The 288,358-nt window shown below is 45.7% G+C and overlaps 6 protein-coding genes and 2 pseudogenes across 9 annotated transcripts; 2 read left to right on the plus strand and 6 right to left on the minus strand.

Annotated features, from left to right (window-relative positions):
• Window positions 1–16,488: 16,488 nt before the first annotated feature.
• On the plus strand, window positions 16,489–26,219 carry crebl2 (cAMP responsive element binding protein-like 2). Its single transcript, XM_056277020.1, has 4 exons — window positions 16,489–16,710; window positions 21,565–21,762; window positions 23,605–23,783; window positions 25,866–26,219. The coding sequence occupies exons 1-3, from the start codon at window positions 16,696–16,698 to the stop codon at window positions 23,755–23,757; spliced, it is 366 nt and encodes a 121-aa protein (XP_056132995.1). The 5' UTR covers window positions 16,489–16,695; the 3' UTR covers window positions 23,758–23,783; window positions 25,866–26,219.
• Window positions 26,220–27,341: 1,122 nt separating this feature from the next.
• gpr19 (G protein-coupled receptor 19) lies at window positions 27,342–38,919 on the minus strand. The gene is made up of 2 exons (XM_056278005.1): window positions 38,883–38,919; window positions 27,342–28,648 (listed from the first exon to the last, which is right to left on the minus strand). Exon 2 carries the CDS (start codon window positions 28,623–28,625, stop codon window positions 27,342–27,344), a length of 1,284 nt encoding a protein of 427 aa, XP_056133980.1. The 5' UTR covers window positions 28,626–28,648; window positions 38,883–38,919.
• Window positions 38,920–40,301: 1,382 nt separating this feature from the next.
• tbk1 (TANK-binding kinase 1) lies at window positions 40,302–69,679 on the minus strand. Of its 3 annotated transcripts, none has more exons than XM_056275590.1 (21): window positions 69,648–69,679; window positions 61,456–61,562; window positions 58,133–58,273; window positions 56,823–56,952; window positions 53,740–53,921; window positions 51,790–51,950; window positions 51,597–51,707; window positions 49,460–49,639; window positions 48,978–49,174; window positions 48,756–48,814; window positions 47,893–47,984; window positions 47,618–47,719; window positions 47,438–47,516; window positions 47,209–47,330; window positions 46,008–46,084; window positions 45,882–45,921; window positions 45,656–45,757; window positions 42,181–42,277; window positions 41,931–42,031; window positions 41,647–41,718; window positions 40,302–41,078 (listed from the first exon to the last, which is right to left on the minus strand). In XM_056275590.1, the coding sequence occupies exons 2-21, from the start codon at window positions 61,540–61,542 to the stop codon at window positions 41,027–41,029; spliced, it is 2,184 nt and encodes a 727-aa protein (XP_056131565.1). In that variant the 5' UTR covers window positions 61,543–61,562; window positions 69,648–69,679; the 3' UTR covers window positions 40,302–41,026. The 3 variants fall into 3 exon arrangements, with proteins under 3 accessions (XP_056131565.1, XP_056131564.1, XP_056131566.1); XM_056275589.1 differs by lacking the exon at window positions 69,648–69,679 and adding an exon at window positions 69,437–69,639; XM_056275591.1 differs by lacking the exons at window positions 56,823–56,952; window positions 58,133–58,273; window positions 61,456–61,562; window positions 69,648–69,679 and adding an exon at window positions 54,194–54,264.
• Window positions 69,680–70,149: 470 nt separating this feature from the next.
• Window positions 70,150–185,931, minus strand: lrp6 (low density lipoprotein receptor-related protein 6). The gene is made up of 23 exons (XM_056276283.1): window positions 185,656–185,931; window positions 183,366–183,765; window positions 128,292–128,489; window positions 128,007–128,203; window positions 124,412–124,546; window positions 117,165–117,561; window positions 114,004–114,175; window positions 104,642–104,858; window positions 103,839–104,128; window positions 101,264–101,490; window positions 88,228–88,412; window positions 86,696–87,022; window positions 85,660–85,862; window positions 85,332–85,540; window positions 82,744–82,934; window positions 79,051–79,260; window positions 78,844–78,969; window positions 77,924–78,160; window positions 77,673–77,783; window positions 77,324–77,554; window positions 77,080–77,216; window positions 74,910–75,007; window positions 70,150–74,342 (listed from the first exon to the last, which is right to left on the minus strand). Exons 1-23 carry the CDS (start codon window positions 185,708–185,710, stop codon window positions 74,042–74,044), a joined length of 4,854 nt encoding a protein of 1,617 aa, XP_056132258.1. The 5' UTR covers window positions 185,711–185,931; the 3' UTR covers window positions 70,150–74,041.
• Window positions 185,932–187,934: 2,003 nt separating this feature from the next.
• Window positions 187,935–196,413, minus strand: mansc1 (MANSC domain containing 1). The gene is made up of 4 exons (XM_056277402.1): window positions 196,408–196,413; window positions 194,289–194,607; window positions 190,292–190,432; window positions 187,935–190,175 (listed from the first exon to the last, which is right to left on the minus strand). Exons 2-4 carry the CDS (start codon window positions 194,518–194,520, stop codon window positions 189,049–189,051), a joined length of 1,500 nt encoding a protein of 499 aa, XP_056133377.1. The 5' UTR covers window positions 194,521–194,607; window positions 196,408–196,413; the 3' UTR covers window positions 187,935–189,048.
• Window positions 190,864–191,044, minus strand: LOC130110868 (U2 spliceosomal RNA; annotated as a pseudogene).
• Window positions 196,414–204,203: 7,790 nt separating the features above from the next.
• Window positions 204,204–215,490, minus strand: c3h11orf98 (chromosome 3 C11orf98 homolog). Of its 2 annotated transcripts, XM_056277609.1 has the most exons (5): window positions 215,359–215,490; window positions 214,603–214,727; window positions 210,165–210,262; window positions 209,866–210,015; window positions 204,204–204,751 (listed from the first exon to the last, which is right to left on the minus strand). In XM_056277609.1, exons 1-5 carry the CDS (start codon window positions 215,395–215,397, stop codon window positions 204,645–204,647), a joined length of 519 nt encoding a protein of 172 aa, XP_056133584.1. In that variant the 5' UTR covers window positions 215,398–215,490; the 3' UTR covers window positions 204,204–204,644. The 2 variants fall into 2 exon arrangements, with proteins under 2 accessions (XP_056133584.1, XP_056133585.1); XM_056277610.1 differs by lacking the exon at window positions 209,866–210,015.
• Window positions 215,491–218,068: 2,578 nt separating this feature from the next.
• Window positions 218,069–248,312, plus strand: LOC130109739 (uncharacterized; annotated as a pseudogene).
• Window positions 248,313–288,358: the final 40,046 nt, after the last annotated feature.

Genomic DNA, 288,358 nt, shown 5'->3' on the forward strand with positions numbered 1-288,358 from the left:
CCATACTTATAATGGCAGTTATGCTTATGAAGGCAGTAAGACAGTATTTAAGGAGTAGTGTCATAATCAGGCGGCACGGTGGCGCAGTGGGAGCGCGGCCGCTTCACAACCAGAAGGTCCTGGGTTCAAGCCCCGGGGTAGCCCAACCTTGGGGGTCGTCCCGGGTAGTCCTCTGTGTGGGGTTTGCATGTTCTGTGTGCGTTTCCTCCGGGTGCTCCGGATTCCCCCAACAGTCCAGAGACCTGTAGGTCAGGTGAATCGGTCGTACTAAAAAATAAAAATAAAAAAAAGGTCCCCAGGTGTGTGTGTCGGCCCTGTGATGGTCTGGCGGCCTGTCCTCACCTGCCGCCCAATGACTGCTGGGATAGGCTCCATCATCCTCGCGACCCTGAGTGGAGATAAGCGGTTTGGATAATGAATGTGTTTGTCAGGCTCTTTCCACATCCTGAATGCTATCAAGTAAGTAGATCCATAGAGAGGCGAAGTCCCCCCCCCCTTTTCACGTCTCTCATGGGACGTAATTTTTGGAAAAAAAATCTGTGCGGTAGCTGTATTGTGAGCATTATAAAAATAAATTGATACTAATTCAACAACTAGTCATTAGGATAATGTAATATAGTCATACTGCCGCTAGGGGTAGCTGTTTAGTAAGGGATGCTGTTTTCGGGGATTTCCGTGTTGTGGGGTTTTCTACTTCGTTTTCTCCTGTGTGTGTGTGTGTGTGTGTGTGTGTGTGTGTGTGTGTGTGTGTGTGTGTGTGTGTGTGTGTGAACTCCTTTGCCCCTACAAGATAAGCCTCCGTATAAGGATATTGGTTTTGCCCGTCCTAGATAAAGTTGATCTCGGGACATGAAGTTGTTGAGTAGACGTGTTTTGGCGACGAGGTGAACTGTTTTTTCCCCCTTCTTTATTGGACGTTTCGTGCTGTTTGTTTTGTTGTTAGCTTGAGCTAGGCTACTGTGTGCTAGCTAGCTAGAACAGTGCGCCGGTGACTGCAGAGGAGCCTCCCGATCCGATGGCTACATTTGGATCTATCGGTGAATTTGTGGAGAGCAACTAGGACTGGACGGGGACTGGACGGAGTATAAGGGAAGGTTGCGACACTTCCCCTTGTTAATGGAATTACTGAGGAGGTTAAGCAGCGCTCTATTCTCCTGAGTGTGTGTGGGGCAAAGACTTACAAGTTGATAAGAAACTTAGCCACCCAACGGAAACCGGGGGAAGTTCCACACGATGAACTGGTCAAGCTCCGGGGGAACTACCACAATCCGAAACCTTCTGTGATAGTCCAACGGTTTCAATTTCACAACTTTTTTTGTAGCCGAGCTGATGCAACTGTCAGAGCATTTTTCCCCCTTTTTCTCCCCAATTGTACTTGGCCAATTACCCTACTCTGCACATCCGGCTTCCCACCCGCAGAAACGGCCAATTCTGTCTGTAGAGACGCCCGACCAAGCCGGAGGTAACTCTGGGATTCGCACCGCCGACCCCCGTGTTGGTAGGCAACGGAATAGACCGCTACGCTACCCGGGCGCCTCAACTGTAAGAGCGTTGTGATTTCGGGGCAGTGTTGGATGACATGGTCCGTGACAAATTGGTATGTGTCATTAATAATGGCGCCATACAACGCCGCCTGCTGGGGAAAACCCCATCGTTGCCTTTCAAGAACGCCCTTGAGATTTCCCAAGGTCTGGAGATGGCTGCCAATAATGCCAAAGAGATCCAGAAAGGACACTGGGGGGGAGGGGGGTCTCAGACGGTAACAGTGCAACAGGTCAGGAGAGAGACTGGTAAACATTCTAAGAGGATGGAACGTTTTTGGTGTGGCAGGACACACTATGCAAATGATTACAAATTCAAAGACACTGTCTGTTGTGCTTGTAGCAGAAAGGTACACTTAGCTAAAACCTGGGCAGAGAAAAGCTCAGCAGGCTCAGGCAGCCACACACCACCTGGAAGAAGCAGAAGAGGCACAGTGTGCCTACAACATGTTTGGAGTGGAAATGGATGAGAAGCCTCCTGAACCCTATTATACCACAGTCACTGTCAGGGGGCAGGACATTACGTTTTAGATTGATTCAGGGGCCATCGCATCAGTCATCAGTGAGGAGACCTACAGCAGAACATGAAGGTCTAACCTGCTTCCCATGAGCCAATCAAAGCCCAAACTCAGGACCTCTACAGGGCAGCCCATACTTCATTTAGGGGTCGTATGTATGGACATTTCAGCTGAGGGTCAGAAGGCAAAAGCCAGGCTGGTGATTGCTAAGGGCAGTAGGCCCAGTCTTTTGGGCTGTGATAGGCTTTGCAAAATCCAACTCAACTTAAGTATGCACACACGACAGAGGACATTCTGCAGCAGTACAGTGACATTTTCAGGGACGAACTGGGTCCGCTGAAGGGTGTAACAGTGAAACTCAATGTCGACCCTGAGGCCACACCAGTTTTTCAAGCCCAGGTTGGTGTCCTATGCCATGAAAGGTAAAGTCGAGGGGAAGGAGCTGGAACGTTTCCCATCCAGTTTTTAAGGTGGGTGGCTACTATTGTTCCAGTTTTGAAGGAAGACAATAAGCAAGGATATGTGGGGACTATAAGCTTGTGGTGAATCAGGTCTCTAAGCTGGAGGAGTACCCATTGCGAAGGTACCAAGGGTAAGTGACCTGTTCGCGACCCTGTCAGGGGATAAGCTATTCACAAAGCTGGACATGAGCCACGCTTACCAACAGCTGCTGCTCGATGAGGATTCAAATCAGTACGTCATAATCAACACTCACAAGGGATCATTCAAATACAGTCGCCTGGTGTTTGGAGGGGTCTCCAGCACCGCCATTTTCCAAAGGACAGTGGACACTTTGTTGCAGGGGATTCTGCACGTAGCAGTGTATTGTGATCATTTGATTATGGGGGCCACAGAGGAGGAGCATCTGGCAAACATAGAACAGGTGCTGAAGAGGCTCTCAGACACAGGTCTGTGATTGAAACATGGAAAATGTGTGTTCCTGGCACCGGGGCTGACCTACCTGCAACAAAAGATCACAGCTGAGGGAAGACAAAGTGAGAGCTATCAAGGAGACCCCAAGCCCCAAGAGCATCCATGAACAAGTGAATTACTATGGCAAGTTCCTTCCTAACCTCTCAAAGGTTTTGGCCCCACTTTACAAGCTGCTTCACAATGACACTAAGTGGCAGTGGGGTGAAGAGCAGGAATAAGCTTTCAAGAAAGTGAAAGACCTCCTCCACTCTGCGAGGGTGCTTGTTCACTATGACCCAGACAAGGAGATCACTCTTTCATGTGACGCCTCGCCCTATGGAGTCAGGGCAGTTCTCTCACATGTAATGGAGGACTGTTCAGAGAAGCCTTTTGGATTTGCTTCACGTACCCTGATGGCAGCTGAAAAGGGATATTCAAAGTTAGACAAATAAGGTCTGGCTATTGTTTTTGCTGTCAAATGCTTTCATCAGTACCTCTATGGATGTATATTCACAATTTATACAGACCATAAACCACTAATGAGCCTGTTCAGTGAGACCAGATGCATCCCACCGCTCACCTCAGCTAGGATACAGTGTTGGGCTCGCACACTGTCACTTTACCAGTATACTATAGTGTACAGAGCGATTAAGGATAATGCAAACACCGATGCACTGAGTTGACTACCTTTCCCTGAAACGCTTGCTACTACATATGTGCCGCTGGACACTGTGTTTTCATTGGAGAGGCTGTCAAAAACAGCCGTAAAGGCAACCCAGATCAAGCAGTGGACAGAGAGGGATCCAGTTCTGTCCCAAGTCAAGACTTTTTTTTACAAGGTTGGCCCAGTGTTGTGGAAGGAGAGGAACTGAGGCCTTCTGCTAAACTCAAGACAACTGGCCAGACTGCCCTTGGTCTAGTTTACATTTGCTCTTTGCTGGCCCCTTTATGGGGCAGATGTTTCTTGTAATGATGGATGCGCACTCCAAAGGGATAGAAGCCCACACCATGAGCAACATCACAACCCACATAACCATAGACCAAACACAGGCAAGTGTTTGGTCACTGATAATGGCCCAACGATCACCAGTGAGCTGTTCAGTGAGTTCATGCAACGGAATGGCATTTGTCACATTCGGACGGCTCCTTTCCACCCAGCCTCAAATGGTTTAGCTGAACGGGCTGTTCAGACAACAAAGGGAGGCCTGAACTGGATGACAGGGGACTTGATTAGCGCTCGGCTCTCATGTTTCTTGTTTAAATACTGCCTCACACCACAGACAACTGTAGGACCAGGTCCAACAGTGACCCTGCCCGAGAGAGACACAGGCAGAGGTATCTGTGTCCCCTGAAGAGGATGGACATTCTCACATTGAAACCCAGACCCCTCTCATGCCCCCAACACCAGATCCACCCCAACACCCTCCCCAGTGGTGCCTGCTGGGCCACTGGGAATATTGCGCAGATTACAGCACACTCGTTAACCTTAAGACACTAGTATACGTTTTAGGGGTATGCAGGCTAAACATACCACTGTTACTGTTTTCCAAGTTAATTTACATTCGGGAATATGGGAGTTCAAAGGGGGAGAATGTTTAGATAATTTTACAAAATTGTAAAAAAAATTTACAAAAAGGGGGAGAAGATAATGTTGCAAGTCAAGACGATCACAGTTTGTCTTAAAACTGTTGAAGTATAAGACTATTTTGCGTGACACTGCTCAGTGAACTACATCTCTCGTCTCGCACAATATGCGTCATGTAACTTAGCTATATTCCATGCACAGATGTATCTGACCTGATGTGTTTTATCCAGCAACTCCTGGTACTTGTATTAGCTAGGAACAGAGGTAATTGTTGCCACATTGGTCCATCCACTGTAGCTGCATTTGGCCAGTAGCTGCCTGAAGTCTTGGCTCTTTTCACTGTAGAGACTGACTCTGTTGAATATCTCACTAGTGAGTTAAAACATTATCCCCCCCACATTCGACCCACATCAGTTTGCCTACCGTCCCAAAAGGTCTACTGAGGATGCCATTGGCACTGCCCTGCATGTTGCTCTGACCCACCTTGAACTTAACAACACATACATCCAGATGCTGTTTATAGATTACAGCTCTGCCTTCAACACTATCATCCCCACCAAACTAACCACCAAACTCCTCTCCCTTGGCCTCAACCCCTCCCTCTGTAACTGGATCCTGGACCAACAGACCTCAGTCTGTTAAGTTAGGTGACCACACCTCCTCCACCCTGACCCTCAGCACAGGTGCCCCTCAAGGCTGTGTTCTGAGCCCTCTCCTTTTCTCCCTCTTTACCCACGACTGCCTGCCAACTCACCCTTCAAATGTTGTAGTTATGTTTGCAGATGACACCACAGTCATTGGCAGTATCACCAACAATGACGAGATGGCCTACAGAGACGAGATTGAGCACCTCACATCATGGTGTACTACCAACAATCTTGTCCTTAATGTGCAGAAGACAAAGGAGCTGATTGTGGACTTCAGGAGGTCTAGAAGCTGCAGCCACTCCCCCATACACATCAATGGGGTGGAAGTGGAGCGTGTTTCCAGCTTTAAATTCCTTGGAGTCCACATCAGCGAGGACCTTTCGTGGACATTAAACACCCAGGCCCTTGTGAAAAAGGCCCAACAACACCTGCATTTCCTGAGGCGGCTGAGGAGCGCCCATCTACCCCCCACAATTCTCACCAACTTCTACCACTGCACCATAGAGAGCATCCTGACCATCTGCATCTCAGTGTGGTACGGCAACTGCACCTCAGTAGACCAGAGAGCCCTGCAGCGGATCGTCAAGGCGGCCCAGCATATTACTGGTACCAGCTCCCAGCCATAAAAGACATTTATCACAAACGCTGCCTTCGAAGGGGTCTGAGCATCAGCAGAGATCCCACCCACCCCAACCATGGACTGTTCTCCCCCCTGCGCTCTGGGAGGCGCTACAGGAGCCTCAGAGCCCGCACTACCAGGCTCAAAAACACCTTCTTTCCACAAGCTGTTGCCCACCTGAACCTGGCTACCCACTGAATGTCTGTAGATATTTTTAAATATTTTGTACTCCAGCTCTTTTTTAACTTATTTTTAGCTTTTGGTCTTCATGTGTGTATATCTTATATTGTGTTTGCTGTGTTTGTCTGTGTCTGTCTTGCACTGTTTGGTGAAGCCACAGCCCTCATTTCATTTCTAACATGTGCCTGTACATTATTTTTAATGACAATAAAATTGAATTGAATTAAATGTGGCTTTCCAGGGTGTCCAGGGTGTCTCCCCGCTTGCTGCCCTATGACTGCAGGGATAGGCTCCAGCATCCCTGCGACCCTGAGAGCAGGATAAGCGGCTCGGATAATGGATGGATGGATGTTCTTTATATATTGAGTTTCTCTTGTACTCCCCATATTCAAACATGGCATCTTTCACTTAGCGCCTTCTAGTGGTGACGGTTGTGGTCAAGTGCATTACGTAGTAACATCCCTGTTCCTTCATTACACATAGTCCATGGGCCAGAGCCCAAAATTTCCTATTTCGGTACACTTAAGGTGGCAAAACTTACTTATAATTTTTGAAAGGATCCATGTCTGTAGATGATATTTTGATATGATAACCATTCCTGAGTGGCAGCTGTATCACAGTTATCAGCTCATGAAGTTAACCACCCCCTAAAGTAAATTGCATTTTAGACGCTGGTGCATATCCTGGTTTAGCCTCATGGTCAGGACATTTTTCAATGTTCTATAATATTGTCTTTGGTATCATTTTAAAGGGGACCTTCTTAGCTTTCATTCAAGCCCTGTTGTGGATACTTCTCACAAATATAGAGGTCACTTGAGCTCTTCAACCCGTCAATAACACACATCTTTCTGCAATTTTCGCCTAAACTATATACTTTCTTTTAGCCCTGTGGCATCTAGGAATATCAGGGACACAAAACACAAAAACTGGAATACTCACAGGACTGTAAAGATTCAGGAAATGTATAATATACCCATACTATTTCATTGTGTGAGGTGATTGTGAACCTTAAATTAGAAGGGCATTATTACTAAGAAACTAACTAGACCAAAGCCAGTTAGTCCATGGGTCAGACCAGATATCGATATCACCCAAGGTGACACAACTTCACTGGTGCCATTTTATTTGGTACACTAACAGAAGTAAAATGATACATGATAACCTTTCCAAATGAGCAGCTATTTCATTTTTCTTTCAGGAAACCTGTTTCTGTGCCTCTCACGATTGTGTATTTGCCCAGATTTTTACAAATATAGCATTTCAACACCCCTGGTACTGATTAGCCTAGCTTAAACTCTGGGACAGTTCTTAGTTGGCCAACAACCAAGGATAACCAGTACTGTGTACTTCCATTCATTGTGCTAAGCTAGGCTAACGTGCAGCCAGATAGCTTTCTACTAAACACATATAGAGGAAACTGGTATCTATCTTCTTGTCTCACTCTGGAGAAGATTGTAAGCTAATTTCCCATAATGTTAGCATGTTCTTTTAATGTATATGTTAATATGATTAGTTAAAGTGGCTACGAGGAACTTTCATCTTGTGTTGATTTTAGCGGCCTCATGTGGACAAAATACAGCTGTTGCATAGCAACTAGGTAATGTATCTATTTGTGGCTATGTAAGATAAATAATGGTAATATGACGCTGGTGAAGCAAAGTAAACTTTGTTTTAGTAGTGTTCATACACCTAAGTTACATGTATTTGTTTGTATGTGGCAGGTGAAAACTGACTGAATATGGCCACTGGTGAACAAGCAAGTTTTTACCCAATACCAAAGCGCCCACGGGTGGAGTGCATTATCCACTGTTCTGATGATACAGATAAGCTGGTTTCACTACAAAGTGTCGACTCATGGAGAACTCTGCTCAGGGCAGCTCAGATACGAAATCATGCACCAGTTTTGAAACTGGCAAAAGACATTCCTGAGGGACAGATTCCAGCAATCTACTACCACAGAAAGTGTCGCAGTATCTTCACTATGAAGCAAATTCTTGATGGCCTCCTTGCAAAAGAAAAGAAAAGTTGTGTCTCTGCTGAAGAGAAACAATCTAAGAGAGTAGCTCGACATGCTCCAAGTACATCTAGGACTTATGATGCAGAGTGCATATTTTGTCAGAAAAACAGCAAATATTCCAAGAGACAGAATACGAGAGAAGTACTGGTGCAGTGTCGAGAACTGCGAGCTGATGCAAAGATCAGGAGTGCAGCCACAAAGAAAAGGGACAGCAGAATCCTTGCCATTGTGAGTAGAGACCTTGTAGCAGCTGAAGGGCACTACCACAGGTCATGCTATAGACTTTACACCAAAGAAGAGGTTTCCAAAGGAGAGGTTGCCAGCAATGAAGATGATGATGCTGCAGCCCAGTATGAAGCTGCTGTTAATAAGGCATACAATGAGCTGTTCCTCTTCATCAGGATGGAGCTTTTTGGCAATCCTCAAGTGATGACAATGACTGATCTCTCTTCTAGACTGGTAGCTTCAATGAACTCCCAAGGCATTGCCCAAGTCAAGGAATCAACCAAGAAGCACATAAGGCGAAACCTGGAGAGTGAGTTTGCTGGAGCCTTGCAGATATTCCCTGATGAGAAAGGAAAATTCCTCCTCTATCCCGATAACTTGTCCATGAGGGAACTTGCCAAAGAAAATCAGTCTCTCAAAAGGGAGCTGCAGACCCTGAAAAGTGTCAGTGCACAAGATGTTATAGCCAAAGCAGCCATCAAATTGAGAGCAGACATTAAAAGTCAAGATGTTCCTCAAACCTGGCCGCCTGAAGTCAAACCAGAAGCAGAATGTCCTACCATTCCAGAGTCGCTCATTATCTTCCTGTACTCTCTACTCACAGGCTCAAATGATCCTGATCATGCATCCCAGAGAGTGCAGTGCCTTCTGCAGTCATTTGGCCATGACATAGTATATGCAGTGACATGTGGAAATACCAAGCCTTCCAAGCACATTGTTCTGCCATTCAGTGTCAAATCGTTGACAGGAAATGTAGAGTTGATAAACATCCTCAACCGACTTGGTCACAGTGTGTCCTATTCACAGATGGAAGAGATCAACACTGCCCTGTGTCTCCAGAAACTCTCATCATCAGGGAGTGGCATTGCCCTTCCAGCTAACATCCATCCTGGCATATTCACAACTTTAGCCTGGGACAATATCGACCGTCTTGAAGAAACTGTCAGTGGTGAGGGAACATCTCACAGAGTCAATGGGATTGCTGTGCAAGCAAAGCCAGTCAACCCACTTCCTGTCCAACCCATGCCCACTGTTCCCAAAACAAAGAAGAGAAGCATTGATGGACCCCCACCAATGTTACCAACTTACAATGCTGGACAACGGGTAGGGCCACCACAAAGCAAAAAGTCAGATGCCGATACTGCAGCCAATACTAAGCTTGCCAGAGAGAAAAACCTTCTTTGGGTCCTAGCACGCATGTCACAACAAGAAGAACAGTCAGTCAGCAGCTGGACAGGCTTCAACATCCTGACTCGAGGAGAGATGACAGTCATCCCCGACAATATAGGCTATCTGCCTACCATCAATGCTCCAGCGACACAAATGTCTACTGTCAACGAGGTGCTTAACCAGTCACTGAGCATCATGCAGTGCTTAGGCCTGAGGAAGATTGTCTGTGTCTTTGACCAAGCCCTGTATGCGAAGGCTGTCGCGATCACATGGAAACACCATGACAAGTTCCATGATATCATCGTTAGGCTTGGGGTATTCCACACCATCTGCACACTGCTGGCAATAATAGGAAAGCGTTTCCAAGATGCTGGACTCAAAGACCTCTGCATTGAGTCTGGCATGATTGCAGAAGGCTCAAGTGCTGGTGTTATGGATGGCCGCAAGTACAACAGGGCAGTGCGACTACACAAGCTCCTGTATGAGGCTCTCATGTGACTGACCTTGAATGGTTTCCTGTCCTGGTTGGAAGAAACTCACAGGAATGACATGGCTCACCTGAATGAGACACTGAAGACCATTGACAGCCTTGGTAAAGAAATCTCACAACATGCTTTGAAGGAGGTCCTCGAGAACAGCTCTTGTACACGCATCATGGATCTATTTGAAGTCTACCGTGAGTTCCTTAGAGGTGGAAACGGCAGCCTCTCGAACTTCTGGATGTCCTATTTGGACATGGTTGAAATCTTGTTGGGGCTCATCCGAGCATCCAGAGAGGGAGACTGGATGCTACACTTGGCTAGCATTCGAGCAATGATCCCATGGTGCTTTGCTTATGACAGGATGAATTATGCACGCTACCTCCCCTACTACTATGCCCAGATGTCTGAGCTGCCCATCACACACCCAGATGTGTACACAGAATTCATGGAAGGAGGCTTCTCAGTCCAACTGGGCTCCACCAATCCCTTTGGCCGAAACCCTGTTGACCAAGCTATAGAAGAAACGGTGAACAAAGACACCCAAACAGCTGGAGGGACAAAGGGATTCAGCTTGAAGCCAGGAGCTGTGACCAAATATTATCTCACAGCTGAGTATAGAAGCATGTACCTCAGACAGCTGAGAGACCTGACAGGTCAAGGCAGGTGCAAATGGTCTCATCCAGATCTACAGAGTCCAAGGATCAAGAGAGATGAAGCAGATGTCCAGTCTCTCATGGACCTTATGGAGAATAACTGGCTCAATCCTATGTCCCTGTAGCCCTCTCTATTTGAGCGTAGTTTTGCTCCATCTGTGTCAGCGCTGTTGAGGCAAAGGCCACAGGCTGCCCCCTTGCAACAAGCAGCACCCCAGTCCAGTCATGCTAGCGTCGCTCTGGATCGTAACAGGCTTTGTGACATCATAGTACTTGAGAACAGGAGTGCTAAAGACCATCCGCTTTATTTCACGCACTGCATCCTCATGCTTGGGCAACCAATGCCATTCAGTGTCCTTATCCAGGAGCCTGAGGAGTGGCTCACAGACCCCTGAGAACTTTGGCAGGAATTTGGCAAGGTATATCACAAATCCAATGAAGCGTTGCACCGCCTTCACACCAGTGGGTGTTGGCATCTCCAACACGGCCTGTGTTTTCTCTGGGTCGATTTTCAGTCCTTCTGAGGACAGTATGTGGCTGTGGAAGTGGGCAGCTTGGAGTTTGAATTGCAGCTTGCGCTCACTCAATCTGAGCTTCACGGCCCTGCATTGCTCCATGAGAGCACACAAGTTCTTGTCATGGTCCAGTTCCGCTTCTGCGTCCGTGTTACCATACCCGACCACCAGAATGTCATCAGTTATTGGTCCAATGCCAGCTAGCAGTTCATGTTGCTTGTGTTGATAGATCTCTGGGGCTACTGAGACTCCGAACGGGAGTTTGAACAGCAGATCAAAGTGACTAATTAATCCCAAGCAGCCCAAAAAGTTGCCATTGTGGGGCGATGCTGACAGCTCCTCACCACCGCGGAAGGGCAGTCCTCAGGAAGAAAGAAACTGGATAGTCGCCACTATACCCAGTATGCTCTCTCGGATTCAACTTGGTGGACTAAATTTGAATCGATTCGTGTATTTTTATTTCCAAACGATGACAGACAAAGCACCGCACTGCGATGGTCCATAGAATCTTCATGTTGATGAAAGCGACTGGAAGCATTTGTCCAGTCATTAAATCCGGTGGTAAATGCAGTGTGTCTCTTTTACAAAACAACTTGCAGCAATAACAGAAAACCGAGCCACTAGGGGGAGTATATTAACCATTCTCTCAACAGGACTTCTCCATTTAGTTTGTTCCTAAAGAAATGCTCCTCGGGTAAACTTCGGTTGGTATCTGTATTTTCTCAGAGATGCAGAGAAATCCCCAGTATTTTGACATGGTTTGTTTGATTCTAAGTACTCTCGCATTTTGTCGTCAACGTTATCCCACTTCGCAGGGTCGGAAGAATAGCTTGAATCACCCTGTCGGGGTCAAGCTGCTCTGCGGAAAAAACGTTTGGCTCACGTTCTCTGGCCTGTTCCCTTTCTGTTTCCGTCTTGTCCTCCGCCATCGAACCAAAGTCCTGCGTCTCTGCAGTGGAACTAGCCTGTTTTGCTATGCTCTCTTCCTCCGTTGTCCATCGCTGCTCGTGGTGCTTTTGTGTCATCCGTTGTAAAAGAAGCGTCCTCCCCGGAGCTGCAGCTCGCTGCTGCTCTACTGCAGACGTCACCATCATCAGACAGGCCTGCTGCAGGCTCACCTGCCTCGGATGTCGAGTCTTCGGGTATGAAGAGTCGTGCTGCCGGTGATTGAGGCTGGCTTTCGGTGGATTTTGATGCTGGGCTAGGCCCAAAGAGGAACTTTTGCAAAGCCGCTCTCTGTCGTTTTCTGTCTTCCTCTTCATTTTTCTTTTCTTTCTTTTTTTTGCGTTTTGCTGCACCCGAAAGCATCGCAGCTGAGAGGCTACTGCTAACATACGAGCACGATGTGGGTACTGGCTAAACCGGAAAGACTTTTTCGCGCACATAGCAAGGCGCTTACGTTGTGAAATGATTAGGGAAAAAAACCCACACCCCTGGTGGTGAAGTAAGCGGTGCACGGTGCGCGTATCTCATGCAAGAAGAGGCTGCACCGCTTAAAAACTACATTGAAATAATGTTGTAGATTGATTTTTTTTAACCGAAATTATTTAAAAATATTTTATGTTAAATGTTTTTAATGTAGACCTAAAGTTGATGTTTTTATCCGCCTGTCTGGGCGCCCCTGTGGCAATTAGATCCTAGACAGTTTGCCTATGCCTAGTTTGCCTATGCCTAGATCCGGCTCTGCCTCTACTTAAAAAACTGCAGGCGTCTGGGTAGCGTGGCAGTCTATTCCGTAGCCTACCGACATGGGGATCGCTGGTTCGAATCCCCGTATTATCTCCGGCTTGGTCGGGCGTCCCTACACACACAACTGGCCGTGTCTGTGGGTGGGAAGCCGGATGTCGATGTGTCCTGCTCGCTGCACTAGCGCCTCCTCTGGTCGGTCGGGGCGGCTGTTCGGGGGGGGGAACTGGGGGGGAATAGCATGATCCTCCCACACGCTACGTCCCCCTGGTGAAACTCCTCACTGTCAGGTGAAAAGAAGCGGCTGGCGACTCCACATGTATGGGAGGAGGCATGTGGTAGTCTGCAGCCCTCCCCGGATCAGCAGAGGGGGTGGAGCAGCGACTGGGACGGCTCGGAAGAGTGGGGTTGTTGGCAAAGCACGTTTGGGGAGAGAAAGGAGGGAGAAAGAAACGCACTTCGATCCAGGGTCTTTTTAAAAACAGTCTCCACCTACACCATCCCCGCGACCAAGAGCAGGATAAGCGGTTCGGATAATGGTTGGATGGATGGTGCAAATCTGTTGGCTAACTCCATGTATATTAAATAGACTGACTAGCTAGCTAGCACACGTTATCATATTCTCATTATAAAAAAAGTGTTCACATTTAATTAAATTCACACAGGCTAACTAAGTAGAGTGTTCATACTGTAGTGAATTCAGGGGGCAGCCGGGAATCTCCGCAGCCGGGACACGAACCCGGATCTCCCGCACCACGGGCGACTGCGTTAACCAGTCACCTAAAGGATACGACCCGTTGGTCAAGGGCTAGCGAGTCTACTCATTCATGGTCGTTACAATACTAAAGAAAGTGCCGGACCCAGCAAATGCACCAGCTGCTCTACTCCTGTCATCCCGCACTCCACCCAATTTACCGGTCCCAAGTGGAGAAGGAGGTGAGTATTACTGTTTGACATTCAAAGATTCAAAGATCATCACAAAGATCATCTATTTTCTGTGTCTCTTTAAAATATAAAATAAAGCTCAGGTGACTTTTAATCAGCGATAGTTCTCCAGATCATTTCTTCTTCGTCTTTTTTTTCTTCTGCGAGTGCTAGAAGCTGCTGTGTACCGGAGCTAAATTCCTTGTGTGCCACAGCTTGGCCAATAAAGTTGATTCTGATTCTGATCATAAGTTAGCAACTCACCCCTCCGGCAGGTCTCTTCTCCCGCTATCCCTTAATAGCACACGATGTCCTCCTGACTGCTAGTAAGTGGTTTATCTGCTTAACATGCGTGATGTATAATTAGTTTATTTCTTATTTCCATGAGATAGGGGGTGGCACTGTACGCAGAATGTTGCATGCATTTAACGCTGCACAGTATTCTGCATATTTCCATAGCTCACTGTCGGACTTAAAAAAGTATTTGAATTGATTACTCATTAGGTTCATTAGGTTCTGGAGGTGCGGCTATGATGGGTTGTTCGGGTTTGGAGTAGCCTGGGGTCCAAAGTGATACCTTTTCATGGGGTCAAAAATCAGACCTGCCTGATGTCATAAACTTCCAACTGAGTACAGAAGAGTCACTGTTACTACAGCATGAAGGACTATATTCAGCAGCGGAAGGATGAAAATATGTTACATGTTGGATACAAGGTCGAACTTTTTTGGCCAAATATAAAAACTACTAGAGTTTGTAGATGACATTGTTGTGTCGTGGTTTCGGTGGCCCAAAGAGTAGTTAGAATGTAATAATAATAATAAGAAGAAGATGAAGAATAAACTTTATTTGTATAGCACCTTTACATAAAAAACAAGGGAAAGATTTAAAAACAACCCCTAAGGTGATAGTTGGGCGCTGAAAGTGTTTGTTTACCCCTGTTAGAAATGGTGGTAAGTTTGTCTGTGAATGTTCTGGTAAGTTTCGTTCTTAGTTTTCTGTGTATTTGAAAAAGAAGGCGTTGTGAAACGGAAACTAACCCTCCCGGATCTCTTTGACAGTCCCTGGCCGCATGGCGGCAGTGTAGCGGAAGAGAGGGGCGAGTGACAGCTCCCCCCTCCAATGACTGTGTAATATCTGGTCAACTAAAATCTTATTGGCTAGCAAACTTCTGATGTCTTGAGGAAAGACTTACATGGCTTATACATATCCAGAAAGTAGTGGGCAAATGTAAGACGGTACTTAATGTGATGAGGTGTTTAGTTGGGAGTGAATGGGGGGCAGATAGACCTGCTTTGAAGGCCATATACAGTGGTTTAATGGGGTCAGTATTAGATTATGGTTGTGTGGTGTATGGGTCAGCAGCAATCACGTCTCTAAAGAAATGAGATAAGATACAGCATCAGGCTTTGAGACGATGCACAGGTGCATTAAAACAAGCCCAGCAGCAGCAGCGTTACAAGTGGACATGGCAGACATGCCACTAGAAATGAGCAGGATACAGCTGTCCTTGAACTACTGGGTTAATTTACAGGGCCGTAGTCAGGATCATCCAACACTAGACACTTTAACCCCTTGTTGGGAAAAGGAGACGAGGGAAACAAAAAGCTTGGGATGGATGATGACGCAGAAAGCAGCAGAACTTGAAGTAGATAATTAAACATTAGTCCAACAGCGCCTCTGCCAGCACTCCACCTGGGATACTTCCAGACGCCACCGTAGATTTCACACTATTATATAAAGATAAAGAGTTTAATTATGATTCGCATGCCATGCAGCCTTATGTTGATATTTACCACAGTTATGTCCAGATTTATACAGATGCATCAAAGAGTTCAGTAAATAAAGTAGGAGCAGCATTTATTGTTCCAGAATGTCATGCTGACGTAGGGAAAAGGATCAATGAGGGAATATCAGGACACACAGCAGAGATGCTTGCAGTATTGTTAGCAGTGCAGTGGACAGAGGAAACAAGACCGTTGAGAAGAATTATTAGTTCAGACTCCAGTTCATCGCTAGCCAGTCTACAATACAGTCATCCAGACAGCAGACCAGACATTTTAATAGAGGTACAACAAACATTATATAGAACTCACATGGTGGGTCCTACAGTATCATGTAGGACTCACATTGGCATTGAGGTTGCAAAGAAGGCTACAAAACGTAACCACATTGGTTTGGTAGTTACTTTAAGCAAGGCAGAAATAAAGAGCATTATTAAGCACAGACTGAAGGAAAGGCGGCAAAATCGATGGGAGAAAGAGAGGAAAGGACGGCGGTTTTACACAGTTCAGAGGAAAGTGGGAGAAATGAAGTGTGCAGGAAGGAACAGCAGAGATGAGACTCATTTCAAGACTCAGATTTGGACACACTGGACTAAACAGTACACTTTTCAAAACAGGCAAACACCATCCAGGCAGATGTGACTCCTGTGGGCCAGAAGACACAGCAGAGCATGTTATGATATGTTGTCAGACATATGAGGCAGAAAGAAGGCGTTTGACCCAACACCTCAGGAAAAATACACTTTAATTTAGTAGATATTCTACAGAAGAACTCAACCGAGTGTTACAAAATCTTGTTTCAGTTTCTTAGAGTAACTAATTTAGTCAGGAAGATTTGAGGTTTGTTTGTTGTTTTGTTGGGGGGGCGGGTAGCGTAAATAATAGACGTTCTTAGCCACACTCCATACCAGCCGGTGGTACCATTTCGTTGTTTGCCATCCGCCAATAAACACCAAGAAGAAGAAGAAGAAGAAGCAGAAGAAGAAAAAGAAGAAGAAGAAGAAGAAGAACTTCTGACGTCATACCAGGAAACGCTTTCGCTGTAGCAAGACACACATCGAGCGCTCATATTCCTCCTTTGAGGTGCGGGAAGCTGTCCAGGACGTGGACGCAGCGGGAGGCTTGTTTGGGACCGCCAGCGGTGGGCTGATATTCCTGTCAGGCGTTTCGTCTCTTCTCGTCTTCCTCTTTGTGGCCTTGTTGTGTTACTGGCTAACGCTAACGCCGTCGTTGACCAAAATGGACGACAACAAGGTAAGAAAGCTAACCAGCAAGTTCGTGTTCAACTTTATTTTCATATATATTTAGAATATAGAGACATTCTGGTGCTCTGGCTCTCTTTGCCTGTAACACAAGGGACACAGGGACAAAGAACACAAGGACACGCACCCCCCCAAAACAACATGGAACATGTACACAGCGAATTCATGTACACAGTGAATTCATACACCATACAATACACAATATACAGCACACGATAACACAACAATGTAAGGCACACATGGTTGCGTCAGCTGTTCAGCCTGAATGCTTGTGGAAAGAGCTGCTACCGAGACGGGTGGTGTGTGATTTGACGCTCCGGTAGCGGGTTTTAGCCGCTACTTTGGTTTAGTTTATTTTAGATCGCAACCTAAACATCTCTTCGGAGGCAGTGCCGTGTTCTCTGAGCTTTCTTTTATGCCTTGAGATTTGGAGGAAGGAACCAGTTCATCGTTCTCCGGGTTAACAACGTTAACGCTAACGTTGTAGGACTGCTACACTGTTGGCTAATTGTTAGCCTGTTGGCTAAGTTGTTAGCCTTTGGTTAGCAATTAGTTGCGTCCATGCAACTGCTAATACAGGAAAGGTAGAAAGCAAATGTAAAACCATATGATAGTTGAACCTAAACTGGAAAGTGAGAGGATGCCTGAGGAGTGGAGAAGAAGCATACTGGTACCGATTTTCAGGAATAAGGGCGATGTGCAGAACTGTAGCAACTACAGAGGTATAAAGTTGATCAGCACCACAGATGTGATGTTTGCTTTGAGAATGTTGATGGAGAAGTATAGAGAAGGCCAGAAGGAGTTGCATTGTGTCTTTGTGGATTTAGAGAAAGCATACGACAGGGTGCCGAGAGAGGAGGTGTTGTATTGTATGAGGACGTTGGTAGTGGCAGAGAAGTATGTAGGAGTAGTGCAGGATATGTATGAGGGAAGTGTGACAGTGGTGAGGTGTGCAGTAGGACTGATGGATGGGTTCAAGGTGGAGGTGAGATTACATCAAGGATCGGCTCTGAGCCCTTTTTTGTTTGCTATGGTGATGGACAGGTTGACGGATGAGATCAGGCAGGAGTCTCCGTAGACTATGATATTTGCGGGTGACAGTGTGATCTGTAGTGACAGTAGGGTGCAGGTTGATGAAAGCCTGGAGTGGTGGAGGTATGCACTAGAGAGAAGGGGAATGAAAGTCAGTAGGAGCAAGAAGGAATGCATATGCTTGAACGAGAGGCAGGACAGCGGAATGGTGAGGATGCAAGCAGTAGAGGTGATGAAGGTGAATGATTTTAAATGCTTGGGGTCAACTGTTCAAAGTGATGGGGAGTGCAGAAGAGAGGTGAAGAAGAGAGTGCAGGCAGGGTGGAGTGGGTGGAGAAGAGTGTCAGGAGGGATTTGAGACAGAAGGGTACCAGCAAGAGTTAAAGGGAAGGTTTGCAAGATGGTAGTGAGACCAGCTATGTTATATGGTTTGGAGACAGTGGCACTGATGAAAAGACAGGAGGTGGAGCTGGAGGTGGCAGAGGTGAAGATGCTAAGATTTTCATTGGGAGTGATGAAGAAGGACAGGATTAGGAACGACTATATTAGAGGGACAGCTCAGGTTGGACGGTTTGGAGACAAAGCAAGAGAGACAAGATTGAGATGGTTTGGACATGTGTGGAGGAGAGATGCTGGGTATATTGGGAGAAGGATGCTGAATATGGAGCTGCCAGGGAAGAGGAGAAGAGGATGGCCAAAGAGGAGGTTTATGGATGTGGTGAGGGAGGGCATGCAGGTGGCTGGTGTGACAGGAAGATGCAGAGGACAGGAAGAGATGGAGACGAATGATCCGCTGTGGCAACCCCTAACGGGAGCAGCCGAAAGAAGAAGAAGAAGAAAAAAAATTCATAGTCGAACCTAAATCTTAGTTTTTGCCCAACTAAACACATTTAGATGAGTAGATACCCACTGAATGTTACGTCATATATTCCCTTATTCAGGAGGGATGTCATGTGACAACTTTGGTATTGCTTTGTCAAGTAAATCATGCTTTTTTTAACTGATTTTTTTTATTCAACACATAATGCGAAGAACTTACAACTTGAAGGAGCTGTGTATAGAATTACACTTGTTTTACTTATATTCCTTTCATATCTGTTCTGACCTTGTTATAAGATAATTCTTCATCAGTTGTTAATAATAATTTATATAGTACATAGGGGGGGGGTTGATTCTTAGATGCATCGAGATTCTCTCAAAAGATTATGTCTCGATGCAGAAAACTCTATAATCGGAAATTTAAAGCTCAGTTCTTACGGCTGCTGCTGAACCAACTGGATGGTGAAACATAACAGGCGTAAAACATGTGCATCAGCCCTGTGATTGCCTGGCAGCCTGTCCAGGGTGTCTCCCTGCCTGCAGCCCAATGACTGCTGAGATAGACTCCAGCATCCCTGCGACCCTGACAGCAGGATAAACGGTTTGAATAATGGATGGACATGTGCATCGTGTTTATGTTCTAAGCTCAGACTTGGACTACTTTTATTTGTAATTGCCTCTTATGCACGTCTCATACATACAAGGGAATGAAATTACGTTTCACGTGGACCACAGTGCCACATAAAAACAAATAACACACAATAAATATTAAAAACAAAAAGTGCATTAAAAACAAGAATTACTTCACAGACCTAAACATCACAAGCACACCTGACACGCACAGTGAGTAAGACGGTCAAAAAGTCATTTCATGGAAGGTCTAAGTGTTCAGGCTGTTGAGGAACCTCACAGCCTGAGGACTGAAACTGTTGCATAGTCTGGTCTGGTGGAGGCAGCACGGATGCTCCGGTACCTCCTGCCAGAGGGTAGGAGGGTGACGTGGATGTGGGAAGGGTTGGTGGGGTCCTTTACGATGCTGAGAGCCTCCCGGGTGCACCGTGCATCATAAATGGCCTGGATGGATGGGAGAGCAGTTCCTATGATCTTTCCAGCTGTCTTCACTATCTGCTGTAGGGATTTGTGGTCGGAGGCCTTGCAGCTCCCATGCCAGACAGTGATACAGCTAGACAGAATGCTCTGTATGATGGTGCCTCTGTAGAATGCAGGCTAGGCTACTTCCTCAGTTTTGGTGAGGATGGCTGAGCGCGAGTAACCAAAGTTGGATCCGATCCGACTGGCACCCTCTGGCTTAAAAGCCAACATGGAAGCATTTTGGCTCCTATGAAGCTGAAGGGAAAAGGGACATGGACAAGAGCCCCACTGTATTCAGGTTGTGTCCAACTAAAATAAAATATTTTGGGAACAATACATACAATGAGAAACCACATTTCACGTTTCCACCCGGAGTTGGAGGAAAAACAGCCGGATGTAGTTGCCGCCAACCAGAGAACAATTGAACAAGTGATATCAAAGCTTCCACCGAATTTGGAAAGGGCGACGCAAGTCACAGAGTCGATCGCAGCTTTTATTGCCAACAATTTGCGCCCCTACTCAGTCATTGAGAACCAGGGCTTTCGCGCTATGCTGCACACTTTGGAGCTGAGATACAACATCCCATCTCGCCTTTTTTTTCACCGACACAGCGATGCCCACACTCTACGACACCAAAACCAGAGTCATGGAACCACTGAGGAAAGCAGGTAGCATGGCAGTAACATGTCATGTGTGGACATCCACTGCTACAGAATCTTATGATGTCACCATAACTGCACTTTATTCCCCATGACTGGCAGCTCGTGTCTCACGTGCAGAGGATGTAGTTACTGCACAGCGGAGCATGTAGACCTACTCCTGTTCTTACACTAAAACTTACACGTCCCAGCATCACCAGCTAAGCACATCTGCTGTGTTGCGCTTCCATGCATTTCCATGATTTCATTGTGTTCTATTATTTGTATTTTCTTCATTATTTATTTTTTTCCCCACATATTCCACAGAAAGCATTCGTTATGTATGACGGCCGGTACAGAATTCTGTGTTGTTTTTGTATGAAAGCTGTTATTTTCCATACATTTCATTTGTCAAACACTTTGACTGATCACTTTTCCAGTCTCCAGCTTTGCACAAGACTACATATGTCTTGCATAAATTCAATCTCTTATGTGACATACAGTGAATTAATTGCTGTGTTCTACTAAGTCAAATTAACTGCTGTTGTCTGGGTAGCGTGGCGGTCTATTCCGTTGCCTACCAACACAGGGATTGGTGGTTCGAACCCCCGTGTTACCTCTGGCTTTGGCAGGTGTCCTACAGACACAATTGGCCGTGTCTGAGGTGGGAAGCCGGATGTGGGTATGTGTCCTGGTCACTGCACTAGCGCCTCCTCTGGTTGGTCAGGACGCCTGTTCAGGGGGGAGGGGGAACTGGGGGGAATAGCGTGATCCTGCCACGCGCTACGTCCCCCTGGTGAAACTCCTCACTGTCAGGTGAAAAGCAGCGGCTGGCGACTCCACATGTGTCGGAGGGGGCATGTGGTAGTCTGCAGCCCTCCCCAGATTGGCAGAGGGGGGTGGAGCAGCGACCAGGATAGCTCGGAAGAGTGGGGTAATTGGCCAAGTACAATTGGAGAGGGAAAAGTGGGGAAAAAAATAAAATAAAAATTAACTGGTGTGTACCTAGAAATATTTGCCACACAAATGAACTTTTCATTGATTAAGTTTGCTTGAATGTATTATTCCTATTTAAGCTTAACAACTTTTGGATACTATGAAAGTGCACACAGCAAACGATAGTTGAGCAACTTTCCTGAAGGCTACACAGTTCACGTCAGCGTGGTAAACCCCACAGCAGTGACAACACTATGTATCCGAGGTGTCCTTAAAGTCCTCTAGAATAAGGAATGACGTGGTGTATATATGTTGTGATCTCTCAACAGATCGTGGGAGGTAAAGTGAAAAAGCCTGGGAAGCGTGGCCGGAAACCTTCCAAGATTGACTTGAAGGCCAAGTTAGAACGGAGCAGGCAAAGTGCACGGGAATGCCGGGCCAGAAAGAAGTTGCGCTACCAGTACCTGGAGGAGCTGGTGTCAAGCAAGGAGAGGGCCATCTGCGCTCTGCGAGAGGAGCTGGAGATGGTAACCAGTTGATAGTACCTACACATTCACAGCCAGGGAGGATAGAAATTCAGTCATCTGGTGTTAACTCCGTTCTGCTGAATTTCCCCCCCGATTCTCTCAAAACATTGACTGTTCAGCTCTGCCAACAAATGTTTTGCCTACCATTTACCCAAATCCTAGTTAATAATGGATAGGCAATGTCAACTGAAGCTATGGTAACAATTTTTATTGCTATATTTTTCACTCTAGTTGGCTCGTAGTTCATAGTCAATATCTGCCATAAACCCAGAATCCTTATTCAGTTTATTAGTGTCCCGTTCATTGGCATTTGAGGGCAGTTGTGTTCTTTATTTATTGGGTCATTGGTTGTGATTTGAATAGAAGACTTTTTTGTTTCTTTGATTGAACAATATACTGTTCAATGGGGCTGACTGATATGGGGGGGGGGTCATTGTTGCAGTACTTTTGTTTTTTACTATAGGTATTGCTGTATTAAAGAATAGCACAGTGGTTAGCGCAGTTGCCTCACAGCAAGAAGGGCCTGGGTTCGAGCCCCGGGGTAGTCCAACCTTGGGGGTCGTCCCGGGTTGTCCTCCCTGTGGAGTTTGCATGTTCTCCCCGTGTCTGTGTGGGTTTCCTCCGGGGGCTCCGGTTTCCTCCCACAGTCCAAAGACATGTAGGTCAGGTGGATCGGCTGTACTAAATTGTCCCTAGGGTGTGTGTGTGTGTGTGTGCGTGTTGGCCCTGTGGTGGACTGGCGGCCTGTCCTGTCCAGGTGGTAGCTGATGAAAATATTAGCTGAAAGCATAAGAATTTGAAAAAGCTAAGGATGGTTTGTGTTGACAGAGAGATAGTGTTTCAGTGCTCTCCTAGACTGGCTGTGCGGCGACCACTTCTTAGAGAGGTAATGACACTCCCTTTTATAAGGCACTGGTGTTAACAATAAATACATACTCTGAAGCCTCCTACAGACTGTGCGGTTTTAGCAATCCTATAAGTTTATTGCAGGCCACACTGTGTGATGTGGATCTAATGAACTTGGTATGACATCAAGTGTGATGTATGTAGACTGTACGATACCTGCTGAATCGCAGGCTATGATGCAAGTCCATAAAAACGTCATCAGCATCCGCGCTGCATCAGCCCGCATAATCAGTCTACATTGCTGGTAGAGCAACATGACGCCAAGCAGGAATCGAGTCCTTCCAATAGTTGCCGTGGCTTGTTTTGCTCGTTTTGTTGAATCCATGGCGTTTGGGTCACAGATGCTGACTGTGTTTGTTTGTGTTCAGCGCCAGCAGAGATTCTGCGTGGCGTTGACCAGTGCGTCATTTCCTGCTGCATTTCTATTGGTTGGTCAGTAGACGTAGGTCGTAGCAGCAGTCACATAGTGAGATGGTCGTCCTACACTTCTGACACTGTCAGACTTTTGTCCCAGCTTACCTTCGGTTGCAAGGCCGTAATAATGGCCGTCTTTGAACCTGTCTCACAGTGAGACGTAGGACCACCATTTTGGAGCCACGACCAAAGATAACGCCACGTTTAGTCACCTTTCATCTGAGACGGCCCACATCACACGGTCTGTAGGAGGCTTAAGATCCACTAACAACCTACCTATTTGTTAGTAAAGCTGTGCCGCTGACAAGACCTAATGTGTTCTGACTTATGTGTCGGTTAGATGGAAGAACTTACCAATGTGACTGCGGGTCATATTTTCAGAATGTCTTCAATAATCCTCGCATGGAATAAGTAGAAGGAACAGTTTACTGATTGAGAGTTTAGAGTTACTAAAACTCATATATTTTAAGTGAAATGAAAACGTATCTGTATGAACTGAACTGGCCCTTTGTTTTTTTACAGTACAAACAGTGGTGTTCAGCTATGGACCAGGGGAAGATCCCTTCCGAAATCAAGGCTCTGCTCACCGGTGATGACCAGAAAATGCCTCAAGGCAGCAGTACCAAGACTTCCAAGAATGGAAAAAATAACACAGCCAGCAATGGCCAGAGCTAATCAGTTATGAGCAGGCTCCATCCCTGGTAAAGGAAAACCTCTGTGGAAGTTAAGAGCTCCAACATTATGAAGGGTTTCGAGCAGAACCGTTGGGGCGTCCATGCAATCTTGATGTGGTTGCAGAAATACAATTTATGACCCACTAAAAGATGCACTTGAGCAAGGTTTTATTTTTGTTGCTCGATATTTGGTTGTTATTTAGAAATCACCTAATACATACCTAGGGAGAGTAATGCAGATGCAACATACACCGATCAGCCAAAACATTAAAACCACCTGCCTAATATTGTGTAGGTCCCCCTTGTGCCACCAAAACGGCTCTGACCCATTGAGGCATGGACTCCATAAGACCTCTGAAGGTGTCCTCTGGTATCTGGCAGCAAGACGTTAGCAGCAGATCCTTCCAAGTCCTGTAAGTTGCAAGTTGGGGCCTCCATGGATCAGACTTGTTTTTCCAGCACATCCCACAGATGCTCGATCGGCTTGAGATCTGGGGAGACCCAGGCAACACCTTGAACGCTTTGTCATGTTCCTCAAATCATTCCTGAACAAGTTTTGCATTGTGACAGGATACATTATCCTGCTGAAAGAGGCCGCTGCCATACGGGAATACTGTTGCCATGAAGGGGTGTACCTGGTCTGTAACGATGTTTAAGTAGGTGGCACGTGTCAAATTGACATCCACATGAATGGACAGACCCAGGGTTTCCCAGCAAAACATTGTCCAGAGCATCAACTGCCCCTGCTGGCTTGCCTTCTTCCCACAGTCCATCCCAGTGCCATCTCTTCACCACATTCACATGACATAAAAGAAAATGTGTTTCATCAAACCAGGCCACCTTCCATTGCTCCATGGTCCAGTTCAGTGAGCCTTGGGCGCCCATGACCATGTCGCCGGTTCACCGGTTATCCTTCCTTGGGCCACTTTTGGTAGGTACTGACCACTCTATACCAGGAACACCCCACAAGACCTGTCGTTTTGGAGATGCTCTGACCCAGTCATCTATAGCCATCCCAATTTGGCCCTTGTCAAAGTCACTCAGATCCTTACGTTTGCCCATTTTTCCAGATCCCAACACATCAACCTAAAGAACTGACTGTTCACCTGCAGCCTAATGTATCCCACCCCTTGACAGGTGCCATTGTAACCTGTCAGTGGTTTTAATGTTTTGACTGATCAGTGTGAGTACATATGCACTTTGAAAAGCGCTGTGTAATTAAAATGCATTGTTATTATCATTTGACAGTCTCATGACTATGGTAAGAGCCTGATGCAGAAGGAACCTGTCACCTCTCTACTGGAAGAGTGTCGAGCAAATGTCTTAAAGACTTTGCCAGACAGGAAAGCAAACAGTACAAATGTAAAGGGTTTGGTACGCGTAGGCATACTATTCAAACAATATGCTAGTTTGACACTTTTCACAACATTTATGGTGATATAGGAATTTCCCAAAGGAAATTGTGGTAAAGAAAATACAATTATTTTAATCTTATTTACTGATTATGTCTAAAAGCACTGGCCCAAAAAAAAAAAAGGCCTTTTTTTGGTTTAGCATCTTAATGAAGTGTCTTGAGAAGTGGAGGTACACACAATGCTGTTGCTTCAGTCCTAAATATAGAATATAGCACCTATGGGAAATGATCTGGAGTCAAAACGTACAGGCGTAGTGTTGGTGTGCAGACTGGTAATATGGTGGGGATATTTCTGAATCTATATTTTGTATTGGATCAAAGAGCGTTTTGGGGGATTTCCGGAGTACGTTCAAGAATGTCGTCTGGATTGAATCTCTTTGTGAGTTTTACTGTTTATTTAAGTTTATTTCATCGCTCTTATATATGAAGTCATTTCTGAAAGGCAGAAGTTTACTATTTAATTACAAGTTTGTTTGTTTTTTTACAAGTGGGATTTTTGTTTCTACCGAAAGTGAGCTTCCCCGATACTGAGTGACTCAACGTTTTGCTTTTGGCGTCTGTTCGATGTTGAGCAACATTAAAATACTTGCACCTTGTTGATTGGATGGGAGCAGCAGATCTAGCTGACCAGTTGTTGGTCTACGAATGCATCATGATGTTTGTGAGCCCCAACTCTATTTTTCTGTTTCTTGCAGAAATAAAGTCCGGCTTGGACTGTTATACAGTCTAAAGGACATTAGACTGTCAAACCAGTGAATAAATCCTGACTCACTGTCTCCCCGTGGCGCTCGCCGAGTTCGTTAAGCAGAGCAGGATAGCACACAGGAGGAAGGAGGCCTGCTGACCGCTTGGTAACAAAGAGGTGAAAGGTCGAAGGAGATCTTATGTTTGTTCCTTTCCACGTGTCTCTGTTTCATGATTCGGAAACGATGGAATCGGTGAACGAAAGCAGTTGGATAGGTTGTAGATCCGTATTGACATGAATCTCAGTTCATTACAGAGAATGTAATTTAATTATGCAGATGTAATAAATCATACATTTACATTGTACTCAAACCATGTGGGTCTCTGAACATTTTTTTACCGTCTCACTGATAACATTTTGTGACTATTTATCTGAGCTCTCCGACTATAGGCTGAGAATGAACACTGGCACAACATACAGCATATACATGAAATTAATTGAATTAATAAATTTAATTCAATCTATTTTTACCTCTGTATAAAGCACGGGTCTCGAAGTGACGAGTTGACAGTATACATACAAGAATGAGACGTTTCACAAGTACATCATCACACGATGCTCGGGGTGTGCTGCTCGAGCAGCTCTAGCATTATAAAGGTGAGGATGGCTGGCCGTGCTACACCGTCCTCAGCCAGACCTTCCTACAGTAGACACTACAAGTCAAGTGGCGCCCCCAGAAATTTTTCATAGGGTTGGCTAAATGGGGCCACTGGAAATCTTGGGGTGGCACACCAAAACCAAAAGCCATGACTGAATTTCAGGAATTCTATAATGCTGTTGTAGTATAGTGTATAGGCTGGTTGAAAACTGTCAATATGAGAGTCAAGGACGTGAATTATTATGAAAGATATACATTATTGATTTAAATGAACAGCACCTAACGTAAAATATCAGATAGAAGCATATTATGCATAATCAGAAGCATATTCTGCATATGCGACTCGTGGCTAGGGGGGCCAGCGGGGGGGCCAGGGATAGTATCAGGATGGCCGTGGCCACCCCTTGGGGGCGCCACTGCACAAGTCTGCAGGTATCTGACCTGGACAGACTTTAATCCTGTCTCAGCTGGGAATAAAAGCAATAGAGTGTATATCATGAGTGTGTGACAATTTTTTTTTAAATGAATCCCCCTTATTTTCATCTCTCTATCTTTCCGCTTAACTGACTGGAATGACTCAAAAGTGGAGGTGAATGTATGCAGATTCCATACCTGAGAAATCCCTATAACTGCAATAAATACGTGAAATTATCATGTATTAAAGATTCAGCTGGTGATCCAACAACTAATCTCTTTGTTGGTGATTTGCTTTATGCTGTGGCTGAATGTTTAGCACTAGCAGCCAAGCTAATCCAACCAACAGTAACGTTGTGCTAATTGAGTATTTTTTTTTTAAATATAGGTTCACAGGTTGAATACCTCCTTCACTTACACAAACGTGTTTGGAGGGTTGGCATTGATGGGCCAGGCCAGTTTCTTTTCTTTTGCCTCTCGGTCAAAGGTATCGTACGCAGAGTCCTTTGTGAGGGTCTTTGCTGGCACCGGGATATCAACCACCCCCACATAGTTCTTTTTGGCCATGCGTGAACTGGCCGTGATGGTGTAAGCGTTGCCGCGATAGCATCTCATGGATGACATGCAGAAGGTTTCTCTCATGCCCCTTCTGAAGTTTGCATTGTAGACAGAGTACAGTGTGGGTTTGGATGCCGTGGAGCTGAAAGAGATCCAGGAGATGGCTGTGAAGAACAGCGCCCCCTGCCGGCTCAGGCCGTCAGACTCCATGGGATGCCACAGCTGAGCAATGTAGAATGGTGTCCAGGTGAGGAGGAACACGGAATTGAGCATGAGGAACATCTTGATTGTCTTGACTTTAGTCCTCGGAACAATGTTCATAGTCCGGCGCACTGTGTGGCCATCAGAACTGATCCTCCAGATGTAGCGGACCACCCGCTGGTAGAATGAAACAATCAGCACTGCTGGGATCAGGAAACCAAAGAGGAGATGAGCCACAGCATAAGCTATACTGCCCCAGCTGTTTGGGAGGAAAAAGTCACAGTGACCTCCGCTTCTGTCTGTTGATGACGTACCGTAGAGGAAGAAGCAGGGCGAGACGAAGGCTGCATCGAACAGCCAGGAGGCCAGGATCATCTTCTTGGCCTTCTCCCTTGAGACCTTGAAACTGAGGGGGTAGACGATGGTATAGAAGCGATCAACACAGATGGAGAGGAGGACATAGACCTGCACACCGGGACACAAGTGCTGGAGATATCGCACCGCTTTGCAGGTGACAGCGCTCAGAGGCCATCTGCCAGAGGTGACCTGCAGCAGGACGAAGGGGGCACAGCCCAGGCTCAGCAGCAAGTCTGCGCAGGCCATCGACACTACAAAGTAGTTGGTGGTGGACTGAGTCCTCCGGCTTCGGTGGATGACCAGGCAGACCAGGGCGTTACCCAGGATGGAGACGAGCCAGAGAACTCCAAACACCAAGCCCAGGACAGCCACCTCACCCGGAGTGACTTCGTAGGAGATACTTGTCGTGTTCTGCACCCTGTCGGAGCAGCCATCTTGGTTGCAGAGGAGACTTGTGGGTGAGGTAGCCAGGACAGTGGAGTTGTCCCTCTCCGAGTAGTTTAAGGACATCTGATATGTGTAGGATGGAGAGTAAGATGAGGGACTAACACGGACTGTATCCATCGACTTTGCATACACCATGACTATGGTACTGCAGAGAGGAGCTGTGGAGACAGACAAATATTGAATAAATAAGATGATTGTTGTTATAAGGGCTTACTGGCCAGATCCACACTCTATACTCCCCTTACAATACTCCCTGTGTGGTTAAAGGATTAATGACTGGAACGTGGAGGTTTTAAACTGTAATCCCCTGCATCCATCAATGTCCATGCTGCAATCCATCGATAGATAGATAGATAGATAGATAGAAAGATAGATAGATAGATAGATAAATAGATAGATAGATAGATAAATAGATAGATAGATAGATAGATAGATAGATAGATAGATAGATAGATAGATAGATAGATAGATAGATAGATAGATAGATAGATAGATAGATAGATAGATAGATAGATAGATAGATAGATAGATAGATAGATAGATAGATAGATAGATAGATAGATAGATAGATAGATAGATAGATGGCAGGAAAGTGAAGGAATGACCTTAAAAAACAACATTGGTGATTGGTAACCTGCCCTCAGAAGGCTTTATACACAAATTGGACAATCAAGTGGTTGATTAGTTGTGAAATGTTAATTGAAAAAACTGTCTAATCTACAACTCGGTAGAAATAGCACATTTACGTAGCACTGAATGACATTAAAGGTTCTCTTCAAAGAGGACGACTGACACTTGGGGTTACAATACATCACAAGTCTGTCTATGGAGATAACCCAGATAATCAACATGTCTATGGATGCCCGGGCCTTCAGAGAGGGAGGGCCTGCTGACGGAGCTGTTAATGGAGGATGATGGATGTTAATGGAGGATGATGAATGACGGGATTGTCTGCTCATTTAAAGACTGGCAACGTGGGCTGAGACATCGAAGCAGTTCCAGCTTTCAGTTAAGTCTCATGCACATTTCACAAATCCCTTAGAGAAAACAATACACTACACTCCGTCTTCTTAAACACCCATGTTCAACAAACTTGTGTCTTCATATACCAGGAATCAGGAACACTTTTGTCAAATGCCATTTCCCCCAGCCCACAGCAGTGCAACACAAAGACAAGAACACATCAAGAACTACAAGAACACACATATCCAACCTAACACATATATCCAAACTAAACAAACAAATCACAGTCCAAGAGAACGAACGCCACCCAGGATGGAGCCGCCGGTCTGCATGAGCTAGCAGTTGGCTTAGCCTGCCCTGCTTCCGCGTCCTGTCAGACCGCCCACGGTGTTACCTGCTCGGGAGCAGCTCCGGGCAGGGCCGTGGTCCCTGGGCCTACAGGACGCAGCAGACCAAGCTCTCCCCGCCGATCCAGCACCAGCTCTCCCAGCCGATCCAGCACCAACTCTCCCCGCCGATCCAGCACCAGCTCTCCCAGCCGATCCAGCACTAGCTCTCCCAGCCATCAAACGAAGACAAAACTTAGAGGCAGACGTGGACAAAGACGCTGCATGGACGGTACTGGGTGAGGCCGCCGCAAACACCCATTCGCGCCGCCATCTTCTATTATTGCATTGCATAATGTCCTCTGCCAATACTTTTCACCAGTGCAATTGCAATTGGTCAAAAATTAGGTAAAATATAAATATGCAAAGTATCCTTAAAGAAAACTGGCGTTTTACTTTACTTTTTACTTCACTTGGCTGGACGTATGTCAACTGAATATATGAGTCACAACATTGTGCCAAAATTACAATTTATTTTTCATCATAAGTAAGATAACTATTTGAAAACTAAGCTATTTTGATAATCTGAGCCAGGAAGTTCAAATAATTTGAGATTTATCTCCTAGACCATCTGTAAACCTTCACCTGCTCTACTTTACAGAGCCAGCTAATTTCATTAATTCCAATTGAAGCGCTGGTTTTCCAGGGTCTCCAGAGTGCCCGCTCTACTCTGGTGGTAGTCATTAAGGACCAGAAGGAGCCCATATGGGAAAAGCTTTACGGTTATTGTTGTCCCCGTGTTGACTCTGGTGGCTTGCCACGGCTATGCCTTAGCAACCGTGCGTTGCCTGAGGGGTGAGAAGCCCTTGAGCTGAGGCAGGTGCAGCTGAGGCAGGTGTAGCTGAGGCAGGTGCAGCTGAGGCAGGTGCAGATGCTGATAGCACAAACCAACACTATGACAACAGAACTGTGACAGGCCTTTGCGGTGTGATCCAGTTGTTTTTTCTGAATTGTACTGTTGATGTTGTTTGACAAATATCCAAACATTTGGAATAATGACATTACTAGGTGTTAATAAAATTAACAGTCAATCCTTGGCTTGCTAGCAGTTACTATAATTCTGGGATGTAATGTAGGAATGTTGAGGAAAATACAAGGCTGCAGGGGCTCTGAAATGGAGAGGAGCTGACTGGCAGACATGTTGTCCCTTCTGCCATGGCAGCCCTAAACAAACTGCCTCGCTGACTGAGCCAGGCTTATCCTGCATGTGTATGTCTGTGAGATACAGGCAGGGAATGAACGTTAGCTAGGAGAGCTTGGTCTGCTGCATCCAGTGGGCCCAGGGACCACGGCCCTGCTTGGAGCTGGACCCGAAGAGGAAACGCCGAGGGCGGTCTGACAGGACGTGGAAGCGGGGCAGGCTAAGCTAACTGCTAGCCCATGCAGTTTGTATATGTAGTCTGTATATGTGCCCTTGACGTTCTTGTAGTTTTTGGATGTGTTTTTGTCTTGCAAATGTTTTTTTTTTGTCTTTGTGTTACACGGCTGTGGGCTGGGGGAAACAATATTTAGTTTTATTTCATGTACTTCCATACATGAAATAAAACGACAGCGTGTTCCTGATTCCTGCTGTGTTTATGTGTCTGTATGTATGTCTGTACATTGCCGTGTGGTGGTTATCTGTATGTGTTTGTGCATGTACTGGTTGGGAAAAAAATTTCCTGCAGGACAATAAAGACTATCTATCTATCCATCTATCTATCCATCCATCCATCCATCCAACCAGCCAGCCAGCCAGCCAGCCAGCCATCCATCCTAGGATTAGAGCTTGAGGGAGGCGCAGCCCCCAAAGACTGAAATGTGAGCATGCCATTTAAACGTGACATCTCAATCTCCAGTCAGTTTTATTTCTCAATAATAATCGCAAATCATTTCGACAACGTGTTTAAAACAGTGTAAAGACACAAAGAGAAGCTGCGCTGTCACAACGTGAGGAAAAGGAAGACGTGTTCTCTGAAAGGTTAGTCGCCATTTTCAAACGACGCGTCCTCCTACTGCCTCCGCGTTACGCTTTGCACCTTTCATCTGAATAAACACAACAACGTCGTGACGGAGCTGTAAAGGTCCAAACAGGCTGGTCGAGATGCTTTAAACAGCTCAACATTTATTTCAGGCAAAGCAAGTTTTGTTTTTTTTGGGGTTTTGTTTTGTTTTTGCAGTGCTAACAGATAGCAGTTGTTTTCGCAGTGCTAACAGATAGCAGTGGGTTTTCGCAGTGCTAACAGAGAGCAGTTGTTTTCACAGTGCTAACAGATAGCAGTTGTTTTCGCAGTGCTAACAGATAGCAGTTGTGTTCACAGTGCTGACAGATAGCAGTTGTTTTCGCAGTGCTAACAGATAGCAATGGGTTTTTGCAGCGCTAAGATAGCAGTGGGTTTTCGCAGTGCTAACAGATAGCAGTGGGTTTTCGCAGTGCTAACAGATAGCAGTTGTTTTTGCAGTGCTGACAGATAGCAGTTGTTTTCGCAGTGCTAACAGATAGCAGTGGGCTTTCACATTGCTAACAGATAGCAGTTGTTTTTGCAGTGCTAACAGATAGCAGTGGGGTTTTGCAGCGCTGAGATAGCAGTGGGTTTTCGCAGTGCTAACAGATAGCAGTGGGTTTTTGCATTGCTAACAGATAGCAGTGGGTTTTTGCAGTGCTAACAGATAGCAGTTGTTTTCGCAGTGCTAACAGATAGCAGTGGGTTTTCGCAGCGCTAGCAGATAGCAGTGGGTTTTCACAGTGCTGACATAGCAGTGGGTTTTCGCAGTGCTAACAGATAGCAGTTGTTTTCACAGTGCTAACAGATAGCAGTTGTTTTCGCAGTGCTAACAGATAGCAGTTGTTTTCGCAGTGCTAACAGATAGCAGTGGGTTTTCGAAGTGCTAACAGATAGCAGTGGGTTTTTGCAGTGCTAACAGATAGCAGTTGTTTTCGCAGTGCTAACAGATAGCAGTTGTTTTCGCAGTGCTAACAGATAGCGGTGGGTTTTCGCAGTGCTAACAGATAGCAGTGGGTTTTCGCAGTGCTAAGATAGCAGTGGGTTTGCCTGAAGAATATAAACACCACAGAGGCACTGTCGCTCAACCCCGCTCAACCCCGGAGTGGGTTTTGGACTGTGTTGCACTGGGTGGACGGTGTTGTTGCTGTTGTGTGTTTTTGCTTTGATTGTGTTGCTTTTTGGAGGGTTTTTTTTTTGGATGTGTGTTTGTCTTTTGTGCTGCAATGCTGTGGGCTGGAGGAAACGGAATTGCGTTTCTTTTGTGTACGTACTAAGATGAAATGACAAATAAATGGTCCCTGGTTCCCGCCCAGCTCCAGAGAACATCCGGGAGTGAGGGGCTGGCTGCGGTGCCAGCTGTAAGTTCGAGTCTCCGACCAGCGAGCTGTGCTGCAGATGAAATACATGTTCTGCGTCGAAACGCTGCCAAATACAAGTTAGGGCCACCGCGCTGACCAACCCTTCTTCTTCTTCTTTTAGAGACCGGAAGACCGCCAATCAGCGTCCTTCGTGGTCAGACTCTCGCTGCAACCGAAGAAGAAGAATAGGAAGAAGAAGAATAGGAAGAAGAAGAAGGTGATGGTGATGATGATGATAATTTCAGTGAGAGGTGAACGTGGAAGAAGACCGCCAGCGACAAAACAAAGCCCCTTTCAGCGATATCTTTCCATCTGATACAAGAAGCAATGCGGTGTGAATGGTTTTCAAACGTTAGGAGTATCTGGACTTTTAATGATTTTGACTATGGTGTGTTTTTGTTGAGTTTGTATTATCTTATTGTAAATAAAGTTCATTTTTTCGCAGAAAAAGAAGGAGGAGGAGGAGGAGGAAGAGAAGTGTGTGTGTGTGTGTGTGTGTGTGTTTGGGGGGGCGTGTTGGTCGGTCATTACACAGCCGTCTTCAGATCAGACGAGCCCAGCAGGCCCCCGACGGTCAATTTATATGATACATTAAATTTATATGATACATTAAAAATTATCCTCCAGTTTAGAGGAGGACTGGGATCACATATGGATATCCGGTATTAGACGTATCCATCCATCCATTATCTGAACCGCTTATCCTGCTCTCAGGGTCCCGGGGATGCTGGAGCCTATCCCAGCAGTCACTGGGCGGCAGGCGGGGAGACACCCTGGACAGGCCGCCATGGCCCGCCCGCACACACACACACACACACACACACACACACACACACACGGTCATACCTAGGGACAATTTAGTACGGCCGAGTCACCTGACCTACATGTCTTTGGACCGTGGGTGGAAACCGGAGCCCCTGGAGGAAACCCAGACATGGGGAGAACATGCAAACTCCACACAGAGGACGACCCGGGATCACCCACCAAGGTTGGACTACCCGGGGCTCGAACCCAGGATCTTCTTGCTGTGAGGCACCCGCCCTAACCACTGCGCCACTGTGAGTATTAGACATATAGAATGGCTATATGTTATTAGACAGATATAGAATGGATATATGTTATTAGACAGATATAGAATGGATATATGTTATTAGACAGATATAGGATGGATATATGTTATTAGACAGATATAGAATGGATATATGGTATTAGACATAGAATGGATATATGATATTAGACAGATATAGAATGGATATATGTTATTAGACAGATATAGGATGGATATATGTTATTAGACAGATATAGAATGGATATATGTTATTAGACAGATATAGGATGGATATATGTTATTAGACAGATATAGAATGGATATATGGTATTAGACATAGAATGGATATATGATATTAGACAGGTGTAGGATGGATATATGTTATCGGAGAGAGATAGTATGGATATATGATATTAGACAGATGTAGGATGGCTATATGTTATTAGATAGATATAGAATGGATATATGTTATTGGACAGATATAGGATGGATATATGGTATTAGACAGCTGCAGGATTGCTATATGTTATTAGACAGATATAGGATGGATGGATGGATATATGATATTAGACAGCTGTAGGATAACCCAGCCACTGAGGATGCACAAGCCAGTGCATTCTTAGTGCCGGTCCCAAGCCCGGACAAATGGGGAGGGTTGTGTCAGGAAGGGCATCCGGCGTAAAATTTTTGCCACATCAAATATGTGGATCATAAATAAGATTTCCATACCGGATCGGTCGAGGCCCGGGTTACCAACGACCGCCACCGGTACTGTTAACCAGCAGGGTGCCGGTGGAAACTATGCTACTGTTGGGCGAAGGAGAAGGAGAGGGGGAAGGCATGTCCAGAGGCAGCTAGAGAGGAGGAAGGGTAGGGATGTTGAGGTGAGAGTTGGAACTTTGAATGTTGGCACTATGACTGGTAAAGGTAGAGAGCTGGCTGACATGATGGAAAGAACAAAGGTAGGCATACTGTGTGTGCAAGAGACCAGGTGGAAGGGGAGTAAGGCCAGGAGTATCGGAGGTGGGTTCAAACTCTTCTACCATGGTGCGAATGGGAGGAGAAATGGGATAGGGGTAATTCTGAAGGAAGAGTATGTCAAGAGCGTGCTGGAGGTGAAGAGAGTGTCAGACAGAGTGATGAGCATGAAGCTGGAAATGGAAGGTGTATTGATGAATGTTATCAGCGCATATGCCCCGCAAGTTGGGTGTGAGATGGACGAAAAAGAAGAATTCTGGAGTGAGTTGGACAACGTGGTGGAGAGGGTACCCAATGAGGAGAGAGTGGTGATTGGAGTGGACTTCAATGGACACGTTGGTGAAGGGAACAGAGGTGATGAGGAGGTGATGGGAAGGTAGGGAGTCAAGGAGAGAGATGTGGAAGGACAGATGGTGGTCGATTTTACGAAAAGGATGGAAATGGCTGTGGTGAATACATATTTCAAGAAGAGGAAGGAACACAGGTTGACGTACAAGAGTGGAGGAAAGTGCACAAAAGGTGGACTATGTCTTATGTAGAAGACACGATCTAAATGGGATTGGAGACTGCAAGGTGGTGACAGGGAAGAACATAGCTAGGCCGCATCAGATGGTGGTCTGTAGGATAACTTTGGAGACCAAGAAGAGAAAGCGAGTGAAGACACAGCCGAAGATCAAATGGTGGAAGTTGAAGAAAGAAGACTGTTGTGTGGAGTTCAGGAAGGAGTTAAGACAGACACTGGGTGGTAGTGAAGAGTTGCCGGATGGCTGAACAACCACTGCAGAAATAGTGAGGGAGACAGCTAGGAAGGTACTTGGTGTGCCATCAGGACAGAGGAAGGAAGACAAGGAGACTTGGTGGTGGAATGAGGAAGTACAGCAAAGTATCCAGAGGAAGAGGTTGGCAAAGAAGAAGTGGGAGTACAAGGAGATGCAGCGTAAAGCAAAGAGAGAGGTGGCAAAGGCAAAGGAAAAGGCGTCTGGTGAGTTGTATGACAGGTTAGACACTAAGGAAGGAGAAAAGGACTTATACCGATTGGCTAGACAGAGGGACTGAGTTACAAAGGATGTGCAGCAGGTTAGGGTGATCAAGGATAGAGATGGAAATGTGCTGACAAGCGAGGAGAGTGTGCCAAGAAGGTGGAAGGAGTACTTTGAGGGGCTGATGAATGAAGAAAATGAGAGAGAGAGAAGGTTGGATGATGTAGGGATAGTGAATCAGGAAGTTCAGTGGATTAGCAAGGAGGAAGTGAGGGCAGCTATGAAGAGGATGAAGAGTGGAAAGGCAGTTGGTCCAGATGACATACCTGTGGAGGCATGGAGGTGTTTAGGAGAGATGGCAGTGGAGTTTTTAACTAGATTGTTTAACAAAATTTTTTGTTAGACAGATATAGGATGGATATATGATATTAGACAGCTGTAGGATTGTTATATGTTATAGACAGATATAGGATGGACATATGTTATAGACAGATATAGGATGGATATATGATATTAGACAGCTTTAGGATGGGTATATGTTATAGACAGATATAGGATGAATATATGATATTAGACAGCTGTAGGATGGCTATATGTTATTAAACAGATATGGGTTGGATATATGGTATTAGACAGCTTTAGGATGGGTATATGTTATAGACAGATATAGAATGGATATATGTTGTTAGACAGATATAGGATGGATATATGATATTAGACAGCTGTAGGATGGCTATCTGTTATTAGACAGATATAGAATGGATATATGGTATTAGACAGATATAGGATGGATATATGGTATTAGACAGTATATTGGGAGAAGGATGAAGGATGCTGAATATGGAGCTGCCAGGGAAGAGGAGAAGAGGAAGGCCAAAGAGGAGGTTTATGGATGTGGTGAGGGAAGACATGCAGGTGGCTGGTGTGACAGAGGAAGACGCAGAAGACAGGAAGAAATGGAAACGGATGATCCGCTGTGGCGACCCCTAACGGGAGCAGCCGAAAGTAGTAGTAGTAGTAGATATGGTATTAGACAGCTGTAGGATGGCTATATGTTATTAGACAGATATAGGTTGGCTATATGTTGTTAGACAGATATAGGATGGATATATGATATTAGACAGCTGTAGGATGGCTATATGTTATTAGACAGATATAGGTTGGATATATGGTATTAGACACATGTAGGATGGATATATGTTATTGGAAAGATATAGGATGGATATATGATATAAGACAGCTTTAGGATGGGTATATGTCATAGACAGATATAGAATGGATATATGTTGTTAGACAGATATAGGATGGATATATGATATTAGACAGCTGTAGGATGGCTATATGTTATTAGACAGATATAGAATGGATATATGGTATTAGACAGCTTTAGGATGGGTATATGTTACAGACAGATATAGAATGGATATATGTTGTTAGACAGATATAGGATGGCTATATGTTATTAGACAGATATAGAATGGATATATGGTATTAGACAGATATAGGATGGATATATGGTATTAGACAGCTGTAGGATGGCTATATGTTATTAGACAGATATAGAATGGATATATGTTATTAGACAGATATAGGTTGGATATATGGTATTAGACAGATGTAGGATGGATACATGTTATTGGAAAGATATAGGATGGATATATGATATTAGACAGCTTTAGGATGGGTATATGTTATAGACAGATATAGAATGGATATATGTTGTTAGACAGATATAGGATGGATATATGGTATTAGACAGCTGTAGGATGACTATATGTTATTAGACAGATATAGAATGGATATATGTTGTTAGACAGATATAGGATGGATATAGGATATTAGACAGCTGTAGGATGGCTATATGTTATTAGACAGATATAGAATGGATATATGTTGTTAGACAGATATAGGATGGATATATGATATTAGACAGCTGTAGGATGGCTATATGTTATTAGACAGATATAGAATGGATATATGTTGTTAGACAGATATAGGATGGATATATGATATTAGACAGCTGTCGGGGCTATATGTTATTAGACAGATATAGATGGATATATGTTATTGGACAGATATAGGTTGGATATATGGTATTAGACAGATGTAGGATGGATATATGTTATTGGACTGATATAGGTTGGATATATGGTATTAGACAGATGTAGGATGGCCACAGATGGTGTGCAGGTCAGCCTACATGTCGCACATCTGCATCTTTACAACAACATCAATGGGATACGACACCGACGGTCCAGTAATCCTCTGAGACAACCCATCACACAGATCCTCCATCCCCCATTTCATCAGAGGTGTCTATAAATTATCACGCAGTTTATTCAGTGATTATTGGTTATGATTCAGTGATTATTGATTATGATTCAGCGATTATTGATTATGATTCAGTGATTGGCTGGTGCGAAAAAGAAGATATGAAGCATCGCAAACGCAACACGGAACACTAACGGCCAGTAAACGCGAGTAGCACGGCCCATCGTGGCGTATAATATTGTTATGCTGTATAATAATAATATATACATATGGCTTGTCGTGCCCTGATGTGCCCAGCGCCACATCGCCGTCATGTTTCCAGTGTTCAAACCCGCAACAACAACAGGACGTCCTCAGAAGGACGGACGAGATCAGGCCTTCAGATGGTTTTTACGCATGAGGGTGTAAAATAAAGGCACACACCTGTCCCGACGACGAGGACGAAGCCGTCATGTCCCTGCAGCCGGCCGGACGGAGAATAGGCTTGCAGGCGGTGTCTGGTCTCCTTCAGGTGTGGACGGTCATGTTTTCACCTCCGCCGCCGAGTCAGCATCCTGCTCCCTGCAGGAGCAACACGAGACGTCACTGCTGCCGATGGGAGGAAGAAGAAAAAAAGAAAAAGACAGGAAAACAAGAGAAACAAGAGCGCACCGCCAGTTTCATCTTCTCTCCATCACGCGGTCACACGTGCGGTTCCGCAGCCTGGCGTCGTTGGTGCAGCATCCACCTCTTCAGCTCTTCACCTCCTCAGCTGTTCAGCTGCAGGGCTTCATTTTGTCATTCACTCTAAAACTCAGTTCACACCAACAGTCTGCTGACCCCACCCTGTGACCCCACCCTGTTTAAACCACCTCTCTATTAGTACTGATTTCACTCACAAGTCAGTTTAAATCAGTCACCTCAGCCCCGTTATTCTCAGTCTGCCCACGATGACGTCACAGACGAACCGTTTCCTGTGTATTTGCGACGCTGAAACAAATGTTTACAAACGAAGCGCAACAACACACACAAACTATTCAGCACGACAAACCCAAAACCTCACAAACCCCTGACGCGTGTAACGTGTAGAGGTGTAGAACCTCTCTTTCTTTCTTCCCTTTTCTTTCATTTCATCTTGTATCTACCTCGTAACCCCTGGCGTGTGTGTCTGTATATACTGGTGTTGTCTGACTGATGTTGAATCATCTTCAATTTATAAACAGAATTTATTAAACAAACAAACAAATAAATCCTCTTTAGTGTAACATTAAACAGATGTGTGTGTCCTCAGCTTGAGAGACTCGAGGGAAAGTGAACCTGAGCAGGGGGACTCTGCTGAGGGACGAGGGGGGCAGATGGGGTCTTCAGAAGCCACACTGCTGGAGGAGTCAGCAGAGATGAAATGTGGGCTGCTGGTCGCTGGGCTCTTCACATTTACATCCTCGCCACACCCACACCGCCCCGTAAGTTTCCAGAACATCCCAGTCAGGGAGCGGGACCGGAGGTCTGAAACATATCGGCTCACTGCCCAGCTTACACTTCTTGGTGGGATGCTGTGGCAGCATATTGCCATGGCAACCACAGCAGAGTAAAGAGTGATTTTCCAACAGACCGGTTACCACGGGAGACCAACAATGGCGTTCGCGGGAGGTGGCTGCAAACAGAGGGAAGAACAGCTGAGGGATGGCGAGATAAAGGAAGAGCACAACCGGGAGCGGGGTTGGGGAAACATCGTGCATCACCATCACGAGGACGCTGCTTTTACACCAGCCCAGACCCAAGCCAGCAGCAGCAGCTTGAAGGGAGGAGTGTTGATGTTTTCAGCACAACACAACACAACACAACACAACACAACACTGTCAGTACAAGATGTTTATTTACAGTTTTCAAACAGTCTTTTATGCATGATTCTTAACAAAACGCAGAATTACAGCTTCTCCAGAGCAAACCAAATACTGATGAGAGGAGTGGTTTCTGCACAGCCCCCCCCCACACACCCTGCACACTAGGCTTTCCTGTGCCCATGGCCACGACCACTGCTCTGATGTTCTGCACACAGGACATAACCTCAGGAACCTCCCATCGCTCCCACACCCAGCAGGCTTTGGTATTACAAGCAAAACAAGTTAAATGATGACTGTCGGCTGAGCTTTAAAAGCAATAAATAAAGTTGACACCTAATCTTATTGCAGGACTCTACGTGACTATGTGGAAGATTACCGAGGTTAAACACGAGTCGATACTCCTGCAGTAGCATCATGGGAAGGAAGTGCAACTAAAGGCATCTGAAGCAACAATAGGCCACATAGACTGCAGCAAGACACCAGCTCAGCATCCTCACGTTCAGACAAGCCACAGGGAGAGTCCTGATGAAGAGGAGCGCCGCATCTTCCTTCTGCTACTTCCATAAACAACCGGTAAACCAGAAAGAAGGAGATGATGCTGGTCCATACAAAAGCGAGGCTGTTGGTGGGTGGACTCAGTATATACACACATTCAGACAGCTTATGTACAACACGTATCGTTGGCAATCTTCACGGGACGCTTGTCTTGCTAGTGCAGCGCGGCGGGACAGGAAGTCACTTCTCTCAGATCCTGTCAACGTTTCTCAGCCCTCCGTCCAACGTCAAGGTACCGAAACTAAAAAGGGAATATGAAGAAGTTCATATATGTATTTATAATTGTATCAGCAAAAATAAAAACAATAGGAAGGACAGTCATGCTCTTATTAATTATTTTTCTCCTTTTCAGACCATTTTCTTGAATTAAAAATAAAATATATTTCTTTTTCATATATATATGAATATTTAATAAATAATATATATATTTAAATACATAACAGAAAGGATAGTAAGGATAGTCATGCTTTAATGTAATTTTTTTCTCGTTTTTATCTTTTTGGACCATTTTCTTGAACTACTTTTATGTTGACATAAAATAAAATGTAATTTATTATCAAAAAATAAGTAAATATTATTTATTTAAAAATAAATATTAATTTAAAATAAATAAATGTTTAAACATATTATATATTTAAACATGCATATATATAGTATACACACACAAATATGTTTAAAATATATTTAAAATAAACATAAATAGTGTTTATTTAAAAATAAATGTTATGATTAAAAATGAATGACATAAAATGTTGACAGACTACAGATCACAATACAGTCCAACTGTCTTGAGCGTTGGTCTCGCTCACCGCTCCAGAAAGTGGTTGTTCTCTGCCAGCTCCTTCACGACTCCCTCCATCTCCTCTTTTAGTTTCTTCATCCTAAAACAAAACAGGTCTTGGGTTTAGTGCTGTGCATTAATAGTCAGATGGACTCCAACAGCTTGACTTCATCACTAATAAACACTTAGTGCTGTTCTTTCACTGTGTGAAAGTTAAGATGGCAGGTCTGAGGACCCTCATGATGACGGTGTTTGCAGAGGGAATGACTCTCAGACTCTTCTTCTTCATGGGACTTTAGACTTTGCTCTTACCCAAGAGTCATCTCCACCAGTGTGTTCTGACTCAGGTAGGGCTGCGGTTTGATCCCGCTGGACACCAGGGGCAACATTTTCTGAGGCAGCTGTTCTTGCAGCTGCGCGCGCACACACACACACACACACACACACACACACACACACACACACACACACACACACACACACACACACATTACTCAGTTTGAAAATATTCCATCGCTCCCTCCCTCTTCTCTAAAAGACGTCAGGGGAATTTGTGTCTCACCTTGATGACCCTCTCCATGAGCATGGTGACCTCCTTTTTAATGCTGATCAGCTGACTGGAAAGAGCCAGCAACTGCTTCCTCACATGATGCACCTTTCTGCGAAGACGAGGTGGACAGAAACACAGGCATGGCTGCTGAGCTGATATGGTGCACGCGGCCTGGCCTCTCATGCACAGTAGGGTTGCTAAGCACTAGTGGTGTTATCAAAGCAGGCTAGGCCCGCATCCTGACCAACTTCCCCCTCATGCGATCTGTCACTGTGGATTGACACGCACGCAGAGGCCCCGAGAGTCAGCTGCAAACTCTCAAAACTATTTATTCATATAACTTTATTGTCCCACAAAGTGGCACATTTGGCTTGGGCTTTCACCCAGCTAACAGCTAGCTCTACCAGAAACCAGAAACACGGCTTCCCCCAGCCCACAGCAGTGCAACACAAAGACAAAAACACATCAAGCATTGCAAAAACACACATATCCAATCTAATAACTATATCTAAACTAACACCTATAACCAAACTAACACCTATATCTAAACTAACAACTATATCTAAACTAACACATGTATCTAAACTAACACCTACAGTGGAGAGAACAAGTATTTGATACACTGCCGATTTTGCAGGGTTTCCCACTTACAAAGCATGTAGAGGTCTGTAATTTTTATCATAGGTACACTTCAACTGTGAGAGACGGAATCTAAAACAAAAATCCAGAAAATCACATTGTATGATTTTTAAGTAATTAATTTGCTTTTTATTGCATGACATAAGTATTTGATACATCAGAAAAACAGAACTTAATATTTGGTAAAGAAACCTTTGTTTGCAATTACAGAGATCAGACGTTTCCTGTAGTTCTTGACCCAGTTTGCACACACTGCAGCAGGGATTTTGGCCCACTCCTCCATACAGATCTTCTCCAGATCCTTCAGATTTCGGGGCTGGCGCTGGGCAACACGGACTTTCATCTCCCTACAAAGATATTGGGTTCAGGTCTGGAGACTGGCTAGGCCACTCCAGGACCTTGAGATGCTTCTTACGGAGCCACTCCTTAGTTGCCCTGGCTGTGTGTTTCGGGTCGTTGTCATGCTGGACGACCCAGCCATGACCCATCTTCATTGCTCTTATTGAGGGAAGGAAGTTGTTGGCCAAGATCTCGCGATACATGGCCCCATCCATCCTCCCCTCAATACGGTGCAGTTGTCCTGTCCCCTTTGCAGAAAAGCATCCCCAAAGAATGATGTTTCCACCTCCATGCTTCACGGTTGGGATGGTGTTCTTGGGGTTGTACTCATCCTTCTTCTTCCTCCAAATACAGCGAGTGGAGTTTATACCAAAAAGCTCTATTTTGGTCTCATCAGACCACATGACCTTCTCCCATTCCTCCTCTGGATCATCCAGATGGTCATTGGCAAACTTCAGACGGGCCTGGACATGCGCTGGCTTGAGCAGGGGGACCTTGCATGCGCTGCAGGATTTTAATCCATGATGGCGTCATGTGTTACTAATGGTTTTCTTTGAGACTGTGGTCCCAGCTCTCTTCAGGTCATTGACCAGGTCCTGCCGTGTAGTTCTGGGCTGATCCCTCACCTTTCTCATGATCATTGATGCCCCACGAGGTGAGATCTTGCATGGAGCCCCAGACCGAGGGAGATTGACCGTCATCTTGAACTTCTTCCATTTTCTAATAATTGCGCCAACAGTTGTTGCCTTCTCACCAAGCTGCTTGCCTATTGTCCTGTAGCCCATCCCAGCCTTGAGCAGGTCTACAATTTTGTCCCTGATGTCCTTAGACAGCTCTCTGGTCTTGGCCATTGTGGAGAGGTTGGAGTCTGATTGATTGAGTGTGTGGACAGGTGTCTTTTATACAGGTAACAAGTTCAAACAGGTACAGTTAATACAGGTAATGAGTGGAGAACAGGAGGGCTTCTTAAAGAAAAACTAACAGGTCTTTGAGAGCCGGAATTCTTACCGGTTGGTAGGTGATCAAATACTTATTTCATGCAATAAAATGCAAATTAATTATTTAAAAATCATACAATGTGATTTTCTGGGTTTTTGTTTTAGATTCCGTCTCTCCCAGTTGAAGTGTACCTATGATAAAAATTACAGACCTCTACATGCTTTGTAAGTGGGAAAACCTGCAAAATCGGCAGTGTATCAAATACTTGTTCTCCCCACTGTATATCTAAACTAACACCTATATCTAAACTAACACCTATATCCAAACTAACACCTATATCTAAACTAACACCTATATCTAAACTAACACATATATCCAAACTAACACCTATATCCAAACTAACACCTATATCTAAACTAACACCTATATCCAAACTAACACCTATATCCAAACTAACACCTATATCTAAACTAACACATATATCCAAACTAACACCTATATCTAAACTAACACCTATATCCAAACTAACACCTATATCTAAACTAACACCTATATCCAAACTAACACCTATATCTAAACTAACACATATATCCAAATTAACACCTATATCTAAACTAACACATATATCCAAACTAACACCTATATCCAAACTAACACATATATCCAAACTAACACATATATCCAAACTAACACATATATCTAAACTAAACCAAAAAAAAAAAAAAAAAATCCCTGTCCAGGAGAACGAACGCCAGCCAGGATGACTAACAGAACTGCTGGTCTGCATGGGCTAGCAGTTAGCTTAGCCTGGCCCGCTTCCGCATCCTGTCAGATCCGCCCTCAGTGTTTCCTCTTCGGGCGCCGCTTCGATCAGGGCTGTGATGCTTGGACCCAAAGGATGCAGCAGACCAGGCTCCCTCAGCTGATCCAGCGCCAGCTCTCCCAGCCAGACACCCTCGACACACCTCTCCGCAATCCACATGACGACACCAAAAACACAGTCAAGGCTGGGCGAGGCCGCCGCCAGACCACCCTCGGTGTTATTGGAACTGCCGGTCTGCATGGGCTAGCAGTTAGCTTAGCCTGCCCCACTTCCGTGTCCTGTCAGACTGCCCTCGGTGCTACCTCTGGGGGCACAGTTCCAGGCAGGACCGTGGTCCCTGGGCCCACAGGACGCAGCAGACCAAGCTCTCCCAGAAATCAAACAAAGACAAATTTATGACGCAGACGTGGACAAAGACACTGCATGGACGGTACTGGGTGAGGTCGCCGCAAAATTTGCACTGCCATCTTCCCACACCGGAAGTGGAAAACATGTATTGATCCATCTATCTATCTGTGTCTTTCTGTCTGTCTGTCTGTCTGTCTATCTATCTATCTATCTATCTATCTATCTATCTATCTATCTATCTATCTATCTATCTATCTATCTATCTATCTATCTATCTATCTATCTATCTATCTATCTATCTATCTATCTATCTATCTATCTATCTATCTATCCAGATAATTACACAGAATATCAGGTCTAAATCTCCAATAAGGCAAAGTGAAGGGGAGATCAGTTCACCTCATCCACTCCTCGCTCTTAGAGATGAACAGGCGATACTTCATGGCACACTCCTCTGTAAACAGGGACCTGGCCTTGCTGGCATGGAGGACCAGCTTTTGTCTGTGAAATAATACACATACAGGTCAGGCAGCCCCGGACAGAGAAAGTGAAAGGAGGTCATCACTGTCTGATGCTATGATCGCTTGTAAACCTAGATGTCCGGCAGCATTAAGGGCTTACTTACTTGTCAAACTTATGGATCTGTTCCTCGTTGTAAGGCAGACCTACACAGAAACCACAAAAAGTTAATCTAAAGGTTTTGTTTTTTTCTTTTACAGGTTTTTAGACGATGTTTTTCTGATCAACTCACGGCGCTCAGCCTTGTCTTTCTTGAACTGCTGATAGATGGCGGTGATGGCGTCCAGCAGCACCTTGATTTTCTCCACGCTGCAGAGGGAAGACCGAGGAAGACCATCACCACATTCACATCTCAGTTTGATCAGTTCAAGCACATTGTCGCCTTGCTACACAGACCCTCCCCACCCACCCTAAGCACCAGAACCACTGGGACTTCACTCCTACCTAAAACCACAACGGGTGGTCATAATGGTCGCCGGTTTTTAAACTCTATATTGTGTCAAGATAAATACCGGTTGCGATATTAATGCACTGAATATGTTAGTATGTCAGTTGAGAAATGACTGACACCAAAATTAACATTTTAACAACTTTAATACTATTTTTAAACAATTTAAAATGGCCGCTGTCCAACGCCTGTAAATACTGCAACACCTCGGTGGTAGTCATGGTGCGTCTGTAACGGCGTCTGTAACCAGACACAATAATAATAAATCAATCTTATATAGCGCTTTTCTAACACTCAAAGTGGCTTTACAATAAACGGGGTGAAACAAGACAACAGATAAACATAACAGACATACAGGGGTGGGTGGGAAGGGGGGCTACAGGGGTAGATGGGAAGGGGGGCTATGAGAGGGAGAGGTGGCAGCCACACATGACGCCAGCAGCACTCTCCCATCTAAACACACACAAGAGGGCAAGAAAAACAAACATCATCAATCACTGATGAAGTCTGAAGAGGTGAGTCCCGACCAGTGACCTGAATGTGGGCAGCCTGCAGCAGGGTCCGATGCACTCGCGGAGGGAGTTGGGGACATGTTGGCAGTAATCAATCACAAATCAAGTTTAGACTATTTCTCTGCACTGGAGGGCGCTAGTGTGTTTCTAGGACAGAGCAATGAACTTCACGAAGGAAATGATGCCACCAACACACGTCATAAATACTGACATGACGCGCACGATGACGCACAAATTACGAGCGGTCTTTTTGACCGCTCATGGTGGTTTTAGGTAGATCTTATCATAACTTTTTTTGTGCAGTTGATCTAAAACTCGTTTTAATGAAAATAAATGCAATTTTAGGAGCATTCAGGAAGCGGCAGGTCTGTTTCTTTTTTTTCCTCCAACTTATTAAACTTTGAAAATTCAAAACGGTCATAATGACCAGCTTGGTGGTTCTAGTGTGAAACACGCCAAAGACACACACTCACTTCCTGTCCTCGGGGTGGGTGCCCACTTGCTGTGTCCAGGTGTCGGTAAGCAGGCCCCCTGACAGGAACTTGCTCTTGATGTCCTGCGTCGTCCTCTCCATGGGCTCCAAGGAGCTGGATATCTGCACACACGCATGCAGTTAGTATGGGCAACAGTACCACAGCTCATCACACCTCTACGCCGCGGCAGGTGTTGAATGAAACAGCAGCCAGGGAAAGGTGGACTTACTCTGACAACCTTCTTATGCATGTCTGAGATCTCATCGTATTCTGTTGACAGCATGTTGGCCTGCATCAGCACCTCAAACCTGCGAGTCAGAACCACACCAGCTGCTCATACTGTTTCACCATAAACAATAAAGACATGGTACATGGTGTGTGTGTGTGTGCGCATAACGCCACCACTCACAGCTGTTCAGTCCTCTCCAGAATCTGGGTGCAGTAGTTACACAGATGAATGACCTCTGACTTCTTGTGCATTATTTCACTGTAGTCTTCCTTCATGAGCTCACTAGATGGATGGATGGATGGATGGATGGATGGATGGATGGATGGAAGGATAGATGGATGATGGATGGAAGGATGGAAGGAAGGATTCAAGACCAGGATATTATGTTGTTAGCATCTGAATTATGGTTTTGTGCATGTTTGATATGTCACTTGACAAGACTTGACAAGACTTACATTAAGCCACGTACACCTTTCCGCACCAGCTCCTGATACACCAGCAGCCACTCTGAGGTCTTCCACAGGTGTCCAACATCGCCTGCAAAAGTCTGGGTGAAAACAGTTGAGTGTGTGTGTGTGTGTGTGTGTGTGTAGATAGTGTGAAAAGACACTTGCAGTGGATGTTCCCATCACAGTGGATGGGCAATGTTAAATATAGCAACATCTGCAGCTAGCAACACTGATAATGGATCTGTTGGATGAACCAGGGTCGACAGTACTGGAGACAAGTTGTAGTGCTGGCTCTGTCTGTCTGTCTGTCTGTCAGTCTGTCAGTGCTGGTAAATCGAACGAGTCCATTATTAATGTTACTAGCTGAATGTAGTGAATTCAGGGGGCAGCTGGGAACCGCTGCAGCCAGGACGCGAACCCGGGTCTCCTACACTACGGACAATTACGTTAACCAGTCAACTAAAGGGTCAGACCCGGGTTCGTGTCCCAGCTGCAACGGTTCCCAGCTGCCCCTGAATTTGCTACATTGGTGTCAGGATGGTGAGACTGTGAGGCTAAATATAACAAAATATAAATAGATGTATATTTAAATATAAATAAAATAAAAAAAAACAAAAAAAAAACTACTCGACACGCCCACAGATGACCAAGCGGGGTGTCGCCGTGAGGGGGTACTATCTGCAGTGGAAAACCAAATCCCGAAAAGTAAAGTGAGTCGAGTGGAGTTGAGCCGGTACCATGCAGGGGAAAGGGGCGTTAGTTACACATTGAGGCCATCCAGAGGGACTTGATGATGACATGAGGAATCAGAAAAAAAAAAATATATCCTCTAAGTACCACAGTGGGAGTCCTGCTGTGTACACAAGTACCTTTGCATAGCTGGCATCCAGGTCTAGGTCGTAGCGAGGCTGGACTTTAGGGGGGCTGGCTGTGAACAGAAAAACCATGCGAGTTAGGCATGAATGTTTTCCGTCTTCTCTCCTCAAAGGACAGAAGACGTTCTCCAGGCAGAAGCACAGGGCACGGCAGGATTCAAGGAGAAGATTGTGAGACGGGACCAAGAACAGCGCAAGAGCGGCTCATGTACTTACGGTCTTCGAAGATGAGTCCCACGGTGGCCACACACTCACGGCTTACCAGCATGATGGGGTTGTCCCTGGTGGTCCTGGGGAAGGTCTTGGCCTGGCGGTTGGGGTCCAGTACGAGGTGTCGGCCCTCGTACAGCAGCTCTTGGTTATGAGGTGGAATGCTGGTCCTGCGGGAGAGCAGCTCCTGGAACAGCGTGGCCCTGTGGACAAAATATGGACCTACAGCTTCGACGCAAAAACAGGTTTTCTGATGCATCTTTTGCGCTTATGATTTTTTTATATTTTAGAAGAGGAAACTACAGATTTTCTCTTGCTGTATCCTCTCTACCGGGGGTGTCTGTATAGTGTGAGGTGCAAAAACAACATTAAACTTGATAGAAAATGTCCACTATCACAACCTCCTGGAGAGGATAACAAAAATATCCCACTAGATATATGACTTCTCTTGATTTATGAGGTTGGCTCGCTGGGCGGGGCTGGCTTACGTGTTGTATTCATGGATGTAGACGTGGTGCAGCGTGGCTTGCTGCAGACTGAAGACGTAGACCACGGTGCGATGCAGAATGTCACTGGTCTCAGCAAAGAATTGGTCAAAGCCCCAGCACTTCTCCTGGTCAGCCTCCAGGATGTTGGCCAGCACAGGGGTCAGCAGGCTCTGCAGGCCCCTGACAGACAGGAAGCACAAGGCAGGTGGACTGGTCAGTCTGCATCCTGCAGCTCAGGTTTTCGCTCTGAGGCCCTGCATTTCTAAACATGTTGGGTTTGTGTTTTTCATGGGATTACTGGACACTGCATGCTGCCTCATGCTGCAAAACCTACAACCCTGGAAAATCAGCTGCACCAAAAACTGTTTAAATAACAATACACCCAATTTACAGTTGGTGTTTTTGTCTTTAAAATACATGTACAGTACATGTAAAGAAATATAACTAGTGTTGTACACAACCGTAACTAACCCATACTATGTGTCACATGCACACGAGACAGCAAAAGAGAAATCGAAACAGACCTGAGAGCCTGACCGGTGGATCGTCAAGAAATGTGACTGACATCAAAAACCAGAAGGCTTTCACCCATCACTCTGAATTTAATATTTAAAATGCTTGAACTCTTTCCCTCTCATACGGCACAGATGGCATATATGTTATGATCATGTCAACCAGGAAGAAAAGCACATGGAATCTAACGCCCCTTTTCCACTGCATGGTACCGGCTCAACTTGACTCTACTGGCTTTACTTGTTGAGATGTGGTTTTACACTGCAGATAGCGTCCACTCATGGCGGAGCCCCGCTGGTCATTTGTGGGCGTGTTGACTAGTGTTTCCTCCCTTGTCTACCAGCGCCACACACCAGTGTTGTACTTTCAGAAACATCAGCAAGACCAACTGTAAATGTGCGTCACATGAACAATATTAGTGTAACCAAGAGACTCACTGACAACACATAAGTTTTTACATAATTATCAACCTTCATACAAGTTTACTAAGACTCGCTTTGACATTTCCTGTTAAAAATACTGCTGTTCAATTTCTCTCTGACCAATCAGTGGTCAGATTTTATTTATATTTAAATAAATATAATTAAAATTTTATTGATATTTTATTTATTTTTATATTTTATTTATATCTAAATTCAAATATTTTATTTATTCATTTTATAAGATTGTATTTGTATTTAAAAAAAAAAATACACATATATGTTCACATTTATTTATATTTTATTTATTTATTTAAAGTGGTATTTTCAGCTCACTTGGAACCTCGACAGAGGTGGAACCAAAAAAAGTACCTGGTAGGATCCCTAACTTTTGCCAAATGGAAAACCAAAAAAAGCGAGGAGAGTTGAGTTGAGTCGAGCTGGGACCATGCAGTGCAAAAGGGGTGTGGGAGTGCAGGAATGAGGAGACGGAGAGATCAAGTCGACTGTTTACTCGCCACACAAAACAACACCGATACAGCACAATCTCTCGTAGCAACAAGCTAACAGCTAGGCTGCAGAAAACATGGCTCCACCTCCCGGGAACCTCTCAACAGAACTCTAAACGTCTTCCTTAAAGGAGCAGCCGCCCCTGGTGAATCCATCCTCCACTGTGTATCACCACAGCGGCATAATATTTTCAAAATGCAGCTGAGCTTTGAAGTTCCTGCCATTTCACCCCCCCTTTTTCTCCCCAACTGTATCCGGCCAATTACCCCACTCTTCTGAGCCACCCCGGTCGCTGCTCCACCCCCTCTGCTGATCCGGGGAGGGCTGCAGACTACCACATGCCTCCTCCAATACATGTGGAGTCACCAGCCACTTCTTTTCACCTGACAGTGAGGAGTTTCACCAGGGGGATGTAGCACGTGGGAGGCTCATGCTATTCCCCCGTTATCCCCTCCCCTCCGAACAGGCGCCCTGACCAACCAGAGGAGGCGCTAGTGCAGCGACCAGGACACATACCCACATCCGGCTTCCCACCTGCAGACATGGCAAATTGTGTCTGTAGGGTTGCCCAACCAAGCCAGAGGTAACACGGGGATTCAAACCAGTGATCCCCGTGTTGGTAGGCAACGGAATAGACTGCTACACCACCCGGATGCCCCTATTCCTTCCATTTCTAATCGCTGCAGCTGACTTACTTGGAGAGGCTGCAGGACACAGGCATCTCTGTGCTCCACTCGATCTTTCCATTCTCAAATTTCTGCTGGCCAGAGATGGTCCCAGATGGCTTTTCAGTGATGATCTTATACCTGAGAGGAAGAAACAAGTCACGTGAGCCACATGTTGCCAAACCATCCACCTTGCAACAAATGCAACCTGACATGTTCTTACATTACTTCCTTATTCCTGCGTGGTCCTTCAAAGGGTCGGAAGGGGAGGCTTCCTGTGGCAGCATGGTAGAAAGTAACACCAATACTCCACAGGTCCACCGTGGCCCCGTATTTCTTCTGATGGTCCTTCCGTAGCACAGCCCTCTCATACATGTCAGGATGCTAAACACAAAAACATGCAGGAGGTTTAGCTGCACTTTGCCACACGTATATTAAAACGGTGCATAACAACCTAAGTCATGTTGCTTCTTCATAAGTGGCATCTAAAGAGTAGTTTATAAAAAACAAAAAAACAAGAGCATTCCTTGCTCAGCTTTCCTGTCCTGGCTTTTCCAGCTACTCAAAGAATTCTATCAAGTTACTTTTTAGACACAAGCCTGCTTCTGTGTGGGGAGATGGCGGTGCAAATTCATGTTTGCAGCAGCCTCACCCAGTACCGTCCATGCAGTGTCTTTGTCCACATCTAAGTTTGTGTCTTCGTTTGATGGCTGGGAGAGCTGGTGCTGGATCAGCTGGGAGAGCTTGGTCTGCTGCCTCCTGTGGGCCCAGGGACCACGGCCTCTCTTGGAGCTGTGCCCGAAGAGGTAACACCGACGGTGGTCTGACAGGACACGGAAGCAGGGCAGGCTAAGCTAACTGCTAGCCCATGCAGACCGGCAGTTCCGATAACACCGAGGGTGGTCTGGTGGTGACCTCACCTAGCCTTAACTGTGTTTTTAGTGTCGTGTGGAGGCCATGGCAGCCGTGGGGGCAGAGGAGGCATGCTGCATGATGCAGGCCGTGACTCCTGGCACCTTGACTGTGTGCTGAAGGTGTCTGACTGGGAGAGCTGCCGTTGACTTGGCTGTGGGAGCCTGGGTCTGCTGCGTCCTGTGGGCCCAAGGATCACGGCCCTGACTGGAACTATGCCCAAAGAGGAAACACCGAGGGTGGTCTGGAAGCGGGGCAGGCTAAGCTAACTGCTAGCCCATGCAGACCAGTTCTGACAGTCATCCTGGCTGGCGTTCATTCTCCTGGACAGTGGTTTTTTTTTTGTTGTTTAGTTAGATATAAGTGTTAGTTTGAATATATGTGTTCTTGTGGTTCTTCTAGTTTTTGGACATGTTTTTGTCTTTGTGTTGAACTGCTGTGGGCTGGGGGAAACAATGTGTCGTTTCATTTCATGTGCACAAGTGCATGAAATGAAATGACAAATGAAGTGTTTCTGAGTCTTCTTTAAGGCTTAATTCTAGGCTTGGTGACAAACACAGTTGCGGTACTATCCAAGGCTGGGTGCACACTGCACAGCTTCAAAGCTGACTAAAGCCACACTCCAGCCGTCACAACTAGTTTTCAAGAATTTTTTTGAAGTACGTAGATGATGATGGCTGAGGACTTCAAATTCTTGCCTCCGAATTCAGACCAGTACATCATGCTTAATTAGAACATGTACGACTTTTACAACTCAAATATAAAAATGTCTTAATGTGCTACTGCAGCTTGACCTGCCCAACATGAATATCAGCAGGCGCATCCTCAAAAAGGAGAGCAGGACAGTGGTTAGCACTATCGCCTCACAGCAAGAAGGTCCTGGGTTTGAACCCTGGGATTGTCCAACCTTGGGGGTTATTCAAGGTCGTCCTGTGTGTGGAGTTTGCATGTTCTCCCCATGTCTGCATGGGTTTCCTCCCACAGTCCAAAGACATGTAGGTCAGGTGAATCGGCCATACTAAATTGTCCCTAGGTATGAATGTGTGTGTGTGTCGGCCCTGTGTGATGGCCTGGCGGCCTGTCCAGGGTGTTTCGCCGCCTGCCGCCTAACAACTGCTGGGATAGGCTGCAGCATCCCCGCGACTCTGAGAGCAGGATAAGCGGTTTGGGTAATGGAAGGATGGATGATTCTAAGCGTTTTAATGAAGTCTGGGTCGTAAAAAGTGAACCCATCCTCAAGTGTGTTTCTGGTGTTGCTCACCAGGTACTCTTCAGTGCCGTAGAGAGAAACAAACTGCTCATCATCCTCCAGCTCTCGGGCTGCGCCGAAGTCGGTCAGCTTGTAAACAGACCGGCCGTCCTCACCAATAACACGCATGATGTTTCCCGGTTTGATGTCACGGTGCACAATGCCGTACTCTCTCAGATGGTTCATGCCGGCCACTATGACACACAAGTGAGTGATACAAGACATTGACATGTGACTGATTAGACGTGAACAAGTCACAGTACCTGTTGTAAACGTCTTGTGTTATTCAATCAAATCAATCAACCAATCAAACTTGATAAGGAACATTTCATGCATAAAACTGAAATGCGTTGCATTTGACATTGAGAAAGTAAAAAACACAGCATTATAGGCTATCAAAGAAAGATTTACAGAACATGACAATAAGACATACAAAGAATATTTCCAGCGAAGCCACAAGACCGACCTTTTTTTATGGCTGTTATTCTTTAACAGCAGGTTTGTGTTACATCCATAATGAAAAGAAACAGACTCAGCTCCACATGATCTCAGGCTGAATCTGATGCTGAATCTTGCCTAAAATACACAATAAATACTACTGTTTGTTCTGTATTTTGGACTGAATGGAATGGAGTGACTGAAATTCTGTTTTGGGGTAAATGAAATGGTTTCCCCAGTATGATGAAGGGAAACCATTTCATTCACCCCAAGAAACGGGTTGTGGTTAAAGTTGGGGGCAGACTTGTGTGTAACACTGATTTATTTGCTAAAAAGACAGAGTAACTTGTATTTAAGGAGCGTTTAAAACAAGAATTTGTGAACACAAATGCTCTATATGCAATAATGATGAGATTCATCATATTTCAACGCTCACAAATATGCACTGATCAGACAAAACATTAAAACATCTGCCTAATATTGTGCTGCCAACAGCTCTGACCCATGGAGGCATGGACTCCACAAGACCTCTGAAGGTGTCTCATGGTATCTGGCACCAAGATGATAGCAGCAGATCTTTCAAGTCGCGAGGTGGGGCCTCCATGGATCAGACTTGTTTTTCCAGCACATCCCACAGACGCTCGATCGAATTGAGATCTGGGGGATTTCGAGGCCAAGCCATCACCTTGGACTCCGTCATGTTCCTCAAACCATTCCTCAACAAGTTTTGCAGCGTCGCAGGGCACATTATCCTGCTGAAAGAGGCTGCTGCCATCAAGGAATACCGTTGCCATGAAGGGGTGTATCTAGTCTGCAACGATGTTAAGTTAAGTGGTACGTGTCAAAGTGTCATCTTCCTGTCTTCAAGTCTGTGCTGACCAGGTGGCCCCCATTTTCACATTGATCTTCAACAGATCACTGGAGCTGTGTGAAGTCTCCTCCTGCTTCAAGACCTCCACTATCATCCTGATCCCCAAGAAACCCCATATCACAGGATTAAATGACTATAGGCCCATTGCCCTAATGTTTGCGGTCATGAAATCCTTCGAGAGACTGGTGTTGGCCCACCTGAAGGAAATCACAGGCCCTTTGCTCGACCCCCTGCAGTTTGCCTATCGAGGAAACAGGTCAGTGGAGGATGTATACAACATGGGATTGCACTACATCTTCTAACACCTTGACTCCCCAGGGACGCATGCAAGGGTCCTATTTGTGGACTTTAGCTCAGCATTCAACACCATTGCCCCAGATATCTTCCACGCCAAACTCACCAGGTTCACTGTACCAGCCCCCACCTGCCAGTGGATTAAAAACTTCCTGAAAGACAGGAGGCAGCTGGTGAGAAAGGAATCCAGCACCTGGACAATCAGCACTGACCCCCCCCAGGGATGTGTGCTCTCCCCTCTACTCTTCTCCCTCTACACAAATGACTGCACCTCATGAGAACTGTCTGTTAAACTCCTGAAGTTTGTGGATGACACAACCATCATTGGCCTTATCCAGGATGGCGACAAGTTGCAGCCATAACAACCTGGAGCTGAACATGCTCAAAGAGTGGCGACGACAGTGGACTTCAGGAGGAGCCCCCCAACACTGCCCCCCCCCAACATACTGAACAGCACGGTGTCTGTGGTGAAAACCTATAGATTTCTGGGTTCCACAATCTCCCATGACCTAAGGTGGGCATCCAACATAGACACAATCATCAAAAAGGCCCAGCAGAGGATGTACTTTCTCCACCAGCTCAGGAAGTTCTACCTGCCTCAGGAACTGCTGATTCAGTTCTACACAGCAATGATCTAGTCTGTCCTCTGCACATCCATCACTGTCTGGTTTGGTTTGGCCACCTAACAGCACAGGGACAGACTACAAAGGACAGTTAGGTCTGTAGAGAAAATCTTTGGTGCCAATCTGCCCTCCATTCAGGACTTATACACCTGCAGACTCAGAAAAACAAATTTGCCCATAGTAATGACTGATACATGAGGCCCCAGCTGTTTTGGTGATGCTCTGATCCAGTTGTCTAGTCATCACAATTTGGCCTTTGTCAAAATCACTAGGATCTTTACGCTTGTCCATTTTTCCTGCTCCCAACACATCAACTTCAAGAACTGACTGTTCACTTGCTGCCTAATATATCCCATCCCTTGACAGGTGCCACTGCAATGACATAATCAATGTTATTCACTTACCTGTCAATGGTTTTAATGTTTGGCTGATCAGTGTAATTTGAGTGAATTAAGGTACATGGGCATTGAAGCTGTAAAAGTGCCTCATAAGGGTGAAAATAGAGAAAATCTTCCTACAGAGAATCTTTTCAGATTCATTATTTGGACACAACAATGCTAGCAGATCTTACAGAGGAATCGCCCTTAGCATGTTCAATCTGAATATTAATTGTTTCTTATGGGGTTGGCCCTCTATGTATTGTGTCTTTCAACCTGTCGTGTCTTGTTGGCTTTATATTTGATGCATCAAACCTGTATCGTATGCTTCTGGCACACTGAAGAGGGGCAAATCAATTGTGGGGGGGGGGATTAAAGAAATTACTGGGACTGCTGTCCAGAACTTTGTTTAAATCCATTATCACACATGTGATAACTAAGAGGTGACAGTTCAATAATGGGAGGTACAAGGTTTGTCCAGGTGTTTCTTACCCACATCCTGTAGAACTATGAGGAACTCATCCTCTGGTAGTCCATACGCATTAGAGGATTCCTCAAGCACCGTGTAGAGACTCCCACAGGGGCAATACTCCATAACAAGCACCTTGTGGCGGGTGTTGGACTAGGGGTCAAACAAGGGCAAAGTCAAACTATAGCTTTACTGAACCTTCACAATCCCTTTTTTCAATAAAGTGTTAAGGCTTTTTGAAACACTGGAGATATTTAGCAGAAAAAAACCAAACATTAAACGTAAACAACCACAATTTTTATCATTATCGCTCAATATATGTTGTAGAGAAAACACTTCATTAGTGGCTATCATACCGAGTGGTCTTCGGTTTACCTCTTAAACACCGCCAAAATTGTGTGGGGGAAAGTGTCCACTGGCGACATCAATGGCGGACAGTCTGTGAATCGTCTTTGTATGGCATTTGCTATAAAAGCTCTATGTAGAGTTTTTTATTTGCATTTTCTGATTCAATGTAGCCAATTTCAGCCCATCAAAGGTAGCACCAAACCAGGAAGTGAGGGTTAATTCACACATTGTCCGCTAACGACCGGTGGACACTTTCCGGAGGCTTTTCAGAGACTCACAGAGGACTGTTCAGTATCATGGCTTCCAATGGAGCGCTATCCCTACAAGATTTAAAGAGTTTATAGATATGGGCGTCCGGGTAGCGTAGCGGTCTATTCTGTTGCCTACCAACACGGGAAACACTGGTTAGAATTCCCATGTTACCTCCGGCTAGGTTGGGCGGCCCTAGACACAATTGGCCGGATGTGGGTATTTGTCCTGGTCGCTCTACTAGCACCTCCTCTGGTCAGTCGGGGCGCCTGTTCGGGGGGAGGGGGAACTGGGGGGAATAGTGTGATCCTCCCACGTGTTACGTCCCCCTGGTGAAACTCCTCACTGTCAGGTGAAAAGAAGCGGCTGTCGACTCCAAATGTCGGAGGAGGCATGTGGTAGTCTGCAGCCCTCCCCGGATTGGCAGAGGGAGTGAAGCAGTGACCAGGAAGGCTCGGAAAATAGGGTAATTGGCCAAATACAATTGGGGAGAAAACGGGGGAGAAAAAAAAAGTTTATAGATATTATTTCGATATTGTTGAAATTCACGATTGTTTCCCTTTAATATCATCAAATTCATTATAAGACAAAACAAAGAAAGAAAGCCCAAATATCACTGAAAGAGGAATTTAAAAATAGGGTTATATGTTTAGAACAATGCTATTCCTCACACAAGTAGTGCTACTGTCAGTTGTGGGTGGGTTAGCGTCACATTCACAGAAAGCAGGCGCATTACCTCGTCCTCCACTGCAAAGAGCTTGACAATGTTCTTGTGGTTCAACTTCTTCAGCACCTCAAACTCTCTCATCTGGACATCCCGTGGTCTCAGAAAGCTCAGGTTGTTAAACACTTTTACTGCATATAGGTCCCCCGTTTTCTGCCATTGGATACAAATAGAAAGCAGTCAGAAAAGCTTATGGACCTGAGGTGTCATGCTTATTATATACACTCACCAGCCAGTTCAAACCGAGCATCAGAATGGGGAAGAAAGGTGATTTAAGTGACTTTGAACGTGGCATGGTTGTTGGTGCCAGACGGGCTGGTCTGAGTATTTCAGAAACTGCTGATCTACTGGGATTTTAACGCACAACCATCTCTAGGGTTTACAGAGAATGGTCCGGAAAAGAGAAAATATCCAGTGAGCGGCAGTTCTGTGGGCGAAAATGCCTTGTTGATGCCAGAGGTCAGAGGAGAATGGCCAGACTGGTTCGAGCTGATAGAAAGGCAACAGTAACTCAAACCACTCATTACAACTGAGGTATGCAGAAGAGCATCTCTGAACGCACAACACGTCGAACCTTGAGGCAGATGGGCTACAGCAGCAGAAGACCACACCGGGTGCCACTCCTGTCAGCTAAGAACAGGAAACTGAGGCTACAATTCACACAGACTCACAAAAATTGGACAATAGAAGATTGGAAAAACGTTGCCTGGTCTGATGAGTCTCGATTTCTGTTGCGACATTCGGATGGTAGGGTCAGAATTTGGCGTCAACAACATGAAAGCATGGATCCATCCTGCCTTGTATTAACGGTTCAGGCTGGTGGTGGTGGTGTAATGGTGTGGGGGATATTTTCTTGGCACACTTTGGGCCCCTTAGTACCAATTGAGCATCGTGTCAACGCCACAGCCTACCTGAGTATTGTTGCTGACCATGTCCATCCCTTTATGACCACAGTGTTCCCATCTTCTGATGGCTACTTCCAGCAGGATAACGCGCCATGTCATAAAGCTCGAATCATCTCAGACTGGTTTCTTGAACATGACAATGAGTTCACTGTACTCAAATGGCTTCCACAGTCACCAGATCTCAATCCAATAGAGCACCTTTGGGATGTGGTGGACCGGGAGATTCGCATCATGGATGTGCAGCCGACAAATCTGCAGCAACTGCGTGATGCTATCATGTCAATATGGACCAAACTCTCTGAGGAATGTTTCCAGTACCTTGTTGAATCTATGCCACAAAGGATTAAGGCAGTTCTGAAGGCAAAAGGTGGTCCAACCTGGTACTAGCAAGGTGTACCTAATAAAGTGGCCAGTGAGTGTATGGGGACACACGATCTGCTGTCATCGGTCCTCAACCTTGAGATACTACACCTATTGCTGTGGGAAACTCTCTTAGAAGGGTGTTTATAACAAAAAAGAGGAGGAAGTAAAAATATTATGGATGGGGGGGAAGGGTTAGGAAAGGGTGTCTGTTGTGAACACGTTCAAAACACTGCTTTCCTCATTAATCCATGGAGTCCAAACCTCATTACAGAGGGTTCTGGAAAAGACGCCCATGTAACGGCGTCTGTAAGCAGTCATGCTGGAAATAATCACACATCAAGTGTAGACTATTTCTCTGCACTGGAGGGAGCCAGTGTGTTTCTAGGACAGAGCAACGAAATGACGCCACCAACACACGTCATTAATACTGACATGATGCACACCATCACGCACAAAGTACGCGTGGTCATTTTGACCGCTCATGGTCATTTTAGGTCGATCTTATTTTAACTTTTTTGTGCAATTGATCTAAAATTAATTTTAGATGCAAACATATGCAATTTTTTTAGGAGAATTCAGGGAGCGGCAGGTCTGCATCTTTTTTCCCCAGTTATTAAACTTTGAATGTGGTTTACATTCTCAGAGACAAGCCCATTTTTATTTAATATAGGCTATTTATTTTAGATAATTTTTCATTTACATGTTGATGTGCTGGGCAGCTGTATATTTTACAACAGGGGAGGAAACCCCGTCTTTGCATTTTGATCTGTTTTAATAAAAGTAATTGTGACATCTCATTCAATTCAGTTCAATGTACTTTCACTAAAAACAGTGTGCAGGCACATGTCAAAAATGAAATGAGGGCTGTGGCTTCACCAAACAGTGCAAGACAGACACAGACAAACACAGCAAACACAGTATAAGATATACACACATGAAACCAAAAGATAAAAATAAGTTAAAAAAGAGCACGAGTACAAAATATTTAAAAATATCCGCAGACATTCAGTGGGTAGCCAGGTTCAGGTGGCAACAGCTTGGGTAAATGTGGCTTTGACTTAAAACTGAACATTTAGCCCACTTCGTAGAAAATACCGAGAGATATATCGTGTATCGCCATTCAGCACAAAAATACCGAGATATAATTTTTGGTCCATATCGCCCAGCCCTACTATAAACCCACAGACGCATCAGAACAGCCTTTTGCTTTTCCTCTGGTCCATGTTCCAGTGTTCTTTCAGTGGGCATTCAGACAGTCCTACGTTTGGACAGAGAAAGCACCGATAACATTCAGACACACTTTAGGTTGGTAACTCAAATGTTAACTGTTGGGATCATGTTGAGTGGAAAGTCCAAACCTATGAAATACAGTATCCCAGTGATGACACAATACTACAGTCCCATGGATGACTGCCATATGGGACTGCCAAACTGCCTCTTGGGGATTTCCCACATCATCTATATTGACAACTTGAGCTCTGGCCACCTGAGCCCATGAGGTCACATGGTTCGACATGTCATGAGAAACTGCCCTCAAATGTAAGTCTACCACCTTAACAGCAACATTTTACAAGAACATTTTAGTTGGCATGTGAGCAACACAAGAGGTATGAGTAAGCCACATGAGCTGCAGTAAAGCCGGCGCAGTCTGTTCCCCTGCTCTGTTTTCACATGTGGCTTCTGTAAAGGTGCCAAACTCACCGGCTTGAGCAGAGCGATAGTTTCATTTACAGGCTTTGTTCTTGCACGGGCCGTGCCGCGAGAGACAAGTTTTGCGGTTTGCGCCTTCCCTCAGACAGGAGGTGGGGGCGGGGTGTAATCAAAAGCCTGAGAGGATTTATGGGTTTAGCATTTGCACTTTCATCGTCTCTATAGCAGTAGGCTTGCAGAACTTTGAACCTATCACCCCCCCCCTCTCTCTATATATAAAATTGCTTAATTGTTGAGCTCTTTTTCTACATCAAAGGTTTCATTGTAACATCCTGTGGATATATATATATATATATATATATATATATATATATATATATATATATATATATATATGATCGTAGCTATTGTTCTTACCTTGTGCCTTCCACGGTAAACATTTGCTGTTGCGCCCTGGCCCAGCAGATCAGAGATCAGCCACAAGTAATTTGTCGTGCTCTGCATTTTGAAGGCTTAAACTGATCCTGTAAAGAGAGTACGAGGAAGTAAAACACCAGTCAGAAAACTTGCACCTGGCAGTAGTAACACGCCTAAGAGTAGACATAACACGAGGAAAAAGATAAAATCAATGGACCATACAATACATCTGATAAATGATGCAAACAGCCAGATTGTTGCCACTTTGCAGAACAGATTAAAGCAGTTTAATGTAGCTTTACTGTACGTCTGTGATATCAACAAAGATAAAACACATTCAACAGTTCAAACCAAATGGGCAAATACCAACATACTGACTACATGTTCAATGAGGGAGGGTTTGATGTCCGAATCTATTTTAAAATGCAATGGCATATCAAAATATGCTACTTGGCAACTAAAGAATGTTTTGTCTGCTGATGGCACCACTGAAGCCTTGAAGGGGGAGCAGGTACAAAAGAATCGTACCTGCTCCCCCATCCAATGTAGCGAATTCAGGGGGGTAGCCCGGGAACCACCGCAGCCAGGACACGAACCCGGATCACCAGAACCATGGGCGACAACGTTAACCAGTCAACTAAAGGGTCTGACCCATTAGCCAAGGGCTAGCGAGTCTATTTATCCGTGCACGTTACACTATCCCCCTCCTTCAGGAAGCGCATCCCTGTGCTTCAGCATATCCGTTCCCTCACGCCTCTGGGTGCATGTGCTTCCGATGGCCTCAAGGTCTCACCATCCCACTTCTGACACCAATGTAGTGAATTCGGGGGCCAGCCAGGAACCGCCACAGCCAGGAAGCAAACCCAGATCTCCCACATCACGGGCGACAATGTTAACCAGTCGACTAAAGGGTCCGACCCTTTACCCGTTGAGTAGGCCATTGAAAAGGCTTGAGCTTTTCTCTGAGCACTGCTAGCCTTGGCGCTACTGCTCCGAGCTCTGAGGTAGATCTGCAGAGCTCTGAGGTGAACTGGGCGAAGATTTCTTGGTTGAGCTCCGCCCACCTCAACCAAGTCGGTCAAAGCTCCGCTGTGTTATCCACTTGGCTTTGCCCAAGTTGGCTGGTATCAGCCGGTGCATGCTCCCCATTCCACCCCCTGTAATGAATTCTATTTACTTGTCACTTGTTACAGATTTTCTTCAATGAACATTTCAAATAGAATGTATTGCACAATGAGCCCACGACGTTCGTCAACTCCTCTCTTGCTGTTGGGATAGTGCACGAAAAACAAGCGAGGTTTTCAAAATGAAAAACAAGTAAAACAAGAATCAGCATACAGTTCATGACTACCTCTCCCGAGCTCAAAGGAAATCACTAGCACTGTCTTCACTTGCTTGAACGGCATTAAGGAAAAACTGTTGGTGCGTGTTAAACTCAAGATCCAAAAGTCAGGGAGCAGGTGGGAGGATCCAGACTTTATACTCCCCAACCCCAGTGTCCTAGGGGGGTTCCTAAATTATTCCAGTTATTCCCTTGCAGTGCAGTAAAAGTTATTTTCTTCACGGAGCGGAATTTAAGAATGCAGGGGGTGGGTGGACTTCTTTGGAGGGGTCCTTAATTTAAGCTCAGGAGCCTTGCCTCAGTGCTGGGAGGAGTTAACATCGAGGTAGGAGGAGCTCTTGGAGCTGGCAGGGGTCAGTGCAGAGGTGGATGGAGTGACCTTAGAGCTACTACTACTACGACTACTTTCGGCTGTTCCCGTTAGGGAGCGCCACAGCGGATCATCCGTTTCCATCTCTTCCTGTCCTCTGCATCTTCCTCTGTCACACCAGCCACCTGCATGTCCTCCCTCACCACATCCATAAACCTCCTCTTTGGTCTTCCTCTTCTCCTCTTCCCTGGCAGCTCCATATTCAGCATCCTTCTCCCAATATACCCAGCATCTCTCCTCCACACATGTCCAAACCATCTCAATCTTGCCTCTCTTGCTTTGTCTCCAAACCGTCCAACCTGAGCTGTCCCTCTAATATACTCGTTCCTAATCCTGTCCTTCTTCATCACTCCCAATGAAAATCTTATCATCTTCATGGAGCTACTTTGGAGCTGAAAAGGCATGAACGTCGAACTAGGCAGAGCTAACTCAGAATGGGGAGGAGTTAAAACAGAGGTGGGAGGAGCTAACTCAGTTTGAATCGGCTGATGCAAAAATATAAACCTCTATGGCAGGGTTCGGCAACCTATGACATGCATGCCCGCGGTGGCATGCGAGGCCATTAACATGGGCACACAGAGCAATTCAATAAAAATATTTTTTTAATGAACCCTTTCGATAAACAACATTGTTTTTGTAAAACATTTTTCTTGATAAAAAACATTTTTAATATACAATTTAGCCTAATGGTGAAGTAAACGAACAATTCACTTTAAAATAATACTGAAATAATGTCTCAAAATACACCATTGTTTTCGACAGCGCAAGCATACATAATTAACGTGAGCCATCAGCCCCCTCCTCCCCCCTCTGCTCTGCCCACGAGCCAGCATTACAGCGGTAGTGACGACATTAGCAGAGCTAGCTAGCTTTCTGTTTTGTTTATATCAAGAACAACTGACAATGGCAGAAGAGATATTGTCTAATATTCACCTCTTTCAGCCGTCTTGGACAAATGAATTCGGATTTATTTGGTGAAAGGCTCGAGCTGTGTGCACTCTGCTGCGGAAATGTTGTGTGTCGAACTTCAAGTGTAAAACGTCATTTTGAAAGGAGGCGGGAAAAAACTGGCAAAGATAAGACTGATGAAGCTGAATCCACCCAGAGGACAGCGGCCCAGCACGGGAAGCAAAGCAATGTGTTTACAACCCCATGTACCGCCAAAACCAAGCTACACAGGACAGCTGTATGTACAAAACCACGCTACAGAGGACAGCTGTATGTACAAAACCACGCTACAGCGGACAGCTGTATGTACAAAACCACGCTACAGAGGACAGCTGTATGTACAAAACAACGCTACAGAGGACAGCTGTATGTACAAAACCAAGCTACAGACGGCAGCTGTATGTACAAAACCAAGCTACAGAGGACAGCTGGACAGCTGTATGTACAAAACCAAGCTACAGAGGACAGCTGTATGTACAAAACCAAGCTACAGAGGACAGCTGTATGTACAAAACCATGCTACAGAGGACAGCTGTATGTACAAAACCACGCTACAGATGGCAGCTGTATGTACAAAACCCCGCTACAGAGGACAGCTGTAAATACAAAACCAAGCTACAGAGGACAGCTGTATGTACAAAACCACGCTACAGAGGACAGCTGTATGTACAAAACCAAGCTACAGAGGACAGCTGTATGTACAAAACCACACTACAGAGTGCAGCTATATGTACAAAACCAAGCTACAGAGGACAGCTGTATGTACAAACCAACGCTACAGAGGACAGCTGTATGTACAAAACCAAGCTACAGAGGACAGCTGTATGTACAAAACCAAGCTACAGAGGACAGATGTATGTACAAAACCACGCTACAGAGGGCAGCTGTATGTACAAAACCATGCTACAGAGGACAGCTGTATGTACAAAACCACGCTACAGACGGCAGCTGTATGTACAAAACCACGCTACAGAGGACAGCTGTATGTACAAAACCACGCTACAGAGGGCAGCTGTATGTACAAAACCACGCTACAGAGTGCAGCTATATGTACAAAACCAAGCTACAGAGGACAGCTGTATGTACAAACCCACGCTACAGAGGACAGCTGTATGTACAAAACCACGCTACAGAGTGCAGCTATATTTACAAAACCAAGCTACAGAGGACAGCTGTATGTACAAACCCACGCTACAGAGGGCAGCTGTATGTACAAAACCAAGCTACAGAGGACAGCTGTATGTACAAAACCATGCTACAGAGGACAGCTGTATGTACAAAACCACGCTACAGACGGCAGCTGTATGTACAAAACCACGCTACAGAGGACAGCTGTATGTACAAAACCACGCTACAGAGGGCAGCTGTATGTACAAAACCACGCTACAGAGTGCAGCTATATGTACAAAACCAAGCTACAGAGGACAGCTATATGTACAAAACCAAGCTACAGAGGACAGCTGTATGTACAAACCCACGCTACAGAGGACAGCTGTATGTACAAAACCAAGCTACAGACAGCAGCTGTATGTACAAAACCACGCTACAGACAGCAGCTGTATGTACAAAACCAAGGTACAGAGAGCAACTATATGTACAAAACCAAGCTACAGAGGGCAGCTATATGTACGAAACCAAGCTACAGAGGACAGCTATATGTACAAAACCAAGCTACAGGCTGCAGCTGTATGTACAAAACCAAGCTACAGACAGCAGCTGTATGTACAAAACCAAGCTACAGAGGACAGCTATATGTACAAAACCACGCTACAGAGGACAGCTGTATGTACAAAACCAGGCTACAGACGGCAGCAGTATGTACAAAACCACGCTACAGAGGGCAGCTATAAAGTCCTACAATGCATCGCTAAACACAGGAAGTCATTCTCCGATGGAGGGACTATAAATGATGCTTTCCTCAGCAGTCCATGAGTCATATTTTATGGGTTACCAAACAAAGACACGATCATCAACAGGACCAAAGAAATGTCAGTTTCTGTGAGAATTGTAGAGATGCATCACACACATGCTGAAAACATACGACACCAGCACATGCCTGCACTGAAAGATGCGTCGGTATTCAGCGCAGCTCTTGACAGGGTGTAGATTTAAATGACGTTCTATGTCTAGCAGTAGTTACCAGATAATGCGACAAACAACGGTTGCACTGAATCAGTAAGACTGAATTAACTTTCTTTTTTTGCCCTAGTAATGTTCATACATTTGCACAAATAATAGTGTGTGTGTGTCTTCTCCATAGACTGTCACCTTGTCGTGGTGGAGAAGTTTGCGTGGTCCTGAGATTCTGACAGCAATGCCGTCTGGAGCTATGCTCCTGGTAGGGCCACCCATGGGGAGCCATGCTCCTGGTAGGGTCACCCATGGCGGTAAGGTCAAGGGGGAGGTCCCTGATAAAGAGCAATCCAACCAAGACCTCAATGGTGGAACAAGCAGAGGGTGACGGCTGACTTCAGGGAATCATCACAATGGCTGCAGCAGAAATGGGCCCCCAGTCGTCTTGGACTCCATACCACTAGATCCTGATCCAGATTTGTCAAGGACCTTGTGGTGGCTGTCTGTGTACCAGTCTCCCCATGTTAAACAAAGTCACGCACAGGCATCCTCCATAAAGGGAATCCACCCTAACATCCCAGATTAAGTCCTATGGCGACTGGCAAGTGGCAACGGGGGCAGGATTGTGAGATCTGGAAGCCCCTAGTCATGAGCCGGCACATCAGGCGGTGGGGGCTTGATTGCTGGGCTCTTGGAATGAAAAGCCCTTTGGTATCTGCAACCATGACTGAGCAGTCCTCTTTAGAATCCACTCTGCTTACCCCACCTGGGGAAGGGGTTAGAAAATGTGCCCTAAAAATAGCCTGCCTCAAACCTCCTGACTGGATTACTGCATCCAGAGAGCTCACCACATGTGGTCAGAAACACAGAAACATGACCTTTGGAGCCTGGAATGTGCACAAACTGATGGACAGTGCAACCAGTGACAGAACAGAGAGGAGAACCGCGATCATCTCTAGAGAACTGAAGAGAGGCCGGATTGACATAGCTGCCCTTTCTGAAACCCGACAGGCAGACAAAGAACAACTGAAGGAGAAGGGTGGCTACACATTCTTATGGAAAGGAAAAACTGCTGATGAGCCCAGGATCCATGGTGTTGGATTTGCCATCAGGGACCAGATCATCCGCCACCTGTCTAAACGTCCTGTGGGGATCAGTGAGCATCTCATGACCATCTGTCTGGTGCTTGCCAACAACCAGATGGCAACAGTTGTGATTGCCTATGCCCCTACTTTAGAGGAGGAGGTCTGCAGAGGAAGAGGTCTCCTGATTATTCTCCTAGGAGACTTCAACACCAGGGTTGGCCAGGATCAACACCTCTGCAAGGGCACTATAGAAAAAGAAGGCATCGGGAACATCAACTCCAATGGATTTCTGCTTCTTAGCAAATGTGCTCAGTACGACCTCACCGTCACTAACACTGTTTTACCAGAAAAAAAAAACAACAAAAAAACAAATTTAAGGCATCTTGGAGACACCACCGCTCCAAACAGTGGCATTTCTACGTCATTGTATGAACCAGGGTCCGCCGTGACCTGAACATCACGAGGGCCATGATCGATGCAGATGACTGCTGGACAGATCATCACCTCATTCACTCCACGATGTCCATCAAACTCAAGAGGAAGCGGAGGGTTCAAAAGAAGCAGATCCAGCTAAGACTGAACCTTGAAAACCTGAATGAAACTGCCACCCAGCACCAACTTCAGGCCTCTCTTGGGGAAACCCTCCACCAGGAATATCCTGATGACATTAAGAAGCGCTAGACCCTGCTCAAATCTACCATCCTCGACAACCTGCAAAACCACCCTTGGGTACAAGTCCAGAAAACACCAGGACTGGTTTGATGAGAATGAAACAGAGATAGAACAGCTCATCTCCAAGAAAAGGAAAGCCTTTCATGCCAAGCAAAATGATGTAACCTGCAAGGCTAAAAGAGTGGTTCACTCCAGAGCCAAGGCAGACATCCAGAGATGGGTGACAGAGCTTAAGAACTCTTGGTGGACAGAAAAGGCTCTGGAAATCCAGTGACTGGCAGACTTGGGTGACACCAAAGGCTTTTTCAGCACTACTAAGGCCATCTATGGTCCAAGCAACCACGGCTTAAACCCCCTACGCTCAAAGGACGGGCAGGAGCTGCTGAAGGACAACGAGTCCATTAACGCCCGATGGAGGGAGCACTTCCAGGAACTCCTCAACCGCAACAGCACAGCTGAACCAGATATTGCCAGCCACATTCTCCAGAGGCCCATCAGAGAAGACATTGGGGAAGCTCCCACCATGACAGAGGTTCAAGATGCCATCGGGAGCCTTAAGAACAACAAGGCCATGGTCCAGATGGGATCCCAGCTGAGATCTTAGAAAAAGGCTCAAGCACCACCACTTTCCACTGTCCACATGGCACCAAAGTATGTGGCTCGCGGATCGGCCTTTACAGCCATCTGAAGACCCACAAGTAGACAACACAACGGTGAGGATAGACATACTAGCTTCGAGTGACCGCCGATGACGATGACGATGAGTGTGCGTGTGCATGTGTGTGTGTAGCGTAGATCTCTTGGCATGCGGAGTCTAGACGGGGAGACAAGCAGCAGCAGCAGCAGCAGTAAATAAATAAATAGATAAATGCTTATTATGAAAATGAACTGGCATTCGGGTCTGTGATTTTTTAAAGAAAATTTTTTTTAAGTAGCACAGGACATCCAAAAGGTTGCCGACTCCTGCTCCATGGCATCATAGCTGGCAGTCACGCATTTCACCATGCAAACATAATGCTGCACATTTAAAATCCGGTGCCATTCTCACCACAGCACAACTTCAAACTGGGCGTCTGACAGACTGTTTACTGGAGCCTTCTTGGTCCCCAATTTACATGATGTCAAGCGGGGAATTCCCTCCTGGGCCCCGAGGAATGCAATTTTATAGCAACGTCCCGCTGAAGCTAAGGTTCCCCCTCACCATCTTTCGTGTATTTAACAAGGTCTGCGTCGCCTGTTATTCGTTTGACGATAACTTTATACAACGACTTTAACACCCGAGACATGTCCACCCACCTACGTCATGACGTATAGCGAAGACCAAGTTAAATAACCAAAACACGAGTCTTCAGCTAGTTAGAAAAAAGCTCGACCTGACCGCTTATCACAGGCGGACCACACTTCCTGTGAGAACCAGCGGCAACTAGCTAGATAAGTAGCGGTAATTAGCTAGATAAGTAGCGGTGAGTTTGAGGGGTAAAATAATTTCACCTTTTCCCAGGCAAGCGATGAAGAAATCGGAACTAAACAGAACCCGGGCTGGAGCTGAACTACATGGAGTGCAGTGCAACAGAACCGCTGGCTGGTCGGCTACACATTTAAACTGCGTTCCGACAGATGTGACGCCGAGGCCAAACGAGTACGATTCCCCCTTATTCACTCGATCACAGAGCAAATATTTTTATTTTGTTTATTTCCTCACCCTGCCGATTCCTCTTCCGCTGTGTTCTGGTCACATGGCCACAGCGCTCCAATCAGAACAGAGTATAGGAGGGGCGGGGCTAAACGTACTCCATCACAAAACATGCGTCACTCTTGCGCGTCTGTTGCGCATTCAATTTTTTGAACCACTGCGGCTCGTCGCGGACAGCTTCCGGTGGGGAGAAGCTCGGAAACACGTCTTATGGCTGCGTTTTATCCGTGTGTCTACTTTTAATAGTTTCTTTGCAGTAGTTTCAAAGAAATGGCCACCTCCAGTGTGACCCAGAGCCAACACAGCTGCACCACTTGTACCAACTGGACCGTCTCCTTAGATCGCGTATCGTCCAGAACCAGGTGCTTATCGTGTCTCATACTGCATCATCCTGACTTGTGGAATGTTATACCATCAAAACCATATTAAGGTCAAATAAATTAGGTTTATGTTCAAAGTTACTGGAACTCACCCCCCCCCATGTGCCACTCCATGATGAGGACAACAATGAAAGAGTACATTTCAATGGTATATTTAAAAGCAAAACAAACACTCAGAAATTCATCTGTTACAGCAAGCAGCTCACAGTGGAAGCTGAAGGGCTGCACAGGTCCAGCTTGTGTATTGATTTACACGTAATGTATAAACTAGGTTTAGTGGGATTTATGACTAACCAAGGCTGGTCATCTTGAAACGCATCCTTGCAAAGCATCATTGTTATCTGAGCGGATGGACGACAAGATTTCAAAAACAACAAACCAGCTCAACCGTGGACCTCTACACATGGAGACAAAAGTGCTTCTTTTTGTGTGTTTGACCAAATGACTCCGCTCAGCAATTCCACTCAGATGAATAAATGTTTACAATAAAAACAACTTCCTTTGACCTTTGTTTTGCAACACTTTCATTGTAATCTGTACAATGTACATCACTTTCCAGTTCAACATAACAGGCATTTGAGACAAAGTTTGAAACATCGCAAAACTCAAAACGTCAGAACATGTTGACCCAGAGGAAGGTGCTGGGCCAGAACACCAGCAGTGACGTTCATGTGCAGCTTTCTGGTGGTGTGAGAAGTCTGGGCTCACCCGTCTCCATCCTGAGCGGCAACGCACCCGGTTGCCTCCGGTTCACTGCGGTGCAAAACCTTCTCTCCTGCCTGCCTGAGCCAACCAGTCTTCCTTTCATACGCATGCACGCACACCTTCCAGCCTTACTAAATTCTATTTCAGCTGCATGACAACATGGTAGATACTGTACCGGAAATCAGCAAAAGTACTGTAAAGTGCAGTTAGAGAATGAAAACCTCTTCGGACATTGATTCATGGGGCACAGTGAACAACAATCTGGGGGGCCTGAAACATGCACGTCCACATACACTGGTGGGTGGGCGGCTGCACCAGAGGCTGCTCGACTGCACCAGAGGCGGCTCTGGGCTGTACCAGAGGCTGCTCTGGGCTGCACCAGAGGCGGCTCTGGGCTGTACCAGAGGCTGCTCGGCTGCACCAGAGGCTACTCTGTGCTGTACCAGAGGCTGCTCGGCTGTACCAGAGGCTGCTCGGCTGCACCAGAGGCGGCTCTGGGCTGTACCAGAGGCTGCTCGGCTGCACCAGAGGCTGCTGTGGGCTGGTTTACACACAGACACAAGACCGCCACACCTCAACACACGGAGGCTGCAGGAAGTAGCAGTGCACTCATCTATGACGTGCACTTGGTATCACGTGGTGGTTAGATTTCCACGTGCATCAACATCTGAGTTTCTGCTCAAGACCGTGGCCTCGTGTGGACCAACGCAACAAAACCAGCACGTCCATCTGGGCAAAACAAAACCGCAGAACCGCAGACACTGTAAATGACGTCCAGAACAGAACCGCAGACACTGTAAATGACGTCCAGAACAGAACCAGACACTGTAAATGACGTTCAGAACAGAACCACAGCACTGTAAATAATGTTCTGAACAGAACCAGACACTGTAAATGATGTTCAGAACAGAACCGCAGACACTGTAAATAATGTTCTGAACAGAACCACAGACACTGTAAATAATGTTCTTAACAGAACCACAGACACTGTAAATAGTGTTCAGAACAGAACCGCAGACACTGTAAATAGTGTTCAGAACAGAACCGCAGGACACTGTAAATGACATTCTGAACAGAACCGCAGACACGGAGCAGGGGGCACAAAACGAGAGTCATCTTCCCAACACATGTTCGTTAGCCTCCTGCCACATCCGCACACCAAGTGACGGGTTCGAACCTTTCAGGACACACACAGTTAAAGGTAAAGTGGACGTAAACATTAGCGTTTCTTCACTTTCATGCTGGTGTACATTTCTTCACTGCGGGGAATTTTAACGTGGGGCAAAAAGCTACGTGAAGAAACCGTTAAAAAGTGGGACCATGTTGAGACAAAACAACACTAATCTTTCATGATCGGTCTTGTGACTTCTGAAGAACACACACCCTTCCCCAAATGACCATCTGATGAAGGGCAGGAATGCCAAATCAATACTCAGTAACACAACCCTCCTGGACAAACAGCTTACACAATGCACCGAGTTGCCTTCGAAAAATATATTTCTGGACATCACAACACAGGACGAGCACAGGTTTACAAGAGACCGCTGACACGAGGGTGAAGGCGGCCGGATGGAGGCCGCCTCACGTCGCCCTGCCTACAGCCTCCACCGAGGGCCTCCCTCCACCGGGGTTCAGCTCGGTCTTCACTCCTACAACAAGGCCACGACTTCACACCTAAACTCGGCGAGGAGGTCGCGGAGTCCGCCCGAGGGCGCTCCGACTAGGTAGTCCTTCAGCACCAGCTGCCTCGTGACAGCTCGCGCGTACGGACCCCCACACAAGCGCGGGAGAACCTGGATGTGGTCTCCGAGTGGACTGACCGGTCTGAGATTGTCACCATATTCTGAAGTGATATTCTGTAGAAAAATATAATGAGGCATATCAAAAAGACGGAATGAAAGAAAGTACTGCAAGAATTCAATGGATAGATTTACAATGATTTTTCTATATAGCTTATAAATACGTTATCTACACAACATGTGGTACAAAAATACTATGCATTTAGTGGGCACTGGAGTTCCTTAGTTAAAAAACTGAAGTAAAATGATATGAAGTTGTGTAACTGGTCAGGCACGAGTAACTTCTTGTCAGGGGGAGGAAGGAGTTTCCTCCTCCGACTTCCGCCGGGGCCATAAAACAACGCAGGGCAAAAGGGTTCGGACCGGGAAAAGCAGTGAGTGGAGACGTGACCCATGTGCTCCGGGCCTCGCTCCACCCAGCCGGGGCCGCCTTCAGCCGCAGGCAGGCACCGCCATGCTCAGCAAGGAAACCACAAACACAGCCTCCGGTTCGGCTGACAGCCCATCTGTATGTCAGCTGTCAATTGAAGATGTGAGCCATCGCACATGGACCTGCCCCCCGCCCCGGACGCTTCCTGTCAGGGGGCTCCGGACCACGCCTGGAACGGTTCAGCTGCCTCGTGACAGCCGCTAGTGGCTACCGGAGCGCCAGCAAATGGGTGGAGGCAGAAGTTCTCTAATAAATATGTGCCTTAGTGTTACTGCTTCAGATCGGAGCTTCTGTTTGGTTTGTGTGGTCCAGCGAATGGCTCACATCTACAACCCCGTAGCAAAAGGATACAGACAAGACCCCACAAAACCACACTGTAAATGATGGAGGTAAAAGAAAAGACCCAGTACCACATTACTTTGCTGCTGAAGAGAAGGCCCATCCGAGCCACTCCTTAACCTGCTGTGCGGGGCAGCTCCTGCGCTGACAAAATGGCCGCCCGTTCTACAGAACCACACAGATGCAGCACCCAGGAGTGACCGCCAGATGGAGCTCTTCCCTTTTCCACAAACTACCCTCTCACCCTTTTAGTAGTGTTCAGCAAATGGTAATGTTTCTTTTTTTCATATTTGGCATCAGATTAGTCTCATCGTCCTTTTTTCCGTGTGCTTTGTGTCCTTCAGCCTTGTAGGAAGGTTTAATTTGCTCCTCTCCTGGTTTAAGGCAACGTATATTTGTGATGATTTTAATAAAACCTTCTCTTAAAAATGTACAAATTTCTTAATACAAACCTCTATGGCATTATCAGTAAACACTGTATAGAAAATATATAAATATGCTTTTCTCTTTTTAATGTACAAATGTTCTGCAGCTCTTTTACAAGCTCCCATTTTCTCTTTTTTTCCTCCATATTTTTGTTGTTGTAATGTACATGTGCCCGGCCCCTTCAGTTTCCACCTCTCCCCTGAACATAACGTGTCTCTTTTGTACTTTTACACTCGTAATATGCACAATTGGTATTTACAGTGAAGGGGGCACAAATCTGTGTGTTTGGGGAGAGGGCAGGCCAACGGCTGAGGGGTGTTTGGCTCACGAGGAGTCTGTGCATGGGGACGGGGGCGGGGGGTAGAGGTGATGGGAGTAGCTGCGCTCCGTGTACGGCGATGGCGGGCAGCTCTCATAGTTCTCTTCCGCTGACAGGTACTGACTGCGGGGGGTCGGGGGCGGGGGGAACGGCTCCGAGTCATAGTTGAGGTCGCTGGTGTAGCCCTTGGCGAAGATGCTGGATTTGGGCAGGGCGCGGCGTCCGGGAGTGCAGTCGCTGTCGCACACGTCTGTGCTGCAGGGGGTGGTGGGAGGGGCGAAGTGGCGGTAGGTGTAGGGCCTGTAGCTGTGTCGGTAGAGAAAGGAAAGAGAGAATGTTAAGGAAACTCAATAGACGGCACCCAGGACCTATTCTCATGTCTTCAACTTTCGTCAGGCATCAAGCACTTTCTCCTCTCTGCAAGTACATCTGATCAAGATGAAAAGCAACACTAAGCTCTGCAGACCTCCTCCTCTCCACGAGTGTTTTCAAATAAGACCTCCTCCTCCCCACGAGTGTTTTCAAATCAATGAAAGCTGTGCTAGCTCTCCATGCACACAGAGGGTAAACAAAGGGAAGCGAGTCTCTTTGAAACTGGGTCCCTGTGTACAGAACAGGATTGTTTTAAGTGTTAGCATGTGCTTAAGGAATTTCTCCAATTTACAGCGCGGCAGACTGCAATCCTGCACTTTGATTACATTTCAAAACCAGACAGATTTCTCTGGTACTCCTTTAAATACACACGGGAAAAAGCAATAGTTTCCTTACTGACTCTCAGGACTTCAACCACACTGAGAACACAACTTCAAACTGACAACAAAAGTAGTCATCTTGCACACTAATGCCGTGCGCCTCAGTGTTTTTGTGACGTACCTGTAAGAGCGGTGTGTGGAGGGACTGTTGGACGAGTAGCCAAACTCCATGGTGTACTGGGAACGGACCGTGGCAGGCGATGGAGGAGGGTTCAGAATCTGGGGAAAGAACAGCATTAGGTTTTCCATCTCACAATACAGGTTTATTTATTTATTTTTGGGATTCCCCCCCCTTTTTCTCCCCAATTGTACTTGGCCAATTACCCCACTCTTCCGAGCCATCCCGGTCGCTGCGCCACCCCCTCTGCTGATCTGGGGAGGGCTGCAGACTACCACATGCCTCCTCCCATACATGTGGAATCACCAGCCGCTTCTTTTCACCTGACAGTGAGGAGTTTCACCAGGGGGATGTAGTGCGTGGGAGGATCACGCTATTCCCCCCAGTTTCCCCTCCCTCCTGAACAGGCGCCCTGATTGACCAGAGGAGGCGCTAGTGCAGCGACCAGGACACATACCCACATCCGGCTTCCCACCTTCCAACACAGCCAACTGTGTCTGTAGGGACGCCTGACCAAGCCGGAGGTAACACAGGGATTATTCAAACCAGCGATCCCCGTGTTGGTAGGCAACAGAATAAGCTGCTACGATACCCGGACGCCCACTGATACAGATTTTGACTTGTTCTTGCACATCTGGGTCGAATGGTTCTGACACCAATAGTAATTTGTTGATTAATTAAATTTTATTTTGAAAATTTGAGTTTTAACCGTCAAAAAAAAAAGTTTCTTGTGGAAAATATCGGTGTATCCATTTTCTATATTTTCAACCTTTTTATATGAAGAAGTACTGAGTAAAAGGAACATGTTCTTTATTTTATGCCTGAATTCTTTACTTGATTGATAATCAAGTTATTGACTGTGATGCCATCTGGAAGAAACAAACATCTGATAAGATAATTAGTTTCATGGTGAGTGTGAGCCAGCTATATCAGCTGTTTCACCAGAACATCAAAATAGAGGCTCATAACTTTTTAAGCGGGCCCTGACAACCTAAACGTTTTATTAGTCTAGAAATAATTAAATCTAGACTTAATTGTAACGATAGGCTTGAACTAAATTAAATTTATTTAATTTTTTAAGTTATTTCTCCAATTTAAATAATAACAAAATAATAACAAAATAAATGAATTGAAATGATAAAAATAAATGAAATGAAAAGAAAAGAAACGAAATAATAAATAAAATCTATTTCATTTTTAAGGAATTTCTCCAATTGAAATAAATAATATCAAAATAATAAAATAAACGAAACAATAAAAATAAATGAAATTATTTAATTTAAGGAATTTCTCCAATTTAGATAAATAATAACAAAATAATAACACATAAAGTAAATAATAAAAATAAATGAAATAAAAAATAAATGAAACGAAATAATTAAAATAAATAAAATAAAAATAAATTAAATTAAATAAGTGAAATAAAAATTTAATTCAAGCTTTGAATCGCGCAAATTTCAAATCCAAATTTGTGCGAAGATTATTTTCCAACCTGTTATACACTCCTTTCAAGTAACTAACATCAAGAGCATGCTCAGACTTGTTAACAGGACCTCCTCTGACTCCTTGCATGTTTTAAATGGAGAACACCAACATCTGCTGGACGATTTAGTGTCCCTCAGTTTAAACGCAACAGGCTGAAGAATTCTTGTTTACATCAGTCAATTCTGCCGCTAAACCAAACCCAGTGTGCTGCTAACCGAGGTCTGAGCTAGAGGATATAACCTGATGTGTATCATTGTCATGACTGTTTGATGTGTTTTGTACATCTATGATAAGTGTCATATGTGTAACCGTATGTTTAATCTGAGTGTAAATCTCTTGAACGGAAATGCCGAAGGATGCAAAATGAATTCCAGTACAAACTGACAAAGTCGTATCGTATTGTATACAAAACAGCTCGGCAGTAGTCAAAGCTGCACGGAGGGATCTTACAGTAGGCTAGTTGACTAGAAAAGGGGGCAGTTAAACACCATAGTTCAAACTGGACCAGGAAAAAGACTGAATAGTTATTCTGCAAAACTACAGAGGAATTCAGTCACTTTAAGGTAACACTGCACGTCCACATGGAGGGACCGTTTCTTTTTTGGACCATGGTGCAACCTCCAGAAAGCACGTGAACTTTACCAGTCTATAGTGGGGCCGTTAGTTAGTGTAAATGTGTGTAACTCACTGGTGGGAAGTAAGTGCCTTTAGTACTCGAGGAGCTGCTGGATGAGGCTCCTGTGACATGGGCACGGTCGTACGGAGGACCACTGCTGCCACCCATGATACTGAGGGAGCCAATCACGGACTTTCCTCTGGACATGCCTGCATGGACAAGTTTGAGGCCAAGCTTAGTATTACTCATCCTCAAACAGCAGGTTGTTGTTATTCTCCATTGGTGGCTGAAATGTTTCATTAGTTCTTTCACCTACCTGGCAGCGAGCCGGACAGTGAGCTTGGGTGTGGTACGTATCCTAAAGGGACAGACGAAGGTCCATGAACGACAAAGTCATTTGTTACCGTCTCCCCGTCATCTTTCATCTGGGGGCACAGCACACGCTGGCACACGAAATACACAGCTCCCACCACGAACAGCGTCATGACCACACCCACAATGGAGCCAATTGTATTAGAGGGTTGAGGTGAGGGCTCCTCTGTGGGATCTGAAAAGCACAAGAATAAGAGTACTGTTAAACCACAACTAATTATTTTGGTTTGGTGCCACATCGGCAGACTCAGTGATGGTTGCAAAATGCGATGCAAATGGTCCTTGAGACTTACAGCAGCCGATCTCATCGGAGTTGTCAGTGCAGTCCATGTTGTGGTCACACTTCTTATGTTTTCCTATACACTGGCCGTTGGAGCAGCTGAACTGGTCAGGGGGGCATTGAACTGAACAAAAGAGCAAAGTTTACACTGGGTTCTTCTCTCTCAGTCATCCATATTTGGACTGTGACGTTTATTAGAAATGCATCATTATGTCACACAAAGGCACTTTAAGCATCTGTAAACTGCTCATCTGTCTCTCCCACCTTCACACTTGTTCTCGTCAGATCGGTCCTGGCAGTTGATCTCCCCATTGCAGCGAAGACTCAGCTCCACACACTGTCTACTATCGCACTGGAACTCTGTGTCGGAACACACCGGACACTCCTCTTCATCACTGCCGTCGTCGCACTCAGGGTAGCCGTCACAGCGCCATGACTGCGGGATACAGTCCACCTCACCGGACATGCAGGAAAACATCTCCGGAGAACATGTGGGGGGCTCTGAGGGACGACCCGAGGACAAGGTGAGCATGATGAAAAGAGGAAAAAACTGGTATGATGACAATCAGATTTAACACACTGGGTTCTGACAATTAGTAGAATACTGACCAGAACCTCAGAACTGTAATTAAACCACAAAAGTAGTGTGCTGTTCAGCAGTAGGGTTTTTTCTTTTCTTTCCTTTTTCTCTTTTTCTTCCCAATTGTATCCAGCCAATTACCCCACTCTTCCAAGTCGTCCCGGTCGCTGCTCCACCCCCTCTGCTGATCTGGGGAGGGCTGCAGACTACCACATGCCTCCTCCCATACATGAGGAGTCACCAGCCGCTTCTTTTCACCTGACAGTGAGGAGTTTCACCAGAGGGTGTAGCACGTGGGAGGATCACACTATTCCCCCCAGTTCCCCCTCCCCCCCTAACAGGCGTCCCGACCCACCAGAGGAGGCGCTACTGCAGCGACCAGGACACATACCCACATTCCCAACCACAGACATGGCCAATAGTGTCTGTAGGGATGCCCGACCAAGCCGGAGGTAACACGGGGATGTGATCCAGCGATCCCCGTGTTGGGAGGTAACGGAATAGACCACCACGCTACCCGGATGCCCCCGTTCAGCAGTGGGTTTACGGACAAGTTCAAACAATGAAGTTGAGTAGGTATTGTACTGTGACTAACATAACCAACCTCCACAGGAGAGTTCATCCTGCAGCAGTACGAGATGAACAGGGCAGGAACAACGGGTAGTTCCATCCCCCTTCACAATGCAGATGTGGGAGCAACCACCATTGTCCCAGGTGCAGGGGTGTTTACCTAACGGAAAAGAGAGAGACGGGCTTGAAATATGACGCAGCCAGGATGTGTGACGGAGCGGCCAGAGGAGCAGTTACTTACTGTATTCTCTCATGTCCAGCTCGTGTACAGCGTGAATGTCACTGAGGTAAGCAATGCGTGCTTGGATCTTTGTGCGCCCCTCTCGCGTGGTCTTGTCAATCCGCTCGATCATCTGCTGCTGTCTGTCTATCCAGTAGAGATGATCACCAAACACAGTCAGGCCCACCGGCTGAAGAATGTTGGAGTCTTCAATCACCATACGGTTGGCTCCTGAACAAAGAGGGTCAGGGAGAAACAGGGTTGTAGGGCTCAGGAAGTAAGGATACAAAACAGGTAGCAAACTGAGGGGTTAGACAGAAGGAGAGGAAGCAGGGGGGAAAGGGATGCCAAGTACAAATGAGCCGTGCTTCATCTAGAAAGAGAGTAGAAACTGAATGAAAAAGACCAGAGTAGAATGCATCCTTTCTAGCTGAACTTTAGTTGCTGGAGTTCAATACTTGATTTTTTTTTTTGATTCTCCCCTTTTTCTCCCCAAATGTACCCGGCCACTTACCCCACTCTTCTGAGCCGTCCCGGTCACTGCTCCACTCCCTCTGCTGATCCGGGGAGGGCTGCAGACTACCACATGCCTCCTCCCATACATTGTGGAGTTGCCAGCCGCTTCTTTTCACCTGACAGTGAGGAGTTTCGCCAGGGGGACGTAGCGCGTGGAATGATCACACTATTCCCCCCAGTTCCCCCTCCTTCCCAAACAGGCGCCCCGACCAACCAGAGGAGGCGCTAGTGCAGCAACCAGGACACACACCCACATCCAGCTTCCCACCCACAGACACGGCCAATTGTGTCTGTAGGGACGCCCGACCAAGCCGGAGGTTACACGGGGAACTGAACCGGCAATCCCCGTGTTGGCAGGCAACGGAATAGACCGCTACGCCACCCGGCCGCCCAAAATAGTTGAATTTTAAACTGCTAGATGACAGGCTACTAACGGATGGGCACATTCTAGTGTGGCCTATGGTCTTGGCTCGGGAGCTGTCTTGACAACCTTGGTGTTCATGTGTAAAATACAGTCAGAGTACTGTTTCAGAGATCAGTCTCGAGCTCTGAAGAGCTGACAGTGAGAGACGACGACTGTATTACACAAATCACCAATGCACGGCAGTACTTCACACTAACAAAGCCATCACCATGACACAGGCCGAGTTTTATTACAGTGTCGCCCCGAGTGCTGAAGTAATTGTTACCAAACTGAACTCCTTGAAGGGGATGACAGCATCTGCCACGGGAGGTCAGTGCCAACGCAGGCTCCTTTCCACCTAATTTTAGCAAAGCCTAATGCTGTTACCCTGCAGGAAATCAAAGAGGAGGGGAGGGGTAGGGTCCGGCACACGCCTCAGAGCGTCTGCCTCCTCCGCATTAAACATGGAGAAGGATCCTAAGAATGAGGAAACCTCCTGTCTGGCAGTTTGATGGCCTGGTGTTTGCTTTGCAGCCCCCCACAATTCCTTCTTTCCCATGGCTCTTATGGAGGGTTTGCATTCCTTTCTTCCTGCGTGGGGCACTACAGAATCATTGGAATGTGCTTAGCACAGGGCTGTGGGCCAACTCCTCCGTGCAAGGCACAATGCTCCCCGGTGTCTGTTCAGACACGGCCTTCCCCTGTCAGGGTTCGCACAACTGCTCCCTGCCTCTCACCGCACACTGTCAGTACATCCAACCAGGGCTGCCACCATATCAGATCCCACGACACCATTATCCTGGCCTAAACCATTCACCATGATGACATCATCGCAATATCGAAAGAACATTTGAAAAAACTTAAAAAGTCAAATTCATCTTTAACTTTGTTTACTGTGTGTTTTGTCTGTTTTGGCAAATGAATTACACTCAAAATATTAGTGTAGGGAGGTGGAGAGAGAGAGTCTGTAACCATAACTGTACAAAAGCGTACAAAAATAATAGTTACACTTTATGGATTTAATTGAATTTAATTTAATTTAAAAAGGCAACCACACGGGGATCGCTGGTTCGAATCCCCGTGTTGCCTCCAGCTTGGTCGGGCATCGCTACAGACACAACTGGCCGTGTCTGCGGGTGGGAAGCCAGATGTGGGTATGTGTCCTGGTTGCTGCACTAGCGCCTCCTCTGGTCAGTCGGGGCGCCTGTTCAAGGGGGAGGGGGAACTGGGGGGAATAGAGTGATCCTCCCACGCGCTACGTCCGCCTGGTGAAACTCCTCACTGTCAGGTGAAAAGAAGCGGCTGGTGACTCCACATGTATGGGAGGAGATATGTGCTAGTCTGCAGCCCTCCCCGGATCAGCAGAGGGGGTGGAGCAGCGACTGGGACAGCTCGGAAGAGTGGGGTAATTGGCCGGATGCAATTGGGGAGAGAAAAAAAAAAGGCAACCAGATGAACTGATAAACAGAAGATCCACAAGGCCTAGCATCTGAAACAAAACCTCTTGCGGGGGGGGGGGGGGCAGGACAGGGGTTTGTGTGTGAGACCACAGCTGACAGCTGACCTCTGATATACTCTGTGATTTAATGTCTACCGACCATGACCGTATGTACTATTCTCCTCTTCCCATTTTTCATGATGGGATTCTGCATGGCAGTAGTAGCCACACACTGTGGTAGTAGCTAGCTAGTTACTGCTTCACAGCAGGTGTGTGTGTGTGTGTGTGGGGTGGGGGGAGACAAAGCAATAAGAGAAAGAAACGGAAATGATTTAAGAGGTCCTGCATTATTTACACGATATCATATGTGTATTATTAACATGATATCCATAATAATTTTGGGGGGGATCCCCCCCCCTTTTTCTCCCCAACTGCACCCGCCCAATCACTCCACTCTTCCAAGTCATCCCGGTCGCTGCTCCACCCCCTAGGCTGATCTGGGGAGGACTGCAGACTACCACATGCATCCTCCCATACATGTGGAGTCGCCAGCTGCTTCTTTTCACCTGACAGTGAGGAGTTTCACCAGGGGGACGTAGCGAGTGGGAGGATCACACTATTCCCCCCAGTTCCCCCTCCCCCCTGAACAGGTGCCCTGACCGACCAGAGGAGGCGCTAGTGCAGCAATCAGGACACATACCCACATCCAGCTTCCCACCCGCAGACACGGCCAATTGTGTCTGTGGGGACGCCCGACCAAGCCGGAGGTAACACGGGGATTCGAACCGGCGATCCCCGTGTTGGTAGGCAACGGAATAGACCACTACACTACCTGGGCGTCCAATATTTAATTTTTTAAATATCATGGTATCGTCAATACCGGTATATCACGACAGCCCTCTGTTCAACACAGATGTATGCCCTCTCTAGCATACGGGTCTTAGACCATGGGAGCATTCAGTCGACCACATAGCTGGCCTCTAACAGGCCATGGGGGCGTTCAGTCGACCACATAGCTGGCCTCTAACAGGCCGTGGGGGTGTTCAGTCGACCACATAGCTGGCCTCAAACAGGCCATGGGGGCGTTCAGTCGACCACATAGCTGGCCTCTAACAGGTCATGGGGGCATTCGGTCGACCACATAGCTGGCCTCTAACAGGCCATGGGGGCGTTCAGTCGACCACATAGCTGGCCTCTAACAGGCTGCGTTAACGCTGCCCTCTCGTCAGTGCTTATAAACATGTATGTAAATGCTCTGTTAACTGTACGTGTGCAGCTGCTTATTAAATGGTTACTGTGCACGAGCTCGCCGACGTTCCATTCCCCACTTAACAGCGAGGATCCTGGAGAGCCTTACCTGAGAGGTCGCTGCTTTCGATGCGCCGCAGGTCCGAGTCCACCCAGAAGAGCTTGCCCACCTCGTTGTCGATGGCCAAAGCCACGGGCTTGCCCAGACCGCTGAAGAACAACACCTCCCGCTCTGTGCCGTCCAGCGCCGCTCGCTCGATCTTAGGGGAGCGCTCCAACAGGTTGGTGAAGTACATATACCTGTCGGCAGAGAGAGACAGACCCCGTGGTGATGTCACATGATTCCTGCCAACCACGTCACCTTGAGCATTCGCAATACGCTCACTTCCTCATCTCAATAGTTTCTGAAAATACAACTGCTCTTCCATGTGAGACCAAGGTTTGCTACATTCAAGTGATCTATGTAGTCCTGAGGGAAGGCTGCCTTGGCCAGAGGTCTGCTGTGGATGTTCCTGAATGACCGTGCTTCCCATCCCAGCCACTGAGAGCACCAGAACATCTGCTGACTTCACTGCAAAAACCACACAATGACCTGGAGATTACCGTCTTAGAGCCGCTCCAAAGAAAATCCTACAATTTTGGTTCGAAACAAGCTTCTTGGCATGGTACGGCTTTAGGACACTCATGAGCATAAATGAATGACAGAGAGGAACAAATTACTGTGAGATCAGAACCACGACTTCTGCTACTACTAGACTATCTCAAATTACAATGGATTACCTCTAGTTACGGTGGAGGCAAAACAGAAAAAAGACTGAGCAAAGCAAAAGTTAAAAACGTACTTGTTCTAAAAGGGATGAAATAAGATGCATGTAAACTTGTGGCCATCTCATCCTTCGGTATGAATCACATAGTAAAGTATGAGTCACATAGTAATCATAGTAATGAATCACATAGTAAAGTATGAATCACATAGTAATCATAGTAATGAATCACATAGTAAAGTACGAATCACATAGTAATCATAGTAATGAACCACATAGTAAAGTACGAATCACATAGTAATCATAGTAATGAATCACATAGTAAAGTATGAATCACATAGTAATCATAGTAATGAATCAATAGTAAAGAACGAGCACGCTGACAAATAAGATACCAACTGAAGTGAAACACTAAATGCACTACCAAAGAAGGTTGCATCAGTTCATCTGGTACAACATCTGGTTCAACACCAGTTCATCTGGTACAACATCTGGTACAACATCTGGGACACAACCAGTTCATCTGGTACAACATCTGGTACAACACCAATTCATCTGGGACAACATCTGGGACACAAACAGTTCATCTGGTACAACATCTGGTACAACATCTGGGACAATATCTGGTACATCAGTTCATCTGGGACAACATCTGGGACATAACCAGTTCATGTGGTACAACATCTGGTACAACACCAGTTCATCTGGGACAACACCAGTTCAACTGGGACAACATCTGGTACAACATCTGGGTATAACATCTGGTACAACATCAGTTCATCTGGTTGTACCCAGATGATTCAGCCTTCTTTGACTTTCTTACCTGGATGCATCAAGACTAAACACACTAGTGCATCTTCTCTTAGGCCATGAAACCTTAATTCTAAATTGACAATTACACCAGTTTCATCAATAGCACACCTGTGGTCAAACTACAAAAAAGCAAGGCTTCGAGTAGCTTATAATGATGCTATGAGAAGACTACTAAAAAGACCTACATGGTGTAGTGAAAGTGAGATGTTTGCGGCTGCAGGAGTCAATACCTTTAAGGCTCTTCTAAGAAATCTTACGTATGAATTTATTTGCCGGCTCAGTGACTCTGATAATGTAATCATCAACAGTTTAACTATTATAGGGCGTCTGGGCAGTGCAGTAGTCTATTCCGTTGCCTACCAACATGGGGATCGCCTGTTGGAATCCCCGTGTTAACTGCGGCTTGGTCGGGCGTCCCTAAAAACACAATTGGCCATGTCTACGGCTGGGAAGCCGGATGTGGGTATGTGTCCTGGTTGCTGCACTAGCACCTTCTCTGGTCAGTTGGGGCGCCTATTCGGGGGGGGGAGGGGGAACTGGGGGGAATAGTGTGATCCTCCCACGTGTTACATCCCCCTGGTGAAACTCCTCACTGTCAGGTGAAAAGAAGCAGCTGGTGACTCCACATGTATCAGAGGAGGCAGGTGGTAGTCTGCAGCCCTCCCCGGATCGGCAGAGGGGGCGGAGCAGCGACCGGGATGGCTCGGAAGAGGGGTAATTGGCCCAGTAAAATTGGGGAGAAAGGGGGGGTGGGGGGGAGTTTAATTGATATAAGATTCAGTGCCACACGCTACCAGTCCCGGCAGTGGGAGCACTGCTATAGCTGCCTTCTTATAAGACACTGACTTGTTCTTTTCATGTTGTTTTATTGTGTTTACTTTATGTATTGTCTAGGGTTTATCTTCTACCCATGGTTCTTATCTTTTATAGCTTTATTCTTTCTTCCCTTGTTTTTTTAAAAAAAAAACATTTTTTACCTTGTCTTTGTTATGGACCCTGAGTCTGCAGCAAAGTTTTGAATTGAATCGCCTCAACTCAATTCAAATGACACCATCTTTAAAACTCATGGAACGTAAAGCAACGGATATGTGAATCTACTGTGAGATATAAATCTACTGACCCCCTCTCTGGGTTGACAACAATGGCCCTGGGTTTGTCGGGTTCCCCTCTCAGCACCACGCCCACGCGGCTGCCATCGGTGCGGGTGATGTTGATGACGTTGGTAACCTCACTGGTCCAGTAGATGAAGCGGCTGTAAATGTCGATGCTCAGGTCATACGGCTGCAAGCCCAGGCTGTGCCCCCCCGAGCTCGACACCACCGTCATGCTCTGAAGGAACACATCAAGTCAGCACATTCATTACGCCAGCATCAGTAAGTCCTTTCTCTCTAATCTGCTCTTCATCCCCATGGTGAAAGGCAGTAGGTCATGATGAAGACGTTGGTTACCTGGTTGCCATCCTCCTGTGCGCGGCGGATGACGTTCTGCTTGGAGTCGATCCAGTACAGCTGCTTGTCTAGCGGATCATAGTCGATAGCCCGCACGTTCCTCAGCCCATGGATAGGCAGGATGATGTCAGGACTCTGCTGCTCATCGATCACCATGCGGTTGATGGCAGTCTTCTGGCTGAACAGCAGGAAGGATGTAGGGGCTGCAATAAAGAAGACAGAAGTATATTTGAAAAGGTAAGGAATGGCACAGCGTGGTGGGTGGGCAGCGTGGTGGGTGGGCAGCACGGTGGGAAGAGAGCACATAGTGCAGCATTAAGTCGTGTCATGCTATCATGAACTGCTCCTTATTTCAGTAAACACATTTTCTAACTCAAGAGGAACCGCTCAAGTCGAGCTGGTACCGCTGTACTAAGCGGTAGTGTTGTGACTGAAACCTGAGAAGGCCCAGCCTGTGTTAGGGTTGTCAAACCTCCGACAATACCAGCGCTACTAAAATGCGCACAAGCAGCGTCTCCTTCATAACCCAGTGCACACATATTGAGTTAAGGCCGTCTCCTTCTGGAGTGCCTCTGGCCAAGCGACAAAAAAAATAAAAAAGTTTACCATGTCAGAGACACACACACACACGGAGGGAGGGAGCTAGTCTTAAACTGGGCATCAGTTTCCAGCTCTGTGCCAAGTTGGCAACCGAGGAGGGAACCACAAATAGTGTAAAAAGAAAATACCCGCTGCTCGTTCTCATACTCCAGAGATCAACTGCTTTCAATCTGGGAGCTGGAGAGGAGCGACTGACAGGCTGGCCTGTCGTGCACCGACAGCCTTCTAGAGAGGAGCGACTGACAGGCTGGCTTGTCGTGCACCTACAGCCCTCTAGCTGTTTTTGCCTCAGATGTGGCCAATCCTGTCTGGGTTTGAGTTTCAGGTGACAAACTCTCATTTCGTATCTAAACGACAGGGTCTAAATATGAAGATATGTGTGTGTGCAGTGTTAAATACATGCCCATGTAGACATGAACCGGCGGGTCTGTCTCACCACTGCAGGTCTTGTTGTCATAGTTGAGGGAGAAGTGCGCAGGGCAGCCGCAGACAAAGCTACTGATGGGCACAGCCAGGCAGAGGTGGGAGCAGTGGCCATTGGTGGAGGCGCAGGCATTCCAGCCACCCTGCCTGGACGAGTGAAACACCAGGATGTCCATCACATAGTCCAGGTGGCCTTGGATGATAGTGCGGTTCTGCCCACTGGTCTTGTTGGCACGCTCGATGCTCCGCTGGCTCCAGTCAGTCCAGTAAATGTAGTCCTGGTACTGCGTCAGGCCGAAGGGATGAGGTAAATCATCTGCTATGACCTCACGTTCCTGGCCTGGGACATGAACAAGACAGATGACCACAGCGTTGGTTGGTGGAGAGAAAGAAAGACAGGTAAAGAGGGAAGAGTGTTGAAAAAGGAGAGAAACAAAGAACCTTGCACAGGATACATCTGCCAGGCCATGGCTATTTTCTGTTTGTACTATCATTCTGTGCCAAGGCTGAGGGTATTTTCTCTGCACACAAAATTGGTACTGTTGCAAGAACTGTGCAAGCGTGTGCTTAGCCTCGGCCTAATAGCAGTATCATTTTTAGAGTTTTCTGTGAGGAACATTCTGGGCCTGGTTTGCATCCATCAACCGTAGGGGTACATTTCAGGACATCATTTTCAGAGCATTAGTACAACTGGTTTGTTTCAGCAGGCCGATAACATCCTTTTAAAGTATGTATTTATCCTTACACAACAACTACACATTTTTTTAGGAATACGCCCGACTTGTGTCACCACATATATACATGGAGCGTGTTGCTGTGAGTCGGTGTGATGAGACACCCACTGCACAGGTGTGCACAGGACAGCAGCACTGCACAGGTGTGCACAGGATAGCAGCAGCAGTGCAGCTCATAAACAAAGTGTGATGCAACTTTGCTTAACCTTTACTATCTTCATTCCGTATTTCTTTGTTTTTTTGGGGGGTCCCCCCCCCCTTTTCTCCCCAGTTGTGCCCAGCCAATTACCTCACTCCTCCAAGCCACCCCGGTCACTGCTCCATCCCCTCTGCCGATCTGGGGAGGGCTGCAGACTACCACGTCTCCTCTGATACATGTGGAGTCACCAGCCGCTTCTTTTCACCTGACAGTGAGGAGTTTCACCAGGGGGATGTAGCGCATGGGAGGATCACCCTATTCCCCCCAGTTGCCCCTCCCCCTGAACAGGTGCCCTGACCGACCAGAGGGGGCGCTAGTGCAGCAACCAGGACACATACCCACATCCGGCTTCCGACACGCAGACACGGCCAATTGTGTCTGAAGGGACGCCCGACCAAGCCAGAGGTAACACGGGGATTCGAACTGATGATCCACGTGTTGGCAGGCAACAGAATAGACTGCCACGCTACCCGGACGCACTTAATTTAGTATTTCTAATGTGCAATTTGGAGACTACTATAAAACATGTAAATACGAAAGCCTACATTGGAATTCAAACCCAGTTATTGTGACGCGGCTCTCTTGTGACACGCCACCATCAGTAATATTCACCTAGCATGTTAGAGGATTCAATTAACGTTGTGTCCAGGTCTGTCCAATAAAGACGGCGTTCAGCGTAGTCTATCGTCAGCCCGTTGGCTCGGCCCACATCAGGCACCAGGGTGATACGGCCCGTCCCGTCCATGGCTGCTCGGTCAATCTTCGGCTTCCCGCCCCATTCAGTCCAGTACATGAAACTGTTGGAGACAATAAAACGTGTTAAGAAGTGATTGTGAGATAACGCCTCCATGAGGTCAGTCTTGTGTGTGTGTAGCGGTATAAAGGCTCTGTCCTGCTGCCACGGTGATACCAGGGTGTGAGCCGCAGTCCTGAAAAGCCGGCAGGCTGCATAACACACACGGCTCAGCGAACAAAGCACGCCGGCGAAGAGCAACGCCTGTCCCACTAAGGTGACAGGAATATCTGCGTGTGTGACCCGGATCTATCAGCCGACACATTACACCCAGCGCTCCTCTGTGTGCTGTTGTCACTTACCTCTGGGCTGTCACACTATAATTGTTCTGGACTCTGTTAGTCATTGTTTAAGTTGAGACCTTTATTCTGTTTTATTTTGAAGTACTTCCTACGCGACCAGCAAATTGTAATCAGGAAGTGTTATACCGTCTTACCAGTGCATTGTATGTGCTGCAAAAGGTTATCCTCCATCCTTGATTCTTACGTCTTGATACACGCAATGTTTGTAAGTATTTCAGTTTATGTGGCCTATATTTACTAAAGCATTACAAAGTCTATCCCATTCATTTTTCGTTTTATCTGTAGTATGTTATGCCGTGTTGGTTTGTGCTAGTTTGCTATGTGTTAGCATGTTCCCATTTGCTAGTCGTATGCTACGTTATACCTATCTGTATATTGGCTAGTCTACAGCTCTTATTTCGTGCACTGACGCACTCTTATTTGTACGTTGTACTTATTTGTATTTGTACTTTGTCTTATGTGTTCATTTTGTGTACTTACTTTGTAGTACCTTCAGTTTCGTAACTGCGTTGTTATATTGTGTTGGTATATTTCAGTTTCACCTTTTGGAAAGTAAACATCATAAACTTCACTCCACCTCCTGAAATGATTGATTGCCGAGGAGTTTAGCTGACTGGATAGTTGGGTTATTGCTCAGATGCTCCGAGACCAGTAGAGTGAAAAAACAGCATATAATCAAGCTGTAAGAAGGGAGCGGCTGGATAAGAGACTGAAGGACCGCCATACAGGCATTGAGCAAGCCTCCACGACACCCTCCCCTGATGTCCTCACTTCAGCCAGCCCACATATCTCTCACCATGGCAGGAGGCGCACATGCTAAAGTGCTAGAAGGATGTGCCACAGAAGAGGACCTCCACTCATTGCATTCTTGTTCCTCCAAATCATCAAGTAGTTCCAAATCATCACTTGCCATCACCAAAGCACGAGCCTAGACTGAGGCAGGTATCTCCAAGATGGCCTATGCTCAGAGGGAGATGGAACTTAAACTACAGAAGGCCCGTCTGGAAGCTGACCTAGCAGTGGAAAAGGTCCGCATAGAAGCCACCCTAGAGGCTCTTCAAGTAGAAAAGGAAATGGACGCTGCATGGATTGAAGCAGAAATACTGGAGACAGGTTTGAGGGACCAAGACCATCAATCACGTAGCAGTAGAGCCTCTAATCATCTCTCACCCCAGACACGACTTCAGCGTACAGAACACTATGTACTGGACCAAGCCAGCCTGAAGTCCAACCCATTCAGCTCATATGCCTCACCTTATCATGAGCTCCAAGTCACAAGTCACACCCAGTAGCCTGCTACATCCATCCCACTCTACAGACCCCTTCCCATAAAAATGGAGCCACTCTGGCAGAACAACGGAGGAGCGGACAAGAGAGATCAACCAACGACCCCTCAGTGATCCTAATCATAACCAGAACAGAGCGGTCAGCCCAGGCACCCCTGACACCTCCACCACCAATGACCTCGTCAGGTTTCTTGCATGGAGCCAGTTGGTGACCTCAGGGTTGACCATTTTCGATGACAAGCCAGAGAATTACTGGGCGTGGAAGTCCACCTTTAACAGAGCCATCACAGGCCTGTGCCTGTCAGAGGGAAAAGAACTTCATCTTCTCATCAACTGGCTTGGCAAGAAGTCTTCAGAACAGGCACAGAGACTCAAAGCAGTCAACATCAGGCAGAGACTGGCAGAATACTACGGCTCACCTGAGGCAAGTGAAAGGGCTCTCTTCAATAAACTTGAAGACTTTCCGAAGGTGAGGCACAAAGACCCGTACAAGCTCCGTGACCTGGGTGACCTGCTCCTAGAAGTGGAAGCCACAAAGAGGGATGGCTACTTACCCGGCCTGTCTTACCTGGACACCTCCAGAGGAGTGGCTCCCATCGTCAACAAACTTCCATACCATCTTCAGGATAAATGGGCATCATGTGGATCCACGTACAAGCAACAAAACAATGTGGCCTTCCCTCCATTCACTGTGTTTGCTGACTTTATCCGCAGGGAAGCAAGAGTAAAAACAGAGCCCAACTTCAACCTCCCACCATACCACGCGGCACCTGAAAGGAATGAGAGGTCAGACAGACAAGGGAAGACAGCTATATCAGTACACGAGACGCAAGTGTCTCCTACAGAGAAAACTGAAGATCAAAAGAAAGATACTGACCCTGGAAAACACTGCCACATCCACGATAAACCCCACCCACTGCGGAAATGTAGAGGCTTAAGGGAGAAGACTATAGAAGAGCGAAAACAGTTCCTCAAAGACCATCACCTATGCTTCAGGTGCTGCTCCTCTGCAACCAACCTTGCTAGAGACTGCAACATAGAAGTGGACTGCAACAAATGTGGCAGCGACCATCACACCTCAGTACTCCACCCGGGTCTGGCTCCCTGGAAGTCTAAGTCATCTCCTCCCGCTTCAGAGAATGGCGGGGAGGGAGAACAAGCAGACAACCAGGAAGTCACCTCCAACTGCACTGAAGTATGTGGAGAAGGACTGAGTGTTAGGGCATGTTCGAAGATCTGCCTAGTCAATGTTTATCCTGAAGGATGTCGGGGGGAGTCCAGAAGGATGTATGCCATCCTGGATGAGCAGAGTAACCGTTCCTTGGCAACACCAGAGTTCTTCAGCATCTTCAAGGTAACGAGTAGTCCATCACCGTACACACTCAAGACATGTGCAGGACTCAAGGAGACAGCCAGCAGAAAGGCCTGGGGCTACATTGTGGAGTCAGCAGACGAGGTCAGTTTCCCTCTCCCCACACTACTCGAATGTGATCAGGTCCCAAACAACCGGTCGGAGATCCCAACTCCCAATGCTGCTCGCCACCACAGGCACCTGAAACGGATTGCAGACGAGATCCCACCCCTGGACCCGGATGCAGGCATACTCCTGTTGCTTGGTAGAGACATTATGAGAGCACACAAAGTCAGGAGCCAGATAAACGGTCCTCATGACGCCCCATTCGCCCAAAGACTGGATCTTGGATGGGTCGTTGTTGGTGATGTGTGCCTTGGAGGAGCACACAAGCCACCTCACGTCAGAACTTTCAAGACCTCCATTCTGGAAAGTGGACACCCCAGCTTTCTCAGCCCATGCAGCAGCCAGGTCCGGGTGAAAGAGACATTTGCCCACAGTTACCCGGTGTCAGCTGCCCTAGACAGCACACGGAAGACGCTCGACGGAGAGAACCTGGGTCAGTCGGTCTTCCTTCACACAGCCAGCGACCATAAGCTTGCTCCTTCGATAGATGACCTGAGATTCCTGCAGATCATGGACAATGAGTATCGCCAAGATGAGTCTAAAAGCTGGGTCGCACCCCTACCCTTCCAGTCACCACGGAAACGACTGCCCAACAACAGGGAGTATGCCCGAAGCCGTCTCAATTCTCTCTGCCTCACTCTAGACAAGCGGCCACAGACAAAAGCCCACTACATAGAGTTCATCGAGAAGATGCTTATCAACAAACATGCAGAGATCGCTCCACCCCTACAGGAGGGCAGGGAGTGTTGGTATCTCCCATCATTTGGAGTCTACCACCCAAAGAAGCCAGGCCAAATCCGTGTGGTTTTCGACTCCAGCGTACCTTATGAGGGCGTCTCTCTCAACTATGTGCTCTTCAGGGGCCCCGATCTCAACAATAGCCTTTTGGGGGTGCTCATGAGATTTCAGAAGGAACCTGTCGCCGTCACTGCTGACATTCAGCACATGTTCCACTGTTTCATAGTACATGAAGACCACAGGGACTTCCTTCGCTTCCTGTGGTTCCGCAATAATGACCCCCAACAGCAACATTGTGGACTACAGGATGCATGTCCATGTCTTCGGCAACAGCCCATCTCCTGCAGTCACCATATACAGTCTGAGGAGAGCAGCCAAGGAGGAAGAAGAGAACTTGGGTAGCGACGTGAGAAGGTTAATCGAATGAGAGTTCTATGTAGACGATGCACTGAAGTCTTTCCCTACCGAAGCAGAAGCCATCAGTGTCCTCGGACGTGCCCAAAGAATGCTTGCAGAGTCAAACCTCAGGCTGCATAAAATAGCCTCCAACAGACCTGCTGTGATAGAGGCATTCCCTCTGGAAGATCGTGCTAAGGATATCAAGGACCTCAACCTTGTTACTGATGACCTTCCCCTTCAACGCAGCCTCGGAATATCTTGCAACATTGCCTCAGACACGTTCATTTCCAAGCCATGGATGAGAAGAAGCCCTTTACCCGTAGAGGGGTGCTGTCTACAGTAAACAGCCTATACGACCCCCTTGGTCTCTTAGCCCTTGTCACAATACAAGGGAGGCTGCTCCTGAGGGACCTCTCCAAGCACGCCGAGGACTGGGACTCACCCCTCCCCAAAAGCATGGAAGGAGAGTGGACAAAGTGGAGAGACTCGCTAAAGGACCTACAGGAGCTCCACATACCCCGCACTCATACATCTTTCTCACCCTCTGGCACTGTACTCAAGGAGCTTTGTGTCTTTGCAGATGCCTCTATGAAGGCCATTGCAGCAGTAGCTTACCTGAAAGCTACCATTGAAGAGGGACAGACCGAGGTTGGCTTCATCTTTAGAAAAGCCAAGCTGGCACCCCAACCAAACCTCTCAATTCCTAGACTGGAATTGTGCGCGGCAGTATTTGCGGTCGAGATCGCAGAGTTGATCGTCGAAGAGAAGGACCTGGAGTTCCACCGCACCACATACTACTCAGACAGCAAGGTAGTCTTGGGGTACATTCATAATCAAGAAAGGCGGTTCTATGTCTACATAAACAACAGAGTTCAAAGGATCTGGCAGTCCACATCTCCAGACCAATGGAGGCATGTTCCGACTGACGACAACCCAGCTGACTATGGGTCTAGGTCTATCCCAGCAACTCTCCTGAGCAGCACGACATGGCTCTCTGGACCAGCCTATCTTCGGAATCAATCTCCCCACTCTTTCGAACCCCAAGAGATGTTCAACCTCGTCAACCCTGCCTCTGACTCCGATGTGCGCCCTGAGGTTGCTGTGAACCTCACCTTAGTCTCTCAAGAACTGTTGAGCCCAAACCGCTTCAAGCGTTTCTCAAAATGGACCACTCTCATCCCCACAGTCGCATGCTTGATCCATATTGCTCGCTCCTTCGCCCTACCTGCCCAAGACGGCAGCTGCTGTGGATGGCATATCTGTCAAAAGGCCCCTCAAAGGAGGAGCTGGATAGAGCCAAGGTCCTTGTGATGAAGAGCATCCAACATGAGCTCTACGCTGAAGAACTGAAGAACATAGCCTCCAAACAAAGTCTTCCCTCTCGGAGTAGTCTGCTGAAGCTAAACCCTATCATCGACAATCATGGGCTCCCCAGAGTTGGAGGTCGTGCAGCTCAGTCCAAGCTAGCAACTGAAGAAACGAGCCCCATCATCATCCCAGGCCGTCATCACCCCGCGACCCTGCTCGTGCGACATCACCACGAGGCCGTAAAACACCAAGGGAGGCACTTTACAGAGGGTGTCGTCAGAGCAGCTGGGCTGTGATTGGTCGGAGCTAAAAGATGCATCAGCAGCCTTCTCTTCAAGTGTGTCACCTGCAAGAAGCTTCACGGGAAGACAGAACACCAACAAATGGCAGATCTGCCTGCCGAGCGTCTCCAAGTAGCCCCTCCGTTCACCTATGTCAGTGTGGATGTCTTCGGACCATGGGACGTTACCTCACGTCGTACCAGGGGAGGACACGCCAACAGCAAAAGATAGGCTGTTGTGTTCTCATGCATGTGCACAAGAGCCGTGCACATCGAAGTAATAGAGACTTTGAGTGCCAGCAGTTTTGTTAATGACATGAGAATGTTCTTTGCCATCAGAGGCCCAGCGAAACAAATATGCTCAGACCAAGGCACTAACTTCATCGGCGCCTGCAGAGAACTAAAGATGGATAAACCAAGCTCCAGCTAGAGACTGTGGAGAAGTATCTCCAGGAGCACAACTGTACCTGGGTATTCAATCCACTCCACTCTTCTCACATGGGGGGCACATGGGAGGGCATGATTGGAATCGCCCGTCGCATCCTCAACTGTATGCTCCTTCCAAGGTGGATCATCGTGTCTCACACACGAAGTGCTGACTACCTTCATGGCTGAGGTTACTGCAGTCATGAATGCTAGACCCCTCTTCCCAGTGTCCTCAGACCCAGAGTCTCCGCTCATACTTACTCCAGCTATGCGCTTGACCCAGAAGACATGCCTTTCCCCTCCCCCTCCTGGTGACTTCGGGTCAGGAGATCTTTTCAAGGAAGAATTGGAAACAGGTTCAGAGTCTAGCAGACATCTTTTGCAGAAGGTGGCGAAAGGAGTATCTCCACACACTTCAAAGCCATCGCAAGTGGCAGGACAAGAGGCCAATCCTCCAAGTAGGAGACATTGTCCTACTGAAGGACAGTCAGGCCAAAAGAAACCAGTGGCCTATGGCTATGGTTGTGAAAACGCTTCCAAGTCAGAGCAGGATGGTGAGGAAAGTATACATCAGAGTCGTCAAAGAAGACACCCAGAAAGTATTCTCCCACCCAGTCTCCGAAGTGGTCCTATTGCTTTCTACAGAAGACTGATAAGTAGTTTGGGGTTTATTTGGGCTCTTTAAAAGACCCCAGGCGGGGAGTGTTCTGGATTCTGTTAGTCATTGTTTAAGTTGAGACCCTTATTCTGTCGAAGGCCTTTTATTTTGAAGTACTTCCTTCATGACCAGCAAATTGTAATCAGGAAGTGTTATACAGTTTTACCAGCGCATTGTGTGTGCTGCAAAAAGTTATCCGCCATCCTTGATTCTTAAGTCTTGATACACGCAATGTTTGTAAGTATTTCAGTTTATGTGGCCTATATTTACTACAGCATTACAAAGTCTATCCCATTCATTTTTTGTTTTATCTGTAGTATGTTATGCCGTGTTGGTTTGTGCTAGTTTGCTATGTGTTAGCATGTTACCTTTTGCTAGTTGTATGCTACGTTATACCTATCTGTATATTGGCTAGTCTACAGCTCTTATTTCGTGCACTGAGGCACTCCTATTTGTACTTTTGATATGTCTTATGTGTTCATTTTGTGTACTTACTTTGTAGTACCTTCAGTTTTGTAACTGCGGTGTTATATTGTGTTTGTATATTTCAGTTTCACCTTTTGTCAAGTAAACATCACAAACTTCATGCCGCCTCCTGAAATGATTGATTGCCGAAGAGTTTAGCTGACTGGATAGTTGGGTTATTGCTCAGATCCTCCAAGACCAGTACAATAATGTTGTCACTTACCTCTGGGCTGTCACACTATAGTGACGTCAGCAGCAGACACATTAACTCAATACCTGTTTGTGATTATTGTTTACACACACAACCTCTTCTCATCCTCAAAACGGGTAAACATGTTTATTTTAATAGCTTTCCTGGTAGACATTAAGTTTCTCTGTAAAATTCAACGGTGTACTTGTATTTTGCCATCACCACAATGTCATTTTTCTAACCCAAAGTTTGGACACAACTCTTTGTACAGCGGGTCTTCTATGTCACTCAGGTGTGCTGGAAACATAAGCCCACAAGGTGTGTCTTCATGAAACACAATGAGCAGGCTTCCACACCAAGCCACTCCCTCGACTTCCTTGTCTGGCGTTCAACAGATACTACTAACGACTAACGACTAATTATATTTTGCAACTTTTTTCTTTTAAAAACCAGTGGGAATAAGCATTAATCATTAATCATCTTGTAATTTAAAATGGCCTGCCAAAATGAGTTATGCTTCATCCTCAAAGAAGAGACCTAACTCTTGGTCCTAGCATCATCACTTGCTAGCCTTGCAGCCCTGCTGTTGTCGTCTGGGTCAAAGTGACCCACAACAATGTTTAACAGCAGACAAGAGACCCTAAATGATCGGTTTCCAACCTGAAATGTGACGACTTTTCCTAGAGGGACCCCGACAATAGAAACAGTGAAACGTTGTTTTTGTTCACATTTCCATGAAAGCTGAACACCACTAGGGTACTATGATTGTGCTTGACCCTATGACAAAAATTGCTTTCTGCATATTTCTGCTACTTTCTCGGGCTATACAAGTGCTATCTCTTGCTAAAATGTTAATTTTTACACCTATGCAGTATTTTAAGCAATAATAATAACAACAATAATAATAAAATAATAATTATAAAAATAACAATATAGTAATAAAATAATAAATAAAAATAGTAAACTAACAACAAAATAATAATAAATAACAACAAAAATAATAATAATAATAAATAATAATATAAACCTCTACTTTAGTACAGAAAACAAGTATGACAGGTGTGTTGTAATAAAAACGAGTGGTGTCCACTGGTAAACTGCAGTCTTTTTGCAATGTGAAGAGGGAAAACCCAGATAGTCACCGGGTTTGTGATGAATGACAGCTTGTTTCTTCGTGCAAAATAGATTTGGGTTTAAAATGACATCAACTTGCTTTAATTTAGAGGTTTAATGAAGGCGGGTCATAAATGCGCCTTAAGACGAGGGCCGTGTACACAATGTGTGGACAACACGAGAGTTAGAGCTCCAGGAGCCATTGTTTATAGCTGGATACCATCTACTAAATAGAAACTGTGTATAGACGAGGCCATCATGTGAGCAAAGCCTTTACTCAGCAGTCAGTGTAAAGAGCAACAGACCGGCTGGTCAGTAGATTAACAGAGCAGACATAACTAACAGAAATGTACAACTAATATTACCAACTTTCCCCTCCCGTATTAAAAAGCTTGGGTTACAAACCTTCCCCATGTGCACTAAATTACTGTTTTCAGTCAGTTTTTCAACCAGTTTGAGTGCAGCTCTTTTCATCCACCCAACAGGTCTGTGATGTCAGCACGCTGAGGTAAGCGGACAATTATTATTGAAGTTGAGCCTTGCGCGATGAGGGTGATGCAACATCACTTTATGGGCTTTATCACTTAGAAAACGTGCAGTTTTGATGCACAATGCGATGGATGTCTCAAGTGTGGAGGGTGTGTGAAGCTGGCATGCTCCCTACACCAAGTCCTGCACAGTGGTTACCAGAGAACTGAATGTTCATTCCTCCACCATAAACAGCCTCCAACGTCATTTGGCAGTACATCCAACTGGCCTCAAGAGGTGAGGTACTGGCAGGCATAAACTACAAGTGCACAAACGCACTTCATCTGTGGCAGGTTCGACACTGATGGTGAAAAGTGTGTGGTTCTGAAGCATATGGTCATGTCCGACCCCATGTAGCACAGATCTGAAAACTACTGGGAGCTGAAAGCAGACCAGATTTTCTAAGGGATGCATGCTGACCAGACAGGTCACCAGCTGAGCGTGTTTGAGATGCCATGGATTGTGTGTGAATGTAGATTCGAGTTCCTTCCAATATTCACAAAGTTTAACAGCTGATTGATCAACAACCCCTTCAACTCACTTAGAGGGGCTGGAAAATACAATTCACACCAGAATATCTTGACGCATGCTCAAAAATCCAGGTAAGAAAATCAAACGTTCAATCAGTTTATCTGCATACCAGATAAGTGTCATCATCATCTAAGTGACCTCTCCAGTCTCAGCTGAATGCAGGTGTCTCACCCTTATAAACAATACAGTGACTGCAGGTACCCCACCCTTATAAACAATAGTGACTGCAGGTACCCCACCCTTATAAACAATACAGTGACTGCAGGTGTCCACACCCTTATAAACAATACAGTGACTGCAGGTACCCCACCCTTATAAACAATACAGTGGCATAACGACCCAAACCAACAACCAGTTTCATATGCAGACATGGGCGTGACCATCACCTAGAGTTACGATGGCCGTGTCTACTATTCACACAGGACTGGGAAATAGCTGCAATTACAGCATTGTTAGGGCCCAGACACACCGAACCGACTAGCGGCGATGAAGGCCGACTGTTGCGTTGCCTCACGTCGCCTGCTGTCTGGGCCCAAAAGGTAGCACTTGAACACACCGCAAAGACGACAGCCGACGGCCCTGGTTCGCTAGCTTAACACTGATTCGCTGAGCTGAACAGCCAATCAGAGTGATCTCTCTCGCCGACACGCTCCGCCGATTCAACATGCTGAATCAGCCGAAAAGCTGCCGACAGGGGTCCGACAAGTGCCGACGGTGCAGGACACACGGCAAAAACTAGGGTCATAGACGCTCACCGACAGCCTGACATTGGCCGACGGGTGTGTCAGGGCCCTAAGATGGTGACATATGTACTCCCAGTCCCCCCCCCCCCCTTGGTTCAGGGATGGTTGTTCCGTCTTAACCAAGATGGCCTCTTTAACTCCGCGTTAGGCCCTGTCTCAGGCCCAGGGGTGGGTGGGCTAAGAGTACATATGTCACCATCTTACAATGCTGTGGGGACACCTGCAGTCACTGTATTGTTTATAAGGGTGGGGGTACCTGCAGTCACTGTATTGTTTATAAGGGTGGGGTACCTGCAGTCACTATATTGTTTATAAGAGTGGGGTACCTGCAGTCACTGTATTGTTTATAAGGGTGCAGACAGCAGCAGTCACTGTATTGTTTATAAGGGTGGGGTACCTGCAGTCACTGTATTGTTTATAAGGGTGGGGACACCTGCAGTCACTGTATTGTTTATAAGGGTGGGGATACCTGCAGTCACTGTATTGTTTATAAGGGTGGGGACACCTGCAGTCACTGCATTGTTTATAAGGTTGCAGGCACCTGCAGTCACTGTATTGTTTATAAGGGTGGGGACACCTGCAGTCACTGTATTGTTTATACGGGTGGGGGCACCTGCAGTCACTGTATTGTTTATAAGGGTGGGGACACCTGCAGTCACTGTATTGTTTATAAGGGTGGGGATACCTGCAGTCCCTGTATTGTTTATAAGGGTGGGGACACCTGAAGTCACTGTATTGTTTATAAGGGCGGGGACACCTGCAGTCACTGTATTGTTTATAAGGGTGGGGATACCTGCGGTCACTGTATTGTTTATAAGGGTGGGGATACCTGCAGTCACTGTATTGTTTATAAGGGTGGGGATACCTGCGGTCACTGTATTGTTTATAAGGGTGGAGGTACCTGCAGTCACTGTACTGTTTATAAGGGTGGGGTACCTGCAGTCACTGTATTGTTTATAAGGGTAGGGACACCTGAAGTCGCTGTATTGTTTATAAGGGTGGGGATTCCTGCAGTCACTGTATTGTTTATAAGGGTGGGGACACCTGCAGTCACTGTATTTTTTATAAGGGTGGGGACACCTGAAGTCACTGTATTGTTTATAAGGGTGGGGACACCTGCAGTCTCTGTAATGTTTATAAGGGTGGGGGATACCTGCAGTCACTGTATTGTTTATAAGGGTGGGGTAACTGCAATCAGTTTAGGGCCCTGACACACCAGGCCGACGGTCGGCCAATGTCGGGCTGTCGGTGAGCGTCTGTGACCCTAGTTTTTGCGGTGTGTCCTGCACCATCGGCACTTGTCCGCCCCGTCGGCAGCTTTTTGGCCGATTCAGCCTGTTGAATCAGCGGAGCCCATCGGTGAGCAAGATCACTCTGATTGGCTGTTCAGTTCAGCGGATCAGTGCTGAGCTAGTGAATCAGGACCGCCGGCTGTAGTCTTTGCAGTGTATTGAAGTGCTATTTGTTGGCCCAAGCGGCAGGTGACGTAACAGTCGGCCTTCATCGCCGCTAGTCGGTTTGGTGTGTCTGGGCCCTAAACTGAAGATGTCATTTAGTTAAGTGATGAAACGTATCTGTCAGATGAGCTGATTCAACCTCTGATTCACACCAGAATATGTACCGCCTTCTCATTCATAACCTGCTTTTGAAGTTTATTTGTGTATTTATTTATATAGATTTTTTTCACAGTTTTTCTCCCCAACTGTATGCGGCCAATTACCCAACTCTTCTGAGCCATCCCGGTCGCTGCTCCACCCCTCTGCTGATCCAGGGAGGGCTGCAGACTACCACATGCCTCCTCCCATAGATGTGGAGTCACCAGCCGCTTCTCTTCACCTGACAGTGAGGAGTTTCACCAGGGGGGCGTAGTGCATGGGAGGATCACACTATTCCCCCAGTTCTCCCTCCCCCCCGAACAGGTGCCCTAACCAACCAGAGGAGGCGCTAGTGCAGGGGCCAGGACACATACCCACATCCGGCTTCCCACCCACAGACACAGCCAATTGTGTCTGTAGGGACGCCCGACCAAGCCAGAGGTAACACGGGGATTCGAACCGAGATCCCCTTGTTGGTAGGCAACGGAACAGACCGCTACGCTGCCTGCACACCCCTTATTTTTAAGGTTACAGGTTGAAAAATAAATGTAGAACTGTACACTCATTTCCTGCATGCCCAGTAAATTCATATATGAACTTGTTTTGACTAAGCTATGACCTATGTCCTTTAAGTTGGTAAAACCCTCATTATGTTTGACGGTGAGTTTATTTTTTTTCCAGTGCATGTGGTGAAGGCCTACAGAAAAGACAGCTGATCAACAGACGCTTCACTTATCGCAGAGGACATCAACTGTCACAGCAGCACCAAGCTTGACTGACTTTATTACTCAAAGTGAAAATGGGACAACTGCTCACCCCTCAGCTGGGTCCAGGGCCAGGGCGCGGGGACTGTCCAGGTCCTTCCAAACCAACACCTGTCTGTGCTGACCGTCCAGCTTCGCCACCTCGATGCGGTTGGTGCCGGTGTCAGCCCAGTACAGATTCTTGCCCAGCCAGTCAACAGCCATGCCCTCTGGGTAGTCCAGGCCAAACTCCACCACATGTTCCAGGGCACTGCCATTCATGAACGCCCGACTGATGGTCTGTAGGAGCAGAGGGGACCAGAACATTTGTGTCATTGTTAAGTCCATTCAGAGAAGGGTCTTTAAACAAGCACACTTGTGTTTTTCCAACTTAACCAGATAGTTCTCATGTAAAAAGGAAAAAACAGAAGTAACTCCATGAAGAAGCTACAGAACATTATCACCACACAAGCTCCGGCCAAAACACAGAACCCTTTTCAGGCCAGATAGGTTTTTATGAAAACTACACACCATTTGAGCTGACCATTTGAGGGGGTGGGGAAGGGGTGGAGTGGGGGTGAGAAGAGGGGGGGGGGTCGGCTCATTTATGCAGAAATGATTGGGGGTTTTAAGGCGGAGCAAGAATATTTAGCACCTTGAAGGTCAGGAGCAAGGTCTTGTTTAACAACTGATGGGGAGCCGGTGGAGCATTTGTGGAGTAAGCCCACTCTGTTAGGGAGCGTGGATCTCTCTAAAATGTTATGAATATTTTTTGTAATGTGCATATTGATGTGGACCTTCTGAGCACATCCAGAAATGACTAAGTGGCCTCAACTGTCACATCATTTCTTGTACGACTGACCCAGATGCTTCAGAGGTTGCCACATTAATCAACGCCAAAATCATGGAATTGAATGCTTTTGTTTTTTAATTAGGTTTGTAATCAAAACCGTGTCTCACCCGAATTAATTCATGATGGCTTGTCTTCTGCTACCAACTCCAGAAGACACTGAGAACAGCTTTCCAGCCGTGTGTCCGCCTCCAGGCGTACCGACTCCAGCCTCGCTGTGCATTACGCTGAACCTCACAACACGCCGGGAGGTTCATTAGATTACTGACCTAAAGCAGCAGAACTGACCAGACTTCTTGCTTCAGAGTGACAAGATGGGCTGTGACTGGTTCTGACTCAAGCCCTCTAAACGTGGTCTGCTATAGCAGAGCACAGAATGCTTTAACTGACTAACATGGACGGACTACTCAACACAGCAATGAGTGATAAAGGAATAAATAAAAAGCTAGTTTAAGGAACGTATATGACAGTTTCGCTTCCAGTGTGGGAAGATGGCGGTGCAAATTCACATTTGCGGTGGCCTCACCCAGTACCATCCATGCAGTCTTTGTCCACGTCTAAGCTTTGTCTTCATTTGACGGCTGGGAGAGCTGGCGCTGGACCGGCTGCGAGAGCTTGGTCTGCTGCGTCCTGTGGGCCCAGGGACCACGGCCCTGCCTGGAGCTGCAACCGTGGAGGAAACACCGAGGGCAGTCTGAAGGGACGCAGAAGTGTGTGTGTGTGTGTGTGTGTGTGTGTGTGTGTGTGTGTGTGTGTGTGTGTGTGGGGGGCGGGGGGGGGGTAAGCTAGCTAGCCCATGCAGATCAGCAGTTCCGACAGTCATCCTGGCTGGTGTTCGTTCCCTTGGACAGTGATGCTTTGTTTAGTTTGGATATGTGTGTTAGTTTGGATATATGTGTTGTTGTAGTTTTTGGATGTGTTTTTGTCTTTGTGTTGTACTGCTGTGAGCTGGGGGAAACGGCATTTTGTGTTCCTGATTTCTGAGTTAAGATGTGCCTCTGCTCCCTACCTCCCCTTCTGAAGCGTCAACTGGATGACAGTTTGTATGGCGGCTTCGAAGCTCAAAAAGGTGACCTGGGACAACCAGAATTCCTTGACAATTCAGCGGAAAGCTTTAATAAATGCTAAGAGAGAGGACAACAGCAGATACCGCCGTCTACTCCTCTCCAGTTACCCCAAGACTACACCTCTCCAGTTGCCCCAAGACAACTCCTCTCCAGTTACCCCAAGACAACACCGCACTGCACTTATTCACTCATTTTTACAGAAATATTACAAACTCGAGCACATCCCCAGCTCTCGCAGACAGGTTTGTGGGTTTCTCATTAGTAGAAAAATCAATGTGAGGCGGGAAACAAAAGACCACCTCACCCAGTCTGTCCGCTACGTCCAACTGCACTCCACATGAGGAGGCTCCTTCAAAATAATTATCACCCTTAGCTAAAACAACAGAGCTGGCTTGCAATCTATGCCTCTGGAAAAAAAAGGGGAAAAAAAACACACGAAGGAAAGGGTGGAGATGAGGGGAAAAACAAAATAGGGGGCGGGGGTGGGGGATTCAGCCATCAATTATTTTCAAGCTGGCGTCTCACGGGAGCCCATTATTGAGCCATGCTGTGGGCGGTAAGCCAACCAGGAGGAGCTAGTGAGTTTGCACACACACGCCAACAAGCACAGTATTCCTCTCTTTCCCTCACACACACACACACACACACACACACACACACACACACACACACACACACACACACACACACACACACAGTGAACTGATCGCCCCACTACCCCTCTGTTTTACCTTGAGTGTTATGTCGGTCCAGTAGATGCGGTTGTCTGTAACGTCGAAGTCCAGTGCAGAGGCCTCCTTGACGCCTGTGAGCGGGATGGCCACATTGTTGTTGTTGGTCTCCAGGGATATGCGGCGGATGTCCGTGTGGCGGGAGAAGAGCAGGAAGGCCTCCGGGACGATGCAGGTGCTCATGTCGGCGATGAGCTCCAAGCCGATGGGGCAGGCACACTGCACCCCTTGGGGTTTGTACAGGCACAGGTGGCTGCAGCCGCCATTGTTCTCCATGCAGGGATTGGTGCCTGGGAGGAGGAGAAAACAGAGGGGAGTCAAAAGGGGAAGAGGCGAAGGAGGAAAAATTTCCCTCTCTTAATCATTTCAGAAGCAACGAAGAAGAATGGGGGTGTACAACTAGATGCAGCCCCATTGAGTTGAGCTGAAGTGCTGAAATATTTATGTGCCATTATCCCCATTTCCCAGCAAGCACCAGTCGTTACGTCTATCACCAGACAGTCACTCCTACATTAAAATTCAGGAGCTATAGTATGGGCACAGAAAGGGCTACAAGACTGCATGGAAATTCACCTCCTCCTACTTCAAGGGTTCCTGGACCGTGCAGTGCACTCTTCCTTTCCTCCTCAGGAGCCATCATTATAAAAAACAATCTAAATATGTGTTACCGTTAATCAGTTTCAGTAACCACCAACACAGTCTTCATATCTAACCCAGACATGCTCGGTCTCACACGGTCTAAGTTGCGTCAGTGGACGGAGAAGGCAGACTCATTTGGGTGATTTGTGGGATGCTCGGCTTACCGAAGGTGTCATGTACATAGGTGGCCTTGAGTCCCATCAGGTCGGGTAGCTGGTCGATGATAAACTCGCGCTCTGCGGTGCGCTTGTGTACACGCTCGATGCTCCGCCGCTGCCAGTCTGTCCAGTAGATGTAGTCTCCCAGCAGCGTGAAGCCAAAGATGTGAGGCAGCTTGTCCTCCACCAGGATCCTGCGCCCGGTCCCGTCCATGTTGATCACCTGAGAGATGGAGGCGGAGTCAGAGGTGGAGCAGGAGGTCAGGGTTACGTGGAGAGCGCTGGTTTCCACGCTCAGCATGCATTCTAGTGACAGGCCCCCAGCGCTCACTCACGACTTCATGACAGCAGTGCATGTTGGGAGTCCCATCACCCTTGCCCTGCTTTAAGAGGCGATGCAGCCAACAGACCATGACGCTGCTATGATAACTGAGTTTGAATTTTAACACCTACACTAGAAGTCATTCCATATTTTGAAATAATACGGTGAATTATTCACCTTTCTCACCCCCCCCCCCCAATTCCTTTCTTCCTCTTCCTGACATTTCTTTCTAGTCAGGAAGTGTAAATTATTAGGAGGGGTGGAACACAACGGCAGAACTGCACCTACCACCTCTTCGCCCCTCGCAATGAGCGTGTTTACATGCAGACTAATGAGTGCATCACAGACCGGTAAATGCTGGTTGTTCAGTGTGGTGGTATGCCGTCTGCCTCAAGATATGAAGACTTAACTGCTTGACAGTCTTTCCTGTGTCAGGTCTCTGACACCACAGCATTCTGGGATGTTTGTTTTATTCAAACAAGCCGTTCACAGTGTTTGGCGACCACTCACATGCACACCTTCACAACCCGAGAGAACGCTTAAGAAGCTGGGTGAATGTGCTACTCAATCAAAACATTGAGCAAGGGGCGCCCGGGCGGCGTAGTGATCTATTCACTTGCCTACCAACATGAGGATCACCGGTTTGAATCCCCGTGCTACCTCCGGCTTGGTGGGGCGTCCCTATAGACACAATTGGCCGTGTCTGCGGGTGGGAAGCCGGATGTGGGTATGTGTCCTGGTCGCTGCACTAGCGCCTCCTCTGGTCGGTCGGGGCGCCTGTTTGGGGGGAATGGGAACTGGAGGAATAGCGTGATCCTCCCACGCTCTACGTCTCCCTGGTGAAACTCCTCACTGTCAGGTGAAAAGAAGCGGCTGGTGACTCCACATGTATGGGAGGAGGCATGTGGTAGTCTGCAGCCCTCCCCGGACCAGCAGAGGAGGTGGAGCAGTGATCGGGACGGCTCGGAAGAGTGGGGTAATTGGCCAAGTACAATTTGGGAGAAAACGGGCAGGGGGGGAAAAAAGATTGAGCAAAAAAAAAAAAATCTTGGTGACTTAATTCTTTTAAGTTTATTCCACTTTTTACCTTACCCTGAAAAAGAGAACCAGACTGAGGTATATGACAGTTGTCCAAGTTGGAGTAATGCCTGTGGTTTTCCAGGTTATTAGTCTACATAAATACTCACTTTGTAGAACAGGTTACTCTCTGTAATCAGAGTATTGGTTTCCATGTAAACATACTCATTAAAAAAATTCTGCCAGTGAGTCTGATGAATAATCCTTCATGAGCCGGTTTCAAATTGTGAGCAAATGACCTCGTCTAACCTTAGTGTGAACACGGGGTCATGTGGACCATTAGTCTAGCTCGAGAGTGTGTACTCCGGGTTTGAGAGATGGACAAATGGACCAGAAGTCATTCAACAAAGACCAAAAAAAAAAGAAGAAAGGGGGGGGGGGCTGGTTGGCGTGGCGGTCTATTTTGTTGCCTACCAACACAGGGATCACCGATTCGAATCCCCTTGTTACCTCCGGCTTGGTCGGGCGTCCCTACAGACACAATTGGCCGTGTATGCGGGTGGGAAACCGGATGCAGGTATGTGTCCTGGTCGCTGCACTAGCGCCTCTTCTGGTCGGTCTGGGTGCCTGTTTGGGGGGGGAGGGGGAACTGGGGGTAAAAGCGTGATCCTCCCCCGCGCTACGTCCCCCTAGTGAAACTCCTCACTGTCAGGTGAAAAGAAGTGTCTGGTGACTCCACATTTTTGGGAGGAGGCATGTGGTAGTCTGCAGCCCTCCCCGGATCGGCAGATGGGGTGGAGCAGCGACCAGGTCGGCTCAGAAGAGTGGGGTAATTGGCCGAATACAATTGACAATTGGGGAGAAAAAGGGGGAAAAGTAAAAAAACTAAAAAATTTCTTTTAAAAAGTAGAACAATAAAAAAAAACCCAGTGTAAACTACAGAAACTGCTGACAAAAAAAACTACCGACTAAAAAGCTGGTGTAAACTACAGGCTCTTCTCAACTGTTTGTGCACAAGTGAAGTGAAAGGAGAAGACACAAGTTAGTGAAAGGAGAAGACAAGTTAGTGAAAGGAGAAGACAAGTTAGTGAAAGGAGAAGACAAGTTAGTGAAAGGAGAAGACAAGTTGTGAAAGGAGAAGACAAGTTAGTGAAAGGAGAAGACAAGTTGTGAAAGGAGAAGACAAGTTGTGAAAGGAGAAGACAACTTAGTGAAAGGAGAAGACACAGAATATTTTACTGGGCAACAAATTCAGCAGTCAAAAGTCCATAATTTTTGAAAACGGTTGTAAAAATAAGAGGAGACAATACTTTAATTATAGTCTGGTTTTGCATCATGTAAAAGTACCTGGGGGCTTTGTCAACGACTGCAGCTCTCTTAACAGGCTGCCGTTGTTCCCCAAGTTATGGTCACAACCATATCCAAAATTACAAATCTAAATGACAAAGCTGGCATGTGGGCTGTTCCTTCTTTCTAAAGTCTCACCGGGGCTGCTGAGAAACTCCAGCATGCAGCTCTTACAGTGAAACACTGCTGAAGAGTGTAGAACTTAGTCAAATGAGCAGAAGAAGACACAGCTTCTTCCCTCGGTTGTAGCAGCCAGCAGCTCTCCCTGAGCGGGGTGGTGGGGATCGGAACGGGCTGGCTTCTTGTCAGACGACTCGTGACGTCAGCAGAAGCTGATTGAGTTTCCACATTGTGCCTCGCTCGCTGTGGATGGGAGGGAGCATGCGGAGCCTTGGCGACCTGGCAGCATCTCCCAATGCCGCTAATTAGAAGCAACAGCCGGAGCAAACAAACAACGGCACATATGGCTGCCACATTTCCTCTTATTCCCATCCAGCAACTTTGACATCTTACTTCTCCGAGGCTGTAGGAGGGAGAAAGGTTCTCCATTTATCAGGCCGGGTAACATCTGCAGCACATCTCAACGTGCTAAGGAAACTACTGTCACCCAAATGATAGTCCAGGCTGGTTTACTTCAATCGTGAAACACAAAAGGATCCACTGGAGAGGTGGAGTGATAAGCAGCAGTGAGGTTAGATCCCTGCCCTGCTAGCTAGGCACACAGGTGGAAAGCAAATACAGGATCAAGAAGTACTGGCATTAACCAAAACAAATACTGTACCAAGAAGTACTGGCATTATCCAAAACAAATACCTGTACCAGGAAGTACTGGCATTAACCAAAACAAATACTCTACCAAGAAGTACTGTCATTACCAAAACAAATACTGTACCAAGAAGTACTGGCATTAACCAAAATAAATACTGTACCAGGAAGTACTGGCATTAACCAAAAAAGATACTCAACCAAGAAGTACTGCCATTAACCAAAACAAATACTGCACCAACAAGTACTGGCATTAACCAAACAAATACTGCACCAACAAGTACTGGCATTAACAAAAACAAATACTGCACCAAGAAGTACTGGCGTTAACCAAAACAAACTCCAAGAAAACTTTAGATTCCATCCTATCTAGCATCTTTAATAACCAAAATGAAATCACTTCCTGGTCAGTGCGCTTCGAGGTTCCACGCTGTCTATTGGCTGACGCAACAGCCAATCAGGACCACTTCTGTGCCTACACCCCGTTGAATCTAGCATCAATCTTTTGTGCAAATGACCAAAGGCACGTGTACTGTTCGGCTCTGTAGTGTTCAGCTTTGTAGTGTTCAGCTCTGTAGTGTTCAGCTCTGTACGGCTCAGCTCTGTAATGCTCAGCTCTGTACTGTTCAGCTTTGTACTGCTCAGCTCTGTACTGTTCAGCTCTGTACTGCTCAGTTCTGTAGTGTTCAGCTCTGTACTGTTCAGCTCTGTAGTGCTCAGCTCTGTACTGTTCAGCTCTGTAGTGCTCAGCTCTGTACTGTTCAGCTTTGTACTGCTCAGCTCTGTACTGTTCAGCTCTGTAGTGCTCAGCTCTGTAGTGTTCAGCTCTTTATAATTCAGCTCTGTAGTGCTCAGCTCTGTACTGTTCAGCTCTGTACTGTTCAGCTCTCTAGTGTTCAGCTCTGTACAGTTCAGCTCTGTACTGCTCAGCTCTGTAGTGCTCAGCTCTGTAGTGTTCAGCTCTGTACTGTTCAGCTCTCTAGTGTTCAGCTCTGTACAGTTCAGCTGTGGCCCAACCTGTCCTGGTGATCTGTTCATGTTGACAAAACAGGACAGGTACACAACCTCAGCATCACTTTCACAACACAGTCATACAAACCTGAACAAAAGATACAAGCTTGGGAAAAGATATCTTTTTTTGTGTTGTTTTTTGGCGATTTCCCCCCTTTTTCCTTCCCAGTTGCACTTGCTCAATTACCCCGCTCTTCTGAGCCGTCCCAGTCGTTGCAGCCCTCCATCCGGGGGGGGTTGCAGCAGACTACCACATGCCTCCTCCAATACATGTGGAGTGACCAGCCGCTTCTTTTCACCTGACAGTGAGGAGTTTCACCAGGGGGATGTAGTGCGTGGGAGGATCACACTATTCTCCCCAGTTCCCCCTCCCACCCCGCACAGGTGCCCCGACCGACCAGAGGGGACGCTAGTGCAGCGACCAGCACACATACCCACATCCAGTTTCCCACCCTCAGACATGGCAAAAATGGTGTCTGCGGGGACGCTCAATCAGGCTGGAGGTAACATGGGAATTTGAACTGGTGATCCCCATGCTGGTAGGCAACGGAATAGACCCCCACACTACCTGGATGCCCTATCTTTTGCAATATCTTTCAGAAAGTTTGGTAAATTCATGTCACTTTGCACAAATCTTCAGCTAGACTAAATTTTTAGATGATCAGACCCAAACTTGCAGATGCATAAATACCCCAGCACGTCCATACGCTGGGCATGAATACCCCAGCACGTCCATACGCTGGGCATGAATACCCCAGCACGTCCATACGCTGGGCATGAATACCCCAGCACGTCCATATGCTGGGCATGAATACCCCAGCACGTCCATACGCTGGGCATGAATACCCCAGCACGTCCATACGCTGGGCATGAATACCCCAGCACGTCCATATGCTGGGCATGAATACCCCAGCACGTCCATACGCTGGGCATGAATACCCCAGCACGTCCATACGCTGGGCAAGAATACCTCAGCACGTCCATATGCTGGGCATGAATACCCCAACACATCAACACGCTGGGCATGAATACCCCAGCATGTCCATACGCTGGGCATGAATACCCCAGCATGTCCATATGCTGGGCATGAATACCCCAGCACGTCCACACGCTGGGCATGAATACCCCAGCACGTCCACACGCTGGGCATGAATACCCCAGCACGTCCACACGCTGGGCATGAATACCCCAGCACGTCCATACGCTGGGCATGAATACCCCAGCACGTCCATACGCTGGGCATGAATACCCCAGCACGTCCATACGCTGGGCATGAATACCCCAGCACGTCCATACGCTGGGCATGAATACCCCAGCACGTCAACACGCTGGGCATGAATACCCCAGCACGTCCATACGCTGGGCATGAATACCCCAGCACGTCAACACGCTGGGCATGAATACCCCAGCACGTCCATACGCTAGGCATGAATACCCCAGCACGTCCATACGCTGGGCATGAATACCCCAGCACGTCCATACGCTGGGCATGAATACCCCAGCACGTCAACACGCTGGGCATGAATACCCCAGCATGTCCATACGCTGGGCATGAATACCTCAGCACGTCCATATTCTGGGCATGAATACCTCAGCATGTCCATATGCTGGGCATGAATACCCCAGCACGTCAACACGCTGGGCATGAATACCCCAGCACGTCAACACGCTGGGCATGAATACCCCAGCACGTCAACACGCTGGGCATGAATACCCCAGCACGTCAACACGCTGGGCATGAATACCCCAGCACATCTATATGCTGGGCATGAATACCCCAGCACATGAAAACGCTGGGCATGAATACCCCAGCGTGTCCATATGTTGGGCAACAAGTCGGAGCTCAGTTGAAATGAGATTCAATGTTTTAATATATTTTAAACTGCAATATTTTAAAATCACAAGGACGATGAGGAATTCTATAAAAAAAAAAAAAAGAGGAACAGTGGGTCCAGTAATTGGTGATGAATTCGTTGTCCATTATCAGAGAGTACTGGGTTTTTAGAGCATTCTATTTGACCTGCACAGAGCAGCGCTGCACGGCCTGCAACTATTCTTCTGCACATACACACACAATATATAAATACAATATAAAGTTTCCATCTTCTGCACGATGGCCTCAGCCAAAAGGTCTCTGCTGGTTTGGCAGTTGTGACCACAGTGTGGTGTGGGTTTCAAATTCTGGGGCTATTCTAAACAGAGGAGACCACAGCTGGAGTGGAGGCCGCAATCGGAACCAGATGTGGGATCTCACCGCAAAACCCAGTTCATCTTAAAACCCAAGTGAGCCCCCCCCCCCCCTGCGATCCCCACGCCAACCCCCCACCCCAACTTTTCTGGGACACAATAACCTCACACATTTTGCGAGCAGGGGGTGGGATGGGACGGGGCGTGGCGTGGCGGTGAGACGGTGCCACTCCACAAAGGAAAACCAGCGAAATACATAAAGCAGGACACCATGATGTGCATGAGGATGCTAATTCCAGAGTCAAGCGAGGAAGGATCAGTGTCGGCCTGCAGAAAAGAGCCAGAGAAAAGAAAAGGGCTGTTCTGAAGAAGTCATGTCCATGTGTAAGGCAAGTGCAAGTTGGACACATGTGAAGTGTTTTCATGTCAGGGTGAAGTGGTAAGTCATACCCCCTGCACACATTACATCTGTACCGAATCCTGCTGGTCAACAGGACCCTAATTTTGTCGCTGGCTAAACTGTCAACACCCCTTAAAGTGCCGACATTTAATGGTCACGTTTCTGAGAAGGGGGCGGCTTTGATGTGGGCCCGAGAAGATGATGTGGGCCTCGCAGCCTGGGCCCAGAGCCGGGGAAAACTAAACAAGTCCCTGAATGACTGACAAGCTTCAGAACCAGCAGGCAGGGCAGCAAATGCTCGCATACCAAGTTCCTAACAATATCCATACACACACACACACACACACACACACACATATATACTATATAAAATATATATATATATATATATATATATATATATACATATATCCCCTCCGAGAATCACCACCTTAACGTGGTGGAGGGGCTTGTGTGTCCCGGTGATCCTGGGAGCTGTGTTGTCGGGGGCAATAGTCCCTGGTAGGGTCTCCCAAGGCAAATTGGTCCCAGGGGAGGAGCCAGACTAAGAGCAATTCCCAAGAAACCTGATGAAATTACACCAGCAGAATTACAGCACCTCGCCTGGAAAAGGGAAACCGGGGCCCCTCATGGAGCCAGACCTGGGGAGGGAACTCGCTGGCGAGCGTCTGGTGGCCGGGCCTTGGCCCAAGGGGCCTGGTTGGGCCCAGCCCAAAAAAACAACATGGAGGCACCACCCCATGGACCCACCACATGCAGAGATGAGAATTGGAGTAGGGTGCAATGCAGGTCCGGCAAAAGAGTGGACCGGGGCGTGCCGACTTCCGGCATCGCAGATTGGTCCTCGGGATGTGTGGCGTTGCTGGGGAGAGGGATGTCTGGAGTGCCCTACTTAGTGTGCTGCCACCGCGACCCGACCCTGGAGAAGAGGCTGAAGATGACTGAATGAATGAATATATACTTTTGTGTCAGAGAGCAGAAGTTTGGAAGTGAAGATCTGTACATGGGTAACCGTAGTGTTTTACAGCTGGTGAAACAAGAAAACATAAGAAAACTAACAGACTCGAAAGAAATCTTAAATAATGAGTAAAATAGCCAATTACTGTGTAAACTCAGCAGGTTTACTTTTAAAGCTATGTTTCACTAGCATGTAATGTGAGCTGTAGGTGGGCAGATAGTATGTAGTAAAGCAACACAAGTTCTGCTGCCCTTCATCTGAGTCAGGTAGACATTTCCAAAAGCTCACTACTCCTCAACCCAGAGGAAAGGAAGCGTGGCTGTAATTCTGAGCACATCTCGGGCAGGTAGGATGTGTCTGACTGTGTTACAGCAGCCGTGGCTGTGAGACCTTCAGTTTCCAGGAATCAAGAGGGCTTTAGGGTCTGTAAAGGGCTGAAGTTGTCAGTCAGAGCGCTCTCAGCAGTGGGTCCTGTCTTCTGCATGCAGCCGATACGGCCCGTCTCCTAAGACCCCTCCACCCGTGCTTGAGGCTGACTCAACTCACCCTTGCGTCCACTGCTAGCTGCAGCCTCACAACACAATTGTCTGACCACACATGCCAAAGTAAAGGGAGGGAAATAGGATTACGCTAATCAGACAGAACAATTTGCTGCCATGGCAATTTGATTAGCTACGGTGTCCCGGCCTTTAAAAAGAAAAGTGATGATCGAGAGACTGAGTCCTCTAACAGACATCCCTGCTCTTCAACACAGTGACCAATACATTGGTGGCCCTTGTATAGTTAAGTATCCAGGAAAGTGGCGCAGACAAACCCCACAGACACATTGATTTGAGGAGGCCAAGTAAAGCCATCACCACAACACAGCTTCCAGCACAAACCAATGGAAGGGGCCCTGCAAGAGAAGACATGTGATGCAAATATACATTCATTCATTCATTTATTCATCTTCAGCCGCTTCACTGGGGTCGGGTCGTGGTGGCAGCAAGCCAAGTAGGACACTCCAGTTGTCCCTCTCCCCAGCAATGCCCTCCAGCTCCTCCTGGGGGATCCCAAGGCATTCCCAGGCCAGATTAGACATGTAGTCCCTCCAGCGAGTTCTGGGTCTACCCCGGGGTCTCTTCCCAGTTCGACGTGCCTGGTAAACCTCCAAAGGAAGGTGCCCAGAAGACATCCTAATCAGATGCCCGAACCACCTCAACTGACTCCTTTCGATGTGGAGGAGCAGTGTCTCTACGTCGAGCTCCCTTCTGATGTCCGAGCTCCTCACCCTATCTCTAAGCTGAGCCCAGACACCCTACGGAAGAAACTCATAAAAAAATATACAGACATGCAAAGAAACACATAACTAAAATACCAACCTCAATCATATCGATCTTGGCGTCACCCCAGTAAATCTTTCGCTCATCATAATCCAGTGCCAGGCCGTTGGGCCAACCTAGGGAAGTGTTGACCATAACAATGCGCTCCGTGCCATCTAGATCAGCTCGCTCAATCTTTGGCACCTCTCCCCAGTCAGTCCAGTACATGTACCTGGCACACCACAGAGAGAGAAAGAAAACAGCCATTATAAGAATAGTGTTTAACATCTGAGCTTATGGTCCTACCATCACAAAAAGTTGACTCGTAAAATCCAGGTTTCGCTATCTGTATACAGTCAAACTTCCTCATGTGTGTTTCATGTATGCCAAGTTAAAATGCTAAATTGAGGCATCCGGGTAGCGTAGTGGTCTATTCCGGTGCCTACCAACACAGGGATCACTGGTTCGAATCCCCGTGTTACCTGCGGCTTGGTCGGGTGTCCCTACAGACACAATTGGCTGTGTCTGCGAGTGGGAAGCTGGATGTGGGTATGTGTCCTGGTCGCTGCACTAGCGCCTCCTCTGGTCGGTCGGGACGCCTGATCGGGGGGGAGGGGAACTGGGGAGAATAGCGTGATCATCCCACACACTACATCCCCCTGGTGAAACTCCTCACTGTCAGGTGAAAAAAAGTGGCTGGTGACTCCACATGTATCGGAGGAGGCATGTGGTAGTCTGCAGCCCTCCCCGGATCGGCAGATGGGGTGCAGCAGTGACAGGGACGGCTCAGAAAAGTGGGGTAATTGGCCAGGTACAATTGGGGAGAACCCCCCCCCCCCAAAAAAAACGAAAAAAGCTAAATTGAAACTGACCACAGCAGTGTAACAGTGTGGAGAGTGAGAAAACAAGCTTGTGCGTCATATGGAAAGATGACAGGACTGATGGAACAGATGTCAGTCCCTGACTCATCCTTCTACCAGCTGGTGTGGCAGTGGGTACCAATAGTGCCTAAAGGAGTACCGTGCACTCTAAAGGGAACTGGCAAAGATGAGGTCAACCTTGATCCTCCATGCGGAGATGCCCTGTCTACCGAGTCATGACCGAGAATGAGGTGGACCTACTACATCACGGTAGAGACAAACAGCTCTCAGGACCTAGCAAACGTTGTGGTTGGATGAGATCACAACTCACCTACAGTGGCATACTCATCAACATTACCACTGCCGGGGGAGCAATGATTCCTCAAGGGGTGAGGTACCAAAATGAAAACAGCCACTGGGGGGGGGGTGATGATGATGGGCTCAAAAGGCTTTCTTTTATTGACTGCCATGCAAACTTAATAAACTATAACATCTAAATTAGCTTGTTTTTGATGTCAGTTCCATTTCCTCAAATTAATTTGTAATGGCTAGATTTGATCCTGAGGGCCGCTCATGTTTCCATGGCCAAGAAACGGGATACGTTTTTAAAATCGTCTTATGGACAATGATTCCCAGTGTTGGCCAATACATCAATAGCTTAAATGACGCTGTGAATTACGTCATGGGAGAAACAAGAAAAGGATTATGGGAAAATTACCTCAATTAGCTTTGTCACAGGGAGCAAAAGCTTCTGTGTCATTTTGTGAGATTTTGAACAAACAGATTTAATTATGTAAAGCATATCAATCACAATGAAATCCACTTACGATCAACCAAAATGAGCTGACTGATAGGACATGATGTTGCATGAGCTTCATCATGTTTTTTCTCAAGCCCATGAATTGGGTTATTGCCACAAAATCTTAACATAAAGGTCATTTATAATCAGAACTAACAAAGCTGAAACAGACTATTTCTCATTATAGCTGTCCCTCTAGCAATTTCTGTTAACCTATGATACATCTGTAGGCCCAAAAATGACTATACTCAAAATGAAATTCAAAATGTCTGCTCCCTGTCTCTTCCCTGGCTTCCTTATCTGCTCCATGGCTCTTCCTTGTCTGCTCCCTGGCTCTTCCCTGGCTTCAGCTTATGCAGAAGTTCAATAGAATTGAACGGGTGGCACTGCTGGTAGTGACTTCCAGTTTCTGTGTTGAATTTTTACAATTATCTGCACTGGCTGGACTAGAGTATTCCAGGTGAGTCTTATAAGACGCTACACATGCTATACAGACCCAATGCCAAAACTAGGGGTGGCAGCTCCCCCATATGCTTGTATTTTTGTGGTCTACTGTAGCAGAACCAGAGTAGGATCTAGAAATCAGATGAAATAACTACCTACCTTTATTAAGGCAGTGTTCACTGCTCTATAGAAGATTGTTTTTTTTCTTCTCCCCAATTGTATTTTTTGGCCAATTAACCCACTCCTTCAAGCCTTCCCGGTCACTGCTCCACCCCCTCTGCCGATCCGGGGAGGGCTGCAGACTACCACATGCCTCCTCCCATACATGTGGTGTCACCAGCCGCTTCTTTTCACCTCACAGTGAGACGTTTTGCCAGGGGGACATAGTGCGTGGGAGGATCACGCCTTTCCCCCCAGTTCCCCCTCCCCCCTGAACAGGAGCCCTGACCAACCAGAGGAGGCGCTAATGCGGCAACCAGGACACATACCCACACCCAGCTTCCCACCCGCAGACACGGCCAATTGTGTCTGTAGGGACACCCGACCAAGCCAGAGGTAACATGGGGATTCGAACCGAGATCCCCGTGTTTTGTAGGCAACGGAATAGACCGCTACGCTACCTGGATGCCCTCTCCGTCAACTCTTGCCGGGTAGAGTTTCCACTGTCACTTCAGTTGTTCCATTGGCTGCCATTTCTGTTACTGGGGATAGCTACTGGGGAAAACAGAAATCACTATCCTCATCCTCTTTTGGTTGCGCATTGGTTGATGCACTTCCTTTGTACTGTAAAACAAGCCTTCATCTTCCACGAGGTCGTACCCGGTGGCAAACAGAATTTGGTTACCTATAAGCCTGAAAGTGAGGCTTATAGATAACCAATCTAAATGCGGATGGTGTCATTATTCTATAGCCGTTACACTCTGAAATCAACATTTACTTAAAAGATAAGTTAAAGCAAGACAGTTGTCTACTGCCGCTTTAACCTATTCTGTAAACCATGTTTACTAAAAATCTGCAAAGAAAAATAAACTAGGCCTCCCCCTTCAGCTCTTTTTCCCTATTTGGTTGAAACTTTAATGCCTTTGTGGGAAACAGCCACACAGACAAAAAATACTCACCCTGCCACTGGGTCCAGTACAATGGCTCTGGGCTCATTCAGGTCTTCAGAAATCAGGATCTTGCGCATGGTTCCGTTGAGGCGTGTTACCTCAATGCGGTCTGTGCCCGTGTCAGTCCAGTAAAGGTTTCGGGCAATCCAGTCTACAGCAATACCATCTGGGTGATTGACCTGGGAAGTGACTATGAACTCAGCATCATTACCGTCCAGGGAGGAGCGGCGGATGGCCTTTACGTCATCGTCTGTCCAGTAGATGTGGCCCTCCACAGGGTCATAGTCGATGGCAATGGCATGGCGAATGTCATCAACCTTCAGGATAATGTCAGTGAAATCCGGCGTGTCCAGCGATATGCGGCGCAGGTCTGTTCGCCTAGCCAAGAAGAGCATCTGGGTGGCACCTGCAAGCGTAGAAAGGATATTAGTGAACAGCGGATAAAATGAACAATGATATTCAAGAAGACTGATTTCACAATTTATCTAAATATCTGCATTGTCCACTTTCTCCGGTGTTCGAACTTGGTGACCGACCACCACTTTTTTCACCTACTGGAAGAAGGGAAATACATGCACATATGGGCAGAAAAACCAGTGTTTTTCCTGCCATTATAAGAGTTTTGTGCTGCACCACAGTAAATTGAACAGGAAATATGAAAAAGAACGTTTTTTATATGGAGGGCTCAAGCCTAAATAATCTCCATCCATTATCTGGACCGCTTATCCTGCTCACGGGGATGCAGGAGCCTATCCCAGCAGTCATTGGGTGGCAGGCGGGGACACACCCTGGACAGGCCACCAGGCCATCACACAGGGCCGACACACACACACACACACACACACACACACACACACACACACACACACACACACACACACACACACACACACACACACACACACACACATCCATACCTAGGGGCAATTTAGTACGGCCGATTCACCTGACCTACATGTCTTTGGACACGGGGAGACCATGCAAACTCCACACAGAGGACAACTCGGGACAACTCCCAAGATTAGACTACCCCAGGGCTCGAACCCAGAACCTTCTTAATGTGAGGCCACCGCACTAACCACTGTGCCACCGTGTCGCCCCCTAAATAATCTACCCATTAAAAACGTTTTGCCTGTCAGTCTGGATGCACAGCCTCCTAGGCGAACCCTCGCACGAACGTGACCAAGTCTTACATGAAATGACAGAGATCAGGCTGTCATATAAAAGCCCCTATTGAAAGACCTCAGATGTGGTTAACCGTCACGGTTTTCATGATCAAAAATAAATAAATAAATAAAATAAATGAAGGCAAATGGCTGCTCCGCTGATTTACTTTCATTTATTGTAAAGCAATAAAACGGTAAGAAATGACTTCAAATGTGTTTAACCATTGCAGTTTTCATGTAATAAAACAAATCAATGGGGGCATCCAGGTGGCGTAGCGGTCTATTCCGTTGCCTACCAACACGGGGATCGCTGGATCGAATCCCTGTGTTACCTCCAGCTTGGTCGGGCTTCTCTACAGACATATTTGGCCGTGTCTGCGGATGGGAGGCCGGATGTGGGTATGTGTCCTGGTCGCTGCACTAGCGCATCCTCTGGTTGGTCGGGGCACCTGTTCGGGGGAAGGGTGAACTGGGGGAAATAGCATGATCCTCTCACGCGCTACGTCCCCCTAGTGAAACTCCTCACTGTCAGTGAAAAGAAGTGGCTGGTGACTCCACATGTATTGGAGGAGGCATGTGGTAGTCTGCAGCCCTCCCCGGAGCAGCAGAGGGGGTAGAGCAGCGACCGGGACAGTTCAGAAGAGCGGGGTAACTGGCCAGATACAATTGGGGAGAAAAATAAAATAATAATAATAATAATAATGAAACAAATCAGGGCAAATGGCTGCTCTGCTGACTGATGAGCAAACACAGCTCAGTTATGGGAGATGTTTTATTGTAGCTACTGAGATGATTTCCAGCTGTGACTGTGATTAATCCTACTCTTTAAATTGTATTTTTATAGTGGGGTTTAACACTGGAGACTATAGCACTTCCGCGTGGCAGCGAGGTGAGTAAGGCAAAGTATTCTTGGTTCATCCAGTGTTCCTCAGTTCTCCTGTGCTGAGACCAGCAGTGAAGGACCTGCTGGCCTGCGAAATATATGATTGACTTCTCGTTTACGTTCAAGACTCATGTGTTGGTTTTGACACTGTCGCTGCCCGATCTGACTCAACTGTAGATGAGAGTTGGGCATGCACACGGTCGACTCAGATTGGGCAGCGACATAAAGCAGCGTTGGTCGAGCGAGCTAGAGCGTGAATGAAAACAGGGAGCGGCGATAACCAGAACCAACGTCTTTTGAAGGTTTTGAATCACTGCAACCACGAGAGACTCTTCATCATACAGTCATAACTGTGCACAAAAAAAAAGTAGGCTGGTAGGTCCAGTGGTTTGCAAGATACACGCACGCACGCACACACACACACACACACATACCTCCTTGACGGAGATAATAAAACATGATTTTATAATTGATTTTAGCCTGGAACCGACTTAACAAAACGAGCCTATTTCTTTCCAAATAAACCAGTCTACATGAGCTTGGGTCAAAATAAACCAGTCTACATGAGCTTGGGTCAGAATAAAGCAGTCTACATGAGCTTGGGTCAGAATAAAGCAGTCTACATGAGCTTGGGTCAAAATAAAGCAGTCTACATGAGCTTGGGTCAGAATAAAGCAGTCTACATGAGCTTGGGTCAGAATAAAGCAATCTACACGAGCCTGGGTCAGAATAAAGCAGTCTACACGAGCTTGGGTCAGAATAAAGCAGTCTACACGAGCTTGGGTCAGAATAAAGCAGTCTACATGAGCTTGGGTCAAAATAAACCAGTCTACATGAGCTTGGGTCAGAATAAAGCAGTCTACATGAGCTTGGGTCAGAATAAAGCAGTCTACATGAGCTTGGGTCAAAATAAAGCAGTCTACATGAGCTTGGGTCAGAATAAAGCAGTCTACATGAGCTTGGGTCAGAATAAAGCAATCTACACGAGCCTGGGTCAGAATAAAGCAGTCTACACGAGCTTGGGTCAGAATAAAGCAGTCTACACGAGCTTGGGTCAGAATAAAGCAGTCTACATGAGCTTGGGTCAGAATAAAGCAGTCTACATGAGCTTGGGTCAAAAGGGTCAAGAAGTAGGAGAACCATCTCTGTCTTCCTTCTATTCATTACTGTCTTGCGGAAAACAGCTCCCACCCTCCTACAATGCCAAGTACAGTGATATAAGCTGTTTCTACCCCTTTCACGGAATAATGATGAGATCCCAAAATTCTAGCTAAATCAGTCTGGGTACAGCACAGCGATCTTCCTTGGTACTGGACCAGCTTTTCCTTGAATCGTGTTGTGCCCCTTTTCCACTACATGGTACCGGCTCAACTCGACTCGACCTTTTTTCGTTTTCCATTACTGGAAAGTTCCGGCATTTTGGTAACTGTTACCACTTTTCTGGTACCACCTTTGTCGAGGTTCCAAATAAACTGGAGCGGGTACCAAATCAATGCAGACCTCTGATTGGCCCGAGAAACACGTCACTGCCTCATCAATGCGTGCATGGGATATCACCCGCCATTTTTAAACACCGAAGTGATCGAAGTGGAGTTATCTTAAAAGTAAATTTTGAATTGAAAACCAGGCGTCGCTATGACAACCAGCTACACTGACGGGGTACTGTTACCGTAATGGAAAACGGCACAGAAGCAATTCGAGTCAAGCCGGTACCACGTAGTGGAAAAGGGGCATTATAGTGGAGTGAGAGGATCTCTCTCTCTCTCTCACACACACACACACACACACACACACACACACACACACACTGTCAACACTGGCATGTAATTTTTGACATGTCATGCAACATGAACATGCAACCCATGAAGATCCACTACGGAAACTTCACCAAAGCTAGAGATAGCGACAAACAAGCAGTAGAAGTGCTGCAAACAGCCAGCGAAACTCCCCAAATTTGACTCAGGCGCACACTGGTTGAGACTAAGAGGTGTGTGGCAAGACAATACAAAAGGCTATGACAAATTAGCAGCTCTGACACGAAGACTTGAAATCGTCTGGGAAGGTGGGTGGAGTAGATGGAGGAGGGATTAGGTCACCCTGGGAGGGTAGACGTGGCTCGGCCCAACAATAGCAAGACGTAACCCTAATGTCAACCTTGTGGGTCAGGGCTGTCCCCACAGCTCACCCTACAGCAAGTGCTGGGTAGCCTCTGATCTAAGACGGGGTAGAAGTGGAACTGAAAACCACCACCCTGCTGAAACAGTTAAAAGCAGGCACTGAAAGGGACCATTGTCTGGAGGGGGAGCATGTGATCTCTTCCACAACAAAAGCTTCCTCGCCTTCTCATCTCCCTTGCTCTGTTGACTGGAGGAACTGAACCAAAAAAAAAAAAATGGAGAGAGAAAGAGAGAGAGAGCGAGAGAGGAAAATGTCCAGTTCAAACAGCCATCCCAATAATGGAGTAGAGAGTTTCTATGGCAACCACAGGTCAGCCCGCACCGCCCTCAGCTGCTCAGACCGCCTCACAAAGATGGGATGAGTGGGAGAGGGGGAAAAAAATACAACAGGGGAGAAAAAGACAGCCAGATAACTCAAAGGCACTCCTGCCAAGGTAGAGGCCTACTTTCTAGCAAAATTCTGCAGGAGATGACCATCTATGGTCAACAGGACTAAAAGCCGGATATCTTGAGAAAAGGTGAATAAGATTTTTAACAATACCAAGATGACAAGGAAAATATTTGTATCAAGGGCTTTTCAAGTAAAGGGTTGCACTTGAAATGATTTTCTGACATTAAAAACTAGGAGTGCACTTAGCAGAGTGCAGATCTCTGCAAGGCGTACATACTACGTATCTTCTCCTGTGTTCTAACTTGGCGACTAACCACCCTTTTTTTCACCTACCAGAAGAAGGGAAATAAACGCACACATGGGACAGAAAAACCAGCGTTTTTCCTGCCGTTATAAGACTTTTGCGCAGCACCCACATCGATTGGATGGGAAATATGGGGGGGGGGGGGCTTTAAATATGCAGCGCTCAAACTGAAAAATCTTTAGGTTACTTCTGTAACCCCGGTTCTCTGAGTAGCATAGGTGAGATGTCTCACTATGGGATACGCCCCCTCACGTATTCACAGAAGCACTTGGACTACTACGCCAGCCCTGATTGGCTGGCAGTCATGGCGTCTGCGTCAGGGCCCTGCGTCTTATAATATGACTGACGCAGCGTCACTTGTCATTCAATCACCTCTTCTCACTTAAGAAGCAAGCTACTCCCACTGGTATTGAAGCTGACTAGCTAAAGTGTCCTCAGACCGGGGCAAACATCTCCGTCGCCGGATGCTAGCCGCTGAAATACCGGCCTAATACCAAACTAAACAAAATCTATGTTTTGCGTCAGTCTGTGGATGCGCAGCCTCCTAGGCAGACCCTCGCACAAAAGCGACCAAGTCTGACATAAAATGACAGATATTAGGTTAGCACAATTTCAAAGCCCCCATTAAAAGACTTCAAATGTGTGTAACCATTGTGGTTTTCATGATATAAAATGAATAAAGAAAAAGGCTGCTCTGCTGATTGACTTTCATTCATTATAGAGCAATAAAACAACAGTAAGAGAAGACTTCAAATATGTTTAACCGTTGCAGTTTTCTTGATATAAAACGAATTAATGTGACTTTGATTCATAAAACAATGGTGAGAAAACATAACTCAGCCACAGAAAACAGCTCGGCCACAGAAAGCATAGCTCAGCCATCGGAAACATAGCTCAGCCATGGGAAATGTTTTATTGTAGCTACTGAGATGGTTTCCAGCTGTGGCTGTGATTAATCCTACTCTTTAAATTATATTTTTATAAGAGTTTAACATTGGAGAATATGGCACTTCCGCGTGGCGGTGAGGTGATTTAAGGCAAATTATGTTCATCCAGTGTACCTGCCATTCTCCTGAGCTGAGTTCACCATTGAATGATTTGCTGGCTTGCGACATATGACCGACTTCTCGTTTACTTTCAAGACTCATACACCAATACATCATGTGTTGGTTTTAACGCTGTCACTGCCCGATCTGACTCAACCGTAGATGTGAATCGCGCATATGAACGGTTGGCTGAGATCAGGCAGCAACAGGAAGCAGCGTTGGTCAAATGAGCTGGAGAGTGAATGAGGACAGAGGGTGGCCATAGCAAGAACAGTCGTTTTTTGAAGATTTTGAATCACTGCAACCATGAGAGATTCTTCATCATAGTCATAACTCATCTCATCTTCAACCGCTTCTCTGGGTTTGGGTCGCGGTGGCAGCAGGCTAAGTAGGGCACTCCAGACATCCCTCTCCCCTGCAATGCCCTCCAGCTGCTCCTCCTGGGGGATCCCAAAACATTCCCAGGTCAGATTGGACATGTAGTCCCTCCAGCGAGCTCTGGGTCTACTCCGGGGTCTCCTCCCAGTTGGACTTGCCCAGAAAACCTCCAAAGGAAGGCACCCAGGAGGCATCCTAATCAGATGCCCGAACCACCTCAACTGGCTCCTTTCAACGCGAAGGAGCAGCGGCTCTACTCCGAGCTCCTTCCAGATGTCCGAGCTCCTCACCCTATCTCTAAGGCTGAGCCCAGACACCCTACAGAGGAAACTCATTTCAGCCGCTTGTATCCGCGATCTCACCCTTTCAGTCACTGCCCAAAGCTCATGATGAACATAGGTGAGGGTTGGAACCAAGATTGACTATTAATTATTAATTATAGTCATAACAGTGCAAACTTTTTTTTAGGCTGATAGGTCCAGTAGATTGCAAGATTAACTGTGGACACACACACACACACACACACACACACACACACACACACACACACACACACACACACACACACACACACAACCAAACGCTTAATGCCCTCCAGGCTACCGCCAGGCGGACATAGTTAAAGAAAATGATCGAGGAGCAGCATGCAAATGAATTTAAACTGGACGTTAGAAAGAATTCTCATGAATGGTTTTTGTTCTCGCTTGGATGTCTTTCTTTTTTCCCTCGTCCATCTTCCTATGGGTAACTCAACATAATCACATATTGCTGTCTGACGACGGTGTATTCAACACACAACAAAAAGGTTTTAGGACAGGAAATATGTTATAGTCAATATAGGAAAGGAGCACAGGTGTTGTGATAAAAATGGGGGGGGGGTGAGGAGGAGTTGTTGATATTTTTTGCCTCACCATCTCGACAGGTCTGACGATCTTCCAAAAGCTGGACTCCAGTGGGGCAGGCGCACCGATAGTAGGGCTGCACAGGCGATAGCAGGCAAAGGTGGGAGCAGCCTCCATTCATCACAGAACATGGGCTGGTCACAGCTGAAAGTAGTGTGCATTGTGTAAACACATATTACATGTTGACTGGGTCAGTGTACATAGCAGGAATATAAACACACAATCTCGGTGGTTTCAAAACCCATTAGGCACTGGTCTCCCCATGTGGTCTTTAAATTGCATATTTATATGCATATGAAATTACAACCTTTATGTAATTACAATTACATAAAGGTTCACCTTCTGAACCCAGACCTCATTAAAATGTTGTCAGGTATCATTTAGAATCATCCAGACCAAAACTCTGAACGCCCGACTCAGTACTGACAAACTTACCACTTTGTTGAATATTTTTGCTGGGCTTAAAAAAAGGCCAATGGGTGACAGTTTAAGACAAACACATGCCATGGAGGGTCACGTGTGAGTTTTGTGTTCAGACCAGCTGATTTCACCTACTGGAACACGAATGAGAACCACTGGTTTAAGCCGTTAAAAACAACGACATATCTCCTTTCTGAAAATGGGATGCTCTCGATACAGTTAGATATGCCTTCCTATATGTCCCATCCATCCATCCATCCATCCATTATCCGAACCGCTTATCCTGCTCTCAGGGTCGCAAGGATGCTGGAGCCTATCCCAGCAGTCATTGGGTGGCAGGCGGTGAGACACCCTGGACAGGCCAGTCCATCACAGGGCCCACACCCACACACACACACACACACATCCAAACCTAGGGACCGATGTATGGCCAGTACCTTTAGCTACAGTCACCTATTAACAGAGACCACTGCAGATGTAGTACGTCCGATTCACCTGACCCACATGTCTTTGGACTGTGGGAAGAAACCGGAGCACCGGGAGGAAACCCACACAGACACAGGGAGAACATGCAAACTCCACACAGGGGATGACCCCCAAGGTTGGACTACCCGGGGCTCGAACCCAAAACCTTCTTGCTGTGAGGCGACTGCATTAACCACTGCATCACTGTGCCACCCTTACTACGTTCTGTTGGAAAAAAAACTGTGCAATGTGTTTTCTATCAAGTCAAACTGACCCGACATCTGCAGTGGTCTCTGTTAATATGTGGCTAGAGCTGAAGGTATTGGACAGGCCGGCTACAGGACTTCCTGCTTACACAAGTACAGACATTTAGAGATAGCTGGGATGTTCTGTGTCAAATGCAAAAAGTTGATCCAAATTAAATCAGATTTTTTTCCAATTCAAAGCACCAAAACATATGAACATGCATGTGATGTAATGTCAGCTTGGTGTTCTGTAAAGGGAGCTGTACGCTGGGTTCTGACGGCTTAAAGGGGATTCAGCTAAAAGGCCGGTTTCTTAACACCAAAGTAATCAGAGAAGATTTTGTCGGTACATTTCTAAATTATGCCCCGCATCGTTTAAATGAGGTCTGGCTATAAAAAATAAAAAAGAGGGAACACATCCTTTAATGCTGCACACAGTAATGTCAGCAGAACTTTACTGTGCTGCACACAGTAATGTCAGCAGAAGAGCAGCACTGGATGCTGCTTGAGTTGACCGCCACCCCCAAAACTCAGCGCCATCTTCACTTTCATCTGAATGACATGAGAAAACAATAGTGCATCATCACTTTAACACCATGACTTCTTTTTTTTTGGGGGGCTTTTCCACTTTTTCTTCCCAATTGTACTTGGCCAATTACCCCACTCTTCTGAGCCGTCCCAGTCGCTGCTCCACCCCCTCTGCCGATCCGGGGAGGGCTGCAGACTACCACATGCCTCCTCCCATACATGTGGAGTCACCAGCCGCTTCTTTTCACCTGACAGTGAGGAGTTTCACCAGGAGTATGTAGTGCATGGGAGGATCACGCTATTCCCCCCAGTTCCCCCTCCCCCTTGAACAGGTGCCCCGACCGACCAGAGGAGGCGCTAGTACAGTGACCAGGACACATACCCACATCCGGTTTCCCACCCGCAGACACGGCCAATTGTGTCTGTAGGGACGCCCAACCAATCCGGAGGTAACACAGGGATTCGAACCGGCGATCCCTGTGTTGGTAGGCAACAGAATAGACCGCTACACTACCCAGATGCCCCCACTGTGACTTATCATTATTATTTTTCTATTTCTGGATAATCAGCAAAATCAAATTAATTGATTTAAATGTAAGTAGTGTAAAGATGACATGCAGATGAAATAAATGATAATCTAGAAGTACGTCAGACATGTCAGCTTCCTGTGTGCGGTAAAGAGTTCACAGGAAAGAATGGGACTTGCTTAGCAATCAACAAATCAGAAAATCAGTAAATCCATGCACCAAAGTTTTGCTTGTTTAGTCAGTCATTCATTGGGGCTTGGGGGGAAATCTTCAAAACTGAAAGCAATTAAAATTAGGGCTGGGACTTTAACGCGTTAATTCGATAATTAATTATAGAAAAATAACGGCGTTAAAAAAAATTAACGCATTTTATTTTTACACTCCAGTCAACACGGAACGCTTCTCAGTGCACTCGTTTCTGGCATACGGATTATACCGATGCACCGAGTGACATCAGTCAAGCGGAAGGCGGAGTAGGTCAGGCTAACAAGTTAGTATGCTAACAACAGATGTGATGGACGACAAGGATGACACCGCGTTGCTTAGCTCTGAGGATGGGAAATTTACATTTAAAAAACGGTCGGATGGAAGCCTAGATAAGAGCACTGTTGTGTGCAGACTCTGCAACAAAGAGTTTACATTCCACCGCAGTTATTCAAGCCTCCGGTACCACCTAAATGCGAAACACGTTGCAGCTAGTACGAACACCGGAGCTAACGCTAACGCTGGTGCTCCTAGTACAACCAAGCAGAGTCGCCAACCAACTCTCCACCAGATGACGGGTTTCAAAGCCAAGTTGAGTAAGTCCACGTCTGATAAATTAACAAACTCACTGGCGAAATGGATTGCTGTGGACTGTAGACCACTTTCAGTGGTAGAAGATCAGGGGTTACAAAAAGTACTGTGTTTACAAAACAAACTTGTTTTGAACAAAATAAACAGGATTTTGTTGTTTAAACTTATGTGTCTATTCACTGATTTAGTCAACTACCAAGACCTGTTTGAATTGAAAAATGTTGCTTCTGGTGTCAAATATTGATATGCGATTAATTACGATTAATTAATTACAAAGCCCATAATTAATTCGATTAATTTTTTTGATCAAGTCCCACCACTAATTAAAATATAACATTTTACCACAGAAATATTCCCTCAAGTAGCTTTAAAACAAACCCTTGCCTCATTTCCTCTGCTGCTTCATGGAAATCTTTTCTGTCTTAACCTGAACTCAGGATAATTCATAACTCCATACGTTACACTGTAAAGTCACAGCACCTGGGATAACGTGACTAGGCACATCCTGCCAGAGAATACAAATAACTTGTAAAACACCATAGTCCCAACCGCCCCGCCCAGTCACGGTGTTTGTTAGCGGTGAAGAGCAGTAGTATCGTCTGGCTGTTCAGACAGGAAGCTTACAGGTGGGTTGTCTCCTGGAGCTGAACACATGGATGTCCATGGGTGAGAAGATGTCAGGGTGGACTTTCCGTCTGTCCTCGCCAGTCTGCTTCTTGCAGGAGTGGATAGAGTGGGTATTCCAGTCGGTCCAGAAGAGAGTGTCCTCGTATAGCGTCAGGGCAAAAGGGTGTGGGAGATCTCCTTTGACCACCACCTCCCTGGACACATGTCAACAATCGATTACACATCACAGTATTCTTTTGACTAACCTGAGTACAGAAGACCACTGAAGCTGAGGTGCTGTACCTTGAGGAGCCGTCTAAGTTGGAGCAGTGGATGAAATTGTACTTGGCATCTGCCCAGTAGAGTTTCTGCTGGCTGTAGTCAAGCGTCAGCCCATTTGGCCAGTAGATGTCTTTATCGATGATCATCGAGCGATGAGTACCATCCATACCAGCACGCTCGATCTTTGGGATCTCACCCCAGTCTGTCCAATACATGTACCTAAGACAGGACAATGAAGAAAAACAAGCAACCGCCATTAGCTGGTATGAAAATAGGGAAAACAATAGCATGAATATATTCTGAAGCTGACAACACGGCACATGACAATACCCCATGGCTTATGACAAAGTTATAGTCAATGTTATTTTGTGCGTCAACACAGTTGACAGTCTACAATACAACGGACTGGAGCGAACTCTCTCTTTCTCGCTCTTTTTTTTTGGTGGATCCCCCCCCCCCTTTCTCCCCAACTGTATCCGGCCAATTACCCCACTCTTCCGAGCCCTCACGATCGCTGCTCCACCCCCTCTGCCGATCCCCAGAGGGCTGCAGACTACCACATGCCTCCTCCCATACATGTGGAGTCACCAGCTGCTTCTTTTCACCTGACAGTGAGGAGTTTCATCAGGGGAATGTAGGGCATGGGAGGATTACGCTATTCTCCCTCCCTCCCAAACAGGTGCCCCAACCCACCAGAGGAGGCACTAGTACAGCAGCCAGGACACATACCCACATCTGGCTTCCCACTCGCAGACACAGCCAACTGTGTCTGTAGGGACGCTCGACCAAGCCGGAGGTAACACGGGGATTCGAACTGGCGATCCCTGCATTGGTAGGCAACGAAATAGACCGCTATACTACCCGGACGCCCGAGAGAACTCTCCAAAGTGTGGCTCAGCTTAACTAAATAAAAAAAGACAATACAGCAAAGTGCAATCATTACGTAAGAGCAAGCGAAGAAGCACTTCCAACACGCCACAGCATTTACCTCTGCACGTTTTAAGCCAAAAGAAGGCACTGTGTTCCATGTCTCTACCAGTCACCATGACACTCCAAATCTAGCTCTTGCTAGTACCGTAAATGCTTCTCACTAGGTACAACACATAATGAGCAGAGTACTACTGTTTACATGGGTAGGGAACAGCGCTAGATAATGTATGGTCTACATTTGTATTAGATACAAGTTCAGAGCAACATGATCAATGCTCAAGTCCATCCCCAGATTGCTACTGGTGGAGAAGATCCATTTACTGCTGCCATGTGGGGGAACATGAGCAAGGAGAGGATTCAATGTCACCGACTGCTGGCAAGATCTGTCACCGAGGAAAATCTCCACTGAGTCTCCTTTATCAAACGCATGATTCATGTCCTGCCACTACATGCATACTCAATATATCCTAGTATTACTTATGGTAAACAGGTACTAAACGCTTAAATGTGTTTTTTGAGCTGTAAACTGGATGATACGACTGTGTGGTGACGAAACAATCAGAATCAATACCGGTGTTACTATTGCCATTTCTTAAAAATCGGCATTTCATGGGTTTGAAAATGGCTCAACACGCCATCTACTGTTTTAAATCAGCCCTGGACCTGGTCAACGCTGATGTAGAGTCGACCAGTTGGAACTTATCTATGTAATGAAATTAAAAAATAACACACACAAAATAACACAAAACAAAAAAATAAAACCCATACATACACATATCATCATCACTGGCGGTCACTCGGGGTCGACTATGACTATCTTCTTTCTAGGTCCTGGTGGGTCTTCGGGTAGGCGTAGAGGCCGATCCTGGAGCCGCATATTTTGGGGCAATGTAGGCAAAGGTGTGAAGAAGTGGTTTGGGCCTTTCTGGTTACTCGCTCCTTTCTGGGTCTGTGCTTGTTTTCAGCAGTACAGTGGTGGTCATGGTTGTAGCAACCAGCACCCTCACAGACAGCCAGTCTCCATGCCTCCCTGTTTTTTGCTGCTTGTTCTCAGGTGTTAAGGTTGATGCCAAACCTTTTAATACGGGCCTTGATGTTATCTTTATATTGCTACTTTTGTCCTCCTGGGGCACAGCGTCCTGTCACAAGCTGAGAGTAAAGGATTTGTTTCGAGAGGCAAGAGTCAGACATGCGGAGGACATGACCAGTCCATCTCAGCTGTTGTTGTGCGATGGTGGCAGTTATAGTAGGCATGTTGGCCTCCTCGAGGACACTGAAGTTGGTGTGCTTATCCTCCCAGCTGGTCTTAAGGATCTTCCTGAGGCATCGCTGCTGGTATGGCTCAAGTGCCTTCAGGTGCCTGCTATATGTGGTCCAGGTTTCTGACCCATTAAGTAGGGTGGGCACTGGGCAGCACTACTGCTTTGTACACCAGAATTTTTGTTCTGGCCTGAAGGTTGCGGTTTTCAAAAACCCTTTTACTCAATCTTGAGAATGGCCGGCTGGCACAACTGAGACGAAGGTGTATTTCAATATCAATGTTGGCTTTGGAGGAGAGCAGCCTGCCAGGATATGGGAAGTGTTCCACGTTTTCAAGTCTGGTGTTGTCTACAGAGATGGATGGGGGCAGAGCAGGCATATTTCTGTTGGGTGGGGGTTGGTGGAGGATATGGGTCTTTCTTTATGTTAATGGCTGGCCAAGTTTCTTGCATGTACTTCCTCTTCTATGAGGGACACTAAGGCGTTGTCATCGGCGTATTGCAGCTCAATGGCGGATGTGATGGTGGTTTTACCTTTAGCCCTGAATCTGTTAATGTTCACAAGATTCCCATCAGTTCTGCACATCCACACTGTTTTGGTTTCTTCCTTAAAAATTAAGATAAGAACTGGAACCCCAATTAAATAAGATCTGGTTTCAATTAGTGGAATTGGCACCCGAACTAGGATGAGGAGACACATCAATGCATGTCACTATTGTAAGCTGGCAGGCCGCAGTGCAGTTTCCCCCACACCAATTCAGAACTTGTTGCTCTAGGGCATCCCAGAGGTTGACAACAGCATGGGGAACTGGTTAATACTAAGTCAGATGTACAATAGCAGGAGGGCAGGAAGCAACGGGAGTTTCAGCTGAATGGGAGGAGGACAGGATGCCATGGGGAGCTGGGGCCCAGAGGAAGCAGGCCTGGGCCTCTGTGAAGGAACTCTTTCAGACTGCAGAAATAAGCAGGGATATGTGGGAGATGCGGAGCCCCTATATATGGAGTGACAGAGACACTCAAATGCAGTTTGGGGCACTTAGAGCCAGACATGTGTCAAGTGGAGACACTTGGTTTTTTTGCTGTCGTCAGGCAACAAATGAACAAAAACATGTGAACAAAAGCTGGACCAGAACTTGCTTTATTTACTCTGTATATTTTTATGCAGCCAACATCATATCATTGGACCCAGAGTGCTGTAAAAACCTACACAGTGTTTGTGCACAAAAAAGCAACCCTAAAAATATTTTGTCAGTTGCTGTTCATACTCTGGTCAGTTGGCCCCATGTCTGTGTTATGCCAGTCAGCTGGGGGAGAAAGACAAGAGTGAGCAAAAAAGACAGACCCGACTGACAAGACACCACACCAAACTAAAACCCTGGGCCTTTACTGGGATCACCTTTGGTGCGAAAGGGCCCGTGGCTCAAAATCATTGGAAATTTGAACTGATTATGGCACAGAGATCTTCCTAGGCACACGTATGGCGTTTCTTCATCAATGTGAAAGGGTATAACAGAATACCCGCATTCATGTCTTTAATGTAATGTGTCAAACACTAAATATCAAACTCGTGATGCAGCCAATGAAAACGACTATTTCTGTTCTGTCTGCAACATTAAAGACAACTTTGCAGTCTGGCAGTCATACACTCCTCTCAATTCTAAATGTTGAGACTAAAAAAACAGTTTAAAAAATGACAAAGATTCCGACTTAAGAAATGGTTGTGTAAACGGATTTATGTGTTCACAGGTCTCGGAGTAAGGTTGAAGTTAAGGGGAGGCATACCCCTGTTACAGCACCGAGACTTCTGAGCAGTCTCCTGATTTATTAACACATGTAAGCTGCTTAACATCCGCTTTTCAAAAGGCATAACTTCTCCACTTTCATCACAAATAGAGAAGAGAAAAGACATGACTCTTTTTTTTTAGGGCGTTGTTCCTTATCCGATGCAAGGGTGTAAGGACAGGATGTTGTATTGTTGTAAAGCCCCCTGAGGCACATTTGTAATTTGTGATGATGGGACATTATTACAAGGACATTACAAATAAAAGTGACTTGACTTGAGAAAGATGGGAAATTCTTAGCTTTCATAATAAGACTGTGAGTCACAAAGCTGCAGAAATGTTGAAAGACAAGTTAGCAAGACAGCCTATCAACCCTGCACAATCTACAAAAGATCCTTTCAGCCAACAGTTCTGCCAATATCTCTTTCTTTTTCATTTTTTTGGACCCCCCCCCTTTTTTTTTCTCCCCAATTGTACTTGGCCAATTACCCCATTTAGATTACATAATAAAATAATGTCAGCATATCATCCAATTTAAATAAGTGTAAATAGCACCAGAGCACCGAGACGCTATTTGCTTGGCAGTGCAGTTGGAGGTGCATTTCACCCTTTGCGGGTTTCTTCTTGTCTTGTTTGTGCAGGTTTAGCAGCTGCAAAACCTGCAAAATCCTTCTGTGAATTTGCCAGTGAGAGTTCTGTCAGATGACTGTTATTTGGGGTGCTTTAACTGTGCACTCTCTCTCATGCCTCTCGGCACCAGTTGTGTAACTTCAGTGACGTTGTTGGTCACCTGATCCAGTGGCCCAATCGTGTCAAACTGATCACTCAGTCAGCCACGCCAACATGGTCACTCAGTTAGTCAGTCAGGGACCATTGCGTTTGTAGGGCCGGCCTGCCAGCTGGTCCAGCCAAAAACAAGACAGGTGGAGAATGTGGGAGGACATGATCACATGAGGACTGTTGCTGCAATGTTCAAACAACAACAGGAAGTTGGAAGAGCAGCCGTACTATAGAATGATTATTCAAAGAATCAATGTACACCCAGGTCTTAGAGAGAGAAAATGAACCACTTCACACCTTTTTTCCCCCCTTTTCTCCCCAGTTGTATCTGGCCAATTACCCCACTCTTACTAGCCGTCCCGGTCTCTGCTCCACCCCCTCTGCCGATCCAGGGAGGGCTGCAGACTACCACATGCCTCCTCCGATATATGTGGAGTCACCAGCCGCTTCTTTTCACCTGACAGTGAGGAATTTCACCAGGGGTACGTAGCACATCGGAGGATCACGATATTTCCCCCAGTTCCCCCTCCCCCCCGAACAGGTGCCCCGACCGACCAGAGGAGGCGCTAGTGCAGCAACCAGGACACATACCCACATACAGCTTCCCACCCGCAGATATTGCCAATTGTGTCTGTAGGGACGCCCGACCAAGCCGGAGGCAACACGGAGATTCAATCTGGCGATCCCCGTGTTGGCAGGCAACGGAATAGACCGCTAAACTACATGGACGCCCCGTCATGTCACATCATGTAAATACTTGAACCCAAAGAGATTAAGTGATTCCTTCTTGTAATCAGGTTGTTGGTTACCATGTAAAAGTACTGACTGTAGCTGCTGTGTAGAGTTGACGGGATAACGCAATAACACAACTGCATGCTTTATACATCCTCTAAATGTACGATAAACAGCAAAACCCTGGACTTATATAGTCCCCCGCTGTGTGAAATGGGGTCATGTTGGAGTCAATGTTCTGTGAAAGTTGTACATCTTGAGTTTGCAAGTTATTTATGGAAACATAACCAAACAAAGATAGTTTGATCAAAGCCATAAAATTGCCGTATCTGTGCCATGTATGTGTGATGCAAGATGGTTTTACAGCAGCATGTGAGCCAATCACAAGGAACCTAGCTGCGCCTATTTCACAGCCAGCATGTGTCTGATACAGGACATTCGTTTGTAAACCCTTATGAGCGAGATCACACTTAAAATGTCTGGAAAACTGAACCATCAATCTAGAAGTAAGGGCTACTTCCTGTCAGCAGATGATCAGATCAACAGACAGTGGCATAATAGTTACCAGAGCTCCAGAATGATGAGTAAATAAATAAAACGTTTGGAGATGCAATCGTCTACAATAAAAGAACAGACATCCTATATGATCTGGGAACGATAGAAAGGCCATCATCATGTGGTGCACACAAAAGTCTCGGTTTGGTACGTTTTCAGTACAGCAGGGCGAAAAGAAACAAAACATAAAATTGCTTATTTTTTCTTTCTTATTAAACAGTGCTCTACTGAACAAACTATGGCTATAGCGTTCTTAAATTAAAAAAAAGTCTGTCAATACTGCTGATAAAAAAGTAAAATTTACTTACAAGTAAATCAAAGTAAATATTCTCTCAAATAAATAAAATATAATAACATATAAAATAAATAAATAAATATAATTAAATATAAACAAACAAACAAACAAACAAAATGGATAAATAAATAAATAATAGCCCAGTGGCTGCTGGGATAGGCTCCTGCATCCCCGCAACCCCGACTGGGATATGCGGCTTGGATAATGGCTGGATGGATGATAAAACAAGCAGACATTAAGTTTCAGCATTTAGAAAATTAACCTAACTTGAACTGTACTGTACTTGGATTCACATTCACAGCTTTCAGACTCACAGTAGGACTGGGCAACAATTTGAGCTTGTATTGAGCTTGTAGCTTGTATTGAGCGTGTATTGAGCTTGTACTGAGCTTGTATTGCGCGTGTATTGAGCGTGTATTGAGCGTGTATTGAGCGTGTATTGAGCTTGTATTGAGCGTGTATTGAGCTTGTATTGAGCGTGTATTGAGTGTGTATTGAGCTTGTACTGAGCTTGTATTGAGCTTGTACTGAGCTTGTATTGAGCGTGTACTGAGCTTGTACTGAGCTTGTATTGAGCTTGTACTGAGCTTGTATTGAGCATGTATTGAGCTTGTACTGAGCTTGTATTGAGCTTGTACTGAGCTTGTACTGAGATTGTAATGAGTATTTTCATGTTTTTTCCCCCCTCCGAAAAATTAACTGTCTACGTTGTTTGCAGAAAGGGCAGATCTGCTGGCACTAAGCTCTGGTTTATCTGCGGTCACCCTTACTACAGGACTGTGCTGTGCTACATTACCGTCAACCTCTTCGTGGCGGGTGTGCACGCATGCTTAGTGGGTGGCTGAACGTACAACATCCGGCTCTTTGCAAAAGTTGCAAGGGGGGTATCTCGGAGTTTTAAATTAAATGACACACACAAAAGTTTCGCACTTGCAGTGGTTAAAACAACACCGCATGTTGCATCCGGGTGGCGTAGCGGTCTATTCCGTTGCCTACCAACATGGGGATCGCCAGTTCGAATCCCCATGTTACCTCCGGCTTGGTTGGGCATCCCTACAGACACAATTGGCCGTTTCTGTGGGTGGGAAGCCGGATGTGTGTATGTGTCCTGGTTGCTGCACTAGCACCCCCTCTGGTCGGTCGGAGGCGCCGGTTCAGGGGGGAGGGGGAACTGGGGGGAATAGCATGGTTCTCTCATGCGCTACAGCCCCCTGGTGAAACTCCTCACTGTCAGGTGAAAAGAAGCAGCTGGTGACTCCACATGTATGGGAGGAGGCATGTGATAGTCTGCAGCCCTCCCTGGATCAGCAGAGGGGGTGGAGCAGCGACCGGGATGGCTTAGAAGAGTGGAGTGATGGCCAGATACAACTGGGGAGAAATAACTGGGGGGGGGGGGGTTATAAAACAACATTGCATTCGTTTGGTATATATGAGTGCTGAACTGAAAGACCCATACCGAAAATGTTCGGTACAAGTATGTGTATTGTTACACCCCTGATGAACCACAGTTATTTATACACGGTACGGTGGGAAGCCATGAGTGTGAGAACGGGGAAAACCAGCAGCAACGTCGGGAAAACTCATTACAGAATGTACGTCTGAAAGTGGCTGAAGAGGGAGAGAGAGCGGGACAGAGGTGAGGGGAGAGGCTGCTTACTGCTTCTCTTTTTCATACATCCTGCTTTTTGCACCTCAACACACAAAAAAACAGCACTCTGGGGACAGGGGGAGCTGCTGTGTAGCTGATGGTTCCTTTTGTTTTCCTTAATTGCCCTCACAGCTGGACTGCAACCTTCCTCCCTGTTGCCACAACTCCTGCCTGCTTCTTCCAGCACTGCCGTTTCCCTGCCAAGCCCCAACCACCTCAACACAGAGGACCCAGATGGGGCCAGGGCAGGATTTAAAGTTCAAGTACTTAGGAGACATATACCCTAAATGAATTCACGAGGACCTCTGAGGGCAAATAAGGCAGAACACATGCAGATATGCAGCACAGATGACACGGCAAACTTGACAAACATTAAACCCCCCAAAGCAAAACGAGTCAGCAACTCTACCATAAAAACAAAACAACAAAGCATTTCCAGACTGGGCATCCGGGTAGTGTAGTTGTCTATTCGGTTGCCTACCAACACGGGGATCGCCAGATCGAATCCCTGTGTTACCTCTGGCTTGGTCGGGCGTCCCTACAGACACAATTGGCCGTGTCTGTGGGTGGGAAGTTGTATGTGGGTATGTGTCCTGGTTGCTGCACTAGCGCCTCCTCTGATCAGTCGGGGCGCCTGTTCGGGGGGGAGGGGGAACTGGGGGGAATAGCGTGATCCTCCCACGCGCTACGTCACCCTGGTGAAACTCCTCGCTATCAGGTGAAAAGAAGCGGCTGGTGACTCCACATGTATCGGAGGAGACGTGGTTGTCTGCAGCCCTCCCGGATTGGCAGGGTGAGTGGAGTAGTGACTGGGATGGCTTGGAAGAGTGGGTTGATTGGCCAAGTAGAACTGGGGAGAAAGGGGGGGAGGGGAAATCCCCCGTCCAAAAAAGCTTTCCAGATCCACCCAGGGGTTAATAAAATGCTAGTAAATGGTAAATGGCTGCAACAGCCACTCAAAGTGCTTTACGATGGATTAACGCCTCATATCCACCCAAGTGCACACACACACACACACACACACACACACACACACACACACACACACACACACACACACACTGATGGTGGTGTCAACCTTGAAAGGTAACAACCAGCTCATCGGGAACAGTTAGGGCTCGGTGTCTTGCTCAGCTCAGGGTCACCTCAACATTTTTGCCAGGAGGAGCCAAGGATCAAATCAGCAAGACCTCCAGGTACCAAATGTAACCCACATGATTACATGTACCCTGTGACGTATGTAAGTTCCACGAGTAGCCTCTAGGAGGCACACGAGCTACAGAGTTTAAACCATACAAACAACCGTCAACAATAGAGAAGAGAAATACGGATATTTAGAAATACGGACAACTTTGACTATGGATACTTGAATTATTGATAGTTGAACTACGGATATTTGAGCTACAGGACATTTGAACTACGACAAAAAAGATCCCTCCCACGAAGCTTCCTTGGTGAGCCGCTAGCCAAAGCTAAAAAGTAAACAGCTTTCTGTGTTCCATGTGATCATAGCCATTTACGTAGGATATCTTGATTTTATCCAAAGACAGATGATCTCCTGTTGAAGGAAGAAGGAAGACTCTTTTCTCTTGTGTTTTGTACGCTGCTGGAATCCTGGTGAGATAAGAGTTTAAAATCTTGAAATCTAAAGACTGACAATTTTCCATTGGTTGCTAAGCTAAGCTAACCCAGCTAAAACGTATATCTATGATCTTTAGCAGTTCCCATATGATTCAGAGCTTTAAAACCAGTCAGGACACCCGGTCCATAGGGTTTATTTGATGTAGGAATTTTAGACATTTTAATATAATAATATGCTTGTTGTTAAAAAAACCTGTAAGCTCCAGTTGCCACTAGCCACCGAGCCAACTCGGGCTACATGGCATCCATGGAACCCATAGCAGCCAGCTAGACGTGAATTCACGTTGATAGTGCCGCAGCCTGGCTGCGATGACATTGTTTTTAACTGTTCTTACAGCAATAGGCTGTTGTCATTCAGCCGCATATTAGTTATATGTAGGAAATGATTTAATTCTGAGAATTGACTCTAGATTTGGATATTTTTATTTTGTTTGTAATTGTTTGATAGAGATTGCAATTAATAAGGAATCTGTACAATTTTGTGCAGACTGGTTTTTTAGTACCCCGAACAACCCCCCTTGCTACACCCTTTTGGAACCCTTGGATACCCCCTTTGGATTGCCCCCATCATCGCCCTGGATTTGGATTCATCATCATCGCCTCTACATTAACCTGCCCCTGTGATTGTGGTAGGATCTGGACATTGCACCTTGCACAGATTGGAAGACTGAATCATTCCCCCTTTTCTTTTCTTTATTATTTTCTTTGAGTGCACTCATACTTTATTTTGGATTATTTTCTTTAATTTGTTAGTGTAGAATATGGCTGCATAAGTAATATATTAGAAGGGTATAAAATAGAATATAGATAGATATAGACAATAAATAGAATATTAGGAAGAACTTTTAAAAAGTATAATAGAGTAAAATATATATATATACACTACCGTTCAAAAGTTTGGGATCACCCAAACAATTTTGTGTTTTCCATGAAAAGTCACACTTATTCACCACCATATGTTGTGAAATGAATAGAAAATAGAGTCAAGACATTGACAAGGTTAGAAATAATGATTTGTATTTGAAATAAGATTTTTTTTACATCAAACTTTGCTTTCGTCAAAGAATCCTCCATTTGCAGCAATTACAGCATTGCAGACCTTTGGCATTCTAGCTGTTAATTTGTTGAGGTAATCTGGAGAAATTGCACCCCACGCTTCCAGAAGCAGCTCCCACAAGTTGGATTGGTTGGATGGGCACTTCTTTGAGCAGATTGAGTTTCTGGAGCATCACATTTGTGGGGTCAATTAAACGCTCAAAATGGCCAGAAAAAGAGAACTTTCATCTGAAACTCGACAGTCTATTCTTGTTCTTAGAAATGAAGGCTATTCCATGTGAGAAATTGCTAAGAAATTGAAGATTTCCTACACCGGTGTGTACTACTCCCTTCAGAGGACAGCACAAACAGGCTCTAACCAGAGTAGAAAAAGAAGTGGGAGGCCGCGTTGCACAACTGAGCAAGAAGATAAGTACATTAGAGTCTCTAGTTTGAGAAACAGACGCCTCACAGGTCCCCAACTGGCATCTTCATTAAATAGTACCTGTTAGAGCCTGTTTGTGCTGTCCTCTGAAGGGAGTAGTACACACCGGTGTAGGAAATCTTCAATTTCTTAGCAATTTCTCGCATGGAATAGCCTTCATTTCTAAGAACAAGAATAGACTGTCGAGTTTCAGATGAAAGTTCTCTTTTTCTGGCCATTTTGAGCGTTTAATTGACCCCACAAATGTGATGCTCCAGAAACTCAATCTGCTCAAAGAAGTGCCCATCCAACCAATCCAACTTGTGGGAGCTGCTTCTGGAAGCGTGGGATGCAATTTCTCCAGATTACCTCAACAAATTAACAGCTAGAATGCCAAAGGTCTGCAATGCTGTAATTGCTGCAAATGGAGGATTCTTTAACGAAAGCAAAGTTTAATGTAAAAAAAATCTTATTTCAAATAAAAATCATTATTTCTAACCTTGTCAATGTCTTGACTCTATTTTCTATTCATTTCACAACATATGGTGGTGAATAAGTGTGACTTTTCATGGAAAACACGAAATTGTTAGGGTGATCCCAAACTTTTGAACGGTAGTGTATATATATATATAACACATCTAATTTAGTATTGCTATTGAAATAACTTTACTTTGAACTGTTGAAATGAATTGGTTTTTTATTGTAAACTATACCCACGAGTGTGTGTGTTGTCTTTGGGGTGAGTACTAGAATCTGGTCTAGAAAAAAACCTACACCAATCTCCACTGAACTTAGACATTAGACTGTAAACTGTCCCTGCGCAAGCATAGGCCCATTCCCCTGTCGTGCAGGTTACACAGACAACCAGCTTTACCTCCCGAGCCACAGCTGCCCCAATAACAATAACATCCTCTAATGCAAAACTGCCTCCCGTGTCAAGCCAGATTGGTATTTGTGGAGGGCTGCCTAAGAAAGAGGTTGCATGCAGTCCAGATGCCTGACCACAGTTCAGTCACACATATAGCAGAGACTGGGGCATAGGGTTAAGCTGAAGCTTTCTGTGTTGATTTTCACTTTAAAAATCAGAACTAGTGGGATTCCGGCAGTGATAGCAGGGTGGAGCTGGTTCCATCCTCTACCCACGTCCACTGTTAGCCTAGGCCTATCAACCTTACAGTGAGGTCAAAGCTGTGAAAATAGAGTACAGAGAGGCTGGTGTCAGGCAGGGGTCAGGGCAGGGTGGGACCTAGCCATGGTGGCTCATAGGTCACTTGCCTCAGGCATTGGACCTGTAGAAGATGTAAACAAATATATGAGTGGGTGTCCAGTAAGTGTAGTGGTCTATTCCGTTGCCTACCAACAAGGGGATCGCCAGATCGAATCCCCGTGTTACCTCCGGCTTGGTCGGCGTCCCTACAGACACAATTGGCTGTGTCTGCGGGTGGGAAGCTGGATGTGGGTATGTGTCCTGGTTGCTGCACTAGCGCCTCCTTTGGTCAGTCGGGGGCACCTGTTCAAAGGGGAGGGGAAACTGGGGGGAATAGCGTGATCCTCCCACACGCTACGTCCCCCTGGTGAAACTCCTCACTGTCAGGTGAAAAGCAGCAGCTGGCGACTCCACATGTATCGGAGGAGACATGTGGTAGTCTGCAGCCCTCCCCGGATCAGCAGAGGTGGTGGAGCAGCGACCGGGGTGGCTCGGAAGAGTGGGGTAATTGACCAAGTACAATTGGAGAGAAAAATGGGGGGGGGGGGGGGCGAAAAAAATCCAGATATGTGAGTAAACAAAGTGTGGAAACGGGCTGGAAACATTACATGTCTTCTGATAATGGGGGGGGGGGGGGGGGGAGAAGGGCAACTTTTTTATCCCTTCAAGCTTAGGCCAAGGCTAGTCTGGTGACAAAACAACCGTACTAACTTGAAATCTCTGTATTTTCATTCACAGTAAACTCTAAATCATTACCAACGCAAACACTCGACGTCCTGAAGGAACCAGAGACATGACCGAGTTCTCATCACCAGCATCAAACAGACCAAGGGGAGAACCATTACAAACAGTCTTTCCCCCAACTTTTCTTTCAATGGGGGACAATTCTACACAGTTTTGGCACAGTGATGTATGTGCACAATAGAAATGAAGCCATTCTGCAAACCACTGCCACAGTAGCTATGTGATGGCCGTGGGGAGCGTAGCGTTTATGAAATCTGTTTCCTGCTGTTATTGATCCACGACTGAAATTCTGTTGCTTTGAGTGTGAACACAACTATAATGAGAACTGGTCAACACCAGTTCACGCTCATGAGGGGTGGTCACTGGTGGAGATACCAGATCTGCCTGAGCATCTTATGGCCACCTTGCAAGCGGTTACCATTTCCAAGCAGTTGCAATTTCACTGCGCTTGCCGAATGACAATAAAGTTCTTGAACTTGAAGCTGTTTGGACAGCTGAGGACCAAACAACTGAAGCTAACCAGCAGGTTTTGCATGGCAGTATACCATACCACTCCCCCCCCCTTTTTCTCCCCAGTTGTAGTTGGCCAATTACCCCCCCCCCCCTTCCGAGCCGTCCCGGTCTCTGCTCCACCCCCTCTGCCGATCCGGGAAGGGCTGCAGACTACCACATGCCTCCTCCCGATACATTTGGAGTCGCCAGCTGCTTCTTTTCACCTGACAGTGAGGCGTTTCACCAGGGGGACGTAAAACGTGGGAGGATCACGCTATTCCCCCAGTTCCCCCTCCCCCCGACCAGAGGAGGCGCTAGTGCAGCGACCAGGGCACATACTAACATCCGGCTTCCCACCCGCAGACACAGCCAATTGTGCTTGTAGGGACAACCGACCAAGCCGGAGGTAACACGGGGATTCGAACTGACATCCCCGTGTTGGTAGGCAACGGAATAGACCGCCACGTCACCTGGACGCCAGTACCACTTTTTTTTTTAGGGCGAGCTAGGGGAATAATTCAGGGGATTTGCGATGCATAGCCTACGGCAGCAGTTGCGCAGCACCATGAGCTTTGCATTTCGCATTGCAAATATTGTAGCGGGTGTTGTCTGTGTTAGCTTTTGAAAAACGTAAGCACACTCGCGACCATTTTCGGCTCGCTATTGCTCTGACTGTTTTGGAATTGAACAAACTATAGGATTAGGGGAGGGGCGACGTAGTCTTGCTCTCTCTAACATATACTCTCTCACCAAGACGCGCACTGGCAGTAAACTAGGAGGGCTTTTTTGAAAGGCTCATAACGAATCTCATCAATATTTATTGTAATTCACAACCCGCTCTCAAGGTAGCACCATTTGGCACCAATTGATTTAATGTGAATCGGTACTCTATAGTACTGATGTGATTCGGTGGGTACCCTAAAAGTCCAGAGTTCGGTACCTAACCCTACTCAAGACAATGTAACATTTCAGGGAAAGTGCGGGGAAGGCTGTGCTGTAATGAAAGCAGTAACAGTGCAGGGCAGCACATGTCAAGGGTCACGTCCGTCGGACGAAAGACGCCATCACATGGAGCGAGCGAACCAATCACAAGACTCCGTTGATGACGTGCTTGAATCTGCGACAGTTGCCTTGCAGGTGATTTGATAATAACTGTAATGCAAGTTCTTTTTTTCAGGAATGGCTGAAAACTGGAAAACAGCCATCTAACGACAGAAACTACAAATGAACAGCACATTCTCCAATTTTCCAAACAGTCAATGAAAAATTTTAAAATAAATAAAAATGTTTACTTTTAACAATGTTAAAATGCCATATCCTGTTACTCAACTTATCCCTGGGATTTGGCTCATTTTACCCCACAGCCACCATTTTGAGAAAAAAGAAAAAGCACTATACAAGAGTCATTACACCATATATTCCCTGAGATAACATTTAATAACATTTACTACTGCTGGACTGTCCCTGGCCCCATCCATTCCTGCACGCTATGGCATGTGTGAAAAGGTGCAAGACGGCAATGTTCCTGAATGTAGCTGCATGTGTGAATATACACTGCTCAAAAAAATAAAGGGAACACCTAAAAACACAATATAGACCTCGATGAATGAAATATTTCAGCTGAAAATCTTTATTTATTAGACAGAGGAATGTGTTTAGAGCAAAATAACCTAAGAATGATCAATGGAAATCAAAATCATTAGCCCATTAAGGTCTGGATTCAGAATCATACTCAAAATCAAAGTGGAAAATGAGAACATAGGCTGATCCAAGTTCTGTGGAAATTCTTCAAGACGATTCAAAATGAGGCTCAGTAGTGTGTGTGGCCTCCACGTGCCTGTATGCACTCCCTACAACGTCTGGGCATGCTCCTGATGAGACGACGGATGGTCTCCTGAGGGATCTCCTCCCAGACCTGGATCAGGGCATCGGTCAACTCCTGGACAGTCTGTGGTGCGACATCGTGTTGGCGGATGGTACGAGACATGATGTCCCAGAGGTGCTCGATTGGATTCAGGTCTGGGGAACGTGCAGGCCAGTCCATAGCATCAATGCCCTCGACATACAGGAACTGCTGACACACTCTGGCCACATGAGGACGAGCATTGTCATGCATGAGCAGGAACCCAGGGCCCACTGCACCAGCATATGGTCTGACAATGGGTCTGAGGATCTCATCCCGGTACCTAATGGCAGTCATGGTACCTCTGGCTAGCACGTAGAGGTCTGTGCGGCCCTCCAAGGATATGCCTCCCCAGACCATCACTGACCCACCGCCAAACCGGTCATGCTGGAGGATGTTGCAGGCAGCAGAACGTTCTCCACAGCATCTCCAGACTCTCTCACGTCTGTCACATGTGTTCAGTGTGAACCTGCTCTCATCTGTGAAGAGCACAGGGCGCCAATGGCAAATCTGCCAACCAAGATGTTCTCTGGCAAAGGTCAATCGGGCTGCACGGTGTTGGGCTGTGAGCACAGGCCCCAATTGTGGACGTCGGGCCCTCATACCATCCTCATGCATTCTGTTTCTCACTGTTTGAGCAGAAACCTGCACATTAGTGGCCTGTTGAAGGTCGTTTTGTAGGGCTCCGGCAGTGCTCCTGCTGTCCTCCTTGCACAAAGGACCAGATAGCGGTCCTGCTGCGGGGTTGTTGTCCTCCTGCGGCCCCCTCCACGTCCCCTGGTGTACTGGCCTGTCTCCTGGTACCTCCTCCATGCTCTGGACACTGTGCTGGGAGACACATCAAATCTTCTTGCCACAGCACGCATTGATGTGCCATCCTGGATGCGCTGCACTACCTGAGCAACTTCTGTAGGTTGCAGATACCGCCTCATGCCACCTAGTGGTGAGGGCACTAGCAAAATGAAAAACTAACCAAAGATCGGCCAGAAAAGATGAGGACAGGCAAATGGTCTGTGGCCACCACCTGCAAATCCATTCCTTTTATAGGGGTTGTCTTGCAAATTGTCTAATTTCCACCTGGTGGAAATTAGACAATTTACCAACAGGTGAAATTGATTCACAAATCAGTGTTGCTTCCTAACTGGACAGGTTGATATCTCAAAAGTGTGATTGACTTGGAGCTACATTGCATTGCTTATGTGTTCCCTTTATTTTTTTGAGCAGTGTATATATATATATATATATATATATATATATATATATATATATATATTTAGGAGGGATTTCTCCCCCCCGTTTTTCTCCCCAGTTGTACTTCGTCAATTACCCCACGCTTCCGAGCCGTCTCAGTCGCTGCCGATCCAGGGAAGGCGGCGGCAGACTACCACACGTCTCCTCCGATACATGTGTAGTCGCCAGCCGCTTCTTTTCACCTGATAGTGAGGGTTTTCCCCAGGGGGACGTAGCGTGCGGGAGGGTCATGCTATCCCCCCACCCCCCCAGTTCCCCCTCCCCCCAAACAGGCGCCCCGACCAACCAGAGGAGGCGCTAGTGCAGCAACCAGGACACATACCCACATACAGCTTCCCACCCACAGACACGGCCAACTGTGTCTGTAGGGATGCCCGACCAAGCCGGAGGTAACATGGGGATTCGAACTGGAGAGCCCCGTGTTAGTAGGCAACAGAATAGACCGCTATGCTACCTGGATGCCCGCATGTGTGAATATTGAAAATCACTGGTGGTTCCGGAAAGTTTATCCCAGTAATTTACCAGGAACTATGTTTGAAAAGATGTCATCATTATGTGACCATGCTTTACTGTCTTTAAAGGAAAAATATTCTCAACATTAAATAAACGAACACTCGATTTTTTTTTCTTTTTCTTTTCACTGTACTGTGAACTTCCCACTTTCAGAAAGGAGATATATAATGGTTTTTGAAGACTCAAACAATGTCGCACTGGACTGTGCTGAAGTAGGACTGTGTATTGGCGAGAATCTGGCGATAGGATACGTATCACGATACAGGGGTTGCGATTCAATATCCATCCATTCTTTATCTAAGCTGCTTATCCTACTCAGGGTTGCGGGGATGCTGGAGCCTATCCCAGCACTCATTGGGCGGCAGGTGGGGAGGCATCCTGGACATATTGCAATATATTGCTGTTTCATAGGCCTGTGTTCTTTGTTTTATGCTACCTCCTGTCTCAGTTCACGTTGTTGTGGAAGAGTCAAATGGCTGAAGATAGATGAAAACACTTATCTAGCAGTCATGGGGTTACACACAACACAACATGTTTGTCACAAACCTTTACATGTAAACAATTAAACATCAATATAGTGGTTTTGAGAATCGATACAGTATCACAAAAGATAATATCGCCATACTCGAGTGTATCGATACTTTCTTACACCCCTGTGCTGAAGGCTAGTGGGATTCAGCAATGCGGTAAGTTACTGAAGCCATCAGTGAAATCTTTGTATGAGCTTAAATGATTCCCAACAATGTATCAATGTATCAATGAGCTGTGAGTTCAAAATACTGAACATGTTCATTATAACTGCTGGTTAAGAATGTATGTGGAGTTGGACATCTTACAGGTCAAGTCAATTTTATATTTCTTGCCCATTCCACAAATTACAAATTTGCCTCAGTGGGCTTTACAGCAACACAACATGCTGTCCTTAGACCCTCGCACAGGCGGGCATCTTTAACACATATTTCTAACCATGGACAGAAGGCTGTTTGTCATCAGGTTAGACATGTTGTTGGTCCGCCTGTGGAGGAACTTTGATAATAAAGCTGAGTGGAATCCAGCTGTTGTAATGTCTTACAAATAAATGCCTAGTTTGAGATAACATTTACTTTAAGATAATGTTGTGGACTTCACTTGAAAACCACATTCAGTTCGAGACAATAGTGTTAACTGATAACCCACCCGGCAGCAAAACGTGACAAGTCTCCAGTGACTGGGTTTCAACCAAGACAAAGTAAGCTCTCACAAAAAAAAAAAAACCTAGTTGTACGCTTGCGACTCATGCCAACGAGTGTTTGTATGAGTCAACCATGCATGAAAACAAGGGTTTGAAACACCCACGTCCCGGCTTTAAATGCACTCTGCCACTTAATATTTGCTCCCATGACCCAGCGTCACTGACATTTATACAGCATTATGACTGTTCACATCGACGACATGAAAAGAGCAAGTTTTTGTTTGGAGACTTGGTGGAAGTTTGAGAAAGACCTGGCCAGGTTTTGTACTTTAGCGTGACTTTCTCAAAGATCAGAAAGCCAAACAATCTGGCCAAAGTACAGAGCCAAAAATTCTCAGACCACTGCAGGAATGCTGCGCAGAAAAAGCATCCCCTTGCCACAAGAGCTGCATTGTATTTGCTACCTGATGCATTAATCAGTCAAGTTGAACCCCGTCCAGCACTGCGTTCCAGACTAGATTTTGAAACCAGTTTCCCTTAACAGCCCTACGTCTCTCAAGCTAATGGCACTCGGACAATCTTGAGTTGGCTGAGTACACACATATTTCTGACAACCTACACACACACACACACACACACACACACACACACACACACACACACACACACACACACAAGCCAAGGTTTTAAATCAAGCCCGCTAGGCTTCTAAAGTATGTGTAGAAACAAATCCTATAATTAATGACTCTTAACTATTAAATTGCTGTTCAGCGATTACACTTTCAATGAGGGATCTGTCTTGTACTTGTTCTAGAAAATTACCCATTAACACGTTAATAGTCCAGTTCTCTCCCCCTTTCTCTACCTCTCCGAGTGCAGTGTGCTTTTGTTTAACCAGAGAAGAGGAAAGTAAATCCACTGCCGTGCAGGGAGGCCAGGTTAAAGCTGTAGACCTTCCAGGATCAAACACGTGGCACATGTGTAAGCCAGACACCCACTGAGTCCCATTAAAATGGCTCAAACAACAGCACCCATTACCAGCAGGGATCCCTTCAAACACTTCTCACACCCTCTTGAGGGGAGGGGCTGAGGTCTTCGCACACATGTACAAAAAAAACATATACATAGTTAAACCAGCCAAGTCATACAGCCCTTTTGCCTGCACATAAGCCAGGTAGAGAAGCCAGGTAGAGAAGGCAGGTAGAGAAGCCAGGTAGAAAAGCCAGGTAGAGAGGCCAGGTAGAGAAGCCAGGTAGAGAAGCCAGGTAGAGAGGCCAGGTAGAGAAGGCAGGTAGAGAAGCCAGGTAGAGAGGCCAGGTAGAGAAGCCAGGTAGAGAGGCCAGGTAGAGAAGCCAGGTAGAGAAGGCCATTTTTTCACATTTAGTCAAAAATAGACCAGCTTAAATGTGGTGTAACAACTGCTACAACCTTATGGGCTGAAAGGAAAAGCCTTCAATAAGCTCCCACCAGCAAATCTTGGACAAAGAAGAAAGACAGATTACATTGTGGAGCTTTTAGCAGAGATTACACTATATGCTGTACAGAAAATTCCCCTCCTACTTCTAAAATTACCAAACAGAACATTCCTTTCCATTTTACAAACTTGTAAAGGGCTGCAGTTTTACAAGGGGTGGATCTGGATTCTCACCTTCATTCCTAAACTTTCCCCGAGTTGTGCGGACTATAGCCAATACGCATCTGTATGGAGGCCATGTGGGCAGAGCTCAATGTGAATCAGGAATCAGGAACACTTTGTCATTTCACTTCATGCACTCACATACATGAAATGAAACGAAATGCCATTTCCCCCAGCCCACAGCAGTACACAGACAAAAACACACCCCAAAACTACAAGAACACACATATCCCAACTAACACATATATCCAAACTAACACATGTATCCAAACTAATAAAAAAAAAAAACACTATCCAAGGGAACGAACGCCAGCCAGGATGACTGTCAGAACCACCGGTCTGCATGGGCTAGCAGTTAGCTTAGCTCACCCCGCTTCCACATCCTGTCAGACCACTGTCGGCATTTTCTCCTTGGGCACAGCTGCAGGCCGGGAGTCATGGTTCCTGAGCCCACTGGACGAAGCAGACCAAGCTCCCCCAGCCAGACACCCTCGACACACCTCCCTGCACTCCACACGATGACATCAAAAACACCACAGTCAACGCCAGGTGAGGCCGCTGCCAGACCGCGCTCGATGTTATCGGAACTGCCGGTCTGTATGGGCTAGCAGTTAGTTTAGCCTGCCCCGCTCTCCCAGCCGATCCAGTGTCAGCTCTCCCAGCTATCAAATGAAGACAAAACTTAGATGCAGACGTGGACAAAGACACTGCAAGGACGGTACTGGGTGAGGCCACCTCAAATGTGAATTCACGCCACCATCTTCCGACACCAGCACTGGGTGAGGCCGCTGCAAAGGCTAATTCGCGCAGCCATCTTCCCACACTGGGGACTGGGGCACAAGACCAGGCCCTATTTTGATACATCACCCTGTCAACTGGGACTCATCAAGTGGTGGCTATTATACCTATGCTGTGTTTTCAAAGGACCAATGTAAATTTCTTAGAGCCGGGCTCACCACACTTTGTGGGTTAAATACTTGACAAGAGATTGAGGTGACAGAGAACCATGTCATGGTCCAGCAGTGTTCCGTGGTTCTTCTAAAGTGACAAACATCCCTACTAGCATACACTAACCCACAGGAAAATCAATTCTGAAATACACAATGCACATCTGCCAAGACTGGCAGGCCAAATCGGATTTTTGGCAAATCCAGATTGGAATCTGATTTCTTTTATGTAGTCTAAACAGCAAAAAACACACCGGAATCTGATCTTTGCAAATTGAGCCCCATTCAGAGGTGGTTTCATATCTGATTCAAATCGGATTTCTAAAGCTGTTTCTCAGTCTGGACGCTCCAGCCACCCGAATCAAGTTTCAAACTGTCCATTACGTCACTCGCACGCGACACAACACAACACATGTTAACGTCAGAATCTGAGCGCGGAGGTTCAAACCCACATGCAACGAGAAGGAAGAAGACCTAAAAATAGAGAACAATAGTCCCTGGACAGACGAAGAGAACCCCACCTAGAATAGAATAGAACGTTTATTTCGCCATACCAGTGCAAGTACAATGTCTTATCAAGTCTAATCAATTCCTTATTTCAGTTCCTTGGTTCACAACTAAACAGTTCATGTTTATGTGACTATGACCGTAATATAGGCGGTACTAATATTATATTCAAGTAATATTCACCTTGTTTGAAAGCCACGAATGATGCTTTGCAGGTGATCGCCCACTGGAAGCCTGAAGTACGCGTTTCGCTGTGCAGACAAAGCGGTACAAACTTCATGCACAATCACGCGCACAGTCGCCTTTCCCATCCCAAAGAGATGTGCAATGGTTCGGTATCCTGACCCGGGGGCCAGCCAATACAGGGCAGCTGCGACCTGCTTCTCCACACATATTGCCCGCCTGAGCCGCGTGTCTTGTCGTACGAGACTGGGTCGTAGGCGGTCACAGGTCATATCACATGTTCCCCGGCGCATTCTGAAGTTGGCAAGCCACTTGTCATCGTCAGATGTCCCAAGGACTACATTTCCCACCAGCCAACACTTCTCGGGTTGCACCGCACCTCGCGCTGCCTAGCGCAGCCTGCCGTGACCGCAGCACAGGACGTTGTGGTCTAGACCAGCCTCCTCCGTATTGTCTGGTGCGACGGAGGAGTTCTGCACCGCGACTTGACAGTGCCTGAAGGGTGACAAGACGTATCGCCATGGATTTTGTTGTTTTCTGTTTGCACAGAAGTCGCCAGCACTGGACTGTGCTGAAGTAGGGCTGTGTATTGGCGAGAATCTGGCGATAGGATACGTATCACGATACAGGGGTTGCGATTCAATATCGTGGGTACGTTGCACAACACACGTGCAACGTACCCACGTTTTTTTGTTTTTTGTTTTTCCCTTTTTTCCAATTTTCTCCCCAATTTGTATCCGGCCAATTACCCAGCTCCTCTTGAGCTGTCCCGTTCACTGCTCCACCTCCTCTCCACCGATCCGGGGGCGCCCCGACCGACCAGAGCTGGCCGCCCAGCCAAACTGAGCAATCAGGGGAGAAGGGCCTTGGTCAGGGAGGTGAGCAAGAACCTGATGGTCACTCTGACAGAGCTCCAGCATTCCTCTGTGGAGATGGGAGAACCTCCCAGAAGGACAACCATCTCTGCAGCACTCCACCAATCAGGCCTTTATGGTAGAGTGGCCAGACAGAAGCCTTTGCTCAGTAAAAAGCACATGACAGCCCGCTTGGAGTTTGCCAGAAAGCACCTAAAGGACTCTCAGACCATGAGAAACAAGATTCTCTGGTCTGATGAAACCAAGATTGAACTCTTTGGCCTGAATGCCAAACGTCACGCCTGGAGGATACCGGGCACCTCTCATCACCTTGCTAATACCATCCCTACAGTGAAGCATGGTGGTAGCAGGATCATGCTGTGGAGATGTTTTTCAGTGGCAGGAACTGGGAGACTAGTCAGCATCGAGGGAAAGATGAATGGAGCAAAGTACAGAGAGATCCTTGATGTAAACCTGTTCCAGAGCGTTCAGGACCTCAGACTGGGGCGAAGGTTTACCTTTCAACACCACAATGACCCTAAGCACACAGCCAAGACAACGAAGGAGTGGCTTCGGGACAAGTCTGTGAATGTCCTTGAGTGGCCCAGCCAGAGCCCAGACTTGAACCCCATTGAACATCTCTGGAAAGACCTGAAAATAGCTGTGCAGCGACGCTCCCATCTAACCTTACAGAGCTCGAGAGGATCTGCAGAGAAGAATGGGAGAAATACCCCAAATATAGGTGCGCCAAGCTTGTAGCTTCATACCCAAGAAGACTCGAGGCTGTAATCGCTGCCAAGGGTGCCTCAACCAAGTACTGAGTAAAGGGTGTGAATACTTATGTACATGGAATATTTCAGTTTTTTATTTTTAATAAATTTGCAAAATTTTCTACAAAACCTTTTTCACTTTGTCATTATGGGGTATTGTGTGTAGATTGATGAGGAAAAAAAGGAATTTAATCCATTTTGGAGTAAGGCTGTAACATAACAAAATGTGGGGAAAGTGAAGGGGTGTGAATACTTTCCGGATGCACTGTATATTTGACCTGCATCTGTGATTTATGATGTTTGTTTTTTTTTCCCTTTATATCTGTCCAAGTGGGAGAGTACTGCTGGAGTCGTGTGTGGCTGCCGCTTCTCCCTCTCGTAGCCCCCCTTCCCATCCACCCCTGTATGTCTGGGTTATGTTCATCTGTCGTCTTGTTTCACTCCATTTATTGTGAAGCGACTTTGAGTACTAGAAAAGCGCTATATAAGATTGATTATATATATATATATATATATATATATATATATCTGATGATTGCTTCATAGAAAATGTACTTGACTGTTATATATATATATGCACTATATAGTTTATATGCACTTTTTAAATAGTTATATCAATTCAAAAAGTGACATTAATGACATTAGCAGCTGATGAGTGCGCCACGCACGAAAGAAGCTTGTACTGCTATGTATTAACTTTTTTCTCACACACACACACACACACACACACACACACACACAAACACATATATATAGATATATAAAAGGAAGTGTTACACTTAATCGCCGGCAGAGGGTGATCTTGCATTGTCGGCACGTATTTTTCTTTCTAGTGTTTTGTCCCTCCGTGGCTACCATAGAGCCAGTTCCGTTTTGTGTTACAAGGTAAGTGCTGGTATGTATCGTTCGCCTGCATAAATGGACATATTGAATAATGTCAAAGGCCTGTCACCGTTAGATTTTAGGTGAGATGGCTGTTATACATGTTTTTTATACAACAGAGCTGATTTTCTTTTTAAATGGAAGTTGGAAAAGCGCCGTACGGTTGAGCTAGCTAAACATGGCTATCGGTTAACATGATAAAATGTTAGCAGGCTAAGTGGGCTATTACTTTGTTGGTTAATGATATTGGATTCATGTGGATTGAGCATTTCTTTGAATGTTTTATTTATTGTTGTGGTCTCAGAAACTTACCAGTTCCGTTTTGTGTTAATTAAGCAAATCAAAAGAATTGCAGCTCTTTGGAACCAAGCATCGAAACGGCCTCCAAGTGCTTGCTGATAAGAATTCAAACATTAGATACCAGATGTTAGCTCAAAGCCACTTTGGTAGCTAAGGTAATGCAAGCTAGTCAAACGTTCACTCCTGTTCTTCTTAGGGGAAGCAGTGCTGCCATTAATACGTAGAAGCAACTTACCACTGGCCAGAACTTGATGTACTCAAGCTGCATTTGTTGTGAATAGCGACTCAACTACTACTACTTCCGGCTCATCCGTTTCCAATAGAGAAAATAAATAAACAAACACACACACACACACACACACACACACATATAAAACTTTGTTAAAAGAAACACCCAACGGTAGGGAAAATGCTAAAGAAATTTTGACTGTCGCACCTCCGTTAGCGGTCACGTGTTTTTGAAATTTTTGTATGTTGCACCTCTCCCTTCCCCGTTGGACAATGTGCACGTGATGTGCATGACGAGGCAGTAGGTGGTCTGTCCTTCCTCGAGTAGCTTTATTGACAGCCGATGATTGCTTATGGTATGAAACAGGCTTTTACTGTCTCATAGAGATTTTACTTGACTCGCTGGATTTTATATATATATATACAGTGGTGCGAAAAAGTGTTTGCCCCCTTCCTGATTTCTTCTTTTTTTGCATGTTTGTCACACTTAAATGTTTCAGATCATCAAACAAATTTAAATATTAGACAAAGATAACACAAGTAAACACAAAATGCAGTTTTTAAATGAAGGTTTTTATTATTAAGGGGAAAAAGAAATCCAAAGCTACATGGCCCTGTGTGAAAAAGTGATTGCCCCCTAAACCTAATAACTGGTTGGGCCACCCTTAGCAGCAACAACTGCAATCAAGCGTTTGCGATAACTGGCAATGAGTCTTTTACAGCGCTGTGGAGGAATTTTGGCCCACTCATCTTTGCAGAATTGTTGTAATTCAGCCACATTGGAGGGTTTTCAGGCATGAACCGCGTTTTTAAGGTCATGCCACAGCATCTCAATCGGATTCAGGTCAGGACTTTGACTAGGCCACTCCAAAGTCTTTATTTTGTTTTTCTTAAGCCATTCAGAGGTGGACTTGCTGGTGTGTTTTGGATCATTGTCCTGCTGCAGAACCCAAGTGCGCTTCAGCTTGAGGTCACGAACAGATGGCTGGACATTTTCCTTCAGGATTTTTTGGTAGACAGCAGAATTCATGGTTCCATTTACCACAGCAAGTCTTCCAGGTCCTGAAGCAGCATAACAGCCCCAGACCATCACACTACCACCACCATATTTTACTGTTGGTATGATGTTCCTTTTCTGAAATGTTGTGTTACTTTTACGCCAGATGTAATGGGACACACACCTTCCAAAAAGTTCAACTTTTGTCTCGTCAGTCCACAGAGTATTTTCCCAAAAGTCTTGGGGATCATCAAGATGTTTTCTGGCAAAACTGAGATGAGCCTTTATGTTCTTTTTGCTCAGCAGTGGTTTTCATCTTGGAACTCTGCCATGCAGGCCATTTTTGCCCAGTCTCTTTCTTATGGTGGAGTCATGAACACTGACCTTAACTAAGGCAAGTGAGGCCTGCAGGTCTTTGGATGTTGTTGTGGGGTCTTTTGTGACCTCTTGGATGAGTCGTCGCTGCGCTCTTGGGGTAAATTGGTCGGCCGGCCACTCCTGGGAAGGTTCACCACTGTTCCATGTTTTCACCATTTGTGGATAATGGCTCTCACTGTGGTTCGCTGGAGTCCCAAAGCTTTAGAAATAGCTTTATAACCTTTTCCAGACTGATAAGATTTCAATTACTTTGTTTCTCATTTATTCCTGAATTTCTTTGGATCGCAGCATGATATCTAGCTTTTGAGGATCTTTTGGTCTACTTCACTTTGTCAGGCAGGTCCTATTTAAGTGATTTCTTGATTGAGAAGAGATGTGTCAGTAATCAGGCCTGGGTATGGCAAGAGAAATTGAACTCAGCTTTCCAAAGATGTGATAAACCACACTTAATTTATGTTTTAACAGGGGGGCAATCACTTTTTCCACACAGGGCCATGTACACTCACCGGCCACTTTATTAGGCACACCTGTCCAACTGCTCGTTAACGCAAATTTCTAATCAGCCAATCACATGGCAGCAACTCAATGCATTTAGGCATGTAGACATGGTCAAGATGATCTGCTGCAGTTCAAACCGAGCATCAGAATGGGGAAGAAAGGTGATTTAAGTGACTTTGAACGTGGCATGGTTGTTGGTGCCAGACGGGCTGGTCTGAGTATTTCAGAAACTGCTGATCTACTGGGATTTTCACGCACAACTATCTCTAGGGTTTACAGAGAATGGTCCGAAAAAGAGAAAATATCCAGTGAGCGGCAGTTCTGTGGGCGAAAATGCCTTGTTGATGCCAGAGGTCAGAGAAGAATGGCCAGACTGGTTCGAGCTGATAGAAAGGCAACAGTAACTCAAATAACCACTCATTACAACCGAGGTATGCAGAAGAGCATCTCTGAATGCACAACACGTCGAACCTTGAGGCAGATGGGCTACAGCAGCAGAAGACCACACCGGGTGCCACTCCTGTCAGCTAAGAACAGGAAACTGAGGCTACAATTCACACAGGCTCACCAAAATTGGACAATAGAAGATTGGAAAAACGTTGCCTGGTCTGATGAGTCTCGATTTCTGCTGCGACATTCGGATGGTAGGGTCAGAATTTGGCGTCAACAACATGAAAGCATGGATCCATCCTGCCTTGTATCAACGGTTCAGGCTGGTGGTGGTGGTGTAATGGTGTGGGGGATATTTTCTTGGCACACTTTGGGCCCCTTAGTACCAATTGAGCATCGTGTCAACGCCACAGCCTACCTGAGTATTGTTGCTGACCATGTCCATCCCTTTATGACCACAGTGTTCCCATCTTCTGATGGCTACATCCAGCAGGATAACGCACCATGTCATAAAGCTCGAATCATCTCAGACTGGTTTCTTGAACATGACAATGAGTTCACTGTACTCAAATGGCCTCCACAGTCACCAGATCTCAGTCCAATAGAGCACCTTTGGGATGTGGTGGACCGGGAGATTCGCGTCATGGATGTGCAGCCGACAAATCTGCAGCAACTGCGTGATGCTATCATGTCAATATGGACCAAACTCTCTGAGGAATGTTTCCAGTACCTTGTTGAATCTATGCCACGAAGGATTAAGGCAGTTCTGAAGGCAAAAGGGGGTCCAACCCGGTACTAGCAAGGTGTACCTAATAAAGTGGCCAGTGAGTGTAGGTTTGGATTTTTCTTTTCCCTTAATAATAAAAACCTTCATTTAAAAACTGCATTTTGTGTTTACTTGCGTTATCTTTGTCTAATATTTAAATTTTTTTGATGATCTGAAACATTTAAGTGTGACAAAAATGCAAAAAAATAAGAAATCAGGAAGGGGGCAAACACTTTTTCACACCACTGTATATACACGTGAATATATGAATAGCGACTCAACTAAACTAAGTTTTCATTGTAACAATATTAAAGAATAGGTTTGCACAATCATATTAAAATTAGCAATGCGATTGTTTAAAAATGAGTCATCAGGAATCAGGACAAATATCAAAATTGTTACAACAATATAAAAATTAATGATGACATTAATTATGTGCCAATGGCCACAACAGGTAGTGATGGAAAGACAGGTTGTGTAACAGCTGACAAGGAAATTAAGCTCAAGAAAATATTTTCCTGTTAGGCAAGAGTGTCAACAGTGTGATGGTCAGCATTTTACAAGGAAGCGCTTAAGGACTGACCCGTCGTAGAACAAATGCAACAGCAAAGATGTTGAAAATGTTACACCAAAATAAAAGTTACTTGTTACAGCAATATGTTCTCATCTCCTTCAGTGAATGCAGACACTGGGATACAGTGTAGTGTTTAGTCATAAATCAGGGCAGTATTGTTAAAGCAGTCTTTTTTAGATCTCTGCATCTGGACCAGCCTTCACAGTTACTGTATGATAATATGTAAACTCAACAGGTGGAAACTAAGACATGGTGCTATTGCAATGACTTGAAAAATATCAGTCCCATGGAAATGATCGATTATCAGTTATTGGCAAAGATCATATATTCCTACTTAATATCATTATAATGGATTCCTCAACATGTTGATCATTGATTGAAGAGTGGTAGACTAGCTCTGAAGCGTTAGGTCAGTTTGCTACCCAACACATCTCGTACACCCTTTCACACAGGCAGCCTAGTCCATACAGTTTACGGGAGTTTGACATGTTGAACTCATGTATGAATGTGAGCTGGAGTCAATATTCGGCGAAGGTTGTATCAGCAATTTGCTGACTCAAGACTTAAGGTGGTTTCAAACTGTGGGCAGTTGCCGCTCTCTCCGCCGCCCAGCAATGTTGGCGTTCTGAGTGGCATCAATAGTGGTGACGGGGCGCAGCTCTGCCACCACAGCAGGCCAACTTCACAATCACCACACAAGTTTACATCTGTTCTTTTACGTGGCGTCCTAGCAAGTGAGAGAAGCTGCGTTTTTCCTAACACTGATGTCTTTGCAGGCCTGGGTGGTTGCTCGTTGCACGAGGTGGACAATAGATTTTAGGAGGAAGGAATTGCAAATAACCATCACGCTTTGCTACTAACTGTCAGACAATCTTAAGGGCTAAAAAATTCCATGGGTGTGTAAGAATAAATTTGCCCATAGTAACGACTGATACATCAAGCCCCAGGACACATACCCACATCTGGCTTCCCACCCGCAGACACGGCCAATTGTGTCTCTAGGGATGCCCACCCAAGCCGGAGGTAACGCCCCAATGTTGGTAAGCGACGGAATAGACCGCTACGCTACCTGGATGCCCAAGATTGCCCTATTTTGCTGTGAGAGAACACAAACACCTCCAATCAGGACTGCAAACTGACAGTGAGTCCTTTCAGTCAAGCTCAGCAGGGTCAAACTCACAGACATCTACAACAGGTTGAATGTAAAATAAATAAATAAATTCCACAGTGAACATAAATGGGTGTAATCTTGCAATTTCATGCATAAATCAAAGGCTCCACTTTAAATAGCCATCACGCTCATGAGATGGATGATGTGTTCAGGGCTGTTTACAAATTGAAACCCATTCGCACGCACGCACGCACGTGCAGACATAAGGGCAAACAAGCAGTGGGGGGCTGTTTATTAAATTGGAAGCTGGCTATGCTATTTGGACAACGGTGTAACTACATCTGGGATCAACCCAGTCCCCTCTTCTTTCACACACACACACACACACACACACACACACACACACACACACACACATACACACACGGCTCGTGTCACATTTGTTTTGAGATGTGGCTGTGCAGAGCAGCGGAGCGTCAGGCTGCTGAGGAGAAGTGTACCAGGGCTTCAACCAAAGCAGAGATTATATGGCAAAATATATGGTGAGATTATATGGTAAAAGTATATAGTGAGATTATACGGCAAGATTATATAGTGAGACTATATAGTGAGATTATATGGTAAAATCATATAGTGAGACTATATAGTGAGATTATATGGTAAAATCATATAGTAAGACTATATATGGTAAAATTATATGGTGAGATTATATGGTAAACATATGGTAAGATTATATGGTAAAATTATATATTGAGACTATATAGTGAGATTATATGGTAAAATCATATAGTGAGACTATATAGTGAGATTATAAGGTAAAATCATATAGTGAGATTATACGGTAAGATTATATGGTAAAATCATATAGTGAGATTATATGGTAAAAATATATGGTGAGATTATATAGTGAGATTATATGGTAAAATTATACAGTGGTAATATATGGTGAGATTATACGTTAAGATTATGTAGTATGGCTCTGGCAGTGAGGAGGTCACCACAGCAGCAGGACTCGGACACTGTCACACAGACTCTTGGTCTAAAAAACAAACTCGATAGAGAAAAATTAACAGTCGCTTGTAAGTATCGTGTAACGTCACGGATCAAACGCTGCGTGAGTGGGTGGTGTCATGAATAGGTAGACAAAGCATAAAGGAAAGAGACAGAGGACCCCACACCACATCACCACCAATTTAAATAAAATTAATGAATACATTAGGGGTCTTTTTCATCTGAGCCATGCCACTTTGCTACCTGACGGGAGGAAAACAAAAAACAAGCAGACTGCTAGCAAAAGCGATCAAGGAAGGTAAGAGCACTATGTGTGTCTCAGTTCTGTGCACAGGTCTGTTGTAAAAGATGTTTACAAACCATTTTTTCTTAATTTGGATTCATTCGTTGGTATGATCAAAACTAAAAAGTGGTGCATAGTCTGAAGACCTGTCGTACTTGAAAATATATAACGTGTCGGCGTCCGGGTGGCGTAGCGGTCTATTCCATTGCCTACCAATACGGGGATCACCAGTTTGAATCCCCGTGTTACCTCCGGCTTGGTCGGGCGTCCCAACAGACACAACTGGCCATGTCTGCAGGTGGGAAGCCGGATGTGAGTATGTGTCCTGGTCACTGCACTAGCGCCTCCTCTGGTTGGTCGGGGCGCCTGTTCAGGGTGGAGGGGGAACTGGGGGGAATAGCATGATCCTCCCACACACTACAACCCCCTGGTGAAATTCCTCACTGTCAGGTGAAAAGAAGCGGCTGGTGACGCCACATGTATGGGAGGAGGTATGTGGTAGTCTGCAGCCCTCCCCGGATGAGCAGAGGGGGTGGAGGAGTGACGGGGACGGGCTTGGAAGAGTGGGGTAATTGGCCAGATACAATTGGGGAGAAAAATGGGGGGGGGTATATAACAACCCTAAATAGGGATGGGCATAGTTAGTTAATCGGTTAACTGAGATGGACCCTTAATTGAAACGTAAACAGCTTTACCGAAAAGTCAATCTTTTTCCCCCCATTTTTTTCTCGGCATTATTAGCTTAGCTGCTTAAATTAATGTTTTCAAAAAAATAAAATGCCTTTTAAACAGTTTTCTGTTCTATCTTAATTATTTTTAAGAGATCGATCAGCATCGCGTCCAACATCAGATATGAGGCATCAAACTTACTTTTTACCAGTTCAACGACTACAATGAGGTATCATGTACAACACAAGCACCATGACACAGCTCTCGATGAAGGAGAACAAGCCAAGCATGGCATCCTTTGTTACCGTTAAACGCAAGTGGGACTCCCATAGAAAAGAGCAGATAACACAGCTCATCACTTCAGTGATCACGAAAGACATGCTGCCTCTTAATTTTGTTGGGGGGGGGGGCGGGGGGCTTCTGTGAGCTCATGGAATTTATAGAGCCAGAATATAAGGTACAACAGAGGCGGAGATGACTGACATGTTCCTACATGGACCGGCGATGGGTGGACCACCCTTACAACAGAGGCAGAGATGACTGTGACATGTTCCTACATGCTGTGATGGACTGGGTGTCTCCCCGCCTGCCGCCCAATGAGTGCTGGGATAGGCTCCAGCATCCCCGCGACATCTTGATGTGATGGCTGCACCTGATCAGTTCCTCTGTTCAGGTTCCTCCAATCCCCCCCCCCTTTTTCTCCCCACTCGTTTCCGGCCAATTATGCTACTCTTTCGAGCTGTCCTGGTTGCTGCTCCACCCCCTCTGCCGATCCGGGGAGGGCTGCAGACTACCATGTCTCCTCCGATACATGTGGAGTCGCCAGCCGCTTCTTTTCACCTGACAATGAGGAGTTTTACCAGGGAGACGCGTAGCGCATGGGAGGATCATGCTATGTCCCCCCCTCCCCCCAAGCAGGTGCCCCGACTGACCAGAGCAGGCACCAATGTAGCGACCGGGACACATACCCACATCCGGCTTCCCACTGGCAGATGCTACCCGGACGCCCCATCCAACCTTTTTTACATATAACATGAATTGTCTGCATATGGTCTTTTGAAGCATCAACTATGCAAAGTAAAGGTTCACTGGTCCTTGCATTCAATTTATGGACATGTGGAATCTAACAGTCAAGGCACACATGTGGGAATTCATGTCTCTTCTTCTTGTAAGAACAAATTTAAAAGTAAAGATAATGCTCTTACCAAACGTTTCTCTATGCTTGGAAAATCTGCTGAGGTTAAATATGCACCTAGTGCGGAAATCTGGCACTGACTTCTTTAAAAGAAGTTCTTTGTTGAATGATATTAATATTACTGGTGGGCAAAAAAAAAACCACACTGGCAACACAAAAATAGGGATTGAAAACTAGCGAAAATGAAATAAGGGACTGAAATTAGTCAAATAAAATCTTGTTACAGAAAATAACTTAAAAGATTCCAAATGTGTTTATCACTCCAAAGCTCAATTTCCTCCAGCAAATATATGAAGATCTGTCTGCCAGCAGCATAAATATTAAAGCAATCCATTAATTTTGTTCTGGCGGCCTGTCCAGGGTGTCTCCCCGCCTGCCGCCCAATGACTGCTGGGATAGGCTCCGGCATCCCTGCGACCCTGAGAGCAGGATAAGCGGTTCGGATAATGGATGAACAGATGGATAAATTTTGTGTTCAGTCATCTGACTTCATCAGGACAAACAGAAATCACTTATCAGTTTTGTAACTGCACGTGTCGCTTTGCTTTATCTCACTGCAGTAATAGCAGTGGGACATACATTATCACTTCATCATATTCAGACCCGACTTCATATTTATTGCCAAGCCGTTCATAGAACATAAGGGATTTCGCTTGGTAAGTTGGTGCATGTGGAAAAAATTAACAGAACAGCAAAGTAAAAGTTAAAATAATAAAATATGTATTAAAGTGAAAAGAAAGCCACTTTATTTTGTCATTGTAGATTACAATGACATTTGTTTTCTGCATTTTACCTAGCCTACTGTATAGGAGCAGTGGGCAGCTGCGGTGCATCAACCTGGGACCAACTCCCGTTCTTTTTCCTATTGCCTCGGTCAGGGGCACAGACAGGCGTATTAACCCTTTATTAATTCACAAATTATATATATAAGACAACATAAAAATAAATAAAAATGGGTGAAATAAGGTGCAATAATGTAGAAACACTAGGAATATGGCAAATGTTAAATGAGAATTTCTAAATAAGAAGTAATTTACAGAGTGTGAGGTTGTTGTAGAGTAAGTTATTTACAGGGTAGTGCAGGCTTATGGAGAGTGTCCATGTACAGAGGGCACAGTAGGGCAGATAGATATACTGCACTGTGTTTGTGCATGTGAGTGTGTGTGCATGTACGTAGGTGTATCATGTCATGGTGTGGAGAGAGGGTCAAAAGGAGTGCAGTGGGTGGGTGGGGGTAAGTGTCAATATCTGTGGGTGTCTGGGGGCTTCTTGGAAAGGCCTACTACTGTGGGGAAGAAGCTTTTTTCTTTTTTGCCGCGAGGTTCTGGTTTTTAACCTCTGGTTCTTAACCTCTTGGTTCTGGTTCTTAACCTCTTGTGGAGGGATTCCACAGTGTCAACTGGGGAGCCACACTGGGTGATGGGGCGGGTGGGGGTGTATTCTTTCTGAAGTTCATAACCATTTCAACTGTCTTCATAGCGTTGAGCTCCAAGTTGTTTTAGCCACACCACCTGTAGGCGGACCCATCCCCACCAGAGATGAGCCCAATAAGGGTGGTGCCATCAGCAAACTTCAGGAGCTCGACTGACTGGTGACTGGAGGTGCAGCTGAATACAGGGAGAAGAGTAGATGGGAAAAGGACACGGCCTTGAGGGGAACCGGTGCTGATGGTCCAGGAGTAAGAGACGTGTTTCCCTGGCCTCACGTGCTGCTTGCTGTCAGATAGGAAGTCGGTGATCCACCTGCAGGTGAAGTCAAGCACATGCAGTTGGGAGAACCTTTCCTACAGCAGAGCTTAAATGATGGGTGTTGAAGGCAGAGCTGAATCAACAAACCGGATCATGGCATAGGTTCCTGCAGAGTCCAGGTGCTGGAGGAGGAAGTGGAGTGCTATGTTTACTGCATCGTCCACAGACCTGTTAGCTCTCTAGGCAAACTGCAGGGGGTCCAGGTGCGGGTTGGTGATGGTTAAAGTGGGACAGTACACGGCACTCAAAAGACTTCATTACCACAGAGGTCTGGGCGATGTGTCTGTAGTCTTGTAGTCCCTTGTTTTTTTGGGGGTGGGGATGATGGTGGAGGTCTTGAAACAGGTTGGTACATGGTATATCCCCCCAGTGAGGTGTTAAAAATTCATGCATTCATGCATGAAACACCCTATACTGGACAGGTCTAAACATAAAGATAACTGGAAATAAGTAAGTCTATCTCAGTCTAATTCTCATTACCTTACCGAGTACACTTGTATTTAAGGAAGCTTTAGAGAAGCTTAGGAAGAATCTAAGGCTATGTTCAGACTGCAGGCAAAAGCGGCCGAAATCTGAATTTTTTTTGTCTACATGTGACACGGTTCAGATTTTTTCTAAGCAGTGTGAAAACACAAATCTGGCCCAAATCTGATATTTTCAAATCACATTCAGGCCACTTTCATATGTGGTCCTAAATCGGATACAGGTCTGATTTTTTTAAGCCTTAACAGTCATATTGGACAGGCAGGAGTTGCTGAAGGCCAATGAGTCCATTAATGCCCGATGGAAGAAGCACTTCCATCGAACTCCTCAACCGCAACAGCACAGCTTAACCAAACATCGCCAGCCACATTCCCCAGAGTCCCATCAGAGAAGACATTGGGGAACCTCCCAACATGAGATGTTCCAGATGCCACCAGGAGCCTTAAGAACAACAAAGCTGCCGGTCCAGATGGGATCCCAGCTGAGATCTTAAAAGGAAGGTGGACCAGAGCTCCTACACCACATCCACGCCCTCCTCCTCAAGGTCTGGGAAAAAAGAAGAAATTCCGTCAGAGCTCAGGGATGCTCTAATAGTGGCCATATTCAAGAAAGGTGTTAAGGCGGAATGTGGAAACTACAGGGGCATCTCACTCCTGTCAACAACAAAGTCCTCACTTCTGTCCTTGCAAACTGACTGCTACATTGGCTGAGGAAGTATTCCCAGAATCTCAGTGTGGCTTCCGCCCATCCAGAGGTACAGCAGACATGATATTTACAGCACGCAAACTCCAGGAAAAATGCCGTGAACAAAGGCAGCCTTTGTACATGGCTTTCATAGACCTGACAAAGGCCTTTGACTCAGTAGACCACCAGGCTCTGTGGAGCATACTATCAAGATATGGCTGCCCTGACAAATACATCAGAATAGTGAGGCTTCTACATGACGGCATGTCAGTCACATTGCCCAGCAACAGCAGCTTTGAGTCAGAGCTCTTCACTGTGGAAACAGGGGTCAAACAGGGACCCATCATCGCACCCACCCTATTTGCCATCTTTATTGCTACCACACTCCACCTCACTGGCGAAGAGCTGCCACGGGGGATCCCAATCCTATACAGAACTGACGGCAGGCTCTTCAACCTTAATAGGTTCAAGGCCAAGAGCAAAGTTTGCAACACCACCATCATGGAGCTTCAATATGCAGATGGCAACGCCATCGCAGCACACTCCACAGAAGACCTCCAGGACATTCTGAATGCCTTTGCCAAGGCATACAGAGCCCTGGGTCTAGTCTAGCACTATACATCTAGAAGATCCAGGTCCTATATCAACCTCCTCCCGACCAGTCATCAACCCGGCTTACCATAAAAGTGGACTACAAAATTATTGAAACTGTTGATGACTTCCCCTACCTTGGCAGCCTTCTCTCCTCAAAAGCTGACATCGACTCTGAGGTCAACCATCGCCTGAGTTGTGCCAGTGACGTTTACGCCAGACTCAGGGAAAGTCTTTGAAGATTGAGACCTAAAGGCTCTAGTCTACAGAGCTGTTGTTCTCCCCTTGCTGTATGGAGCAGAGTCATTGTCAAGTTATGTTTTTGGAATCTGTGCAGCTTCCCCACTTGAAAGGGATTGATGCAGCTACCCGAACGTTTTTAACTGGATTCCACTCAATGACCAAAAAGCTTTTCCTTTTATTTTGGCAGCTTCAGCAGTTTGATTGATCCATCATTCATTTGCCATTAGCCAAAAGCCATAAGGTGAAAAACAGAAAAGAAAAAAATGTAAAAATATGCTTTTGCAAATAAATGTAAATGGACAAAAAAAGATAAGCATTTGTAATTATTGCAAGAATACAAACATTAAGCATCTGTGCCTTTTTTCACTTAATTATATATTTTCTTACATCAAATGCAAGTAAAGCCCATACCCACTGTTTTTTTGTTTTTATCATATCTAGTCCCAGCAAGTCTACTTGACAAAAATCATCAGATTTGCTAATGGATTTACAGCCAATATACTTAGATTTCAGAAAACGACAAACCAACTTGCACCTATGAACCTTAAATAGTTAAACTATCAAATCACACGTAAATGAGCTGCCGACCTCTGTGGCATAAAACTAACGCAAACCAAACTGATTTGGCAGCAGCAGTAATCTTCACCAGGGAAACTGTCTCTCAAATTATTAACGTTTAACATCTTACCAGCTGCCTCTCCGGATTTTGCAGATGTATCTGCTCTGCACAGTTTTATTGCCGATAACAATACTGTTCGGGAACTTTTTTCATCGTTTTCTCCGAGCACGGTCTTTTTTTCCTTTAGCGCGGCACTTGTTCACTTCCGGGCCGCTGTCCCTTGCGACGCTTCTTATGCTCCAGGGAATATGTGGGCAGACTGGTTCTGCCTGGTTTGTTTTCTCTTGTATAGTTTGACTTGACAGTCATGGGTCACCTACAGCAGGCACCAGAGAGCCCTGGAACAATACCACCAAAGATCCTTACAAAAGATCCTGAGGATCAGATGGAAGGACAGGCGCACCAACATAAGCATTCTGGAAGATGCCAACATGACTAGCATCACCACTACAATATTGCAGCACCAACTCCGACAGACCATGTCATCCACATGACCAACACAAGTCTCCCCAAACAGATCCTGTACTCACAGCTGAAGGAAGGCAAAAGAAGTGTTTCAAGGACAATATTAAGACCAGTCTAAGAAATTCAACATCACATCGATCAACTGGGAATATGTTGCATTGGATAGGCGCTCCTGGAAGAAATCCGTGCAGGAAAGGAAGGAGCTGCACATCATGAAATGGAACTCCACTGTGACAGCACCGCAAAGAGAGAGACTCAACCACTACCACTTTTCCCTGTCCAGACTGCACAAAAGTATGTGGCTCGGCCTCTACAGCCATCTGAAGACCCACAAGTAGAGAACCCAACGGGGAGGACAGTCATATTCACTTCGAGTGACCACGGATGATGATTCTCTTTACGGGTAGTTACCACATTACACAGTGCTCAGTCTGCACATATTCATCTACACCATCAAAGTTCCGAGTTAAAGGTATATTAAACACATAATAAGGACGCACCGTTACCGATACAAGCATTGGGTATCGGTCCGATACTGTGCGCATGTACTCGGTAGTCGTAATCATGAAACTACTCCGATACAACAACACTCGATACCACTTTACAGCAGCGTTACATTCACCTCTCAGTTGAGCAGGTAGGCGGTGGAGGAGGAGCAATGTCAGCCATGTAGAGATATTTCCAAGTAAATGACGGTGACAAAAGTAAAGCCGACTGCAAATTATGCTCAGCAAAATTTAGTGGCCAATCAATCCCTATTCTAGTTCAAACACCCACCCTCGTACTGCATGCGTTCGCCAACTGCATCTCTCTGGCCGGCAGTCTCGAAGGAGACGCCTCACCACTTTCGTGACAAGGCGAATCCAGGCCGATCCACTGCTATTTCCGACACCCAGAGACGCATTCACGTGATGAACACAAGCCGTGTCCGCCCCCCTCCCGAAGACAGCATTGCCAATTATTGCTGCCTCATCGAGTCCGGCCATAGTCGGATCTGACGAGACCGGGGCGCGAACCCCGGTCCCCAGCGGGCAGCTGCATCAACACAAAGCCGATGCTTAGACCGCTACACCACCGCGGACTAATAAAAACAAAAACCTAGCTCTTTCAACACAAGCAATTTGATAAAACAACTGAAGAACCAACATGACGCCAAGTTCAAGGCGTTTGCTAATAGCAGCAGCAAACAGCAACAACCAACTTTGCAGCAAACGCTGGAGAAGCAAGGGGACACGTCCAGAGACAACCCGCGGGCGAGGAACGTAACAGCTGAAACATGCAGTTGAATGTTAAAATGTCAGAAATGACAATTTGTTACACTTAAAAGTGTGGTTATATTTCAGTGAAATGTGTGGCAATGCCATGTTTAAGAAAAGTATTGAATGTTAAAATGTCAGTATGACAATTTTGTTACACTTAAGTGTGGTTAGTATATTATAGTGAAATGTGTGGCAATGCAATGTTTAAGAAAAACTTATAGCTGAATGTTCAAATGTCAGTAACGGTAGTTTGTTACAGTCAGAGAATGAACAATGTCTGATGAAAATAAAACACATTTTCAAAGCAATTGTAAGAAGTGTAACGGCATTATTAATTACTCATATCAGTACTCGGTATCGGAAAATTGAACATACGTTCGAATGTGGGGAAAAGGTTAATATTTGAACTGCAATGACCTGTTTGAAATCAACATTTACAGTCTACACTCACTGGCCACTTTATTAGGCACACCTGTCCAACTGCTCGTTAACGCAAATTTCTAATCAGCCAATCACATGGCAGCAACTCAATGCATTTAGGCATGTAGACATGGTCAAGACGATCTGCTGCAGTTCAAACCGAGCATCAGAATGGGGAAGAAAGGTGATTTAAGTGACTTTGAACGTGGCATGGTTGTTGGTGCCAGATGGGCTGGTCTGAGTATTTCAGAAACTGCTGATCTACTGGGATTTTCACGCACAACCATCTCTAGGGTTTACAGAGAACGGTCCGAAAAAGAGATAATATCCAGTGAGCGGCAGTTCTGTGGGCGAAAATGCCTTGTTGATGCCAGAGGTCAGAGGAGAATGGCCAGACTGGTTCGAGCTGACAGAAAGGCAACAGTAACTCAAATAACCACTCATTACAACCGAGGTATGCAGAAGAGCATCTCTGAACGCACAGCACGTCGAACCTTGAGGCAGATGGGCTACAGCAGCAGAAGACCACACCGGGTGCCAGTCCTGTCAGCTAAGAACAGGAAACTGAGGCTACAATTCACACAGGCTCACCAAAATTGGACAATAGAAGATTGGAAAAACATTGCCTGGTCTGATGAGTCTCGATTTCTGCTGCGACATTCGGATGGTAGGGTCAGAATTTGGCGTCAACAACATGAAAGCATGGATCCATCCTGCCTTGTATCAACGGTTCAGGCTGGTGGTGGTGGTGTAATGGTGTGGGGGATATTTTCTTGGCACACTTTGGGCCCCTTGGTACCAATTGAGCATCGTGTCAACGCCACAGCCTACCTGAGTATTGTTGCTGACCATGTCCATCCCTTTATGACCACAGTGTTCCCATCTTCTGATGGCTACTTCCAGCAGGATAACACGCCATGTCATAAAGCTCGAATCATCTCAGACTGGTTTCTTGAACATGACAATGAGTTCACTGTACTCAAATGGCCTCCACAGTCACCAGATCTCAATCCAATAGAGCACCTTTGGGATGTGGTGGACCGGGAGATGCGCATCATGGATGTGCAGCCGACAAATCTGCAGCAACTGCGTGATGCTATCATGTCAATATGGACCAAACTCTCTGAGGAATGTTTCCAGTACCTTGTTGAATCTATGCCACGAAGGATTAAGGCAGTTCTGAGGCAAAAGGGGGTCCAACCCGGTACTAGCAAGGTGTACCTAATAAAGTGGCCAGTGAGTGTATAAGTGTAACAGACTGCAGTAGTTTGCCTTGTGATCCAGCAGAAGGCGGTCTAAAAATTCACTAACAGCATGCCCTATTGACCCATCAGTAAACAAGCTAGTACTGTCATGTTGTCGCTAGTGTCCTCCATTTCACCTTTAATATTGTTGTCGTTCATTGTTACATCTAAAATACACCAGAAACAGATGCAGTGTATCATGTAGACAGGGTGGAGCACTTCTTCTTCTTTTTTTTTTTACCCGTTTTTCCTCCCCAATTGTACCCAGCCAAGTACCCCAATCTTCTGAGCCGTCCCAATCGCTGCTCCACCCCCTCTGCCGAGGCGGGGAGGGCTGCAGACTACCATTACCACATTGATATTGTGAAGCACTTTTGTACTTGAAGGTTAAGAATTTATTAAGATGAACGCTGAAGCTATTTTAGCCTATCCACCTCTACGAGATCCATAGTGACAACAAGAAATCCAACAAGAGGAAGCATGGCAGAAAAGCTGTGACCATGAAGGATTGACAGGCAGTAGGGTCGCCCCCCGTCACAGACAGCTCTCCTGATTGGTTGAGGCTTATCGGGAGCAGTAAGATTAAGATCCTGAATACAGAAGCCAGGTTAAACACAGACGCTCGATTTTCCCTCAGACTATTTAAATTACTCATTAATGTAAGAGTGACATGGACTTTTTCACAACACCGAAAGGAAGTTGCCTACCCCAAGTTTAATGAATATGTGGTGTACTGTGCAAACTGTATGGGCAAAACGGAGTGCCCAGTTCCAGGGGGCCTGTGCTTGACGGATGCTCAGCCCTCTCTGTACTGAGATAGGATTACTGCGAGTTGCACCAAAAAAAGAAGGAAAAAGACAATAAGCGGTAAAATGGAGAAATGTCTGCTCTTATTGTCTGAATGTTCTGAACTTAAACAACACTAAAATTATCGTGAGACACAGAGGAAAGCAACTATCTGGACATGTATTTCCGATCAAGTACGCATACCAGGGGCTAAATGTATAAACCACGCGTACACATGAAAACTGTACTTAATGCCACTTTCCACGCATGTTTCCGAATGTATAAAAATCCATGGCTGATGAGAATCTGCGTACTGGTACGCATCTATCCAACCTTCACTTTCCATGCCATTTTCGGAACGTATAAAAATCCATGGGCGGTGAGAATTTGTATACTGGTGCATCTTTCACACCATGCAGACTGTATACACAGACTTTTGAGTCTGATCAGTGTGATGTTGCGAGTTGGCAAAAAGGAAACAAGAAAAGTGTGAATTTAATTGACATTTTATTTAGATCTTTTTTCTTTCACTACATTGTAATCTATGATGTAATCTATAATCTAAAAAACCTTCATTATGATTGTCGTTATGTGTGCTCGATGATCCAGGTAAGGAAATCACAGATAGATGAATCAGTTCATCTGAACACAACGTTTACTGACAGAAAAGTCTCAACACTCATCTAGCTGACCTCTTCAGTCTCACCTGACTGCAGGTGTCCCTCAACGGCTGTCTAAGCGTAAACCAGTGGTGATTCTGTATGTGGCGGGAGTGTCGCAACAGTTGAGACGCATATTTTCCAAACTCCACTTCTCAGTTGCTTTCAAACCCCAAAACATGCTGCGCCAGAAGTTGGTCCACCCAAAGGATCGGGTCCCCCGGCACGAACAGCACAATATAGTGTACGCTGTTAAGTGCCAGGAAGATTGATGTGACTTGTACACTGGGGAAACCAAACAGACGCTGGCCAAGAGGATGACACAACACAGGAGAGCTAACACGTCAGACCAGGACTCCACAGTCTACACCATCTACACCCATCTATACGCGAGTGGCCACTCTTTCAAGGATGAGGATGGTCACATCCTTGATAGGGAGGAATGCTGGTTTGAACGGGGAGTCGAAGAGGCCATCTATGTGAACGTTGTGTCCAGATGAACTGATTCAACTTTCTGTGACTTCACTATGATTACACAGTGATGTGTGACTGGTTACCAACTTTTTTTTTTTTTGACAAGCCTTAATTTCATTCTATCTTGAGTAAATATGTTGTTCACCAAACATTAGAACAGTTACAATTATCTTTATATAAACAAACAATAGTAGATGATCTTTATATAAATAAAGATTATTCTGTATTATTGGGGAGTAAGAATAACCTATACCTTCAGGTGTGACCTTCTTTTTTTTTTTAAAAATAAATTTCCTTCAGGGTCCGTGGGTCAGAACCAATGGCGTTAACTACTTCGGTTACTTTCTGCCACTCAACTTGTTTCATTTTGTTGTTCCAAATAATACATGTTTTTCTGCGAATTTCGTCAACCATTGTTTCAAGTTCACAATCGGTAAAATTGCACTTCTTCAATTGCTTATCAGGGCCCAGACACAACAAACCGACTAGCGGTGGCGAAGGCCAACTGTTGCGTCACTTCACGTCGCCTGCCGTCTGGGCCAAAAAGTAGCTCGATGGTGTTTTAAGCCCCCAACGTACTCTTCCAGGCAGCACTGCATGGAAGGCACTCCCCGCCCCCAACAGTTTTATCCAATCACAGCACTGGTGCTCGAATTCAACTTTTCCCCGCCAAGCAAATGTTTTTTTGTTTTTGTTTTTTAAATGACATATGCTTTGAAATATAGCCAACACTAGCTGATAGGGATTTTCTTTGCTGAACGGACACCTCAGCTAGCTAGCTAACTGTAAACAGATTGCAATGGTAGATTTTAGCCAACTATTTTAAGCCAAGGTTAGCTCAAATGCAGTCAATCTGTTCAAATAGCTGGTAGTGGTGAGCATTCAGTTTATGTTGGCATGTACTACTTTTAAACTTATCCGTGCAGGACAGAGTGTACTTAGTAATGGGCTAGCAGTTAGTGCTAGCTGAGTTCCAGGCAGCCAATTCATTTTTTGGGTGGTTATGAGAGCGACTGAGTAATGCTATTGCTATGTAGTTAGGCATTAGCCTATGTCTCCCAGTCTGCTTATTTAAACAACTACGAGACAACCTAGTTTTAAGTGAGCTGCACAAAGGCATGGCTGAGTGGGTGTCTTTCCAAAACTCCTTTAGGCATCCAGTTGTTGCTAGACAAGTTGTAAGACATCTGGACATAGTAGCTAAGTAAGTTAAAGCAAAACTGTCGCCAAAATGCAATCTAGGGTCTTTTTGTGAATGTACACGAGTCAAACTTTCGTTTAAAAGGATATTTACGTCAAACGCTGCACTTTTAAGATTGATGTTTGTTTTGTTTTTGGGAGAAATGGCTTTTTGAATGGATGCGCTAGGGCAGTGGTTCTCAACCTTTTTGGGGTCCTGGACCCCCTGCGTATTTTTGATCTACCCTGAGGACCCCTCCACCTGATCTTGGGGGAGGGGGGTTGCAATTTGATAGAAACAGTAGAAACTGCATTTTAAATTGCATTATAGCATTTATTCACTCTTTGGGGCAAAAATAAGAGCTTTCACTTGTAACTTAGATATAGTTAACAAAACAGAATTCTTATGCAGTAACTTTCGGATATATGTAACAAAACAGAATATGTATTCAGTAACTTTCAGATATATGTAACAAAACAGAATATGTATTCAGTAACTTTCAGATATATGTAACAACAGAATTTTTATGCAGTAACTTTTAACAATGCAAACGGGAGCGAGATCTCGTATTAAAATACAATAAATTACACTTGTGAAACAGATATAATTAGAGAAAAAAGTCCTGTTACCCTTTACAGTTTAGGTCAGGGGTCGGGAACCTTTTTGACTGGGAGAGCCATAAAAGCCAAATATTTCTAAATATATTTCATTGAGAGCCATATAGTATTTTTAACGTATAATAAATTAAATATGTCTTACTTTTAATGCGACTTCTGGTGCTGCATGGTTTTGCTGATGGCCTTGTAGTCTGGTTCATACGTGGTGAGGTTGAGCTTCATGCAGGCGTTGAGGCTTCCATCAGTTAAACGTGAGCGTAGGTTGGTCTTAATGTTCCTCATATGCGAGAAAGACTGTTCACATGCATATGTAGAGCCAAACATGGTCAATACGGCAATACTCACACGCTGCATTGTGTGGTATGTCACAGGAAGCTCGTTCCAAGTTTTAAGAATCAGCTGGTCTTCAGGTTGAAGATTTTTAATTTCTGTCCACTTGTGTTCCCTCGCCAGCTCTGCTCGCTGTCGCGCAAGACTTTCCAACTCTCCATTAAGTGACTTGAACTTACTCATCCACATGTCTGATGCCTTCAGGTCAGCAACTTCCAGCTCAAAGTCTCCGATAGAGACCCCGGGGATGCATGTCAGGTCGATTTTGTCCACTGCACACTCATGTGGATGAGTGATGAACTTGAAAAGACCAGTGCGCGCACGAAATTCTCCAAAACGTGCTTTGAATGACTGCAGGAGATTGAACGTAAAGCCAGCTAGCTGCTGGAGATCCAGATGTTGAGTGGAGTCACTTGCTAAGCATGCATCTCTAAATTGTTGCAGTCTTTCAAAGTGCAGAAGACGACCTGTTTCAATGTCCCTGAGAAAGACTTCCAGCTTGCTTTCAAATGCAAACACTGCTTGTTGAAGGGATGAGATTGTATTTCCAATACCTTGCATTTTCACATTGAGCTGGTTCAGATGGCCAGTTATGTCCACGAGATAGTGAAACTGCAGGAGCCAGTCAGTGTTGTCTAGCTCAGGATGCTTGACGCCTTTCATTTCAAGAAAAGTCCGGATTTCACTCAGGCAAGCTGCAAAACGGCTGAGCACCTTCCCCCTTGACAACCAACGCACGTTGCTGTGTAAAAGCAGACCGGGATAATGATTCCCAACTTCTTCTAACAGAGCTTTAAACTGGCGATCATTTAAAGCTCGGGCAACAATAAAGTTGACCACTCGAATGACCAGAGACATCACCTCGCCAAGCTCCTGGCCACACGTCTGAGCGCAAAGCGCCTCCTGGTGCAGGATGCAATGAAAACTTAGGATGGCTCTCTTTTCATGTTCACGGAGAAGCGCTACAAATCCTTTGTTCTTCCCCAACATACAGGGTGCACCATCAGTACAGACAGAAATAAGTTTATCCATCGGTAGTTTTTTTTCTTTAGCAAACTCCATGAAAGACATGAATAAATCCTCTCCTCTTGTTGTCCCTTTCATTGGCAAAACAGCCAAGCTTTCCTCACGCAGTGTGTCACCTGCAGCATACCTGGCAATGATACTGCACTGAGATAGATGGCTAACGTCTGTTGACTCATCTAACGCGAGAGAAAAGTATGTCCCGGCGTTTATGTCCTTAATTTGTGTTTCCTCGACTTGATTTGCCATCATGATGCTACGATCGTGCACAGTTCTTGCTGACAGGGGCATGTCTTTTATTCGTTTGATTATCTTGTCTTTATTTGGGAAGTCATCAAACAGTTCATTGGCCACATCAAGCATGAATGTTTTGGCATACTCGCCATCTGTGAATGACTTTCCATTCCTTACTATTGCCAAAGCCCCCGCAAAGCTAGCGGAATTCCCGTCACCTTGCTTGGTCCACACACATAGTTGCTGCTGACTCGTCTGCACTCTCCGCTGTAGCTCCTCGCATGCCCTTTTCCTGCTGTCCCCCGCTGGATATTTCGATGCAAATGAAGCATGGTGCGTATCGAAGTGCCGCTTTATATTTGACCGTTTCATCGATGCAATTTTATCATTGCATATTAGACATACCGCAGATCCTGCTCTCTCCACAAATGCAAATTCCTCTGTCCACGCAGCCTGGAATGCACGGTAATCATCGTCTTTTTTTCTTTTCGCCATCTTTTCCGTTACAAGGGTTGAAGCGGATAAACTAGTTGGCTATCTGATAAAATTGATTTCTTCACCTTTACAATGACCCGGACATGCTCGCGAGCCATTGGTTCCCGACCCGACCCACGGGTGACCCGTGACCCGTGAAATTTATCTTCAAAACTAATTTCTGTTTACTTTAAAATGACACAGTATTATTAAGAAATATCACAAGTATTTTAAAATCAGTTCCAAACTGATTTTTTTGAAAAAAAAATAATTTTCAACTCAAAATTGTCTGGGAGCCATATGCCGTCACCGGAAGAGCCATATATGGCCCGCGAGCCATAGGTTCCCGACCGCTGGTTTAGGTAGATAAAGGTCTCAGTCACATTTGAGTAAAATAATCCAATTTCTATAAATGACATAGGATCTTTTTTTAAAGATATTTTATTTTCACGGACCCCTTGCAATTACACCACGGACCACTAGGGGTCCCCGGACCCCCGGTTGAGAAACGCTGCGCTAGGGGCACTACTAGCAGTACTGCTAATACACATCAAAATCGCTATTATTAAAATACTAACAAGGCTCGACACAACATGACACTTTGCTCGTAGTATTATCAGGGTCCCTACACATGAACTCGAGCATTGAGAACATTGTGACCTTACCAACGTTGAGTCGAACTCCTTCATTGCAGAAGGAGGGAAAAAGTTGAAATCTAGCGCCAGTGCTGTGATTGGCTGAAACTGTAGGGGGCGGGGAGTGCCTTCTATGCAGCGCTGCCTTGAAGAGTACGTTGGGGGCTTAAAACACCATCGAGCCAAAAAGTAGCACTTGAACACACTGCAAAAATTACAGCCGCAACCCTGATTCGCTAGCTTAGCACTGATTCGCTAAGCTCAACAGCCAATCAGAGTGATCTCTCTCACCGACGGGCTCAGTCAATTCAACATGCTGAATTGGCCGAAAAGCTGCCGACAGGGGTCCGACTAGTGCCGACAGGGCGGGACACACCGCAAAAACTAGGGTCACCGACGCTCACCGGCAGCCCGACATTGGCCAGCGGCCGACCATTGGCCTGGTGTGTCAGGGCCCGTAAATGCTGTCGCCATTTCTCCTCAAAACTAAACTAAATGCTGGCCCTTTATATGCAAACCAGGCAACTGGGGGTGTGTTGGAAGCCATTTATAGTAAATTGTGGACGTGGTTTGGTCAGGAGGCTCAAGCGCAAAATTTCAGGATGACTGAGACCTATGAGGGAAAGACATGTGGGAACAGATGTACATGGGGTTTTATAAATCTGACCAAGAGACTGCATATGCATGTTTCCTGTTTTGTGTGTACACAGATTTCTACACCTAAATATACAAAGAGTTTTATACGTTTTGCCCCAGGTGTGTTAAATTATGTAGCTCATGTAAATGTCAGTTTCATACGCCTGTACATTATGCTCATAAGGTATGTTTCCTTCAAAATGAAATGGCCATGAAAGGTCAAACGTGAGAACATTCCATGTAATGCATGATTTTGTAAACAAAAATAAAAAGTACATTTTTTTCCCATTTTGGTCTTAAAAAACATTTCTTATTCTGAAGGGTTTATAATCTCATTATCATTATGCATGCTCAATAATCCAGGTAAGGAAATCACAGAAAGGTGAATCAGTTCATCTGGACACAACGTTTAAGTAGGAGAAACGTTTCATCACTCATTCAAGTTACTTCATCAGTCTCAGCTCACTGCAGGTATCCTCCAACCTTATAAACCGCACAGTTCAAATTAAATCTCAAGACGTACATTTCACCAACCACATTAACTCTGTGGACAACCACATCAAGTTGACCAGGGAGTAGGGTTGGGCATCGAGAACCGGAGAACTGGTTCCAAAATTCCGATTCCAAAGGAATCATTAAGAAATTCAAATTTCGATTCTGCTTATCGGTTCCTAAATAAATGTTACTCGCGCTAAAGTAACAGTTTCTGTGGAGGCGGCATGCAGCTTATGTAGTTTCTGCCCCCGCAAGTTAAATGTGCGCCATCATGGACCAGTGCAAGCGGCGGTCCAAAGTGTGCAACGCCTGTGGCAAAATTATCTTCTGCAAGGGAGGATGCACAACAAATATGGCCAAACACCTTCTCCTACTGAGCCGGAAGGCAAAGCTGTCAATTTACCAGTCAATCTTCATTCCAACCCTCACCTATGGTCATGAGCTTTGGGTAGTGACCGAAAGGGTGAGATAGTGGATACAAGCGGCTGAAATGAGTTTCCTCCATAGGGTGTCTGAACTCAGCCTTAGAGATAGGGTGAGGAACTCGGACATCCGGAGCCACTGCTCCTTCGCGTCGAAAGGAGCCAGTTGAGATGGTTCGGGCATCTGATCAGGATGCCTCCTGGGCGCCTTCCTTTGGAGGTTTATCGGGCACGGCCAACTGGGAGGAGACCCCGGGGTAGACCCAGAACTCGCTGGAGGGACTACATGTCCAATCTGGCCTGGGAACCCCTTGGGATCCCCCAGGATGAGCTGCAGGGCATTGCTGGGGAGAGGGACGTCTGGAGTGCCCTACTTAGCTTGCTGCCACCGCGACCTGACCCCAGAAAAGCGGCTGAAGATGAGATGAGATGAGATGAGATGAGATGACACCTTCGCCTACACGGTGTACAAGTTAACCAGTGTACTGTGTTTGACATGTTGCGCTGGTCTCCATCTCCAGCCTCGGTGTCCTCTTCAGCCAACCCTGAGCAAACAGCAAGCAGCACCTCGTGGCAACTGGGTAAGTGAAAATTAATAAAGTTTGTCTTATTTGCAACAGCAAGACAGCAAACAACTCATACATGAGCGAATTACTATAAACTGTGTACAAATACTGAAATTTATTTTTTCTGTGCTGAACGCTTGCGTATACAGCCTGAGAAGGCAGATATGCTCATTTTTCTAAACAAGAACTGTTTCTAATTTGAGGAGTTTAATACCTGGTAGTCCGGACCAGGGTACGACTGTGTCTTTATTTCTTCATCTTCATGTATGAAGACAGTTGTTGTAAATGTAAATATAAGAATGAGACATTCACATGAACGTATAATGTGTTTTTTAAATAACATTTTTCTTCTGTGAAATAAGCATGTGACCTGTTTTGACCCCACCTCTCAAAGAATCGGAATCAAGAATCGTTAAGAACTGGAACCGAAAAGCAGAATAGTAATCGGTAAAATCCAAACGATGCCCAACCCCAATAGGGAGGAACGCTGGTTTGAATGTAGAGTCAAAGAGGCCATCTTACAATGCTGTGATTGCAACTATTCCCAAATTCTCTGTGAACAGTACACATGCCCATTGAAACTAATTAATGGTCATGCCAATTTTCATATGAAACCAATTGTTGGTTTTGGTCGTTATTCAACTGTGCTGTTTATAAGGTCAGGGGAAACCTGCAGTCAGTTGAGACTGACGAAGTCACTTGGATGAGTGCTGAAATGTTTCTCCCACTAAATACTGCGTTCAGATGAACTGGTTCACCTTTCTGTGAGAATCTCATTTGACACCGTGTTAAATACAGGCCTTTGGGTCTGCAGGCTTGTTCCACAGTTTTTAAAATACAGTATTTGGTAGCGAGCCTGTTAAGTACTTTGTTAAGTGTGATGTATTTCAAAGAAAAGACCCGTCAAATATAATGTGATCAAAATGAAACGTTCGCCACACACACAGCTTGAAAGCAAAACTAGCAGCAATAACTGAATCAGGCAAAAAACTGTTGGGAGAAATCGCCACTTTCCATGCTTGCCTCTGCTTTTTATCCATATTTGCAAATCATTCTGCTACATATGTGCTTCCCCCCTTACAATGAAAATTTTTAAAAAAAAGAAGTACAAAACCACAAACTACATTCTGGTGTGGGGGGTGTGATGTGATGTGGTGTATGTGTTTAACCAACCATACCAGTATTTTCTTACCCATCCGGCTTTTGTATGCTTTACACACTCATGTTACACACTTGTGATACCTGGTTAGCCCACACATCCATAACCTATTGAGTGTAACACAAGATCACCGCCCTACCAAATGTGCTACTGTGTCTGTCCTCACTGTTAGCGTGGTTGCCAAACAAAGGCAAACCATATTATTTTCCAACTAATTTAGACTACTAAATAACTCCATGCTGTATCAGGCATGACTGACACTTTCGAACTTCCTGTTTGAATGTGTTCCCATATATGATTTAGTCACTACTACGACTACTACTACTAGGTTCGGCTGCTCTCGTTAGTCACAAGTTGGTTGCAAATTATGGAAAAACGTAGAATACCATGGAATTATAAGATCATGACATTTTCATAGAGTTGTGGTAAAATATGTTGAAAATACCACAGAAAGTTGAATCAGTTCATGTGGACACGAGGTTTATTGAGAGAAGCGTTTCATCACTCATCTAAGTGACCTAACAGACAGTTTGTTTGGTTTCCCTGATGTACAAGTCACGGCAATCCTCCCGGCATGTAGAGAGACTGAAGAAGACTGAGACTGAAGAGGTCACTTAGAGGAGTGATGAAACATTTCTCTCAATAAACCTTGTGTCCAGATGAACTGATTCAACTTTCTGTGATTTCCTTACTTGGATTATTCAGCATGCATAAAGACATATGTTGAAAGTAGGCTACTTTCCACAATGAAAAACAAGGCCTTTCTAGTGACGGCTAGGGCTGTCACAACTATGACATAATCGCCTGATCGCGATTATGTGACCTGACCGCGATCATTTTGCATAATTGTTAGAATCGTTTCCATTCATTTGTATAAAAACAGCTGGATGAAACTAACAGAAATGTCATCTTTCCATCAGCATGGAAACATGACATACGTCGTTTTCCACCATTTGTTGTTTGACTGGCACTCTTTTAATGATGTCATTGTGTTGACAATGGCATGTTTTTCGCGATGACTGCAAGATTTACCATGGATAAATGTCAACAACATGCACACAACTGTCGACAAACTTTCACCTGCACCTACCACTAAACGGGTGAAAAGTTTCAGGTTGTACATATCAAGTTACATCCACAATTCCGTCCGTCTGCTCATCCTCATAATTGTGGACATAACTTGATATGTACAACTTGAAACTTTTCACCCGTTTGCTGGTAGGTGCAGGTGAAGTGTGTGGACAGTTGTGTGCATGTGGTTGACATTTATCCATTGCAAATCTTGCAGGCATGGCGAAAAATATGCCACTGTCAATAGCACACGCCAACAAACAGGAAACTGGTATGACCGCTGAGGTAGAAACCGGAAGTCAGTGGACTACAGTTAGGCACAGAGCCGATTAGCGCCAACAAACTGTTTATCTTGAGACGGTTATTTTGTAATATTCAACGACTGCATTTGGCCGAGCATGTGTTGACATCAGCATCATGGACGTAGTTGCAGAGCCAAACACCACAGCACTGCTGTGGGCACATGATGGTTTTAAGCCAAATGAAAAAGAAGAGCCCGATAACTCGGAGGAGGCGATTTGTTGGATTTGCAGCAAAAAGGTGGCGGTCAAAAGCGCTAATACCACAAATTTAAAAACGCATCTATGGATCCACGATCCCACCCAAATTCGCCGAACTTGGAAAGACACCCACCGCTGCAGTTCCATCCCGGCAACTGGCTGTTCCTGAAGCTTTCGGATGAGCAGCTAAACACAAACGTGACAGCACCACATGGTGCACGTTAACAGACAGTGTAACGCGGTATATAGCCAAAGAAATGCAGCCATTCAGTATGGTTGAAAAACCAGCATTTAAAGAAAGGCTGCAAAAGTTTGCCAAGTACAATTGGGGAGAAAAAGGGGGGCGGGGGGCAAAAAAAAGACAATTAAATCGTTAATCATGATTGTTTGTATGACAATTAATCATCAACTAAAACGTCATGATCGTGACAATTTTCACACTGGCCAAAAAAACCCGCCAACATCCATCCGCCTTCTTACATTGACCAACGGCGGGCGGACACCAGCGGGTGTTTCGCGGGTGTTTTGGCCAGTATGTCCAGTGACGGTGATAATCACCATGTGAGAGGAGCAGAGTTCTGTATGTGGCTGCAGATCAGAAAACCCACACGGACATGTCATCTGACTATAAAGACACCACGTTTTGTCTTTATTGTGACCTGCTCCAAGGGATGTGCGGTAAACCAACCCGACAGCACCCACTGAAATGACAACCAAAGCAATCACGATCTGGATTTTTATGGATTGGGTATCATCTTAAACAAAGACGTATCAACACGGAGGTTTAGGATGAGCAAATCCCACCCGGTCTTAACAGAAATGAGACTTTTGGGGACAAATTAGCCACCGTCTTGGCCACTCGATGCTCAGTTCTTTGTTTACGTAAGAAAGCATGCTAAAATACATCCTGCCACTTCTGGTAGGAACATGAGGTTTAAGAGGGAAGGACAGAAATAGTAACCATGGAAAACAGCTGATAAATCTGTTTTTCTGCCTTGTTAAAAAAAAAAAGAAGAGAAAAGCAACGGCTGATATTTGTCAAACGAATTTGTGAAGAATGTGTTATGAAAAAGGTTCTGAAGCCCACATTTGGTGAAAGCAGTGAATGACCACAGCTGTGGTGAAAACTACTGTTATTTTTTGGATCCCCCCCCCTTTCTCCCCAATTGTACTTGGCCAATTACCCTGTTTTCCGAGCTGTCCCAGTCTCTGCTCCACCCCCTCTGCTGATCCGGGGAGGGCTGCAGACTACCACATGCCTCCTCCCATACATGTGGAGTCACCAGCCGCTTCTTTTCACCTGACAGTGAGGAGTTTCACCAGGGGGATGTAGTGCATGGGAGGATCACACTATTCCCCCCAGTCCCCCCCCACCGAACAGCCGCCCCGACCGACCAGCGGAGGCGCTAGTGCAGCGACCAGGACACATACCCACATCCGGTTTCCCACCCGCAGACATGACCAATTGTGTCAGTAGGAATGCCCAACCAAGCCGGAGGCAACACGGGGATTCGAACTGGCGATCCCTGTGTTGGTAGGCAACAGAATAGACCGCTACGCTACCCGGATGTCCCTATGGTGAAAATTATGAGTGAGAAACTGTATGTGAAAAAATACCTGATGTGGTAATCCACATCTGAATTTTTAGCTACCGTAATATCACGCTGTTGACAATCTCCATGTGAAAGCAAACAGGATGAAATTATAACTGGTGCGGGATTTAACCTCATCATATCACCAATGTGACAGTGTTTCCACCGACCAGGCTCCTTTTAGATCAAGACGAGGGCTGCCCTCCCATCCATTTATGAAAGATGAAATGTTTTGGCCTACAATTACATTAATTCACATGGTGTCAAAGCACTATTAGCTAAATATCACCACGCTAGTGTTTAAAAATAATCAAATATAATATATTTAGCAGTTAGCACCGTAGCTCTATTGTACTCCGGGGATTATAGTCTTTATTGTCCATAAAACCACTTGAAAAGTATGTAAATCCTGGAAATTTAGGAGAGCATAACTGGGAAATTTAGATACAAAAGTTTCAACTGAAAATTAATTGAAATCAAATTAAATTCCATGCAGTGTCAGTGTGAACTGTTGTTATGGGGGTTCACTTTATTAGGAAACATTTCTCACTCAGACAGGAAGATATCTATTTTCAAATCTATTCAGGTATAGGCTTCTCTTCTTTCCCCTACAGATCAGGTTTCACGTCAGATGGCTGTGCTCTCTGGGACTGCCTTTAACCGCTGGTTGTTCACCTGTTTTAGAGGATATTACGCTCAAGACTCCAGGCCTACTATCAGAAAGAACAAGCCACCTTCTGAATACCATAACAAACATTAGATATAGGCCTATACTTGAATGAAGACTTTAGAGCATGCTGCTATTCTTCCCCAACAAGCAACCTCACCAGGAAAAACCTCTGGTTCCGGCTTTCGAGTCACAGAAAGCATTGAATGGCTTTTGTTTGTGCCACCACAAGTCCCAGATTCAATTTATTAGGAAACATTTGTAACTCGGACAGGAAAATACCTATTTATCAACCAGATGTCTTTCACACCATACGTAAGAGAAAACAGACAATGCCATCTATGTTGCGATATTATTACACTATTTGGTGGAATATGAACACTCAATTAACTTACAGCAACCACACCACAATATATGCCATCTTCCAAGCTTAAAACGGTGGCAATAGTGCAGGCTAAATAAATGACACGAAAAGCGGTCTCCCCATGACTCGGGAATTTACAAGTCCCAACTGGAAGAGTTCATCAGCACAGTTAGGCTTTGCGTTTCGCAAACACAACGTCGTTCTGCTCAGTATGGTAGCACAACTCAGTGATACTGGTGAACAGTCATGGTCTACATCCATTAATTTTCCCTTACAAAGAGTTGGGTGGGCCAGCTGACATTTAAATTGTATACTGATTTTTTTCCCCTTTTTCAGCAACTTCAAATCCACACTAACGGAAAACCAATAACTCGGAGAACAGTCTGAATTAATATAAATTTTGATAATGTACAAAACTTAACAATTGCCATGGGCAGAAACCAGTGCCCACAAGAGTCCTCAGCTACAGAGGACTGCCTCCCACTGCAGCTTTTTGGAAGTGAATGGGTGAGGTAATTAGAAAAGCATGCGGCTGCTGGGCCATGAGAGCAGCAGCAGTGACCTGGGTTTGTTTACCCTCTTTTGCGGGCTCTCTCTGGCTGAGGCAAATGCCCCCTATATCTTGAGCAGATACAAGACATTCCTCGGCTGCCAACACCAAATACCCTCTCTATTCCCCTTCCTCAGGGACACTTGAAGGAAAAAAAAAAGCACACCACAGAAACTCTTGTCAATATTGCCAGAGAACTTAGTGGACTATGGTTGGTTTTCTGAAACGCTCTCGACTTGACAGTCTTGCAACCCAATCTAGGCCAGCACAGAGCTTCAAACAAAGGTAAGTCTCACAAAGTGGTGAGAAACACACCCCTCTCTTCCACCTCCTTTAGGCTTTCAGAGCCAGACAAAGCCACTTACCCTCTTTCTGGATCCAAGGCTATTGCCCTTGGCTGGTCCAATTCCTGCCAGAAGAGAACTTTTCGCAAAGACCCATCGAGTTCGGCCACCTCAATCCGATTGGTTTCCGAGTCTGTCCAGTACAGTTTACTGCCTATCCAGTCACAAGCTATTCCATCTGGTGAGGCCAACCCGGACACCACCACAGTCTGGGCCCCGCTCACCCCCGATTGGTTGAAAACAGTGCGTTTGATAGCCTCTTCGCTCACGTCGCTCCAGTAGATGAGTCCCTGTGAGTAGATATAGTCCACCGCTGCAGCATCCTCCAACCCTCCCACCACCACTGTGGCATTGGCCTTTCCATGGGCAGCATCCACAAGCCGCAGGTCCCGTCGGTTTGCATACAATAGAAGCGGCACTCCTGGAGAAGGAATGGGGAAAAAAAAAACAAATTATTTATTACTGCTGATCAAAATATGTAAACAAAGAAACTTCACATCACATTGTTAACACTTAGACAACTTTAAGAAAAACAAGACTGCAAAGCTTGGTTTCATGTCATGCAAAACATGGCGCCTTGATGAAATACACAGGAGGTGAGAGGTAGAAGGGGAACTACCTCTGCTGGATCTTGGCAATATGCCTAACCCCAATTTGACACATCTACCACCACATGCCATCGGATCACTGCCAAGGTGACCCCCAAGGCCCATGCCTCCGTCTGACTACATGACTTTTCTCTGCTGAGGGGGAATTTCCTTCCTCAAATATTTATAAAATCACAGATCATCATAAGCTTGCACTGAAGTCCTTCCAAGCTTACAGCTCAGTTCTGCCAAGCGTATTATGAGGAGAAAATCGCTTGCAACCGATTAACAGTCAAAGCTAAGAGCATTTGATATTGTCGATACCTTCCGGATATCAGAATACAGATTGCAAACCCAAGGACCAGAGCCACTTGCACACTACAAAAACCTACAGCCACTTTCACCAATTTCAGTAGTCCAACTGGTATTTTCAGAGCTTTTTTTTAAGAACATATTTGAGTATTTTTAGCACACATTTGACTATTTAACAACTATTTTGTTGTTAAATACTCAAATTTGAGTGTGCTTGAGTGTCTGATTTTTCAAATTAAAGATATAGCTGTTTCAACTTATTATTCCTGTCCTTTACAAAGGCATGGTCGAGCATTCATCAGCGTCAACGTGATAATACAAGTTTCAATACCAACAACTGACAAACGAGTTCAAGATCTATTGACAAATGGCAGATGTATTCTTCATCTACCAGAGTAACAGGTGAGCTACTTGTTCAGGTGAGATTTCACTGGCTGACAAGTAAGTTTAAGATGCAAAATCTCCTCGTACCGTCAATGTGATTAACTTGAAATCGTATCAAAGAAGCAGTTAATAAAAAAAAACATTGAAACACGTACCATGTCATTATAATAGTAAGTGAGATCTTCACAGAGAACATCTTAATGTTCACCTACATGGTTTACAGCAGGGGTGGCCCATCCTATCCAGAAAGGGCCAGTCTGGGGTGGGTGACGGTTTTTCTTACACACCTGTGTCTCCTAGTCAAGGTCCTCAGCAAAGACTCTACTGGTTGATTAGTGGGATCAGGGGTGTAAGTGCTTGGTTGGAGCAAAAACCTTCACCCACACCGGCCCTTTCTGGATAAGACTGCCCACGCCTGGTTTCCAGAGTACCCAGCAGTTCCACTGCGAGCAAGCTCCTCTCTGGTCAGGTCGGTGTTGGTGATCAGGTCGTGTGACCGGTGGTTATGGCACGTCACCAGAGCATTAACGGCCACATGTGGAGAGAAAATGTGACGAAATACAAGTGGGTTTATGCTGCCTTGCCAGGCAAGTGCTAACGTTGACGATCTTGCTCCTCGTACCATAGGCTCTTACTGGCTGGCTATACCCCGAGTGTAAACCCCACACAACGGCAGAGCCATCATGTCCATAGGACTAACTCATTAAGATGCTACAGGACTGTGCACACGTTGTGCTTGTGGTGGGAAAACACCAATTCCACTGCGAGACCGGACGTGAAGACGCGGGCATGGGCTTTAACCAGCTACCCGGACCGACCCCCGAGTCGTTCCATGGGACTATGAAGCACGTAGCTGCCCGGCTAATATTAGCTTGCTGGTCCTGAGAAAGCAAACCCCTAAGCGGGCCTTGGCCCGACGATTGTGCACGCAAACGCGTGTTTGCCAATTGTGAATAACGACACGTACACCTGGGGAATGTGGAGAAAGTCCCGACGAGACGACAAAAGAAAGGACGAGCCAAACTCACCTCGTATGAGCGAACAAAAACTACACAACAACAGAGTCCGTAGCACGACACCCATCGTTCTCCCCTGGTTTTCTTCTCGGGCCCCGCCGCTTTCTGTCTTCAACGCAAGATTCCCATCGCTTTGTCCCGCTCCTCCGGGCGGGATTGTCAGATTTCCAACAGCTAACTTTGGTTATAATGTGCCGAGGCTCAGTTTATTCCTAACTTCCATTCTGGCTGGCTGGCTCGCTAGCTAGCAGCGGCGTCGCTTCGTGGTTGGCGGCGCTGCGATTCCAGTTTTTTTTTTTTTTTACACATTGTCCTGCAGGAGCGATCCGTCTCCTTCCGCTGACCCTCCCCCTTCTCTTCCCGAGCCCGCTCCGCGCCGCGCGCGCCGCGCCGCGCCGCGCCGCCTATTGTTGAAGTTTCACTTCAATGCGCCCTCAAAGGCCGGCGGAGTCTGAACCGCGCTAAACTTCCCAGAATGTAGAAAGCTTTAACTTGCGCCCGACACATCGTCCACAATAAAAACACAAAAAAACGAGCGCCTCGAGCGTGCGATAGAAATGTCTATACATTATCCGCAGGCGTCGGCCCGGCTGTTAATGTACACATTCCACTGGGACTAGTTTCTCATAGCGGTGGTGTTTCCGCTGTTCTCTCCAGAAGTGATGCTGCTGCTGCACATCTGCCCTGAACGTCCTCGGCGCCGAGCGGCGAACATGTTGGGTCCGAACGAACACGACCCGAACCAACCTACAGCTGGCAGGACTGTCGTAGGGACGGTTCATTGTTGACCTCCCCAAGTTGTTTCTAAAGTCACAAGACAAAGTTGCTAAGAAAAGTAAAGCACATTTATTTGAAAGCGATGTGACAGTAAAGTCCTCGGCCATCCATCTATGATGCTGCCAAACACAAGCCTCGGTTCTGGTGCAGGCAGCAGAAGTTCACGTTGAAAAGGGAACCGAACGCTCCACTAAACTTTATTTTCGTGTTAAAAGAGCAGAAAAAAAAGACTGAAAGAAAACTGGCGGACTTCGACCATATTTGCACTGGGTTCCATGATGAAACAAATAAAAACAAAAAAAATAAAACCAAAAAATGAAAAATAAAAAGATATATATCCATGTGTGGAAATGATGGGGGAAAGAAACCCAACTTATTCTAATACGTAAAAAGTAAAAATGAAATGAAAATGAAAATAATACAATAAATAAAAACAAAAACCTGCAACTGGAATGATTATCGCAGACATTTCTTTGTTAACGTCCTAAAGTTGTTTCTAAAGTCCCATTATACTGAGAAAAGTAAAGCACACTTATTTGAAAGCGGTGTTACATAAAGTCCTCAGCCATCATGATGCTGCCAAACACAAACCTCTGTTCTGGTGTAGGTCTGCAAAAATTCATGTTGTAAAAGGGAACTGAGCACGCCACTAAACTTTATTTTAGTGTTAAAAGAGCAGAAAATAAAGTCTGGAGACACGAAAGAAAATTGGCGGATTTCGGCCATATGTTGCACTCGGTTCCATGATAAAAAGATATGTAGTCATGAAAAACAATCATAAAAATAAATGAAAAGTAAAATAATAAAAAAGAAGATATATATCCACATGTGGACATGATGGGGAAAAGAAACCCAAATTATTCTAATACGTAAAAAATAAAACTAATAAGAATAAAAAAAATAATAAAAAAATAAAGAAACTCAACTTTTTCTAATACGTAAAAATAAAAATAAATTAAAATTAAAATACTAAAAAGAAAAAAAAAATAAAGCTATATATCCATGTGTAGCCATGATGGGGAAAAGAAACCCAACTTATTCTAATACGTAAGAAATAAAAATAAAATTAATAAAAATAAAAAATAAAGAAGAAACCCAACTTTCTTCTAATACATAAAAATAAAATAAAATACAAATTAAAATAAAGAAAAAATAAAGATATATATCCATGTGTGGACATGATGGAGAAAAGAAACCCCACTTATTCTAATACGTAAAAATAAAAGTTAAATAATAAAAATTAAAATAATAAAAAAATAAAGATATATATTAATGAGTGGACATGATGGGGAAAAGAAACCCAACTTATTCTGATATGTAACAAAAATAATAAAAATGAAAATAAAGACGAAATCCAACTTTTTCTAATACGTAAAAATAAAATAAATAAAAATTAAATGAATAAAAAAAGATATATATCCATGTGTGGCCATGATGGGGAAAAGAAACCCAACTTATTCTAATACTTAGTACATACTCTTTCTTGTGTTCGAGAAAGAGAGAGATAGGTCGTTGTGGTGGGGGTTATCCTAGACCCTCGGTTTATTTACTGGTATACAAAAAGCACATATTACAACGAGAGAGACAATCAATATGACTTATGCAAAAAATCACATTTTAATTATTACAGAACAAAACACTTGAATTCCAAACTTATGTAAAAACATCACGTCACAAAAAGATCAGACTGTTTACACGTTCGTTTTTCCATAGCAGAGGTTAAAGCAACATAAAGAATAACTATCCAATTCAGCTCCATGCGTTCAGTGTGGGGATTTTGTAAGAGGACGGTCTGCATGCCAGTGTCAATATCAGTTCATCTTTCAGGTCGCTTCTGCCGCCTAGTGGTGGAATCAGGTATCACATCCTGATATGTACATCCACCCGGTCTGCATTTATTTATACACTGACATACAATATAAATTTACTTATGAAAATAGTGTGCATCCAGTGTATTCTTGACTATGAAAACAATCTTCCTATTCTTAAAAAAGCGTGTCATATCAAAAACAGAATACAATAGTGCATCAATTTTCAAGAATTGCATCCATCATTCAGAGTGTATCCATGTATCAAAGAAGTAGTATGTGGACAAAATACAAAGCTACACAGTGAAATAGTGAGTTAAGTCAGACATATAAACTGAGTCGGTGATTACGAGCGCATCACAAGCTCATATGGCTATGGTACGAAGCAAGTGGAAGTACTGTAAAAACACATGCAGGTGTACACCTTAAACACAAGGGGTCAACCCCGTGCCGAAAGGCATCTTAACCATTAGGCCTCATGTACATAGCGGTGTCTGGTTCCATCATCCTTTCACCTCTTTGTCAGCTTGAATTCAAAGGCTTCCTGAGTTTTAGGGAATAAAAATATTGCTGTTTGTTCCTTTGTAACCCATAGCCATTTATTTCTCCATTACTGACAGTGAAAAGTGGACATTCCTTTAAAGTGTAACTGTGTGCTACTAGATATCAAAATACGTTATCTGATGGATTTAAACATTTCTAAACATGTCCTTCTGAGCTTTTGTCTTGAAACGTAAAGAGGTCTGTGTTTGCGTATGTGTGTGTGTGTGTATGTGCACTTGAATGTGTGTACTTGTATTGCATTGAGTTGTGGCGACGTTCAAACTTCATAGTGCAGATCGTTGAGCTCCAGCCTGGTGTAGTGGCGTCTATCAAAGGACTCCATTGCTTTGCGCCCGCCCACGGCCAGGGCCAGCATTAGGCTGGCGAGCCCCAGTACCATCACGGCCACCAGGCTGCTCTTAAGGGCCCCTCGTGCAGCCGCAGCTTTCCCCTGGCCCATGCCTTCCACAGAGACGGGGTTTTGGCGTGTGTGATCTGACTGGACAGCCCCTTTGGCCACCATGACCAGACCTGCGGTGGGAGATGTCCTCGTGGTGTATGGCTCAATGGCAGCCATGGTTGTGGTAGGAGTAGCGGCTGTGGTTGTAGTTGTAGTAGTTGCAGTAGTTACGGTGCTTGTCGTGGTATGTGTAGTTGTGGAGGTGGTGGGCTCTGTGGCCAGCTGTGGTTTTGGTGTAGTTCTATGCCCAGCTTTTCTGTTGGCTGTGACAGCCCGCAGTGTGGCCATGCTAGTCTGGACAGGGAGCAAGGCTGTAGTGGTGGTAACAGGATGTTTTGCTTTTTTGGGCATTTTATTTTGTTTTTTGCTCATTTTGGTTGGCTTTCTCGTAGCTGCTATATTTGTGGTGGTGGTGGTGGTAATTGGTGCTACTGTCAAAGCTGGATTAGACTCTGTTGCTTGCCTGGGGGTCACGTCTTGTAAAGTAGTAGTAGCCGTCGTTGTAGCAGGTGGTAATGTTACCATTGGCATTGTAGCTATGATAATTATAGGTGGTGGTGGTGGTGTTGTGGTGGATTGAGTTGTGGTGGTAGTTGAAGGGGCGAAAGTGGTGGCTGGAGTTGTGGTGGTGGTTACGGCCGGTTGTGGGGTTGTAGTGGATTGCAGAGTTGTTGTGGCTAGAGTGGTGGTGGTGGGTTTTGTGGTGGTGGTGCTTGTAGTGGTGGTGGTGATGGTGGTGCTTGTGGTGGTGCTTGTGGTGGTAGGCTGTGTTGCTGTCATTGTAGTAGGTAGCTGTGTTGGTATGGTATCTTGTGTAGGGGTTGTAGTTGTAGTTTGTAGTATAGTGGTGGTGGTGGCTGGGGTAGTCGGGGCTTGTGTTGTTGTGGAAGTTGTCGTCTGTGCTGCGGTGGTAGCAGGCCTCGCTGTGGTAGGATGCATCACACCTGTGTAACAGAGAGGACCGACTCAGAGCTTCAACAACACACATGATGAAAGGAACTAGAAATACCCCACAGAAAGGGGACAATAGAAAAGCTCATAGAAAACAAGGCCTATTTACCTTTGAAAATGTCATATGTGTTGATCCCATCCTGAGCCACCATTAAAGGACAGTCCTGCTCCTTCTCACAGTGGAACAGTAAGCAGTTGTCAGTGGCTGCAGGTTTGTTGGACTTGAACACGGCCATGTTACACTTGGCACCTTCGCAATGAAAGAGGAAACGATGTTAGTCATGGGATTATTCATTCATGGGACATGAAAATATGTTGGACCAAAGATGGAAGTCAGTCACTTTATTTTGTCGTTGTGCAGGTTATAATGAAATGTCTTCTCTGTATTTAACCCATCCTATTGTATAGGAGCAGTGGGCAGCTGCAGCACCCGGAGACCAACTCCACTTCTTCCTTCCATCGCCTTGCTCAGGGGCACAGACAGGAGTATTGACCCTAAGATGCATGTCTTTCTGATGGTGGGGGAAACCGGAGCACCTGGAGAAAACCCACCGCAGACAAGGGGAGAACATGCAAACTCCACTCAGAGGACGACCCCCAAGGTTGGGACAGCTCCGGGGTTCGAACCAAGGACCTCCTTGCTGTCAGGCAACAGCGCTAACCACTGGGCCCCTGTGCCGCTGGGGGTGCACCATTCCTGGAGGTACTGCAATACCAGGTCGATGCGTGGAGTGGATGGGGCAAGCCCCTATTCCATCTCCCTGTTCCAAGAATCACTTTACTTTATGGTCCCTGGGTAGAGGACGTATCACATACTAAACTGATACTATACTTGATCTTAGCCAAAAGACCGAGAAGCGACGTTTATTAACCTTTGCTTCCAAAAAGACACAGTCAGCTTGCTGGTTTAAACATGTAAGTCAATCGTGTTATTTCCAAATTAATAACAGCCCGAAAAAATGTCCGAGCTGACCTATCTGTACGAACCTTTTCCACACGAAGCCACTTTAGGCAACCCTGCAAATCTGAAAAGCTCAAATTCGTACCGTATTGATTAAAGTGGATGCTGTTGAATGCTGGTACCTAGGTTTTGGTTGTATATGGGCCTCAGCGAAACCAAGAATAAATACTTTACTCTGGTATTAGGTCCAGAACGCCATACTGGTATTTGTATGCAACTGGTTAATCTCTCATTTCATCTCATCTCATCATATCATCAGCTGCTGCTCCGGGGTTGGGTCACGGTGGCAGCAAGCTAAGTAGGGCACTCCAGATGTCCCTCTCCCCAACAACGTCCTCCAGCTCCTCCTGGGGGGTCCCAAGGCGTTCTCAGGCCAGACTGGACATGTAGTCCCTCCAGCGAGTTCTGGGTCTACCCCACGGTCTCCTCCCAGTTGGACATGCCCAGAAAACCTCCAAAGGAAGGCGCCCAGGAGGCATCCTACTCAGATGCCCGAACCACCTCAACTGGCTCCTTTTGATGCGAAGGAGCAGCGGCTCTACTCCAAGCTCCCTCTGGATGTCCGAGCTCCTCACCCTATCTCTAAGGCTGAGCCCAGACACCCTACGGAGGAAACTAATTTCAGCTGCTTGTATCCGCGATCTCACCCTTTTGGTCACTACCCAAAGCTCATGACCATAGGTGAGGGTTGGAATAAAGACTGATTGGTAAATTGAGAGCTTTGCCTTCCGGCTCAGCTCCTTCTTCACCACAATGGTCCAGTACAATGTCCGCATTACTGCTGATGCTGCACCAATCCGCCTGTCAATCTCCCGCTCCATCCTACCCTCACTCGTGAACAACACCCTGAGGTACTTGAACCCCTTTACTTGAGGCAACAACTCATCCCCAACCTGGAGGGAGCAATCCATCATTTTCCGGTAGAGAACCATGGTCTCAGACTTGGGAGGTGCTGACTCATCCCGGCCATTTCACACTCAGCTGCAAACTGCCCCAGTGCGCACTGGAGGTCATGTTCTGATGAAGCCAACAAAACCACATCATCTGTGAAGAGCAGAGATGCAATTCTGAGGTTCCCAAAACCGACACACTCCTCACCTTGGCTGCACCTTGAGATCCTGTCCACTAATATCACAAACAGAATCGGAGACAAGGGACAACCTTGGCGGAGTTCGACACCCACCGAAAACGTGTTTAAAGCAACCAGTTAATACAGACGATTAAAATATAAACCAATTCATTTTCACTCACAATTTACGCAAAATGAAAACACCTCCTGTCGTTCTATTGCATTCGATTTTTTTCTTGGCTGGTTGAAAATCTTTGTATTGTCTCATTCTTATTTCTTTCATTTGAACCCCTCTGATATAGAGGCACACTGTACAGTACTGCTCGCTGTAGTTTTCTCCCTCACACTTCTTACAAAGTCTAATACTAATGATACTAACATAATTTAAGATTATTCAGTTTTGTACTTGCTGGGCATTGCTCTGGACAGAAATATAAATTCAATCTGTCAAACTGAAAAGTGAAGTTAAATGCAATGGAGTGGTTTTCAAATGACCCCTGAAAGCTGCAGTGTGGAAGCTGCCGATTAACACTAGAACAACCGGGATTTCACTCTTGGAAATAATAATGTTGGAAATAATCTTAAATAAAGTTTAGATTATTTCTCTGCACTGGAGAATGCAAGTGTGTTTCTAGGAAAGAGCAATGAACTTCACGAAGGAAATGACATGACCAACACACGTCATAAATAGTGACATGACGCGCACGATGATGTGCAAATTACGCGCGGTCATTTTGACTGCCCATGGTCGTTTTAGGCAGATCTTATCATAACATTTTTTTGTGCAATTGATCTAAAACTCATTTTAGAGTTGCAGAGAAGTATGCAGAGGAGTGGTGCAGGATATGCATGAGGGAAGTGTGACAGTGGTGAGGTGTGTGGTAGGAATGACGGATGGGTTCAAGGTGGAGGTGGGATTACATCATGGATCAGCTCTGAACCCTTTCTTGTTTGCAATGGTGATGGACAGGTTGACAGACGAGATCAGGCAGGAGTATCCGTGGACTATGATGTTTGGGGATGACATTGTGATCTGTAACGAGAGTAGGGTGGAGGTTGAGGAGAGCCTGGAGAGGTGGAGGTATGCACTGGAGAGAAGAGGAATGAAAGTCTGTAGGAGCAAGACGGAATACATATGTGTGAATGAGAGGGAGAACAGTGGAATGGTGAGGATGCAAGGAGTAGAGGTGACGAAGGTGGATGAGTTTAAATACTTGGGGTCAACTGAAGAGCAGAAGAGAGGTGAAGAAGAGAGTGCAGGCAGGGTGGAGTGGGTGGAGAAGAGTGTCAGGACTGATTTGTGACAGAAGGGTACCAGCAAGAGCTAAAGGGAAGGTTTACAAGATGGTTGTGAGACAAGCTATGTTATATGGTTTGGAGACAGTGGCACTGATGAAAAGACAGGAGGTGGAGCTGGAGGTGGCAGAGTTGAAGAGGATAAGATTTTCATTGGGAATGATGAAGAGGGACAGGAATAGGAACGAGTATATTAGAGGGACCGCTCAGATTGGATGGTTTGGAGACAAAGCAAGAGAGGCAAGACTGAGATGGTTTGGACACGTGTGGAGGAGAGATGCTGGGTATATTGGGAGAAGGTTGCTGAATATCGAGCTGCCAGGGAAGAGGAGAAGAGGAAGCCAAAGAGGAGGTTTATGGCTGTGGTGAGGGAGGACATGCAGGTGGCTGGTGTGACAGAGGAAAATGGAGGACTGGAAGAGATGGAAACGGATGATCCGCTATGGCGACCCCTAACAGGAGCAGCCGAAAGTAGCAGTAGTAGTAGTAGTAGTAGTAGTTGTTGTTGTAGTAGTAGATTTAAAACTAATTTTAATACAAATATATACAATTTCAGGTGCATTCAGGGAACGGCAGGCCTGTATCTTTTCTCTTTTCTTTTCACAAAGTCATTAAACTTTGAAAATCCAAAACTGTCAAAATGACCGCCTTGGTCGTTGTAAAGCTTTGGGAGACGCTCAGGGATAACAAACAAGAAAATTCGACATATGGAAACTGTACAAATGCCAGACTGTCATTAAAGCTGGATGTGGGGAATGACTTGTTTGCAGCGTTGCCCACCTTGCTTCACTTCCTCCGAGCAGCAGGCCAGGACACAGTCACGCTCAGACTGGACGAAACGGGCATCCATGTGCATCCCGGTTCTGTTTAGGGCCAATCTGACGTTGACGATGGCCTTCTGGTGCTGTCTGGAGAAACACGTCTCTTGCTCGGCGCCCAAGACGGGGACGGCTAGCAGCATCAGTGCAGCGGCAAGCATCCTGACAGACAGACGGCTTGCTGGAGGCGTCATGGCTTCAGCAGGTACACGAGCTCCTCTCTCACTTTTCAGACAACCTGTGTCCACGACAGGACAGCAGACAGCCTGAGGAACACACTGCTGGGGCGGGGTTTGGGTGGAGACAGTGGAAGGACAAAAATGTGATATATCCATTTTCAACTGCCGCACCTCTAGAAATGTACAGAACTAAGAGTTGAAATGAAAGAGCGGTTCCTGATCAGTTCGACGGTGAGACACGATGGACTGCAGCAGGGACCGTCTGTCACAGGCAAGAGACAACGTGAAGTTGCAAGAGATCAAAAACAATCAGACCAACAACACAGTAAAAGTGTTCATATCGACTTCTTTTTTTGGATTTTTCCCCCTTTTCCTCCCCAGTTGTACTTGGCCAATTACCCCACTCTTCTGAGCCATCCCAGTCGCTGCTCCACCCCCTCTGCTGATCCGGAAAGGGCTGCAGACTACCACATGCCTCCTCCCATACATGTGGAGTCACCAGCCGTTTCTTTTCACCTGACAGTGAGGAGTTTCAACAGGGGGACCTAGCGCATGGGAGGATCACGCTATTCCCCCAGTCCCCCCCCCCCCGAACGGGCGCACCAACCGACCAGAGGAGGCGCTAGTGCAGCGAGCAGGACACATACCCACATCCAGCTTCCCACCCACAGACACGGCCAATTGTGTCTGTAGGGATGCCCGACCAAGCCGGGGGTAACACGGGGATTCGAACCGGCGATCCCCGTGTTGGTAGGCCACAGAATACAACGCCACACTACCCCGAAGCCCTAGGAAGGCAGTTTTTGACAGTAAAAAAAAAAAAGCAGCCTTAGAAAAAGTTCTCTTTTGGAAGACTTTTCATCCAGCATATGCCAAGCCACGGTAAGCATCTGTCAACTTCCAGATGCCACTTCTTCAAACCCTTCATCTGTCCCTGCTCTGTCTTATGTCTTTTATGGGTCCAAAAGAACTCTTAGTCTCTGCTATGAGCACGACCCATCAGCTGGAGTCAGTCATGCTTGTTTTTTAATAGCCCATAGCCCTAGATCTGTCTTTGCAACTGACAATAGAACAAAAAGACCACTGACTATCAAATCAAACCCACCGTGTAAAAATAGAAATCTAAAAAAGGAAGCTAGTTCATTACCATTTTGCTGCTCATTGCAAATGGGGAAAAAATGAATGAGGACAAATCAAAATTTCCACAGTAAAAAAGCTGTGGTTATAATATCTTGATGCACGCTCAGTAATCCAGGTACGGAAACCACAGAGAGGTGAACCACTTCATCTGGACACAACGTTTCATCATCACCGAAGTGTCACCATCATCATCTTCAGTCTCACCTGACTGCAGGTATCCCTGCCCTTATAAACAATACAGTGACTGCAGGTGTCCCACCCTTATAAACAATACAGTGACTGCAGGTACCCCCACCCTTATAAACAATACAGTGGTATAGTCAGTCAAAGAGGTCATCTATGTGAAGAGGGGAACGACCATACCTGAACTGACGGGGGCACTAAGAGTACATCTGTCACTATCTTACAATGCTGTGATTGCAACTATTCCCCAATCCTCTGTGAACAGTACACATGACCATTGAGACTCTAGTTAATGCTCGCAGCCATATTTGCATATGAAACTGATCGTTGGTTTGGGTTGTTGTACCACTTTCTTGTTTATCAGGGTGGGGACACCTGTCAGTCGACACTGAAGAGGTCACTTAGATGATGATGAAACGTGTCCAGATGAAGTGATTCAATGCTCTGTGATTTCCTTACCTGGATTATGGAGCATAAAGACACTCCACAAACAGCTGTTCTTTGTACATTTATCATTGCTCTGCAAACCTAAACGTGAAACAATTCATATTCCCAAGTAAAGTGAGACGCCATACTCACCGACAACCTGCGAGTGTGGATAGTCAACCATCAGATGCTCAGCAGTCCTTTAGATACACAGACCACCTCTGACTTCCTCACTGTCTCCTCAGCACCACTGTCTCCTGCATGGGACAAGGCATTGTGTTTGCACTGTTACCGTCTTCATCACTGACGCTACCTGACCTTGTTATGTCACCTGCTATTGTGTTACTAAAACCTGCTATTGTGTTACTAAAACAGTCCTTAAACCCCAACATATACCTGGTTAAGTCTGATTACCAGATGAATGGTTTCCATGAAACACAGCAGTTTTTCAGTGGAGAGTAAACACCAGTAAACAGGTTTGACCCCCCTTTTTAAGGCCTGACATGAACCTTGATTACATAAAATGATGTCATGCATCAAAGTAAATGGTATCAAACCGATGTAAGTTATGTGGGATTCATGAACAGGATACAAACAGAAGGTGGAGGGGTTGAACTATACATCAATATAATTAGAAATGTTCATCTGTTGGGGCATCTGCTTGGCGTGGCGATCTATTCCGTTGCCTACCAACACGGGGATCGCCAGTTCGAACCCCCGTGTTACCTCCGGCTTGGTCGGGCATCCCTACCGACACAATTGGCCGTGTTTGCGGGTGGGAAGCCGGATGTGGGTATTTGTCCTGGTCGCTACACTAGCGCCTCCTCTGGTTGGTCGAGGCGCCTGTTCGGGGGGGGCTGGGGGGAATAGCGTGATCCTCCCATATGCTACGTCCCCCTGGTGAAACTCCTCACTGTCAGGTGAAAAGAAGCAGCTGGTGACTCCACATGTATGGGAGGAGGCATGTGGTAGTCTGCAGCCCTCCCCGGATTGGCGGCGGCGGCAGCGGGGGCAGCGACTGGGACGGCTCAGAAGAGTTGGGTGATTGGCCGGATACAATTGGGGAGAAAAAGGGGGAGAAACCCCCCCCCCCCAAAAAAAAAGTTCACCTGTCAGGAGTACGTCATCTGTGCTGGACAATATCGTGGAAGGCATTACAGTAGAGATGGAGATGGACAAATCAAAAATATTCCAATAAGCTTTGTATACAGAACACCTGCATCTTGTATCGACACATTTCAGGGAAAGCTACTGGAATTGTGTAACAATAGAAATAATAAGAACATGGTAAAGAAAGTAGTGGAACAAAAATGTGCTGAGAAACCGTGGCTAACTAAGGGAATATTACACGCATGCAAGAGAAAATAAATCTATTATATAAAGAATTCTTGAAGGAAAGAACAGCAGAGGCCGAACACACATGTAAGACATAGAAAAACAAACTAACACAAATTATGAGAAGTAGTAAAAAGGAACACTACAGTAAATTACTGGAGGAAAACAAAAACAACACTAGAAATCCATGGAAAATAATTAATGAAATTATCAAAAATGGAACTGGGAATGTAGGATACCCCAACCATTCCCTGACAAAAAAAACAAAAAAACAAAAAAAACAAACAAACAAACAAAAAAACAAAAAACAATACAACCACTACTGATATGGCCTCAGCTGCAGATCAGTTCAATAAATATTTTGCCAGTGTCAGTACTGGTTTGGCCGCGGAGATTGTCAAGACTGGTAGTAGTGTGTTAAAGAAACAACATTTAGAAGAGGGACTGACGAAAAAGAAATTAATTCATTTATTCATTCATTATCCAAACTGCTTATCCTGTTCTCAGGGTCGCGGGGATGCTGGAGCCTATCCCAGCAGTCACTGGGCAGCAGGCATGAAAAAGAAATTACTGACATTAAAAAAACCAAACACAAGAGCAGGAAGTCCACAGGCTAGAATTGTGTTGACATGTCTAGTTAAAATATTATGGATGTAGAGCAAAACCTCTGACACACAGTACCTGTAACCAGTCTCTACAAACCAGTGTATCTCCAAGAAAAATTAAAACAGCTAAGGTCACACCAATATATAAAGCTGGAGACACACATGTACTCTCAAATTACAGACCTCTTTCCTTGCTTCCAGTTCTCTAAAATACTGGAAAAAATATTTTATACAAGACTAGATGATTATATCACAAAATATAATGTTTGAACAACAATATGGTTTTAGTGCTAACAGGGGACTACAGGCGTTCCACATGGTTCAGTTCTGGGTCCTCTCCTTTTCTCCCTGTACATGACATCATTGGGTTCTGTTATTCGCTCGCATGACTTCTCTTACCATTGTTATGCTGATGACACCCAGCTGATCTTGTCCTTCCCTCCCTCTGACACACAAGTAGAGACACGCATTGCTGCGTGCTTGACTGACATCTTGGAGTGGATGATGACACACCACCTGAAGCTCAATCTAGACAAGGCAGAGCTGATGTTCCTCCCAGTGAAAGGTTTCCCGCACTGAGACGTGGCCATCACTACTGACAACACCGTGGTGACGCCAACTCGAACTGCGAGGAATCTGGGTGTGATCCTGGACGACCAACTGTCGTTTGCTGCAAACGTTGCATCGGTTGCTCACTTCTGCAGATTTCTCCTCTATAACATCAGGAGGATTCGCCCATTCCTCACCGATGAGACGGCACAGGTGCTCATCCAGGCTCTGGTCATCTCCCAGCTGGACTACAGCAACTCCCTCCTTGCTGGCATCCTGGCGTCGGCCATCAGACCTCTGTTCAGAAAGCTGCAGCTCGTCTGGTGTTCAACCGCCCTAAGATCTCCCACACAACTCCCCTTCTCATGTCTCTACACTGGCTCCCAGTAGCTGCTCACATCCAGTTTAAAACTCTGGTGCTAGCCTACTGGGCAGTGAAAGGAACAGCTGCTTCCTATCTCCAGGCCATGGACAAGCCCTACACCCCCGCCTGACCACTTCGCTCTGCTGCCTCGGGACGCCTGGTTGCCCCGTTGCTCAGAGGCCCTTGCTGCCGATTGACCCGGTCACGGCTCTTTTCTGTCCTGGCCCCACAGTGGTGGAATGAACTCCCCACTGATGTCAGGACAGCGGAGTTGCTGCCTATCTTTTGGCGCAGGTTGAAAAGTCAGCTCTTCAAGAACTACTACCCTGTACTTGCTTGTAGCACTTATTGTATTCACTCATTTAAAAAAAAAAAACTTTTCTTGCGCTTTTACTTTACACTGGTTTTGCTCTTAGATGCTTGTTTAGATGCACTTATGACCTCTGATGACTAGCAGTTCTCCTGATTTCCTACGTTAAATGCACTTATTGTAAGTCGCTTTGGATAAAAGCGTCAGCTAAATGACTGTAATGTAATGTAACAGGATAACTTCATTTGCACTGACAGAATTTGTAGAAGAAATTACAAAGGCAAAAGAAACCAAAGAATATGCAGTAGAGGTATTTCTGAACTTATAAAAAGCATTTGACACTGTGGATCATGAGGTATTAATAAAAAAAATTACAAAGATACGGTATCAGAAGGATAGTATTATCCTGGTTATCCAGTTACCTACAGAATAGGTACTAATATGTTGAAATATTGTGACGGCCTGGCGGCCTGTCCAGGGTGTCTCCCCGCCTGCCGCTCAATGACTGACGGGACAGGCTCCAGCATCCCTGCAACCCTGAGAGCAGGATAAGCGGTTTGGATAATGGATGGATGTCGAAATACAAAACTTCAGGTGTGGGGTGCCCCAGGGCTCAGTGTTGGGACCACTGTTGTTCATATTGTACATAAACAATATACTATGTGAATTGTCAAAAATCCTGAAAACACTTCTATTAGCAGATGATACAAACTTACACTGCTGTGGAGACAACTTAGAACAACGCTTCGATACAGTGGAAAAGGAATCGAGCAGGATGAAGAATTGGTTTGATGCAAATAAACTAACACTGAATTTAAGCAAAACAAAATGTATAATCTTTGGGAATAGATCTACCAACTCAGACAACTCAGACTCATAATAAATGACGTAGAAATCGAAAAAGTATCTGAAGTTAAATTTCTCCCAGTATTAATAGACAACAAATTAAGTTGGAAGCCGCACATAAACTAAAGGTAAAATATCAAAATCAATGGCAAAACTCAAATAAGTCAAAGATCTACTAAGTCAAGCTTCCATATATTCATTGTACTGTTCCTTTATTCTCTGATACATTACGTACTGTGTCAAAGTGTGGGGGAATGAGTACAAAACAAACACAGATCAAATCTTCAACCTCCAAAAAAAAAAAAGAAAAGCTATACAAATTGTAAATAAAACACTTACAGAGAACCAACACATCCACGTTTCATCAAACGAAAAGCACTAAAACTTAAAGATCTGGTTGCTTTTAAACTAACTATAATGTACAAAGTAACAAATCATATATTACCTATTGGTATCCAGGGGTTGTTCCAACTGAGAGAAAGTAAACACAATTTGAGAGGAACTAGTATATTCAATAAAACCACCAGTAAGGACAGATGCAAAACATCCCTGTTACAACATGTGGATGAGGTGAAAACATGCAGTGATGAGGTGAAAACATGTGGAGCTTTATCTTAACTAAAAGACTTTTCAGAAACAAAATACTGAACGGTTATGAGACAGACCCCGGACCAGTTTTTATGTTTTGTCCAAATCGGTTGATTTGTTTGAGTCGACCAAGATACATATCACGGGCACTGATGGCAGTAAACTGAACTTTAATGTGCTATTATCAGTGCATGACGAGTATAAGGGGGTAGGACTTGATAAGTTCTCAACTTCTTCTGACCCCTTTTGCATATGATCGGTATAATTCGAGTTGCTCATTGGTCGCTTATATGTTGCAGATGATTTTAGTTGTTTTCATTGCTCGTTTCTTTTTTTTAACATTTCAAGAGAAAATTGATTGGAACAGTGTATCAATCAATCAATCGATCAATCAATCAAGTTGCATTTTAATAGCGCTTTTCTAGCTGCAACAGCCACTCAAAGCACTTTACAATTAATTAATTCACAAACACACACACACACACCCGATGGCATGTCAACTATGCAAGGTAACAACTGCTCATCACACTAAAAACCAAACATTTCACTAAACTGGCTCCCTAAATTCCAACATAGTGCTTAACTTGTGGAGTATAATAATGTATTGTGGAGTATAATAATGTATTGCTGGGAAAAGGAAGATGTTCAAGTAAGACCTTATTTGACCGTTATTGTACTTGTTGTATTGAATGTCAATGGGAAAATTCATAAATTAATGTTTTTTTCCGAAATGATTGTATTGGTAGCCTAATGATGATCACTGACTGTAGATCATGGTTTACTGACTAGATCATAATTTACCCGCGTAATTTACCACTACATCGCTGATCTTTATATATACGCACACACACACACGACTGATGGGAAACGGCTCATTTTAGGTATAGGCTCCAGGCCTAGCATGGAGGCATATGCAGAGATGGAGCCGATAATGGACCAGAGGATGGAGCATCAAGATAAGCAGCCAGCAGGAACCTCAAGAGCAGCCCCGTTATGTTTACTGGGCTTATCCCCAGTGGCGCCAGTATCGAGGGGTCTACAAACGCCCGGCAAGAACACGTAGCCCTTTTATTACCCGAGGCCTCTGCGCTGTACCGAGTCCTAACGCACATCGGTGGGGACTTTCTCACCGGAAGCAGGAACGGCTATAATAGACAATACGTGAATATGGTGTAATTATCGTCATCCGGGAGGATCTGGATACCACCCGGCCGGCATTACCGTTCCTCCGGCCCCGTTTTCCATCCAGCGCGCCATCCACCTGTCATCTGCAGGATGGGCACTAGTCGTAGGATATCCATCCGTCCATTATCCGAACCGCTTATCTCAATCAGGGTGGCGGGGATGCTGGAGCCTATCCCAGCAGTCACTGGGCGGCAGGCGGAGAGACACCCTGGACAGGCCACCACAGGGCTGTCCCCCTGAGGACATCTTACCAGGCCACCACAGGGCAGTCCCCTGAGGACATCTTACCAGGCGTACTCAGGGCAGTCCCCCTGAGGACATCTTACTAGGCCACCACAGGGCCGTCTCCCTTAGGACATCTTACCAGGCGTACTCAGGGCCGTTCCCCTGAGGACATCTTACCAGGCCACCACAGGGCCGTCCCCCCCGAGGACATCTTACCAGGCGTACTCAGGGCTGGTCTTGTCTAACGTCTAATAATGAGCTTACCACGTGACGCGGCTCGATGTAAAGCTCAGCATGCGGAGCGTCTTTTCTCTTCTTTCAAACCATTTCCAACACCCGCTTTTTATTTCTTTTTTTTACCTTTTTTAACAGCAGGCTGCATCCGACGGTTCAACGCGGGTCGTTGAAGCGGAAAACCAGCGGAAGCCCATCATCCACGTCGGTCCGGTCACGGCAGTCACCGCTCACAGGACGCGCCGGCCGCCCGAAGCCGCTGCCGACATGACGAATACCGCCGACAACGGAACTGGTTTCACAAAGAAAGTAGGTCCTCCCAGACGTCTCCGGTGTGCGGTGTGATCGTCCCCGAGGCGCCGTGTTGGAGACGCTCCTCTCCCGCTACATGGTGAGGAGACGGGGCGCCTTCATCCGGGCGGGACGGCGTAACACCACGGCCGCTTGCTGCTGCGTGATCCGGTTCGTCACCCACTCCGCGTCTGACCCATTTTCCGTCTTTGTCCTCGGCAGACTGGCGGGGAGGTCACGCCCCCTTCAGCAAGACCCGCCCCTCTCCCCCGCCAGACCGCGGACATGGCTGTTCCCGAGCCAAATTCCCTGCACTTTATTCACCAACTTAAACAATATGGCACCATTTTATTCATCTTAACAACAAAAGAGCTATTAAGACGTTTACGTTACTAGGTGAATTTAATATGCTGCACATAACACAAACTCTGGCACTGTAAAATGTCATCTTTTTGTTTATTTATCCCTTTTATTGTTGTTTTCTATTGTCTATGTCTTTGTTTGTACCGTTGTATATGAAAATGTGTTCAATAAAGAATGGAGAAAAAATGTCTATTCCTATTTTCTGTAGATAACGCTCTCAAAATTCCGTGTTTGTTTGGTAAATTTCACATTCACAAATCCAAGGTGATGGGCTCCAAGCCCAATATTCCATCATTTCACATTGATCTGATATTCTTTTCCAAGTCCTCCCCCAAAATAACTTCCAACAGAAAGGCAAAGCAATCATCTCTCATCTTGGAAGAAAATATTAAACACATTAGATAAACGAACAGCTTATTTATCTCGTTTGTTTCTGAGACTCCCAACATAGTGGCTCCTATCATCATCTGATCATCAAGCCCATACGTTCATCTTTGTGTCAGCCTTTCCTTGTTTATTTTATTCCTTTTATTGTCTCTGTGTTGCATTGTATTATATTTAGACTAACATTACTTGTGTTTTGACTCTCCCCTGTACTGAATTTCTGACGTTGTATTGTTGCAATGGAAAACACAATTGTGGATGATAAAAAATGAATAAATAAAATGTTAAAAAAAGGTTGTTCAGCCTAAAATAAATATAAACTGTCTATTCCTATTTTTGTGTTTCCAAACATAACCCTCTTAAACCCAGGCTTCACAAAGACCCCAATTCATTAACTGATCATCAATAGATAGAGCTGACTGTCAAGTCTATATTTGAACGTCCATATCCCCGTAGTTGTTAGATATGTTGCTTTAGCATCATGCAGCGATGCCTATAATGACTCACGATACGCCTCTCTGAAATATTAACATTACTCATCCAACTGAACCAAACCCCAGTTTTAGATCGCAAGCAAATCATAATTAGAGAACACCGAATATACTAAAGAAACACACACAAGCTGACATTTTCACTTCACTCACCACACTGCAGCACACCAAAATGAGAAAGGGGCATATTTAATAGCCAAAAGAAATATATGCAGGATACATAAAGAGAAATGATAAGGTCAATTAATGTACATTACGTTACCAATTCAGTAAAAAATAATCAACCAGCTAGTATATAAAAATATCCCAAGCATATTGAGGAACATTTAGGAAGGTTTGGAAAGCATACTTTTCCAAAGTTATTCCAACTTTCTGGTATTCTTGCATATCGCCCAGTTGTTTTGTATTTTGTCCCTCTACCCCCATGTAAAAGTAAATGCACAACCTAAAATGACTGAAGGCTTCTGGGCATTAACAGTGAAAACTGACTCTCTTTCCACTCGTGGTTGCAGGGCGTCCGTTTACCACCATCCTAATTCAGGACTTAATTCAAGGCTGATCAAACTGCTATATGTCCATTCCGAGGCAGGATATTGTCCCACACGGCTGGGCCCCTCATGTTATTCAATATTCCCCATTTCAACATCCTGCGTGGATGCAGCTGGTTTCTTCTTTTTGGATGGTGCTGATGTGGAGGCCCGTTTCTTCGTTTCCATGGTTGCTTCAACTAAAGTGAGACAACAGCAGACAAAACACGCACAGGGATCACAAACAGTGCATCGTGGTCCATTTTTGAGTCTGGTTTTGACAACAGACAAACAAAAGAACAGCGTCACTGTATCTGTTCTAAGAATATTTTTGGAAAAGATGAAAAGTGATAATTCTGTTAAGCATCCTTAAAAATCATTGCAACCCTTAAGACATTTTGTAGGCTAGCTTTGCTAGGCTAATTAACAGCTACAGAGTGGCTAAACTGTTATTTAACAGCCCGAAAGCAACACATGAACACTAAAGCTTGGTGCATTCAAAATTAACCCTGAAATTATTTTGCCAAAATACATTTGTACCAGGTATCATTGCCCCCCCCCCTTTCTCCCCAACTGTACATGGCCAATTACCCCACTCTTTCAAGCCGTCTCTGCTCCACCCCCTCTGCCGATCCAGGTAGGGCTGCAGACTACCACATGTGGTACATATGGCGTTGCCAGCCACTTCTTTTCACCTGACAGTGAGGAGTTTTGCCAGGGGGATGTAGCGCATGGGAGGATCACGCTATTCCCCTCAGTTCCCCCTCTCCCCTGAACAGGCACCCCAACCGACCAGAGGAGTGTGGAGTACAAAATGTACTCCATATGCACTCCGTATGTACTCTGTAGTTTTCTACTTCTCTGTGTGTATGAAACTTCTCACTCAATGCAGACACACATACCCATTGTTCTCATGCGTGCCCCCATGGGCTCACATAGCCATTTTATCATGATTGCACCCCCTTTGCCGCGTCCCAGGCACTGGGACAGCAAAGATAAGAGTAATGGACATACAGACACTCATCAGTCACAGAACATCATTAACTCAGATGGTTTCCTGCATACCTTTGTAAGACGACACCTTAGTTAAGGCAGGAAACACAGGGTATGATGCGACGGACTCTGCTATAAAAAACCACTACCTCCAGCCCAGAGGCAGAGCATATCCACACAAACGAACCTCTGTGTGGTCTTATGTCTCTCCATCTGCAGATGCATTAAAGATTCTCTGTTTGCTCCAGTATTTGTGTGGTGATTATTCTCCCCAGGGGTTGCCGGGGCAAGAGCCCATTTAAGGATAAAGGAAAATCCACAACAGGAGGCGCTAGTGCAGCGACCAGGACACATACCCACATCCGGCTTTCCACCCGCAGACACGGCCAGTTGTGTCTGTAGGGACTAGTGATGGGAAGTTCGGCTCTTTTCAGAGAGCCGGCTCTTTTGGCACAGTTCCCAAAGAAGAGCCGGCTCTTTCGGCTCTCAAATGGCTCTTAATTTAGTATAATTTGTAGCCTCATATTTTAGCCTAACTTGGCAACTATGAATGGTTTGTGTGTTGATAAACCCTTTTGCATTCAGTGTTTCAGAGACCCGGTAGTGAGAGGAGTTGCTCCAACCCTAACAACAGGGAAGAAATGGACCCCAGCTGCAGCTGTGCTGGAGGCGAAATCTGCCCTCCGCCACCGAGACGTAGAAGGTGGCAGAGGTGAAGGTGCGCCCTGTGGAAGTGGGTTGTAGGGGCTTTGTCGCCAGCTCCACAGCAAAACTCCTGAGGGAACTAGGAGTCAGGGGGCAGGCCCACAGGAGAGTGATCAAAGAGCTAGCCAACACTGCTGAGAGGAGTAGCCACTGGATCTGGATCAAAAGGAGAGACGCCGTCTGGGCTGCCAGGGTGAACAGCTAACCACAGGTCACACACCCAGGACCGATCAACCTGTGGTGGGCCTGCCTCAGCGGAGGGTGTCTTGTGACAAAAGGCCGAAACACCCTGTGATGCTGGGGTACACAACTGATGATGTGTCCTGGTGGTGGCAATGTCACCTTGGCAGACATCTCCAGTTTAATTCCCACTGAAACTGTTGCAGTGCAAACACTAGGGATTTTAACAACCAGTCCTTTTTTGAATCTTTATGAGAAGCCTTATAATTGCCTCATTTTGTGCATTTGTTCTGTTACAAAAGCAGGCATTCTTACTTTTGTTTAATATTTTAATCAAACTTTTAATTGCACAAAAACAAATGAACAAAACACTGCAAACAAATCCACAGAACAGAACCAGAACAGAACAAAAAACAGAACCAAACTCACTAACCAAACAGTATGAATGTCCTCAGTGCAGGTTGGCATTGAGAAAAATCAGATGTCTCAGCTTGGATGGGCTAATGCGATTTCTCCTTTCTGTGAGTATCTGCCCTGTTTTTGAGAATATTCTCTCGGAAGGAACAGATGTTGCAACAATACACAGTCTCCCCTCCATCACCTTCACCAGGCGTGGGAAGACTGAGGCCTTGGCCTGCCACCAGCTCAGTGGGTCTTCTGATCGTTGGATGAGGGGCTCCTCAAGATAAGATCTCATCTCCATTACAGCATCAGCTATAGGATTTCTCCTTGCAGCATCTCCTATAGCTCTTTCATCAAAGAGCCTCCACACAGCAGAAGTTTGTGGCTCCTCCTCCACTTGGCCCTCTAATGGTGGAGCTGGCTGGCTGCTAGGGGTGCATTTTGCTGCTGCTACACTTATTCTCTGAAGTGCCTCATCAACAGCTCTGTTGTCACTGAATGCAAGCTTTTTAAACCTATGATCCAGTAATGTGGTTTCTGAGAGGACAGTGTTGAACTCCATACGCAGAAATTTTCGGTCCATGGCTGAACAAAGAGCCGCAACCAATTCCTTCACTTTCTGCACGGTTACTGTCCGTTGGTGTTGGGCTGTCACCCACCGCAGACCTTTGCAAAGCAGGAGCATTTTGGAGGCTGTGATATGGCTGAAGGAGAGAAAACAGCAACTTTTAAATTTAGGCTTTTTTTAAATTATGTGGCATATTGCTTTTTTCAATTTAGTTTTATCTATTATATGTGTTGTTTCTGCAATGTATAATAGTGACTGAATAGTAGTAGAGAAAAAACAATTGTCCAAGGTACCTGTCTGCACTTATCTCCACAGTCACCTCCTCAAATGGTTGCAGAACGGTGCAAACCTCTTTCACCAGCTCCCATTCCTCTTGACTTAACATATCAACAAGGGCCAGGGTGGAGATGATGGCATCTTTTGTTTCAAGAATGCGTTTCAACATATAAAATGTTGAGTGGCACACTCTTGTTTGGGCCTCAGTTCGGGCAACTCCATCTGGCGCTGTGTGGACTTCAGCCTCTCTGCAGCTACTGCGCTTTTGTAGAAGAACTCCACAATAGCCTTTACCTTGTCCACGGTTGTTTTCACCACCTTCAGGGCATCTTAATCATCAGGTTTAATGTATGCGCCAGACATGGGTGGTGGGTCGACTTCAGAATTTTTATGGCTTTGGTGATGTTTGCAGCATTATCACTCACACAGCATACCACTTTGTCCTCTACTTGCCACTCTTAATAGCTCCTCTGCCAAGTTTTCTGCAGTGTGTCTGTCAGACACAAAACTCAAAGCAGTCCAGCAGGTAAGATGTCATCTTGTAATTTTCAATAAAGTGGCAAGTGACAGACATGAAAGAGCAGGTGGTTCTGGAGGTCCAGCAGTCAGTTGTCAGGCAAACTGATGGAGCTTTTTTCCACTCTTTCTTGCCATAATGCACGTTCTGTGTCATATAGTTTTGGGATCATTGTTTGGGACAGTGTTTATCTACTGGGTAGAGTGTACGTGGGATTTAAGGCTTTGACAAAACTTTTAAAGCCTTTGTCCTCCACAATGGAAAAGGACTGGAAATCAGTGGCAATCATTTTAGCCATCTCCTCATCAATACTGTGCTGTTTGGCTGGGGTTATGTGTTTTGGTATAAACTGACTTATTTTGCTTTGAGTTGCAGTAGGAGGGGTTATACTTGCATTTGTGGGGACGGCAGTAGATGCTGCAGCAGTTGTTGTTGGTTTGGGACCAGGTACACCAGGGTCAGTAGACGTTGAGCCAGCTTGCCCTCTCTCCTCCAACTGCACTGTGGGATGGACAGTTCTGATGTGTCTGTGCAGGTTTGTGGTGGAACCTGCTCTTGATGTTATTTCATTTTACAGTGAAGGCACTGTGCTCTGCTATTCCCAATATCTTTAAACTGCAGCCAGATGCTGCTTCGTTTACGGGTGTCACTCATATTTACGTGTTTTCGCAATGCGACGTGACGCACTCGCACTCTCCTCCTTACCGCTGTCTGCTGTCTCACTCAGTCACTGACTGAGGGGACAGACGTCTGTCCTCTCTGCTTTCACATAATGGTATGATCCTATATCCTCACATGTGATTGGCCGCATGGCCGCCATGCTGCCAATCAAAACAAAGTTGTGCCGTGAGCAGAGCTGAGCCACTGAGAATGAGAGCTGAGCAGCGAAAGGAAAAAAACTGGGGAGCTGGCTCTCACTCCATGGGAGTTGGCTCTTCTGATTCACTACAAAGCATTGGCTCTTAGAGCCGCATCTTTTGCGCATGACACATGTGCTTTTGCGCATGTGTCAACGCTTGACCAAGCCGGAGGTAACACGGGGATTCGAACCGGCAATCCCCATGTTGGCAGGCAACGGAATAGACCGCCATGCTACCCGGGCGCCCCAGGTACCATTGCTTGTTGATGTATGGAAGGCTAATCATGGTCAACTGTATCTGTGAACCTGAATCTATTAGACCCTCATAAAAACATAGTCAGACAGGGAGAGGGACGTGTGTGGAGCAGCATTGTGACAAGTCAAGCCTTCACATTGGATGTTGCTTGCTACACTACGTTGTTTGAACCAACTACCGTGGTAGTAATTATTAGCAGCCCTGCATACAGACAAATCCAACATGATAAAAATGGTTCCTGATTGGCGGCACTGTGGCACAGTGGTTTGCGCGGTCGCCTCACAGCAAGCAGGCCTGTGTTCGAGCCCCGGGGTAGTACAACATTGGTGGGTCAAGCTGGGTCGTCCTCTGTGTGGAGTTTGCATGTTCTCCCCGTGTCTGCGTGGGTTTCCTCCGGGGGCTCCGGTTTTCTCCCACAGTCCAAATACATGTAGATCAGGTGAATTGGCTGTACTAAATTGGCCCTAGGTATGAATGTGTGTGTGTGTGTGTGTGTGTGTGTGTGTGTGTGTGTCGGCCCTGTGATGGCCTGGTGGCCTGTCTAGGGTGTCTCCCCACCTGCTGCCCAATGACTGCTGGGATAGGCTCCAGCATCCCCAGGACCCTGAGAGCAGGATAAGCGGTTCAGGTAATGGATGGATGGATGGCTGGATGGTTCCTGATCATTGTCTGTGGACAAGGCTGAATGGAGCTCTCTAACCCTAAACACTGCATGAATGTGGTGGGTTGGGTGTGTTCAGAAATGTAAAAAGAAAATATCTAATTAAACTCACTGCAGCATCAAATTCTCATCTGTAAAAATGATGGAACAGACAGACAGAAACGGTCTGACCCCAAACGAACAGGTGTAGCACTACCTTCCATGCCAGCGTTTTCCCTCTGCATGTGGTGAAGCTGTTTGAGGAGCTTGCGTTTCTTTTTCCCAGATAAAGTGATGTTTGCTCGTGGGCTAGAGCTGAAAGTGAAACGAGAAAAAAAAACCTCAACACACAGCAAGATTCAGATGGCACTCATGACTGCACGGTAACAACATGTGCTCTGACCCGGGAGCAGCCTGAGAGCAGAGGCGTGATGCTCCAACACTGAATTGAAACTAGACGGTCACATACGGATCTCCAGTGTTCTACAAACGCCTGGTCATCATCGGCTGTCAGTCAAATCAGGAACACTTTGTCATGTCACCTCATGTACTTGCACACAAGAAATGAAACGAAATGTTGTTTCTCCAGTTTAGGGACAGTGAAAATGTTTTGTTTTTTTTTTAACATGATGGAAATGTGTGTTCTTGTAGTTTGGATATATGTGTTCTTGTAGTTTTTTTTTGTAGTTTGGATATGTGTTCTTGTAGTTTTTTTGTAGTTTGGATATGTGTGTTCTTGTAGTTTTTTGTAGTTTGGATATGTGTGTTCTTGTAGTTTTTTTGTAGTTTGGATATGTGTGTTCTTACAGTTTTTTTTTGTAGTTTGGATGTGTGTTCTTGTAGTTTTTTTTGTAGTTTGGATCAGAGCCCTAGAAAGAGAGAGAGGTGGACGTCAATGGGCCAATTATTTAACAGCAATGGCGGATCATGGGAGCCCCGAATAGTTCCAAACAGTGCGCATAGAATATGTGTCACGTTGGAATATATCTATATCGATATATAAATGTAAAAATCTGAGAATATTAGTTAGTAGTTACCAGAAATCGCGGCTAAGCAGTTCATTTAAATGACCCGCCAAGCTTTGTTTGGAACTATTCGGCGGCTACATGAACCACGTGATGAGAGCCCGGATAGTTTCAAACAGTGCACATAGAATATGTGTCATGTTGGAATATATCTATGTCTATATATATAAATCTAAAATCGGAAAATATTGGTTAGTAGTTACCAGAAATCACGGCTAAGCAGTTCATTTAAACGACCCGCCAAGCTTCGTTTGGAACTATTCGGCGGCTACATGAACCACGTGACCCTCTCGCGTTCTGACCCCTCATTGACGCAACTCTCTCTTTCTAGGGCTCTGGTTTGGATGTGTGCGTTCTTGTAGTTTTTTTTTTGTAGTTTGGATATGTGAGTTCTTGCAGTTTTTTTGTAGTTTGGATATATGTGTTCTTGTAGTTTTTTTTTGTAGTTTGGATATGTGTGTTCTTGTAGTTTTTTTGTAGTTTCTTTTTGTAGTTTGGATATGTGTGTTCTTGTAGTTTTTTTGTAGTTTGGATATGTGTGTTCTTACAGTTTTTTTTGTAGTTTGGATGTGTGTTCTTGTAGTTTGGATCAGAGCCCTAGAAAGAGAGAGAGGTGGACGTCAATGGGCCAATTATTTAACAGCAATGGCGGATCATGGGAGCCCCGAATAGTTCCAAACAGTGCGCATAGAATATGTGTCACGTTGGAATATATCTATATCGATATATAAATGTAAAAATCTGAAAATATTGGTTAGTAGTTACCAGAAATCACGGCTAAGCAGTTCATTTAAACGACCCGCCAAGCTTCGTTTGGAACTATTCGGCGGCTACATGAACCACGTGATGAGAGCCCGGATAGTTTCAAACAGTGCACATAGAATATGTGTCATGTTGGAATATATCTATGTCTATATATATAAATCTAAAATCTGAAAATATTGGTTAGTAGTTACCAGAAATCACGGCTAAGCAGTTCATTTAAACGACCCGCCAAGCTTCGTTTGGAACTATTCGGCGGCTACATGAACCACGTGACCCTCTCGCGTTCTGACCCCTCATTGACGCAACTCTCTCTTTCTAGGGCTCTGGTTTGGATGTGTGCGTTCTTGTAGTTTTTTTTTTGTAGTTTGGATATGTGTGTTCTTGCAGTTTTTTTGTAGTTTGGATATATGTGTTCTTGTAGTTTTTTTTTGTAGTTTGGATATGTGTGTTCTTGTAGTTTTTTTGTAGTTTCTTTTTGTAGTTTGGATATGTGTGTTCTTGTAGTTTTTTTTGTAGTTTGGATCAGAGCCCTAGAAAGAGAGAGAGGTGGACGTCAATGGGCCAATTATTTAACAGCAATGGCGGATCATGGGAGCCCCGGATAGTTCCAAACAGTGCGCATAGAATATGTGTCACGTTGGAATATATCTATATCGATATATAAATGTAAAAATCTGAAAATATTAGTTAGTAGTTACCAGAAATCGCGGCTAAGCAGTTCATTTAAATGACCCGCCAAGCTTTGTTTGGAACTATTCGGCGGCTACATGAACCACGTGATGGGAGCCCGGATAGTTCCAAACAGTGCACATTGAATATGTGTCATGTTGGAATATATCTATGTCTATATATATAAATCTAAAAATCTTGGTTAGTAGTTACCAGAAATCACGGCTAAGCAGTTCATTTAAACGACCCGCCAAGCTTCGTTTGGAACTATTCGGCGGCTACATGAACCACGTGACCCTCTCGCGTTCTGACCCCTCATTGACGCAACTCTCTCTTTCTAGGGCTCTGGTTTGGATGTGTGCGTTCTTGTAGTTTTTTTTTTGTAGTTTGGATATGTGTGTTCTTGCAGTTTTTTTGTAGTTTGGATATATGTGTTCTTGTAGTTTTTTTTTGTAGTTTGGATATGTGTGTTCTTGTAGTTTTTTGTAGTTTCTTTTTGTAGTTTGGATATGTGTGTTCTTGTAGTTTTTTTGTAGTTTGGATATGTGTGTTCTTGTAGTTTTTTTGTAGTTTGGATATGTGTGTTCTTACAGTTTTTTTTTGTAGTTTGGATGTGTGTTCTTGTAGTTTTTTTTGTAGTTTGGATCAGAGCCCTAGAAAGAGAGAGAGGTGGACGTCAATGGGCCAATTATTTAACAGCAATGGCGGATCATGGGAGCCCCGAATAGTTCCAAACAGTGCGCATAGAATATGTGTCACGTTGGAATATATCTATATCGATATATAAATGTAAAAATCTGAAAATATTGGTTAGTAGTTACCAGAAATCGCGGCTAAGCAGTTCATTTAAATGACCCGCCAAGATTTGTTTGGAACTATTCGGCGGCTACATGAACCACGTGATGGGAGCCCGGATAGTTCCAAACAGTGCACATAGAATATGTGTCATGTTGGAATATATCTATGTCTATATATATAAATCTAAAAATCTGAAAATATTGGTTAGTAGTTACCAGAAATCACGGCTAAGCAGTTCATTTAAACGACCCGCCAAGCTTCGTTTGGAACTATTCGGCGGCTACATGAACCACGTGACCCTCTCGCGTTCTGACCCCTCATTGACGCAACTCTCTCTTTCTAGGGCTCTGGTTTGGATGTGTGCGTTCTTGTAGTTTTTTTTTTTGTAGTTTGGATATGTGTGTTCTTGCAGTTTTTTTGTAGTTTGGATATATGTGTTCTTGTAGTTTTTTTTAGTTTGGATATGTGTGTTCTTGTAGTTTTTTTGTAGTTTTTTTTGTAGTTTGGATATGTGTGTTCTTGTAGTTTTTTTGTAGTTTGGATATGTGTCTTCTTGTAGTTTTTTTTTTTTGTAGTTTGGATATGTGTGTTCTTGCAGTTTTCAGATATGTGTTTTTGTCTTTGTGTTGCACTGCCGTGGGCGGGGGAAAACAATGTTTCGCTTCAGTTCATGTGCGCAGGTGCACGGAATGAACCGACAAATACATGTTCCTGATTCCTGATGTGCTCAAGAAGTCATTTAGTGTGCGATGCTCTCCGTTGCCAGGACTTTGAAAATAATTTCGTTTGTGCCCGGCATCCATGTTTCAACTTCAGATTACTGAATTATTTATTTCCTTCAAAACAGTTTCATCTCACCAAACCACAGAACATGTGTTGTATTTGCAAACCTACTTAGCTAACTATATCTTCTTCTTCTTCTTCTTTCGGCTTGTTCCTGAACCCGAGTTAAATCTACTGCGTTACCAGTGAGGTCTGAGGGTATACCCAGTTTCGCAGGTGGAATAAACTTCTGCAGAGGTTTCTGAAGAAACATTACTTAACGCTCAATATTACATTGTCCTTTGCACCTGACAGTTTAGGCATGACGACTAAACTGGCGTTTCTCGTGGCCTTCTCAAATAACACACAATAACACCAGACATCATGGAATCTGGAAGGGGATGTGTGGAAGTTCTGACAGCCCGTGTTGATTCACAACATTTTTGCTTACAGAGATTCAAAGAGATTGGCTTGTGACATTGGAGGCATTGTGTTGTGTTGTGTGTGTGTTTTACCTATACAAATTGTGATGTTACATCTGTAATTCTTCACAGGATATTGTGTTAAGTTTATCATTTTTTTGTTTATTAGTAAGGTACAAACATCATTTGTCAACAGTTAGTGCCAGTTGCTTACTTTCTCTTCCTCAAGTGATGGATTGTGGTGAGGCCCTTGTCAATCACTGCCCCAACAATTTGATTCTTCTTCCTCTTCTCTCTGCCAAGAACTCTGCGCCGCTTGAAAAGCTTCTTCCCTAGCTCCTGTGTGAACAGATCGAAGCCACAGAGAAAGATTCTTTGCAAGACATAATTGTGCCAAGACTTAGAATCACAAGACATCACCAAGTTTTAACCCTATTTCCACATATTAATTGTAGTGGCGGCATCTCCATTACATACAAAATACTTCCCAATCTAGTCCGTACTGCTGTAGCAAACTGGCTTACTTCTGCTGGCTTATTGGTGTGTCCACCAGACTATGCAAGTGAAACCTAACTGCATAACTCTTGAGTGCATCTGACTATGTTTAAACAGTAAGTCTTGGAACACTGTTTTAATGAAATGATCCAACACTGAGCATAAATCTGACCAGACCACGTCCTTACAAGTTCCCCCTTTTTTTACTGATTGTACATTGAGACAACGCAGATATTGGAGTAGTTTTAACTGCCGCACAGAAAAACCTCTGCTTTTTCATTTGTTCACCATCCAACTTCTTCACTGGCGTTTTGGCAGCAGAGCCACACGCTATGCTTCCATGGCCAGTAACCCACCGAATCAACGACAACCTTCCTAAAATAATATCACCCCCGTAAAACAACTCGTCACACGTAAAGCTTTGTATTTAATTGTTTTACTTGAACTATGTGCGGCATAATACCGACTCACTTACTGTTTTGGGTCTGTTTATTTTCCCACTCGGTGCTCCCATGTTGGCTTCCCTACTCACATGTGTCGTCTTCTTCTTCTTTCTTGCTCACGTGTGTTCTTCTTCTTCTTCTTCTTCTTCTTCTTCTTCTTCTTCTTCTTCTTCTTCCTCTTCTTCTTCTTCTTCTTCTTCTTCTTCAGCTATATTGGCGGTTGGCAAACGACGATTTGGTACATTACTGCCACTAACTGGAATAGTAAGCGGACCGGAATATCTATTTACGTAATAAAAACAAAACAAAACAAAACAAAACATGTCTTCTCATGTAAACTAGTTATTTCTCAGGTCTCTGGGAGGAACTAAAAGTCTCTTTCAGCACCTGCTGCACACCTTCTAGAGAAGCTCCTATAACACCCAGAAATGTCCTTGCTGCATCTACAATTTTGTCAATTCTCTCCGATTTTCTTTGTACTAATTACCGTTGCCAAAAAATGCCAAAAACATCACCTGGTCCTTACAAAAGCAAAACTCAGCATACTTCCTGGCTGACTTGTCCTCACTGGGTTCTTGTCCCACATCATTCTCGTTGTTCCTCGCCATTCTTGTAGCTGTCTCATCAGTCGACAATCCTTTTTCCACTACCATCTTATTCACTTTCCTTTCCTTAATTCTTTTTGGACACTGTGCTGATCCCGTATCACGATTTCCTTTGCAGTGCATGCATTTTGCTTGCGCTTTCTCAACTGTACAACGTTCCACATTGCAGTTGTCCTCCCCACATCTCCCGCATCTTCTGACTGCATTTTTATATACTACTACTACTATTACTACTACTACTACTACTACTACCGGCTGCTCCCGTTGGGGGGCGCCACAGCGGATCATCCGTTTCCATCTCTTCCTGTCCTCTGCATCTTCCTCTGTCACACCAGCCACCTGCATGTCCTCCCTCACCACAGCCATAAACCTCCTCTATGGCCTTCCTCTTCTCCTCTTCCCTGGCAGCTCCATATTCAGCATCCTTCTCCCAATATACCCAGCATCTCTCCTCCACACGTGTCCAAACCATCTCAATCTTGTCTCTCTTGCTTTGTCTCCAAACCGTCCAACCTGAGCTGTCCCTCTAATATACTCGTTCCTAATCCTGTCCTTCTTCATCACTCCCAATGAAAATCTTATCATCTTCAACTCTGCCACCTCCAGCTCCTCCTCCTGTCTTTTCATCAGTGCCACTGTCTCCAAACCATATAACATAGCTGGTCTCACTACCATCTTGTAAACCTTCCCTTTAACTCTTGCTGGTACCCTTCTGTCACAAATCACTCCTGACACTCTTCTCCACCCACTCCACCCCGCCTATACTCTCTTCTGCACTCCCCGTTACTTTGAGCAGTTCACCCCATTTAAATCCATTCACCTTCGTCACCTCTCCTCCTTGCTCCACACCATTCCACTGTCCTCCCTCTCATTCACATATAGTATGTATTCCGTCTTGCTCCTACTGACTTTCCGTTACACACTGCAGCAACATGAAGTTGACAGCAAAAACATCTGAGAAGCGCTCTCATATGGACTCACCCTGTAACTCACATAATCAAGGCAGAATTTTCTTGCATCTCTGCACCAAAAGTCAAACACATAGACTTACTGTCCTCCTTCTTCCTTTCTCTGAATCTAGTCATTCTTCTTGCCTCACACACACCTGCGTCATCTCGAGATGACTCAGCCTGTACTGACAGTGGCACGCCAGCACGCTCTTCTTCTGGGCTATTAATCCGAGTGGGAAGCAAGTCCCACGGTGAGACCTGCTGAAAAGAACAAGAGGAGCGCTTGTTGGCTGAGATGGACAGCATAGTGGGGCACCATGTGTCTTTCGGTCTAATTAAAGACATTCATTGTTAAGGATTCTGATATTCTACAGTATTGTTGTTTTTATTGTCATTTGTTACTAAGAATATTTTCAAAAGGTTTGGTCCGCCTACTGCCCGATGACTGCTGGGATAGGCTCCAGCATCCCCGCGACCTTGAGAGCAGGATAAGCGGTTCGGATAATGGATGGATGGATGGATGGATGGTGTGTTTTACGCATGTTTGTAATCCCGAGGGATTTGGTTGAACGAGGTACTATCTATGCACTTTTTGTGACAAATTTTATATGGATAAATTATAGACCCGCATAAATGCTCATTATAATGGACGCGTTCCCTTATTTACATGCGCCAAATGTGCGTGCGCAGATTGTGAGGCAAAAAGGGGCCACGAGTCTTGTGTTTGTAAACGATACTACGTTCATTTTGAAGAGATCATCGCGGAGAAGTCGATTTAAAACGAAGGGAAATGCCTCACAGCTGTTGCTCTGTTGAACATGCAGAGTCAGTCCAGGACACAGTCGCAGTTAGACATCCAAGCACAGGGATAGGAGCACGGGAGTAGCTAACTATCTTTGCTGTAGGAGGTTGCAGGTCTTCTCCTTTGAAGTACTTTTCATAGAGATGTTTAGGCAGAATAGACACGGGGGAGCCCGAATCCACCGCCAGTTCCACAGGCACTGTAGCAGTCTTAATGGTAACCGTGCAAAGGATTTTGTCAGACGCTGCGTGTTCATGCAAGTAGAGAATGTGAACTTCAGGCAAGTCCATGTCGTGCACACAGCGTGTTCGCGAAGACCGACACACCCGCACAAAATGTCCAGTCTTGTTGCAATGCTTACACTGAGCGGAGGCAGCGGGGTAGGATGGGTCGTTTGCAAGATGTCGATCAGATCCACAACAGTAGCAGGCCCGGTTGGATGTATGACGAGAAGAAACAGCAACAGCAGGGCGAGACAGAGCAGGACGAGAAGAAGCAGGACGAGAAGGAACCAATGGCGGAACTAGAGTTTTTTACATGGGGTGGTCTAGGTTATTCGGGGGGGTCCAGGATATCATGACAGAAAATTAATGTGTAGGCTAACACTAACCTGGCGTCTTAGAAGCATTAATGCCATTACTGCTGATTAGAGGTGTATGAATGAATAAACATGCTATCATTTACCTTTATTTAACCAGGTTAGTCCCATTGAGATTAAAATCTCTTTTTCAAGAGATACCTGGCCAAGAATGGCAGCAGTACATCAGTTTCAGCACATCCTCACATGAAGACAACTATCCATAGACAGCGTCTCCACCTTGGAACCGCAGTTCAATTTCTTCCTCTCTTCTCTCTCTCTCTCTCTCTCTCTCTCTCTCTCTCTCTCTCTCTCTCTCTCTCTCTCTCTCTCTCTCTCTCTCTCTCTCTCTCTCTCTCTCTCTCTCTCTCTCTCTCTCTCTCTCTCTCTCTCTCTCTCTCTCTCTCTCTCTCTCTCTCTCTCTCTCTCTCTCTGTGTGTCTCTGTCTCTGTCTCTGTCTCTCTGTCTGACTGTCTCTCTCTCTCTCTCTGTCTGTCTGTCTGTCTGTCTGTCTGTCTGTCTGTCTGTCTGTCTGTCTGTCTGTCTGTCTCTCTCTCTCTCTCTCTCTCTCTCTCTCTCTCTCTCTCTCTCTCTCTCTCTCTCTCTCTCTCTCTCTCTCACTTTCACACACAGTACTGTACTCGCATACTGTACTGGAGAGACTAGGGTCACAGTTTTCATGGATACACAATCTGGGTCTATGTCTTGAACATCCAAAATATTTTCAGAAAATAAAGCTCAGGCATCAGTGAGATAAGATAACAATTGATTTGTGTGTGACACTTTACAGTTTATTTATGAAAGTGCTTTGACATACCAGGTATGACTAACTTGTTAAGTCAACAATGTTTTTGTCTGTCTGACTGAAAACACAAGATAAGCATGGACAAAATATTTAAACAGAAATGGACTGGAAATAAACTTTTCTTTGCTATTAGTTATACAAAGGTACAAGTTATAAAGCTTCTGCAGGAGGCAAAAAATATTTTACAGCATTGACGAGAAAAAAAATCAAACAATGTCCATAGCAGTGCATATAAAACACAAATTTTGCCTAATATCAGTGCTCACATCATAGCCTTGAGATTATCTCTGAGTCCAGACCATGTTTTACAAGGCAATTGATGATCATTTTTGAGAGACCCGTTTGTTAACCTTTACAATGATGTCTAACTTGTAAGGATCATGCATATGTGCAATGAGCCATGTATCTGCATGCCCACCTAACATCAGTTCATCTTTGGGCTGCTGCTGAGGATAGAGCTCTTGCCCCACAAGATTATATCTGTAGTCAAGACTATGTTTTTCAAAGCAATCAATTATAATTTTTGAGTGGAAGATCTATACACAGCGATAACAGCCTGGCACCTCCTCCTCATGCTGGTCACCAACCTGGTCACAATAGTCTACACCTTAACCCAATTAAACACACTGGGATCAGCTTGGACATCCTGTCCATGTTAAAGTGACCAACACAATCACGCTTGCTGACCTGCAAAGAATCCTGGTTGAGGAATGGAATGCCATCCCGCAGCAATGTGTGACCAGGTTGGTGACCAGCATGAGGAGGAGGTGCTAGGCTGTTGTGGCAGCATATGGATCTTCCATCTGCTGTTGAGGCTCCCGATGGTATTAAATGAATAAAGTGTAAGATTGGAAATATGTCTTGTTTGATCCTTGTTACTGATTAAAACCAATCCAATAAAAAAGATATCAACTGTAGAATACACTGCTAAGCATTGACAGAGTGCTACCCACATTAACAGCTGTGCTGCTCATTCCACATATGCACGATCCTTACAAGCTGAACATCATTGTAAAGGTTGACAAACAGGCTTTCCAATAATATGAAATACAAAGCTAATTACCACTGTAACATAGGCATAATGGACCAAACAAAAATTTCATATTGAGATTATATTATCAATTTTCTTTGCTGGTATCCTGTTTATGCTCATACATATTATATATTGACTTTTCTAGGCCATCATTTTAGAGTGTACTAGCTAGTAGGACTACACAGTGCAGGTTTTATGACCAGAGGGGACCGCCAAAGTGCCAAATTTTCATAGGTATTTAAAACAGCATAATTCTGCGGTTCATTTGGGAGCTTGCCCTCCTTGATTCAACACTGAGAATTCCGAGGTGACTTAACCTGTCATCAGCCATTGTTGTCCTAAGGTGGGTTTTAATCAGTTTTAAAGCTGAGAAGTTTCTCTCGCAGGAAGCACTGCTGACTGGTATAACAACAGAAGTCTTACAAAGTCGAAATAGCTCTTTACAGATCTCTTTGTATGGTTCTAGAAACACAACAAAGTCAAGGAGTGTAGACAGTCTGTCCATTCCACTTTTCTCTCCTCTTTCAAGAAGCCACTTGGGGTGATGAACCTCGTATTTGAAGTCCTCTAAATGTGACTCAAAAGTCTGAGCAAAGGCAAACAGAGGCTCCTCACTCAAGAATGTTGTACTCTTTGGGTTGAGAGACGGGACCCCTTGCATTATCTCACAATTCTTCTTTGAAAAACGCCTCTGCAGCTCAGCTGTGACACAGTCAACCACCTGATAAAAGATACTCCTTTGGAAGCTCTCATCATGCCTTTGGTCACTATTTTTCTGCCCTACAGTACTCATCATAAATGAGTCGTGGAATCTTGAGCTTGTAGTAGGCTGTTTCTTACACACTGCTTGAACCCTTATTTTGCAGTGACCTGCAATCTCTTTGACCTCTTTCCACAAGTCCCCAAAGTAACCCTCACTTCTGCAGTCATGTAATGTGTCTTTCAGGGCATCTGCTAGATCCACAGCCCTTGCTAGGTCAAGAGAGCTGGATTGGAGTATGTCAGAAAGACATTTGGCATCGCCTAGTACTTTACAAAAGGTAACTAAAAGCCCTATGAAGTGTAAATCTATCTGACAAAGAAGGACCTTTGGCTCCACTGATCTATCGCCACTATTTTCAAGTGCAATAACCTGTAGCAGTCTTGGAACTGCTGGAAGCCTGTCCCTCAGATTGCGGCATGCCATGTATCTGCATGCCCACCTAGTATCAGTTAGTCTTTGTAGTTCCCTGGAATGCTGCTGAGGATACAGCTCTTTCTGAACAGCAAGCCACTTGAGATGCACATATGACCCAGATAGAAAATCATAAAGCTTCTGCAGAAGAGAAAAAAGTTAACTGCCTCTGGCACAGATTTTACAGTCAACAAGAACTAAGTTCAAACAATGGGCATTACAGTGCACATAAAAAGCAAACCTTGCACTACTTTTGATCCATGCAGCCACACCAGAATGTTTGCCACTCATGACCGAAACACCATCATACCCTTGCCCCATAAGATTATTTCTGTAGTCTAGTCCATGTTGTTCAAGGCAATCAATAATATTTTTTGAGAGAATTGCAGCATCTAAGCTTTCATTGGACTTAAATTGTAAAAAGCTCTCGTGGATGGTCCCGTTGTAATAGTATCTCACAACTAAAGACATTTGTTCCTTTTTCTTCAAATCTTTTGTTTCATCTGCAATTACACTGAACACTTCACTTGATTTCACTTCTCTCATTATTTCACTTTGTACCATCTCAGCTAATGTCTTAAGAACTTCGTTTTGTCTTAGGTGGCTTGTGTACTTGGCATTGCCAGTTTCATTCATCCTCTTCTCTACGAGAGGGTCATGCTTTGCTATTTCTTCTAAGATTGTAAAAAAATTGTCCTTGTTGTGAGAGTCATCATCAGACTTTCGATGACCTCTCTGTGCTATATTTTGAGTGGCAGTTAATAGGAGCACATCTGCAATAGTTTTCATGTAAGTACATTTTTCCTCAACTTTCTTTTTACGGTCCTCATTTATGCTATCCATGATTGAGGAGCTGCTTTCTCTGGCCCTTTTATGTTGATTCCATGCATACATTGCATTAATATGATGCTCTGCCTTAGAATGTAGATTAAAACCAGAATCTTTGAACAGTGCCTTTTTCCAGTTACAAAAGCCTGAGTTTGATGTGAAGGCAGACTGAGGTGTATTTGGCAGCGAAAAATGCCTACAGGCAAAACAATAGGTTGAATCTCGACTAACAGAATATTCAACCCACGGATTTTCTATGTACCAAGAGCTGTTAAAACCCCTCTTCCTTGTACCATGCTGCGTCCTAGGAAATGACTTCAAAGATGGTTGTACAGGACCCTCGTCTCTGGATCTTGATATGTCTGGAATACACATTAAACAATGTGTCAAAGCTCTATGGAAATGTGTAATTGAAGAATCAACAAGATTGCATACCAACAGCTGCCAACTAAAAGTTGTAGATTTAAAGTAGAGGCCTACCATTGGGTCCTCCCAGAACAGCACTCCTTGATGCAGTTGCACTTGGAAAGTGCTCGATGTCTCCCTCAGAAGCAGAGGTCTCTGTGTCATCATTAACACAAGAACCATCAGTGTATAATCACAATACAAATGCCACAGCCATTAAAACAAAAACACAAGAATCAACATAGTAAAGTGAGGCTCAATCTGACAAAAATCAGCTATTTTTGCTAGTTGAAACTAAACTTTAATTCTGAACTGGGCATGTGACTGGCTGTCTGGTAGATGCTCTGACCTGATGGTGGAGGACTACGCTCCTGGGCCTGTGAAGCCTGACCACACTAACTCTCAGCATTACGATACGCCCATTTCACGCCGCGGCCATCTTGGATTAAAAAAAAACCAAGTGGTGGGAATTTAGCCACGCCCCCCTTCTTACTCAATCGGAAATCAATGCAGCCGGGGCCAGTAGCAAACATGGTTTGGACTACCAACCTCGAGCACCTACCGTCATTTACCACAAATGACATCGAAAAATGGGCAGAGAAGGGGCGTCGGATCCCAAGGGATGTACTGCTAAAAGGGTATAGCAATTGGATAGAGGGCTACATCTTTGATATTGAAGGTAAGTTAGCTAGCTAGCTAGCTAGCCTAGCTAGCGTTTGTTATGGTTGTGTTGACAACGTTATCAGGATAGCCGATGTGACACCTTCCGATCCAACACTTTCAGCTGTAGCTTGTTAAGTTACTAAGTTAAGGTACACTGTATTTGTTGATAAACTTGCTAACCTTTTGTGCTGTCATACGATTTTACAGTCAGGCCGAGTGAGACAGGCATTGCTGTCAGGGCGAGGGCATATCGCTCAATGAGGAAGAATGAGCCGCCTTACCATGTGCAGGTAGTTGGTTAGTAGCCAGGCAAAGTTCAGACATACCTTCAGGAGAACACTTCCATGATGTTTGGTAACACTATGATCTAGTGCTTCCTAAATGCACACTATTTTTTTCCCAAGTCCTTGTTAACCCAAACAACATTATGTCAACATTCAACATGCTTTTAGTTTGAGGATAATAATTAAAGCCTATTCATGATTTTATCCATGATTCTTTCTCTGTTACCAGGTCGATTTTCCATCAAAAGGCACATTCTTTGGCAGTCGACATTGCAGTTGCTAAGCAGGACAGGGCCACTGCAACCATCAGATAGGGTTGTTGTACGTACTTGCACATTACATCAAAAAAGGTTACAAAGCTGTGCCACCCACAGTCAGCAGACCTCGCTGCCACAGACATGGCATATTCCATCTCGGGCCTTGGGCTTTACACCACAACCTGTGAATACACTCAAAGTATGCAAATTGAAGCCACCCACAGATAAGATGCCCCCAAATAAGTACAAAAGAAGTAGTGATGCCATCAGGCCCAATGTATATTGCCCCGTTCCACTCCCCCTACCAAGTGACCAATTTGCACTTGACCTCCAAAAGAACCTTGCTGCCATTGGAAGTAACAGCCATATGTTAAAGGTACTGCAGGCATCGAGCAGACACCCAGCAAAAAAGGTTGAAACTAAATATGGAGACCTGCCCCTTGGCTCAGTATTGACCTACCAAACACTTAACCTGCCCACCACTAGTGATGACCCCCACTCTCCATTTCCACTGCCACCACAACCATCAAACTATGCCACAGCTCTCAACAGGAATGAGAGCATCTATTACGGTGGCATGGCTGTCACCCACCCTGATGCTGAGGCACTGGAGGTCGAGACAAGGGGGCAGAGCACAAGTAAGACCTGGCACTGTGTCCACGCCCAGCTTCTGACATCATCAGACTTCAAGAGCATAGTCTCAAGGTAAGACTGGACCAATGGCTATTTATTTCACAACAAATTTCAGTACCCTGTAGTGAATAAAACATCTTTCTAATACTACATATGTTGTGATGTATACATTCTGAAGTTGCTTTACCCCTCTGCCCCCAATATCTCAAGGGTGGCAGACTTCGAGACTCTGGCAGCCAGAATGCAGAGACCGAAGAGGACTGTGCAGACACAGGCCATGATGAGAGGAATTGAGTTGGAGCCCGTTGCAGCTATACAGTATGAGGAAGTAACTGGACACTCGGTCTCCACTTGCGGTTTCGCCATCAACCCCAATGCCCCACATTTGGGTGCCTCCCCTGACCGAAAGGTGGTGGATGACTCCGGTCAGCTTCAGGGACTGCTGGAAATCAAGTGTCCTGATGTGGACAGCTTTGTGGAGTGCAAGTACCTTTCTCTAAGACCAGATGGATCTTTTGCTCTCAAACACTGCCATGGCTACTACGATCAGATGATGGGACAAATGGGAATCACAGGGATGATGTGGTGTGACTTTTTTGTGAAGTGCCGAGATGACTACCACCTGGAGCGAATCTACTTTGATGCGGAGGAATGGGAGAATATGAAAACTAAGCTGGATCTTTTCTTTTTGAGTACTTTCTGCCTCTCCTGTGCCAGTGAGGAAAGACACACACACAGGGCTGTATTCAAAGAAGGTGTTTAATCACAATAAAATAACAAATAAGATACATTTCATTTTTATACTGTACAATACAATACAATATTTTCATTCTTTGTCCTTTAACTTTAACAAAACTGTTGGTTCATTTTAAACTAAAATATGTTGGGTCAACTGTCATTCTGTTGTAGCAATAAACTGGAACTCGCTACCAACTCAAATCATCAATTGTTTACTAAACTAAGATAGTGATTGCTCATCTCAAGGTGTGGGCTAAAAAATGGGATTGTACTGAAATGAAGTTAAATGTTTCAATCTAGCTAAGGTTTGTGTGCACTATTTTCTTGTCAGCTGAATTTAACAAAGGTTTAAAACAGTGGTCCCTGAAAATGATCTCTTTCCCTTCTTTGATAGGAGTTGCAGGATGGTACACAGCAGTACGACATGTTGCTTCCAGCAGTGTTTTCAACGAAGTAAGAAGGGGGCGTGGCTAAGTTCCCACCACTTGGTTTTTTTTAAATCCAAGATGGCCGCGGCGTGAAATGGGCGTATCCTCGGGTAGGGAGCTGCTCTGGGGTGTGGTGGTTATGCAAGGGCTGGGGCCTGTGACCACCTGGTTTGATGTTTTCTTTTTTATAAAGAAATCTGAAATTCCCTTTCTTTTCATGACTTTTTTTTGACCCTATGCAAAAATAAGAAAGTGGCATTAGCTCTGGAACACATTTACCCAACTGAAATAATCAGGGACTAATCTTAACCATCCCACATAAATCACAAAATGAACTCCGATATAGCGCAGTTAACACATAATATATATTTCAGTAAAATTGGGTAATATTTACGCGGGATGGTCAAGATTAGCCTTAGATTGTTTCAGATGGTTAAACATGCTCCACAGCTAACGTTGATGCTGCTGTAGTAGGCCACGTTGAGTAACGCTAGCTAGCTATAATTTCTCAGACTAGTCTTAACCATCCGACATAAATATCACAAAATAAACACTGATATAGCGCAGTCAATACACATTTTATGATATTTCAGTAAAACTGTGTGAAATTTATGACGGATGGTCAAGATTAGCCATGGATTGTTTCAGATGGTTAAATGTGCTTCACAGCTAACTAACATTAATGCTGCTGCTGTGTAGGTAAGATTTTCGCCAGTTATAATTTATCTAGAGCACATTTCCCTTTTTGAAACAATCAGACGCTAATCTGAACCATCCCACATAAATATCACAAAATGACCTAAACCCAATGCAAGTTTTGTTTAAAACTTACTTCAATATGTGTTGTTCTTTCACATAGATCCCGTTGTGCATAGTGGCGTGAACTCTGGAAGTATTGTCCTCGTCCTTGATGTAGCCGGGTGGTAAATCTGTTAAATATGTTAAATGATTTTCCACTTAAATTTAGTATAGTTTAACTGTTAATATATGTAATTGTTACACTGTCAAGCCATGTAAAATGTCATTTGATGTAGTTAAATTGTGAAGCAGATTGTGAGTGTATTTTTATAGTTTTGGTTGTCATTGCATGTTTGACCAGTAAGTGGCAGTGTTGCGGACTTTTATTGTAACTCCGTGCAAGTTATCCAAGTGCATCTTGGGTATTCTTTCTTTTTTTCTTGTGTGGAGCACCTGAAGATTGCGGTGTGACGGTGCTCTAACTCCGTAGTAAGTAAGGGTAAATATCTTGTGAAATATACCTGTAACATTATTCCAAACAATATTGTATGTCGGTAATTTGACAAGATGGTTTGATTTAGACGCTACTGGAGTTGATGTTCGGTGATTTTTGTTACGGGTCTAGATAGATCGATGCCATCGGCTATCCACGAGTTTACCTTAGATACACATGACCCGCGCTCAGGAACATGTTACATCACTTTGAATATACTTGGCTGCACTGAGCAACTCGTGTGTGTGTCATTCTTTATAAGATAGCCTACTGAAACATGGTGCCAGAAGTCGGAGAACTTATTTCTTATTTTACTAGCTCGCATGTTTAAGTTTGTAGGCCTGAGTAGGTCACATGTCGGAGGATTCCGATTCAGAGCAAAGTACTTCTGCTGAAGACGTTGTCACAGAGGAGCTAACGCTAGCATTACTGGCGCCGATAGCATCACATACAATGGCAGCTAACGTGAATATTCCACCACCGTCCCCGATGAGCTTCACAGGCGATTGGAGCGTCAATTGGGACATTTTTCGGGCCGAATATGAAGACTACGTCCTCGTCACGGGCATACTTGGCAAGGACAAGAAAATACAAGCGGCTACTCTAAGGAGTGTGATGGGAAGTGAATGCAGGCATGCTTACCGCCACAATCTGAACCTCTCAGAAGATGATCAAGGGGATCCTGACGCCATACTGAGAGAGTTGGGGAAATACTTCAAGCCAGCAAAAAACACAATATACGAGAGGTACATTTTCGGGAGTTGCAAGCAGGAGGAAGGAGAATCGTTTGATACCTTTGTGACGAGACTGAGAGAGAGGGCAGCAACCTGTGAGTATGGACAGTTGAGAGATGAAATGATCCGTGATAAGATAGTCCTGGGAGTTGCAAGCGAGGCCGTTAGGCGCAGGCTGTTGAGAGAGAAGGATTTGAACATGGTCACAGCTATTGACATGTGTCGCGCAGCAGAGCAAACTGACATCCGTATGAGAGCAATGGAGTTTGCAACAACACCGCAGCCGGAGGCAGTGCATGCCGTTGCTAGGCAACCCAGACAAAACCAATGGAAACAGAGCAATCCACCCAGAACAGCAGGAGATGCAGGCAATTGCAAATATTGTGGCAGCTCGCATTCAAGGGGCAGAGAGCATTGCCCGGCCTTCGGGAAACAATGTAGGTCATGTGGGACACTTAATCACTTTTCTAAAGTGTGCTTAAAGAGCAAAAAGGGGCATGCTGAGGGCAAGGTAAACTGTGTGGAATACACAGAAGAACCCCCAGAGCATAGTAATGATGCAGATGATCTGTACATGTTTGAGTCAATCGGCGCAGTGCACACCAAAGGAAAGAAGTGGTTTGTGACTCTGAAACTCCACGACAAGCCACAACAATGTCAGCTGGACTCTGGAGCCACCTGCAATGTAATGGGCTTTCAAGACAAGAAAAGGCTGGCCCCAAACACACCTCTCCGCCCGAGTGACACCAAACTGAAGCTGTATTCGGGGGAAACACTGAGCTCTATGGGCACCTTTGAGACTGACTGTACTGTGAGAGGCCAAACACACAAGCTCTCATTCGAAATAGTGAGGACCAGCCAACATCCTCTTCTGTCAGGCTCCACCTGTGAACGCTTAGGGCTCATGCATTTCACAATTCCAGAGGGTGTGCTCAAAATGGAACACACACAACCAGGAGCCTTAACTAAAGAACAGCTTATCAACAGATACAGTGACGTGTTCAACTCCCCTGTGGAATCCGTGCCTGGGGAGGTCCATTTTGACCTTGATCCTAGTGTTGCTGCAGTACAGAGTGCCCCTCGCAATGTCCCAATCGCAATGAAAGCAGCAGTCAAAGCCCAGCTGGACAAGTACGAGGCTGACGGCCACCTTGCGCCTGTCACAGATCCTACAGATTGGATCAGCAACATGGTGATTGTTAAAAAACCGGAGAAGCTGAGAATATGCATTGACCCTAAACCATTGAACAAAGCCCTAAAGCGCTCTCACTACATCATGCCTACCTTGGAGGACATTTTGTATAAATTGCCCAAGGCCAGAGTCTTCACGTTAGTGGACGCTCGGGATGCATTCCTGCAATGCAAACTGGACTATGAGAGTAGCCTCATGACCACGTTCTGGACCCCCTGGGGGAGGAAGCGGTGGCTCAAGCTACCATTTGGAGTATCGGTGGCGCCCGAGGTATATCAGCGCAAGCAGCACGAGCTCCTGGCCGGTCTGAAGGGCGTTGAGCCCATTGCAGACGATATCCTGGTCGTCGGCTGCGGGGACACAGACAAGGAGGCTGGGGACGACCACGACGTCAAGCTTGCGGCGTTGATGGAACGCTGCCGCGAGGTCAAGCTTCGCCTCGGCCTGAAGAAGTTGCAGTTCAAGGTGGCTCAGGTGCAGTTTCATGGCCACATTCTCTCATCTGCTGGACTGAAGCCCGATCCAGAGAAGGTGAGAGCCATTATTGACATGCCGAACCCAACAGATGCCAAGGGCGTGCAGCGTCTCATTGGCTTCGCTAACTATTTAGCCAAGTTCATGCCTCATCTATCTACTGTCTGCGAGCCGTTGCGACGCCTGTTGGACAAGGACACACCCTGGCACTGGCTGCCTAAGCACGAGGCGGCGGTTCATGAGCTTAAGGCGCTGGCGACAGCCATGCCCGTCCTGCGCTACTATGATGTAACTAAGCCAATCGCAATCCAGAGCGACGCCAGCCAGAGCGGTCTCGGTTGTTGTCTCATGCAGGAAGGTCAGCCCATCGCATTTGCCTCGAGGGCTCTTACCCCCACCGAAAAAAACTATGCACAAATTGAGAAGGAGTGTCTCAGTATCGTCTTCGCCTGCCAGAGGTTTCACCATTACCTGTATGGCCGCGACCCAATCACAGCAGAGACGGACCATAAGCCTCTGATCTCTATTTTCAGCAAGCCACTTCTCAATGCGCCCAAGAGACTCCAGAGCATGCTCATGACTCTGCAGAACTACGACCTGAGGGTAATCTACAAACCAGGCCCAGAGATGTTCATAAGCGACACGCTCAGCAGAGCTACGGCTGGATGCTCCGGCAGAGGGACTGCATATCAGCGACACGCTATCTGCTCTCTGCAACAAGAGCAGGAAGACATACAGCACGTGAACCAGGCAGAGTACCTGAATGTGACTAACCAGCGGCTGGAACAGATCAGACGACACACCGACAGAGATGAATGCTTACAGGCACTGAAGAACACTGTTCTCGTGGGCTGGCCAGATGTAAAGGAGGAAGCGCCCCTCATCGCTAGGGAGTACTGGCCCTTCAGGGATGAAATCAGTGTGCAGAACGGAGTTCTGTTCCGGGGGCAAAAAGTCATCATCCCAAAGTCACTCCGCCCAGAAATGTTGACGCGCATACATTCAAGTCACATAGGGGGTGATGCATGCTACCGACACGCTCAAGAGACATTGTACTGGCCCAACATGCAGTCAGAGATAAAGGACTTTGTAAGCAGCTGCTCGACCTGCAATGTGTACGCCCACAATCAGCAAAAGGAGACCATGCTCTCTCACGAAGTACCAACCAGGCCATGGCAGGTCTTGAGCATGGACCTATTCAGCTTCAGACAGAAAGACTATCTCCTAATAGTCGACCACTATTCCGATTTTTGGGAGATTGAGCTTCTACCCAACATGTCTGCAGAGGCAGTCATCAAGCGATGTAAGGCACAGTTCGCCCGACATGGTCAGCCAGAGAAGGTTATTACAGACAACGGCCCTCAGTTCACAGCTCAGTTCACACGGTTCGCTTCTGAGTGGGAATTTGAGCACGTGACCTCCTCTGCCAGACACCCGAAAGCGAATGGCAAGGCCGAGTCGGCCGTGAAGATTGTAAAAAATCTTCTGCGTAAGGCCGCGCATGATGGTGAAGACCCCTGGAAAGCCGTGCTTCACTGGAGGAATACACCTACGGAAAACATGGGCAGCAGCCCAGCACAACGCCTCATGTCCCACCGGTTGAAGACGTCCATCCCGGCGGCAAGCAAGCTCCTGGAACCAGCTGTTGTCGTGGGCGTCACTGAAAAGCTGCGCCACAGGAAGCAACTCGCCAAATCCTTCTATGACAGATCTGCCCGTGAATTGCCGGCACTTGAAATTGGGGAAGTCGTACGGATGAAGCCCCTGCCAGGTGATAACACTGGCCGCTGGAGAGTCGGAACTTGTCTCCGCAGGGTTGCGCCGAGGTCTTATCTTGTGGACATTGATGGCTCCCTGTACCGTCGTAACAGGATTGATCTCAGAGTGGCTGAGCCAGCTGCACGAGCCGCGCACGATCCTGTTGAACCCGTTGCGGCACACACACCGGACGGGGATCCAGCTACAGAAACTGTCATTGAGACCCCTCAGGCTGTGTTCGAGCCGAGCCCCATCAGGTCCATGCCCAAGGCGCCATCTACTCCTGTTGGCGCTCCGCGTTCGGATGGACACACTTACACAAGGGTTGGACGGCTGTCTAAACCTCCACTGAAACTCACTATGTAATCTGAATAATGTTGATGGTTGCTATGTGGGAGAGAGGGGGAAAAGAGGAGAAATGTTATCATACGCTACTGTGGTTATTACACTGGTATGGGATATGAAGAGATTTACTGCTGTTGCACTGTTATTGGTTGTTCGTATATGAAAGTAATTTTATTTTGCACTAACTTCATGTGTATGTGTTTATACTTGGAAAAGGAGGATGTTACGGGTCTAGATAGATCGATGCCATCGGCTATCCACGAGTTTACCTTAGATACACATGACCCGCGCTCAGGAACATGTTACATCACTTTGAATATACTTGGCTGCACTGAGCAACTCGTGTGTGTGTCATTCTTTATAAGATAGCCTACTGAAACAATTTTGGGCGCGAGCCGTCAACCACTGTTCGCCATTGCAGGCACGACAAGGTAATGTTGGCGTGAATAAAGCCACGCCATGCCATTGTATTTGGGATGTAAAGGTTTTATATGCATTTTAATTCTGTTTAAAGGTAACTGACAGAGTGAGAAGTTGCGCGATCTCAAGGAAGTTCCACATGTCTTTGTTAAACCCTGTTTAACGTACATAGTCCACTGCCGTATTTTGCACCGTATGTTGTATGTTGTATTTATTTTCCTTTTAAAATCTTTTCTGTTAAACTTGCCACATCTGTGAACATTTATGAGCTGTTTGCTCGAAAGACACAGGGATTTATGCACTCAGTAAAACGATCTGCATTCGAAGGTTCAAACAATAAAATTAAAGCTACAAGAACCCCCGGAGGTAATTGTGTCCTGTGTGGTATCTAATTCCACGGGCTACATTGATATTAAAAAGACGCCAGCGAATAAAATTTTGCGATGGCATCTGGGGTGGCTAATCAGATATCAGGGGTGGCATGTGCTACCCTGGCCACCCCTCTGGCTCCGCTAGAGGAAGGAGCAGCCAGAGACGCAGACGGAGGCTGTAATATTTGCTAGTAATATTTGATTTGCTAATGTCCCTTACGGCTTTCCGTAGCGCCACAACAAAGTCACGTGATGTACGTAACAACGTCAGTCGGAATCCGGTCGGTGAATAAACACCCAGCACGAGAGAAGTCGTCCTTGCTTTATTAATGTTATAAGTTAACATAGCCAGAGGGCACAGATCATTACATGGTGTCAGAGTAGCGGAGTTTAAATACCCAATATGGATTCGTACGGCGTTCCAGCTCCACGGATGGACTGGGAATCGGCGAACTTACCTGAAGCATGGAGACGATTTCGACAAACAACGGAGCTAATGTTCAAGGGCCCCCTGCGCGGGAAGAACGAAGAGGAGAAATGCAGCTACCTCCTGCTCTGGATAGGGGAAAAAGGGCGCGATGTGCACAACACTTGGACACTCAGCGGAGAACAAGCCAAGAAGCTAGAAACGTACTACGATAAGTACACTGAGTACATCACCCCCAAAGCAAACCCGATTTATGCCAGATATAAATTTCATGAAAAGATGCAGGGAGAGAGTGAATCCTTCGAACAATTTGTAACTGAGCTAAAGCTCCTAGTCAAAGACTGTGGCTACCCGAATGCCGACGAGATGGTCAGGGACCGCATCGTGTTTGCCACCAACTCACCCAGAGTGAGAGAAAAGCTACTTAGCCAGGGAGCTGAGCTAACGCTAGAAAAAGCCATAGATGTACCCCGCTCACACGAGCTAGCAAAGCAACAGCTAAAGTTTATGGGCCAGGGCAGCACACATGAAACGGTGCACGCAATAGGCAGAAAGACTTACAAACTGAACGCACCCAAAGCAGCTAACGCTAACTTCAGACAAAGGGAGGGTAACGTTAGCACCCCCGCTAGGGCGTGTAGCTATTGTGGAGGGCTACACGGCGCTAAAGCCACTTGCCCAGCTAAGGGTAAACAATGCATTAAATGCAAGAAGCTCAATCATTTTGCTAAAGTATGCAAGTCTAGCTCCCAGGGACAGACAAAGTACTACCGCGGCACAGTACATGCCGTCGGAGAGAACCCAGAAGAGTATACCACTGACAGAGAGCAGGAAGAACTGTACTTCGACAACATTACAGTGGAGAGCACCGCTGTGGGAGAACAGACAGAGCTGTACATAGACTGCATCTCAATACAGAACAACGGAAAAAGCAACGAGCAGGCTTACGTAGAGGTTGGAATTGGCACACCTCCACAGAAGGTAAAGTTTAAACTAGACACTGGGGCACAGGCCAATACTATTCCCACCAACCTGTTCCAGGCGCTGTTCAAAAATGTGACACTGAAACCAGCAATACACAGACTCACTGAATATGGAGGAGGCGCGCTGAGCGTGAAAGGCACATGCAAACTCAAATGTAAGTACAGAGACAATGCAATGATGCTGGACTTTTACGTCATTGGCACAAACGCCCCACCAGTCATGGCAATGAAAACATGCCGTGACCTAAACTTGGTAAAAATAGTGATGGCTGTGAGCGAGGAAAACAATGTCACATCACAGAGCATAATGGATGAGTATGCAGATGTTTTCCAGGGAATAGGAGAGTTCCCAGACGAGTGCACCTTCCGCGTCACACCAGATGCAACGCCGGTCGTCTGCCCGCCACGCAGAATCCCCATCGCCCTACGCAGCAAACTGAGGGACGAGCTTGACAGCATGGAGAAAGGCGGCATAATCTGTAAGGTAACAGAACCCACAGAATGGGAAGCCAAAGACAGGCAAACTTAGAGTGTGTTTAGACCCCAGAGCTCTTAACAAAGTGATACAACGACCTCATTACCCCCTCCCCACGCTGGAGGATGCCACCACAAAGCTCGCTGGAGCTGAGTACTTTAGCGTGTTAGACGCGCGGTCAGGCTATTGGGCCATCAAACTGAGCACTGAATCCTCAATGTTGACGACATTTAACACAGTGTTTGGCAGGTATCATTTCCTCAGACTGCCATTCGGAATCGTGTCCGTTCAAGACGAGTTCCAGAGACGCGTGGATGAAACATATGAAGGATTGGACGGTGTGACGGCCATAGTGGACGACATACTAGTGTTCGGCAAGACTAAAGAGGAACATGACCAGCGTCTCAGAGCGATGCTGAAGCGCACAAGGGAGCGAGGAGTGAGGCTCAACCCCGACAAGTGTCACATATGCGTGTCCGAGGTAAGCTACTTCGGCCACACGCTCTCACACGAAGGCATCAAACCAGACCCACACAAGGTGAAGGCGGTCAAGGACATGCAACCCCCACAGAACAAAGCAGAGCTGGAGACAGTCCTCGGCATGATCAACTACCTCGCCAGATTCGCTCCACACCTCTCACAGATAAACCCACCCCTCAGACAGCTTCTGAAACAGGACAGTGAGTTTGTGTGGGATGCAGTCCACGACAAGGCGTTCCAAGAGATGAAGAATCTCATTACACAGCTCCCAGGTCCAGTACTCTCATATTTCGACCCACAGAAAGAGCTGCGACTCCAAGTGGATGCATCCAAAAGTGGCCTTGGGGCTGTCATGCTCCAAGATGGCAAACCAATTGCCTATGCGTCCAAGTCACTCAACAGCACTGAAGAAAACTACGCACAGATAGAGAAGGAGCTCTACGCTGTGGTCTTCGGCTGCAAGAGGTTCCACGAGTACATGTACGGACGAAAAGTGATTGTGGAGTCAGACCACAAGCTTCTGGAGGCAATACTAAAAAAGCCAATGGCAGCAGCACCACCCCGGCTGCAACGGATGATCCTGGCGCTCCAAAAATACGACATCCAAATCATCCACCGCCCCGGTAAGGACATACCGGTGGCCGACACACTGTCACGCAAGTCAATAGAACACCACGACAGTGACCTACAGGAAGGGATGGAGGCCCAAGTGCACACAGTCCTCAGCAACATCCCTGTGAGCGACACAAGACTCACAGAAATCAAGCAGGAAACAGCGCAAGATCCACAGCTCACCGCACTCAGACGAACCACACTCACTGGCTGGCCAGACACAAAGAAAAAGTGCCCGCCCAGCATCCAGGAATACTGGAACCACAGAGCAGAAATCTCAGAAATGGACGGTATCCTGTTCAAAGGTGAGAGAATCATTGTCCCCCAAAAGCTTCGCAAGGACATGATACAGCGCATCCATGCCAGCCACCTTGGCGTGGAAAAAAGCAAATGCCAAGCAAGAGACTTACTGTTCTGGCCTGGCATGGGGAAACAGATCGAGGATGTGGTAGCAGACTGCAGCATATGCCAAGAACGGCGCAGCGCAAATGCAAGGGAACCAATGATGTCACACGCCATACCCGAGCGGCCGTGGCAAGTGATAGGCACAGACCTATTCACATGGAACTCACAGGACTTCATAGTCACTGTGGACTACTACTCCAGATTCTTCGAGCTAGAGAGACTTTACAGCTGCACCTCATCTGCCGTCATCATGAAGCTGAAAGCAGCAATGGCTCGACACGGAATCCCCGAGACTATCATCAGCGACAACGGTCCGTGCTACAGCTCTGGTGAGTTCCGCAACTTCTCACAGACATGGGGTTTCTCACACACCACCACAAGCCCCCACTACCCACAGAGCAACGGCCTCTCCGAGAAGACTGTCCAGACCAAACGCATCCTGGACAAAGCCAAAGCTGAGAACAAAGACCCCTATATGAGCTTACTGGAGTATCGCAACACACCAGTGGACAACCTGAAATCACCGGCACAGCTACTGATGAGTCGGAGGCTGCGGTCCATTCTCCCATCAACAGCAAAACACCTGCAGCCACAGATCGCCAGTCAGGAGGATGTTCACAAAAGGAGAGAGGTATGTCAACAGCGCCAGCAGGCATACTACAACCGAACAGCCAAACCTCTGCCCCACCTGCCCGCAGGCACACCAATCCGCTTCCGGCAGGAGGATGGATCCTGGAGACCTGCAACTGTGGAAAGACCAGCGAACACAGACAGGAGCTACCACATCCAAACCAAAGAAGGTCAGATCTACCAACGCAACCGTCAACACCTGCGACAAAGCAGAGTGAACACTCACACTACACACACACACACTTCACAGCAGACTGTTACCAGCGCTAATAACAACAACACACAAGCCCATCAGCAAGAGCATGCTGAACCTCCAGACACGAACAATCAGCGACAACCAGACACACAGCCTGGTTACACCACGAGGTCAGGTCGCACGATCAAACCAAGACAAATCCTTGACTTATGAATGTTAAAAAAGAGAGAATTTTACACCAACTTGTACTATACCTGCTATGTTTTGAAAAGAAATATTTACAGCGTTCACTTACCTTGTGTACCTACCTGCTGTTTGCAGTTACCAGTAATGAAATGAAAAAAAAAAGATGAAATGTTATTACGGTGTCACATTTAGACAGTGAAGGAAATGTTTTGCACTACCTTGTTGCAGTCCAGTTATATAAGAGTTCCACTTTAATATTCTTCTTATTAAGATTGTATTCGCTTATAAACGTGCTCAACGTGGTCTGTATCTCTGCAGAGAAAGCAGCACTTTTCAAAAAAAGGGAGATGTAATATTTGCTAGTAATATTTGATTTGCTAATGTCCCTTACGGCTTTCCGTAGCGCCACAACAAAGTCACGTGATGTACGTAACAACGTCAGTCGGAATCCGGTCGGTGAATAAACACCCAGCACGACAGAAGTCGTCCTTGCTTTATTAATGTTATAAGTTAACATAGCCAGAGGGCACAGATCATTACAGAGGCTTCGGCGGTTTGCGACGGCGGCGTGCAGCGCTATGTGCAGACACAACTTGCACGGGCGTTGAGCGCTCACCAGCAATGAGTTTAGCTTGCTCAGCAACGGCTTCCATCTGTGTTCAATTGTAACGGCTCTTTGCAACGTGAAGTCTGGTTCTAGGAGCAGTCTCTCGCGATGGTTTAAAACGTTTTCCACCAACTGATCTCGTAGCATTTCATCCGAGTTTACGAACTCACACGTAGACGCTAAGTCTCTTAATGCTGCAAGGTACTGTAAGCACAGATTCTTTGAGAGCTTGAGCGCGCTTTCTGAAAGCATGATGCTCAGCCAATATGTTACGACGTGGAGTAAAATGTGCTTCTGAAGCTTTTACAGCACCTTCCGTGGTCCGGCAGTGTGTAGAAGAGTCTCTGGCCCTCAGCCCCCAGGCAGCGTAGAAGTAATGCTCGGCTCCGAGTATCTGGCCAGTCGTCCGCTGCCATTCAACCACATGTTGAATGGCTCACCAGGGCACGGCAAAAAAAGGTGTAGAAAAAGATGTAACTGCAGCCATTTTCAGTAGAGTGGGAACTCGTCGCCAATGTGTTATGTTTGGATGTGGGTTGTGTAAGCAGTGTATGTATAAGTAAGTAAGTAAAGCACGGAGCACAGTAGTAATGATCATCCATCCATCCATCAATTATAGCTTATCTTGCAATCAGGGTCGTTGGGATGCTGGAGCCTATCCCAGCAGTCATTGGGCGGCAGGCAGGGAGACACCCTGGACAGGCCGCCAGGCCATCTCTCTCTCTCTCTCTCTCTCTCTCTCTCTCTCTCTCTCTCTCTCTCTCTCTCTCTCTCTCTCTCTCTCTCTCTCTCTCTCTCTCTCTCTCTCACACTTTCATGCCTAGGGACAACTTAGTATGGCCGATTCACCTGACCTACAGGTCTTTGGACTGTGGGAGGAATCCAGAGCCCCCGGAGGAAACCCACGCAAACACGGGGAGAACATGCAAACTCCCCACAGAGGACGATCCGCGGCAACCCCCAAGGTTGGACTACCCTGGGGCTCGAACCCAGGACATTCTTGCTGTGTGCTAACCACTGCGCCACCGTGCCACCCTAGTAATGATCAATCGTTTCTTATTCGCTTCTTCAAGTCTTCTCTTCTCACTTACGTTACACGCAACAGGGCATTCATAACATTTGTGCCACCTACGGGCGTATGCACACAACAACGTTGCATCCGAATGCTGTGGAAACAGGATGGTGACTCCCAGGGGTAGGCAATCTTATTCAGAAGGGGCCAGTGTGGGTGAAGGTTTTTGTTCCAACCAAGCAGTTACACATCTGATCCCACTAATCAACCAGTAGCGTCTCTGCTGAGGAACTTGATTAGGAGACACAGGTGTGTAACTGCTTGGTTGGAACGAAAACGTTCACCCACTGGCCCTTTCTGGATAAGATTGCCCACCCCTGACTGGATAGACATAGTCTTCTGTGAACAGTGCCTGCCCTCACACTACAAATCAGAACATTACTCTGTTTCATTGGAAAGGTGGTAGGACTGAGACATTATTTTCCAGAGAGTACTGCGAACCCCAGTGGATGCTTATGGACAGTGCGAGTCTTCAACAAGGGACTATTGCAGTAACGTGCAGTGAGGTCCATGGCTGGGTAGGCAGAAGACGGCAAGCCAGAGTGTCTATCGTTGCAGAGTCCATCGTTGATAGACACTGCAAGAACAGACTACGCATGCGCAAAAGTCCGAAACCGTTTGCTTTCATTCCACACGCCATATATCCAGAGGGTTAGCGCACATATTAGGGTGTACCGTTACGGAGCGGATAAAAGCACCAAATTTTGCATGAGGCTTCTCTAGGACCCACTAAAGGATTTTAGGGTAGGAGCCCCACAAAAATATTGAAAATACCCATACAGAACACAAAAGTTGTTCTTGTATTCAAAATTTTTTTTTTTCTGAGTCATAAAGAGGACATTGATGATAAATTGTTATTTATTGCACACAAAAGAAGTTGAAATTGATTTTTAATTGTCCCCTGATTATTAACCCCCCACCCTAATGATGTGTAAAATGGAGTACAAAGACACCTGGTGCCTGTACATCTTCCATATAGCCCTGCACACAATAGGCGGAAATTCAAAAAAAGTGAGAAAAATGCCCTGTTCATCATGGAGAGTGTTATCTCTTTAATTTTTGTTTTAGATTTTAGCATCAAGTTGTTCAAATATACAAACACTGTGTCACTATACATTCAGACCACCAGATGGCGCTACACAAAATAAGTTCAACTGTCAAAATGAGTTTCCCTCCATAACTCATCACATATCAGCATTGTCTCAATGCAACACAGTCTCACACAGAGCTGCAACCAAACAAGTGAAATTCAGGTAAAAATCATAATAATAATCAATGAAAATGTACTGTATGTTGCTAAATGAGCATATGGAAGTAAAGATGATTAGCTAAGCTATCTCCATTAAACAGCTAATGCTAGCACAGAGGTCTGTTTTTCAGCTAGCAACTAGCTAGGGCTTGTCAAAAATGTTAGCTGGTGCAATCTGGAATAGTTGTGTATCCACCTTAAAAGTTATTTACTTAAATCTAGTTTTGATATATTTATTTGAAGTACATGGCTTTTGCCAGAATGGCTTTTAATTTGTTCCATTGTTTCTGTGACAGTGAAACCTCAACATGATTCTGAACTCTGCCAGAAAGCTATAACTCAGCACGCTAATAACGCAGCCTAGAGCCTCACACAGGGCTGAAACAAAACAAGTTCTAATTCAGGTAAATACAATAGCAATTCATTAACAATAAGCTGTATGTTGCAAAACAGCAAACACTAATTTAATTGCATTACCTTGATCAATTTGTTCCATTATTTGTGTGACAGTTTGTGAGTTCACAACATGAAACTGGACTCTACCAGAGAGCCATATCTCAGCATGATTATAACGCAGAGCTGCAATCAAAAGTGAACACAACTCAGGTAAATCATATAATACTACATAAACAATGTAAGTTATTAAGCAGACCATAGTAAAAGCTCAGTTTGTTGCACTATCAAGATTAATTGTTTCCAATATTTTGGCAGTGACAGTTTGTGAGGCCTCAACATGGAATTGAACTGGGATCACTGTATCATTTGCCAGAAGGACACTGCTGAACCATTAAGATGTCCCTTGAGACGTGCTGAGAGAAGTGATGAAGATAACTTAGATACTTACAGTTCCTTTTAGTCTAATGTAGAGCAATTCCGTGCCATTGATACTCTTCCAGTGAAACTCTTGTTTGGGGATGATCAAACTGCAAGCGATTTTGCATCCCATTCTGCTTCTTGGCACAAATCTTGCCATCTGAAATTCAACAATTTTAAGCTGGCAAAGAAAAAACGGAAGGGACAACGGAATCCTGAGAAAAAGCTAGAGAAGAGACAAAGACTAGATAGTCAAAAGTGCTTCTTCTGTGAGAGTGGCACAGATCAAGGAGCTCTCCATGCAGTGTCAACATTCAATGCTGATGAAACAATCCGAACTATGATAACTGAACTAAATGACACTAAGCTTATGCCCTAGATAGTTGGAGGAGATTTGATGGCAATAGAGGCAAAATACCATTTACTATGCCTAGTCAAATTGAGGAATCAACATCGAAGTATGACTCGAAAGTCAGGCCAATCTCCCGAAAATAGTGATAAAAAAATGAATGAATCTCGAGCTTTCGTAGAACTGATCAACTACATTGAGAAATCTGTGGACTCTGGAGTTCTTCTCTTCAAGCTGTCTGAGCTCCACTCACTGTATGTAAATCGCCTCGAGAAGCTGGGGATCAAGAAACAAGTCAACAAAACCAGGCTCAAGGATCATTTACTTGAACACTTGCCAGAGACACAAGCACAGTATGAAGGGAAGAATACACTTCTCATTTTCAATGGAGGAATGAGAAATATGTTAAAGGAAGCCCTGAACAAACGTAATTTTGATGAAGATGCTTTCATTCTAGCAAAAGCAGCAAAGACAATCATAAATGACATATTCAACCACTCTGGCTTCCACTTCACTGGCTCCTTTCCCTGGTCCCTCTATTCTTTGCCTTGGACCATGTGAACTATTCAAGATGTATGTCTGTCCATATCAGGGACATGAAGTCTTTGCCCAGCTCTATAAAGGATGAGTTTGAGAAGAATTCACACTGGGTTATTTCTAAGACATACAACAAGTTCTCTGCAATTCCCTTTGACCAAGCTCATGAACAGGAGAACAAGTATGTGAAAGGTTCAGCGGGTGCATTGGGCCTTACGGAAAACCCAGATGCTAAGGGAATTTGAAGATGGATATTTCAAAGAAGATAATGAAGAGAACTTCCAGCACCACGAGCAGGGTCTTGCAACGCAGAAGACCTTTCAGAGACAAGTCAAAAGTCTATCTGAAACCATGAAAAGAATGGGAAATCCTTTCTTGGGTGACTTCAAAGATCTTGTGACTCTTGACAGCTGGAACTGCACAGATAAATCCGTCGTGAATACAGTACTCATCTTGGAAGAGACAGGAAAGAGACAATATCAGGAGTTTGTCAAGAAGGTGCTTGAAGAACGGACACGCTCCATCCATGATCCAATCAAGAGGAATGCCTTGGCACTCTTCAGGCAACCTCGACGCAAGACAATGGCGAAACATGGGGAAAAGATCAAAGTGCTTCAGAACAACGTGGCACTCTTTGGCCAGCTATATATAGCTATGTAAAGCCGTGAGAGTAACTTGGATGAATTCTTCGCACATGAGGTACAGTCCTTCCCTCCTTCCCTCTCAGACTTTGGGAAACTTCATCTGACCAGCACCAAATCTGACCTGCTGCAATGTCTTGAGCACCCAGGGCAACCAGAGCCACCCTCAACCTATGACTGCAAAGTCCTTGATGGAGCAGTCATTGTCCACTGCCTGCCCACTGTGAGAGTGACCACATTTGATACCTATGCAGATGAGGTTTTCATCCCTTACTTACAGAAGCAGCTACATAATACCAAGCGGCTGGATGTTGTATGGGACACATACATCCCAGACAGTTTGAAGGAGTCCACCCGCGAAAAGAGAGGACAAGGTGTTCGCAGAAAAGTGTCAGGCCCGACAAAGCTGCCCGGAAATTGGATGGATTTTCTCCGTGATCCAAGCAATAAGAAGGAGCTGTTTGACTTTTTGACATCTAAGATTGAACTGTTCAGCTGGCCACAAACCAAAGCTTTGCATGTCACATCAGGGCAAGCTGTGTCGTCTTTGGTTCCAGTAGCACAATGAACTCTTGCAATCATGAGGAGGCTGACACTAAGATTGTGGTCCATGTACAACATGCACTGGAGCATGGAGCGAAAACTGTCCTTGTGCGCACTGTGGACACTGATGTCATCGTCATCCTTGCAGGCTTGTTTCATGATTTACTGGTAATTCAACCCCTGACTGACATCTGGGTGGCTTTTGGGATGGGCAAAAAGTACAGATTTTACCACATTAACAGCATGTGCAAAAGCCTGGGGGAACCTAAATCCAGAGCTCTGCCTATGTTTCATGCATATTCCGGCTGTGACACTACATCTGCCTTCAATGGAAAAGGTAAAAAGTCAGCTTGGCGGGCCTGGCAAGCCTATGATGCTGCCACAGAAACATTCATCGACCTGGCAAAGCATCCCTTCCAGCAACTAAACGTAGATAGCCAGCAGTTCAGTGAGCTTGAAAGATTGACTGTCATCCTGGATGACAAATCCAGCCTTTCGAACTCAATTAACCAAAAAAGAAAAGAACTCTTCTGTGAAGAAAATAGAACAATGGAGAAACTACCTCCTACCCAGAATGCACTCCTCCAGCACGTGAAACGGGCAGTCTACCAAGCAGGCATCTGGACCACCAGTACACAAACCCACCAAGCCATTCCTTCTCCAGAGAGCTACGGATGGACCAAGGAATTGGGATCATGGGTGCCAGTCTGGCTAACAATTCCTGAGGTCTCCAGAGCTTGCAGAGAGCTCATCAGATGCTCATGTAAAGGGGATTGTAGCTCTTGCAAATGCAGCACTGGAAATGTGGACTGCTCACCTCTTTGCAAATGCAACTGTAACAGATAGACACAATAAACAGCAACTCACTTCTTCTACCCCATGTTTTCACATTAAGATGCATGTTCATTTGTATTCATCATTGCATTAAATGTGTTGTTGATAATACTTAATGTTTGGGGACTTTATTTCTGTAAAAGTTGGCCAACTTTATCACATTTGGAAGTGATTTGATGATTTTATGATGCATAGTGTAACGTGCATGGATAAGTAGACACGTTGGTCCTTGACTAACGGGTCGGACACTTTAGTCGACTGGTTAACGTTGTCGCTTGCGGTGCAGGAGATACGGGTTCGCGTCCCGGCTGTGGCGACGGTATCTCGGACTGCCCCCCGAATTCGCTACATTGGTGTCAGAAGTGGGATGGAGCGACCGTAAGGCCATCGGAAGCGTAGGCGCCCTGAGGCGTGAAGGAGCTGATAGGCTTAAGCGAGGGGACGCGCTTCCCGAAGGAGGGGGGTAGTGTAACATGCATGGATAAGTAGACACGTTGATCGGGTTGATTTGTAAAGACTGAAGTTATTGGTTATGCACTGGCTGGTGAAATTTTTAGTTGTAGTTAAGATTTAAGTTCCGTTTTATTTTATTTATTTTTAGTTTTGAGGTATACCGGTAATACAGATGAGTGTGTTACTGCGAAATATGTTCTCTGGTTGATATAAACAAGCTGGCATTTACTTCCAGGTCTGTGGTCTATTATTGTTTTAATTTATCGACTGCTCCTCCGAACCTAGTTTCTGGTCCTAGATATCTGTTTACCCTCACAGGTGCTACAGTGAAAATTGGCGAGCCATCCAGGAGCAGTTAAATAAACTCAGTAAACAAGTAAGCATTTTTACTTTTGACCAAGACCTTTAACTACTTGCCGGTCCCGCAAATATGGAAGTAGTAAATAGAGAAAATATTAAAGTACCAACCTCAGTCATTGTTAGCGGGTTCACTGATACAGAGTTCGATGAAGACTTAAGTGATTTCTTGAACCGATAAGGGCGCATTTCTAGAGCAACAAGGGTAGATGATCCCCAGTCTCCATATCACAGAGACGTCATTGTAGAGTATGAGAGTGGAGCTGCACTGAGAAGCCCTGAACCTATGTTGCCCTACACCTATGAGATCCCGAACCAAGTCACATATCAGATCAGAGCCCTGTCAAGTGACTATCTACCAGCTGTAATTGATAGCGCCACCCAGAGCTTTCTAAGTAAACTGCAAAAAATTGCTAAAGTGAGTGGCAAATCTTTGAAGACATTCTTCACGCGCAGGTTTCCAGATGCAGCGAATCAGTTGCTGCTAATCTTGAGTCCATTAATAAGTCCTCCACCCCAGAGCCTCAAAGCGTACCTTCAACCCCAGTAATTACTGAAACGCAGGTGACTTACCAAGCTTTTCCAAGTGAAACCGTGGAACTGAGTAAATCCCTTCCAAGTGCAGCTGAACCCAAATCGCTCAGATGAAACACCTAAGGTTGCTACGAGTATTGTAAGTCCTCCTGAGGTGCAAAGAATGGTTATAGAACACATAGTGAGAAGCGAGGCACCTGTTTCATAAATGAGTGCACCATTCAGAATCAGACCATTCTCTGGTAAAATTCCTTGTCCTAACCACGAGGTAGACTTCGACACATGGCGAAACAGCGTTGAGCTCATTCTTCAAGATCCAGCTCTGTCAGACTAAGTGTTCTAGAGAAATTCTTGGTAGTCTCTTGCCACCAGCAGCAAACGTGAAGCATTTAGGTCCCCGTCCTTCACCCTCAGTTTATCTTGAGCTTCTCGGTTCAGCTTTCGGCACCGTAGAAGATGGCGATGAGCTTTTCGCGAAATTCCTTAACACTCTCCAGGATGCTGGGAAGAAGCCATCCCAATATCTACACCGATTACAGACAACTCTCTCCAAAGCACTGAAGAAAGGCGGTGTTTCAGTCAGTGAAGCAGACAAATATCTCTACATCAATTTTGTCGAGGGTGTTGGGATGATGTACTTATAGCAGACCTTCAGCTTGAACGTAAAAGACACCACCCGCCTCTATTCTCTGAGTTGCTTCTGCAGTTACGTGTAGATGTAGCCGATGGCTGTTTCAAAGCAATTTTAAACCAAAAACCGACAACGCCACTCCCTATTAAGAAAAGCGGGGGACACTTCCGCAAAACATTAAACACAGGTTCTTGCAGTGAGGTTGTGAGTGTGTAGCTAAGTATCGATAGAAACAGCAATGATCAGCTGGAAAAAAGGAGTTTTTATTTAACAGTGGACTAAAAAGCAATCCCAGGCATTAAACAATGTCAAAAACAACTCCTCAATATACAGCAGAATTTACAGATGCACCCCAATTAAAACGACATAAATTGGTACAGCACGGATCAGATGATAAAGACTACTACATCAAACAATGAAGTGTGTCTCCAGTTACAACTCGCACCATCCGGGGTGCTGTCACGGAGATGATGTCAATCTAAAATGCTTACCACTACGATCAGCGAATCTTAATGAAACCAAGTTGTGATAAAGAATAAATAGTAACTTTAAATCCATTTCCCGGTCATAGCACCTTCCCCGTGCTGCTCCAACTCCAGAATGACTCCCTACCGCTGCTGCTGCTGCTTCTTCTTCTTCTTCTTCTTCTTCTTCTTCTTCTTCTTCTTCTTCTTCTTCTTCTTCTTCTTCTTCATCTCTCCTCCATCTCCCTCAGCCATGAATAGACTCGGCTCAGTCCAAATTGTGATACTCTATCGGCCTCCTGGCTGTTACTCGTTATTTCTTGAAGAATTTGGAGAATTTGTCTCAGGCCTTGTTACTCACTCTGATGAGATTCTAATTCTAGGTGATTTCAATATTCATCTGAATAAGGCTGCTGATCCTCCAAGTGAAGCCTTTCTGGCACTAGTTGATACTTTTGGGTTCACTCAGTTTGTTCAAGAGTCGACTCATTGCAGTAGTAACACCCTTGATTTGGTTTTATCTAAAGGAATAGCTGTTTCTGATCGGAATGTCTTACCAACCACATCTGCTGTGTCAGATCATTTTCTCATCAAATTTGAAGCTTTATTGGCCTGTCCAGTTAATGTCAGCACAGATGTAATTGCCACTCGCCACACTGGTCCCTCCATTGTAGCTGCATTTGGCCAGCAGCTGCCAGAAGTCTTGGCTCCTTTCACTGTGGTAAATGACTCTGTTGAAAATTTCACTAGTGACTTAAATGTGGCCCTCTCTAGTCTCCTCGATTCAGTTGTACCTCTCACTACCAGAGCTAGGCGACTAAAGAGGCCTACACCCTGGTTTAATGATAGGACACGAGCTCTTAAGCGGACCTGCAGGAGACTGGAACGTAAATGGCGAAAATCAAAATTGGAAGCTTTTAAACTATCATGGCAAGAGTGTTTATTGAAATACAAGCGTGCTTTATCTACTGCAAAAACATTGTATCTCTCTCACTTAATAAATATTAATAAACATAACCCCAGATTTCTCTTTGACTCTGTATCTAAACTTACTAAAAAGCAGTCGTCTATTAGCTGCTCACCATTCGCAGCCCATGAATTTCTAGATTTTTTTATGCAATAAAGTTGATGAGATCTTAAACAAAATTAGTTCTTCAACTCCATCTACTCCTGCAGATCCGGCCATACTAAATTCATATCTACACAATGAGTCACTGACAGTTCCAGTTATTACAGCTTTTGAGACTATCTCACTTGATACTTTGACTAAGTGTGTGCCAGCTTCTAAACCAACTGCTTGCCTACTTGATCCCTTACCAGCAAAACTTTTTAAAGACCTCTGGCTTTTTCTTGGACCTACAATGCTAGACATCATTAATTTATCTCTTACTACTGGCATTGTTCCCAGCAGTTTTAAGACAGCTGTGGTTAAACCTCTACTTAAAAAACTGCACCTTGATCCAGGGTCTCTTAATAACTATCGGCCAGTCTCTAATCTTCCATTCTTCTCTAAAGTACTAGAGAGAGTTGTGTATCAACAAATTTTGACCCATATAAAGGAAAACGATCTATATGAACCTTTTCAGTCGGCTTTCAGGCCCTGTCACTCCACTGAAACTGCTCTGACCAGAGTGGTAAATGATCTTCTACTGGCTATCGACTCTGATTCCACTTCTGTGCTTCTACTACTGGACCTCAGTGCAGTCTTTGACACCATTGATCACTGTATACTTTTAGATAGATGACATTGTAATTTTGGTGTCTCTGGCTTTGCTCTCTCTTGGCTTAAGTCCTACTTATCTGGAAGAACACATTGTGTCTGCTATAATAATATTATATCAAAATTTTCTGACATTAAATACGGTTTGCCTCAGGGCTCAGTACTTGGCCCTCTACTTTTCTCTCTTTACATTACACCTCTTGGCCAAATTATACGCAGTTATGGAATAAATTTCCATTGCTATGCTGATGATACTCAGTTGTATGTGCCTATAAGGGCTGATGATCATACTCAAATCACTAACTTAGAGGCCTGCTTGGCTACTGTGAAAAACTGGACCTCACTTAACTTTCTGCTTTTAAATTCAGATAAAACCGAGATGCTAGTCATTGGCCCTGCTAGACACAGACATCAATTTGATCAAGTAACGATGACGACCAACAGCTCTGTGGTTTCACAAAGTGTGGCAGCCAAAAATCTTGGTGTTACGTTTGATCCCAGCCTTTCCTTTGATAAGAACATTAAAGAAATCACCAAGACTGCCTTTTTTCACTTACATTACATAGCTAAAATTCGGTCTTTTCTCTCCATGGCTGACGCAGAGACTGTAATACATGCATTTGTTTCATCCAGACTTCATTACTGTAATGTTGTGTTCTCAGGTCTGCCACATTCTAGTACTAAAAGTCTTCAGATGGTTCAGAATGCTGCTGCTAGAATCCTAACTAAAACTAGGAAATTTGACCATATTACACCAATTCTAGCCTCCCTTCATTGGCTTCCTATCCATGTTAGATCAGAATACAAGGTGCTTCTGCTGACTTGTAAAATCCTAAATGGGCTTGCCCCATCCTACCTGTCTGATCTCCTTAAACCTTACATGCCACCTCGAGCACTTCGTTCTCAAAATACAGGGCTCCTGTGTGTACCCAAAGTTAAAAAGAAGTCAGCTGGTGGCAGGGCCTTTTCCTATCGGGCTCCATTTTTGTGGAATAACCTGCCTGCTGCCATCAGACAATCAGAGTCTGTTGAGTCCTTTAAATCCAAACTTAAAACTCATCTTTTTGCTTTTTGCATGTAGTTGCCTTTAAGCTGAGTGCTTCACAACCTGTACTGGACGGCGGGTTGGTTTTCTGTCTCAATGAATTTACCAACCACTGTTCTGCCGACGAGATTATCGAGTATAGATTACAGAGTATAGATTATGACGAATTGATGACTTAACTGATTATGGCTAATGACTATTGCAAACTGTTCTCTTCTCTAACATGTCTTTTCTCTCTCTCTGAATGATGTCTTCTCCTTTCTCTTTTTCTGTGTTTGAATGGTGTCATGTGAGTCTCTCTTACATGCATGTGCAGTCGGTTCTCCTCCCAGGTCTCCGTGGTGATGGTGGTCGTCATTTGGATGCTGCCTGCCCTTCCACTCCTCACATAAATTTTTCTTTTATTACATGATGATGCTGGTCGCGTGGCCTGGGTCCTGGACTGCTCCGTTGGCATGTGGACACTGCTTGGCATCCTGTGCATCATGTTCTTCATAAATGTTATGTCCATTATAATTCTGTTATCCTCTTTCAATGTTGTATTACGTAAATTGCGTGAACACAACATCCATTGCACGCTGTCCGTCTTGGGAGAGAGATCCCTCCTCTGTTGCTCTCCCTGAGGGTTCTTCCTGTTTTTTCTCCCTGTTAAAGGTTTTTTTTTTTAGGGAGTTGTTCCTTATCCGATGAGAGGGTCTAAGGACAGGATGTTGTGTTGCTGTAAAGCCCACTGAGGCAAATTTGTAATTTGTGATATTGGGCTATACAAATAAAATTGATTTGATTTGATTTGATTTGTTAGCTGCCAGACTGAAAGAAGGTATAATACAAATAATTAGTGAAACACAGTCTGGTTTAATCAAGGGAAGATCTGTTCACAATAACATCCATCTGGTTCTGGATCTACTAGATTACAGTGATTTAGTTGAAGATGATGGATTCTTACTGTTTCGAAATTTTCAAAAAGCCTTCGATTCTGTTGAGCACCCTTTCATCTTACAAGTCCTACATCATTTTGGTTTTGGAGAAAGGTTTGTTGGTGTCATAAGCATGTTATACAAGGATATAAACAGTTGTGTGTCCTTATCTGGTGGTACCTGCCCGAAATTTGGTGTTAAGAGAGGCATTAGACAAGGCTGCGTCAGCTCCCCTCTATTATTCCTTATTGTAGCAGAATTACTTTCCATTCTAATTAAAAATGATAACATTGAGGGCCTAGAGGCCTTGGGCAACAAATTATTGATAAGCCAACTTGCGGATGACACCACACGTTTCTTAAAAAATGCCTCCCAGATCCCCTTGGCCCTTAAATCAGTTGTGCTCTTCACTGAGGCATCAGTTTTAACTCTGAATACAAGCAAATGAAAACTTCTGGCAATACATGAGCATCATTCTAGGCCTTTATTTGGTGTCCCTGTTAAAACTGAGGTTAAATATTTATTAATTAACTTAAGTAAACCTTGAATCAAGAGAAGAGATGAATGTTCAGAATAATATTACAAAGTGTAAAGCTATATTAAACAGCTGGTTACAGAGGGACATTACTCTGTTTGGGAGGACTCTACTCACCAAGATGGAGAGTCTCTCTAGATTTATTTATCCTGCTTACTCATTGGCTGTTTCATCAAGAATGATTAAATCCATAAACGAAACTAATTTCAATTTTATTTGGAAAAACAAGTGTCATTATATCAGAAAAAGTGACCTCTTGAAAAGTTATGAAAACGGTTGAATGCCAAAGTTATGAAAACGGGGGGCTGAATGTGTAACCAGGTTAAAATTAATGTTTTTATTTTATTTTGTTTGAGTATGAAATATCACCAAATCCTGTCTGTGTGCTGTTATTTGTGTTTACTACATTTTATTTTATGTCATTATTTACTTTTATCTATGTTTTATATCGACCGTCATATACCTGTATTGTCGCTTTAAGAGCGAGGTCTTGTGGGTACACGGAAGAGGGAACGCGGGAGAGGCCATTTTTGTTTTGTGGAGGGAGTCTCAAACAGCGACCGAGCCGAGCCACGCGTGTTTCTTACCGTAGCACAGTTTTGCTGGTTGAGGAGAACGTAACCTTGAGTATCCCTGTAAGAAGATACTGCAAGCTGTGGGATAAAATACTTGTTTTATCCTTTCTTACATCGGAGTCCCGTGGACGGTTTCTCCTTCTAATGCACACGAGTGAAGTCCGGGCAGTGGTTGAGCTTCAACCCCCACGTCCGTAAGAAACACCGCTCCCGCTGGAGGACTGGACGTTTGTCGAAGGATTTGAAACCGCAAGGAAAGAAGAATTCAGCTCGCGCTGGCTATAGAGCTGAGAGGTGACTGTCCTATAGCTATGTTATGAGACAGACAACATTCTATTTCCTTTTCTTACCTGTGATTTCGTACAGAAAATAAATGGCAAGGTGGGCCAAATAGAGTCCTGTGTGTCCCCCCCTCCTTCCTTGATCATGATGATGATGATGATGATGAGAGACTGAGGGCCCCCCAACAACACCTGGGGCCCCACCCAACAAGAACACAACGCAGAGCTAATGATGAGAGTGACGGGCGTGCAGCAGGCTGACCAGCATAGAACAGCATAGGACTGCCCCCGTTACATTGGTGCCGTGACCCTCCTGGATCCTGAGAGCGACATCAGTTGCTCGCCGCGGGAGGCTGCTGTCGTCATCAAGCCCCAGACGTCCTCAGGTATTTCTATAGACTGTACAGTCATGTTACAGTGGACTGGAGTTGAGCTGTGTGGACACTGGACAGTCATAGCTGTGGTTACCATGGACTGGGCTTGTGAACAGGACATTTGTATATATTGAAGGAAAAAAAACACACGAAAAAAAAAGGAAAAAAAGTTAATGTTGATGTGATTGAAGGACTCGTGTGAATAATCTATTGATGTAAACTACTAGATATGTGAATATGTGATTAATCTATTGGTGAATTTGTTGATTGTGTGTGATTGTTTCAATCTCTTAGTGCTTTCTAGATTCAATTATTTAAATGAATTGAACATTTCACTTTTTTATTTTATTTTTTATTTTATCTGAGTGTTAGAGGTGGGAACATGGCAGAGGGTGGTTCGTACGTAGGTGGGGGTAACATTGCTGATCAGGATCTTTTGGATCGCCAGTGTGCTATGGAGAGGGGGTACCAGTTAGATGTGGATGGGGGTTTACGGCTAGGTGTAGGTAGGAGTTTCGGGCAGCTCTTAGAGGGCGGGGAACCAGACACCAGAGCACCAGGACCTAGAGACCACATTTGGCACTCCTCAGTTCACCTCCACACGCTATGTAGAACGGGCCAGGCCAGGTATCAGCGAAGGGGCTGTGCTAGGTAACAGCGAGCAGCCAGTGGGTGAGTTAGCCATGCTCATTACTCAGTTAGCAGAGAAGATAGGAGAGTCAATCACTGCTAAGCTGCAGGAAACACAAATGCTTAGAAACACACACACAGACAGTGCTAGGTCTGCTGAACAGCGTTCGGAGACAGTGCCTAGTGTTAGAGTAGTAATGCAGACAGACGCTAGGGAGCCTCCTATTTTCAGGGGCGATAGCTCTGATAAGTTTACAGTTCATGAATGGGAGAGCCTTATGACTTTGTATTTGAGGAAGCAAGCCATTCCAGTTAGTGAGCAGTCACATGAGATTCTAGCTGAGCTTATGGGGAAAGCAGGGGACGTGGTGAGGATAAAGCTGCGCAACACATCTGTCGACCACATAGCGAACCCCCACATTATTTTTGATGTACTGAAGCAACACTTTAGTGACCTCACATACTCGAACATGCCCCTGGCGGACTTTTGCAGTACGCTGCCCAAGCCAGGTGAGGATGCTATGGAGTATTGGATTAGGCTTAATAAGACAGTGGAGGTGGCTGACGAATGCTTGAAGCGGCAAGGCCGTAGTATTGAAGAGCCAAGCCACGAAGTAAGCATCATGTTTATCAAACACTGTCCAGATCAGTCTCTTGCCAATGTTTTTAAGTTCAAGTCCGCAGGGAAATGGTCTGCTAGCGAGATCCAGGAGAGGCTTGATGAGTACATGCTGGAGAGGAAGTCTCGTGTTGCTGCAGGTGGACAACGTGAAGCAGGCGCGGTAGAGCGTAGGTTCCGTTCACAGGTTCATGTCCCTGTAGTCGACGTGGCTCCCAACTTGAACACGACCGTGCGGGTGGTGCCATCTCCCATCCCGGCTCATGCGTCATCTCCTACACCATTTTGTGCAAGGTCTCCTACACCGTCCCGCACCGTCTCCCGCACCTGTCTCTGGCGATGATGACTATATGAGGAGTTTGGTGAGCTTGCTAGACCGTTTGGTCACAATGCAGACTCAGGTTCCAGTTAGCGCTGCAGTCCGGACACCGACGCTGACTCAACCGCCAGCTAGCGCCGCAGGGCGGGTGCCAGATGCACCACAGTGGTTGTGCAGGGTTTGTAAGTCTCCGGATCACTCCACATTTTCCCACTGCAGTCGGGAGAACCGATGTATAAACTGTTTGTCTCCTGGTCATTGGAAGAGGGACTGTCCTCACCCTCAGCCACCCAACCAGCTCCGTTCTCAGCCTGGTGGAAGAGCTGGTCATCATTCTCGTCCGTTAAACTACTAAACCCACACCTAGAGAGGGATGGTGTGGGTAATGTAGATGTATCCCTCACTGATGTCTCTGACCTGGCTCACTTGTATGAAGACAAGTGTGCCAAAGCACCTCAGGGTTTGCGTATGGTCATTCAGGCGACACAGAGGATTCAGGCTTTCAGTGACTTGTTCTATGCTCCTGTTCTTGTCAACCAGAGTGTGCAGCTTAATGGCATGTTGGATACTGGCTCTATGTCATGCAGTATCAGTGAAAATGCAGTAGAGAAGCTCCGCTCTGGGGGTGTTTTACCTGAGAAGCAGCAGCCTGAAGAGAACATTGTCTTGATTGGCTGCGGTGGTCTGGAGACTAGGCCTGATGGTTTTTATGACCTCAACATGCAGCTTTATGGTGTTTCCTTTGTCATACCCACTCTGGTCGTGCCCGGTCAGCATGATGATATGATAGTCGGCACAAACGTCATTAAACATGTGGCCCATGTACTCAAGAGTGGTACTGAGTACTGGGACATCGCGTCCAGACAGGAACATCCGTCTAGTCCTGACGTTGAACAGTTCCTGTCCATGTTCACGAATGTAGAGCGCTGGAGGGGTAGTGCAGTTCCTGAGAAGATAGGTGCTGTTAAGCTCACCCAGGCCGTGACACTCTTACCGAGGCACGAGCACTTAGTCTGGGGCAGACTTCCTGCTAAGGTGCCTATGTCAGCTGGAAGCACTGTTGTTGTGGAGCCGACAGACTCCAAGGCCATGCCACGCGGTGTCCTCGTAGGTCAACTTGTCACACCGCTCTGGGGTGATAGGTGGGTACCCATGACTGTTGTCAATCCGTCTGACAAAGCCATCACGCTGAAAAGGAACTGCAAGTTGGCTGATGTGTTTCTGTGCTTGGCGATTGAGGACTTTGATGTTTTCCAGGGACTGCAATCAGTTACGGGGAGGCATGAGTCCAACGCCACAGGTAGTGCCTGTCCCCCTGTCCAGCCGGCTAGGAGTTTGTCAGAGCTCGGACTCAGTGACATTGACCTCAGCTCCTGTCAGGTTAGTGAGGCATGCAAGTCCCAGCTCACTCAGCTGCTCACCGAGTACCATGACATCTTCTCCAGGGACTCTCTGGACTGTGGCGAGGTCACAGGATACACACATCGCATCCATCTGGTGGATGAGCGCCCCTTTCGCTTGCCCTACAGGAGGGTTCCCCCAGCCCACTATCAGAAATTGAGACAGGTTCTCACTGATATGGAGGAGAAAGGGATTATCCGGAAGTCCTCGAGCGCATACGCTTCACCGCTGGTTATGGTGTGGAAGAAGGATGGCGGGCTTCGGATCTGCACTGATTTCAGATGGCTGAATGCTCGGACCTTGAAAGACGATCATCCCTTGCCACACCAGTCGGACTGTCTTGTCGCGCTGGGTGGTAACTGCCTCTTTAGTACGATGGACCTCACCTCTGGCTTCTTCAACATCCCAATGCATGAAGATGACAAGAAGTACACTGCTTTCACGACTCCCCTTGGGTTGCATGAATACAATCGCATGCCACAGGGCCTTTGTAATAGCCCTGCAGGCTTCATGAGAATGATGATTGGGATCTTTGGGGATCTGAACTTCACGAAGCTTTTGTGCTATCTTGATGATCTTCTTGTCTTCGCGCCGTCAGAGGTTGAGGCTCTGTCGAGGCTCCGCACTGTGTTTCAGAGGTTGAGGGAGAACAACTTGAAACTGGCTCCAAAAAAGTGTCATCTGCTGCAGAAGCAGGTGCGGTTTTTGGGCCACGTGGTTGATGGCGGAGGTGTGTCTGTCGATCCCTCCAAATTAGAGGTAATCTCCAGCATGACAGTGCAGGATCTCATGGAAGGTGATGGGTGCGCGCCTTCTGTTTGTAGGATCAAATCTTTCCTTGGTATGGTATTTTACTACCAGCATTTCCTCCCGAACTGCTCCTCCGTGGCTAAGCCCCTGTTCGCCCTTACAGCTGGACAAAAGAGGAGGGGGAGGTCAGCTAAGGATAAGAAGCCCCATGGCAGCTTCCGTAAGCTTACCTCCGCAGACTGGACGGCGGAATGTGGGGAAGCATTTGATCTGTTGAAGACGATGTTACTGGAGTGTGTGGTGCTTGCCCATCCAGACTTTGAGGTGCCTTTCATTTTGTCGGTCGATGCGTCTTTGGACGGACTCGGCGCGGTGCTGTCTCAAGTGCCTCGAGGAGAGTCCAAGGCCAGACCTGTTGGTTTTGCAAGCAAGTCCCTCAGTGCCTCACAGCGGAAGTATCCAGCTCATAGACTGGAGTTCATGGCGCTGAAGTGGAGTGTTTCTGAAAAGTTCAGCCACTGGCTGAAGGGTCAAAGCTTCACCGTTTGGACAGATAATAATCCGCTGACTTATCTCCTAATGAAGCCGAAGCTTGACGCGTGTGAGATCCGCTGGGTGTCTAAGTTGGCGTCTTACACCTTCGATCTCAAACACCTGCCAGGGAAGAAAAACGTGGTGGCGGATGCGTTGAGTCGCGACCCTTTTTCCAAGCCCGTCAGTCAGAGGCTACTTAGGGAGCCCTACCCGGCCCTAGTTCAGGAAGCCGATGGGGTTGAGTGGGACTCTGTGCAGGATGTTTTCAGACTCAGTTGCCAGTCCCAAACAGTGAGCAGTGCGCGATCTGGGTTTGCTTGTGATGCAGCTGAGGTCAGGGCTTTTTGTCAAGCCAAATGTGACTGGCCTGATGCATCAGTATTCACAGCACTCAGTTTGGTCCAGCACGTTCAGCATCTGTCGGGTGGTCAGGATACACTGCCAATGTTATCCACCGAGGAGCTCAGGTTGAGTCAGGAGCAGGACCCCTGCATCTCCAAGGTGTTGCCCTTTGTCGCTGTTCGGAAGCGGCCATCGAGACGTGAGAGGCATGGTGCTGACCAGAAGGGCCTCAGGCTGTTGAAACAGTGGGAGAAGTTGTAAGTCAATGATGGTGTCTTGTACAGGGTGACAAAGGACCCAGTGTCCAAGCAGAGGAGGTCTCAGTTTGTTTTACCTCTGAGCCTGAAAGACAAGGCACTGTCTGGCATCCCCGATCACGCTGGTCATCAGGGCCAGGACCGTACTCTCTCTCTTGCAAGGCAGCGTTTTTATTGGCCTGACATGGAGAGGGATATCAGAGCATATGTCAGATGCTGTCGGAGATGTGTGTTTGGGAAGACCCCAGAGCCAGCTGCTTGCGCGCCCCTGGAAAGCATTAAAACCTCCGCACCGATGCAGCTTGTGTGTATGGATTTCTGGTCCGCTGAGGACAGTAAGCAGCGGTCAGTCGATGTCCTAGTGGTTACTGACCACTTCACTAAGCTTGCTCACGCGTTCCCCTGCGCCAATCAGACAGCGAAGCAGGTCGCCAAGAAACTCTGGGATCATGTATTCTGTGTTTACGGGTTTCCGGAGAGAATACATTCTGACCAGGGCACAAACTTTGAGAGCAACCTGATTGCAGAGCTTCTCAGGTTGGCGGGTGTAGCGAAGTCCCACACGACGGCCTACCATCCTATGGGTAATGGCGGGACAGAGCGGTTTAATCGCACGATGGGGAATATGCTCCGTTCCCTTCCGCTTCAGCAGAAGCAACAGTGGCCTCAGCAGATCCATTCTCTCACGCTCGCGTACAATGCCACTGTTCACGAGACCACGGGTTACGCGCCTTTCTTCCTGATGTATGGGCGTGTCCCAAGACTGCCGGTGGATATTATGTTCAGGCAGGTTTTGCATGACCCTCACGTTGTTGACTATGACTCTTATGCTCAGTCTCTGCTTTCCTGTCTAAGGAGTGCAATGGAGATCGCTCAGAAGCACTCCACGGCTGAGCAGCAGCATCAGGCGCGACAGTACAACAGACATGCCAAGGGCACTGTCCTGTCTGTCGGGGATCGTGTTTTGGTTGCGAACCAGAGTGAGCGAGGGAAGAGAAAGTTGGCTGACAAATGGGAGAACGGAGTGTACACGGTTGTCGGTGTCAACCCCAATATCCACGTCTACAAGATTCAGGATGCAGAGGGGCACACCAGGGTGGTGCACAGGAACCGCTTGTTGGAGGTCAACTTCTTGCCCCTTCCTGAGTTAGATCAGGGTGAGGAGTCCAGTACAACCAGTCAGTTGCTTGACTGCACAGAGTCCGATGAGGACAGTGCAGATGGCCTGACGGTCTCAGGGGATGCAGTGGGGCTAGCAGTCTCATCACTTGGAGACTCGCCTAGATCTGAGTGGGCAGAAGCGGAAGAGTTCATTCCGTCTAGTCTGGTAGTCAGTCCTGTGGGGGCCACTGCTCAGACTCCACCCAACACACACGCACCACTCAACACACATGCACCACACATAGAGGCATCACACTCACTCGATGTAGGTGTTATATCTCACACTGATTCGCACACAGAGGCACCACACTCACTCGATACAGATGTTGCAGCTCGCACTGTCTCACGCACACAAGTAGAGAGCGATGGTCGGGTTAGGACACGCACAGGGAGGGTGGTGAGGTCAGTGAACAGGTTAATAGAATCTATGGCTCAGATGCCATTTCTACGGAGTGTGAGGGATTGAACTTTGATGGAGGTTGGAGTCATTCAAACTAGTTTAATGTGAGTTATTAGGTGTCTATCAGACAGGGTTGTTTTGGGCCAAGTGCATGGTGTGGCGTATCAGGCGTCACATTGATCTAAGGGAATACTGAGACTTGATCAACCTCATTATTTTCTGAACCTCGTAACCGAGGTAGCTCCTAAGTTGACTGGAGGACTAGGTCCTTCTTTTCACTTGTGCCAGTAGTCAGTGATGGGCTTTTCCTTTCCTCTTTCTCTTCTTATCCTGCTGTCAGGATGTTAGTGAATTTCAGGAGGGGTGAATGTAACCAGGTTAAAATTAATGTTTTTATTTTATTTTGTTTGAGTATGAAATATCACCAAATCCTGTCTGTGTGCTGTTATTTGTGTTTACTACATTTTATTTTATGTCATTATTTACTTTTATCTATGTTTTATATCGACCGTCATATACCTGTACTGTCGCTTTAAGAGCGAGGTCTTGTGGGTACACGGAAGAGGGAACGCGGGAGAGGCCATTTTTGTTTTGTGGAGGGAGTCTCAAACAGCGACCGAGCCGAGCCACGCGTGTTTCTTACCGTAGCACAGTTTTGCTGGTTGAGGAGAACGTAACTTTGAGTATCCCTGTAAGAAGATACTGCAAGCTGTGGGATAAAATACTTGTTTTATCCTTTCTTACATCGGAGTCCCGTGGACGGTTTCTCCTTCTAATGCACACGAGTGAAGTCCGGGCAGTGGTTGAGCTTCAACCCCCACGTCCGTAAGAAACACCGCTCCCGCTGGAGGACTGGACGTTTGTCGAAGGATTTGAAACCGCAAGGAAAGAAGAATTCAGCTCGCGCTGGCTATAGAGCTGAGAGGTGACTGTCCTATAGCTATGTTATGAGACAGACAACATTCTATTTCCTTTTCTTTCCTGTGATTTCGTACAGAAAAGAAATGGCAAGGTGGGCCAAATAGAGTCCTGTGTGTCCCCCCCTCCTTCCTTGATCATGATGATGATGATGATGATGAGAGACTGAGGGCCCCCCAACAACACCTGGGGCCCCACCCAACTAGAACACAACGCAGAGCTAATGATGAGAGTGACGGGTGTGCAGCAGGCTGACCAGCATAGAACAGCATAGGACTGCCCCCGTTACAAATGCCATTGATTTTGACATTATGAATGGTATGATCAAACTGAAGTGGCTGAAAGCCTTTGTCATAAATGAGACTGTGTTTTGGCATGCCATTCCTAATGCAGTCTTTAAAAAGTTGGGAGGGATTGCTTTTCTTTTGAACTGTGATTTTGAACTGTCCAAGATACCGCTACGTTTATCTGCCTTTCATAAACAAGTTTTACAATACTGGAAACTGGTGTTGAAACACAACTTCACCCCCAATGCAGTTCCAGTTTGGAATAATAGACGTGTCCTGTTTAAGGGGAAATCTTTGTTTTTGGAAGAGTGGTGGAAGAAGGGTATTTGGTCCATTACACACATCATGGATGACAGAGGAATTTGTTGAATTATAATGAGTTGTGTTTGAAATATAGTTTATCCTCCTCTGGAAAGGTCTATGACATGGTTATAGGTGCGATCCCTATACAACTCAAGACGATGGTCTCACAGTGTCTTATTTACTCCTCTGTTAGCCCCACTCTTCGCCCCTTAATGATTGTCAACTTAAAATTGGTCGACAGAACCTTCAATAATCTCTTTATCAGAAACTCTCTGTTGAAGATATGTTATCCTCACCCTTTAAGAAGGAATTATATTGTAACGTGCATGGATTAGTAGGCTCGCTGGCCGCTGGGTCGCTGGTCTGACCCTTTAGTCGAGCGGTTAGCGATGCCTCCTGCGGTGCGGGCGATACGGGTTCGCGTCCCGGCCGCGGCAGTTCCCGTGGTTGCGTTGTCCCCGGAATTCGCTACAATATTTTAGACATGTACTCACATTTGAATGCCCATAAAATTAGAAAAACATACGTTTCATTCCCTGTCCCCCCCAAGCCGAAGAGGTTCACTTCAAGATAATTAATGATATTTACCCCTCCAGTGAATTTGTAAGTTTAAAATGTAATGTAGACTGTAATTTCTGCCAACTCTGCAAGACAGACATAGAAACAACGGATCATTTATTTTTCCACTGTAACATGTTTTGGTATAATTTGTATGTATGGATGAAGTCGAGCATTAGTGCTCTACCGCCATTTCTACTAGTAAGTGTCAAATCTGGAATGTTTATGGAAGATATAAATTTTGAATTCTTGTTGAATATATAATATTGAATAATAAATATTTTATACACAAATGTAAATATTGCAAAAAGCATCCATGTTTAGCAGCCTTTAAAACCGAATTAGCAACTTTGTCCAAATCTCTAAAATGTATGAAAAACAGAAATGCCCAAAAATTATTCTTTGTATTTGAACAATTTAATGTAATTTAACTCCTGGAATATTGTATTGTCCTATTTTATTTTAATGTATTTTATCTCTTTTTAATTTTCCATTTGTTTCCTTGTTTTGTTTCTCATTGTCTTTGACATGTGTGGTGTTCTGTTCCTAGCCTACTCTGTTGTTTTATACAGGCTTTGTTTGATGTGTTTGTATATATATATGTAGTCTTGATTAAAAAAAAAAATCTTCTTCTTCTTCTTCTTCCGATTTACTGGCGGCTCGCAAACTACTTTAAGGTGCATACCCCACCTACTGTACAAGAGTGTGTAACAGCATGTCATTTTACCCTATTAAATTCTACCCATCAACATCGTGTCACTTAAAAAAAAGTAAAGAGTGCCTGGTTGATGATTTTAATCCCCTCTCCCTCTCCTTCTGTTCCCAGTATCCCCATCAGATTCCACTCCCTTCCCGCCTCTCGGGCTTAATCCTGTGACCTTGCTCTTTCCACTTCATACATGTTACAATGTCATGTTACATATTCAGCGTTTTCTTTAACTCCACAGTTCTCACACTTATCACTGCCCCTTTCCCCATTATAAACAAAGAGCCATTTAATCCGGTGTGATCCAGGTTTAGTCTTGTTATTATGATTTCCTCCCTTCTGTTCCTTTCTTTATAATTCTTTGTTATGACAGATTTCTGCATTTTGTAATACCCCCTTCCTTTTTGGTCATCCTCCCACCTTTTCTGCCATATCGCCATTCCTTTCTTCTTAATCACTGCTTTTCCTTCTCCTTTTCCAAGCGGAGCTGATGCTGTTATTTCTTTTTGTAATACCGTTTTTGCCAGTGTGTCTGCACACTCATTCCCTTTCAGTGACTGTATACTTTTCAAGACTGCTATCGAGTCTGTACATATCACCACCCTATCAGGTCTGACCTCGTCAACCCACTGTAACCCAATAATGACTGCCACTATTTCTGCTGTATATACTGATAACTGGTCAGATATTCTTTTAGAAATAGATATTTTAAACTCAGGGATGTACACACTAATTCCCACACATTCCCGTTTGTGCTTGGAACCATCTGTGTAGATGTTGATATACAGTTAAGGTCAAAATTATTAGCCCCCAAGGAACTATGGAACATTTCCCTAAAATTCTGCCCAATGTTTGCATCATTCATAAAACTTAACATAGTAAAACATTCATCAATGTTTAAGGCCCCTATTTGGTACATTTTGGAATGTAAAATAAATCTTCAGGTTTGCTTTATACCAAATGTAGTGAAAATTGAGGTGGTCAAAATTATTAGCCCCCATGTAATTTTTTTGCTTTCAAACCACACTTGAGCAACCAGTCAGCATTGAACTTTACTTAAGGGACTCCAGTGAACAGGGCTAGTGGCACTTGAACACTTGACTGAGAGGGACTACTCTTAAATTCTTGGTAAAAAGTAATTTCATCATGCAAAAAAAGTAAAGAAACCAGTCTGGAACTCAGAAAGAAGATAGTGGATGCTCATCTTAAGGGGGAAGGCTATACTGCCATTTCCAAGCATTTCACGGTGTCTAGAACAGCTGTGTGTTGCATCACTGCAAAGCACAAGGCAACAAATTGTGTTAGAAACAAACCTGGGCCTGGTCCAAAGTGCAAGATTTCAAAAACTTGAAAATAATCAGAGATGTCAACAACAATCCCCGGATCTCTGCCAAGATGACTGTTACTGAACTGGCCTCTTCTGGACTTGATGTTTCAAGGAAGACGGTTGTGAGGGCTCTTCATCGTGGTGGGCTTTGAGGTCATCGTCCAAGAAAAACTCAATTGCTCACACAGCAGCACATCAGAGCCAGACTCAAGTTTGCCAGTGAACATTTGAAACATGGGCATGAGTTTTGGAAGGCTGTCCTTTGGTCTCATGAGACTAAACTTGAGCTGTTTGGGCACATGGATATTGCTTTTGTTTGGTGAAGGAAGGGAGAGGCCTTCAACCCTAAAAACACAGTTGTCACAGTTAAACATGGTGGTGGGAACATAATGCTGTGGGGCTGTTTTGCTGCTTCAGGCACAGGGAACCTTGTTTGGGTGCATGGGACCATGAAGAAAGAAGATTATGTTGACATTTTGAAGGATAATGTAAAGAAATCTGCTGCCAGTCTAGCTTTAGGTCGCTGCTGGGTCTTCCAGCAAGACAATGACCTGAAGGATACATCCTGTCATGTGCATAAATGACAGGCAAGGGAGTCGTGATTAATAACGTGCTTTATTCAGCCATCTGCTTCCAGTCCCCGACCCGGAAAATCCCCAGAATGCCCCAGTACAGAACCGCGCTAAAACATATGGTTGCGTGCCCCTCCTCTTACGTACACAGCATGCTGGGCACTGTAGTTCTCATCACACATCCATGTTGGTCCACCAAAACGTTTTGAAGGACACCAAAGTCAAGGTCCTGGGGTGGCCCTCTCAGAGCCCAGATCTCAATCCTATTGAGAATCTGGGAGAATCTTGTGCCAGCAGCAAATATATGACAAACCTGTATCATAGTTTTATGTTATATATTTTATATAACCACTTTTCCTTTTTTGTTCCAGAAAAGGATTGTGTGTACTCGCTGACGGTCAGACGTTCATCATGTCGAAGAAGCTCTGGTCGGCTCCTCGTGTATGTTCAGCCCCAGTCCAGCCGACAAACTGGGAAATCTGTGTTCTGTGTCAAGAAAGCGGTGGGACTCTGATAAATCCGTCAGCCACAGGGTATGCCTCATTGGCGAAGAACTTACTGTCCTTGACTGAATTAAATAGTGCACCACTGAACATTACTATATCAAGACACAGTGACGGTGACAGCATAGAGGAAACTCTTCCTGCGCGTAAAGCTAAGTGGCATAAAGCTTGCTATGTTCTTTAGAATGCATCCAAAGTGGAAAGGGCCAGAAAGCGACAGGAGAAAAATGTTTTATGCATTGGTTGACCCAAAAAAAACCCGGGTATATGCTTTTTAATCATAGCAATTGCAGTATTTATGGCTGATTTATTGGCAAAAACATGTTTTATAGCGGTCATCTTGGATTTTTAATTTTCGGCGGGAACCGTTGGAGTGACATTGTGGTTCCCGCTATTTTTGAACTCAGCATACTCTAAAACCCCCATGTACACATTTTCATGCTTTTATCCAGGTGTGCACGCTTTGAGTAAAACATTTTACATATCCGCTTCGCTAATGAAAGAAAGGGCTAAGATCCCTCAAGACACATGTGCCAACCTAGTTAGGAACCATCATAAGAGGTTGTTGTCAGTTGTGAGTCAGAAAGGTTACACTATTGACTATTGATTGTCAGAGGGCTAATAAGTTTGGCCTTGTCATTTTTTTTCTTGTTTCAATTCAGTGCATCAGTAAAATGTCTTAATCAAGCTTAGTGGAGGTTTTGTTTTTGTTCTTTTGGAAGCAATTAAACTGGAAACACTTTTGGTTATGGTCATTTCCATGGAAAAGTTAAGGGTTTTGTTTGATTTCATAAAGGGGGCTAATAATTTTGACCTTAACTGTAACTGCGATAACTATTACTCAGGTACACACTTGTTTTAACTCCCACTTCATTCATTCGCCATTCTCTTTTGTTTTCCAGAATACTCATGTCTATCTTTACTTTTGGGAACAACCAAGGGGGTATGCTGCTAAATGGGGTGGACCTGGTTAACCCTAAGGCCTCCATTCCATATTGTAACGTGCATGGATAAGTAGACACGTTAGCCCTGGGCTAACGGGTCGCACCCTGGGCTAACGGGTCGCACTCTCTAGTCGAGCGGTTAGCGACGTCTCCCGCGGTGCAGGAATTACGGGTTCGCGTCCTGGCTGCGGAAGTTCATGTGATTGCCCCCCGAATTTGCTACAATATGTCCTCACTCTTTTGCCCACCCAAACCCATACCTCTGGAACTTGGAATGTTCCCAACAGCCCTGTAACGTCTTCTTTGTAAGGTTTTCTTCCCCACTTCCTTTTAATCTAACCCAATATGCAAGTGCGAGTTTCTCTCTTCTTAACTCCAGTGGTGTTTCTCCTAGCGGGGCGGATAAGTGACTGAGGTGTGCACACCTGGATAAAAGCATGCAAATGGGTACATGGGGGTTTTAGAGTGTGATGATTTAAAAAAATAGCTGGAACCACAACGTCACTCCAGCGGTTCCCGCCCAAAATCAAAAATTCAAAATGGCCACCATAAAACACGTTTTTTGCCAATAAATCAGCCATAAATACTGTGATTGCTACGATTAAAAAGACTATACCTGGGTTTTTTTTGGGTTAACAAATGCAGTAAAACACATGTTGAATCAGTTAAGGTACATCTTCATGCCAAAAAAAAAATCACATCCTGGCCAAATACCAGTGTCAATCCGCAGCCCTGTACATTTTTATTCATAGGGCATACGCTGAGTATCAAGACAACACACCAGATGATGAACGTCTACCCTTTGATGACTGGTGTAAGCTCATAGTTTCAGAGCATCCTCAATTCGATTACCGGTACACGGTTTGGCAGTTGGAACTCCTGTACTTGCAGTTCCTCAGAACACAGCGTGAACAGATATACCTTGACTATGTGGAGTCACTCCTAAAGATAATCCCATGGATTTTCGCCCTTGACCACTATCTCTGTGCTCGCTGGATGACAGTTCATGTGATAGACTTACTTGCTGTTGAGGTCAACTTTCCTACCACATATGCTGAGTTCCTCCACAATGGAAACGTTGTGACGCAACGTGTTTTATGGGGGCCATATTGAATTTTTAATTTTCGGCGGGAACCGTTGGAGTGACGTCGTGGTTCCCGCTGTTTTTGAAATCAGCATACTCTAAAACCCCCATGTACCCATTTTCATGCTTTTATCCAGATGTGTGCGCTTTGAGTGTTACATATCCGCTCCGCTATCCTGCTTCTATTAGTACTGCGCCTCCCCAACTCCTCGGCACACAGGGCTTTTATCTTCATGGAGCAGCACACCTGCAACAGATAATCCCAATCAGTCCACTTGCCTCCTCACACTCAGCAGCCAACTAACCAATCCAAAGCAAAGGAAGGAACTCGTGCTAAAAAGAAATCAAACCAATGTCAGCTATACATGCAACATAATTGACAAACTTTAAACACAAATCAAGCATAAATGAGCAAATCAAACAACAAATCAAAACATGGCTACTGGGGTAATTTACGGGCATAAACTGCATCTGGTGGTTGCTACGTAGAAGAGGATAAGTGCACTCAGAGCCCTAGAAAGAGAGTTACGTCAACTCCGTAGACGTCAATGGGCCACTTATTTAACAGCAATGGTGGATCATGGGAGCCCCGGATAGTTCCAAACAGTGCGACCCGGGGCAATAGGATTACTATGGCGAAGGTATGTTTCTCACATTAATCAAAGGTTAATTTACAGGTAAGAAGCTACAGCTGACATTTTAATGATGACCATTTTACAAGCACGTTTGAATCAAATTAACGATGTAATTTGAAGCGTGATAGCCCGTCAATTCCTACACATGCGCATAGAATATGTGTCACGTTGGAATATATCTATATCTATATATAAATGTAAAAATCTGAAAATGTTGGATAGTAGTTACCAGAAATCGCGGCTAAGCAGTTCATTTAAATGACCCGCCAAGCTTCGTTTGGCGGGTCACATGAACCACGTGACCCTCTCACGTTCTGACCCCTCATTGACGTAACTCTCTCTTTCTAGGGCTCTGAGTGCACTGCAAAAGAAAAACGAATGAAAAAACACCTTGGTGCAACCAGGCCAAAAGTCATTTCGTATCTTCTCATTTCAACCTCTGGTCGGCATGACACATCATTGGAGAACGACTTTACTGAAATAAGAAAACAAGTCACTGAGCTGCAAAGTCAATTGACCCAGCTAAAGACACAGAAATCAGACCTGCATGTTCCCTCTCAAGACAGCCTTGTCTCTGAGTTAAAAGCACAAGTTACTGAGCTTCAGGAACGCCTCATAAGCCTTAAATCACAACCCCCCTCCCCCAAAGAAAACGGCTAGTGTGGCTAAGGTTAGTGTGAGACATCAAACCAAATTAAAAGCACCTGACTGTCCTCCAGCAGCAGCACACCAAAAACCTAGCAGCAGACCAAAGCCGTGGTACTGTTTCCAGTACGGTGAGGATGGCCACATTGCAACTGCCTGCTCAAATGACCCCAATCCATCCTTGATGGCTGTTAAGAGGAAACAGCTAACAGAGAAACAGTCCCTATGGGATAGTCAAAATGACTCAGCCCCTTCTCAGTTTTTTAAACTAGACCAGCCCTCATTGCGGGAAAAATGAGAGTTACTGGCACTAAAACCAGTCTCAACTCTGATATTGAACACAAAGCCAAGAAAACGGTTTCACGCACCAGACCAACCACTGTGAAAATACCTAAGGGTTTGATTTGAGCTACGTACACAGCTCATGTGCTCATTGATGGACAAGGTTGCAATTGTCTTCTTGATACAGGATCGCAAGTGACCACAGTATCACAGTCATTCTATGAAACCAACCTCTCTCAATTGAACATCCATCCTTTGAGGTGGGAGCTGCAAATGGTCAAACTATACTCGATTCACGCTTCATAGGTGTCAACATTACCTTTCCAAAAGACTGTTTTGGCTCTGAAATCACTGTGTCCACCTTTGCATTAGTTGTCCCTGACACATGTTCTAATACACAGTTTGCACTCTTGATAGACTCTAACACTTTGGATCTTGCGTATGAAAGTTAATTATTGACAGCCACAGATCTCCAAGCAGTACCATGTAGCTACAGGGTTGTTCTAAAAGCGCTGCAGCAGAGACACCAACAAAAAGAAAACAGCAGGCTAGTCCTTGTGACACTATCAGGGAGAGAACCTGAAGTCATCCCTGCAGGGCAAAGCTGTGTCTTGGTGGGGTCAGTCCATGTCAACAGTCAAAGTCCAGATAAGTGGATGGGATGTAGTAGAACACCCCTCATCATCTTCCTTGCCAGGTGGTGTGTTGGTCACCTACTGCTTACCCCCCTCTCCCTGACAGTCCATCACAAAAGCTTCCAGTGGTGCTACGCAATCTGAGTAAGCATGACGTCATTATTCCAGCAAAGAGTGTCATAGCTGAAATTAATGTATTGCAGACAGTAATCTCAAGCAAACGAAGCCCAACTGAGTCCTCACAGTCATATAATCAGGCACAGTCACCTGAAACCTCCAAGTTAAACCTTTGCTGATTCTTTTGTTCCAGCTGAATGGAGAGAGCAAATCGTGCAGAAACTGAATGCTATGCCAGAAGTTTTTGCTCACCACAATTCAGACTTTGGTCATACAGACAAAGTAAAGCACCAGATCAAGTTAAGTGATGAAACATCTTTCAAGTACAGACCTCGTCCAATATGTCCACAAGATCTTGACGCTGTGCGGAGACATTTGCAAGAGCTGAGCAAAGCAGGAGTAATGCGAGAGTCTGAGCCATCCTTCTCTTCACCCATAGTGGTGGTTAGGAAGAAAAATGGCGATGTAAGACTGGGTGTTGACTATCGAAAGTTAAACCTCCAGACCATCAAAGATGTTTACGCACTGCCTAATTCGGAGGAAACCTTGTCAGCTCTCACAGAATCGAAGTGGTTCTCTGTCCTGGGCCTCAAGTCAGGGTATTACCAGAATGAGGTAGATGAGACCAACAAACACAAAAGTGCCTTAATCTGTCCTCTGGGTTTCAATTCAATTCAATTTAATTTTATTGTCATTAAAAACAATGTGCAGGCACATGTTAAAAATGAAATGAGGGCTGTGGCTTCACCAAACAGTGCAAGACGGACACAGACAAATAAGATGCACACACATGAAGACCAAAAGCTAAAAATAAGTTAAAAATATCTACAGACATTCAGTGGGTAGCCAGGTTCAGGTGGGCAACAGCTTGTGGAAAGAAGCTGTTTTTGAGCCTGGTAGTGCGGGCTCTGAGGCTCCTGTAGCGCCTCCCAGAGCGCAGGGGGCAGAACAGTCCATGGTTGGGGTGGGTGGGATCTCTGCTGATGCTCAGACCCCTTCGAAGGCAGTGTTTGTGAAGAATTTCTTTTATGGCTGGGAGCTGGGTACCGGTAATATGCTGGGCCGCCTTGACGATCCGCTGCAGAGCTTTCTGGTCTACTGAGGTGCAGTTGCCGTACCACACTGAGATGCAGATGGCCAGGATGCTCCCTATGGCGCAGTGGTAGAAGTTGGTGAGCCTTTTGGGGGGTAGATGGGCGCTCCTCAGCCTCCTCAGGAAATGCAGGCGTTGTTGGGCCTTTTTCACAAGGGCCTGGGTGTTTAATGTCCACGAAAGGTCCTCGCTGATGTGGAGACAGGAATGATAGAGGTGGTCTTAAAGCATGCCGGGACTTTAGATTGGGACAGTGAGAGGTTAAATACAGGTGTGAAGACCTCAGCCAGCTGGTCGGCACATTCCCGGTAGACCCAACCCGGTATGCCGTCTGGTCTGGCAGCCTTCCGTGTGTTCACTCTGCGCAGTGATTCTCTGACCTCTGCGACAGATAGAGTGATCACCTGGTTTTCTGGGTGGCTGGGGATTTTTGTGGCTGGGTCAGTATTGTCCTTGTCGAAGCGGGCATAGAAATGATTTAGCTTGTCTGGCAGGGAGGCATCATGGACAGCGGGACTGCGATTAGAGCTTTTGTAGTCTGTGATAGACTGAATGCCTTGCCACATTCACCGAGGATCAGAGTTATTGTGAAAGTGGTCCTCTATTCATAGGGAATATTTATGTTTGGCTGTTCTGATGCCCTTTTTGAGGTTGGATCTGGCTGCACTGTAGGCCTCACAGTTACCTGACTTGAACGCTGCATCCCGGACTTTCAGCAGCTGTCAGACCTCACTGGTCATCCAGGGTTTCTGGTTTGGAAAGGGGCAGACTGATTTTTTTGTTGTGACACTCTCAGTGCAAAAGTTAATGTAGGCTAGTATGGCAGATGTCTGTTCATTAATGTCTATATGTGAGCCATGGGTAGCTGAATGGGCAAAAATACTCCAGTCTGTGTTTTCAAAACAGTCCTGGAGTTCAGAGACTGCTCCTTCTGGCTGGACAGTGATTGTCTTTACTGCTGGCTTGATCCGTGTTATTAGGGGTTTGTAGGCTGGGACCAGGAACAGGCAGAGGTGGTCAGAATGCCCCAGATGAGGGCAAGGAGTAGCTTTGTATGAGTCCTTGATGTTTGTATAGAGATGGTCCAGGGTGTTTTGTCCCCTAGTGGGGCAGGAGACATGCTGATGGAATTTGGGCAATACAGCCCTGAGGTTAGCCTGATTAAAGTCACCACCTATGGTAAAGGCATTGTCCGGGTGTTTGGTCTGTTGTCTGCTGATGGCACATTGTAGCTGCTTAAGTGCTTCCTTAGCATTAGCATGTGGGGGGATGTATACAGCAACGATGGTAATGGCCGTTAGCTCCCTGGCCAGGTAAAAAGGCCTGCACTGAATCATAAGGAGCTCGAGATCAGCAGAGTAATGCCTTTCAACGATCTTTATATTGTTGCACCAAGAGTTATTGACATAAATACTCAAACCTCCTCCGCGGGTCTTGCCGGAGTCCGCTGTCCTGTGGGCATGGAAGGCTGTGCGGCCCGCTAGCTCGACTGCCGAGTCGCTATGTTGCTGTTGAGCCAAGTCTCCGTAAACATCAGCAGACAGCAGTTCTGCAGACTTTTCTGAGAGGACAGCCTGAGTCTTATCTCGTCCATTTTGTTAGCTAACGATCGGACATTAGCCATGAAGATGCTGGGGAGGGAAACTTTGAAGGGAGCGCTACTTAGCTTAGCATGTAGCCCGCCACGTTTCCCCCTCTTTTGTTTACGTTGCCGACGGGGGCAGCGTTTCCACTGCGAGGCCGGTGAGTGGATAATATCGATGGGGGAGTTGTCCGTGATGGTGGAGGGAAGTGAGTAATCCGTTCTGAGGTTTAAAAGTTACTGACGGTTGTAGAAGAGCGCAGGACCTACACTAGTAAGTAAACTTAAAACTAACGTATAAATAACAAAGAAAACAACACTGAACAGGGAACCACAGTAGCCGCTGCGTCCAGCGCGCCGCCATCTTTAAACTGAGAGTTTGATAGGATGCCCCAAGGTATAACTAACGCTCCCAGTACCTAATTGTTACCAATGTCATTGAAACAATTACTCAAAAAGTTTTAACTTAAATTAAAGGAGCCTACATGCTAAGTTACGTAGTTAAAGTTCAACCATCTAAATGTAGCGCTATCTATCCTTTTTAACTGTCAAGGACAACGCTCCTGAGTTCTCTATACAACTCGGTATCCAATAAACTATTGAAGTATGTTAACTTCGCTTTTTATGTGTTTAAAGTATGTTCTAAAGGCTCTAAATGTCTTACAGTGTCATCTGGTAACTCCAACTAAAAAGGTTGACTACCCCTTTAAGGCGCTCAAATATGGCATATGACCCCTTTAAGGCAATCTAACATGGTCTAGACACCTCAATGTGTCACCGAGTAACTTATATTAAAATGGTGGACTAGCCCTTTAAGGTTGTCTCAACATGTCACTTACCATATCATAGACACCACAGGAATAAACACACATGAATAATCCACACTCACACAAGTACATAGAATTATATATACAAATGTATTATGAGTAATAATTATTAGAATGAATGAAAGTGATAAGCCTCAATGGCTAACAAGCATCTGCATTCAGATATACACAAATTAATCAGACTAACACCTTAGCATACAGCTCAATAACCCTATAACTAAGCCGGCAATAAAATAAAAGAAAGTCAACCCCCAGTTGCAGGCCTGTTTCTTTATCGGGTACGTGGGGGACCCTAAACAGCCCTCTTCGCTCCCCTTGGAAGCCCGCACATCCAACTTGTACTCACAAAGAATGCTCCTCTTCGTCTCGCGCTTCTCACCGCAGCACAGCAGCGAACGTCAGGCAGGCAGCCATCCTAGCTAACTGGCTAGTTAGCCGTTAGCACCATCTCACGGTCGAACCGTGCGCTCGCCTCGGCAGCCCAACACGGCAACAGACGACTCCTTCTGCGTTCCTCGATGGTCGCATGAACCCACCACTACACTGTACTGATAACGTTACTTCGCTAAACTAGAAGACGGCCCGACTCACTGTGGGGAGAGCCCCTCACCGCATCCAGTCCATTCGCCCGTCTTGCTGTCCTAGCAACGAACACCGACTGGCTAGCTCGCTCCGTAACGTCGCTGGGTCCACATATGGGACTGACGAGTAGTCAGTTTGTCTCCCCAGTTCACACAAACTCCTGGGATGGGTCTCGGTTAGACACCCGCACACATCACTGTTCACTAAACTTCAATTACATTTCTCTCACCGCAAAATAGCATATAACAACTCGACATCACACTGCTCCGTTCGGCTCACACAAGGGACGAGAGACCTCCTTCTCCCCCTCCAGTCTGCTCGTCTGACGTTTTCCGCTGCCCTCTCAACCAATCACATTCAAGGTAAGGTATTCTCTCCACAGCCAACCAATCACAACAATGGTAAGTTTCAACACTAAAGTAAATGCATTTCACATTGGTAAACAACTGTTTTGCAGAACAATATCAACAATATAATATATTCATATTCAAAAGGTATACAAAATAACAAACATAGGCCAAACTCTTATCTAATAGTGCAATGTAATATATCTAAGGCCTATAATTTAACCACAGGGTTACATAAAGAAATCTTCTTCTCTTTCTTCGCTACGTCCCAAATGAGGACTTGGCTTCAGAACAGCTTATCAATTATCCTCAGATTCTTGAAGAAGACATCGTTTCGTTACTGGGCGACCAAGTTCATTGGTCTTGGTCTGAACTGTTAGTTGACGAACAAGGCCGTTCTTGTCAGGAAAAGTCTCCACAATTCTTCCAAGTGGCCATGAATTTCTGGGTGACGTGTCATCCACAATCAGCACCAAATCACCGACACAGAAGTTTCTTCCAGGTGTGGACCATAGTCGATGTTCTTGGCGCTGCGGGAGGTATTCTTTGCACCAGCATTTCCAGAAGATGTCCGCAAGGTACTGGACTCCATCTGCGATTAGTGTACTGGCCATCCTTGTTGAATATTCCTGGTGGTATGCTCGGGTTTGACCTCGAGTAGCACCAGATGGTTGGGCGTTAAGGCCTCTAAATCACTGAGGTCTGAAGATGCCTTTGTAATGGGCCTGCTGTTTATGACAGCCTCATGCACCTTTAATTGTCTTTTGATACTCTCGCAAGGAAAGTTGGAGAAAAATTGGGTGTGGAGTCAGACAAGAAGGGAGTGGAGCCACACAGTTTTTTGACCTCTCGGACTCCTGTTCTTATTAACCTTTTCTTTTTCTTTTTTTTTTTGCTAATTGACAATCATTCTTTACCAAACACATCTTGTGTCGAAGTAAACAGTTAAACTTTACAGAGTGGTGCTGTGGATATTTTTTGTTTCTGATGTGGATACGGACGAGGGGAGTCGTTAGAGCGTCAAGCTAAGGCTTAATTCTTTGGAAACCTACAATGATGATGATGATGATGATTATTATTATTACTATTATTATTGTTATTATGTGTCCCTCATTGATGCCATGTGTAGATTATTGGGGACGCACACCAGAATGAAACTTTGCACCCAAATGACCCATGGAGGCATTATGCACAATGGCTGCCCTTCATCTCTCCTACACGTGACTCTGTGATGCCACTGAAGGGCAATACAACACAGCCTCCTGCAACCATGCAGGAAACCTGTGACGACAGAAGCAGATTCATGCTGAGGATGAAAAGACACGTGAAAAGACAGCACCCATTATAATCATGCAGAAAAACAATAAAAAAACAAGATGAGAGGGTAAATAATTAATTAGTTAAACCAGTAGCATAGTGTTTGTGGTAGTATGTTGATAAAACTGTGATTTTCTTTGTGTATGAACCAATATGAGATGGGTAAAACAGTCAACATTTTGGCCATCCATCCATTATACAAACCACTCTCAGGGTTGCGGGGATTCTGGAGCCTATCCTAGTAGTCATTGTTCGGCAGGCAGAGAAACACCCTGGTCACCCTGGACTGGTTTGCATGGTAAAGTTTGCATGGTAAGGTTGGCATGGTAAGGTTTGCATGGTAATATTTGCATGGTAAAGTTGGTAGTAAGGTTGGCACGGTAAGGTTTTCATGGTAAGGTTTTCATAGTAAGTGTTGCATGGTAAGGTTGGCACGGTAAGTGTTGCATGGTAAGATCTTCATGGTAAGTGTTGCATGGTAAGGTTGGAATGGTAATGGTTGCATGGTAAGGAGGGCATGGTAAGGAGGGCAGACGGTAGTCCTCACAGAGTAGCATGCACCCACTCTGCAGTAGCAGCTTGCAGCGCTTCTCTTACTGAAGTGCTGCTGTGCAGACTGGATTTCATGTGGGATCAGTGAAGTATATCACACACTCATCAGATGACATGTCGAGAAGCAGCTGTTGCGTGGGTTGCTCACATGGGGGCAGTCTTTCCACACACACGGGGAAAGCTGACTCTTGGAAATAATACAGCCCACATCGAACCACAGGTTGGACGATCGTAGTTTTACTGTTTCACAAATTAACCGTCCTGAATTTACTGATCATGATAAATTAAAAAGGCCACATTAAATTCACATTATTCCTGTCTGACGCAACTCAAAACGTATTGTTTTTTTAAATTACTTTTTGCTTTGTTTTTACTACGCTCTATTTCTTCACAAGTTCAGTTGGAATTTAACTAAAGATCTCTGCAGTCAAAAATGAGCAAGTGTCTTGTCAGGAACAAACTGAAAATCCACTTTGTGGATCATTTTCAGTTTTGATTTAAACTTTAAGTCCAAGGTACGCAGACATGCTTCACATAAATGCTTTCAGTCACAAGTGGCTGAAGACTGGTGAGGGCTGAACATGTGTAATATTGTCATGCACAACAAGGCTGGGCTCTGTAGAGTGTGTTTGGAGAAAATAAACTGAATCCTTTTATTTGCAATGCAGATCTAGAAATCTATCACGTGTCATGAGTTCCTCACACGCACACGCACACGCACGCACGCACACACACACACACGTGTAATGTTGGTGGACAGGAGGAACATGGTGGATAGACTTATTTGACAGTCATAAAGTACACTTCATATTGTTTCACCTAAAGACAGTTATCACTTACACTTCTTACACAGTGTCGCGGATTCAACTACACAGTAAAGCCAGAGGGTTAGTTCCACTGGGATCCACTAGGGGGCGCAGTGGGGCGTAGCTGTGAGCAGTTCAGTGTTCTGTAGTGGGTTACTGGTAGGTTTTGGAAGAAGGACAGGGCAGAGTTGTTTTCCATCGCACTGATTTGTGCATCGCGCCGTCACAGATACGCAGGGCACCAGCAGCGGGTCTGGCTGCTGGTTTGTGGACTCCCTGACATCTGAGAAACAGTCTCAATGCATCACCGAACATGCCCAACGAACCAGTTCTCCACCCTCAGACTGGGACTGTAAGGGACTCTCATGTGGATCAGCCTGACTCAATTTACTGGGTAGCCATCAACTGTGATGAAGATGATTTAAAAAAAAAAGATTAATCCTTTGTTTTAGTACTGTTTTGTGTGTGTGTGTGTGTGTGTGTGTGTGTTTGTGTATGTATGTATGTATGTATGTATGTATGTATATATATATATATATATATATATATATCAGTATATAGAACTCATTATTGACTTCCGATGCATCCTAAATCCTAAAACACCCATACAAATGAAGGGAGACCCCACCACCACCACCACCGACCCTTTAAGTCCCTTGGGGCATCGCTCCCTCTTCGGCATCTCTCGTGTCCGAGGATCCATTCCGAGAGGTTAAGGTGTGTGCCTGAAACCATATGAACGTGTATCCGAGACCTTTTTCTTCGAGTTGGCCTTCATCTTCAAGCCTTGTCTCTTGGAGAGCCGCAAGATCGATGTTGAAGCGAGAGAGTTGTTGTGCCATAAGGGCAGTTCGTCGTTCTGGTCCACCAGAGTCCCTCCGATCAAGAAGAGTCCTAATGTTCTAGCTTCCAAAAGTCAGTAGTGTAAAAACTTCCTTATTTCGCCCGCAAGAAATGGATTTCCCACCGGACGCGGTATTCCAGTCAGGAGACATGGAAAACAGCTGTTTTTAGCCCACATTTTCTAGGGCCTTCCCCTGATGGGGATGGGGGCGGGGCGCTGTCCCAAAAAAGGGCTGCTCCGTCGCAAGGTTGCTGCCGAATTCACCCAGTTTCCCGGGTTCATGTAGAGAGGACCATCAGATCCTTGCCGCCAGTTGTGTGCCTTTGGAGCTAGGAGCTTCCAGGATGATCCGTCCCTGCTCTCGTCGCTCCACAGCATTGCCAATGGACTTTGTGGCCGGGGGGGCAGGGGGGGGTGGCACTGTCCTCGAAAAACTCTCGGAGCCATTCGCTAAAGCCTTGATTAAAGTGGTGATCAGGTCACGACACTGGTCCATACTGCTTGGCCTGGGAGGATCTAGTTCCATGGCAACACAAGAGTGAAGACGATGGTCGGATTGGGGGTCCGGACTGCCCAGTTGGTAGGCACTTACGAGCCAGGGATGTGTGGGGTTTTTAGAACCGCCGGTCCGCGGTCCCGTTAGGCTTCAGCCAGCTGAGTGCTGCCCAGGTTAGGCCAACTCCACAAGTGAAGTCCGGTCAGTACCGCGAGGTGGGGCCTATCCGGGGTTTGTCACGCGTGCAGGAATCAGTAGCCTGAACCGTTCAGCCTACATCACATGACGCTTCAGCGACTCCTTGCGTTGCTTGGAACATACATCAGCAATAACCGGAAATGGAAAATTAACACAGAACACATCACTGCCAAAGCTCAACAACGACTTTACTTTCTTAGGCAGCTTAAAAATACCGGATCAAACATCAACTGCTGGTTCTGGTTCACTAAGCCATTATCCAGTCATCATAACATCTTCTATTACAGTATTACAGTATTATAGTATTACAGTATTATAGTATTATAGTATTGCAGTATTACAGTATTATAGTATTGCAGTATTACAGTATTACAGTATTATAATATTGCAGTATTACAGTATTACAGTATTATAGTATTACAGTATTACAGTATGGTACGGCGGCACAGACAGTCAAACACGGAAAAACCTGCAGCGGATTGTCAACAAGGCATCCCAAACCACAGGCAACCCAACTCAACCCACCCCCCTCACCTGACTATCTACATACTCACCGGACTGTAAAGTGAGCAAAGAAGATCACCTCCGACCCCTCACATCCTACTCATCACCTCTTCCAGCTCCTTCCCCCAGGGAGGCGCTACAGGTCACTGTCCACTAAGACTAAACGCTCCACAAACAGTCCCCCCCCTAGCGATCAGGACTCTGAATTCCTCCCTACAGCCCTCTCCTCACACACTACTGGCATAAATACCACCGTTCACCTAACTGTTGTGCGTAATATGTTTATTTCTGTTATTGTGTAACTGTATTGTGCGTGATATATGTGGAGTGTTTGTTGTTGTCCATGTATGTATTGTGTTGCAGAGTTTAAAGTGTAACAAAAACAAATTCCACCGGCCTTGGTCATGTGGCTAATAAACAATCTAATCTAATCTAATCTAATCTAATCTAATCTAATTATATATATATATATATATATATATATATATATATATATATATATATATATATAGTGTGATGACCTGGCGTCCTGTCCAGGGTGTTTCCTCGCCTGCCGCCCAGTGACTGCTGGGATAGGCTCCAGCATCCCCGCAACCCTGAGAACAGGATAAGCGGTTCGGATAATGGGTCAATCTTCCTTCTAACCCTCACCTATGGTCATGAGCTTTGGGTAGTGACCGAAGGGGTGAGAGGCGGATACAAGCGGCTGAAATGAGTTTCCTCCGTAGGGTGTCTGGGCTCAGCCTTAGAGATAGGGTGAGGAGCTCGGACATCCGGAGGGAGCTCGGAGTAGAGCCGCTGCTCCTTCGCGTCGAAAGGAGCCAGTTGAGATGGTTCGGGCATCCTGTTCAGCCGGGTCCAAACTATGGACCTGAGGCACTATAGGGCAGATGTCACTTGATTGACAGTACTCGCCAGGGCTGTTTCGAGTAGGGCGATCTTCTGGACTGCATTGATGTTGATGTTGCCTGGGATACGGTTGGTGAACTCTTCCACTCCCTTCTTCATGAGTCCTAGAGCTCCGATGACCACTGGTGGTGTTTTAGTCTTCATTCCCCACATCCTGTTGATTTCAATCTCCAGGTCTTTGTACTTGGTCAGCTTCTCTGTGACTTTATTATGTCACAGATTATTTATTATTATTAATTTATTATTATTATTATTATTATTATTATTATTACTCTTGGTGAGTTAAAATGAAGCAGGACCTCATTACAATATTGGTTTTGTTCTTAGTCATCACGTGAAAGCAGAGCTTTAACTTATGGAGGTGGAGGTAGAAATGGATGGAAGTTACAGAGGTGTCAGTTATAGGCAAGTAAACATGTAAATGTCTCGTGGCAAGTTAAATACACCACCACATTACTCCAACACGTGAATAAAACGGAGCGGCTGTTGTAGAGTCATGAGTAGCAAGAGCAGAGATGGTGAACTAAACTCTAACACACAAGGCTCACATCAGTGAGGCTCATCAGACACACTTGCTGATTCCCCAACATTTGTGAACATATAACACAGTTTTGGTTCGAAACAGATTCAGAAACTAATTTCATACAAAGTAGTGAAATTTAAGCTTGTTTGACTGGTGCATCTGACTAACATCTTTGGACCACCATCAAAGTTCAGACTTGTGGAGTCCTCTGACTGTGGTCCACATTGAGTGGTCCAACCCAGTGAAATTCACGGGAAACCTGGAAACCAAGGTCATTAACATCACTTTCAATGCTTTGCAAAAGAGTAAATGGTTAAAATGTGTGTGCGCTGATGGTGAAACAACACCATGAAGCATGGAGAACTGATGGCGTTCATACAGAAGGCTACAATATTCTGACGACCATGACTGACTAGACTCGCTAGCTCTTGGCTAACGGGTCAGACCCTTTAGTCGACTGGTTAACGTAGTCGCCCCGGGTTCGCGTCCCGGCTGCGGCGGTTTCTGGCTGCCCCCTGAATTCGCTACAATATGGTAAGCGTATCAGAAGCAGTATCTGACAAAGTACAATCCATCTGAAGTTCAATACAAATGTTATTTTGTATCCTTCCAGTGTTGAGTGACCACATGGTAACAAGGCAGCATACACGTTCATGTTCACGACAAAGTTGACTTGAGACATTTCACCAGTTACTTTGTAGCCATGTCAACAAACATGCTCATGTTTCAGACCACCTTCAGATGCCTTCATCAAAGCATGAAGGGATGAGTGTTTTCTCCTTTACTGCAACAATAAAGAGTTCATTAGTTTCACAGTAGGCATTATGTGTACTGGTGTCAAACACCAAACCATCCAAACACAAACCAGCTGGTGACATGTGGTAAAACTATAACAGCATTTCACAAAAAAGCTCACATTTTGGGGGAGCAGGAGCCAAGATGATAAAGAAGCGTATTGTTTGAAAGTCAGGACCAGCTTGGGAAATCTCCACAATGTAAATGATGGGTGCATTTTTTTAATAACTGCTGTTGTGGTGCCTTTGACACAAGGCATTACATACAGCTGTATGAGGGAAACTGCAGCAAACAGCACAGCACTGGGGTTGTGTTGCTAAATGTACCAGTGTACATCTTCCCCGCTTTTTTTCCTCCCCCCAATTGTACTTGACCAGTTACCCCACTGTTCTGAGCCGTCCCAGTCGCTGCTCCACCCCCTCTGCCGATCCGAGGAGGGCTGCAGACTACCCCATGCCTCCTCCCATACACGTGGAGTCCCAGCCGCTTCCTTTCACCTGGCAGTGAGGAGTTTCACCAGTGGAACGTAGCGTATGGGAGGATTACGCTATTCCCCCCGGTTCCCCTTCGACCAGGACAAGGACCCATATCCGGCTTCCCACCCGCAGACACGGCCAATTGTATCTGTAGGGACGCCCGACCAAGCCGCAGGCAACACGGGGATTCGAACCGGCGATCTCTGTGTTGGTAGGCAACGGAATAGACCGCCACGCCACACCAGTGTAAATCTTTGAGTAATTAAATATACATTAAAAAAAACTGACATTGCCGCTAAAATACCGATTCTGTCATTTAAATCAATACGAGTTGTAAAAAAGCGGCTAGTTGGGAAAATCTTTCGTATATGAGACTTAGGTGCTGTTTGACAAGGTGTTCTCACTGAATGGGTAGAATACCCCACATGGCGTAACCTACATGAAGTAACCCTACATAGAGTAACCCCACATAGAGTAACCCAACACAGAGTAACCTCACATAGAGTAACCCCACCTAGAGTAACATACATAAAGAAACCCCACACAGAGTAACCCCACACAGAGTAACCTCACATAGAGTAACCCCACATAGAGTAACCTCACACAGAGTAACCCCACATAGAGTAACCAACATAAAGTAACGCCACATAGAGTAACCTCACACAGAGTAACGCCACATAGAGTAACCTCACACAGAGTAACCCAACACAGAGTAACCTCACATAGAGTATCCCAACACAGAGTAACCCAACATACTAGAGTAACCCGACACAGAATAACCCCACACAGGGTAACCTCACATAGAGTAATCCGACACAGAGTAACCCGACACAGAGTAACCCGATATAGAGTAACCCGACACAGAGTAACCCGATATAGAGTAACCCGACACAGAGTAACCTCACATAGAGTAACCCCACAAAGAGTAACCCCACACAGCGTAACCCCACATAGAGTAACATCACATAGAGTAACCTCACATACAGTAACCTCACACAGAGTAACCGGACACAGAGTAACCTCAAACTGAGTAAACCAACAGAGAGTAACCCCACATAGAGTAACCTCACATAGGGTAACCCAACACAGAGTAACCCCACATAGAGTAACCCCACATAGAGTAACCTCACATACAGTAATCCCAAATACAGTAACCTCACACAGTGTAACCTGTCACAGACTAATCTCACATAAGTAACCTCACATAGAGTAACACCACTTAGAGTAACACTGGAACATGATAACTGTTATATTATGAAAAAATAATCAATTACTGTTATCCCCAGGAGGCAAATTTATTTTTTAGAATCCATTTCCATCTCAACTTTTACCAAGTAATGTGTACTGAGATCATCAATAGTCTTGATGAATCGCGTAAAGCAGGTTGAGCAACATGTACAGATGATTTGGGGCATGGTGTCTTTGTTAGACCATATTAGGTTCGAGCAAAATGAACAATAAAAATTCAGACGATGGACAGTCAGCAAAAGTCGTCCAGATGACAGCTTTCTTGGGTTTATTTAGAAAAGTTCCTTATACACACTTTGTGGTTCCAACACTCAGCAGGGAATCCTAATGTAGGCCGTAAGGGCATGAAGGTTGGATCTGACCAGGCTCACTGTTCTGTGGCCTTTGCCGTGGGTTTGAGGTGGAAGGGAAGCTTTGAGGATCCCTGTAGGTGCTGGCTTTCCAAAAACTCGCCCTCATCAGATGGCAAGGCCTCAAACCACAAGCTCCACAGGACATAAAGGCTCTCAGTGTCAGGCCTCCACAGCCCAGCCAGGTAGAGATACACACCGAGGCTGCAAAGGTTGAGATCCGTCTGAATATATTTATGCATGCAGAGGAGAGGCAATAGATAATATTTTCAAACAAGGGAGACTTTAACATACTACACACTCCAAAAGCCACGCAGGGGCAGGAGCACTCCACTACCCTTCATATGGTCAGGAAAGTAGGGCAGAAGTATAACAGCTGACCAGAGCTCATCCGAGACGGAAAACCGTAAGCAGACTTTCATATTGAAAAGATGATAGGGTGCTGCTGAAACGGATTAATGTTGTTTCTACTTGATCGGTTATACCACAGATCACCACTGGGGGGTTATGATGAAACTGTGTGGGAAGATGCCTCTCATTAGTGCTGCATACAATTTTCACAATGGCACTTGTTGGCTGAAGTGGGCAACATGTCCATCATTATTTCGTCAATTTACTAATGCATGATGATGTTTTGTGTTGGCATTTTCCAAAAGTGGACTGGACCAAGAGGGGCAGGCCACCATTCATTCAGCCACCTGTTCCTTAAAAGCACAACACAAGCCACGTATTAGAAGAAAGAAGAAGAAAACCCACTTTATGTTGTCATTGTACTCTTACAGTGAGTGTGTTGTCTGCATGTAACCATCCTATTGTAGAGCAGCAGAGGGCAGCTGCAGCGTCCGGGGACCACCTCCACCTCCACCTCTTCTTTCCATTGCCTTCCACTGCCTCAGGGGCCCAGGCAGGAATATTGACCCTAACACACATGTCTTCTTGCTGGTGGGAGGAAACCCACGCAGACACGGCGCAAACATGCAAACTCCGCACAGGAAGGACCTGGGACGGCTTGGGGTTCGAACCCAGGACCTTCTTGCTGTGAGCCACCAGTGCTGACCACTGGGCCACAGTGCCGTCCTGAGATTGAATTTGGTAAAAGATCTGGGGGATGACGTTTCTCCCCACTGTTACCAGTACTTAATAAAATGGGAATGGCTGTAAAGTGGTGACTGATCACTTTGGCCATGGTCAGAAAGTTGGTCTTATTTTAAGTTGTGCTGTTCAAACGCCCACTTACGATTTATACCCCTGTAGCCGTTAAATCGTCAGTCTAGGTTTTAAAAGCTTCAGCTATAGCTGTTACACTCCAGCTTGACTCCATGCTGCCAACACAAATACATATATCATTATTTGGTGTGGAGAAGGACAGAAGACCAAAGGCCAGCTCAGTTATTGAAAGTGTGGTAGAATGAAGTCAGTTTGCTGACTTGGTGCCTTCATGTCAGATATGGCATGTGAGCTGACGAACTGGATGTTAGCTGATGAGATCTGTACTGGAGGGAGGGTATAGAGGTGTAATGGGTTTGGATGTAGGTCACATCTATGGCTCCCACAGTGGAATGTGTCAAAGCTTTGTCCAGACAAGCCAAAAGCTTTACATGCTTTTGATGTTGTCCGAATCCCCAATGCGACACAGTGGCACAATGGTTAGTGCGGTTGCCTCACAGCAGAAGGTTCTGGGTTCGAGCCCTGGGGTAGGCCAACCGCGGGGGTCGTGCCGGGTTGTCCTCTGTGTGGAGTTTGCATGTTCTCCCCGTGTCTGCGTGGGTTTCCTCCCACAGGCCAAAGTCATGTAGTACTTTCAATTTCACATTCAATTTAGTACGTGAATCGGCCGTACTAAATTGTCCTTAGGTTGTGTGTGTGTGTGTGTGTGTGTGTGTGTGTGTGTGTGTGTGTGTGTGTGTGTGTGTGTGTGTGTGTGTGTGTGTGTGTGCGTGCGAGCGCACACCCTGTGATGGCCTGGCAGCCTGTCCAGGGTGTTTCTCCGCCTGCCACCCAATGACTGCTGAGATAGGCTCCAGCATCCCCGCAGGATAAGCAGCTCGGATGGATGGATGGATGGACCTCCAAAGACTCATTGTTTTGTATTCAGTTGGACTGACTTGACCAGCTGGGGTAGAGATAAGATGAACTATCAAGCGCTGAGAGGACCTTCACACCTTCTCCAGAGCTTCACACCTTCTCCAGAGCTTCTCTTTGATAAAGTATAAAGCCAAAGATACAAAGTAACTGGTGTGTAAATGTTTACTGCTCAACAGTGTTCAGTCCATGACCATACAACATCTGTTAGCTGTGTAAGAACCGCCATCTTCCTCCACAGTCTGACAGGACACCGAGGCAGGACAAAGACAATCTTACAGGACACCGAGGCAGGACAAAGACAGTCTGACAGGACAGCGAGGCAGGACAAAGACAGTCTTACAGGACACCGAGGCAGGACAAAGACAGTCTTACAGGACACCGAGGCAGGACAAAGACAGTTTTAGATGACACCTAGGCAGGACAAAGACGGTCTTACAGGACACCGAGGCAGGACAAAGACACTGTTACAGGACACCGAGGCATGACAAAGACAGTGTTACAGGACACCGAGGCAGGACAAAGACAGTCTTACAGGACAACGAAGCAGGACACAGACAGTCCTATAGGACACCGAGGCAGGACAAAGACAGTCTTATAGAACACAGAGGCAGGACAAAGACAGTGTTACAGGAAACTGAGGCAAGACAAAGACAGTGTTACAGGACACCGAGGCAGGACAAAGACAGTATTACAGGACACCGAGGCAGGACAAAGACAGTCTTACAGGACACAGAGGCAGGACAAAGACAGTCTTACAGGACACTGAGGCAGGACAAAGACAGTCTTACAGGACACCGAGGCAGGACAAAGACAGTCTTACAGGACACAGAGGCAGGACAAAGACAGTCTTACAGGACACAGAGGCAAGACAAAGACAGTCCTACAGGACACCGAGGCAGGACAAAGACAGTCTTACAGCCTTCATCTTCCCACAACAAACAGCTAAGATGACTGGCCACACGATGACTTTTCCGACTGCCCCCTGTACTTTCTCAGGTGTCCAGTCTCACTTCAGCATTGATCTCATCTGCAAGGTTAACAACTTAGTTTTTTTTTGCCTTTTGGATTTTCCCCCAGTTGTATCCGTCCAATTATCCCACTCTTCCGAGCCGTCCTGGTCGCTGCTCCACTGCTCCGGATCTAGAGGAGTAAACCTCCATAATAAATCCTGCTACTCCTATGGGCAGCAGTAGTCCTTAGGTGTATTCGTTGATACATAGAGTGATGTTATGGACCGGGGGGCATCATGGCTTTGCAGACGATCAACGCATCTTGACAATGGAAAGGTACAAAATGTCCAGTCAGCGGAGAACCACAGAACTGCATGTGGAGTAGCGCACCATGCTTTAAACAAACATGCGCAACCGAAACCCTATAGGGGGCGTGCTGATGGACGACCTAGGTGAGGTGAGGGTAAAGAACGACGACACACCTTGAATCTCTGTTGTGCTTCTGCACTGAAAGACCTGGTCTAATTCTTAAGTGATAATGGCATCTTTCAATGTTCAGACTTTTTGGAAATAGAGGAAATCATCCTTATGCAATAGGAATCATCGCTTCTGGGATCATAAATATAACTCATAAATTATGTCATCGATGGCAATGTAATGAAGCAACAACAACAGCAACGGAATCTGGGTGACAGTGTGATAAATGGAACGGTGACTCTGAAGTGGCTCCAGGTTCATTAGGTCTCTGGCCCTACAAGTGTCATTTGGCTGCCGATAGCTTACCCCCCCCCCCCCACACACACACACACACTAAGAGCCGAGGACAAAGAGCCCACATCTAACATCTCCTTTTGATGAAAATAGGCTGTCAGCTTGCAGAGAGACCGGGATGAGGTGGCAAATTCAGCGTACAGAGAGAGCATTATTCTCAGTAAGGGGGCTCACGAGAAAACTTAAAAAAGAGCACTTTGAACTTACTGCCCATCGGTATCTCTTACAATATTCCACTTCACAGGCTTACAGTGAGAGACTTTGGCAGTGTCTGGGACAGGAGGGAAAAACTCTCCCTTTATGGCGCCAGCATGCTTGGGAACCAGGATGTAGTGGGACAAGAGAGCTTGGATGCAGAAGGACTGCATGCTCAGCGCAGAGACTACAAGGTGCTGAAATAAAGAGCAGTATTAAGGTGTATCTGTACGTTTTGACCTGCTCCATGTTCTACGAATGATTCACCGCTCTCTGAGCCACACGACAACACTGACCGCTTCAAGCTGAGACTCCTTCACAGAAGCAGAGACGCATCCATTCCTCAGGCCTTTCCCCGTGACGACTGACTCAGAGGGGAAGTGGGGGGGGGGGGGAGACTGCGTTCACATTGTGCACCTTTAAAGAGGTCCATAATCATGTCTTGAAAATGGCGTCTTTTATCCACTGAGAATAAGACAGGCTGAGAAAGTGCCGGGGTCGTCAGCAGGGGGATGTGGGTGCGTTCAGGGCGGGCCAAGTCCAGGCCACTCGTGGAGGAGCAGGAAGCCTGGCAGCACCAGAAGCCAACCAACCTCCAGCTAAATGTATTGGCGGTGCCACAGAACGAGGCAGGGGGAGAAAAACAGCTCGAAGAGAACAAAACAATCTCTGAATAAAAGCTCTGTTAGCCTGTTTAGGGGGGAAATGAGAGCGCCCCGGGGGAGGGGGCAGTCTCTCACAGTGGCCTTGTGCTACCAAGCACAGGACCACATGTTTGAGGGGTGAAAGCGACACAGGGCCACAAAGATGGATTGTTAGCATGACCACTAAAGTCTCTGCTTCACTTATGCTAGCCTTTCATCAGCCGAACTGCTCTCTCCTTAGCTGGCTCATTTGTTGCTACCGAGCCCTAATTAGTTGCCGGGCCGCTGTCCGCGTGCTTTATGGGTCAGTTTTCGTGTCCATAAGTGTCTGAGAGGTTATGTGCATCTGTTTCAACTTTAGCAAACAAAGACCCTATTTGTTGTTCTTTACCTCAACTCCCTCAGGTCTCTTTTACCCATTGAGGAAAAAGGACCAAAGCAGGGGCAGGAACGCGGAGGGCATCAGCAGGGGGCATTCTGGGATGGCATCAGTAATGGTGCAGAGTGGGAGGCTGCACACCAGCATTAATAAATAATAGCTACGGTGTAAACGCTGTGCCCTAATATGTTTTCCAAAGATGCACATGCGTTTCCAGCAACAGGCTGGTGGCCGAGTGCCAGCTCACATGGCGCTCCACCGCCAAACGACACACATCTCTACACAACCATACTGCATGTAATGGGGATTTCATTGTGCAAGCTTTCCCAAGTGTTGCTGAACATGGAGTTATTTAGAGATGAAAATTCAAACACACATGAAGCATCTGCCGAGATGGACTTAGGCTGTCACACATTAGTAGGAGAAATTGGATAACTGTGGTTTACTGTATCTTAAACCATGACCCATAAAAGCTGGGTTACGGCCATGCCGCACAACAGATGAAATAACAAAACAATAAACAAAAGCCAGCGGATGGGGGAAAAAGCCAGTTCAAGTACAAATATGAATCAAATGCAAATGGCCAAAGTCTAACATGGAGAAGCAGCTTGCAGTCCAACATGAATTACGGAGACATAACAGGAACCAGGCCGCTTGGATCAGGAGGCCTTGGCATGGGGACCACGTTAAATAGCAAACACTGGAGGCAGCGGCAGTGAGATTGCCAAGCTGATTGTACCACAAGGCTAACAATAACACACACTGTCATTCCTGATGTGCTGAAGCTCCACATGGTACACACACTTCACCCGGAGATCTCCGCGTCACTTATACATCAAACACGTGGTAAATACTGCTCATCCAACATCAGCTAACTTCAACTACACAGCTGACTGCAGCTGAACTACAGATAAACTACAGTCAAACATTCATCCCAGGAAAATAAATTACATATATATACACACACACAAGTTGTTTTTTTACACATGGTGATGGAGGCAGAAGCAGCAGAGTCATCCTCTCTGATGAAGGGCATGGAAGAGGGTTTGGCTGGTAGGATGTACTCTCACTCAGGAAAGAGCCAGATTTCAGCCGTGGGACAAAACCACACCTTCCTCTTATCACTAGAATATTCAGTGTAAGGTAGAAATGGACTGACTGGCAGACCAGGTCTGCAAGACAGACCTACGATCAGGACTCATGAATCAGGGACATGTATTTGTTGTTTCATTTCATGCACTTGCATACATGAAATGAAAGGAAATATCGGTTTCATCAGCCCACAGCAGTGTAACACAAAGACACACACACATATCCAAACTACAAGAACACACATATCCAAACTACAAGAACACATATATCCAAACTACAAGAACACACATATCCAAACTACACGGACACACATATCCAAACTACAAGAACACACATATCCAGACTACAAGAACACACACATATCTAAATTACAAGAACACACATATCCAAACTACAAGAACACACATATCCAAAAAACAAGAACACACATATCCAAACTACAAAACAAAACAAAAAAACCCCACATAGCCAACACACACACACACACACACACACACACACACACACACACACACACACACACACACACACACACACACACACACACACACACACACACACACACACACACACACACACACACACACACACACACACACAAACACACACACACACACACATATGTATATATAAATTCACTGTTCAAGAGAGTGAACGCCAGGATGACTGTGGGAACTGCCGGTCTGCATGGGCTAGCAGCTAGCTTAGCCTGCCCCGCTTCCGCATCCTGTCAGACCGCCCTCGGTGTTTCCTCTTCGGGCACGATGGACCATAGGACTGACTGCTGATGTCCTGTGAGTACCAAGACATCTGACCAAGCCCACACACAAGCTGAACACATCAAGGGAGACATTTCCCTCTCTCACATACAAAATTCACACAATTCTTCAAGGACATTTGCATAAAGTCATGTGTGACATTATATCTCTGTATTTATCCTGCTAAAAAGGATGACTATAAAGAGATCCCCGGATGTGTAGATTATCTTTGTGGCACTGACAAAAAAGACCATTCTGAGACGCATGCGGTTATATGAGCAGAGTGAGGGACTGGAGCCTGAGGTTGACCTTCACCAATACTTGGTGCCGTGACAACATGTGCACTCGGTGCTGTGTGATAACACAGACACCATGGCTTGTATGTTACGCTGTCCCACACAGAGGAGGCAGGAGGCAGGGCCGTGCTGGCTCCGTGCTCAGTACTACGCAGGTGTTTTTCTTCTGGCCACCGATACCACGGTGACCCAGGCCTTACCTAAAGCAAGTGCCAACAAGTCTCTTGGCAGCCTGGAAATGTACTGCTCCATTCCAGCTCCCCAACTTAGACATATACAAGCACACAATGTGGAGAGGAAGGGATGGAGAGGGGAATGGAATCACAGAAAAGTGCATAAATAGATATGTGGTCTTTTTTAAACATGTGGGTAAATTTAGTAATAGTTTGATGCCAACAAAAAGATGTAAGATGGACACTCTGTTATGCTTCTAAGTCGTTTGGATAAAGCATGAAGGCACGGAGAAGAATGCGATCCTCACTGCCACAAATGCATAGGTAAGATAAAATGCACATTCGACACAGAAATGTATGCATTCCATTTAGTGGTCTGCCTTTTGTCTTTGGAGTGGTCTGCAGAACAGAATTATTACCCAGAGAAAATTTCAAGACAATCCAGGGTCTGCTTCCATCTCTGCCAAGCTCCAACATGTGTTTTCCCTTCTCAGGACCCATGGTTTTTTGCACATCCCCGGACACTTGGAAAATAATGGCCTTCATCTGAATGCCTGCAGAGCAGTAGCATGCCAGAGTTCATCTAGTAACCGTCTGACTTGGAGCTTCCATCTGAGATGCAACGAATCAGGGGTCAGGATGTAAAGAGGACATCTGTACTTACAACCAAGTCAAAATG

This window comes from Lampris incognitus, chromosome 3 (genome assembly GCF_029633865.1).
Source record: "Lampris incognitus isolate fLamInc1 chromosome 3, fLamInc1.hap2, whole genome shotgun sequence".
Classification (NCBI taxonomy): domain Eukaryota; kingdom Metazoa; phylum Chordata; class Actinopteri; order Lampriformes; family Lampridae; genus Lampris; species Lampris incognitus.

Bases quoted from the DNA above. Each gene is read 5' to 3' on its own strand.
- crebl2 (XM_056277020.1), top strand. The intron at 21,763-23,604 runs GTAACCAGTTGA...GTTTTTTTACAG, and splicing joins TGCGAGAGGAGCTGGAGATG to TACAAACAGTGGTGTTCAGC.
- gpr19 (XM_056278005.1), bottom strand. From the start codon at position 28,625: ATGGTGTATGCAAAGTCGATGGATACAGTCCGTGTTAGTCCCTCATCT.
- tbk1 (XM_056275590.1), bottom strand. From the start codon at position 61,542: ATGCAGAGCACGACAAATTACTTGTGGCTGATCTCTGATCTGCTGGGC. The intron at 45,758-45,881 runs GTAAGTAAGCCC...ATTATTTCACAG, and splicing joins CAGATCCATAAGTTTGACAA to ACAAAAGCTGGTCCTCCATG. The intron at 42,032-42,180 runs GTGAGACACAAA...GTGCGCGCGCAG, and splicing joins TCATGGAGAGGGTCATCAAG to CTGCAAGAACAGCTGCCTCA.
- lrp6 (XM_056276283.1), bottom strand. From the start codon at position 185,710: ATGGGTGTCGTGCTACGGACTCTGTTGTTGTGTAGTTTTTGTTCGCTC. The intron at 104,859-114,003 runs GTTGGTATTTTA...TCCATCTCTCAG, and splicing joins CCAAGATCGATATGATTGAG to GTGATCAACATGGACGGGAC. The intron at 85,541-85,659 runs GTAACCAACGTC...GTGTTCCTTCAG, and splicing joins CACAGGAGGATGGCAACCAG to AGCATGACGGTGGTGTCGAG.
- mansc1 (XM_056277402.1), bottom strand. From the start codon at position 194,520: ATGACGCCTCCAGCAAGCCGTCTGTCTGTCAGGATGCTTGCCGCTGCA. The intron at 190,433-194,288 runs GTGGGCAACGCT...TTCATTGCGAAG, and splicing joins CTCGGAGGAAGTGAAGCAAG to GTGCCAAGTGTAACATGGCC. The intron at 190,176-190,291 runs GTAAATAGGCCT...TCTGTTACACAG, and splicing joins CACATATGACATTTTCAAAG to GTGTGATGCATCCTACCACA.
- c3h11orf98 (XM_056277609.1), bottom strand. From the start codon at position 215,397: ATGGGAGCACCGAGTGGGAAAATAAACAGACCCAAAACA. The intron at 210,016-210,164 runs GTAGTGCTACAC...ACATTCATGCAG, and splicing joins GGAAAACGCTGGCATGGAAG to TGTTTAGGGTTAGAGAGCTC. The intron at 204,752-209,865 runs GTGGGGAGACAC...GTCTCACTTTAG, and splicing joins CAGCAGTCATTGGGCAGCAG to TTGAAGCAACCATGGAAACG.